The following is a 288,358-nucleotide window of genomic DNA, read 5'->3' on the forward strand; positions in this document are numbered from 1 at the left end:
GGACAGGTCACCAGTCCGTCGCAGGCCCCCCCCGCCAAAAAAACATTTTTTTTACTTATTTATGACCGTTTCACCCTTAAATCAACATTACATATAAACTTATCGCAAATGTTCAGGTCAGCGTTTCTCCTGTGGTCAGTCCATCACTGCACTAACACACTTGATTCAGTTTGTGAAGCACTGACGGCCACTCAGCAGAAGTTCTGCACAGAGCCTGCACCACCAGGACACCTCAAATGTCTCTCATGTGCACTTGTGGCAGTCAGCTGAGCACCACTTGCCCTCAAACTGGCATCAAATCTCTGTAATCCAGCTGATTTTCACCGCAGTGGTAAGAGTAGCTGTCACAGCAAGCAGGGCACCACCCTGTAGTCATGCAGCTCCATGGCAAGCGTGTCATGTGCTTAAAGAAGTGTGATCATCTCAGTGGGTTCGCAGAAGAGGCCACTGTGATGAACGAGTCCTGCTTCAGAAAGGTCACTCAGCTGAACAATAACCAGAGTACACTCATTAAAGATGGTTCTTTTGCAAAATCAGTGGCTATGTTTAGAACTATGAGTTGTATATAGAACCATTTCATGCTTAAATGGTTCTTTGTATGGTGAAACGGTTCTCCATCAGACTGATGGAGAATGTGATATACATTGTTCTGTACAGCACCAAAAAGGGTTCTCCTATTACAAGCTAGACATCCTAACAGCAGAACTCTTTTGGCGCTATGTATCAAAAATTTCACCATGCCAAGAAATACCTTGCAAATACCATGCAATTCTTGCAGGTCTAAGCTGGTTAATTCATCATGATCATGCTGGTTGATCAGGATACCAGCATCAAAATACAACACATGCTCTTTTATCTAGCTGGGTAAGCACAAAATGGGTCTATATACAAACTCACGAGTCTACACAGAACCGTCCTTTAGTGTGTAGAATCGGAAGCACCACAGGAGGCAGCTTCTCAGCACTTTCAGTAACTATCTGTAACACAACTATATATATATATATATATATATATATATATATATATATATATATATATATATATATATATATATATATATATATATATATATATATATATATATATATATATATACACACACACACACACACACACACACACACACACACACACACACACACACACACACACACACACACACACACACACACACACACACACACACACCATTCTGAATCTCCATGCATCCAGTGGTGGTGATAGGAACCAGAAATCTTATGAATTTTTTTTTTAAAACCTATTAATGGTGGAGGGGTACACGTAGGATGTTTTAAGGCAAAAATAGTCCCCCAGGAAAACAATTTCTGATTCACCACTATTTTTCATCAACATTACACATAAAAACTCAGAAGACTCATGTGGCTTCACTAGTGGTTTTGGATGGTAAATAAATTGGCTGCATTTGTGCTGTAGACTTCACAACGTCAGGTTCAGCACCACTATAAAGTCTGTAAGTTTCTCTACAATGAACCACTTCACACCAAACCGCTCTGAATGGTGTCGTTTACATCTCTTCCACGGAATTATGCAGAAACTTCATGTTTGCTTGTACTTGCTGTGTAATACTGAAAACACAATGACAGCTTGACTCACTGCCATGAGCTGCTCTGACTTGTTAAATGATGTTTACTCTGAGGATTCACATATAAGCCCCACCACAAGAGTTCCGATATGTGTGGTGGAATTGGCGTGCAGGTGTTAAAAGTCAGAAATGATGTGCAAAACCATTTCGCAGCTCTGTGAGAGACCACCAACTCTCTTCTTTCTGCCCCTTCCCTTCCTCCCTCTGGCAGGCAAGTCTGTTTCTTTGAGGAATTACTCCCTAATTCAGTGAAAGAAATCGAATTAGTCTGAGCAAAACAAGAGCCTTGTCTGTCTGCCAGAAAGAGCAGGAATCTTGAGTGGACACAGAACTACGGCAGGTTTATGACTATGGCTCTGGGCAATATTACATTTATTTCACGGTACTGTCCACTGTCTGTTTGATTGACTGATAAATAAATGGAAAATTATTACTACCACCACTATGAATAACAGCAGTCTTTCTCTTCTACATCAGTCTAGTTGTGATTTTTCCTCTGCCCTTATCCTCAGATCTGCCTTTTGTAGTGGTAACTAAAACAACATATCATTTACTGACTTTACAGTCATGCTTGAAAAGCTTGTCAAGTTCACGTATCTGCACCAGAACCAGTTATCAGTCAATTATTTTTCCATACGGACACAAACAACAATACTGTCACTTTAGTACTTATTCCTGAACAATACCTACAAAAACTACAAACCTAAAGAGGGCGTGGTTTAAACCAGAAATAAGTGGAAGTGGGTATAACCACAGTGGTTTGCTGAGCAAAGACACTTACTAACAAGACAGGTTGCTTAGGTGGCAGAATTTGGTAGTGAATGACTTGAGAAATGTTTTATACTCAATAGTATTTCATTTCAATAACCAGCCCACCTCTGCATCAGAGCTTTATGCAACATTATATGCATTTTTTTTCCAAAAAAGTGCAAAAAGAGTAAACATTGAGGCCTATTCCATATCGCAAAGCAACCATCGGTACAAACACTATAAACAGTATGATGCCTTTTAAGAGAAGTATTCAAGCTGTTCAATTACATTTGTAGTATCCAAGAAGAAAATTCCAGATCATGGGACAGTGGCATACTAGCAGAGGTTAAGTTCTTTTTCTGCTTGGATAATTAAATGTATTAATTTTGTCTCTAACTCTAAGTAGCCTATTTTATAAGACATTATCTATGTAAGTAATTCCATATCATTCTGCCACACAGATACAGCTGTGATGGCTGAGAAGACTAAAATTGAACATTTGGTCACACAGTAAACCTGTTCAACATCAACAGGTTGTCTGATATTTGACAGCATTGAATAAATATGTTTAGCTCACTTTTACCAGCTGTTGCTAAATGTACTCAAAAGGCCCACATTTGCGTTAACCTAGCTAAGTGTGTGTAGATTATTAGTGCTATTTAAATCCAAAAATTCAACAGAATTGACCTGGATACCTCTCTGTCAGGTAGGAGTGCTACAGTTCAGAGTAGTTCGAAATCTGACTAGAAGGCACTGAACACTTAGCAGCAAGGTGCTGCACAGAGATGAACCATATTTCACAATTTTCTCATACTTACAATAGTAGGAACCTACGAAACCCAATTAACCCCATGTGTAACAGTGTTCACAGGTCTGGATGGTGAAAGCATTAAAAGCAAACCAAGTTTGACCTTCAGTTGGGATTCAGATTTGAGCCCCAGTTGTGATATGTGTCGCCCACAAGTGGGTCTGCAAGAAGACACAACTGGTCACATTCTGAATGGAGGGAAGAAATACAACATGCTTTGAATATTAATGTATGAACCTCCTTGTTTAAAGTGCCTCACAAAGCTTTGCCATTAGCTGCATCAAATGCTAAAACGTTTGCCTTCTCACTCCAGAAGCTTTATGAGAGTAAGAGGTAGGGATGGGCAATGTGGCAAAAAACATTTTCAATTTACTTAACACTTTTAGGATGCACAATCACAATATTTAGATCTGAAATTTGGAAAGTTGGCACCGACAAAATACTGCAATTAATAAATTTGAGTGCAAAATTTCACATACTGCTCACAAATTTCAGGCCAAAATGGCAATTTTGGCGTGTGGCCAAAAAAATAGATTTAATACAATAAAGGGTTAAAATGAAAGACTTGACAAGTATGTTTAAAGGTAATGAAATGAGAAAGTCACTAAAAAGATGTTTGTTTTGGTTGGTGCAAACCTGTTCAAATGGTTGGAGCGGCAGTAGATAAACAGTGGAAACGTTGGTCATGTGGGACTATTTTGTAGTCTCCGTGGAAAGATAACACAAATAATTCTAAAACTGTTTGTACATCTGACATTGATGCACAGAACACAAGAAAACAGAAAGGAAAGTCAGAACACAGACGCCAGGCTCCATTTCTGAAATGATGAAGAAAAAATAAACTACACAAAACTAAAAACATAATGGGATTCATGGTCCTAGATGACTAACTGTTCTTCTTTGTTGAAGATGTAGATTTCATGGCAAATATTGCAGCCTACAGACTGTATTTAGTGTATTTTACTGTCAGCTTTTTCCAGTTTCCATGTTTTGTCCCATGTGGCTTGAATGTTGGTTTTTGGCCGAGAATTTCCATTTTGGTGCATCAGTAATTAATTATAGAATTAATTAAGCTCTATGATGTCATTATGCTCAGAAAAACACACTGTGCGATTACATGTTTTATCAAAATAAATACCCTGATATTGCCCACCCCTAGTAAAAGGGAAACAGACCAAACATGTTCCGAAAAGGCTCAAATGAATGACATATTCATTTGCCCTCTGAACACACGCAGCCATGCACACAGACCCACACAGGTGCTGTGTGTTGATGTCACACCTGGAGTCACAATATTCTAATTAAATATGATTTAATTCTTTGATATCTTTATGCACTTACAAAGAATAGAATCTTGTGGTCTACAAAAACTTGACGTGCCAGAGATGTTTTGTGGCAAATGAGAACTGAGAGAAGAAAAAAAAAAAGTTAACACAGGTGTACACACACACGCGCACACACACACACACACACACACACACACACACACAAACACTCATAACACAAACACACAGAAAGGTACTTGTCGAGCCATAGCAAAGAATCATTCATTTGCTCGCGTCACTTGTCTTTATCTTTTTCAGTGTGTGAAGCTTAGAGACCAAGTCATTCCGAAGAGGTCACACTTTGAAGTGCATGTCTATGTGTGTTAGTGTGTAAAATGCTTGTTTTTCCCCCAGATTTCCAAAGCCTGAGTGACAATTTGTCAGAAACCCTGAAGCTCACAGGAACTTCTGCCATTCATTACTGCGTTTGCACAACTGAAATAACAAAGTCCTGTTTTCTAGTAGCTATTTTCTATTAACAAATCAGCAGTGAGAACAACCAAAAACAACTAAATTAAAATACAAGACAGATAAAGACAGAGAGAAAGAGAGACAGGCATGGTGAGAGAGAATAATAGAGAAAGATAGATTTAACATAAAACTGCTAGAATAGAATGGACTGACCACAAAATAATCACAACCAAAACTCAAATAAAAAGGAAAAAAAAAAACAAAAAGTGATGAAGAGAAAAAAAGTGCTTTTTTGTGGAAATCATCAGCTGAGCATTCACCTCTTCCTCCTAGTAGTTTGCCCCCTAACCCCATCCCTCCAAAGTACAGTAAATCCCCCCCCCCATGACAAGCCTGTTTACGCTCGGTAGGCATGGCAGGGTTTTAGGGGTCAGTGAAGGGTGGGCTATAAGCTGTCCTGGGGCCAGGCAGGCAGGTAAAGGCCTGCTTGCGTGCAGTGGGCGTGGAAAGCAGGGACCCGCTGTCCAGAGAAAGGGGCAGTTCCAGGGTCTCCCGCCTAGTCCTCAAGCTACATAGTGATACTGGTTGGGGCTCTCCTTGTCGCGCTCCATGTAGTCTCTGTCGATGAGGGACTCAATGCGCTTCTTCAGGTCTCCGGGCTGGTGGGAGGAAGTGTGAGACAAAGCATGAGGGTTGCGTGGGTGTGAATGAGGGTACATCTTTAAATGTGAGTGTTGCGATGTTTGTGTGAAGCTCATGTAAAGAGCAGAGTCACTATGACTCTTTACTCAAACAAACTTGCAGCATACCTAACGTGCAGGCTAATTACTCAGTCATCTATCCATCCATCCATCCATCCATCCATCCATCCATCCATCCATCCATCCATCCATCCATCCATCCATCCATCCATCCATCCATCCATCCATCCATCCATCCATCCATCCATCCATCCATCCATCCATCCATCCATCCATGTCAGCAGGTAATGTTAATTAAACTGCTCACACCGGCAGCATCAACCTGGGCTTAACAACAACACTACAGTCTTTTAATGATCAGCATGATCACCCAAGCTCCACCAGCTCAGAGGACTGTATGCTGTGCACTTCATCTCTGGCTAGCCTTATTTCTAGTATATTTATATATTTATACTGTTACTGTTTATTTAAAATGTTACCTGAACATTATGCTGCAACTCTGTACCTGCACTGTACACTTTATATACAGATCACCGTTTACATCTCTATTTTTACCAATAGTACTTCTGCATTTACTGTACTGTCCTGCAATTCACCATGGACATTTCTGTCTATACACCCAATACACTTGAATATCTGACTATGCACTAACTGTCTATACGTCCAATACACCTATAACACTTGCCTATGCACATCTTGTCTACGTTCGGCACCTGTACCTATTGACTATGCACATTTTGTCTGTCTTTTACTGTCTTTTGTCTTTGCACTGATTACTGCACTGGAAAAGTAGCCCGATAATGTTTCGTTATACTGTACTACTCTGTATTGTATAATGACCAAGTTGAATTGAATTGAATTAAATGCATGACAAATGATGAATAACTATCAATGCCCCGTATGTGTGACACACGATGTGAAACGTTTTCCACAAAAAACACCCCAAATACATAAAAATAAGACAACTTTCTGTATCATAAAATCTAAGACCAAACAAATTCAATTTAATGTTATTTGAGGCATTTAAATTGTAATTATAATTTATTTCAGACTATTTTAAATATTTTTATGGACCTGCATTAGCATGACTTATTTAGTATCTACTAAAATTATTCAGTAACAACTACGAAACTACCATGCAAGTTATGAGATTGAGAAACTGAAGTAAAAACCCACATACAGTTCCATGAGAGTTTAAGAGACCTAAACAACCAGCTCAAGGCTTAATTACTCTTGTCTATGATGCTTCATAGAAGCGCAGAGTGCTATACCTTGACAGGAAATTTGAGCTGGTTGTAGAGCTCCGACACCAGCAGGTTGTGACTGAGGGTCTTCCTCATCTTCATGATCCTAACCACTGCAGCGTCTATTTGATACTGCCTGTCCTGGAACACTCGCTCCGTGGTGCTCACTTGTTCCTCCACCTGAGAAAAAGTACATAAGAAAGAAGAGAGACTCTGCTCAAAACTGAAAAAGAAACGTAATTTATGTTCATGCTTAGGGTCAACCAGACTATCCAAAAAACAGATCCTGTGGTACAGGATGCCCCCCCCCCCATCAACCACATTTGTTTTTACCAAAAATAAATTGTGGGAGATGGTGATGGAGACAAAGACAAAGGCTGTTGACATGAAAAACACACAGAAAACCAAGAGCAAGATGATCTGACTGTAAGAAAGTACAGGAAATTAGAAAGGATGACACATTCAGCGAGTAAAAGAAAAACAGGAAGATCAGTGAACGACATACCGTCTCTTTCATTTGAATCTGGTTGATTTTAATGCGGAACAGTTTATGCTTGAAGTCATTGTTGAAGTTGAAGCGGTCCCCATCCTCCACGTCTTTCCCCCTGGGATTTTTATTAAGCACACGGGCTTTTCCACAGGCCAGTGACTGCAGTGTGCGTCTCAGCTCACCATCCTCTGAGAAAACATGAGACCTGTTCATCAGTTTCTACTCAAAAAAAAGCACCATTATAAAGACATAATGTAACCACAGCCACATTTAAATAACTTCATGTACACAAGATGGTCAAGGCTCAAGTGGTCTTTAATAGTGAAAATATGAATGGGAATATTCATTAGATATGTCAAAATGTTTGTAGACACTTGCTAAACTAAAGTTTCAACTGGAATGAAAAGTATTAATATTGAGTTGATTTGACTGCATTAAGCCACAAGAGCATTAGTGAGGTTGGATGATTGGTTTTGGATCACAAATGTCACTCCAAGTCATCCCAAAATGTACTGCATGATGTCCAATCACTGCAGATAACAATTCTAATGCTCCATAGCCCGATGCTGAGGGGTAACCCTCGAGCCAATCGTGGCAACCTTAGGCTCATGTGTGGTTGTCTAATGCCATTAGGTGGGTGCACATTAAGTAGTTAAACTCTCAAATTAGAAAAGGTATCTACATATTTTGGACATATGTCAATTAGATTTTTTTCCTAAAAAATTCAAGTGGGTCCAAAACTGACACCTTTTAAGATTTTTATATTATTTATATTATATATATATATATCAAAAAGGGAACGAAAACTGAAGAAAAACCAGCAAACAGCCATTTTTACCTATTCCAGTAGCTGTCTGGATCTCCTCCAGTGTAAACTCCTCCCCTTCATTAAACATGAGTAAGACAAGTGTCTGGAATAAAGATACTTGCAGCTCCTTTTTACCCTACAGAGAGACAAAATGCATTAACACTTTCAAGATGCCAACCTCCAAACTTATGTTGATATTAAGTATGAGCATTAAACATTTGAACACTGCATTTCCATGGTTAAAGTGAAAGCCAAAAAATTTGATTTAAACAAATGTCCTTTTATTCCAAACATAGTCAATCAGTCAAGACACGCTTTGTATCTATCTAATGGTGTCTACATGTTAAGCAATCTCATGACTTGCTTAAGTGGAATAAAGAGAAAAGTTTGTAAATCCAGTTTTTCACAGAACTAAGTTCATTGAGCAATAGACTGACTGTAAAAAGAGACCGACCTCCTTAAACTCAGCCTTAAGTACTGCGTGGCCCAGTGTGGGCTGCCATTGAAGCTTTCGCCCACTGTGCTTCCCCAGGTAGAACATCTTGAATACCTCCTGAAGCTTCACCATCTGAATAAACAAGACCAAAAACCCACATGTCACACAACGGCTTTGGTACTTACACAGAACAGGTTTTATACACAGAATTTTTACAAACTGTACACAAAATTGAACAAGAATAAAATCTTTGTATGCAAAATTACAACAATTTGTATCTTGAGAACTCCACCTATGGATTTCATTCACTTTACATGGGAGGCATTATATTTTGCTTTATTTGCACATGGCACTTTCTATTGTTCACATTGTACTAGTATAGTCAGCTGCTGCTAAGCACCACATTTAAGTGTTTCAACAGTGTACACTGTTGAACAATGCATGTAAAAATATTTACTGCTGCTAAGGACTATGTTTGCTTTGTTTTATTCACTCTTCTGTACTTCCTGTGTGAATAAGCTTATTGTCCCTTTTTACCATCTTTGTCTTAGTACTGGGGTCAGCTTTTAATGCACCACAGTTAGCAAACAGGAGTCCAGTATGCATCAGTGTTGCTTTTTACCATGTTACAAGCCAATCCAAGAAAGTCTCTACTGGAATTTACAGTTCTACAACAAACTAAAGACAGATCCAGTTTTTAAATAATGATTATGGTCTAAAAGGCCACAGTAGCTACTGTATGCAGCTTTTGTCTTGTCGTCCATGATTCATTTAAAATGTGACATATGACAGAACTCCATGGAGGAGTGAGAGGGACAGAGAGAGGGGGGGGGACAGAGAGAGAGAGGGAGGGGGGGCAGAGAGAGAGGGAGGAGTGAGAGGGACAGAGAGAGAGAGGGAAGGGGGGGGGGCAGAGAGAGAGAGGGAGGGGGGGCAGAGAGAGAGGGAGGGGGGGAGGGACAGAGAGAGGGAGGGAGAGAGAGAGGGAGAAAGTGGGAGAGAGAGAGAGAGACAGAGAGAGAGACAGAGAGAGAGAGAGAGAAAACACAATGCTAGGTGCTTTCTCTGTCAGTGACTGGGCAACTACCTAGTGGCTGTCAAACATTTGACTTCACACACAACTACAAGTACACCAGTGACTTAGTTCTGTCTGGGAGAAGTCAAAGATACAGTCTTACCTTAAAACTCAAGGTTAATACTTAATTTGTTATATTTTGCAGTATTCTGTGGGACAGCATTACATCTCTGTTCAACAAAATGATTTTGTATTGTTTTAATATTCTCTCACTGCAATACCCAAACATGCATTATGAAAATGCACAATACAACCACTGGGAATTACTGAGGTGTCAACTATTCTGGACTGATCTGAGCCTAGCTACTGATCTATAAGCTTGCTAGTCCTAGCAACACACATTTATTATTATTATTTTTCCTACTAAATACACATTTCAACTGAAATATGAAGAAGCAAAAGCTAAATCCAGAGGGACTGGCAGCATACCAGGGTTCAAGTCCATAAACAAGACTCCTACCATTCTTATCTTTTTTAAACATAAAATGTGTTGCTTTCAGTATTTTCCTAGTAAAATATGTTGAACTTTTTTTTTTTTTTAAAGTGGTTAGAGCCTACTGGAAATGAATGTTAAGACATGACAAAAAAATGATTTAGGAAAATTTAGCACACAGAAAAGCTACCAGAAAACTACTAGAGACAGCTGTATCTCCAACAAAGAAGACCATAAGGAAAACAACAAAAAAAGTTTGTTGTTGAGTTGTTACTGCCAGTCAAGTACTCCACCCTATCCAGTGTAATGATAATTTAAAGACAGTTACACAGTTAGATTACTGCAATAAAACACTTCCATTTGCTTTTGGTGATCTTTCACTCAGACATCATAACGCCCATGAAAAAAAATGTTCTAACTTGCTTTTTTTTACCATGTATGCTGGCAGAATGAGTTTTTTGCTTATACTTTCACTCTTATGAAGATTTAGTGTTGCTGATACGACAGTACAACCAGTGTTAGCTGATAAGTAAACATAGGCAGCAAGTTAAGCTAATTTGTCTGCTTTAAGCTGTAGTTAGATATTTACAAACAATGGACACAAAAAGATAATTACATTCTTAATTGCTAGCTAAAATTTAGTGATTGTGACACATTTAGCAGTTGTTTTTCAAAACTTCGTTCCGAAAATAAGATACATTAGATGTGGTGGTTTTCTTAGTATTTAAATCCAACATGTCCAGAGTGTCACTTTAAACATTAAGTCATATACATAAAGACACAGTAACATTAATGCTTGTCCAAATTGCATTGCCAATCCCAAACCACTGATGGCAATGTCTGAGTGATCAGACAGCAGTCTATTCTCCATCATGTGCTGGCTTCACAAACAAACTAGGCTTCATGACCTGAAGATCACCCGTGTGTCATGCTGGAACACACATGAGTTTTTGAATAGATGATTTGTGGACAGAGAGCAGATTGTGGGTGAAAACACATCAAACGTTTCTGTAATAATCCCTTTTTATTTCCATGTTTTTGTGCAATATTTCCCTCATTTGCCCTCACACAAACCAACCTCAGCGGGTAGATGGACCTCCATGGGGGTGTAGGTTGGCCAATAGCCCATGGTGAGGATGTTGACAGTTAGTTCTATGTTGCTGGGCTCACTCTGGTTCTGCATATACTGAGGACAAAAAGAAAAAGAAACAAAGATCTCATTTACTAGAACTAGGTGTCTAGCCAATGTTCATCTATGCTAACAGGCAGGGCTCTAACTCTTCAGAATGCCACATCTCTTTCAACCACATGCAATGAGCTGACACCTTGCTGAGACCTATGCAACACTTCACTATTTTCTGTGAAACCTCTGATTAAAACTAGGTGGTGCTTTTTGAAAAAGCTGTAATTGTGGAGGTTTGCATATTAACATGGCTCTTCAGGCTAACAAAGTAAAACCCTTAGAGGAATATTAGATCAAACTTTAGTTTTCCTGAAGAACATATTTTAAAAATTATTTTCTTTTAACAAGATCAAAAATTACAAACCCTTCAAACCCAGGCAAAAGTCCAAAACATTGTTTAGGGGAAAACACAGAGACACCTATTTAGATCCAAACATGTACTTATTTGAAGGTTCTTAGAGGTGGCTGCATACCTGTTTGAACTGGATCATGATGTCTTTGGACAGCTCCATGTCTTTGAACATGCCCTCAAGCTTGCTGGTAAAGGCCGCACCGCACTCTGCAAAAGAGCACAATCTCATTATCAGTGTCTCAGAGGACTCTGAGGGTACGTGATTAACTGAGTCATTGGCCATGTTCTCTTATTCTGGCTTACACCAGAGCTTCTGGTGATGGTGGAGCGTATCCATTTAGCCTGTAATTAGAGCATTCGGTTGTTATAAGCTTGAGTGTTTGAGTATGCGAGCGCACAAGGCGATGATTGTTAGGATCTTCTTTTAGGGAAAAAAAGCCTGTTTCATGCATGGTCCAAATTCACAAAATTATATACATGAAAACCACACTCTTTGGGTGGAGCATGCAGCCACTGTTGCTCTCACTGGACATCAGTGCTGAAAATGTTTTTACTCTATGTAAATCACACAATTTTCATATTTATGTTCATGTCAATGCTGCATTTTCAATTTAATATGTTACTGAATTTTTAAAATATGTATTAAAAAACAAAACAAAACAAACTTTCTTTTGGGTTATCATCATGGTAACGAACAGAAAACGAGTCCTCATATAGTAAATACTGACACAGTTTATATTATGTGAAAGTGCAACGACTGTCTAGACAAAAAGTATGTATTTGTTGCTCTTTTTTATCTCCAAGAGGATTCCTCAGTGAACAAGTCAGTACATATACGTTTTTGCGAATTAAAGACATGATGCTATAATGCACTACGTTATCTGATCACTGCTGCACAAAATTTGCAACACTGCAAACATGCTCAGCATTGGTGTTAAACCACAGCCACTGAGCTCACTTCCCGCTCGCGCCATCATGTGATTACAGAGGGCCTCGTGCCTCAAGGTTGGGAAATCAGCCTTTGGGGTTTCCATAGTTACTTATCATTGAAGTTTCGGTCAAGGGTATTTCCTCCATACTTCCCTTTCAAGGGAAATGATGTTGAAAAGGCAAAAGTAGACTAGGAGGACAGGTTTACCGTGCTTGAGCTTGGACAGCATGGACTTCTCTGCATCCACTGAGGCACTTTTGCCCACCAGTAATCGCTTTGCCAAGTCTTTCTTGTAGAACGCTTCAAAGACGTCTTTACCTGTAACACAAATATAAATGTAAGAACACTCAACTTAGTAAATAGGATATCTAGGCAGTGAAAAAATACATATCAATCCCAGATACCAAGGATTTTTTACAGCAGTTCTTTTTATTATTTCAGAAACAGACATAAGCATGTGTGCTCTACCGTGGATAAAGCGGAAGATGATCATAATCTTGTCGAGGATTCTCTCCAGCTCTTCCTCTGTGGCCTCTTTGTTACCAGCACGCAGTTTAGAATCCACATATTTGGCTGGAGGAAAAACACACACACATACAGACAAAGAGAGAAGCTGAGTGAAAAAACCTTCCCGTGACAAAAGCTCTCATGAATGAATCAAACCAAGTGAACAACCTGAGTGATCCAACCACAAGAGCTCCAAAGAGTATCAGAATCTAACAGAGAAACACTGTAGTAATACAAGTAATACTGCATCTTTAAACGACTGCAGCACCACATACCATGTCACCTTGAACCAACACTGGATTTTCTTTATGTAGAGCTCATAATTAAGTCTTACTTATCTGATACCATGGTAACTATTAGGTGTACCTAACAGGCCACTGTAGCACAAACATTGTTGTCACTGAAGTTAGTTGACCAACTAACATACATATATAAGGCGTACTTCCTGTCCCCTACACAAGCTATCTCACACTTCTTGTTCATAACCCTTTTTCTGACCACAGAGGGGCTTAACTGATCTTTACATAGATGCATTTGCTTCCTGTCAAAAGGGTTTTTTCTTCATTAGTACTTTTCAGCTTAAGTGTTGGCTCCATCAATGGGAGGTTAATTGCTTTTTAATGGTTAACTTGTTGTAACTTGTTGTGTTCACATTTTTCCATTGAAAGTGTTGAGCCGTTAACCAAGCTGCTCCTGCTCCACTATACTGCACTCCATAGCATCAGAGGCTAGCATTACCTTGGCAAGCAAGCAAAATTGATTTATATAGCGCTTTACAGAACAATCAGTATTACAGAAAGAAAAAGAAAAGAAAATCTGGGTCCAAACCCCCATGAGCAAGCCAGCGGCGACGGTGGCAAGGAAAAACTCCCTAAAAGAGGAAGAAAGCTTGAGAGGAACCAAGACTCAGAAGGGGAACCCATCCTCCTATGGTCGACACCGGATAGCAATCATTATTAGTATGAAGTAAACTGGGAAAAGAAAAGATCTGAGGGTGAGGACTGCACAGCGTAAAGCAAGAAGCTCAGTGGTGGTCAAACCGGCAAACAAAGAGTTTTATACAAGACATTTTAGATATCCATAAGTTTAAAAACTAAAGACTTAAATCTGAGGAAACAAACTGGTTTTTGTATGTTGAGCCCTTAGAAGATCATAAAAGACCCACCCAAGCCACTGTCTGGTCTCAATGCTGCAGAGTGGCAGGTAGATCAGAAGCATAAAGTCCAGAAGCAGCTGATTCCAGGACAGCTTCTACCTTTTAGTGTTTTCAGTGAGAGTTCTCTGCTCAAAACATACTTGATTCAACTAAGCAGCTAATTACCAAGTTTAGCAGGCATTATACAGCAGGGAAACTGTGCTGGACCTTCAGTTCCACTCTAGCGGCAATTCTAACCTTACCCCTAAGACCTAATTAATGGGTGGAATAGGCCATGACTAATATTGGGAAGAAAAATAGATAAATATTCAAAAACAAATAAATAAAGTAGTGATCTTTAAGTTTTCTTTTCCAAACTGTTGTTAAAAGTAAACAGTATTGTTCAAAGATGCTAAAGGGTGCAGATATAACAAGGGGACAAATTGTGTAAGAGATTATTCATATTTACATTAGTGATACTGTTTTCCTCAAAATAAGCTAACTAGTCTTTAATACATTAAGTGACTGCTAAGTGACAAGGAAAACATGCAAATTTGCATGAGAAACATTTACTAAAGCTAGTGACCCACAAGGTTTTAAATGACAATGTACATACACTAAAATATCTATCTACAAATACAGTAGAGCAAACAGTGGGAGGAGATTTCATCAGGTAAACCTGCTTAAATCAGTAACAGCAGCACAGAAAGCATGGGCAATGTGTGCTTAAGGGCTGACTATGTATAATTCAGCTGGAGCAAAACAGTTCATTTGATAAGAATGTTTTTTAACTCCCTTTTAACTAAACTCCTCTCGTTATGCATAGCCATCACAGTACTGATGAATCACAATCACAGTGCTTATGGACTCATTCATGTCAGCATGTGTGCATATAGAATGCTACTTCACAGGAACCCACTGCATTGGAGTGTAACTGTTGTTTCAAAATGCATCCTACTCTCTGGCTTTCCAATTATATGTGCTGAGACAGCCCTGTTTTATTTTATTTACAGACCATGTACTATATATCTATATCTCTGCATACTAGGGATTACAATTATATTACTTATTACACAACCTTCTATATACTATAAAAAATATTTCCAGTCACAACTGCCAGTGTCAATTGCTCAATTGCTGAATTTTATGAGCACATTTTTAGAAAAGTAAAAAAAAAAAAAAACGTAACTCACTAAATCAACTGAACAATCAGGTATAAAAATCACTCAAGTACGCAAGATATTTAATACTATTTGTATAAAAATGTGGATTTTGGAGGGATGTTTGCCCAATTTTCTCCCCGGTTTGGTCACTGCCAATACCACCATTTAGTTAAATCTCTCCTACCATGGACGTAGACGGCTAGCAGGAGTTTCCTTCATGGCACATCAAGCACCACCACATCTTTTCTAACTGCTTCTAATGCAATGCCATTGGACAGTAACAGACTTAAAGAGCAGCAACTACCAATTATATTACATCATCTAACAGACGCCCATGTTTGTTAGCATTACAGGAAGAGGGAGGGCCCCTTACTCAGAAACAGCAATTTCTGAGTAGGTGCCAATTATGCTCTTTTGGACTCCTGGCTACAGACGGCTATGGCATCTCCAGCAATCAAACTCGAAAAGGTGTAACATTAGACATATATTTAAATGCTAACCCATCTCCCCTCTCACCAATGAGCTCTGCTGGTTTGTTGGGTCTTTTGTTAATGAAGCTCTCAAAGGCCTCCTTCATGGCGTTGATGAAGGTTTCGTTCCTCTGGAAGCAGCGGTGTGCTACATTGTCCATCTTGTCCTTAAAGTCCAGCAGCTCCTGCACCATGTCCTTGTCTTTCTCTGGAGAGCCCACAATTTCACCCCCAAAATTCTGCAGGACAAAAACAACACTGCCTAAACAAGGGATAAAATAGGAAAGAGCCAGCAGGGGCTGGACTACTGATGATAGCTAAGCTTCTGACAAGTTTGCATTGAGAACTTCATAGGAGTAAATGCGGTTCCCAGTAGACTCGCTGACAAGCATACCTACACTTGCAGCCCATTTATTGCTGCACAATTTATAACCCACCCCACCCTCCCATCTATCAACGGAAAGGGAGCACAATAGGACAACTGCTGACTAGACACTGCTGTCTAGCAGTGACACTGACATGGTAACGCAGGACTGTGTGTTGGGCAGAGCAGTGCTACTGGGTTTTTAAACACTGAACACTTACTGGCCAACATATGGAGCCCATACTGTGGATGTAATATTACAAATTATAGCTCTTGGATTGATCGCAAGTTAGCATGACTGAAAAGTCAAACTTCAAATATACATGCAGTAAAAACAAACGTTATTAGTTACAAGAGATAAACAGTGCCGTTAGCTAATGATAGCCTTTTACTAGCCAGCTGAGTTTTTCTTGTTAATTGTATTCTGGACAGTAAAAAAGCATCTGTAAGTTAATTTTGGGGTGGGTTTTAGATGAGATGCACTCCAAAAGTTTAACAAGTTATCCCCAAACTTGTATTCTCATGAGATCACGTCTCCCCACTCCAGAGCATTGTCAACACTGCAATGTCACAGAGGTGTTTATATATACAGTGCCCTCCATAATTATTGGCACCCCTGGTTAAGATGTGTCAAAAGCCTTAAAATAAATTCAGTTTTTATTGTGGAAACATACTGTCACACTGAAAATTGTAGAAAAATGTAACCTTTAACTCAAGTAGAGTTTTAGGGGGAAAATAAAATCCCTGACTAAGAAATAATTTTTCTTCATAAAATCACCTGTTCCACAATTATTGGCACCCCTAACAATTCTTAGGAAATAAATGTAATTAAAGAATTTCTGTCACTTCTACAGTAGTTTACGAAGTTAATCAAAGTATGTAGGAACATTTAATTAGCAATTCACAACTTCCTGTTTCCCTGGGGTATAATTATGACGTGACACAGAGGCCATTTCTCTTCAACATGGGAAAGACAAAGGAACATAGCATTCAAGTAAGGCAGATGTGTGTTGACCTTCACAGGTCAGGCAATGGCTACAAGAAAATAGCCACTCACCTACACCTGTCCGTATCTACTGTCAGAGGAATTATTAAGAAGTTTAAAACAACTGGAACAGTGGTAAACAAGTCTGGACGAGGACGCAAGTTTATTTTGCCACCACGCACAGTGAGGAGGATGATAAGAGAAATAAAAAGTTCTCCAAAGCTCACTGTTACGGAACTGCAACAAATGGTAGCATCTTGGGGTCACGAAGTCTCCAAAACAACCATCAGACGCTATCTACACGCCAACAAGCTGTTTGGGAGGCATGCACGGAAAAAACCTTTTCTCACTCACAATCATAAACGTAAACGTTTGGAGTTTGCTAAGCAGTACTGGGACTTCAACTGGGACCGTGTGCTTTGGTCAGATGAAACAAAGATAGAGCTTTTTGGCAACAAATGCTGTAAGTGGGTCTGGCGTAACACAAGAGCTGAGTATGCAGAAAAGCACCTCATGCCCACTGTGAAATACGGGGGAGGATCAGTGATGCTGTGGGCCTGCTTTTCTTCCAAAGGCCCAGGGAACCTTGTTAGGGTGCATGGCATCATGAATGCTTTGAAATACCAGGACATTTTAAAACAAAATCTGGTGGCTTCTGCCCGAAAGCTGAAGATGGGTCGTCACTGGGTCTTTCAGCAAGATAATGACCCTAAACATATGGCAAGATCTACACAGAAATGGTTGACCACACACAGAATCAAGCTCCTCCCATCTCAGTCCCCAGACCTTAACCCCATTGAAAACCTGTGGGGTGAGCTGAAGAGGAGAGTGCAGAGGAGAGGACCCAGGTCGCTGGATGATTTAGAGAGATTGTGCAAAGAGGAATGGTCGAAGATACCTCTTTCTGTGTTCTCCCATCTTGTGAAACATTATAGGAGAAGATTAGGTGCTGTTTTGTTGGCAAAGGGGGGTTGTACAAAGTATTAACATCAGGGGTGCTAATAATTGTGGCACACATTATTTGATGTTAAACAATTATTTCTTAATGTGGGATTTTTTTCCTACTGAATAAATGCACTTGAGATAAAGGTTGGATTTTGCTCTTTTTTCCATCGTGGTCCTATATTATTTAAAAAAACCCTCAATTTATTAGAAGCTAAAAAACACATCTTAACCAGGGGTGCCAATAATTATGGAGGGCACTGTATATATATATATATATATATATATATATATATATATATATATATATATATATATATATATATATATATATATATAAACAATACATTTCAGTGCTTCACGTACTGGCAGCAGAGTATATAACTTGTGCACATGCTTACAAATGTAAGAAACACCTACTTGGATATATCAACAATTCAACATCAACAAAAACAAAATACGCTAATACAGCTGCTTTATCATCAGTGACCATGTGTGTTTGTGTGTACCTTTATGTAATCTCTCCAGAACTGCAGCAGTACAGGCAGACCTCCTTTCACTTTACTGAAGAGCTGGTACAGTAGAGTCAACTCAGTCACACGATTCTCATCCAACAGAGTGCACAGTCCTGAGGGTCAGAAAGGAGTAGAGTTATTTTATGTGATCACACTCACTCTCTCTCTCTCTCTCTCTCTCTCTCTCAAGCCTTTCACAATGATTACATAATCACCAGATCACAATTATTTTTTACCATAAGCTTTCCATCTTAAATTTATGCCCAACATGCATATCTTTATGTTCAACAACAGAACTGCATGTGCTTTCATCAGCTGAGTTATAGCAAACAAACGTAATGTTTCATGATCTTGACAGGCCTTCTCAGTCTCTCACACACACAAATAATACTGCACACAGACTCACACTAGGAATTAGTTTAATGAGGACTGTAGCCTGACGTGTGTTAAGAGGGGCTTTTATTTTGACTGATTGTATATATTACGATATATATTGACTGCATCTAGAATATTCAGCTTTGTAGTCACAGCAGAGACAAAACAGACGCTTAGCTTATTTTTCACTCTCCTCTCCCATTTATTAACAAATTACGTTAACAATCCACAATATCTTAACGTTTGTTAGAGCCCTCACATTTACATGAACAATTAAGGTACACTTTTGCCTGCAAAAGACTAACATAGTGAATACATGCGATATCCTTCTTTCAGTCATGGAACCCAACCAAATGTGGTCATCAGAGACCCATGCAAGACATATGAAACAGCCAGGTGTAAATGGCTTTACATCTCACTGTCCAGTTATGATCAAGCTAATAGCAAGCATGAAGAGGAACTGTGAAACAGTATGGAGAGGTGGATCCGTCACACCTCCCCGATAGCAGTACTGTGCCAAAACCAACCCAGTGTATCCGATCTGTGCAAGACTCACACAAATGCTCTCTCGATAACACATAATATTTCACATACCTTTCTGTAATATGGCCGTCATGTGTTCACCCAAAAGTTGCTTCTCTACTGTTGAAATTAATGGTTTTCTGTAACATAAAAAGACAGAACTCAAACTTACAGCACTTTTATTGCTAATAGGACTGTCCGTCAGACACAGAGGCATAACTTACTGAGTGCTCTGATCTAGGTAACTGATGATACGATCATTCTCCTCATCTAGCCGTCGTGCTACATGGTGCAGGTATTCAGGCACCTGAGTGAAACACATATGAGCAGTTCTGTTCAAATCTGTGAGCTGAAGAGTTGACATATGGGTGTACAAGTAAATGTGCATTGGTTCACATACAGCAGGAGATTTATGAGAACACACAAAAAAGAAACAGCCTTTTTGTGCTTACATCTCTCTCTAGCATCAACCTTTGGCCTTCTGCAGCATACAAGCGCTCTGTCTCTACTAGAAACCGCTGTTCGAAGGATTCCTTATAAACCTAAAAAAGCAGAAAAAAAGAGAAGTAATGAGCCAAAAAAGGAAAAACTGCGATATAATCGAACAAGTTCTATTATGGCCAATACAAGTCAAATAATGAATCAAGTTTTTTTTAAAGTTCCTGGTCAACTTTAAAGATTTCCACCAGTTCAGAGATGAAATGTCTTTATGTATTTACTTTTTGTTAAGCATTTTTACAGTTCAAGACATTTAGAAATATCTCTACTAACTATACAGTTATTATAAATATTTCTCCAACTGTGAACTGGAGGCACTTCAAGGGCTCTGTAGTAAAGATTATATAGTAAGACAACACAAAAAAAAGAAAGAAAATTGAAATGGTTCTTTCATGTTTAAATAGCTCCTCAATGATTGATAACCTGCTGTATATGGTTCTTAAAGAAACCTGTTCAAAATGCTTCTATATACCTCCAAAGAGATTCCACTACTGGTACAAGTCACAGAACCATTTTTGCTAAGAGAGTCTTTGCATCTAGTTTAAGCATCATACTGTGTATGTACACCAATCTTCAGCCATTGCACTGAAGAGCAATGCTAAAAAAGATACAAATCATTTTAACTTTTAGTGAACCATGCTTTACATAGTAAACAACATCTCAGTAAAAATATATCCAAACAAATCTTCCATTTAAGGCACAAACTAGTTTATATTCTATAGTTCAATACTTGCCACAATGGTCATTTAGGTAAGCACACATTTATATCTGATAATAAAATGCTTCCAAGAAACCACCCCATTACCTGAAGGTCTGACAGCATGCCCAATAAACTGCGCAGGAGACTCCGGTCCACAGTCTCACCATTCCTCTCTCGCTCTATTTGCTCCAAGATCCCTTCCACTGCTCGGCTCTGAACCATGCTGTCGCTCACAATGTGTGTCCGAAACAGCTCCAACCCTGTGTCCCTAAATGATTACAGGCATAGTTATTACTGCAATAAAGCAAATATGTGTGTGAAAAGTTTATAAAGAAGCTTTCTGATTGGTTAACTCACCAGATGGAGGGAAGCAGAGAGTTCTGGAGGACGTAAGTGCGATCCAGAAAGAGAAAAATGCTGCGGATCATGATCTGAAGAAAGACAGATCATATCAGAGAACTGCACGACACGCAAACACATGCACACATAACAATATTTCACAATGGATTCTCAATGAAGAATCATTAATCAATTATTTGCAGCACTACTAATTTCTCCAGTAGCTCTCAATTCCTACCATGTTGTCTAATTTTCATTTTTTCAAAATTTCTTTGCTACAGGGTTGTAACTACTGACTAGGAAACTGAGTAATCTACAAATTATTTTGATGACTTAACAAGTAATCAGAGTTTTCAAAAAAGGCCAAAACAATTAAAATGGACACTGAACAACAAACCTGTTCACATTTGCCATTAAAATGCATCCTGCATATGGACGTTGTCTTAAAAGACAACTTAAAAACTTGAAAGACAAGTTTAACCTCGTTTGTAATCTGAATGTGTTCAGATTTGACCCCGAGGTAGTCAAGCAGGCACTGTGGCCATGCGAACACGGCCACAATTTCACAGATTTCACAATACCTACTAAATAAAACTAAAAAGCATTTTTAAAACTCTGCATTAAAAAATGTTCATTCACTGAGAAGAGAAATAAAAAAATAAAAAATCAGTAACAATAACAATTCAGTTCAATAAGAAATGCTCTATTCTGTTCCCTCAGGGCTTTCACTCATAGTTTACCACTCTGTATTTTTTTCTTACTGTTTGTCTGCAGTGGTCCTGCCAGCATCTGTTCATCCTCTTCAGAAACGACAGGCTGTCCAGTGAATCTGTGAGAGCAGGTTAAGGCATTCAAACTCCATATTGAGACAACCTGTTCAGCAGAACATCTGGAAGCTGCCAGTTAGTGAGATTGTGCCACGTTAGGCAATGAAAATAGCAAGATGCTGCCCCCTAGCTTTGGGTTTAGAAAGACAAGGGTTATCACTGACAAACAGCACAACACAGCAACACACACTGTGCTGGAGAAATCTCATTTCATACAGTCGCGCAGTAGAACAAACAGTGAAGGATATTCTCTGAACTGGTGGATTTGAGCCTGGACATGATCCTCACACACTTGGCGGAGCTGCTTGTATAACATGGGGGAGACCTTGTAGGAGCAAAGATTCTCTACTGCCTGAAGAAAAGAGAGGGAAGGAGAGAAAAAGAGACAATCATTATTCCATTACCTGATAGTATTTATAAAAAATAAAAATAAAAAATATAACAAACTATAACTAAAATAAAATAAATCACAAAACTGCACATTAATAATAAAAACAACAACAACAGCAGCAGCAACAATAATAATAACTATTAATAAGATATCATGCCAGTCAAGAAACAATAGTGTAACTGCAATAATGACAACAAAAAAGCATAGATTTTTACAATCAGTTATTACAGTGAAATGCTTTTCTTATTCTAATGCAATGTTCAACAGAACATCTGTAAATGATTATATTAATTTATGCCTCTTATTGATTTCCAGTTTGAACCAGAATTAATTTGCCAATTAAATTCAAGGGGCCTGTATGTGGGCTCACATTTTAAGTCCTTACTAACTATATAATTTATAAATTAGTTTTACAGTACAACCCCATTTCCATAAAAGTTGGGACACTGTGCAGAATGTAAATAAAAATAGAATGCAATGATATGCTAATCATGTAAAACATATATTGAATTGAAAATAGTACAGAACCAACAAATCAAATGCTGAAACTGAGGAATTTTATTGGTTTTTGAAAAATATTTGCCCATTTTGAATTTGACATCAACAACACGTTCCAAAAAAGTTGGGACAGGGGCTTGTTTACCACTGTGCTGCATCACCTCTTCTATTAACTACAGTCTTTAAGCTTTGGGAACTGAGGAGACACTGCTGTAGTTTTGAAAGTGATACGTTTCAGCTGCTCAACAGTTCGAGGTCTCCTATTTTTCATTTCATAATGCACCAAATATTTTTCAGTGGTGACAGGTCTGGACTACAGGCCTCCGGACTCTATTAATACGGAGCAATGCTGTTGTAAAAATGCAGAATGTGGTATGACATTTGTCTTGTTGAAATAAACAAGGCCTTCCCTGAAAAAGATGTTACCTGGATGGCAGCATATGTTGCCAAAACATGTATCATGCAGCATTAATGCCGCCTTCACAGATGAGCACGTCACCCATGCCATGTGCACTAATGCCCCCCTAAACCATCATGAATACTGGCTTTTGAACAATGCACTGATAACAAGCTGAGTGGTCTTTAGTTCGGAGGACACAGTGTCCAGGATTTCCAAAAAGAATTTCAAATGTTGATTCGTCAGACCACAGGACACTTTTCCACTTCCCCTCAGTCCATTTTAAATGAGCTCAGGCCCAGAGAAGGTGGTAGCATTTCTGGATCCTATTTATATTTGGTTTCTTCTTTGAGCTTTAGGGTTTTAACTTGCATTTGTGGATGCAGTGATGAACTGTGTTCACAGACAGTGGTTTTCAGAAGTGTTTCTGAGCCCATGCAGTGATTTCCTCTACAGAATCATGTCTGTTTTTAATGCAGTGCCGCCTGAGGGCCCAAAGATCACGTCCAGCAAATACTGTTTTTTGGCCTCGTGCCTTACATACAAAGATTTCTCCAGATTCTCTGAATCTTTTAATGTCATTATGTACCACAGATAACGAAAAGCAGAAGTTCTTTGCAAATTTTATTTTGAGAAACATTTTTCTTGAATTGTTGCTCTATTTGATGATGCAGTCTTTCAGAGTGGTGAACCCCTCCCCATCATTACTTCTGAAAGACTCCACCTCTCTGAGATGCTCTTTTATACTCAGTCATGTTACTGACCTGTTGTCAATCAGCCACCAAGATTTTTTTTTTTTAGCATTACACAACCTTTTGTTGCCCCCGTTTCAACTTTTTTGGAACCTGCTGTTAGCATCAAATTCAAAATGAGCAAATATTTTCCAAAAAAAAAAAAAAAAACATTTCTCAGATTCAACATTTGATATGTTGTCTTTGTAGTATTTTCAATTAAATATAGAGTTTAATTGTTTTTATTTTCATTTTGCACAGCGTCCCAGCTTTTTTGGAAATGGGGTAGTTACTAAATGTTTTAGAGCAGTTACTGAAAAGTATGTTTTAAAATAAAATGTTTATAATTAAAAAAAAACTAAATTGCACACTCATTATGAAGTTAACTACTAAACTGTACCTTGACAAGCAGAACATGATCAGTAATCTGGCATGATATGCTGGAATGTTCTGCTTGTTTACTACTTGACTGCTGTACTTGGCACGAATGAGCAATGTTACATCAGCATTTGTGAACAGCAAGTAATGCAATGATCAATCTGGGCAGAGGAAGCACTAATCCAAATCTAATTTATGACACACGAAGTCGGCCCATAACAAAACACACAGGTGAACTGATGTTTTGTGCAGAAGACAGTTCTGTAACTCAGAGGGTCATGTGGTATTCATTGTACAAAAAAAAAAAACCTGAAAACTTATATCCTTTTGCTGTTTGAACAAATACTTTTATCTTCATATTTGCCTTATTTATACATAATTTATGAATGTGACACACAGAGCATTAGAAATGGTCCAAAATGACTTTGTGGAGATGCAAGGTTTTGTACCAAAAGCAATGATATGCAAAGAACTCTCAGGAACTCTTTTCTCTACGGATAAAAACAGCATAGAACAGCCACATACATGAATCTACTTACAACCCCAATTCCAATGAAGTTGGGATGTTGTGTAAAACATAAATAAAAACAGAATACGAGGATTTGCAAATCCTTTTCAACCTATATTCAATTGAATACACTACAAATACAAGACATTTAATGTTCAAACAGATACACTTTATTGTTTTTTGTAAATATTCATTCATTTTGAATTTGATGCCTGCAACATGTTCCAAAGAATTTGGGACAGGGGCAACAAAAGACTGGGAAAGTTGAGGAAAGCTCAAAAAACTCCTGTTTGGAACAGATGAACAGGTTAATTGGAAACAGGTGAGAGTCATGATTGGGTATAAAGGGAGCATCCCTGAAAGACTGAAAGGGGTGAGGTTCACCAGTTTGTGAACAAGTTTCTCCAACAGTTTAAGAACAAAGTTTCTCATCGTGCAATTGCAAGGAATTTAGGGATTTCATCATCTACAGTCCATAATATCATCAAAAGATTCAGAGAATCTGGAGAAATCTCTGCAAGTAAACGGCAAGGCAGGAAACAACATTGAATGCCCGTGACCTTCGATCCCTCAGGCGGCACTGCATTAAAAACCCACATCATTCTGTAATGGATATTACCACATGGGCTCAGGAACACTTCAGAAAACCATTGTCAGTGAACGCAGTTTGTCGCTCCATCTACAAGTGCAAGTTAAAACTCTGCCATGCAAAGCGAAAGCCAGATATCAACAACACCCAGAAACGCCGCCGGCTTCTCTGGGCCGAGCTCATCTGAGATGGACTGATGCAAAGTGGAAAAGTGTCCTGTGGTCTGACGAGTCCACATTCAAACTGTTTTTGGAAATCATGGACGTCGTGTCCTCCGGGCCAAAGAGGAAAAGGACTGTCCGGATTGTTATCAGCGCAAAGTTCAAAAGCCAGCATCTCTGATGGTGTGGGGGTGTGTTAGTGCCCATGGCAGGGGTAACTTGCACATCTGTGAAGGCAGCATTAATGCTGAAAGGTACATACAGGTTTTGGAGCAACATATGCTGCCATCCAAGCAACGTCTTTTTCAGGGACGTCCCTGCTTATTTCAGCAAGACAATGCCAAGCCACATTCTGCACGTGTTACAACAGCGTGGCTTCGTAGTAAAAGAGTGCAGGTACTAGACTGGCCTCCCTGCAGTCCAGACCTGTCTCCCATTGAAAGTGTGTGGCGCATTATGAAGCGCAAAATACGACAATGGAGACCCCGGACTGCTGAGCAACTGAAGTTGTACATCAAGCAAGAATGGGAAAGAATTCCACCTACAAAGCTTCAACAATTAGTGTCCTCAGTTCCCAAATGCTTATTGAGTGTTGTTAAAAGGAAAGGTGATGTAACACAGTGGTAAACATGCCCCTGTCCCAACTTCTTTGGAACATGTTGCAGGCATAAAATTCAAAATGAGTGAATATTTGCAAAAAACAATATTTATCCATTTGAACATTAAATATCTTGTGTTTGTAGTGTATTCAATTGAATATAGGTTGAAAAGGATTTGCAAATCATCGTATTCTGTTTTTATTTGTGTTTTACACAACGTCCCAACTTCAGTGGAATTGGGGTTGTACTTGGAAAATCTCTACAAGGAAGTAAATAAAGCAAAATAACTAAATAAACTTGGAATAAATAATAAAATTCTGTTGTATGATAAAAATAATTAATTTGTTTGAGATTGAGGTTAGTTTAGCCAATTCTTTCATTTCACTCAAAGCTTTCAAATGCAAATAACACAATCTGTGCGCTTGCAATTGGCATTCAGGTACTTGGCAGTTACTCTTATCCAGACGCTTGATAACTTTATAAGAGATAGGCAAAGGCAGTGTTAAGAATCTTGCCCAAGGACTCTTATTGGGTAGGTTGCTTGACCTGATGAGGGCCTGAAACCTAGTCTGTGGCATAGAGGGCAGAGGTGTTACCCACTACACTATACCAACAGAATCAGTCACCAGAAGTGGAATTTCAACTTACGCCTCCATTTGTAGACCAGAAACCTCTTTATTTGAAGGTACACAACTTTGATTCTGGCGATTTAGACCTCTCGGCCATTCTGATATGTGAGTATGCTGAAACTACAGAACAACATGGCCACTGAACCACTCTAGCGGTTCTAACCTTGGGGCTTTCAATAAAGATATAAAACAGGGCTTGTGAGCCAGTCACAAAATACAGGTTGTCAGAGAACACTTAAAACTGAAATACTAAAAATACCGGGCTTATCATTTACTTGTGATGGCTTAAATGAACATTAGGGCTTTCATTAAACTCAGTGCACATTTATTACATACTTTTTATTAATTGTAATAATCATAGCTGATTCTATATGCAGAACTACAATATACTGCAATATATTCTGATGCGTTTACTATTAACCATAGATGTTTCAGAGGCCGAATTGCTCTGACCAGCTAAACAAATAATCAAATCCTGTTCATCTAAATATTGCAGAAGGGATTACAGTGCAGCCTGCTAGAAGTTGTGCAAGAAAAGCACAAATCATGCACTAGGGCACACCTGGGCATTGTACAGCCCATGGGCCACAACTGGCCCTCTGACTCTTACCGTGTGAGCACGTAAATTAGAAGTGAAAAGTAAATGTGTAACAACAACGCAGGAAATGCGACTACAATGCTTTTATTTTGAAGGCAACCCTTTTGTTTTCTTTTTTATTTGCGTCTGCACGGTCAGTGCGCTTCACTTAAATGTGTCAGCAAATGTGTTGGACAGCTTTCAAGATAACATGTCGGCTAATGTTAAAAAAAAGAAAGATTGACGCTGAATGCAGAGTTTTTAACAAGACACGGACTTCTAAATATTTATTTACTGAAGTCAAACGTAAAACTGTATGCTTGGTTTGTGGAGAACAGGTAGCTGTGCTTAAGGATTACAGTTTGAATCGCCATTACAAGAGTAAGCCCGCGGAAGCTCCAAAGCTCCACTCTTCCAGGAATGCAGCAGTCAGGACCAGCTTAGTAATATCGCACAAAATTGCAAGAAACAGTAAGCCATTTAAGTTAAAGCAATGCTGGTCTTTGAAAAACATGCTATTTTATGTCAGGTTGTGATGCTAGTTTTTTTTAAACAATGCTAAATGTTATTAAATAATGATATAATCCTCCACGTTTTGATTGTATCATTGTAATGTTATTGGGCAGAACTGAGTTAAGTATGTTAGTCTGGCCCTCCAAAACTGTTCCAATTTCTTATGTGGCCACTTGGGAAAATTAATAGCCCACCCCTGCACTAGGGGAAGTATAATAGGGCATGTAAGCATTACTGCAGAGTGACTTGTTTTGTCCTCTGATATAAAAATGTAAAGTTACAGGCACAGACTGTGTCAAATTAAGGCCTAGGCTTTACTTTTGTAAAGTCTGCAGGCCAGATTTAGGCTAACAGATTATGCCAGTGCTGGACCCTTCTCTGTAAGTTTCCTTAAATGCATACCACTTTTCGAAATCAGAGGGCAATGTGTGCATTTCTCCAAGACACAGAACCAAGGTCAGTTGGTCAGCCTACCTGATAAAGTTCCTCCAAATTGTATTTGATAGAGGTGCTGTTCTGTATAGCACCAACAGCATCTCGGAGCTTCAGCCACGTGTCCTCTGTGTAAGTTTCAGTCAGCTTTGGTCTATCTGTAAACACAAGGCAAGCATTTTAAGTACAGCCATTCTGCTGCCGTGCCGCTTCCACAAGTATAACTTATATACGATGTATACTTGTTGGAAAGGGAATACATGTGACAGAGAAAGGGAAATAATATTAGAAAGAAAGAAAAAAAAAAAACATAGTAAACAAGCATGTTGGAGACAACATGATTATTCAGAAAACTAGATTTGAGTGTTTTCAGTAGAACAAATTACTAAAAAGAGAAATGAAGAAATACAGCGAGCTGGTTTCTTGCACATGGACTAAACCTCGTCTCAACACTGCAGTGACAATATTGAATCGCTGTGAAAACTGTTTATAGTCTAGGCTTAGCCCTACTATGGGCCTGGAAAACTGGCCCACTGTCAATAAACACAAATAAATTAGGGATGCACTGATACAGGAACTGTGGGCCGCTGCTGATGTCCGATATGTACATAGGACACACAGGACTAGATCTACCTTAACTAGTATAGGGTTGTAAATACAGTAAAATGAATAAAATGCAGACATTTTAGCACAGTATCCCAGTGTCACCTAAACGTTCTACTCTTCTGAAGTACAATAAACTTGTAATCAAATACTGGTTTGAAAACGTTGGTTGAATCTGAACATCTGGCCCATATCAAGGAAGAGTGGATTTTTAAAATTTCAAATAAGAGTTAAATGCAATACTGTTCACTCATCAGTCCATATATAGAAACAAAGCTGCAAAAACTTAAAAGGTGTCTTTCAGCCCAGACAGCTTTATGAATGAAAAATAATACAGGGCAGCCATTCAGAACATAACCCACTTATATTGGTTTTAAAAGCACAGTAACAAAAAGTGCTTACTAGGAGAAAGAGAAATTTGGAAGAGGTCATGTTTTTGGAACACAAAAATCACATGAACATCAAAACTGGACCTCAAGGGAGAAAGGAAAATGCAGGATACAGGCCCTTCAAGTGTCAGCAGACAGCAATGTTTCCGTAAGGTAAATCCAATCAAAACAACATCTTTCACACAGCCTCAAGCACTGCCAGCACAACATAATTACTAATAAAGTTAAAGAAGTGTCATAAACTTATACAGAAAAGATACTCTAAAAATTACTGTAAAATTCTGCAGCAACTACCCAGAGTAAGTCACTTATTTTGGCATTGTCAATATCAATAGCTAAACTTTAGTGCTTTTAATGTTGATAATATTGATCAAAAGTATTGTTTATTGTAGAAGCAGGTGATAGTTGGTCTTTTGGAAAATGAGAGATAAATGCACATATGTATGTGTACATGATAACTTGTATACTTTTAGTGGTTTAGTTTTAACGTCATGGGCGTAAATTCTCCAACGAAAGGAGAAGTTTTGATGTCTTTGAAAAGGAGATGGAACACTACATTGAATTAGTCCAGCCCTCTTTAAAACAAAAAGCTGTAGAAACTGTTAAAGCATGTTTGTACGTCAGTGTTTTTGTGTAGTTCTTGCCAGCACCAGGAAGACACAACCTGGCGTTACTACTATGAACTCTACGTTACAGCACATCACTGTACATCATTCAGCAATAAGGAAAGGGAATCAAAACACCGTATTGCACTTTGTGTAATCCTGTTCCCATGCCACTGATTCGACCTGTAAACAGATAAACAGCTGCCTCTATCGTGATTCATTATGAAACCTGACCTCGTCCTTCTGTAGATTAACGAAAACGGAAGAAGCCAAACGGAACACGAAGCTGAAGTCAGTTTCCAAATCGACAGTTTCTGAGCTGCTGTTTGTTTTGTTTGCACCATTTAAGGTGGAACGGGAAAATTCCAACAAGACACTGGTAAATAGGAAGCCAACTTCAGCCTCGTAGTTTGTACCCGACAAAAACAACGCAGCAGTTCAACGGACAATGTTAAAAGTTAAAACAATAAACGGAGTGAATATATCCTGAAATGTCTTATCGACGGTTTTTGTTTCCCTCTATAACAGCCATTTTCCGTCAGTGTCGACTGCCCGTCGGAAGAAACCTCTCACTTCAAAACAAACAAAAAGCGGCTAGCTTAGCATGGCTAGCCCGCTAACCGTTACATTTCAGCACGCGCCGGTTTTATATTCATTCAGCTGAAGCGAAGAGTACATTCAGCTAGCTATCACTAACGTTTCAGAGGCCGTGACATTTCGCTAGCTGAGGTTATATAATCGTTTCCATCGGGCTGGGACTGCTGGAAGAAGCTTTCTGGCAAGCGCCCTGCTGTTATAAACTTACGAGCGGAGAGCAGCTTAGGTTAGCTTAGCCGGCGTTAGCCGCGCCGCTAGCTCGCTAACTCACCTTTAAAGTTTTTTATCACCAGTTTCTTCGACGCTCCTGATTTTGAGGCCATCGCAGCAGAAGCTGGGCTCTTTGTCATCCCATTGCTATGCTCCGCCAAGCCTGAGAAGTTTGCTTTCTTGTTCTGTCGCGTGTCTTCTGCCATTATGTCGGGGGATTTGTTGTTTTTTTCTTTGCTAGGAAAGCGACCGCAGGCAGGCTGTCACTGTTTTGTTCTGTTCGCGGCGCTCCGAGCTGGACGGATTAAAACTCCCCCTTTTTACTGTTCTGGCTAAAATGAGATGAAACCCAACGCCCGGGATGAAGCCTAGCGACTAAAGTATACATGTAAACCTAAAGCCCTGGCAAAATAACTGCTCCCTCTCTGTGGCAAAGTTAGGAGGAAACGGGCTAACCTGGCTAACCTGGCTACCCTAACGCTGCAGCCGAGCTCAGCTTCTCGGTTCCGCTAAACTTAGCCGGCTGGCTAGCTCAGTCAGCGTGTAGCTAACTATGCTAACCTAAATAAAACCCACACGGCTATAAACACCGTAAATATCTCCGAAGCGCTGCTTGTCGTCCGCATTCCCGAGGCGTACGGCCGTCATGTAGGGGTTTGGCCTAAAGTTTCTGTCCGACAGAAAGCGCACTTGGGTGAAAAGTGCAAAACGGTCATAGTTAGCGACTAATTTTGGCCAAACGCCGTGACAAAATGGCCAGAGCGCCGCGTCTCCGACCAGCGCGTTTCGATAATAAAAGTCCCTCCCGCGTTATTTACGGACTGAGGTCCGCAGAAGAATTTAACTCCTTACGGCTTTGAGATTTGTCCCAAAGTATTTTTAATGACACTGCCGTTTAGTAAAGTCTATGTTAATGTGTTTGTACTGTTTCTCATCTAAGAATAATACGTTTAAGAGCAAAACTGATCAGGGACCAACATTTCAGCACCATGGAGAGAGAAACTGATCAATGGTCCGTTTTACTAAGCGTTAGGTAGCGTTATTAGTTGTAATGCAAGCATTTTAATAACGCTACCCAAATATGATCGGGGTCCGGACCACATGTCCTCCCTAACCCTAAATCCTCACCTCCTAACACTTCACCTATAAAACTGACTTGTAGCCAAGGGGTGGCCGGAGGTGGCCATTGCCACCCCAGCTTCAGCGTGGTGACCCTTCTGACCACCCCAGTCAAACAGGCGAGTGAAGCCAGCGCTCTGGGTCCTCCAGCAGTGCTGCTCTGTGGGACACATTATGCGATGCTAAGGTAAGTTAACTCTCAGAAATCAGCCGCTCCTGTTTCGGACTAACGCGGTTCTTTTTACAGTCAGATACATGCAGGTGTTGCACCTTCCCTCATACAGTGCTGAGCTTTGGATCATCAGACTCGTATATAATCTGTAGCGAAGGGAAGCCTAAATGAATAACGTCCCTGGCCTTTTTTATAAAGTTAACGCTGCGCAAAAAAAAGGATGAATTTTATTTGCTTTATTCAAATGCACCATTTCCTCGTGAATGACTAAAATATATTACATCAACACAGTTTTGTCTTTCCGTTTGTTTTTGGCCGTCGTTGTTTTGATGTATTATTTTATTCACATGGAAATGATGAACAGGTTTCGTTACTGTGTGCGGAGAAACACTGACGCATTCATTAGTATTTCATTTTAATACAGCATTGCTACTGTATTCATTCTTTTCTAAGCAATGTGCCACCACAGTGGAACCCGTTGGTCTCGCCAGGTTACCCCACTCTAGAAGTTCTAGCTACTCCCAGAATCCCACATTCTGACCTGCGCTATTTGTTTTGAGTTAAACAGCAGAAAAGTGTGCTCTGTTCTTCATTTTGAATTTGGAAATTTTCCATGTAAGTATTTGATCTGTGATATTTTATTCCTCTATTTTGTTAGCGTGTGTGTGTGTGTGTGTATTATATAGACAGTTGGATATTTCCTCTTTTTCAGACCAGAGATGGTTGTGTGTGAAAATCCCAGTAGATCAGCAGTTTCTGAAATACTCAGACCAGCCAGTCTGGCACCAACAACCACGCCACGTTCAAAGTCCCTTAAATCCCCTTTCTTCCCCCATTCTGATGCTCGGTCTGCACTTCAGCAAGTTGTCTTGACCACCTCTACATGCCTAAATCCATTGAGTTGCAGCCATGTGATTGGCTGATTAGCTATTTGTGTTAACAAGCAGTTGAATTGGTACCTAATAAAGTGGCTGGTGAGTATATATATAATATATATGTGTGTGTGTGTGTGTGTGTGTATGCGTGTGCGTGCGTGCGTGCGTGCGTGTGTGTGTGCGTGCGTGCTCACTGGGGACTTGGGTCCAGGAGAAATATCCACTTTTACACTTAGGGTCAGATTTGAGGTCAGTCCAGGGCTGATCAAAGAAAGAGCACGTGAAAAATGCATTTGCTGAGCTTCAACAGATCTCTGATGCTCGTGCAGTGTCTTTCTGGTGTGTGTTGTTTTCTTTGTCTTGTCTGTTTTTTCTCGGGATGAAAGAGCTCTAAGAGGTGCAGTATGTGCCTGTCAGAAATGCATTTTATGAATCGATGCTCTCCGCGAGATGGCACTAAGTTTTTTTTAAACAGACTTCAGCGCAGGATGTGACGTCAGGAAGTCCTCTGAGATGGTCAGGCGCTAGAGGGCGCTGTCGAGCGAGTCCGAAATGAATGGGTTTCTATGGAGCGCTTGTGTCAAAAGTGCGATTACAGCAGCGGCGCTGTCATATTTCTGAGGAGGTTACAGGACTTTGTGAGCGCGAGTGAACTCGTTAGTAACTGATCGAGGCAAAAAAGAAAACCTGATTCCTGAAGAAAACCTTAAAGATGCTGGTGATTTTTCGCTGATGTATGTAGTGCAGTAATCAAAGAACTATAAGAAGTTTAATTTAACACTTTATTCCATTCTCCCCACTCACCAAGGACTCATTATTGGCTTTGCAGTCGTGCTTTTGGTTTAGTGTGAGGAGCAGGAAGAGACCAGACTCCCCAGAAATACAAGCTACTCCCTACATGCGCTTGTTATTATTATTAGGCAGCCTGTGGCTGAATATAACGACTTATAATGCACTATTTGGGGTTTTTATATACAATACCATTTTCAAGTAAAAGTAAGATTAAACATTAGTAACAGACTACAGACATTTTGCATTATATTGATTAAAAGCTACACTTGTATAATTCAAAATCTTAAGACATTTCGCATTTATTTATTTATCCTTCCACTCGTTCATTCATTCATTAGCCATGTTATTTTATTATTAATTAGATTTTTTTTTAAAACTAATTTTTTTATTCAGCACACATTGTGCATAATGCATTATACACAAAACATAGACAGGATATTATCCGTCCAATTATAGTTGTTTATCTTTGATTTCATTTGATTTTTTTGCTAAATGTATGAGTATTGTTACTTTTAATTATCTATACTTTCTCTTAATATCATTATTTAATTATTGAATTAGTAGTTCTTGCTTTGATGCCCATACAGTGTATGAAAGGTGAAAAGTGATGTCCAAGATTTTTAAAGTTGAATTAAATATCAGCCACAACAATAAATACTACATCTATACATCTAATGTCTATAGGTGTATATATTTATATTCATGACGCTGAAACAGACCAGAGCCGGGTTTCCCAGTAGGTCCTCCGCAGTGTGTGTGTGTGTGTGTGTGTGTGCGCGTGTGCGCGTGTGCGCGTGTGTGTGTGTGTGTGTGTGTGTGTGTGTGTGTGTGTACTGTGTGAGAGGCGGACAGTACAACGCTTTTTTGATTCTCATCTTGATATTCGACACCGGTGAAAAGTAGCGAATCTGCTTTTGTGAATCCATCACAGTGGTAAACGCGGAGTCTGCCGAGCGCTGCGGCTCTGGGGCACATTTCGCGCTGAAGGAGGGATATGAGATCTTAAAGGTATTTATTTTTAAAATATTTTGTGTATCACTTGTAGGCCAAAAAACTACTCTACGCCGCAGCCTCGAGTCGAGCATTAAATGGCGCGTTTTGTTGATGTCTGCTCAGCAGAATGAGCGCGCTAAGCTAGCATATCGGCTAGCAGATGGAGCCGGTGTAGTGATACGGTTCGCTTAGTGATATAAAACAGACTTAGTGATATAAAGCAGACTTAGTGATATAAACAGACTTAGTGATATAAACAGACTTAGTGATATAAAGCAGTCTTAGTGATATAAAACAGACTTAGTGATATAAAACAGACTTAGTGATATAAAGCAGTCTTAGTGATATAAAACAGTCTTAGTGATATAAACAGACTTAGTGATATAAAGCAGTCTTAGTGATATAAAACAGACTTAGTGATATAAAACAGACTTAGTGATATAAACAGACTTAGTGATATAAAGCAGTCTTAGTGATATAAAACAGACTTAGTGATATAAACAGACTTAGTGATATAAAGCAGACTTAGTGATATAAAACAGACTTAGTGATATAAAACAGACTTAGTGATATAAAACAGACTTAATGATATAAAGCAGACTTAGTGATATAAAACAGGCGTAGTGATATAAAACAGACTTTATTGCAGCTGTTTTGTTTTGTTTTGTTGTAGTTCTGCTGTCCAGGATCAACATGGCTCACATCACGATCAATCAGTACCTCCAGCAGGTTTGTTCAGTTCGTGTACTGTAACGTCACTCAGAGCAGTGTGATGTGTAGGTTAATCCTTTACAGGGTTAGTTTTGTTCACAGTGGTGGTGATAGGAACCAGACATCTGAAGTGTTTAATGGCTGTAAAAGCTCCCTCACTGAAAGTTATTATGTGAAGGTCACAAATACGTGCCTTGATAATTTGATGACGTAGCAGTATTTTTGGCCTAAAACATATTTTTGAATCCGGTAATGGTGGAGTTACGGCATGTATCTGCTGGGCCTTCTGAGGAAAAATAGTTCCCAAAGAAATTTTTTTCCCCAAATATATCACCATTTCACTATTATCAACGTTACATGTAAATACTTGGAGGACACGTGTAGGTTAAAATGGCTACATTTGTGTCATATACATCATGTCATAAAACAAGATCTCTGGCATCTGACAGGTTGTTCATAATTGCCTCATGTAATAGCTTCCTGTGTTTTTTAGAGGCATTAAACTCTTCCTCCTATCACCAGTCACTGTGAAATATTCTGACTTGTTAAGTTTGTCTAGAACAGAACCTTTCATCTAAAAATCTGTGAAAATTATGCTGAAATGTAAAAACAGTGGTAGAATTCCACAATGAAATTAGCACGAGTGTCTGGATACTTTTGACACTTGGTGTACGTACGGTGGCATGCAAAGCTTGTGCAGCCCTGATCAAAATTGCTGTTACTGTGAATGGTTAAAGGAGTAAAAGTTGTTGTTTTGTACAAGTGAACAAAAGGAGCACCTTGCACCCCAAAAGATTTGAGCTCAGACCTTAATTAGCTTTTTAGGGCTGTGGCTGGTTAGAAAAAGCCAGTCTCAACAATTAGCAGCCATGGTCTCTAAGCAGCTGCTCTGAAAATTAATATAATTTAAAATAAAAGAGGAGGCAGTTAGAAGATGGCAAAGTGTTTTCAGGTTGCCATTTCCTTGGTTCATATTGTATTTAAGAAATGGCAGTTAACAAGAATGGTGGACGTCAGATTGAGGTCTGGAAGACCAAGAAAACTTTCCAAGATGACTGCTCATAGGATTTCTTGAAAGGCAAGTCAAGAACCCTGTTTGACTGCAAAAGACTTTTAACAGACTTTGGAGTTGTGGTGCACTGTCCTACTGTGCAGCAGCAGTTGCACAAATATGACTTTCATTAGAGGAAGTCTTTCTTGCATCTTTGCCTTTTGGACACTGAGTATTGTGGTAATCTAAACAAGCCGGATGCATTTTGGAAACATGTCCATTGGACTGATGAAGTCAAAATAAAACATTTTAGCCAAGGTGGGCAAAGATATTGAGAAAAAATGGTGCAGAATGTCATGAAAAAAATACCTCTTCATCTGTTAAGCATGGGAGTGAATCAGTCATATATTGGGAAAGAGTGAGTTCAATTAAATACCAGCAAATTCTGGAAACAAACATCACACCATCTGTAAAAATGCTGAGAAGTAAAAAAGAGAATGGCTGCTACAACAGGATAATGATCCGAAACACACCTCAAAATCCACTATATACTACCTCGAGAGGAGCAAGCTGAAGGTTTTAGCACGGCCCTCACAGTTACCCGACTTAAACATTATCGAAAATCTGTGGAGAGACCTCACAGGAGAAGTGCATGCAAGACCCCCCAAGAATATTACAGAACTGTAAGAATGGGCAAAAGAACATTCAAACAAGAATTTTGACCAGGGTGCACAAATTCTGTTGCTGCGATATACATGTACTCTACAAGTATCTCCATAGTAGCAGCTTTACAGGAGAGGACACAAACATTCTTTGTTTGTAATGTAAGTTCATGTCAAATAGTTTCATTCTAAGCAAATTTGGAGCATTTCTATTGGTCCATTCAGTCTGAACTTTTCACACAATGTAAAGGGCAGCAGTGTTTTAGGACAAAATGATTTACTTTTGATGCATAACGTGAACGTCATGATCCAAACTCCCACAGATACACACATCTGTAACATCCAAGAATTGGTCAGGATGTTTGAACCTTGTTTGCATATTGCAGCTTTCTTCAATAGCAGTACTTTAAATGTCAGGATTGCAGTAGTGAGTGACGAGTAGTGTATGGTACAGCCCTAACAGTCAGTATGGTTGATGTCTGTGCCATAGAGGCTGTATGTCGGGCTTAGTAGCAGCACTCTTTTCACAGGTGCTGGAGGCCATTGACACAAGGGATGGAGTGTTCTGTGCAGAGCTGCTGTCATTCAAACACCCACATGTAGCCAATCCCCGTTTGCAGGTACAAAAGCACAATATTTGATGTTTTATCTTATAAACCTATTAGAACAGTTCTGAAAATCAGGCTCGCACTGTGTTTGTTTAAAAAACGAAATTCTCATGTAAGCCATTTGTTAAGCAATTAATTGTTATAGAAATCCACTGCAGTCTGTGAGTAAAGTGTTCTACTTACTCTTGTTTTGTACTCCCAGCTTTCCAGTCCGGAAGACAAGTGTCAGCAGGTGCTAGAACCTCCTTATGATGAGATGGTTGCGGCACATCTCAGGTAAACTGCTTGTCTGTTCTTTCAGCCAATACTTTACTGGGCTTCTGTTCTGTTTAGGCTTTCCTTGTTCAAAATATAGATATTTTATTCTTTCTATGGCTTTCATTTTTTTACGATTCTCACAGTTGTTTTTCCTTCACTCTGTTTGCAGATGCACGTATGCTGTGGCCAACCATGACTTTGTGGAGGCGTACAAATGCCAGACAGTTGTGGTCCAATATCCTTTTTTATAACATTATTTCTGTGATGTAGCAGACAAAATGAGAAAGCAATAGAGGCATCTTGCTGGAAAAGATTGAAAGTTGGAAAAAGGACTGGTATTCAACATGTGTCTCATTTGATCCAAAGTCAAATTCCTAGGTGTATAACGATGTACATACTTTCAGGTTTAATATTTTCTATTCTGAGCTCAAGATTCATTTCAACTTTCAGTATGTGTTAAACAATTTGATTGTATACTACACAGGGCCCAGTCTCTCAAATGCATCCTAAACACGATTTTAACATGATTAGTTTACATGGCGAGGTGGTGTAATGAAATTGTACTGCTGGACATCAAGACATTTTTTGACCAATTTTCATAGAATAAGAGATGTTGGTATAAATGACGTAGAAGGGTAAGCGCCTCTTTTAGAAATGCAGGTAAAATTACAGATTAAGATGCTAAGATGCTTTTGGGAAATCCAGCCCAGATCGATTTGGCTCACAAAAAAAAAAAGTAGAAATTGTTTGTCAGACTGAACGATTACAAAGTAGCACGTACCTGTGCAGGTTACAGATCTCATACAATAGTGCAACTGAGCTATAAACAATATCATCTTCTTTCGGCTGCTCCCTTTAGGGGTCGCCACAGCGGATCATCTGCCTCCATCTTGCCCTATCCACTGCCTCCTCTACTTTTACACCAACTATCTCCATGTCCACCTTCACTGCATCCATAAACATTCTCTGAGGTCTACCTCTTCTCCTTCTGCCCGGCAGCTCCATCTCCAGCATTCTTTGACCAATATATCCACTATTCCTCCTCAACACATGTCCAAACCATCTCAACCTGGCCTCTCTGGCTTTATCTCCAAACTGCTCCACCTTCACTGTCCCTCTGATCTGCTCATTTCTAATCTTGTCCAGCCTTGTCACTCCCAACGAAAATCTCAGCATCTTCATCTCCGCCACCTCCAGCTCAGCCTCCTGTCTTTTAGACAGAGCCACAGTCTCCAAACCAAACATCATAGCAGGACGCACTACTGTCTTGTAAACCTTCCCTTTCACTCTTGCTGCTATCCTTCTGTCACACATCAGCCCTGACATCCGTCTTCACCCACTCCATCCTGCCTGCACCCTCTTCTTCACCTCTTTTCTACACTGTCCATTGCTCTGGATGGTTGACCCAAGATATTTGAAGTCATCCACCTTTACGACCTCTACCCCTTGCATCTTCACCTTTCCACCTGCCTCCCTCTCATTCACACACATGTATTCCATCTTGTCTCTACTGACCTTCATTCCTCTCCTCTCCAGTGCAAACCTCCACCTCTCCAGATATAAAAGTATAAAATGCACCAGGTGCAGGTTTCTATCATTGACAGTGTTTTATGGGAAATGGCAAAAGTGAGAGACCCTCAGAAGAGCCTGAGGGGCATAAAGGTAGAGTTTAAGTTCAGTACAGTGTTTTGAGCATGATAAATTTTTATTTCTCAATAAAGGATTGAAATCACCCTCAGTTGATGTATTTTCTTGTTCATGCCAATGATTAATACAAGCATGTATCCTAGATCTGCATGCTGTAAATACAAGCTTAAGTACCTTTGTTTTGCCTTAACATCATACATCATTTTTGAAAGCTTTTCAAGCACACAAAGAGGAGAACTGGTATGTTTCGCTCTTCAAACAAAAATGCATACTTGCAGAGCAATGTTTCAAAAGTGTGTTTTTTTTTTCCTTCTTTCAGAAATTTACAGTTGAACAGTTGTGATTATAGATACAATTGATCTCTTGTTTTGTTGTTTAGGGCTTTGCCTGTGATGTTTGCTGTAACTCTTGATCTGCGAGTATTCGCCAACAATGTAAGTTATGGTACTACAGGGGTTTAGCTTGAGGGCTTGTTTTGTTTCTGACCAGTGCTGTTGGTGCTTATGCTGTTACCCACACTTATGTAATGGATCCAGTTATTTTCAATCACGACATATCCTGCAAAATCACCTTGGTTTACCAGATCTACTGGCAAAGCTTAGATATTTATGTAAACTGGAAGTGCAGTTTGTCCCAGAGAAATCCTGCATGTGTGTGGTGTTTAGATCAGAGTACCACCCTGAGGTAAGAAATGACTCGAACACTTGTGCTGTACATCTGACATCACTAGGCAGTATCTAAAAATAATTAGCACATTATAGTTAGTAAGAATTAGTAAGAAATGACTCGAACACTTGTGCTGTACATCTGACATCACTAGGCAGTATCTAAAAATAATTAGCACAAAATAATTGAGTTTATTGCTCAAATGCCAAAGGGACACACTTACAATGATTGTGACAGCGCTTATAAGATTTACATGTTGACTGTGATGAGACAAAATTGTGTGGTTGAATTTGTGATAACAAATCCCTGTAGGCACTTACTAATAGAGAATTCAATATAGAGAATTTTACAGTGACTTTGAACGAGATGTAGTCAGTCATATTAAAAAAAGAGGAAAAAGGTTTGTGGAAAGGTAGAGTGTTGCTGCTATCATGATTTAAAATAATTCAGTAACTCAACAACAAAATAATACTCCCATTTTAACACCAACACAGGCGTTGAGCATTGGTCATTAATATTCATTACCTAATTCACCTGTTGATTTTGAATAGAAGGGACACTTAAAAAAAATACAGCAGCTGTGTGAATAGGACTTAATTACTTTGCTGCAAGTACTGTGTGGCGTAGTGTGATTACCGCTGTGTTTTAGGAGTCAAATTCCTTAGTTCTTAATTAGTGGATGTTGAAAATATTTGTGATTTTGCAGTTGATAATCTCTTCTCGCAGGTTGGATTATGATGATGCACCTCAGTTTATTCACATAGTACAAGATTCTGCCTAAGATTACAATTTCTGAGATTATGCACCACATAACTTAATCAAAGTTAGATAAGGACGTTTGTCTTTGAGTTACACTTTGAATTTAACCATAACCGTAAATGGGACTTGATGAATGATGATGTGCCTCTGGGTTTGCAGTTTAGGCCTAGATTTGGCTAAATCGTGTTTATGAAACCACCCTCTGGAGTTGATTTGCTATCCCCAGAGTAAACCTGGCCCTGGACTAATAAGGAATTTCAGTGGGGAATCACCATTGGTATTACTAGACTTACCCCAACATTGAGAAATAAAGCCCTAGCAACATACAGATAAAGTCAAAATTATTGGACCCCAAGGAGATATGGAACATGTTCCTAATATTCTGTCCAATATTTACATCATTTCTTAAACTTTACAAATGAAAACATTCATCAGTGTAAAACATTTGTTAGTGTAGCCCATTTAAAATTTTGGATTGAGGAAAAAAAAAATCGAGATTGCTCTGTTACAAATGTATTGAAATTTGGGGTGGTCAAAATTATTAGCCCCCAAGAGCATTTTTTTTCTTTTGCTTTTTAACCACACTTGAACCCCATCTGACTTGTTTGGAGCATCCAATTAGCATTGAACTCTATTAAACGGACTCCAGTGAACAACTAGTGGAATTAGAGGGCTAGATTTGGAGACGTCTTACGTTTTTTGCAACAAGTAATTTCATCTGGCCAAAAAGCAAAGAAATAAGTCTTGAACCTCAGAAAGAAGATAGTGGATGCCCATCTTAATGGGGGCGGTTTTACAGTGTCCAGTACAGCTGTACATTGCATCATCATAAAGTACAAGAAGACTCATTCTGTTACAAACAAGCAAGTGAAAGATTTCAAAGGCTTTGGAGAGGAACATAATTAGAAATATCAACAGGAACCCCCAGATCTCCTCACAGATGGTGAACTGGCCTCTTCTGAACTTGAACTGCAAATTTATTGTGGTGGGCTTTGAGGTCATCGCCCAAAGACACCTCCGTTGCTCACACAGCGGCACATCAAAGCAAGACTGAAATTTGCCTGTGATCATTTATAAACATGGGGATGAGTGTTGGAAGTCTGTTCTTTGGTCTAATGAGACAAAACGAGCTGTTCAGGCACATGGATTTTACTTTTGTTTGGTGAAGGATGGGAGAGCCCTTCAACCCTGCAAACCCAGTTAAATGTGGTGGTCATAGCATAATGCTGTGGGGATGTTCCATTCTCAGATGAAAATTTTTGGTGGCTGAAATTTTGGTAAAACCAGTCCATTAATTTTAAAACGTCTCAGAATGCAGCAGGTTAGTGAAGTTCAGGATATGGTGTAGATGTTGACTAATAGATGGAATAAGAAAGTGACTACTGTGTGCATTAAAATTCCTTCTTTGTTCTTATGCTGTACTTCTTGTGGGTGTTCAGCTGCTGTGGTCTCGTTGCTTTGTCTGAGGTGTTCTCATTGTTTGCGTGGGCAGGCAGAGCAGCAGCTGCAGAAGAAGGGCAAAGGAAAGGTGGGAGACATGCTGGAGAAAGCAGCCGAGCAGCTGATGAGCTGCTTCCGAGTGTGTGCCAGTGACAAGTGAGTACACACAGAGACACTTTACTAGGGCTGCTTCGTATAGGGCTCACCTGATTTTAATTAGAACTCAAGCTAAATTTTCAAATATTTGTCCAAACAAGACCAGATCCAAGTGTGTTCAGTCGGTTTGGCTGGCATTTTGCAGACATGTCTGGTTGCCCTTTTTGATTAAAACACACATTTTTTACGTCACAAACAAACTTTCGCTTGTGAGTTTCCTACTCACATCAATCTGTACCCACAAACACACCTACAACAAACCACTTCAGTGCTCTTTTTTAATGGATGTGAAACGACAACCTGCTATCGACAATCCAGCCTAAGAAACGTTTGCATTGCAGAATTAAATTTTGCAAAGCTGGTTATTGTAGCATTTTAGATTTTATTGATCTGTTATCTAATGACTGCTACTGTTGTCACAATGCTTTTCTGTGAGGTTTTATTCAGCATTTTGAGTGAAATGGGCTGTTCAGGTTGGTTTCAGACTCAAGACATTTCTACGGCTGTTTTCTGATTTGTGCCAAATGTCCAGGCTGTGTAAAGCTGTAGCTTCAAGACTCTACCACAAACATGTAGCCTAAAATAAGTTTCATCAACAAAGACGTTTGGATAGATTTGTATTGTTATGGAAAATGTTAAAAACGAGTAAACTGTAGCTGATTTAGGTGAACACATCATAAATTGATACAAAGCATCCGTGTCGTCTCAACTCACACACTGTTAGAACAGCACAGGAGCTACTGCTACACCAACATGTCTTATTGTAATAAATGTTTATTTAAAATATAGTTTAGAACACTATTGAAAGTAGGAATGACTGATTTTAGTTGATCTGAAGTTTACGCTGCACTGAAGTGCAAGACGAAAATAATAAGCATGCATTTTGATGGATGCGATGGACGTGTTGTGTAGCCATTGTTAGAGAAACGCTGAATACAAAAAGTGAGTCTGTTCTGTCAGGTGGACGACCTGAAACACTTCCAATGTTATTGGTTTTAGGGTGATTTTGAGTGAGTATTTGAGTACTCATTCTGACAGACCAACAAGTATTGAGGCCTGTAAAATGCCGTTCGGGCTAGTCCTAGTTCTTTCAATATTTTGGTGAATGGAGGCATTGCCATGATCGAACGAACAGCCAAGATAATGTTGAGCATTTTTAAACCACATTAACAGTTCACCAGTGTGCTTTGTAGTGATATAATCACAACATTGTACTTATACACTGTACATATGCACAGACATCAGTCCATTTGCATCTCTGTCTTTAACAGTCGCGCTGGCATTGATGATTCCAAGAAATGGGGGATGTTGTTCCTCATCAACCAGCTGTTCAAGATCTATTTCAAGGTAAGAGGCGACATATTGATATTGTAGCATATTGCAATCAATGTGTATGTTGCTGACTTGATACCGACTTTAAAAGTCACTGAGTTCAAGTTTTCCTCCTACCCCAAATGTGGTAAAACAGTGAAGATGTGTGGTGTCCTATTTGGTTATGTACTGGAGCTATGATGCTAATGTAGCTAACAAGTAATGAAAGCTTAAAGCCATCTGAATACATGCCTACATCATCATCATCATCATCACACAATTTCAGTCTAATTTCAGATAGACTTGCTAATGTGGTTACTGAGACTGTTTGTTTGATATTTTAGATAACAGTATATCACGCAGTGTCATAAAATGGTGCATGTTAATGATTACTAGTTGGGAAATCTAACCTTCCATCTGATATTTCTAATGATGTTCCTCTCCAAAGCCTTTGAAATCTTCCACTTGCTTGTTTGTAACAGAATGTGTCTTCTTGTAGTTTATGATGATGCAATGTACAGCTGTTCTGGACACTGTAAAACCGCCCCCATTAAGATCTCCAGTAAAAGGTCTTTTTTTGGGCTAAACTATATCAGAATCACACCAGTTATCTCTCTGGTATTACATATCACAACCTTACGGTTGCAAAACCTCCTGAGAATCTCCTGAGAAGTTTTTACTCTTAGACCACAATCTCTGGAGTCCACATGAGGGTAGTTGGGCAGTTAGTTTCTTTATTTAAATATTGTCTAACAGGATGCCTGATGTCTGATGTTTGTCTCTCCAGATCAATAAGCTGCATCTCTGTAAGCCTCTAATCCGGGCCATTGACAGCTCCAACCTGAAGGACGACTATAGCATGGCCCAGAGAGTCACTTACAAGTACTACGTGGGCCGCAAGGCAATGTTTGACAGCAACTTCAAACTGGGTTAGAGTCACAGCTCAAATCTTACTTCTTTCCGCGAAGCCCGCTATTAAAACTTCTGCAGGTGATACTGACCTGTCTTCTGTCAAGTATATGGCCTTCACTCCATTTTACTGTGTGTATGTGTTCTCAGCGGAAGAGTACCTGTCCTTCTCCTTCCAGCACAGCCATCGCTCCTGCCAGAGAAACAAGCGGCTCATCCTCATCTACCTTCTGCCTGTCAAGATGCTGCTAGTAAGCAATACATACAGTCATACTTACATAAGTACTATATTGGGAAGTGTTTGCAGCATATGTGTGAAATCACAGTATAGCAAACAGCCATGTTGTTTGCATGTATTACATACACACTACACCAGTGGTCTTCTGCAGAGCCTTGTTCCAACCCCAATTTGCCACACCTGCTTCAGCTAATCGACTTCCTCCCAGGTTTTTGATTGGCTACATGTATCAGAGTTTAGTAAGGAGCAGGGCAGCTTATTGGATAGAGGTTGAAATACTGCAAGTTTGAAGACCACTGCATATAACTGTTATGTTTCCACACACACGTTTTTATTCCTGCAACGTATGAGTTGCTGCCGATGCTTAATGTAGGCATGATTCTGTTTTACAGGGCCACATGCCAACGACCCAACTGCTCAAGAAATATGACTTAATGCAGTTCACAGATGTTACCAAGGCAGTGAGGTCTGATTGCTTTCTACACTTACATATGATTCAAAAATTTGTGCAAATTTTTGGAAGCCCTTTTCAGACTGGATTGTTTTACTGGGTCCTGTGATGCTGTGTGTAATGTATTTGGCCTGTACAGGATAAACTTTGTGTAACTTTTCTAGAATTACTCCACATAGACTGGATTGAAACATGAAAACCCAAAGTAACAAAAACCACACAGTGATCAGCTCTGTGGATTACATAACCATGTAATCAATTCAAACAGGACTATTATTACTGAGCCCGGAGTCAAAAGTTACAGAAGGTATTTCTGTCTGGAATTATTCATTTTCGTCCGAAGACTAAGGACATTGCACATTTATACTGGAAATTGATTTATAATAAAATCACAGATCTCATTGCCATTCACTTAAATTGCAGTACCTTCACAGGTAAAACTAATCAAAACTTAACAGGATCTAAGATAGTCACCATATTATAGGAGACCACTATTGTTTGCTTTGTTTTTATCTTCTGCTAGTGAGGGCAACCTGTTGTTGTTGAATGAAGCTCTAGCCAAGCATGAGACGTTCTTCATCCGCTGCGGTATCTTCCTCATCCTTGAGAAGCTGAAGATCATCACCTACAGGAACCTTTTCAAGAAAGTGTAAGTAGACCTTATAAACAGACGATGTCTTTGAAATAACCCAGATCTTTACTGTTTATTACGCTGGTTCTAACCAGAATAAATAGGAAAGGGCAAATTTCATGATTTAATTTTTTATTTATTTATTTTTTTTAATGCTCTTTCTCTCTTTAGGTATCTTCTGCTAAAGACACACCAGCTCCCTCTTGATGCATTCTTGGTGGCGCTGAAGATGATGCAGGTGGAGGAGGTTGACATTGACGAAGTTCAGTGCATCCTGGCCAATCTCATATACATGGTGAGATATACATGGACAACACATGACAAACATCCCACACAAACACAGTAAGATGTGCTTGATGTGTCTACTGTTTGGCCTCTTCCATTATCTCATTTTCTTTGGCTTTATAATATTCATATTTCCTTGTGCCTACACTCTCATTTTGTCAGAAACTTAACAGCACTGCATCCAGTTTAATCTTTTTATACTCAGAATGTTTGTAGCTTGCAGTAAATACAAGCAAAGTGAACAACAAAGTACAAATAATTCTATACTGTAAATTAAAAAAATATTTCTTCTCATATTGTTGAACTTTTTCTGGTAGACCTCAATTTAAGGCCATAATCACTATTAAATTCATAATGTTGGACCCAAAAAGCAGAAAGTCTGGTACGCTGCTGGTGAGAAAGTAGGCTGCTATGCTAAAAAAAAAAAAAAAACCCTCTATTTTTCAATTTATTTTTACTGCATTCGTAACTCAGAAATTAATGTTATATGTCCTTTTAATACTAATCCGGGTAGATGTAGTCCCAATTTCATCCATCCATCCATCCATTTTCTAAGCCGCTTCTCCGTCAGGGTCAGGGTCCCAATTTCAACTTTTTATAAATGTTTATGGATTTTCATTACCAGATAGGTACATGAAGAATTTCAAATGTATCCTAAATAAGTGCATTCCTTATTTTGACAGCTGTCATTTTGGCTCTGTGGCTGCCACAAATTCTGAAAATGGGGTTAAAAACATATGAAGTGGACCACATAAGATTCAACCAATCAGGACAAAGGCGCTTGTCTACTTGCCTATCAGATTGCACTTCCACAGCATGTAGTGGGGAGTCATAGACTAGCCATTCAGCTAGTGAGTTACAGAAGTGGGTTCGTTCTGATGAGACCCACTGAAACTTCTTCAAAGAATGTTCAAAGAAGTAATGGCAAATGAAATGGTGCAATGAATTGCAGTTTCCCCCCTAACCAATAAAGGCTAAAACTGCTAAACAAACTGAAAAAAAAAGAATATGAAGAATATGAGTGGTATAGAGCATCAGCATGGCTTCCCAGTGCTGAACAGATAAAGGGAATTTGAATGGCATGAAGAGCGATGCTAACCTTACTCTACTGAATTGGTCATTATTTTCCTTAATATAACTGCAGTTGGCTTACTAAGCTAGCTAAGAAAATGAGCTACAGATATTAGCTCATCTAAAAATAACGAAATGACGATAAGGCTGACGTGTGGTAGTTCATGTTCGCTGACTGATTAGCTGTGGCAGTGTCTCCTTGTGTGCCCATGCTTTCTGTGTTATAGCACAACAGTGTTGTGGTAGTAACCTTTTGTGTTATCTTTGTAGAAGGCCTTGCATGTTAGATTAACTACTGATATAATAAGGAAGTGACCGTGGAATCAACAAGTGAATTTCACGAACAGTTTCATGAGAAAGAATGTCACTGTAGGCCTTCCTAGATATGTGGGGACAAACACTGAGGGGAGAGGCTGTTTGTGTTTGGCTGTTGGGTTTCCTAAGGGCTAATTTGGACTAACCATCAGTTAAATTTTTTCATGTGTCTGTAAAGATATCCTAACCATGTTCTTATAGTTAATGTATATTGTTTGTATTGTTTTCTCTCACTTAGGGTCACATCAAAGGTTACATCTCACACCAGCACCAAAAGTTGGTTGTCAGTAAGCAGAACCCTTTCCCTCCATTGTCCTCTGTGTCTTAAACTGCATCGCTTTGAAAAGTCTGAACCTGGAACAACAATCCTCTACTAACGTTGACTGCTGCATTCATCACATATTCCTGATATTACTGTCATTTTGACCTCCTAATTACAATTTTTTTTTTTTTTGCAAATTCATAAAAGTTGATGGCTATGACTAAAAACTATGATAACAGTGGGCTGATATTATGTGTCTGTCAGTTACTTCCATTTCCAAAAATTTTCTTTTTGACAAATATTTAAAGGTGAAAAGATTTACCAGCTGCTCACTTAAAGCAGCATTTCCAGTTTAGAAAGAAATTAAGCTCTGTACAATTTAGCAGGTGATTTGAATGGACTACTTGAATGCAGCAGTTAGACACTTGCATTCTTGTTGCTACACAGCATAGCTTTTCCAGATGGTGTATTTTACTCCTTTGAGGTTTTTTTTATTATTGGTTATGTAAAATAAATGTGTCATTATTTTGTACAACTTGTCAGTGTTTAATAATGTGTTTGTATATATATATATATATATATATATATATATATATATATATATATATATATATATAAATATATATATAAATAAACATTTTTTCACACTCAATATATAACCATATATACACATATAACCATGTAGGTAAAATTACTCAGTACTTTATTTTTATAGTCATAACAGTGGGATACTTCTGGCTTCAAACATCATCTTTGCTCTGCCTCAGACCTCAACAGGAGTTGGCGAATCCAGTGAGCGTATCTGGAGACTTTGGTGAACACAAGTCCCTGATTACAGTCATTTTGAGACAGAGATAGTCCAGTCAGAAAAGCCGTGTTTCCTTCCACTGTAGCAACCGGAGTCCCAGACTTGAGATCACACTGGACTCTCTTCTGGGAACGTGATCTCATACCGCCACTCTTGGGTTCTTGCTCTTCCATACAAAACATCTTATTGGTCAGAGAGAATGTCAGGTTGAGTTTATCTTGGCAGTCTTCCAGTGAAAGATATGAGGGATGGCTGGCACCATAGACCACGACACCTTCTCTGCCGGTCTTCATCAAGATGTTCTCGCTGTAGTCTTTCTCTGGGAGGCAGAGGGATACAGTGTCTGGACCAAGGGTGATTGGCTCTTTTAGCTCCAAGAAAGCCAAGTCATCATCAGGCTGACCTAGTGTGTACCTCTTATGAAGAGTCCATTTGGTGGCCTGTGAAGCGTTCCTTTTTTCATCCGAATGGCCCGCTGTTGAAGGTATTACATAAAGTTCCGTTATTAGAAACTTGGACAAGCCAAGAACCATTCAAGGGCCATTTATTTTTAATTGCGTGTAAGAAAAACGTCTTATTTGTCAATTTGTTTAACTTGTTCAATTTAAAATGTTGAAGCATTACTAACTTGTTAAAAAGAGCCAACATTGCATTAGCTAAAGATGAAGATGTTACTCACCAAAAACTATGTAAAGGTCTTTGTCTGTTGTCATGCATCTAGCTGTTGTAAGTACAGACCTCTTTCCTAGGATCACGCCATGACAGACCACACCACCATTGCCATCCACAAAGGTCACCTAACCACCAGAGCATGGTATAATTTATCTGTTAACATTCCTATTTCAGTTTTTTAACAGCGTGACACTCGCTCTCTCTTGATGTGCTGATCTGGACCTGGAGCACCTTTAGGGTTAGGCTGGGTCATTTCTTTGCTCAGACACACCTGCTTTACCTTTATAGGTAGTTACTAAGTTAAGTGAGTGTAGTTAAAAAGGGAAAACTTGCACTGTACTGAACACTAGCCCTTGAGGAATGGAACTGGACACCCTTGCTATATGTGCATATATTATTGTGCTTACCTGCCATGGACAGTGTCCTTGGGAGCAGATCTTGTCGAGTTCATTTTCGCTCTTGTTTCGATTGGCATATCTCTCAGAGGAGATTCGCAGGTTCCCACAGGGGTTCTGAACTAAGAGAATGGAAGATGTCAACAGTGGAAATCCTGAAGCATCTCAGCAAAGCACTGTTAGGCTCCACTGTACTAATGATTAATATAGCAAAACTGTGATAATGACACTGATTACATCAAGCCTAGGATGTGTTCTAGTTCCAGGCATCATCAAACCACAAGCTCTGGTCCTATGAAAACTAAGCTAACTTCTGGCACAGTTTGATATAATCCTGGATGACGGTGGTTCATTTTTCAATTGTAACTTTGCAGCAGTGGAAACTAGTTGCGCTACAATGGTATGATGGCCAAATGCCATTTCATCTTTTTACCCTTGGCCCTTGTTTTCGAGTGTCACCCTAACCCCTTGGAGTTACAAGGGGTAGTGGTTGAAATCTTACGCTATGAAATGGGACAACCCTCAAATAAAAAATAAAAAACATTACTTCATTAACAGGCTACTAGGGGTGCTCTGTAGGCGACCCAGCCCGAGAGAAGAGAAGGAAAAGGTTTAGCAGCCTCACTACTGGGCTTTAGTTACATTTAGGACATCATATGCTTTCAAAGAGGGGGATGAGACAATTTATTATCACCGCTAATTCTTTGGTGATGTGAAGCGGAAGTCAGCGATTCAACAGCTTCTTGCTCGAATTTTCCCGTTCCACCTTAAATGGTGCAGCAGTTACATTCTGGCACTTCAGGCATCAACACTGCTGGGACTATTTAAGGTGGAACGGGAAAGTTAGCTAGCTAGGTTACTGAGATATTGGCATGCTATTGGTGACTTTTAATGTTTGTTATGTTGAAAGCGACCATAATATGTTGAAAGGGCATTAAGATAAAACAATGGTTATCGTATTTTTTAACTGAAAAAAATCTCACATTTGTGGGTTTCTTTCATCTCTTGTGCAGCCACCTTTTTCTTTTTTTCTTATAACACTCCGTTTGTAGTGGGCTTCTGAAAAATCTCCATTCGGAGGGCCATGTAGCCCTAACACTTCACCCTACCCCTCTATCTCAACAAAAATTGGGACACCCTACCCCTAGACATGAACGCACAAAATGGAGGGCTAAGGGCTAAGTGGTAGGGGCAAGGGGTGAAATGGGATTGGGCCTAAGAATACAAAGCAATTATTACTTCAGTAAGCAAGTGTAAAGGGTCTTCTCATAATAGAAAGGTTCTGCACCAATTTAAGAGTTCTTCCTAAAACTTTGACATAATGGTAAGGTTCTTTATACTATAGGTTCTTCACATGCACACATTTCCTTTACAAAAATAGTTCTCCAAAGAACTGTTTACTGAAAGTCATCTGTTTTAAAACAAGTGAAACGTGGTTGCATTTGTTAGGTTTGTAATGCTGTGATTTAGTCAGGAACCCTGTCCTAGTTCAACATGCTTTATGAGACAGGTCTCTGTCAAACAAACCAGCCCACCAGGACCAGAGTTGGCCACTCCTGCAAAAATTGACAAGACATAAAGTTACCAAACCAGCTCTCACGGTACTGGAGTCTATGACATGAAGGTAATTATTCCAACAAGGAGGCCCAGGATAGCATGTTGCTTACAACCAAAGTGCTGTTGATTGTACATTCTGGCAGGGCCAGAAAGATGTTGAGGGGAGTTGAACATGCTCTGAGCTTCAGTAGGTGGCAAAGCAGACATGACCAGCTCCACTCCTGGAGGACCTTATTCAAGCACAGGATTCCGGCCCTCAAGCACTAGAATTGCTCTAAAGGCGTCTCTGTCCTGGACAAGCCTCCAAATCTAGCCCAGACTAGAGCAGAGATGAGACACTATTAACGGCTTCTCATTCTAATACGAAAGGTCTGCTAGTGTTAGCATCATTGCTGTGGGCTTTACCTCTTCTTCTGAGTAGAAGAATGTGTTTATATACATACCCTGAGGTATGCAGCTCCTGCCATCACTGTGAAGGCTGTAGCCCTTGGCACAGAAACACCGGTAAGATCCATGCATGGGTTTGCAGTAATGTTCACAAGCCAAAGGGCCCTCAAAAGGGCACTGGGATACATCTGCTCAATATACAAAGACAAATATTCATGTTCTCCATTTGCCAAGACATGTTGGTGTCCAAAAATTGCTTCTTTAGTTTTGCAGCGGAGCTACATGGCTAATGTAGAATTCTGTCATCCAAAAATATTTCCAGTTTCCAGTCAACTTGGATTTCTTTTCAGTGGTGGTGATAGGAACCAGGCCATGTCTACAACACAAATAAAGCCATTTTAGTGGCTGACCGAAATGACCAGTGAACATTTATATGTATTGTTCATGGTATATAGGTAGTTGTAAATCTAAAAATAAACAAAGTTTTTTTTTTTGTCTGATATCACCCTGCATATTGTCCTGGTCCAATGAAAAACAAGTATCTCCAAAATAGTAACTTTATAGGAGAGGGCAAAAACCTTTACTTTAAATGAAAGCTTCTGAGCACAAATGATGCTGAAAAGTAAAATGGCAAAAAATGTATATCTCACCACCACGAACAGCTTTGGAAATAATATAAGTAGGCCAAAGGTTTATTTTTAAACAGTAATAAAACGTCTTAAGCATTAGGCAGCAAAGTCATAATCATTTCATTCATTTGCTTTCTTTGAGGGAGCTTTTATAGGTATTAAACTCCTATCATCACCACTTTCAACAATTCTGACTTGGTACATATCAAACCACTCTGAATGATATTAAACTGAAAACCCATGACATCAATGCGCTCCAGTCCCAAAAAACATTACCCTTTTCACAGTTTAACCCGCTGTACGTGTCTGTGCACTTGCAGCTGTAGCCTCCTATTGTGTCTTTACAGGTGCCTCCATATTGACAGGGGTTGGTTTTACACTGGTCTCCATCTGGAGCAAAGAAAAATTACTTTAACACTGCCAATATTTCTTTTCTTCATCAGTCCGTTTAGAGATAAATGAACACAAAAGTGAATAATACCCACCGTAGTAAATGGCCCAAAATTCGTCCTTTATAGGCAACATGCAAAATAAGGTTATAGTTACCAAAACATAGCATATATTGAATATTATGTAATAGAACATTTCAAACACATCTATACAGCAAATGTGTTTTAGTTTATGCCTGGAGGATCATGTGACTCAGTATGGGCTGGGCAGTGTGACAGCATTTATCATTGTGATAAATTCCCTCACAAAATGTCATCATAAATATCATCAGTACACTTCCCAACTGCATGTTTAATTACAAAAACAGCATAATTAGTCTTATTTAATGGGGTTTGTGCAGTGCATTGTGTAAAATGTTAAATACAAATCAGTATTATTTTTTTTTATCTGTGGCACTACTTTGTCTGTTCTGGTTTAATTAAAAAAAAAAATCAGATATTGTGTATTGTGACGACTTCTAGAAGTATCATGATACACTATATTGCCAAAAGTATTCACGCACTCATCCAAATCATTGAATTCAGGTGTTCCAATCACTTCCATGGCCACAGGTGTATAAAACCAAGCCCCTAGGCCTCCAGACTGCTTCTACAAACATTAGTGAAAGAATGGGTCGCTCTCAGGATCTCAATGAATACCAGCATGGTACTGTGATCGGGTGCCACCTGTGCAAGAAGTCCAGTCCTGAAATTTGCTCACTACTAAATATTCCACAGTTAACCGTCAGTGGTATTATAACAAAGTGGAACTGATTGGGAACGACAGCAACTCGGCCACGAAGTGGTCAGCCACGTAAAATGACAGAGCGGGGTCAGCAGATGCTGAGGAGCATAGTGCACAGAGGTCACCAACTTTCTGCAGACTCAATCGCTACAGACCTCCAAACTTCATGTGGCCTTCAGATCAGCTCAAGAACAGCATAGAGAACTTCATAGAATGGGTTTCCATGGCTGAGCAGCTGCATCAAAGCCTTACATCACCAAGCGCAATGCAAAGTGTCAATTGCAGTGGTGTAAAGCGCACTCAATTCCATATGCGTGTGAAAGCAGACAAGCAAATACTTTTGCCAATATAGTGTATTACATTTTTGCCATATGGACCCACCTCTACTCATAGTGTTGGAAATTGAGCACTACTTCACAAAAAAATTAATCACTCTTTTTACCTGGTCATTGCTGGCATATTTGCTCATGATGTGTCTTAAATATTTTCTACATCAAATCTTACTGTTTTTTCATTGTTCTCAAAGACCTCTCTGGCCTCCTCCTTGTTGCATCTCTCCTCGTAACACTCTCTTTCCAGGTTACCCTTTAGGATCTCCTCCAGGAAGAACGAATTGGCCCGTTTAGGCCGCAGGAAGACAGTGTTGGCTTGTGAATGATCTGGGAAAACTAAAAAGGTAGACAGCAGGTTGTGGTTAGCATCAATCAAGAAGAAGTATTTATGTAAAATACATGTTAAAGGAAAAGTTCAGTACAATAATGCCAAAAGACTGACTGGCCGTGAATAAACACCATTATAAAACGAATAGTTCTGGTGCTAAAATCACAACAACTGTGTTACTGCGCCAAGTCACAAAAATCCTTTGATCATCTTTGACTCTAATATTGCTCAGAACCGGTTTATGTTCACACTGAGGGGCTGCTGGTTTATTTTCTAGACTAGAGCTAGGCTGGTCCGCTAGCTAACAATGACAAAGATAGCATGCTAATCAAGTTCATCATTAATATCACAGGCTTGAATTTCAAATATTTACAATGTGATTTAATGTAAAACGGCGATATAAAAGACTAAAGAATGTTACTTGAATGGATTACACGCTTCAACTGTCCGTTTTTCTGTCAGATCTGCCTGAAGTAGCTAGACTCAAACCCAGGTTCAATCTCAAACGGCTCCGTGCTCCCTAAATAGTGAGCTTCTGCAGCCAAATAGTGTAGTTTTTCGAGTGTGGATGTGGCTGTATCCCAAATGACTGTATTTAGCTGTAATATTAACCGTTGGAATGCAGGATCTAGGATTCCTCCGTAGTGCACTATGTAGGGTACAGGGAGCCATTTGAGATTCAGCCCTTGCTTGGGAAGCGCCGTTAGATTCGTGCTAGAAGACTCGTGATGGTAATTTGGTGGCCAAAAGGTGCTTATAAAGCAAAGGGTTTTGCATTAAACAGTGATATGATATATGTTCATCACCATACAACAAAAAAATGTAGTTCATGATCGCAGTTCATAGTGATGGTAGATCTTCTCCACTTTCAGCAGTCCATGGTTGCTTGGCAACACACCATACTCTAAAGGATAGCTCATGTTGGTCTGCCATTTTGTAAAAACACTAAGCCTGAGGTTTTATCACAAGAAATGGGGTCTCTGTCACCCTTGTGATAACATTGCAGTAACGCAAGGCCTTTTGTGGCTTATTGCTTTAATTAGCATTATGCAGATGATGTAGTAGTGACTACCAGCTTCCATTCATTGTTAGCCACATTAGCATGGTCAGGCTGTTCTTTCATGGATATGGAAATGCTCTTGACTCAGACAAGGTTAGTTTTTGTCATGGTTACTTGACCAATATTTGTGAAACTTCTAGCTAACTGCCTTGTAAAGAAAGTAGGCCTCCCGTCAAACCCAAGCAGTGAGGTTTCTGTTAATGTGTTGTTTTGGAACGTAGCATATAATCTGTTGATCTTGAAAGTTGGTTGGCAGATTGCTGAAAAACACTGTCCTGTTCTATTTCAGTACAGATACATGACCTATTTGGACTCTGCTATGCATCAGTTAGCTGGTTTTGGACATCCACATTCAACAGCTATCATAATGCCAAAAGCATTATCATTATTGTATGATATTATTATGGGATCTCACTATGCTGAACCTTAATACATCATATTAATGAATAACAATACAATATATAGGGTTTACTCTTGCACAGTGACAAACATTTTCTAAACTGTTCAGGACTGTAAAGCCAGATAAAAGGCTTCTAATTAAATATCCAGTTAAATAAGTAGCTTAGTTTTTTCTTTTGAGCTTCTCAAGTCTAATGTCTCTTTACCTGTCTGGCCGGCGTTGATCAGGAGGTAGCTGCTGTGCAGTGCAAACAAGATAAAATTCCATGTTCGAAAATCCATCGTGATCAGATAAATGCACAAACGTTGTATCGTTGACAGACCCACGTTTTTGCCTTTCTGTCTGTTACACCACCCACTTTTCCTGGCATTTACTGCCCCGTGTGTGTTCTCATCTAGTTCATGGACACAAGGTCCTTCCCAAGAGCTCCCTCTCTACAATTCATGTGTGTGTGCACATACACACACAGACATACATATATTCAGATCGCAAAGGATCACAAATGATGGTAACGTTTACCTTCAGTCTGAGTTGTTAAATTAGTTAAAATTATATAATGAAAAATAAAGATCAGATGTTCCACTGCTGGAAACAGCCTGTCCATCTGCAAACATTGGGGCTGAATATTTGTCCTTGTAGGAGAGCTTTGCAAATAGAGCTTACCATGAGTTGGACTCTGATCTGTAAACAAACTAAAAAACAGAATGTATGCCAGTAAGCAAATCAGTAGGTTTGGACTTTTGACCCTGTTGTTTTTCTCTTCATCTGTATCATACGAAGGGTAAAAAAGGACTGAAACTGACATATTACAGTATACATTTCATACGTCGTTGCTGTTAGAACAACACGTTGTTTTTCCAAAATGATCACTATATAAGAGAAGGAAAAAATATTTTTACTTCTTAATGAAATTTTTTTGTCCACGTAATTTTGGACCATATCTATCGTTATTTTAACACAATCCAAAGGATAGTTTTCAAATTAAGAAATAGGGGTTATCGAAAACGGGGTTGGGGGGGGGTTATCAAAAAAACTTTGGGTAGGTAATGAAGATGTATGGTGCTTACAAAACTCCTAAACTCTAATAGTCTATAAGAGTTTCATAGTATTTATTAGATCATTTGTAGCACTTGAAAAATAAGGATCAAAAATAATACCAGAATAAAAAGCCTATAAACCAAGGTTTCAAGAGGTTAACTCTCAGAACACCAATCATAGCTGTGACATCACAACAAAAAACAACATAACTTGAGTAAATCAATATAGAATCTTTATTTAGTTGTTGTTTGTTTATCATTTTTTTTATGTATCTAAGTTTATGATGTCAGTCAATCTTCCTTCCCATCCGTATAACGTATGGATACCTAAGGAACTACTTCTTTTTCCTAGCTTTTTCCAGAAGCTGCCTTTTTGGGCATGACCTTGTCCATGACGGTTTCGATCCACTTGATGTACTTGGACACCTGTGTGTAGACGCCATATTTTCCTTTGCGAGCGCAGCCCTCACCCCAGCTCACCACTCCGGTCACAAACCAGGTGTTTTGGTACTTGGTGACGTGAGGGCCGCCGCTGTCGCCCTGGCAGGCGTCCTTGGTTTCTCGATCATAGCCAGCGCAGAACATGCGGTTAGAGATCTTAAACTTGGTGGACTCCATGCAGATCGCTCGGTCAACATATGGCACAGTCAACTTCTGCAAGATGGTGGACTGTGGGCCACCCTCGTAGAGACGCCCGAAGCCGCTGACCATACCGTCTGCTTGTTGCATGAGCACACGCTCTGCAAAGTCACGTTCTGGCATGCAAGCGGGCAGGATGAATTCAGTAAAGGTGATGGGCTTGGCAAGCTTGATGAGCGCGATATCGTTGTGGTAGGTTTCGGGGATGTAGTTCATGTGGACCAGAACCTGGTCAACTTCATGTCTCGCCTCATGCCCCTCTCTTTTCAGGGTGTCAAATTCACCTTTTGGAAACAGGAACACACACAGATGATTTATTCACATGATCTATGCTATTCTTGGCTTGGACATGTAGTTCAAGGAAAACACACGGAGGTTCTTTAAACTTCAAAGAGTTTCTACACACGTACTCCATGGCATTGCTCCAAATTATAACCACAGCAATAACAAAAAACGTCATAAATTAGATTGTCAACCTGCAGTCCTTGCAGGCCACAGCACTGCAGACTTCAGCAGGCTGCCTCATTGAACACACTGGATTCAGCTCATCAGATAATTAGCAAGGCTTTCACGAACAGAATTCATGTATCTGCAGCACCAGTTTTACATTCCTAAAGTAGATTATTTCAGCTAAAGTCATCTTTACTAGAGCTCACTAGCCAATTTCTTGTGCCCTCTAGTAAATGAACTTCAAAGTGACTTTAAGTGCAAGCTTATTATTTAGTACATGCTTTAAATTGTTTAGCAACAACCATGAAACTAAAATTCACTATATGGCCATAGGTATGTGGACACCTGACCATCATACCCATATGAGCTTGTTGGACATTCCACAAGCATGGGCATTAATATGAAGTTGGCTCTGCTTTGCAGCTATAACAGCTTCCACTCCTCTAGGAAGGCTTTCCAGAAGATTTTGGAGTGTGTCTGGGAATCTATGCCCATTAAGGCAAAAGAACATTTCTGAGGTCAGGCACCGTTGGAGGAGAAGGCCTCGCTCGCAATTAGTATTCCAATTCATCCCAAAGGTGCTGAGTGGGATTGAAGTCAGGACTCTTTGTTGACCATTGGAGTTCTCTCGTCAAACTGTGCCATGGAACAGGAAATAGCCTTGCCCAAACTGCTGCCACAAAGGATGGAAGTATAAAATTGTCTTAAATATCTTTGCATGCTGTAGCATTAACATTACCCTTCACTCGAACTAAAAGGCTCAGCTCAAACTCTGAAAAACAGTCCCAGATTATTTTTTCTCCTCCACCAAACTTTACTGTTGGCACTATGCATTCAGGTAGGTAGTGTTCTCCTGATATCTGCCAAATCCTGATTCATCTATCAGACGGCCAGATAGTGAAGCGTGATTCATCCCTCCAGACCATATATTTCTACTGCTCCAGAGTCCAGTGGTGGCATGCTACACACCACTCCAGCCGAGACGGGCCCGTAGTGATCTGTGGCTTGTGTCTCCCTGCTCAACCATGGGAGCCCATTTCATGTAGCACCTGACACACAGTTGATGTTGCTTCCAGAGGCTGTTTGGAACTCTGTAGTGAGTGATACAACAGAGGATATGCAATTTTTTATGCACTATATGGTTCAGAACTTGGCAGCCTCGCTCTGTAATTTTGAGACATTTTGTGGTTGAGCTGTTGCTGCTTGTAGGGACTTCCTTTTCACAATAGAAGCTTTGACAGTTGACCAGGGCAGATCTAGCAGGGCAGACACTTGTGGCAGACTTGTGGCAAAGGTGACATTGTATGAAAGTGGCATATCTAAAGTCACCAAGATCCTCCAGTATGACTTACATTCTGCCCGTGTTTGTCTATGGGGATTATGTAGCCACGTGCATGATATGGTGTGGCTGAAACACCTCAATTCCACAATTAAGAGGGGCGTCCACATACTTTGGCCTTATAGTGTGTATGTTATGTAGTTACTGGAGTGAGGCACTGAGTGACACCCAAACACCCCCATAATACATGAAGTTTAGGGGGTTAAGTTTAGAATTTGAAAATGCCTTTTGTCACATGGTAAGTATTCTTTTTCAGGTTACATGTTCACAAAGTAACATACCCCTCACCCCCAACACACAAACATATGTGGGATACCTAGAATAACTGTGATGGAGCGAGACTGGTTCATGCAGTGGGCAGCAGACAGAATGAAGTATTCATTTAGGATGGTCCCACCACAGAAGCCTATTTTATCCTCATTCACCAACAGGGCCTAATAGGGACAGTAACACAGTTAGTACCAAATTTTCTATGAGCAGTAGATTACCAAAAAGAATCAGCTTAAAATTGTACTACTACAAATAAATGTCAAATAAACTGAAATACAATAATACAATAATAATACAATAATAAACTCCTTCTCATATATTTTAGGCTCTTAGCTATGCAAGAAAGACTGATTGCTGAGTTATACAGTTATAGACATAACTAATGATGGAAAAATTCCATTGGCAGTAACACTCCCATAAATCGCTGTTGTTGGAAGAAAACCTCATATTTCCATTTTTTACATAATTTGAAAATGCCTGTTGTCCTTTACATTGTGTGTAAATTTAATGAAGAACAGACCAGAAGAAATGGTCACAAATTACTTGGAAAAAAGGTCTGGTTCCATTGACTTACATTATAAGTAAAGTAGGTTTGTTCCTTTTCCTGTAAAGTTACCATTTTGGAGATACAAGCTAAATGCTTTTGGATTATGTGTGTACCTGCCACGGGCAGTCTCCAGGTAGACAATCTTCCCCATTAACAATTCTTGTGTGTCCTACATTCACTGGAAGCACTGGTTCCTCGTCTACAGGATTAATCAGTTCGTCATCATCCAACCCAAACCAAGTGTCTGAATCAGAGACTGTCTGGGTGGAATTTGAGACTTTCTTTTTTGTGATGGTCTTGGTTACATTTTTGGTACTCATGTCATTGGTATGGCCAGTGCTATTGACTGTATTAGTACCATTTTTCACTACATGATGTATAAGAAGACTTCGGGTGTTCTGAGAAAGCAGCTGACCACACTTGAAGGGATCTGTGATGAAAAAAACAGGTAAAATGAGCATCAGCCAGGAATGGTGGTTGAAGATACACTGAAAATGCACCATTCTAAAGAGTTTAATTCCAGCCCTAATCTATTATGGCCTCAATAAATAAATGCCTCTGAAGAACTCAATGAATGGCAACAAGCGTGCAACATTAGGGTTGGGACTAAATTATGCAGGATTACATCTTCAATGACTTGATGCTTGAAGCTTCTAATGACCTTCAGTAAAAGGTAAAGCTCTTAATGATGAATGGATGTAAACTTTTGTTCAGCCAATCTGTCATTCTCTTACCATCAGATTTGCAGGACTTTTCATCCGCAGCCAGTTTATAGCCTTTGGCACATGAACACTTGACACTACTGCGAACCACATTGCAGAAGTGCTCGCAACCTCCATTCTTGACCTCACACAGTTGTGGTATAGCTGAATTGAGAAATTTTACATTAGAAAACTAATACTGTTGCATGTAGAGGTTATCCGGAGTTATCAATGATGCTATGGCCACTTACCAATCTCACAGTTGTAACCCTGAAATAATTCAGGGCAGAAGCAGACATATTTTCCTATTCCATCTTTGCAGACACCATTATTGAGACATGGGCGGGACAAACATGCATTTCCATCTGTGATGATATTGGAGACAAAAAAGAGGTTTGAAATGACTATTTTGGATTCCTGGCCTCTGATGAAATCTTGAAATGTGGCTACTGTGTTGGCTATTAGACTAAGTCAAACCAAAACAAGGCAAAATTTGATTGGAAGATTGCCTTTGAACACTTTCACTTACCAAAATACACATTCCAGAACTCATCCTAGGGGAAGAAAGAAGCAGTAATGGGAAGACTGGAACAACAGAATGGTTAAAAATCAACTGTTGTTACTTATAAATGCATCGCAGTTTGATATCACAGTGAGTATAATGAGCAATGATATGAGAAAGATGAGAATTAACATGCCGTCTTTTCCTTGTCCTCAAAGATCTCTCGGGCCTCCTCATAGTTGCACCTTTCTTCTACACACTCTCGCTCCATGTCACCCTTTTTAAACTCCTCAAACATGCTGTTGGCCCGCCTGCGCCGTGTGAAGACCTGGCTGGCATCCTTGTTCTGGAGGAATACTAGAGAGACAGTCACACCTCAGCTTATCATCAGTAACACCATCTGGTGGTTTCATTATTACCACTACACCAGTGGTCACCAACCCTGGTCCTGGAGATCTACCTTCCTGTAGAGCCTAAGTTCAACCACAATCTGCCACACTTTATCCAGTTCTTCAGATGTTCTTGATTGGCTGGATAAGATGCATCAGTGTTAGATAAAGGTTGGACCTAAACTCTGGAAAGTCGATCTTCAGGAAGATGATCAGTGAACACTAGATTAGACCATGGCAAAAAGACAGAAAACTAAACTATTTCTTTGGTATTATCCATTGCATAGTATAACATAACCACTGCACTCACAATAAGGTGATTGTAGATATTTGCGTGTCTGGTATCACAACACACAAACTTGACTCAGCATGTATTGTCATATTAAACACCATCAGCATAACACAACCTTGCTAGCTTCCAATGATTATACACAAACCAGAGTTGGATCTTTACAAACTGCACAATAGATTTAAGCAACAATAAGGTCACCTTACAAACTCAAACCACAACCCGTCAAATTAGTAGGATACTCACCCTCAGATGTGGCACAGTGTACAAGAACTAGACAAAAGAATGTCTTCAGTACCCAAAACATGGCACGGTTTTAATCGCAAGGAACGTCTCTGTAAAAGAGGAGTGAAATCTGGAACACAGGGAGAAGAGATCAATGACCTGCGTGATAAATGGGAGGGGGGAAGAGAGAGAGAGAGAGAGGGAGAGAGAGAGAGAGAGAGAGAGAGAGAGAGAGAGAGCACAAAAGGACAGAGTGGTAGTACACTGCAAAAAAAACACTGGAAATTGAAAGCATGTTAAATGTAAGCAATGTATCATGAAATTGTGAAAATATTTTGTGTTTAAATAAGGTTTATAAAGTGAAATATGTTTATAAAGTGAAAATATTACTTTTCTGATACTTTCTTACTTAATAAGATGAAGCAAAATGTTGAGAAATCTAAATATTTTGACAATCATATGACAAATATTACCCCCGCAACCCTGAGGGAGAAGCAGCTTAGAAAATGGATCGATGCATGGATGGATGGATGGATGGATGGATGACAAATATTACATATATTACCTACATGTAACACATTTTTCACTTGCCATGATATAATTTTTTGCAGTGAAGTAGAAATTGTGAGTGCTATTAAAGACATAGCTGTTATTTCAGGTTCTCTGAAATCACAACACAGACTTTGCTGCACAAGTTTGAAATACAATACAACTTTGAAAACAAGAAGTTGAAAACAGTTTCAAACTGGTTATCTGGACCAATCATATCGGCTTGCTGAGAAGGAGCGAACCCAGACTGCTCTTGGGACTGTGAGCTAATATTTACGCTGTGTGGCCAGTGTCCTCATGCTACCAGCAAGAGACTGAATGTTCAAACACAAATATCTCTCAGCCACATGCCCAAAATCTGGAAATAAGACAAAATGCACTGAACCTCATTTCATGACCATTATAACTGTTACGATTAGATCAGAAAGCAAACTTTAGCTCTCAATGACAGGACACAAAAGAATACTGCAATGATGATGTCTGATTTGATCTTTATTTCAGAAAAGAACAGCAACTCAATAGCTGGTGTGAGTTAAGTACATCAGGTACAGTGGTCTGCATAAGCTTCAGGCTGAATTTGTCCAGAACGATCAGAAATAATGACTACAAGGATGCCTTTATGCAGCAATTTTTGTCCTTGGCCTGCAATCAGTTCTTTATGAACTGCTCAAGAGGAGGTGCTGCTGAGACTGAGACATTTGCAGTTTTGCTGAGTGTGTCCAGCTGGGTGATTGGCATGGCCATGGTCTGCTGAATCCAGTCCAGAAAGTTGGAAACTTTGGTATATATCCTGTAAAACCCTGGATGGGCACAGCCTTTACCCCAGGACACTATCCCTGTCAGGAAGGTGGTGTCCCCATACTGAGTGACCAGGGGGCTGCCGTCATCTCCTCGACAAGACTCCTGCCTACCCTCAAAATAACCAGCACAAAGCATGTTTTCAGTGATATTAACCCCACTCTTCAGGGAGCATAGAGGCTTAGGCAAAAGCGGGACAGCTAGCTTGCGAAGTATGGGGGATTTTGGCCCTTTAGGACGTTGAGAACCAGGGGCATTGCCACCTTCAGTGTGCCGGCCCCACCCACTTACACTATGGAAGCGGACAGAAGCTAGCTCCATGTGAGCGAACTGGAGTGTTGGCAAGCATATGGGGACAGTGTGAGCTGACAACGTAGCTGGCTTATGTAGTCGCAGAAGAGCCAAGTCACTGTCCATTGACACTGGGTCATAGCTCTCATGGACGATCACGTGGGTTACAGGAAAAGCTTGCTCTGTGTCGTCCATTATGTCAATATTATGGTCGCCTGGTAAAACACAGAAGGTACAGTGGAAAGAGATTATGGCTATGTTCCCATTTGAAGCCTTATTGCTTAGTTCCTATGTTTTGCTCATATCAGATTTTGCATGATGGGTCATAGGAACCTTTGCAGCTCTACATTTACAGACTGTAGTCCAGCTGTTTTTATGCATACTTTGTTAGCCCACTTTTACCCTGTTCTTCAGTGGTCAGGACCCCCACTGAACCACCACACAGCAGGTATTATTTGGTTGGTGCATTCTTAACACAGCGATGGACTGGCGACCTGTTCAGGGTGTATCCTACCTTCCGCCCGATGATCGCTGGGATAGGCTCCAGCACCCCCCCACGACCCTGAGGGAGAAGCAACTTGGAAAATGGATGGATGGATGGATTCTTAGCACTGTAGTAACACTGATGTGATGGTGGTGTGTTAGAGTTTGTTGCGCTGGTCTGAGTGGATCCAACACAGCTGTGCTGCTGGAGTTTTTAAGCACCTCAGTGTCACTGCTGGACTGAAAATAGTCCACCAGCCAAAAATATCGAGCCAACAGCTGTGACCACTGATGAAGGGCTACAGGATGACCAACAAAAACTGCAGCAACAGATGAGCTACTGTCTCTGACGTCACATCTACAAGATGGACCAACAAGGTAGGGTTGTCTAATAAGTGGACACAGTATTTTAAAACTCCAGCAGCACTGCCATGTCTGATCTACTCCTACCAGCACAACACACCACCACAATGTCAGTGTTACTGCAGTGCAGAGAATGATCCACCACCCAAATAATACCTGCTGTGTGGTGGTCCTGTGGGGGTCCTGACCATTAAAGAACAGGGTAAAAGGGGGCTAACAAAGTATGCAGAGAAACAGATGGACTACAGTCTGTAATAGTAGAACTACAAAGTGCACCTATGTAGTAAGTGGACCTGATAAAATGGACAAAGAGTTTAGAAGCAAGGTGGGCGTACTTAATCAAGTGGCTTGATTACTATGATGAAATGATGAAATACCTGCTATAACTTTCAGGTAGTTTGTATCTCTTTTATCCACACAGTGAGCAGCCGTGATGACCCAGCTGGCATCTACTAAAACCCCACCACAGAGGCTTTCTCCATGATAATCCAACAGGACCTGTATGAACACAGTGTGAGCAGATGGGCAACTGCAATATCTATGGGCCTCATTCACCAATATCTTCCAAAGCTTTTTCTTAAATTTGTTCTTGAGAAAAGTCCTAAGAAAAAGTCTACATCAGATTCATGACGCATTATAAAACTGCAGAACTGTTTGGACTTCTGTGCTCTAGAGTGTGTGTCGATTCTGTTCTTACCTAAGAACAAACTCCAAATAAGAAAACAAACATTCATAAACGTCAGAATATTTGGAAAAACTGCGTAGAGATTTCTTCTTAAGAACGAATGGTGAATGAGGCGAAATGATCTAACTGACTGACTCTTCTGAAGACTTCAATGATCATCATCTCTGCTGATGAAAATGATCTAACATCTATTTTATGGCTAAATAAAGTTAGTCTGAAGGGACAGCAAAATTCAAGGAAAAAAAATGCAAATGCACAAAAATAACGGTTTAAGCAACAGTCTTTGGAAGCATTAAGTGCGCTACTGAGCACAGTTCAAACCCACTGTAAAAGTGAATGTGTTCTGCCTCACGTATAGGTTACCTGCCAGGGGCAGTGGCCTTTAGGGCATTCTTGTCCACTGACAGTTCGTGGTATAACAGTCTGATTCAGCTGAAGAGGTGCCTTCCCGCATGGATACTGAACTACAGAGGACAACTCCACAGTTAGAAGCCAATAATGCAGACACAACAGATCATTTGACATCAGCTTACACTCACAGATTTAGTTCCTCTCTGAGGAATATAACTTATCTTCTGTTCAGCTATTTATTTTGATCCTGAATTTCTAGAGGAATTCTCACACCTTGAGCTACGCAGGACTTTCCATCCTTTCCAAGAGTATAACCAGAGGCACATGCACACTTGTGCCTGGGTCCTGAACCATCGCAGAACTGCTCACAGCCTCCATTGAGATACAGGCACTTAAGCGAATCCACAAAATCTAAAAAAGAGACTTATGTATTTATAGTAGAAATGCTTTTAGGATAGGTTTATTTTAACATTTAAATTATGCAAAGCAAAATCTAAAGCAGAGAGATGTGTGAAAACAGAATGAAATGAATGAATTTGGGCCCAGAATGACAAAAATAAAAATAAATAAATAAAAATGGAAAAAAAAAACAATGTTTGATTTGTGCACTGCACCTTCTTGGCAGTATTTGCCCTCAAAACCCTCTAGGCACTGGCAGATGTAAGAGTCTGCCAAATATATGCACGTCCCATTGTTTTTACATGGGTTGGTGAAGCAGGGCTCCCGAGCTGGAGTTAAAATACAATCATAAACAGCATAAAACAGGTTTACAGGTATAGTATTTTTATCATTTTTGTATTAATACACATTTAACTGTAACACGCAGTATAGTACCCTTAAATAAAGCAGGCCCTTAAATAGCAGTGGCTTACTTTATGTGAAGAATGTTTATCTACTGAACAACTAGCTGAAACACCATTTGAGATATACACATTTTAAATGAAATTTTACTATTAAAATGTAATTAATAACCAACATTGGAACAATCATTAGTCATTCGTTTTCCCAACTCACCATCGTACGTCAGCCAAAACTCTCTCTGTGAGAAAACAAAACAAGCAGGAGTTGCAGTTCATTCAGCACCATTAAGGTCTAATTCTCTTACCATTGGTTTATACGGTATCATTCACATAAATCAGAGACTGACAACTTTAAAAGAGTGATTCCATGAGCAGAGTGACATTTAACTTTTGTAACTCTTAAAAATTAAGGAGTTAAAAAAATGTTTTTAATGATATTTAATATAACACATTTCACCATTAGAACAATTTCATTTTTTACAACCTTTACCTGCTCATAATGAGCAAATACCGGAAATGTAGTTAACTACCATCCATGCTTATGGTCTGAGGATATTAAGGCCATTCTGCTCATTTCATTTTAACGTTTGTTTTTAAATCAATATTTTTTTTCCAATCAATAAATTCAGGCAGCAGGTATGAATTTTCAAAGTTGCATTACCAATATCACAACATCATTCAAAATAAAGAAAAACAACACATAAAAACAGGTTTTCTTCCTGCCCTGATCTTCAGAAAATTCAGATGCTACAAATTCCTGTTGAGCATGTCACCTGTAGAACGTTCCAGATGTTTCACAGGGGTGACTGTTCAGACAGCACGGCTGAGTGAATGTTGTGGGACACAACTAAGGTGCAATAAAGTAATACCATTCTGCACATAAACCTGATCAAAAATGCAATAAAACCCCCAAACTGTAACCAGGTGTTAAATATAGTCAACCTGAAAACTAATGTGATGAGGAATTACAATATCAGTAAAAATATTTTTTACATTATTAGTTGTGACACTATATTATCTACATTACTGGGATGGTTTTTACACTCATTTTTGACCAAGACAAGTTCTACATTTTACTACATTTCTGGGTTCTACAGACACAAGTGGCACCGCAGTATCTGCTTGTCTGATTGAGTATTTAAACTTTTTTTAGACTCCCTTTATGTTACATAACATTTATATCCTATATATATATGTCCTGATCTTCGTCTAGACGTACGCCCTAACCCTAAACCTACAGAGCTAAAGTGTAACTCCAACTAACTCCAGAAAATGTCTTTATACTTCTGCTAGTGGTTGAGATGTGAACAAAGCCATTCAGAGTGGTTTGGTGTGAAATGCTCTGTTCTAGAGAAACTTAGAGTCAGAATTGTTCTCAGTGGTGGTGATAGGAACCAGACGTCTGAAGTGTTCAATACTTCTAAAAGCTACTTCACCGAAAGTTATCACATGAACTGGGAGTAGAAACTGTTTATTTCACTCAATTCATGGTGGAGGGATGAAGGGAAGGGAAAAACAGCCCCCAAAGAGATCTCTTTTTACAGACCAGTACCTGTTTTATCATCATCAACATTACATATAAGCGCTCAAAAGATATGTTGTAGGTTTCCTGGTGTTTTTGGATGGTAAATAAAAAGGCTCTACAAATGTTTAAGTCTCTTAGTTTCTCAACAATTAACCATTTCACACCAAACCACTCCCAATGACTTTGTTTACTGATTAACGCAGACGAGGAGTTTCCCTTTTAATATCTCCTCGCTTGTCAGACGGGCTCTTTATAGTCTATTTACACTCAGTTTGGTTGTTCAGAAGTCGTGTTTAAGCCGAGGTCTGGTCGGTATGAGCCCACTCTGGTGCTAGCCCACCGTTTTCTCGTCGTTTTCAAACACTTCTCGCGCCTCCTCGTAGTCGCAGATCTCCTCCAGACACTCGCGCTCCAGGTTTCCCGCCTTGGCCTCCTCCAGGAAGCCCGAGTTCGCGCGCTTGGCGCGCTGCAGCACCGCGTTAGCATCGGCCCTCCTCAGGAACACTGCAGGAGAGAGGAGGGTGGAGGAAACAACGGCCGGGAAAACAGACAAAGCACCGAGGAACCGGCCCTGAGACGGTTTAGAGCGCTTTACACCGTGTGAACGTACCTGCTCCGGACACTCGGTGACAAAAACACGCCAGGAACACCAGAAGCGTTTGGGTCTTCATGCTGGAGCCGTTAGCGGTTAGTTAGCTTTGGGGCTTCGCACGACTCTGGTGGTCAGCACTCTCAGCCTTCGATCCGCAGGGGAGGGGGGGTTTTGGACAAAGTAGGTTATGTTCTGGACATTGTTCCTCTAATACAGAAGCCTAAGAAGCCTGTGTTGATGTGGAACCTGACTGGGCCACTTTGTTGAGTCAGTATGACGGGTGGTGTAAAGGGTTTTATTCATCATCTGATTTACTTTCTCACAGAGCCCCTCAGATCTCTTGGTGATTATTTTTTAATCAAGCATGGCCACAAATGATCATATTGAGGCCGTGCATTATGAGAAACATAAATCCAGGCCTCAGCATAGTAACTTGTGGCTTCATTATAGTGATTTAAGGGCATGCCTTATTTTAAAAAATGACCATGTCACTTTTAGGGGCTTTACAGAGTCCCGCTGGTGATATCCTGTATAAATAAAAATAAGGTGTGGCTACGACTTAGTGAGGCGTGGGAACGAGATAATTAAGTCGTGGCCACGTCTTATTAACGCATGGGATCTTCCTAATGCGTGGCCGCGACTTAGTAAGCCGTGATCTCATTCCCATGCCTTACTAAGTCGTGGCCACGCATTAGGATCTTATTTTTATTTATACAGGATGTCACCAGCGGGGCTCCGTAGGGCTCTGTACTTTCATATTCCAAATGAAAGAAAGGAAATTTAAAGAAAGGAAGTTTGTGCTGATCCTGAAATCTGAAAAGCCCACCCCACCAACACCGCACCACCAACATACGCTCTCAAAACATGTGTGTTAAGAAACACTACATTCTGTCTCTTAACTGGACACAGTGAAATATTTCTATACTCGCTTATGGCCACGTTTTGGGTCGCTTTTAACAAAGAATGTGTTAAATAAAAAAAACATGACAAATTATTGAAATGGGAAACAAGTTATTTATCATATCACTTTTTAGAGTTTGGAGGCATTCACAAAAGTAGAAAGATGCACTTTAAGTCAGATAAACCTTTATTTCAGATTATAATTTTATTTCATAGGGAAGGAAATTTGAATTGTAAAGCTGACACATGCTGTTTTAATATTTTGATATATAAATAGAAACAAACAAAAGTTAAAATGTTGCTCTAAGTTGGAACGTTATTATCTGACTATACTTTGCCTGGGTTTCACAGATTTTGCCTATGTTGTCTTCATTGAATTGACACCTGGCGCTGACGTGTACTTGTGGATCCACTCCAGATAATTGGACACACGTGTGTATATGCCGTAATGTCCAGGGCGGGCGCATCCTTTCCCCCAGCTCACAACACCCAGCAGAAATGTGGTGTTCCTGTAATGGGTCACTAGAGGTCCACCACTATCCCCCTTACAGGAGTCCTGATTACCCTCGAAGTAACCAGCACAGAACATGTTAGCAGTCAGCGAGACGTTACTTTGCTCCACACATTGTTGCGTGCGGATACGTGGCACCTCAAGTTTTCGGAGCACCCGTGAGGTAGGCCCACCCTCACTGCGCCGTCCCCACCCGCTTACAGTGTGCAGATGGACGGCCCAGAGTTCTCGTTCTGCGAACACTTTGTGAGGAAGGCATACGGGCACGGCATATGTGCTGTAGACAATGGGGCGGCGAAGACGCAGAAGGCCGATGTCGCTGTCTGCTGTTGCTGAGATGTAGTTGGGATGCATGATTATCTCCTCCACTTCGATTGTCTGCTCTGAACCTTCGTTCACGTCAATGTCATGCTCACCTGAGTCAGATAAAGAAGGCTATCATGCATACACCAGCTACAGTGCGAACCTGCAGAAAACGTAGTAGTAAAAATGATACCTGCCACAATCTTTAGAAACTTGACCAGGAGTTTCTCCAAACAGTGAGAAGCTGTGACTATCCAAGTAGGCTTAATAATTGCGCCCCCGCAGAACCCCTTTTCTCCATATTTTAGTAAAACCTGAGGAGCACAGACTTGTCATTGTACACCAGCATGTCCTGTAGATGCAGCACAGTGTACATATTGTCAGTGTCATATCAAAACGTTAAAAATCACACGCGCATTATTTTTTCCATTACAAATTCCGTTTCAAAATGCCAGCTACCCTTTATGTCGTGTGAACATTTTGGCCCAATCCCATTTCACTCCTTGTCCCAACCACTTAGCTCTAGCTCTTTGTAGCTCTTTGAAGGGCGTCCCGATTTTTGTTGAGATAGAGAGGTAAGACGAAGTGTTAGGGCTACATGGCCCTGTAAACTGAGGTTTTTCAGAGGTGCGCTTGAAAGGGAGTGTTATGAGAAAAAAAGAAAAACCGGTAAGATGGCTGTGCAAGTGACCAAAGAAACCCACAAATAAATGTGAGAATTTTCATCATAAAAATTATGTTAACCATTGTATTAGTTTAATGTCGTTTCAGGGTATTATGGTCCTTTTCTTCATATGTCTCAGTAGCTAGCTAGGTAAATTTCCTGTTCCAGCTTAAAAGGTGAAGCAGTAAGAGTCATTAGAACTGCTGCACCATTTAAGGTGGAACGAGATAATTAGAACAACTTCATATCACTAAAGAATTAGTGGTGGGTGATAATAAGTAACTGTTATATTCCCCCTTTATTGAAGGCATCTGATTATCTAAATGGAGCTAAAGCCCAGCAGTGAGGTTGGTGAACTCTTCCGCTCTTCTGCTGTCACTGCAGACTGGCAAGGCCGCCTACAGAGCACCACTAATAGCTTCTTAATGAAGTAATGTTCTTTTTTATTTGAGGGTCCCATTTCATAGCGGAAAATTTCAACCACTACCCCTTGTAACACACTCGAAAACAAGGGGTAGGGGTAGAAATAAATGGCATTGGGCTTTTATGTCAAATAGATTGATAGAAGGAGTCCAAATGTGCTTGGGGTAAAATCTTACATTTATGGGAAATAAAAATGGGAAGGTTTCCCTTCTTCAGTAAAGTTCCCAATTTGAAGGCTTTGTTATGACAGCAATGACATGTATGTACTATAATGTACTATAATGACATCTATACTGTACCTGCCAGGGGCAGTGACCTCTGGGACATTCTGTTCCTCCGACTATCCGAGCCCTTGGGTCCTGCTCCAGGGCCTTTTTTGAAGTGAGGTTACTCTGAAGAAGTGGGACCTTGCCACAGGGAAATGTCTCTAATGAAGAGAAATGATGTCACATCAATAGTTAACCAAGAGTTAATTATCACAGCAAGAATGAGCTCAAAACATACATAATAATGTAATAACTGACATGCGTGCAATATATCCATCATTTGTAGTACTCTCACCTTGGGACAGACAGCTTTGACCATCTGTTCCAAGAAAGTATCCATCTGCGCAGGAACAGTTGCGTTGCCCCTTTTGCTCCTCACAAAAATGTTCACATCCACCATTGTTGTGGAGACAGGAGTCAGGAATATCTTTTATTACTGGAATATTGGACAACAGGAGACCAGTGAGCAGTAAATGGCAGGCTAGATTACAACCTCTTTGTATCATTTTACATTAAAACCTATACTATCATTGTTGTCATATATAGTTTACAGGGAATAGTCCCGTAACTACTCACAAGCATCTGCTTGCAAAAAGGTACAAATAAAAAAGGCTGAGGTGATAATCTTACCACGCTCACAGTTACGCCCACTAAAGCCTGGTGGACAGAGGCATGCGTATGATTCCTTGAGTGGAGAACAGACGCCGTTGTTTTCACATGGATTCGACTGACAGTGATCTTCAGCTGTTCAAAGAACAAAAGCTCAAAATCGAAAGAAGACATGCGCATGGCTGTTAAACATCAGCAACTGAACACCTTACCGTTGTAGACTTTCCAGAATTCGTTCTGTTGTGAAAAAGATAAGAATACTCTATATAAGAATAGAAATTCTGATTGCAGTTGTAATGAAGATGCTGCACAGATAAATTACAAAGTTCAAGCCAGTGCAGTTGCTGTAAATAAATTCAGGATCATATTTGCTGCATTAGAAGAGATGGTAAAACAAAAGCTGTCCTATACACATTTAAAAATCATGATGTTTATTGCCTTGCGTCTGTATTTCAGTATACTGACCGTGACTTCAGCGTGTTCAAACACCTCTCTGGCCTCCTCATAAGAGCATTTCTCCTCTAAGCATTCCCTCTCCAGGTTTCCCATCTTCATCTCCTCAAACCAACCGGAATTTGCACGCTTGCTTCGGGTGAGGACTCCATGGGCCTCATTCCGCTTTACAAACACTGCAAAATTACCGTGTACATTGCAGAAGTGTATGTGCACATGTGAGTGACCATAAGTACACTGACACACACAGACGTTTATGCAAGAAGGTTTCACTTAAATATACATACATACTCACAAAACTCCTCTAATTTTGTACATATTTATTGTCATTCAGACATTTACATATTTTACCTGAGGCAGAGTGGCAGCAGCACAAGCTCAGTATCAGGGAAAACAGAGATAGCAGTTGCATGTTGGACAATGGCAGACGTCCTGATCTCTCTGGTACTCACAGTTGAAGGGTCCAAAGTCTGGGAGCTCTCTGCGCAATCAGCAGAGGCTAAAAACGTGCCCCAAACCTCCAATAATGTGACTTTGATGCTCACTCTGTAAAAAAAACTGATTTAGATGTACAGAAGAAGTCAAAAGACACATTTATCATATTTATTTAGACTATTTTTAAGAAATGCTGCATGTTGCTGTAAAAATAAAGATCAAACCTAATGTTAAAGAAGTTAAACATTGTTTTTTTAATTAGCTGTTATTCAGAATGTATTGAGAAAGTGTCCAAATATACCGTGGGATCTGAAAATCTGAGCAAACTAGTGGAAATGCATCTAGTTTGCGTTCTTTTCTCATTTAATACAGCATGATCTTTTGTAAATCACATTATCAGCATACAAATGTGAGTGAAATTTATTAGATTTGAAATATTGAAGTGAAATTCTTAGTATTTTAGTGTCTTAGTATTTGGTAGAGTACATCCTCCTTTTGCTTTAATGAGAGCTTACACTCCAGCTGGCATACATTCCACGAGTGTGTGCAAAAATACGTTTGTGATGAGTAAATCAAATCCAGCTACAACTTCTAAAACCGTCTGTTGTTTTATTCCAGGTTTAAATGATAAAAATGTAAGATTTTCAATGTGGTCTCTTTGTGGACTTTTGGACTCCGCTGTAGATCTCTGAAGTCATGTCAGTCATGCTGTAGTCAGCGTTATCCCCATATAAGGAACTCTCGGTCTAAGCAGTGCAGGAAAATGAAATGTTTGCCATCGCACTCTGCAAAAAAAACGCTCTAAACCCAATACATGTTGCCATACATACATACAAGTCCTTAAGGAGTTCTAGTATGAATTTTGCTATGTCCATGCTTCAAGGAAGCTCACAGTCCTGTGTATTTAATTGACATTGCACAAAATTAAGTTTAATATTGCACTGCAACAACATTTTACAATACAAGTAACTCAAACTGTAGGCTGCTACTTCTAAGCCAGTTTACCACCAAACTCAGCAAAGCTTGCTAGTTTGCATGGAGTATTTTGGTGTGGTTGCACAGCATTATTAGCTGGCATGTAGCAATATTTAAGTCCTAAATTAACTCGTTATTCAGAGGATCACTTGGAGGAATTAGCATATATAGGACAAAACATATCAGGTTTGGGACATTTTTTGCATATGTTTCAAGTTCCTTATTTGGGCATAGCACAACAGTGCCAGCTCTGCTTATTAAGCCACATAAACAGCTGCTTAGGGGCCCAAAGCCACCAGGGCACCCCCCAGCAAGTTCTGGATTATTATTGTATTATTATGATGTCTCAAAGGTGGTGGAGCATTTGGCCCCTTTGCCCCTTAAAGATTAATAATTTAACACAGGATCGGTGCTAAAATTATGTGGCTGGAATTTAAACAAATTTTAGCATTTTATCTTTGACAGATCACTCTCAAGCACTGCCTCGTTTCTTGGCCCTTCAATCACTGCTTAGTTGTTTCTATCCGCCATACGCTCAGTCAAGTCTTAAGTTCAGCCAGCGCTAGATTTGGTATGTTTTGCTGGTGTCCATTTTGGTAATTATCTGTTACTTAGTCTTGTTGTAGCAGGTTTATTTGTTGTATTAATTGCTTGTTTATTACATTTTATTAGCTGCCAGCTGCAATAGGGATCCAGATTAAGCGTTCAGAATTATGCACTGTTCCTGTGAAAGTAATTCCATTTGAAAAGATTCAGTCACTGCTAACAGACAAGATATTATTTCAAATACAAGGATGACTGAAGGTATGTTAAAATAATGATAAAAACACTGTTTTGATATAAGGCCATCTAATATTATAATATGGTGAGATGTGATGTTCTTACTGAATGCTGGATGTTGTCATAGTTAAAGAGATGTGCTGTAGTTAGTGGTATTATTTTCGTCCATGTGCCCTGTTTTAACTTTGAGCACCTGTCACTCTGAGGGTCACTGCACGGCTATCTATCTAATATATCCATCACTCTCTTTGTATTTATCTGCCTATATAAACAGACACCATATATGGAAGTCCATTTCAAATTGCTTAACAGATCCTGCCGAACTCCAGCAGCACTTCTGTGTCTGACCCACTCATGTCAGTGCAACATGCACTAACACACCATCACCACCACGTCGGTGTCACTGAAGTGCTGAATGACCCACCACCCAAATAATTCCTGCTCTGTGGTGGTACTGTGGGGGTCCTGACCAGTGAAAAACAGGGTAAAGGGGGCTAGGGGTAAAGTATGTAGAGAAACAGATGGACTACAGTCTGTAATTGCAGAGTTGTGATTATATTTGATAAGTGGAATTGTTGAAATGGCCAAGAGTGTATATACAAGGTGTATATATATATATAGTGTCTTACATACCTTAGTGAAAAGGCAGTTAACTTTTAAAACGATGCAGTAATAATCTGTAAATTTGGATTATAGAACTGCATGAAATTACTGTTAGTTAGTAGTGGAGTTGATAATACTATGTATGACTCAACCAAAAAAAACAAACAAACAAACAAAGATGGCTCTTAATTACCACATTAATGCTTTCATTTTATTAATGACAGACCCTCACAAATGGAGTAGTACAAAGACACATTGTTGCGTAATTGGTTTGACACCCAACTTGGTATTAATACAATCGGTACTAATCTTTGCAATATTGATACTTAAGATGTATATTTTGTTGCTTTTAGATTGTTCAAGATTTTCCTCAGCAACAATTCTTCCCAAAAAATTCTTCCTTCATTCTTCAGCCATAGTGTTTGTAATCCATTCCACAAAGATGGACACACGAGTGTAGATCCCATACGTATTTGAGCGAGCACAACCTTTTCCCCAGCTCACTACGCCTGTCAGGAACCAGGTTTTTTTATACAGGGTGACCAGTGGTCCACCGCTGTCTCCTTGGCACGCATCTTGACCTCCTTCCTTGAAACCTGCACACAGCATGTTGTTGGTAATCCGGAGACCTGAGTGGGCTCGACAGTTCTCTAGGGGAACCCTTGGCACTTCCAGCCTTTGGAGCACAGTGGATGGAGGTCCAAACTGGGCGAGTCGGCCCCACCCACTCACAGTGGACATACGCACTGCCCCCAGTGTGCGATCAAATGTGCCTTTTGCTGGGGGAAGGCAAATGGGCACAACGTAGGAGCCTAATGTTATGTTCCTGTATAGGTGCAGTAGTGCTATGTCACTGTCAGTGGTTGTGTGGTTGTAGAGAGGATGGATCAATACTTTAGACACCTTTCTAATCTGCTCTGTGCCTTCCTTCTTTAAACGGATATGCTCACCTGAAAGGGGAGAGGAAGACAAGCATACAGAAGGAAATAAGCAAAAAACAATTGGATTCTTTGAGAGCTCAGTGGGGCTCTTGCTGCTTTAAGGAAAAGTCTGGCAAAAATCAGATTCATACAATTTCCCTTTTATCGCAAATGTAGTTGATCAGCCAAGGCATGTTTTGTTTTGCTTTAGTGTTGCGCTGGAGCTACGAGGCTAATGTACCTAACAAAGAAGGGAAGTTTATACAAGACTGACATGCTGTCATCCATAAACATGGGCAAAAGTATGGACAACTGTCTATCTGGCATATGTCACTGTCTTATTTATCTATACAGAAACTTCATATGCAAGTCTATTTGAAATTGCTTAACAGACCGGCTCAACTTTGCAAATAAGTGTATTTATATTTACGGTATTTGGCAGATGCTCTTATCCAAAGCAACTTACAATTTGATGATTTTACACAGGTAGGCAAAGGCAGTGTTAGGAGTCTTGCCTAAGGGCTCTTATTGGTATAGTGTAGGGTACTTACCCAGGTGGGGATTGAACCTCAGTCTACAGCGTAGAAGGCAGAGATGTAACCCACTACACTATACGAACCACTATACCAACCAGTGGTGATTTTAATTTACAAAATGTGCTACATTTTGGGGCATTATCTTCCATTATGTGTTAGCTACATTAGCCTTTTAACTTCAGTGGATTTTTTTTTGAGGTAAAGTGGTACTTTTATTTGATTAAACACTAACTGATCTTTTGTTTTCCTTACCCACTATCACTTGTAGTTGGGCTGGATCTTGTTGCCAGATGCAGTGAGCAGCTGTGAGGATCCACTGATCGTTTAGAACAATTCCACCACATTTATACAAACCAGCAATCTCAAGTAATGCCTGAATACATTAACACAGAAGCACAAAAATTGTAGGATCCTGAAAAACATCTTAAAATCAAAATGAAGGTTCTCTTACTCATCATTACCTGCCAGGGACACTCTCCTTTAGTGCACACATGCCCTCTAACAACCCTAGGGCCCACGCTTTTCGCCACTGGTCTACCACAAGAAAAGGGTTCTAAGGAGAATATTAAAAGACAATCAGTAGTGACTTTACATGAACAAATGAGATAAGACCACATGATGGGATTGAGAACTCAGACCCTTAGCCTAACTGTGTTCGGACGCACCTTGTGGCACACAGCTGCTGTTGTCTACACCTAGGCTGTAGCCTGGAGCACAGTGACATTGGTGAACTGAGTCTCCAGTCTCGGTACAGAAATGCTCGCAGCCTCCATTTTTGTACAGACAGCCATGAACATTCTGTGGAACTGTTTCTGTGAAGTAAGCAAGAGTACTGTTAGTTATGTTACAAAGGACACTGTCATTCAAAAGTCAGAGATCATTTGGCATGTTACGAACCTCAGCTACAAAAAAGTCGAGAAGGTATTTGAAATGAAGATAAAAACAGAATGGGGTGATTTGTAAATCTATTTTGATGTGTGCTCAACTCAATAGATTGAGGCTACCCATTTGGCCAAAAAATGCCATTCTTATAGCAAGGTTCCTCAATAAGTGATTGCAAAGATTTCAGTTATTTCACCTATCTCTGGTTTAGTAACTAACAAGACATGAAAACTGCAAGTAAGTTTTTTTTGAGATCCAGGTTGACAGAACTAATGAATTGTGAAGCTAGCAGGGTTGCAAGATCCATGGTGAACACAGAATGGGTAATCAAATTAAAAGCAAATGATTAGAACACGGGCGGCACGGTGGCGTGGTGGGTAGCGCTGTCGCCTCACAGCAAGGAGGGCCTGGGTTTGATTCCCCGGCTGGGTGACCAGGGTCCTCTCTGTGTGGAGTTTGCATGTTCTCCCCGTGTCTGCGTGGGTTTCCTCCGGGTTCTCCGGTTTCCTCCCACAGTCCAAAGACATGCAGTCAGGTCGATTGGACATGCTAAATTGCCCCTGGGTGTGAATGTGTGAGTGACTGTCTGTGTCTGTCTGCCCTGCGATGGACTGGCGGCCCATCCAGGGTGTATCCTGCCTTCCGCCCGAAGACTGCTGGGATAGGCTCCAGCACCCCCTGCGACCCTGACGGAGAAGCGGCTTAGAAAATGGATGGATGGATGGATGGATGGATGGATGGATGGATGGATGGATGGATGGATGGATGATTAGAACACAATAATTGGAAGTTACAAAACGTGAGCCAGGCATAAAATGTACCGGCCGTTTCTGGCCAGAGCTCAGAGAAAGGGATAACATAAGTCTGAATATGGAACAGGACAGTAGATGGGATACAGGAACGGACAGGAAATGGACAGTGGACAAAACTGGAAAACTGAACAAAAGACAAAACACTAGACTAGACCAGCCGAATGAGCAGGAATAGAAGAACCACAGGACTGGGTAGGAGACTGGACATGATTGGAAAGCAGTGGCAGATCACTGTGAGGCCAGCATGGAGAAATAGGAGGCTATCTGGGCAGTGAAGCAAGAGGCCAGCTGGGTCAAGAACTCAGAGGCCAGCACTGTAATGGCTCTTGGAGCTGGCTCAGCAGTGGAGGCCAGCTGAAAAGGAAACTGAAAGTTTAAGAGACTGCTAGAACTCGGCAGGAGGGCTTTGAGCTGTTGCTGAAGAAGAACACTCTTCTGCAAGGACGTTTTCTCGTGCCGAGTGATTATCTGCTGTTCTTCCACCAAACTTGCTGCATCCTTTGTACACTGATCATTCTGTAAGAGATGATGCAAGGAAGTAGGATGTAAGTGCGAGTTTTTCTTTATATAGGTCCAGCTTGATGGAACCGAAGGGAATGGAGAAGAAAAAGTGAACATACAAATGCACATAGCAAGGAGAAACAAGTGGAGAAGGAAACCAAAATTAAGGCAGGTCACGGCTGGAATGTTATACACAGCTTTATTGTTTAAAAAACAGTGAATCGGACCTTGTGAAAGGTAGAGAAATTTTCTCAGTCTGTAATATACATTCTGATGTTGACTTTACCTTTGTCGCAGTTCCGTCCCTCAAACCTGGATGGACATATGCAGATGTAACTATTGACATGACTGACACAGGTGGACCCATTTGTACACGGCTTTGACTTACAGTGGTCTGGCTCTGCAGAGAAAGCAACGTTCAAAATACGAATCAAGCTAAAAATGGAGAAAGATGGAGGAATGATTTTATTTTGGTCACGTTCATGGTTAATACGGTACCTGTGTATGACTTCCAGAACTCATTCTGAAAAAAGAAACACGATTAAAAGATTTGCTCCTCAGGTCCAGTTTTGTTTCTTGTATTTACAATGTTTAGTTTAACTAATGCAGTAAAGTTGGACAATAATGCTATTTTACTAAACCTGGGCTATCCTCACATTGCCTGAAATGGCACAAATAATTTTTTTTCCATAATGTGACCCAGATATGGTGTTTTTAGAGTAGTGTGAACGTAATAATGCATTTTTATTTAAATAAAAATAATTAAAACCACATCTGAAAAAATCACATTTATTTAAATCACATCTGAGTCGTTTTTTGTCCAACAAAAATATTTTGTAAGTGCTTGGGACCTATTTTAGTGCCTGAGCAAGTGCAATCTAAAGGTATAATGTGGCATTTTACCAATTTAGGTGGACACAGGCCCATTCATGCCTATTTGCTGTTTTGGTGTTGTCGGTGGAGTGACAACATGTGGGGTGACAAAAATCATCCAATTTTAAGTGAGTTAAGTGATTCTTTTTTAATCCCAGATTAAGAGAAATCCCGGAGAAATTCCACCTCCGCATTTAACCCATCCGTGAAGTGAAACACCACATACACACACACTAGGGGGCAGTGAGCACACTTGCCCAGAGCAGTGGGCAGCCCTATCCACCGTGCCCGGGGAGCAATTGGGGGTTAGGTGTCTTGCTCAAGGACACCTCAGTCATGGACTGTCGTTGCAGCAACCTTCCGGTCACAGGGCCAGATCCCTAACCTCCAGCCCACGACTGCCCCTGAGGGTACTTTTTGAGCCCATTTCAGTCCAAAAATGCATTTTCATTGCTGCCTCTTCAGACATGCTGTTATTGCAACCAGTATTTACATGACTTCAAGCACGGGCTTAAAGACTTGTCCAGCACAGCTCTCACAGTGCTATGTTGGGAACGAATACTATTTTCTTTTAAATGTGAATGAGACCGTTTGCACATCGTTACAAACCGAAAATTATATAATTATTAAAATCAATTAAATGTTTAACAAAACTAAAATCAGACTAAACCATATTTAAAGCCTTTTTAAGCTCTTTTCACCCTTTCCATTCATCCCTGGCAGGAAAAAGTACAAGACCTTAAGTAGATTTGTACAGTTGTGGGGATTCATGCAGTACATCCCAAACATGCAGCCAACAGAAAAGTGGTGCAGAAAGCCCTCCTCTATAATTGGTTTGTTTGTTTATATGAACGTATACAAAACAATGTGTTTAGTAGGGCATGATTAGTGAACTGATCCCCTGACAACAGGCCTGCACTAGTCCTGACAAGAACAAGAATGGAGGAAGAGTAACATTAGCTAAGTTAATGAGTTCACAATATATCTGCCATATATCAATATGTGCCAGCATCACAATTTACACCTTGTTTGAAGCTATAACCACAGAAATAGTGGAGCCCCTTGTTTGTGAACATACAGGCAGTACACAACTTATAAACAAAGTTCTGAGGAAGCATCTGCTTTGGTCTCTGCTGTGATGACGCTGCTGTTTAGGCAGTCCTTTGTTGTTGTCGCGGACACATGGTGATACTTGACTAGAGTTCACGTTACAAGTCCTATGTGGAGGTTTGAGAGTTGATCAGATCATTGGATAAAACATTGGACCCTCTTCATACTTGTACATAGTACTGTCCACTTATGATTGAATCACATAGGATGCATGCTGAAGCCATGTATGAAGTGGGCCTGTAATGAGAATGGCCAGATAGGAATTTGTGTGCTTATTAGTGAGAGATGTTCAGCTAATGATTTCTGTGATAGAGGCTTGGATGTTCATTTGTTGTTGTTGTTCATGGTCGCACATGGATCACTCAAGTGCTGTTACTGATTAGGATGTGCACATATCGGTCGTTTCAGGGTAGAGGTATATTCATACTAAAGATAGGTAGGGCCTCTTACAAACACATTTGTGAACCATCAAGTCAGAAAGATCTGAACAACAAGGCGTGTAATGTGAATATAGCCATTGTGTGCTGAAGTGTTAGATGTAGTTTTGCCCACCAGTTGTTCAGGGACAGAGAAGATCTCCCTGGCCTCCTCATAGGAACATATCTCCTCCAGACACTCCCTCTCCAAGTTTGCTACTTTCAGCTCCTCCAGGAAGGAGTTGGCGCGCCGATAGCGATGCAGAAGCAACTGACTGGCTTCAGTCCTGCTGAGAAACACTGGATCTGACATGTAATGTCATGAGGGAGATAAAGAGAAATGGGTTCAGTTGATATGGTGAAGAAATTATTTTTTTCAGGTTTTCTTTAGCAGTGGGAAAAAAGAAGAAAAAGATAGCACATTGCAAACTTGGGTTCAGGGTAGATTCAGGGTATGTGCAAGTATCTTCAGTAACACTAGTAGAGATTTACCATCCTATGAAGTTTAGCTACAATCTCAGTTGTTTGCTTCTGATCCTTGTTCTGGGTGGTGGTATCACATTTAGGCTTTGTTCACACTGCAGGGCAACTCAGATTTGTATGTATGGTGTGATATATATGGTCAGACTGTGGCGGCATTGGTTTCTCATATGAATATACTGACCAGGGAGGGACACAACTTAGCTAATGACGATACCTAGCTAATAGAGCAGTCAGTTATATGTCACTACAGCATTTCACTTTTTATTAACTACACTGTGAACAAAGCATGATGGCTTGAGTCCGGCTGGGAGAAGTCAGATGTGGCTTTTGCCGTTCCTGTTCAAATTTTTTTTTTTTTTTTTTTTTTTTTTTTTTTAACCTGTCATGTCTGGCCATTTTTGCAATCGGAATGGTAATCCGAATGTACTGATGTACCAAACATATTTGTTTTCACAAGAAAAAGCTCTATAGGTTACTAAAGCCTATTCTTGTTAAAGTTTTTATTTTATTTGTTTGGCCAGGCCTGACAGGCAATAAAAAAGAGGACAGGAAAGAAAGAGAAGAAGGGAGGAGAGAGAAAAAAAAAAAAAAAAAAAATAATAATAATAATAATAAATCATAATAATGATAATTAAGTAAGTAAATAAATAAATAGAAAAAAGAAAAAAAAAAATAATAATAATAATAAAAAAGAGAGAAAAAACAAATAAAATAAGTAAATAAACAGACAACTAAATAAAAATAAATAGATAAATAAGTAAGTTAAAAAAAAAAAAAAAAAAAAAAAAAAAAAAAAAAAGGGGAGGGGAAAAAAACAATTATACAGATATACATACATATACATATTCACATATACATATACATATATACACCCAGACATAATTCTACTATTTGCTGCTACATACATACACATGTTTACATATCTATACATATGCCTCTATACATATACACCCACCCACCACACACAATTCTACTGTTTGCAGCAATGTGTATATGTGTGTATATGCGTTCACGTGTCATGTGTCATGGAATGTGCTCAGCAATGAGGGCAAGAAGCCGCAACCATGCCCCCGTGGTCCAGAGACAGATAGGGAAGGACCCGGGGGACCCGGACCATCCACAGCCCATTAGGAACTCAGGAGACCTGAGGCCACACGCTCCGACGGCCACCGCGTGCACGCCCCAGAGGACGAAGAATGGAGGCCCCAGACAGAGCGCCCACAGACAAAGGGCAAGTGACCGGAGAGCCAGAGGCAATGAGCAGCCCACCCCCCCCGGCAGGCCAACATCCCCAGCATGAGCCGAGCATGCGGCCCCCGAGGGCCCAGGCGCCCGAGACCGGCCGACCCCCGGCAGGACCCCCCCCCCCATGCCAGAAAGGCCCAAACCACCCTCAGGACACAACCGCCAAGGGAGCAGGGCAGGGACCACGCCACGATGTCCAGTCATGCACCCAGGGACCCACAGGGCACCCATACCCCGGGTGTGGGGCGGAGTCGGCAAGCAGCGGGGAGCGGTGGGGAGGGGTAACTCCTGCCCACCACCATGTACCACAGATGTCCAGGCTCAGCAAGTCATAGACCCAGGCCCAGCTGTCCACACACACATGTTCACATGCACCCACACACACCCACACCCACACTCGCACACACCAGTCACCCACTCATGCATACACACGGAACATACATGGACTCACAGTATCGGCGGGCGGACACCAGCACGGGTCAGCGGTAACCCAGGGAGGCAGCCACCCCGGCCCCGAATGACCGGCCGGTCTCCCCACCAGGCAGGGTGCACCAAACCGGTGTGAGAGGACCTGCCCCCCCCCCCCCCCCCCCACACACTCAATATGTGTGTGAAATGAAAAGAATGTGTGTGAGCTACAGTGCAATTAAAATTGGAGGGACAGAGGCAATGTAGTACTGAATAACAGCACACTGCCACGCTGCCCCCCAAGGCCCTCAATGTCTAATGTGTAAATAAAATTGAGGGGCAGGTAGCAGTGAGCAGATAAGTGAGGTCACATCAGCAGCGCCACCCACCATCCACTGAGTGACACCTGCCCCCCAAAGCCCTGTGTGTACTGTACTGTGTCATGAAATGTGTCATTGTAAGGGGGGAAAAAAGGGGAGGAGTGGGACATCACGCATCACAGCGAGCAGAGCCAGGTAGGTGGCCCTACTCACTGTAGCATGGGCCCCCCTCCCCCAGAACCCCCATGTGTAGTGTGATGTTTGACTGAGTGGGAGGAGGGGAAGGGTCAGGATAAGAAAGACCGAGAGGCAGAGAACTACCCCTCGGAGGAAGAGAGCCAGCTGGCGCTAGCTCACTAGGCACCCCGGTTTCCTACACCCGGCCGCGGCGCAGGGAAGGCCGGCCCAGGGCCCGAAGCGGCCAAGCCCCCAGGACACCACCGCGCTCCAGGCCGGCGCCCGCCCACACAGCTGACACAGCACAAAACATACACACCCACACGCACACAAGAGACAACAATTATCACACATACACATACTCACGGTTACAATACACATACTCACGATTACAATACAAACACACACACATACATACCAACACAAACACACTCACCCGCACAAACTTCACACACACCCATATATACGCAAACACAGTGGTCCTGGGTCCAGAACCAACCAGCCCTATGTGGTTGTCCCCCTACTTGAGTGCCCCACCCCTCCTCCCGGGAGGCATCAAGAATCCTGGAATGCCAGACAGACACCCCGGCGCGCCCCAGACCCCCCACCACCCGGCGGTGCGCCCAGGGGGGCACAGACCCCTCCAGCGCAGGGAGGAGCCCAAACGGGGGACGGGCGACCCCAGGCGCCAAGGCCCCAGATCCCACACCCCGGCCCACACAGAGGAGGCCAGCCCCCCGGACGGGGCCAGCACCCACCCCCACGGGTCCCCAGGTCCCCACCCCAAGACCGTGAGCGCACACATCCAGGCCCCCCACCATCAACAACAGGGCCCGCACACAGAAACCGCAGAGCGTCAGCCCCCATCTCCAGTCCAAGAGCCATCAGACATCCAAATTTTTTGATTTCCACTTCATGAGGATAGTTTTCTTGGCGATGCATAAGGCAGTAAGAACTATATGTGATATATTCGTTTCTATGTTTAATTCACTTATATCACCTAAAATGCACAGTTTTGGTGAGGCTTGGATATCACAACGTTCCTGTTCAAATTTGATTTGCAAAAATAATAATAATAATTTGAGCTGCCTGTCTAAATAAGCAAATCGCGTTGTCGGATCAAAACCTTGTATCTCCAAAATGGTAACTTTACAGGAGAAGGCAAAAGCATACAGAAGTTTTAATGTAGGTCAAAGGAAACAGATGTCTTTCCAAGTCATTTTGGGCCGTTTCTTTTGGTTCATTCATTATGAAATTTACAGAAACTGCAAAGAGCAACATATCCTTTGAATTTATGCCAGAAACTGAAAAATGACAAAAATGGAGATACAAGGTTTTCTTTCTTTTCTTTTCAGCAGTGAAATGTTGGTATCAGGCTTTCAAGTGTGGGGAAATACCTGATGAACGAAGCTAAACTAGTATTAGTGTCAATGATTCGAAGTGTATTCGTTTATATTTTATTACATCCATAGTTACAGCGCTGCCTCTGTCACTTTACATCCTAATTGTACTGCATGTTGATGTCATGAAAAACAAGTACGATAGAACAATAGATAGATAGAACAATAGATAGATAGAATGATAGATAGAACGATAGACAGACAGACAGACAGACAGACAGACAGACAGATAGATAGATAGATAGATAGATAGATAGATAGATAGATACTTTATTGATCCTGAAGAAAATCTAGCATGTATCTTTTTGCCATATAACAATACTCAGGTACCTTTCTGCTATGAACATTTTAGACCAAAATCTTATCCCTAAACTGTCGAAGAACAATGTCTCAGGCATCAGGCAGTGCGCTTGTGAACACTTTATGCAACAACTTTGTGTGAGGGGGCTTTCAGAGGTATTAAACTTTGGATATCCTCTCATCACCACTGTGAAAAATTCTGCATTTTATATCAAACTAATATAAATGACTTTGTTTACATCTAAATAACGCAGAAGGTTTGAAAAGAAAACAAGTTGTTATTCTACTCTAAATACATTTTAATATGTCATCAATTATTTTAATGAATACATTAATGAATTTTATGTTGAGTCTGTGGAGGAAGAGTTTATGTTTAGAATTTGCAACAAATCTAAAAAGCGTACTGTAAAATGATGTGGAGTTTTAGCTTCAAAAAGTAAGTAAACTGCCTGCCTTAAAATTTTATTCTTATTGAGCTATCAGAAAGGAATACACATGAATTTTGTTCTGTTCATTTACTTTTGATGTTCAATGAACTTGAAAATTTAAGACAGCCAGTTTTATGACTTTTTAAGTTAAAATAAGACATTTTCACAGTTCGTTTCCACACATTTCCCAATAAGCTACAGCAGACAGTCATACAGAGAAATGGACAAGGCTGTTTAAACATGACTAACAGACACAGACAAATAAGAAATCTTACTAAGAGACCAGTCAATGAGCTGCAAATAGAGACGTGGTTTCGCAAATGTGGTTTTGACTCGTGTGTTCTTCAGACCACCACTCATACCCTTTTCTGGATGTATATAACTTAAGAGAGAAGCGAGAGCTTACCTGCAGGAATCCCAAAGCAGGCTGGGATACTGAGCAGTGTGATTAAGTGGCAAAGCTTCATTCCGAAAGGGCTCAACTCCATTATGCTGTTTCTGGTCTAAGAGTTTTGATCAAAGTTCAGTTCCGCCCCTCTTCAAAATCATCAGGATGAACATTTGCCTGAAAACCAAATGGGGGTTGGCTTGGGCACTACATAATACTTTTAAACAAGAGGAATATTCTTTATCACTTGATTCAGCAGTAGATGGTGCCATTTTTCCAGTGAACCGGTGTGGCAGTTCAGCACTGTAGCAGTAACCTCATCCACCCGTTCATATGTGAATTATATCAATTGAATTTTGAGGATAATGTAAGTATAGTATAATATGGAGTTATACAGCATCAATATTGAAATATTTCCTGTACTCTCTATTAAAACAATGTCAGGTAGAATGGTGACAGTGCTGAATGACAAAAGTAGATTAGATACAAGAGTAGATCATCAAAATACCAATAATCAATATAAAACAGAGCCGCTACATATGTTTGATTCAGAAATCCCAATGTAAATTAGTTCTGCTGATTTAATTAAATATTAAACAATCTAATTATTATTATTTCAGAATCTGAAATGTTAAAATAAGCTATTGCACTCAAATGACCGAACAAACATATTACAATTTCAAGTCATGTCCTCATTGTGCCATTCAACTGGGAAAAGCAAGCATTAGAAATAACAGCAATAGACTAATAATACAGAATTATCAATGAACATAAACAGATTACAAAATTATTGGTGAATCAGAATCAATATTAATAACATTACTGATCAAAAGTCAATGTGTATAATAAAATAGCTTATGTAGTGACTAAAAAAATACATACAATACATGGTTATTATTTACTATATTCATTAGGAAAGATATAAAGTGCTAAAAGAATTGAAGGCGTGATAAAATATTCAAAGAAATTGTGCTTTTAAGTTGTTATAGTTATCATCATATTACACACTACTACCAAAACAGACTATCCAATAATCCGTCTATTCAGCACTGACAGTCTGTCCAGTAATGAACTACAAAAACTGTGTTTGTTCCATCATATGGCTTGTTTTTTTATACCAAAACTAGGACAGCTTTTTAAATTTCATATTCAAATCAAGCATGTTTCTGCAAAAGGAAGGTGCCACAGTGGAGGTTGGAAACCACATATCCTCGTGGGCTCCATTTCCTGTGTAACTGGTGTGAACATGTATCAGAATGTCAGAGCATATGCGCAAACAGATTAAGAACAATTCAAGATCAGCAGAGAGAAACATAAAGAACTTCAACATCAGCTTTTATGGCAGGTTCTCAAGGATATTATGAATGTCCTCCTTTGCCCTCTTCAGGCCATCCTTCCAGTCTTGAGGAATGGTTTCACCAGCATATCCACCCCTGGCCCCCAGTAGAGCCCCCTACAGTTCTCACCTAAAGAAATTGTGCACATTAAAGGAGCTGCAATATAGAATATTTGGGCCAGTAGCGACAATTGATAACTGATGATTGATAACACAGACTAACACGATCCAAAAACCCACCGTGGAAAATGGGCACAGAAAACCATGTACCCTGCCCAGGATAGGGTCACTGGGACCTACCCCTGGAGCCAGGCCTGGGGGTAGTGTCCCCCGGCGAGCGCCAAGTGGCCGGGCAGCCCACGTAACCCAGCCGGGCTTAGCCCGAAGAAGCAACGTGGGGGGACCATGTGGGCCCACCACCCACAAGGTACAGCATGGGGGAGCGGTGCAGTGCTGCACAGGCAGTGGAAGATTGCAGGGGGGCCCTTGGCGGCCTAGGCCCTTGCGGCAGAAACTGACTCTTGGCATGTGGAATGTAACCGCATTGGGGGGGAAGGAGATGGAGCTTGTGTGGGAGAGGTACCAACTAGATGTAGTTGGGCTCACCTCCACCCACAGTGTCAGCTCTGGAACCAAACTCCTTGATAGGGGATGCACAGGGTGAGAGGCGCCAGGCGGGAGTGGGGATACTCACAAGTCCCCGGCTGGTAGCCATGCAGTTGGAGTTTGTCCTGATGGACGAGAGGGTCACCTCAATGCAAATTAAATTTGCAGAGAGGAAAACTCTGACTGTTGTGTATGCTTATGCACCAAACAACAGGTCAGAGTATTCAGCCTTCTTGGAGTGAATGGGTGGGGTTCTGAGGTCCCGCCTACAGTCCTTATTGGGGAACTTCAATGCTCATGTTGGCAATGACTGGGAGACATGGAGAGGCATGATTGGGAAGAATGGCTTGCCCAATCTAAACCCGAATGGAGAATTGTTATTGGACTTCTGTGCCAGGCATGGATTGTCCATAACGAACACCAAGTTCGAACACAAGGATGTTCATAAGTGTACATGGTACCAGAGCTCCTTGGGCCAGAGGTCAATGATCAACTTTGTTGTCGTTTCATCTGACTTGGGACCATATGTTCTGGACACTCTGGTAAAGAGAGGTGCTGAGCTGTCAACTGATCACCATCTGGTGGTGAGTTGGATCAGATGGCAAGGAAAACTGATGGTCAGACCTGGTAGGCCCAAGAAAATAGTGAGGGTGTGCTGTGAACGACTGTTGGAGGCCCCTTTTCGGAATGATTTCAACTCCCACCTCTGGGAGAGCTTTTCTCATGTCCCAGGGGAGGTAGGGGACATGGAGTCTGAATGGACCCTGTTCAAAACCTCCATTGTGGAAGCTGCCAGGCATAGCTGTGGCTTTTAGGGACTGGATGGCCCGAAGGACTGCCGACTCAGCAGAGAGGTACTGACAGGCAAAAAAGGTGGCAGCTGCAACAGTGGCAGAAGCAAAATCCAGGGTGTGGGAGGAGTTTGGCGAAGCCATGGAAAAAGACTATTGGTCGGCTTCAAGGAGGTTCTGGACAACTGTCCGGGGACTCAGGAGTGGTTGGGGTGGCTGTAAGTTGTATTCAGCAAGGGTGGAGAAACTCTGACTTCAAATGAAGATATTGCTGGTCGGTAGAAGGAACACTTTGAAGAACTCCTTAATCCAGGAGACATGCCTCCCTCACAGGAGTCAGGGCCGGAGGCCTCTGGTGGGTCAAGCTCCATTTGTCTGGTGGAGGTCACTGAGGTAGTTGGCAAGCTCTTCAGTGGCAAGGCACCCGGGGTGGATGAGATTCGTCCAGAGATGCTTAAGGCTCTGGATATTGTGGGGCTGTTGTGGCACACGTGCATGGACCTCAGGAATAGTACCCTTGGACTGGCAGACCGGGGTGGTGGTCCCCATTTGTAAAAAGGCGACCGGAGGGTGTGTGCCAACTATTGGGGTATCACATTACATTACATTACATTACAGGCATTTGGCTGACGCTCTTATCCAGAGCGACTTACAATTTGATCATTTTACACAATTGGCCTGACTGCATGTCTTTTTGGACTGTGGGAGGAAACCCACACAGACACGGGGAGAACATGCAAACTCCACACAGAGAGGACCCTGGTCGCTCCGGCCGGGGAATCGAACCCAGGCCCTCTTTGCTGTGAGGCGACAGCGCTACCCACCACGCCACCGCCGGTATCACACTGCTCAGCCTCTCTGGGAAATCTATGCCAAGGTGCTGGAATGGAGACTGTGACCGATAGTTGAACCTCAGATTTAGGAGGAACAATGGAATAATGGACCAGCTTTTCACCCTCTCGTGGATCGTTGAGGGGCATGGGAGTTTGCCAGCCCAGTCTACATGTGTTTTGTGGATTTGGAGAAGGCTTACGACCAGGTTCCCCAAGATATCTTGTGGGAGGTCCTCCGGGAGTATGGGGTACCGGGGCTACTACTCCAGCCATTCAATCTCTGTACTCCCAGAGTGAGAGCTGTGTTCGTATACTTAGCATTAAGTCGGACAACCCTCTGGCAGGGTTGTGCCCTGTCTCCATTCCTGCTCGTGATATTCATGGACAGGGTGTCAAGGCGTAGCCAAGGTCAGGAGGGCATTATGTGTGGAGGCCGGAGCGTGGCGTCTCTGCTATTTGCAGACGATGTTGTTCTTTTGGCTGAATCACATGGATGCCTCCAGTGCTCACTGGAGCAGTTTGCAGCTAAGTGTGAAGCGGTTGGTATGCGGATCAGCACCCCACAGTCCATGGTCTTAGCCTGGAAAAGGATGGCATGCCCACTCCAGGTAAGGGGAAAGGACTTGCCCCAGGTGGAGGAGTTTAAGTATCTCGGGGTCTTGTTCACGAGTGATGGGAAGAGGGATCGTGAGATCGGTCGCAGGCTTTGACAGGTGGCAGCAGTAATGCGGTCACTGTACCGGACTGTAGTGGTGAAGAGGATAGCTGAGCCATAACTGCCATCATTATAAGGATTTGAATTATTTAATGTAAATATTATTTAGCACACTCCAGAGCCAGTTACAGTGGGTGAATAAATTTTGTAGCACTGCTTACACTTGCATGAGTGCATTTTCAAACAGAAAATTGCTAAATTATTGATTGTAATTAATAGAGGAAATTATTGATTAGAGGAAATTATGATGAAATGCTTGGTGAGCAACTGATATAACCGACTGAGCAAACCTGTGACTGTGTACTATGGAAAGGCGTGTGGCAGATCTGTTTTTGTAATAAGCTAAACAGAAATTAGCCTTAGATAGCGTTGTTTTGTGACAAACCCTACTTAATAACAAATTAAATTTACAGCGGTTCAGTGTCATGTTCAAATGTAATAATCTTTAACCATGTTTTCTTACTTGCTGATAAATTTTCTTGCTCACTGGAAAATCTGGAACTTGTCAGTACAATCTGTGGTCATATAATGTTTTACAGAACATTTAAAGAAACTTGACTATACTTCTGCACCAATGTTAATGTAACCAATCAAGTAGTAGTCAACAAGTAAAGGCAAACTACCATAGTGTTCTGGGAGTAGATTAAAGGTACTGTGGCATTGTGACGATGCCTGGCCCCGCCTACCAAAAAAAACCTTCCGCAGTCCATGCATGTAATATGCGAACAAGTTACCTACAACTGTACAAGGATGCAGACACGCCAACTTCTCAGAACTGCATTTATATAATACATCCAATAAAGAAAACCCGACACCATGTTATTTGTACATCACTGACTAAGTGTGCAAACCGAAAGACACAAAAACACTCATTTCACCACTCACCACCACAGTTGGTGTTGGCTAGGATTCCCCCCTTCACGTCATTGTGAAAGACATAAGCCAAATAGAAAAGACTGCACTTGCGGCGCACAAATAATGAAGGGTTATGAGCGTCACTCGTATTCTATAAAATGGAAAGAATCGCTTCATTTCACCAGAAAAACACTGATATGAAAAACAGCACCCTAAACTGAAAAACAGGGCCCCAACAAATGTTTTTGAAATGACTTTTTTCCATGTGTTGCAAAAAGAGTGCTGAGGTTTATTTTTGCACTTTGAGTTGTGTTTGTTGCTTTTTTTAGTGGCTGTAGTCTTAAAACCACAAAAGAGGAGCACCAGCCTTCCCAAGAACTCATCACACACGCAGTCACATGAGTAGAAAACTCGGCGAATCAGAGATCTAAAGCAGATTTCTGAGTAAGTGGTCTCTTTTTGAATTATTAAAATACATAATGCTAAAAGCACATTAACAGATCTTCACTAAACTGTCAGTTTATTTAGTACACTGACCTTGTACCCACATTTGTTGGGCATTCTATCAACTAAACCTACAATACTGTTTCTTTTTGTAGGTTTACAATTACTCTGCCCTTCTGTCAATGTACATTTTATTAGCCATCCCATCTCTGTCATTCAGTGGAAAGTGACCGCTACAGGACTGATGCTGTCCAGATATTATTTGTGTGATGGACTATTCTCAGCACAGCAGTGGCACTAACATGGCAGTGGCATATCACTGGATGCAGCACTGGTGTAAGTTTTGTACCTATATATGGTAAGTGTAGCTGATTAATTGCCACGACCAGAAGGTGACAGCAGTTTTTTATAGTGGGTACAGAATAAAGGCACACCTTTTGTGTAGCAAGCAAGTCCAAGTGCTTCTACAGCCTTCTGGTGGACCTTCAGTCTCTCCTCTGAAGAGTTTAGAAACCTATAGCACAGTGCAGACCATGTGTACATACAATACTTTACAAACTGAAATGACTTTGCAAACTGCTTAAAACGGTTAGTCTTCCTGGACATTACAATACTTCAGAGAAAAACATTATTTCAAATAATATTTACCAGCCGTTGCTCTAGTCAAGGGTTTCCTGGTCCTTGTGATACCACAATGTGCACATTTTGTGCTTTGTCTCATCCATCACACCATATTCAACTCATTAACTATTCAACAAAATCCTTGTGTGCTGGTTCAAGTGCTTTAGAGAAGCGAGAGCACACAGAGCATGGGAATACCAGGACTGATAGTGGGAGCCACTGCTCTACACTAAGTGCAATGGTTTTGATGTACTTAGAGAATTAGCTAATGGTTAGGTTACTCTAACTATAGTACTGTGTAAAAGTTTTAGGCATCTAAGCAAATTTTTAAACAATTTATCTCAGCAGTGAGTTTATCACAATATGCATTAGAATAAAGTCACATTCATAATTAGAGTAAACATAAAAACAATAAAAAGTAACAAGAATTTCTTGGATCCATATTTTTCCTTGACACCTTCACAGCCACCACAGAGACTTGTTAATATCATCAATTACATCATGAGCACAATTTAATGAAGCACTGATTGGTCAAACCAGGAGTTGCCTTTTAACTACATATAATACTTAATAATATCATTATTAATTAATATTCTATAAATTTTGTTTATTCAAATATATACACAATAAATGCCCTTTCAATAATGATACATGTAATAATAACATTTATTTGCGTGTTGCGACAATTCATTAGGTTAATTGAGATTTTTGCTAGTGTTTGTGGAAGGAGAATGGAAACCTATTTGACTCTAGTACATTAAGATGAAAGGAGCCAAAATCAGTGGCATCTTGGATGGTACAGGTGTTCAAAGATCAACCATCTGATGTAGGGTACAGCTCCTGCCAGTCAGTGAAGAAGGATCGATGAAATGACTCTGCGTAGGTGTCGCTGTGACTGCCAGGGTTGGTCAGGAAGTGGACATAGTCAGAGAGGACAGCAACACTGACAAAGCGCCCTGAAGAAAGCACTTGAGCAACCCTTAATGCGCAGAGTAAATTCAGTGTGTTCTCTCCTGCCAGCGGACCTACAAAAGAGTGAATCAAAGAGGGTCCTAGTTTAAACAGGGAGAGCTGTTCTGTATTCCTGCCGAATTATATATGAAAATAAAATTTGCCTGCAGTTTTGCCGTTAATGAAGATACAGTTGCTGTATCCTTGACTACACAGAAGGTACTATAAAAAAAGAGGAGAAAATAACAGCAATAACTAGAATTTAGTCATTCTTTGAGGATTACCTTTATGGTGCACTGAGCCTTTAGGGGCTTTCCAGTACTTCAGTTTGTCATGGAGGATGACATTCCCCAACACGGAGATTTGTTGTCAGATAATGAGGCTGTGTGCCCACTGCCAGCTAAAACCAAGACAGAGACAGTGAGAGACGGAGTTTGTTTGAAATGGCAACCCAAACAAACAACATACTGACGTAAATATTTGCCATTTTGCAAATGTAAAAAATAAATGAATTAAGCAGCTGATGAACACCAAGCACCTGCGCTGGAGAGGGTTGGATACTTGAAGGATGCCGTTCTTTAGGTGCACTGAATTCTGTGATCCAGTCGTTGAAATCAGTTTGGATGTCCTGGACATTGTAGCTCCAGTGAACTTGCATAGACATGGCATCTGCTGCACACATCCCCCAGAAAGCTTCACTAACTGATCTGCACACCTGAGCCTTCATGATCGGTCAAACCGTGAAAGGACGGTTTTAGACCGACACGGTCAATATTTTACAAAAAACCCTTACAAAACAGATCTACAGTAATATCATATGAAATTAATATTGCTTTGTTCAGAAACAAAATCTTGTGCCGTTTTTCAGTATTTGACAAAATTTGAAAATGCCTGTTACTCTTTACATTGTGTTTAAAGTTTATGATGAATGGACCAAAGGAAACGGCTCAAAAATACTTCGAAAAATTCTGGTTCCATTGACTTACATTAAAAGTAAAGTATGTCTTTTCCTTCTCCTGTAAAGTTACCATTTTGGAGATACAAGGTTTTGTTCCAACAGCAGGGATATATTAATATTTTTGTATGAATGATTTGTTTTTATATAGCACCTTTTTATATCATTCTTTTTTAATATATATTTTATATAGTCTCTGTTGGTACAAAACCTGTGTCATTTGTGTTTTACGTAATTTGAAAACACCAACAGCCATTTACACTGTATCCGATTTCCCAGGTGAACAAAACAATAGAAAGATTTTTTTTTCTCCCATAAAGTAACTTTTTGGAGACATGAATTTTTGTTCCAACAGCTACAATAAAACATTTCCACCTGCATGTACACTGCAAAAATATAGATCTTTTAAATAAACTTTATTATTTATAAATAAATAAAATAAATAACAATCAACTGCAGATTTACATGCATGATTTAAACTAAGTATATTCACATATTGTCTGTTTCATAGAGATGATTCTAACTTCTATGATGATCTAATTCAATAGGAATTTCTATAGGATTCCTATTGCATTAGTACAGACAGTAACCACAGTTTACTACAGTGCACCATACACGAATTATAGTTTATTATTAGACAGTGTTACAAACATGACATATTGGCAAGTGAAAACTTAAATCTAGTCGATGTACCTAATGCTCTGCATTATGGCACTGTTGTATAGTAAGCATAATAACGGTTTTTATTTGTTGTGAGTAATTCTATGCCATGAAAGTGTTATTTAAAACAAGTAAAATGATAAAACTAGTAAATATAATAGAAGTTAAACAATCTCGTAGTGAGAAATATTAAATATACTGACTAGATTTAAGATGTCTAATATTAATCTATAATTTGTGTGTGGTGCACTGCAGTAAACTGTCTGCATTAACTATAACATTATAGGAATCCTCTAGAAATTCCTATTAAATTGGATTGAATTGGATAAAATATGTGATTATATTAAATGTGAAGAGATTTAGTTTAAATCATGTATATAATTTTCCAATTGATTGTTAGCAGTTATACCTCATTTATAAGAAAGGATTGCACAGTTGCCTCTGAATGTGTGCTAAACACTCTGCTGTAAAACTGCCATTAACCACTGGAATTAAAACCTGATAGTTTTGATGTATAATGGGAATTGCCTTAATGGTTACCATTAGACACCACTAGTTTCCTGTAGGATACGTGTTCTCAGTCCAATTACACCTGTCAAACCATTAGAGTCCATTGTGATATCAACCCATCATGAAAACACTAAATACCATTAGTGACTAATGGACTATATTATAAGAAATATAATAATTTCCCTTATTAATAAGAAATGTCAGACCGTGCCCACGTCTATATATAGCATTGCTTGTTATTAAGTAATATGTTACTAGTAAGTGCACCTACATGCAAGTTTAAAATGATCTATAAGCCTTGAATAATCGACTACATTGGTGATCAACTAACTGCTTTGGTCATTTGGTGTGACGTAGCGTTAGGAGGCGACGCACGACTCTCGGCTCATGTGGCTGAATCGACGGAGTCGACTCCTCGACTCCTCTCAGTACTGAGAAAAGCATCACCGCAGCCGCGAGTCTGTGGAAGTGGACCGCCGTTAGCCGGTTAAACAGATCTAAAGTACAGTTTTCATTCCCGAGCGGCTGAATGTGATCTTGTTCCTGTTATCATGAGGCTGAATTTGGCGTTTTCGCCAGTTTCGTATTGGAATTTCACGTTCCACCTTAAATGATGCTGAAGTGAACAGGCGCGAGCATGAAACCGCGGCACGATTTAAGGTGGAACGTAATTATTGAATAAGAAGCGGGCAAGAAATCATGACAACTTCAGCTTCATGTTTTTTTCCACAGCGTTATGTGAAAAATACGCGTTATTTTTATTTTAAATGGTCGTTTGAAGCTGTAAACAATATATACCCATTAAGAAAAGTCATAATAATTAGAATGTTTTCTATAATTATGGCTTAGTATCTAAACATGATGACATAGTGTCTCAAAATAATGAGACAGTCTTCTCATAATTATGAGCAAATCATTTATAAATGACACAATAAGTCATGAGATACGTCATAATTATGCCAGTCATTGTTATAAGATGCTGTCATAATTATGAGATTGTACGATATAATCTCATTATGCATTATTATTAGACTTTAAGTCATAATTGTGGAAAACGTATGACTTACTAAATAGCTGTGTATTTTTCCAGTGGCTTCTATTGAGTGCTCCTTTAGCTAATTACAACAACAACAAAGAATCGACTCCAAGCGCTTCGGCTCTCAGAGTCATTGGCCCGGAATCGGCCTCATAGATATATCTATGGTCGGCCCTGACTCCCAGTGCTGGAGTCGAAGAATCGACTCCCCATCACCAGCGTTATAACCAAAACACCGCGCTGAATTGTGGGAGGACCTCGCGGTTGGTTCATTCAAGAGAAAGAAACATGGGTTTAGTTATATTTCCCACTGTGAACCAGTGACTGAACATCTCATTCTTTGCTTTTAATCCAAACTACATCACAGAAACTGAGCACACAGCGAAGCTGACTGTAATGTCGTGGTGTTAGCACGACTCCCACTGTTTCCAGCGTCTGCAGCTAAAGAGTTAGCCGGCTGGCTAAACTAGTTATGAGACTTAGCCATGAAATCATTTGCGGTCCAAATGGACTTCTTTTAGAAACTGGACGCAAACCGAACGCGGAACAGTAAAATCTGGACTGATATCAGTGACATTTCCCCGGCACCCCCAGTCGGCTCGAAGTAACCCAGCTAGCTACCTAGTTAGCTAAAGTTAGCAGTCGCCGTTATTTCTGCTGCTAGTTAATCGGTTTTGTCTGAAACGGCACAACACATCGCTTAAATGGACGAGTCTGATGTTGGTAAGCTGTTTGTTTATGTTACTTTAAGTTCGCAATATTGCAAGTGTAATGACTGTAAACACGCCTTATCGACAGTAAAGGAACCTGCTCATCTGTAGCTTCTGTGGTTTGGACCACTATATGCACAAATGTAGGCTGTGGCAATGTAGCCTATCCCTTTAACCTGTTCCCATTAGTAATCCCTGTTGGAAAAAGACCACAGAGATTAAAACCTGAGAGTTTTGCTTTCTAATGGGAATGGGCTTAATGGTTACCATTAGAGACCACTAGTTTCCTGGAGGACACCTTTAGATCCCATTAGAAAACGACCATATGCATCTATATATATGCATATGCGTCTCAGAAAACTAGTTAAAACTTACAAAGAATCCTTTACAACAGTGGTAACCAACCCTGGTCCTGGAGGTCTACCTTCCTGCAAAGTCTAGATCAAACTGCAGTCTGCCACACCTGCTCCAACTTAGTAACTTCTTAAGACCTTGATTGGCTGGATCAGATTCCTGAGTGCAGCGTTTCTCAACCCTGGTCCTGGAGGCCCACTCTCCTGCACATTTTAGTGTTTTTCTTGCCTTAACACACCCACCTTAACTCAGCAGTGGGCTGTTAATGAGCTTAGTTGGATCAGGACCAGGACTGAGAAACACTGCCTTACCTGAGGGGAGTGACAGCTTGTTGGAACTGAACTACAAGAAACTAGATCCCCAGGAGGAGGGCTGGTGACCGCTGCTTTACACCATGATACCAACCCTTCAGGAAAACCAAAAATACAATTGGTGACTAATGTTAATAAAGTATACACACTATATTGCCAAAGGTATTCGCTAGTCTGCCTTCACACACGTAGGAACTTTAACGCCATCCCATTCTTAATTCATAGGGTTTAATATGATGTCAGCCTCCCTTTGCAGCTATAACAGCTTCAACTCTTCTGGGAAGGCGTTCCACAAGATTTAAGAGTGTGTTTATAGGAATTTTTGACCGTTCTTCCAGAAGTGCATTAGAGGCCTGGCTCGCAGTCTCCACTCTAATTCATCCCAAAGGTGTTTTTTAGGTTGAGAACAGGACTTGAAATTGTCCAAAATCTCTTGGTCTGCTGAAGCATTAAGAATTCCTTTCACTGAAACTAATTCCTTTCACTAAAACAACTTCTGCACAACAACCCCTCACCATAACCCCTCTCCACCAAACTTTACACTTGGCACAATGCAGTCAGACAAGTACCGTTCTCCTGGAAATTGCCAAACCTAGACTCATCCATCGGAGTGCCAGACGGAGAAGCATGATTTGTCACTCCAGAGAACACGTCTCCACTCCTCTAGAGTCCAGTGGCGGAACTTTACACTGCTGCATTCGATGCTTTGCATTGCGCTTGGTGATGTAAGGCTTGGATGCAGCTGCTCAGCCACGGAAACCCATTCTATGAAGTTCTCTATGCTGTTCTTGAGTTGATCTGAAGGCCACATGAAGTTTGCAGGTCTGTAGCGATTGAGTCTGCAGAAAGTTGGCGACCTCTGCGCACTATGCTCCTCAGCATCTGCTGACCCCACTCTGTCATTTTACGTGGCTGACCACTTCGTGGCTGAGTTGCTGTCGTTCCCAATCGCTTCCACTTTCTTATAATACCACTGACGGTTGACTGTGGAATATTTAGTAGCGAGGAAATTTCATGACTGGACTTGTTGCATAGGTGGCATCCTATCACGGTACCAGAGACCCTATCAGGTACTCCTGAGAGCGACCATTCTTTCACTAATGTCTGTAGAAGCAGTCTGCAGGCCTAGGTGCTTGGTTTTATACACCTGTGGCCATGGAAGTGATTGGAACACCTGAATTGGATGGGTGAGCGAACACTTTTGGAAAGATAGTGTAATTACTGTTCCATTTGATTCCAGATTCTAAGATCAAGATTTGACACAATTTTTTTATATTTTATGTTACTAGTGTCCTTATTGCACTAAACTTACATACATACTCCACAGATTGATTTGATAGTTAGAGTGATCCTATAGAACAGCACAACTGAACTATAAATAAGGCAAAAATACATAGGATGCACCCTAATTTTGTTGGCGCTTTCCACAAGACCTTAAAAGAGAGATGCTTGGAAGATACCAAGAAGCATAATGCCCTGTGGTTTAAAATTAAGTACAGTGTTTTGAATGCTCCTTTTTAAAAACTCAGTATTGTATTAAAATTGTTACAACCTTAATTTTTAGTGTGAATTACATAATCCTTCAACGTCAATACATAAGATGTCTAAACTGCTATATCTATCCAGATGCAGAAGCCTTCTTATTGCAAAGAAGAGTATGTCTTGTAAAATAGAATTCAAATGTCTTACAGAGAGAGCAAAGTACTTCTGGTCTGAAGTGGATGTAGACCGGGCTTTTGATGAGTTACTGGGGTTCCTCATGACTCTAAGAGACAACATCAAAAATAAGACTGCCTCAGACAAAGGTAAATGCAGGATCACAACACAGACCACTAAGCACCACTAAGCATATGTTTAACATAATATACATGGCATTGACATCCATACAGGCCTAGGTCATGAACCAAGTTTCTTAATTAATTCTACTTCGAATTGAAAAAATAACAAAGACCTTTTTTGATAGACATGTGATGTCCAGAAGTTACACTAAAAGAATTTTCACTCAAACATTACAAACTATTCAGAACTGTAACTGCCTTGCACAGGAAAACAGGTTGTGAATATGCCTTTGCAAAGTACTGGAGGAAAATATTCTGCCTGGTAAACAAGATGAGTGAGCTTCCCTTGAACTCCTGTCCCTGAGGTCTTCTAGATAGGTTTTTTTCTTAGAACAAGCTGATCCGTCTTTTTTCCTTCCTATTCACACCACACATACCACCAGCTGAAATGATAATAAACGTAATTAATAAAGTAATATTAATGTCAACTTTAAATGAAAATGGACCTTTTTTTATCTTGTTAGTTCATATCCCTGGTCTCATTAAACACAGTTCATCGTATTATTAGCATTATCATTACCATATATTATTAAAAAAATAATATTTCTTCCAGCATAATGTAATACATTTAGCAGGCAGCCTCAAATAGGAATTTTGATTATGTCAATGTGCACCAGCAGGTGGGGAAAATAATATTTCTCTAATATTTCTTCTTTATTTCCCACTCCCACCATTCATGCCTCACCAAGTGAGACTCTTGCTAACTCAGAGGTTTTGTGATTCTTTAGGCTACATCCAAGCCAGGAATATTGTCTTGGAGGCTGACGTGACACTGAGGGCGGCCTTGAAGAATGTTGCTATTGAAGAGGTGCTCATCAGTGAAGGTATTATTCTCCCAAAATTCGAATGTGTCTCTTTATATTTTTTTGTCCAGCGTTCCTTATAGAGCTTTAACATGGTCTTAAAAAAGGCTGCTTCTCTGTCATGTTGGAGCTGGAAGGTTATGTTGGAGATTTTACACTACAATTTTAATGTACAAAAGTGCATGACTCTTTGTGTGTTTTGAAAAAGGCCAGATATTTAGTGTTTTTATTTTGCTTTGACACATCCCACTGTCAGTTTGTACCTGCCTATTTGCTCACTTTCCTGTTCTCTGTCTTATACTTAAAGCAACATTATGTAACAATTTTACCTTAAATAACAACTTCAAAATCATTTTGATGGTACACTGACTTATAGTAGTTATAATAGAGAAAATGGCATCTCAGCCATTGCCACTCTGGGCTCAGAACATGTAACTTTGGAGAAGCAAGCACGAAACCTGTCGAAAGAACTGTACAGGCACCCCGATGCACAGCAACAACTATGACTCTTCAGTTAGCTATAAGAAGAAGCTCCATATTCTCAGCATGGACACCATAGCAGAGGCTGCCGAAAGACCAAATAAGTTGTTGAAGGAAGTGAGAAAGACGAAGAGAGAGTGACCAAGCAAGAGACTGTACAAGAGTAAATCTCGGACTGGCTTTTACTTGTTGGTAAGAGTTAAAATACATAGAAGGATGCAAGACAGTCTCATGGCTAACAGGCAAACAAGAATACCCAACAGCAGACTGTATGTAGGCTATAAGCTTGTCTGTGTCCTCCCTGTTTCACAGCATTTTGTAGCTTTTGTAGCATTATTGATGCCAAAACCTCAGTCCCGTTTCAGGCTAGCATGCAAATAAATTCATCTCACGCCAAAAAGTTTAGTCAGTCTTTGTTAATATCACGCCAAATAAGCCATGGAAGTTTGCAACCCCATGTAATAAAATCCTGTGATATTACTCTATATTCTACATAGTTCTGTCCTTTCTGATACAGATGTTGCGCCGAATTGCGGCAGTCTACACACATGAATTTGGTTATTTACACATAGAAATCATGAGTAATCTGTAGCATCCATATGCCTGCGTGCACACAAAGGGGAGTTGGATGGTTTATCCTTCAGCTCGTCAACAAATGCACGCATATGAGGGGAGCTCAGCACGATTTGTGTTTATGACAGTGGTATAAAAGTGAAATACACTCTGCAACTGTAAGGGGAGCCCAAGAACAAAAAAAATCAACCGTCGTATAATGCTGTTTTAAAGCTGTTCAAAACGAGTCAGTCCTGTGTAGCGCTGATGTGTGAAACTAGAGTGGTGTGAGATATTGTCTAAACCGACATTTGTATACACAACAACACTGATATTTTGATTTAGTGGCATTGAAAGACAGGAAAACAAATTTAACTGCAAGATGTAATCTGCTTGGTGCTTCAGACTGTCAGTTTGTTTTCAATATAGATCAAAATCTTGTTTTTCTTCTTTTTTGAAAATGGTTTCTACCTGGTTAACGTTTACAGTACAAAACAAGCTTTGTAAGACACTGTTTTAGCATAGAGTACCAGTTGATATCATGATATGGTTGGAAAAACGTTAATATTGAACTGTATAAAATCTGCAATTAGAGTAGGGTCTTTTTAATCTCATTTTACTAAAATTTACTTTTTCTTACAGACATTCTGACCGTGTCTGTGTCAGATTCTCACTGCACTCTGCTGAAAATGAAGGATGGACCTGTGCCAGAGGATGTTTTACACGAGGACAGCTCAAGGTTTGTGCTTTCTTGTTGGGTTATCTTTCCTTGCAGGCAGGTTTACACTTAGTACAAGGGGTTACTGTCTGGCAATGTACCATATGCTACACACCCAGAGCTTATGTTTAAAAAGAAATGGCACAAAAATACGTCTTTAATTTTACTGGTTTGTTTTGGTTGTGTTTTCGTAGGAGTTCAAGGAATCCGGAGTCTGTTTCAGACAACAGCCAAATGTCTTTGTCTAACAGAAGTGATGCCGTGTTATCAGGAAAATTTGACCAATATGACCACGTGGTGCTGCTGTCACCTTCCAGACTATCACCGGAGGACCAGTTGGCCCCCATGTCACCCATTCAAGTTTCTTATCAGCAACACGACTGCAGTGCAGCCTGCCTTCCTCGCCTACCACCTAGTGTAAACCATTTTCTGGGTCATAATCCTTTGAGAGTGCCTCTTCTCTGTCACTTCCAGCGACATTGTGCCAAGCTCCGCTCATTTGCAGAGCAAGAGGCAGAGCCACAAGGGGAGGAGCCAGACTCAGTGGAGGCAGATGTGCTCTATAAAGCCCCTTGTGGGCGGGGCTTGTGCTGCATGGACGATGTGCTGCAGTTCCTTCGACAGACCAAAAGCCTTGGTATTCTGCTGCCTGTGAATTTTAGCTTCAATCCACAGGTGCTGCCAGACCGCCAGGCTCAGCCACAACTGCTCGGATCCACTCAATCTCTTCCGGCAACCATCTTATTTGAAAGAGACATTAGCCGTGGGACAGAGGCGCTCCCAGTTCCGCTGTGTAACGAGGTGGACGGGGTCAAACCCAAAGAGTTTCGTTACCGCAAAGACCGCTGGCCTCACGGCTGCTTCTTAAGCACAGCTCCATTCTTCACAGCCTGTTGCGACTGCACAGATGGCTGCACAGACAGTCAGAGCTGCACTTGTCTTCAGCTTTCTCTGAAGGCTGGTGGTGATCCAAGCCAGCTTTACGTCCACCAGCGGCTAAATAAGCCTGTGTCCACTGGGTAAGATGATGAATACTGATCTGTTGACTTAATTGTGACAACTAGGGATGGATCGATATCAGAAGTGTGGGTACTAGATAGATTGCTCTGTGGACCACACTGTACATCATCAAATACCAGTTTGAAATATCGGTCAAATGTAAACATCTGTCCAGTGATCATTTTTGTTTGGCAGATATCTGCTGATACTCCACTGTCATTGTGTTCTTTATGACCACTATTGATCTTCATAAGACAATACGCTCTTGAAATGCATTATTAAAATCAAGGCTACAAATCAATAATAAAATTATCCTTTGATTTATTACATACTTTGTCCTAATCACAGCATCGCTGCTATTCAGAATTCATCTGTACAAGTGGTTTCTGCTTGTTTGGTGAAAATGTACCATATAAAAAAAAACAAAACAAAATAATAGAAACCAAATCTTTTCCTGTAGTGTATTGCAGTGTAATAATGTCTCTACATATGTCGTATTACCATTATAGAGCGTGGTAAAGAGCTTTTGTTTTTAGTAAATGTGTCAAATTTTCTCCATAATTGATGTCATTGATGACTAATTCACTTTCCTGCCTAACTTGTTGCAGTGTTGAGGAAATGTCATGGTGACTACGCCAATGCTTCTCATTCTTGTTCCTGGAGTATCACTTGCCTTTATGTTGTAGTGTTCTCCCTGTTCTAACACACCCAGTTCACCTCAGGAAGAGCTTATTAATTACTTCATTAATTGAATCAGGTGTGTTGGGAGCAGAGGAAAGTCTAAAATGTGCAGAACAGAGGTGCTCCAGATTTGAGAACCATTGGTTTAAAGTGAGGAAATCAAAAAGTATAAAAACATGCAACAGCACAACCACCAACAGTCTTATTGATAAGGTAAATTCAGAGTCTTCGCCTATATATCCCAGTTTCATGCAATGTCCGTGTAACATTTTGACAGGCTATATGAGTGCGGCCCTTGGTGTGGATGTGAGAAAAGCAGGTGTCTGAATCGTGTGGTCCAGCGTGGACTCCGTGTTCGCCTGCAGGTGTTTCGCACCCATGACAAGGGGTGGGGTGTGCGCTGTCGTGACGACCTGGACAGGGGTACCTTTGTCTGTACTTATGCAGGTGAGTTGTCACATAACTTATGTAAGTTTTGTGGGTGTTTACTTCTTCAACAGTTTAAGGCCACCGTCTTTGGACCTTCTATGTCACCTGACCTCTAAGGTCTACATTAACATTTAGGGAATATTGCACTTTTTCACTGTAGAATTGCAAACACATTAATGTACCCTTGTTCAGGTGTTGTCCTTGGTCTTGGGCGGAGCTTAGAAGAGCCTCCGACCTCTAAAAACATTAAGGAGGACCCAGTATCGGATGACGAGGTGGAGGTAGTGGAGGAATGGACTCTTCCTACAGGGCAGAAAAAAACAGTCACTGAATCACTGGACACTTCTCCTCCTCTTTATATTCCTGTGATCCAGAGGCCTGCAGGTCAACTGTCAGTGGCGCTGGATGGAGAAAAGCAACAGCTGGAACAGCAGGTCAGTTACCACTGCTTTCCATACTTAAAATGTTTTTTGAAATCGTAGATATTCCCTGTATTGATGGATGATCTTGTAGGTTCTGTAGCCATAGGGCTTAAGTATGGAGTGAAGGGAGGAGGAGGGGGTTTCAGAACACTAACAAATAGCACAATAACAAGCTGTGCAAAATGAACAGTTTATGGGAAAAACACAACTTTCAAAAGAATATCCAATATGTCTATCCTTCAAAAACGTCATCATTCGCTCCTTCATTGGTCTCCAAACAGCACATACAGCAGACTGTTGTATGTACAGTCACTAGCACTATTGAGCTGACACTTGACTGAGCCACTGTGGAAACAGAGGTTTTCTGTAATAAAGTCTTCTTCTTCTTTCGGCTGCTCCCTTTAGGGGTCGCCACAGCGGATCATCTGCCTCCATCTTGCATCTATCCACTGCCTCCTCTACTTTTACACCAACCATCTCCATGTCCACCTTCACTACATCCATAAACCTTCTCTGAGGTCTACCTCTTCTCCTTCTGCCCGGCAGCTCCATCTCTAACATTCTTTGCCCAATATATCCACTATTCCTCCTCAACACATGTCCAAACCATCTCAACCTGGCCTCTCTGGCTTTATCTCCAAACTGCTCCACCTTCACTGTCCCTCTGATCTGCTCATTTCTAATCTTGTCCATCCTCGTCACTCCCAACGAAAATCTCAGCATCTTCATCTCCGCCACCACCAGCTCAGCCTCCTGTCTTTTACAGAGAGCCACAGTCTCCAAACCATACATCATAGCAGGACGCACTACTGTCTTGTAAACCTTCCCTTTTACCCTTGCTGCTATCCTTCTGTCACACATCAGCCCTGACACCCGTCTCCACCCACTCCATCCTGCCTGCACCCTCTTCTTTACCTCTTTTCTACACTGTCCATTGCTCTGGATGGTTGACCCAAGATATTTGAAGTCATCCACCTTTACGACCTCTACTCCTTGCATCTTCACCTTTCCACCTGCCTCCCTCTCATTCACACACATGTATTCCGTCTTATCTCTACTGACCTTCATTCCTCTCCTCTCCAGTGCAAACCTCCACCTCTCCAGATTCTCTTCCACCTGCTCTCTACTCTCACCACAGATTACAATGTCATCTGCAAACATCATGGTCCATGGAGCCTCCTGCCTGACCTCATCTGTCAACCTTTCCATCACCATTGCAAACAAGAAGGGGCTCAATGCTGATCCCTGATGTAACCCTACCTTCACCTTGAAACCATTTGTCACTCCAACTGCACACCTCACCACTGTCTCACTATCCTCATACATGTCCTGCACCACCCTAACATACTTTTCAGCTACACCTGACTTCCTCATACAATACCACAGTTCCTCTCTTGGCACCCTATCATATGCCTTCTCTAGATCCAGATCTAGATACTGAGGTTTTCAGTAATGAAGTGAGTTTACTTTATTAATACAAAGTATAGGGTTCTTAATGACTGTATATACACATACAGACATGCTCTTGCTATGCGACAAATAAATACAGAAGAACATCTTTCATAGAAATTAGCCAATAAGCCAGGAGAGGCCATGTGTTACTGTGATTTTATCATGGCTTGTTCTTAGTCATGACACGAAGTGGAGCAGAAGAACTTTACATGAGTGCACTGATTGAAGAACCGTCCCTTTTAAGAGTGTAGCAGTTTGCTTGCTCAGTACTCAGCTGAAGTTGTTAAGAATAAAACCCACCACACATTTCACATAGCATGTCATAACAATGAGCATTTTTGGACACTGAGTGTATTAATCATAGGCTTTGTCTGTACACGATGGTCTATCCAAACGTACACTATGTGTCACCAAAGAGCAAAATTACTAAAATTGCACAGTTTATGCCCATTTTATAGTGGAAACCCATTTCATAAAGCTCTCGACACAGTTCCTGTGCTGATGTTGCTTACAGAGGCAGTTTGGAAGTGTGTAGAGTGAAGCACAAGAGGATAGGCATTTTTTTCATTACATGCTTCAGCAGTCGACAGCCGCACTTTGCGTATTATGTGGTCTACCACTTCGTGGCTGATCTGTTGTTGCTCCTCGATGTTTCCATTTCACCATAGTAGGATAATTAATTGGGGCAGATATAGCAGGGCAGGAATTTCACTAACTCACTTGTGGCAGAGGCACACTATGACAATCACTGATTTCTTTAGACCCATTCTAAAGCCAGTGTTTGTCTGTAGAGATTATATGACTGTGCTTGATTTTATCTATCTGTTAGCAGTGAATGTGGCTGAAACACATGAACTCATGAATTTGGAGCATGTCCACATACTTTAGTCCATAAAGTGTATATAAACGTTACAAGTATATCGCTGTTGTCAGAAGAAACCCTTGTATCACAAAAATGGTAACTTTACAGGAGAAGGAAAAAACCTACTGTGCTTTTAATGTAAGTCAATGGAACCAGACGTCTTTCCAAGTAATTTTGGCCCGTTTCTGTTGGTCCATTCTTCATTAAATTAACATACAATGTAAAGAGCAACAGGCATTTTCAAATCATGTCAAAAACTGAAAAACAAAAATAGACAAAAATGGAGATAGAAGGTTTTCTTCCGACAACAGCGATATGTAAAGTTTCAGACGTTTCCTTCATCTCTTTGTCCATATATAGAAACTAAGCTGCAAAAACAGCGTATCAGTCCTTAAAAACATGTTGAATTCATTTTAATAGGAACAGAAGAAACTGTCCATCTGGTGAACATGGTGTCATTCAGTGTTGTAGAAGTACTAAAGTACTGCTGTATAAGTACTACTATTCAGTACTTAGATTTACTCAGATTCAGAATGTTTGCAACACTGACCTTTTAAGTGCCTTCAGTTTCTCGCCGTTTTAAAGGATGTAGGACACTGACAGCTTTTTGTTTACATGAGATTTTTCAGATGATTTCCTTACTGAATCCCTGCTGATCTTTGTTTCAGGAACAGCAGGAGGAAATGAATACCTCTTCATCACGTGATTCCAATAAGACAGGTACATCTAATGCTCCATGTCCAGGTTGACAAAGAATTATACAAAGGTGCATGAGCTTTTTTACAAACTAAATATCTTGTCTTTACGTTAGTAGAAACTAAAAGCCAAGATGATAAAGAGGAAGTAGTGAGGAAGAAGCCCAGGTTGGATGGCAAGGATGAAAATGGAGGCATCACCCTTCCAGATCAGACAGTGCCCAAAGTATCGAAACAAGGCTGTCAGGAGCAAATGTATTACCTTGATGCTTCAAAAGAAGGAAATGTAGCAAGATTTATAAATGTAAGTAGATCTGGTGTGCAATACCTGTATGTACGTGACGCTCATGATTTCAAGTCATGGTATATTTATTTATAGAACACATAAAAAAAAAAAAGATGTTGGCCAAAGTGTGGTAGAATCCATTAATAGTTCAACACTAGAAGAGAAATTATTAGGACAATAAATGACAATAAAAGGCAGGTTTGTAAAATAGTATGTGGGTTGGGTTAACAAAACAATGTTAGAAACACAAATAACAAAGACTGCACACAAATCGTGGCATAACTCTGTTGCAGTTCTTGAGAATTTTACACATTTAAAGGACTTGGGTCTTATTTCAAAGGTCTTATTTTGATCAACACGCCAACCTAAGCATCAGGTTATTTATGGATAGGTATGTTATGCCATGAATTCCTCTTCTAACATGTTGCCTTTGTTTTTGACACCACAGCACAGCTGCAATCCCAACCTATTTGTCCAGAATGTCTTTGTTGATACCCACGACTCCAAATTCCCAACAGTTGCCTTCTTTACATGCAGGTAAGTTCCTTGGGAATGTATATAATGTAGAATCCCAGGCTTATTACAGCTTAAAGGCCTATTTCCAGCAAGTAAGATTTTTTTCAGCCAAAAACATGGATGTGATTTTAATTGTAGTAGAACCTTTTACATGAAGTCTGATGCGTTTCTTTGAACACTCTTGAGAAGAAGGGGAGAAGAGGGAAGAGGAAGTAATCTTTGAGTGCTAGCAATGGTTAATTTAACTGCACTGCAACTAAAAGGCACAATCCCAGGATACAAACATTCTTCATAGAAGACCAGGGTGAACAGACTAGAATGCACTGTGTTAAATAAAGATAAACAGCTATAAACAGTCGCTTTGTTGTACTAAGGTATGTGCCGTCATTCCCCAGCCTTTCAGATATGGTTCTTCCCCATTTTTCTTTAGTTTCCATGTTGTTTGCCATATAGGCTTTTTTGAGATCTGTTAGAAGCAAGGTAAGCTGTTGCAGGGTTATTCCAGTGTTCCAGTATCTGACTATCTTCATTATTTCACAGAGCAGTCACAGCAGGGACAGAACTGACCTGGAACTACTCTTATAACCCGGGAAGTGACCCTGAGCACGAGGTGCCGTGTCAGTGCGGTTACAAGAACTGTCAAGCAGTTCTTATCTAAGCCAAGTGTGAAAAGTGCTGCCTATACCACGACATGCCTGAACTGCATCAAGCAGCAAGAGCAAGCATGAAGTCAGAGGCACAGGAAACCCAGTGAAACCACGTTTATGAAATCTACCGTGTATGGTAAAACCCTGTCTTGAAGCTGGGCAATCACAGGCCAACTTTATAGCAGGATATTTCAGATCTGTGCTTGTACTTAACTGAATTGTAATCTGTAAAGTTATCAAGTGAAGTCATGACGTTCTTTAGTCATATTTTGCTGTTTCTACTTTTTCCTACTGTAAAAAGGCAACACATCGTATATAACGAGGCGGTTTTTTGGTGCAAACTTTGAAATAAACTTTAAAAAAAAAAACTACTGTTGTAGTGCATCATTTAGGATCGAAAACGGAAACTGCTGAAATGGTAGGAGCATTCTTGTGTAACAAATGATTACTGGTAATTAGAGGGACACTCCAAAATGTCTCCAAATGAAAACTTTTAACCAGAGCTAAATCTGATGTATGCTTACTCACTTCTTACAGCAGTGCTCTAATAGTCTGTAGAGTGATATCATTCCCCCCTTGATGGTGTATGTTTAAGGGGGGACAACAAACTTTTGAAGTACTGCAACTGCTTTGGGGTCATTTTTGTTCCTGTAAATGTGTAACTGTAGAAATTATCTTCAGATCTTGAAAATGGTGAGAATGAGTTACTCAGACAACAGAAATCACTCATCAGATGCTACAAGCTAAAGTTAGCAAGGCAGCCGGCTAGCTAGATGCCTTATCTCAGTTTGGCTTCTTTTCCCAGTTTTTAAGTGTATGAAACATGTGCTTTTTGTGCTGAATAAAGACATAAATTCTTTTCAAGCTCACTGACCAAGGCAAGAGCTGCAGTAATGCCAGCTTCATTTGCTAGGTCATAGCTCACTAGCTATGCTAGCAGTCAGTATTGGTTGACACTGCAGGGATTCTTATTGCTCGTATTATTTACATAATGTATACTGGATACTGTGAGAGAACACTGATGAATGAAAATGATGTAAAATCATGAATAGCCCGATGAGGCAAAGGGACACGGCAGTGCGCTACAGAACACCGTTGAGCTTTAGTTTTAAGCCGGACCGCCTCTTTAAAGTGTGAGCCCAGTAACATTCTTACTGAAGTAAGAACGCCACTTAACTTTGATTTGTCCAGAGCTCAATGGTCTTCACTCATTGCTTTCTTGCTCTTAGACACATGCACAGACATAGACACAGATTTTGACTTGTGGGTGTGGATTTCGTTATTAAGCACATGATGCCCTGTTTCTGTGGTGATGAGGACACCACACCACTGAAATGAATATATATGAGATTAGATTTATGTAGTCATAATAAACAATCAGCACTGTAGCAATATGTTGTTTGTGAAGAGCAAAAAACAAAAGATTTTAGCCCCCTTTTACCCTGTTTTTCAGTGGTCAGGACCCCCACCAAACGACCACAGAGAAGGTAATATTAGGGTGGTGCAATATTGGTGTGTTGTGCCAGTACGATTATATCAGAAACAGGAGTTTGTAAACACCTCACTGTCACTGCTGGACTGAGAATAGTCCCACCAACCAAAAATATCCTGCCAACAGTGTCCTGTGACCACTGATGAAGGACCAGAGGATGCTTAACACAAACCGTGCAGCAGCAGATGAGCTGTCGTCTCTGACTTTACATCTACAACGTGGACCGACAAGATAGGAGCATCTAATAGAGTGGACAGTGGGTGGACACAGTGTTTAAAAACTCCATCAGCACCGCTGTGTCTGATCCACTCGTACCAGCACAACACACCATCACCACGCCACTGTTACAGCAGTGCTGAGAATGATACACTCCCCTAATTTTACCTACTCTGGTGGTACTGTGGGGGTCCTGGCTATTGCTGAACGGTAAAAGTGGGGCTAACAATGTATGCAGAGAAACAAACACTACAGTCTGTAACTGTAAAACTACAAAGTGCCCTGCACGGTAAGTGGAGCTGATAAAAAGGGCAAAGTGTAGAAACAAGGATCAGTTTTCATACATGTTAACACTTTTAGGTTAAAAGTTACACTTGTGTCGCTTACATATGGCATGAAATAGCACTCTTAATGGAATGACTCTAAGCTAAGACCACAGCAGAGGAAAACTGATGAAGTTTAAATGCATTTCTTCAGTAGGTTTTAGTCTTCATCCCTAAACTGGTTAAGATAAGCTGTGCGGAGTGGCGCGCTCACGATCCCGCTCTCATTTCAAATTCAATCATATTAAACCCTATGGATTAAGAATGGGATGTCAGTCAAGTTTATATGTGTTGAAGGCAGATGATCGAATACCTTTGGAACTATAATGTATGTGATGTGGCCATTTTGAATTTGATGCCAACAACACGTTCCAAAAAAAGTTGGGACAGGGCATGCTTCCCGCTCTGTTTCATCACCTATTCTTTTAACAACATTATGTAAGCGTTTGGGAACTGAGACCACCACTTGATGTAGTTTTGAAAGTGAAATATTTTCCTGTTCTTGTTTGATCTAGAATTTCCGTGGGGTTGTCATTTTTAATTTCATAATGCGCCAAATATTTTCGGTATTGACAGGTCTGGACTGCAGGCAGGCCGGTTTGGCTTCCAGACTCTTTTAATACAGAGCCATGCTGTTGTAAGTGTCCATGATTTCCAAAATTAATTTCAAATGTGCATTCGTCGGACCACAGGACACTTTTCCACTTCACCTCAGTCCATTTTAAATGAGCTTGACCATTTTTATATTTGGATTCTTCTTTGCGTTTTAAAGTTTTAACTGGCATCTGTGAATGCAGTGACAAACTGTTCACAGACAGTGGTTTTCAGAAGTGTTCCTGAGCACTGGCAGTGCTGCCTGAGGGTGCAAAGATCGCTGCATATACTAGTTTTTGGCCTTTTCCCTCGTTTCCTAGATTCCTCCAGATTCTCTAAATCTTATTTTGTAGCATAGATCATTTTTCAAAAAACAATAAAATGTCTTTCAACATTTGACATGTCTTTGTACTATTTTTAATTAAATATATGGTTTAAATGATTTGCACATCATTGCATTTTGTTTTTATTTACATTTTGCACAGTGTCCCAATTTTTTTGGGATGTTTTTCAGTGGTAGACACAGTAGGTACTGTAGATCAGTGTTTCCTGGCTCTGCACATTTACTTGATCCCGACACCTGATCTAACTCAACAGCTCCCTATTGAGTTAGGAGTGGGTTAAAGTAGGGAAAGCAGTCAAATGTTCATCAATTAAACAAGCATCACTGAAGCCTACTCATAGTTAAGATGTTTGCTGCTTAAGCGTTCCAAACAAGCGGCTGACCCTTTACTGGAAGCCACTCAATCTCTCAAGCACTGGTTTCTATCAAAACCAAGCTGTGGAGGGGCTCAATACCTGACAAGTTTAATAACCTACATTTTACATTGGGGAAGGATCAGGGGGTCCCATCCATCCATTTTCTAAGCTGCTTCTCCCTCGGGGTCGGTGGGGGGGGTGCACCCTGGACAGGTCGCCAGTCCATCGCAGGGCAGACGGACACACACGCAATGTAGCATGTCCAACTGGCTTGACTGCATGTCTTTGGACTGTGGGAGGAAACCAGAGAAAAGAAAGCAAAAAAAAAAAAAAAAAAAAAAAATCCTGCATTTAACGGTTAAATGCAGAGCTGGAATTACATGAATCATGAATTACATCACTACTCCTTTCTGGGCACATCATGGATAGTGTCATCACTCCTGAAGTGCATATTTGATTAAAAAGCATAAATCCAATTTAATGCAGCACAAGTGAGAAGTAGTTGTACTTGGTATAATAGTTTTGTTAAAAAAAAAAAAAAAAAAAAAAAAAAGCCACATTCTAACTTGAAAGAACTGCAAAACAATATTCTGGAGGTAGGTTACATTTTCCTGCAACACTCACCTCTAGACAGCCATCAATAAGTTGTGCTTTGAGTCAGTCTTGTTGCAGTGAAGATTAGACTTTGTTCAGATTGATGTGGTTAAGGGAATTTAAGTAGTATTTATATAGTCACCGTTTTCCACTGAAGCTGCTCAACAAATGGTTGCTTGGAAGTTCTGTTGGCTGCTTAGTTTGGGGAGCACAGCTAATCATTTGCATCGGATGCACACACACTGGATACTACTTTAAGGATAGCCAAATCACAGACAAGTCGACATAGCATTTAATAACACTTTATTAACTTAAAAATACTTTAAAATAAGTGCCAATGGCAATACAAGCTCTTAAAACTCTTGAGACTGGATCTCTTTACTGTGGTCAGCTTCTCTGGGTCCCTTGGTTTTCTTGGGCAACAGCTGGGCCTGGATATTTGGTAGTACACCTCCCTCAGAGATGGTGACTCCCCCAAGGAGTGTGTTGAGCTCCTCATCGTTCCTCACAGCTAGTTGGATGTGTCGTGGCGCGATGCGCAGCTTCTTGTTGTCTTTGCTGGCATTACCAGCCAGCTCCAGCACTTCAGCACTCAGGTACTCCAGCACAGCTGTAAGGTAGACTGCAGCTCCAGAGCCCACTCTCTGTGCATAGTTCCCCTTCCTCAACAGGCGGGCAACACGACCCACAGGGAACTGAAGACCTGCCCTGGCTGAGCGGGACACTGACTTCTTGGTCTTGGTAGCAGCAGCCAGTTTCTTTCCACGGCCAGACATGTTAGCAGATCTGCATTAAAAGACATTGTAAGTATAGAGACAGGCAAATTTGCTTCCCCAGATCAGCTGCACTGTGTGAATAAGACTAGACATGTGGACATGCTTACATGGTTTTGCAGCACATCATTTTAACAACTACATATGCATTAAGTGCTTGGCTTAAGGGAAAGAAGCCACTTTTTTGCTGAACCGTTAAAGGAGAAGTTAAACGCAGTCTTCATCACTCAAACTAAGAAATGGGACATTCCACAACCAGGACTGGTAGCCAGTACTTTGCCATGTTAAGAGTATTAGCCACATTTGTTCATTAACTGGTGCATTGCAGATTTAGCAGGGTTTAGTCTTCCCCACAACTGACCTATTAATAAAACTATGAAAAACAGCACAAGTTTAAAAAAAAAAAAGTTATTTTAGTAGTGTTTAAGCTTCTGATAGAAAAGATATGACAAAGATAATCTAAAACCATTTGGTTTGGTCTACAAACAAAAAGCTGAAAATCACTTACCTTTCAGAGGCAGTTCAGCAGCAATCAAACAGGAATGACTGACATCACTGCGTGACCATGAGGTTCATATACTGTGGAGGCGCTGGCCTAATGATGTTCACCTGTGCAATCATGCCACATCAGTGACTGGACGGTGAGGATCAGTTAGAACCAATGGGAGTAGAGATTTGCAGAAGATGATAATGGCGACTGCAGGTCAAGCCAAACATAACCTGCATATTTAAGCTTTGATAATCAGCACTTTAACATTTACAAACATATACAGAAACAGTAAAAGACATTTAAACAAAGGTAAACCAGTATTTGTTTGCTTGTTCCAGTGCACAAGGACGCTAAATACAAGTATTAATGTATGAAATCATTTAATGGCTCATACTTAAAATGTCCTTTGTACTCATTTATTCAACCGTTACCTGAACACATTCACCCCTATGGAATATTAGGATGTTCCATCAGCCAAATTTTCCCAAGATTTTCTGGATATTGTAATGTCAGCTTTACATTGTAATGTCATTTTAAAGGAACAATCCTTTTCCCTAAATTACATATTTATGGATTGAAAGTAAATTTTGTACATAATAAAACTACATAGATCACGAGGAACGTCCCTAATGGGCCCCATGATATTAGCAACAGCACCAGTTAATGTACTAGTTGTGTTTTTGCTAATTCTGTGTTAAAAAATTCAACTTTTCAACTGTTTCTCATTTAAGCCTTTGTCTGCAATGAAGTCTGAGACATTTTACTGACATGGCTTAACAGATTTTTTGAAGCAGGTTTTCTAACAGTAAAAATGTTGAAAATAAAGTTTCAAAGACTAAATGGCGCCCAGTCGTGCTCAGTTTTGTCACATGGTCATTATTTTTTAATAAGGCGTTGTCACGTATTACTATATTGAGGACATGATTTTTATATTGAGGCCACAAAATGCTATTTTGAGGCCATGAATTACTATATTAAGGCTACAAATTAATACATAAAGACCACAAATTCCTATATTGAGGCCACAAATTATTATATTAAGGGGCATTATTTACTATATTGAAGCCAGAAATTAATGTGTTGAGGACACGAATTACTTTTTGAAGGCCATAAATTACTAAATGGAGAGCATGATTTACTATATTGGGGTCACGAGTTACTAAAACTAATCGCCATGTCACCTTAGAGGCTCTTTCAGAGAGCTTTTACACTGAGGAATAGCTGAGTAACAGGTCTGAAGACGCTGATCAGTAAATCCTACCGCTGCAAAAAAAAAAAAACACGTGTGCACGATTTGTAGATCGCGCGTTGAATGCGCATGCGCGTCCCCGGTCTTGCGGTCATATGACCACTGGCGGACATAAACATTGTCGCTGTTGACATGGTGTAGAGGAGCGTTATCATGACCCCTGCACTGCTGCTGCTGTTGCTGCCTCTGGCCTTCGCGACCGCCCGGGCGAATGATTTTAAAATCCCGCCGCACGAGGAGGTGGCGCGGATGGCGCGGTTTGTGGTGAACCGGTGCGACTGGGCTTCGATGGCGACCATCTCCACACACGAGCCGGTGAAGGGACAGCCGTTCTCAAACGCGTTCTCCATCAGCGACGGAGCCCCCGGTAACGGCACAGGCACCCCCTACATGTACCTGACACACATGGAGATCTCCGTGCAGGACCTGCAGGTACCAGCACAAACACACACCTCCACTGAAAGGAGGACGCCACCGATTTATCTCAGCGTCTGCACAGCTCAGTGGTTGAGATGTAAACAAAGTCATTCAGGGAGGTTTGGTGTGAAATGTGTGATTCATTGTAGAGAAACTTACTGACTCGTCCTGAAAGGAGTCACAGTGTCTACAACACCGATACAACCAATTTCTGTACTGCTCAAAACCACCAGAGAACCTCCAGGTGTTTTCTGAGTGTTTATATGCAGCGTAGATGATGGTAAAACAGTGGAACATCTGAAGTGTTACTAGGGACTACTGTGTGTTATAACACCCTGCGTGTAGCTTTCCACCATTAATGGATTTTAAGAAGCCCAAAAGATCTCAAGACTATGATAGAACAGTGTGTCGGGCGTCAGGCTGCATGTTTATATCAGTTTCATGTAGTAACTTTCTGTTCATTAAACGCTTAAACTGTCTGGCTCCTGTCACCACCACTGTGAACAATTCTGATTCTGTACGTTTCTCTAAAACTTTGTAGAAGTTCTAGTTACTTAGAACTTACTATAGTAGAACTGTACTCGGGTGACTCAGCTGGTTTTAAGTGGTGACCGTGACGCAGCGATTTTTCAGAGCTCAGCAAGACTGTTTCTACTGATTTGGTCTTTATCTGCACTCACGGTACCCAGCAAGCCAACGTAAACGGCTGAAACCATGTGACAGCTTTCACTGGGTTTTATGTAACCATTTGCTGTCATAATTAGCATGTTTATTAATTTTTTAAACCACTATATCAAAGTTATGTATAACATAGACAGCAGTATAAACTTCACCCACAACTATCCCCAGCAGTGTAATGAGTAATGAGAAGTCTATACTACTACTACTACTACTACTACTACTACTACTACTACTACTACTACTAATAATAATAATAATAATAATAATAATAATAGAAAGATGATACTAAATGTAATAAAAAAGGATAAACCAGTCTGAGGATTGTTCTCTAATATTTTCCGTTTACATATCCCAATATAAGAACTGGGAAATACACCCACCTGCATTAGTATTATGGAGAAATGTACCATTGATTTCTATAAGGTTATAAATGCAGTAAAATGGAAAAAAATGCAGATATTTTACCCCAGGACCCCAACACCACCTATACATTCTTCTTTCTCGAAGTGCAATACATTTTATATTGGTCTGAAATATTGGATAAATCTAAATGTCACTCAGATGTTGCTTATACAAACAATTACTGTCTGAACATCCATACAGTCTTCAAAAATCGTGTAATTTCTGTGTCCAACTCAAGGGTGGCCAGTTGGCATTAGCTTTAGAACAAAATTCCCAAGCAGATAACAAAGCACAACCGTTCTGGTTATGTGCTTCTTCTAAATGCAGTAAACTTACAGAAAAATGTTCCTTTTGCAGTCTGTCTCTCATTACAGCAGTTCAAATTGTGACTGTGTTCAACAGGTGAATCCTCAGGCCTCCATGTCTGTGTCTTTAGCTCAAACCCCCTTCTGTAAGCACAAGGGTTATGACCCACAGAGCCCCCTGTGTGCCCACATCATCCTCTCTGGCTCTGTGCAGGAGGTATAAAAACACACAAACACACACACACACAACATAAATGCCATGCAGTGAGTTAAATCACAAAAGTAACCATCTTGTGTGATCCTAAAAAAAAGACAAAGGAAAGTTTTAACATTTATTAAAAAACTAAATCGTGTTACCAGAATTGTTAATATCAATTTGGATTAGTGAAATTTTGAATAAGTGTCACATTCTTTTCTTATCTTTAGGTGAATGGCACGGAAGCTGAAATAGCAAAGTTGGCGCTGTTTAGCAGACATCCTGAGATGATTGATTGGCCAGTAGATCACAACTGGTTCTTTGCTAAAATGAACATCACCCAGGTTTGGGTATTGGACTACTTTGGTGGTGTGAAGATGGTATCTCCTGACGACTACTATAAAGCCACCCCATATGCCCACTGTGAGTGTTTCTGTTATGGTCTCTTTCAATATTGTAGTTTCACAGCAGCTAGAGGCAAAATTACTTAAAAGGAGCCTTCCAAAAACAGTCATTAAATGCTTCTGTCCCAAAGCGCTTGCAGTTTTTCAAATGTACCTCCCAACTTTAAGATACAGCACTGTAAAAACATCTCAGACCACTCTTTGTTTCATCTCCAGTCAAGTTAGCCATCAACTAAAAGTTATTAATTTTTCAGGAGGCATTTTTTTAAGAGATTAGATACAAGATTATCCAACTGTGTGAAGGAAGGTGAAAGTCGAGAGAAAAAAGTGAAACAGGAAAAATTTCAAAAGGTTCTAAAAAGACTCTGGAAGTCTTGACCTGGTAGAACTTGCTGTCAACTTTAGATACACTGTACGTAAAGCTGTCATCTTTGATGGAGGAGAAAATCAAGCTCTGTTCTTGCATCTGAAAAAAAAAACACCAGTGTTTCTTCCACTATGAGAAGACAACTTCAGACTATGGGTGTGAAAGGATGTGTATCTGCCAAGTAGCCGTTGTTCAAACAAAGAAGCTGCTGGTGTTCCCAAAAAGAAATGGACTGATTAATTTTGGAAATACTTGGATTGTGAGAAGCAGAAAATACAACCAACGTCTAAGATTGAAATTTGGAGGAGTGGATAAATACCTCTGTGGTTTCCTTGAAAAATTGAAAGTGAGACTAATAAAAATAATGCATGCTGTAACAAAGAAAAATGGTGGGCAAACTAAATACTGATCAAACCTGATCTGATATATTTAGTTATTGCCTTTTGTGTAATGTCATGTTAAAAATGTTTTCTGCTTTTTTTTTTTTTTTCCTGATACTGAAAAATGAATAACTTGCACTTAATGGCAATGGAACTGGAATGGATCTGACTGGAAATTAACAAATGAAGGGTGGTCTCTGACTTTTACACAGTACTGTACATGATCAGCAGGAGTCTTTCCTAGTCTTTAAAGCAGAAAATCTCACTCTTGGGGCTATTCTGACACCACTGTAGTAGGCAACAGATGTAACAATGGCTACCTTTTTCCTGGAATGCCTCTTTAATCCTTGAATGTTTTAGTAATACTGCATCTAAGATAATATACCAGCAATCAGGTAGTAGAAATTATAGCAACTAGCAAAACAACCTAATATTTATAAATCACAACTATGGCAAGCTATTAACTACAAAGTTACAAAGTAGCTTATTATCATTATATGGGTATTTGTAATTTTGTGTCTACATGGTTTTTTTTGTTTTTTTTCCCAGGATGTGTTTTGCAGTAAATGTGATTAAGAAGACTCTAAGAGATCAAGGGAATTTTATGAAATGGCTGACCTTAAGGGCGCAATAGGTCACAAGTGCAGTTGCTTCATTTTGTGTTTGATTCTGAAACTTTTCATATCATCTTCATGTAATTTTCAAATTATATTTTAAAATCTGTGCTTTGTATGTAATGGAAAGCTATATTTTTAAATAATTCAGTCATTACTTAAAAACAGGCCTTTGTTGTTTAGTTGTTTTATCCTGACATAGATCAGTGTTCTTTAGGATAATATGATCCAGGATCAGTTTTTGCACTTTGCACATGGGATTTTTCTTCTCTTCTTCTTCGTCTTCTTCTTCGTCTTCTTCTTCGTCTTCTTCTTCGTCTTCTTCTTCGTCTTCTTCTTCTTCTTCATCTTCTTAGCTAGTCTAGTTCTTTTTCCTTTAGGCCTTAATATCTGGCAACCAAAGGAAAGAAAATCTTTCAAGAATGCTGTTTTTCTTACAGATCTATTTTTATTAAAAACAAAATGAAAGTGTTTGCCAAAGTCTGGGTCAAAGCATGTGTGTTGAAATAAAGTGTGTTTGAAAGAATTCACTTTGTCTTGCTGTTTTTACACATCACTTTCCTTACTCCTGTGCTTACAGTGAGCCAGGAGCTGTTTGCAGTGCTGGCAAACAAAAGTTCTCTCTAATATAAAGTTGCCGATGCACATTTTGCTGTACCACGTTTTCACCGTAAGTGCCGGAGGGTTCCGCTTTTTTAAACTTTACAAAGGCAAAGAACAAAGCTAAGAAAGTTCTGCAGGGAGACCCCTGGTTTGTTCTTGTGTCATGGCCCCCCCACCCCTTCTCGACGACAGTACCCCAACAGCAACAGAGGCATTTACAGAAAGCAGGCCACAAAGCTTCAGTCTTCAGTGGCAGCCATGTCATAGGGTAGGTGGGCCGTCTGCATCACCAGGTGGAGCTCACAGGAGCCACTTCCTGTCACCAGAGAGAGCTCGGAGCTTCAAAGAAGCAGTAGTGTCACTGAGGCCCGCAGCACAGCTGCGCATAGAGGACTTTCAGCACTGCTCCCTTCTGTCCGAACATCTAAACGCCTAACCTGGGACCTGACTTGGTGGGATTGTTTCTGGTAAACTTCTTTTCCAGGTAACCAAGAGACTAAGACCAGAGATAACCTCAAGAACATCTGGAAAGGAAATATGGGGCATCAGAAGATTGGCGCATTGGCTTTCTTCGTCTTAATGCTCTCTCCTGCAGGTATGACTTGACCTCCTACTCGAACTCCTAGAAATTACAGAGTATTTTTTTCCCACTATCAGGCATGTCGATTAGGATTTGGTTGGATTAGGTTATTGAAAAGCACATTTAAAGAGAACCAGATTGAGGTGGGTCTAGAACATTGAATGTATGCAAAGAGCATCCGCTTTCAGAGCTGGGTCGCGTAACTAAAGGCAGCCATTTTTGTTGAGATTTTGTTTAATCTTGCATCTGCTTCGTTTTTGTAAGAATATCCAGTCCGATAGTTAAAATAGTGAAAACTGAGCGAATGTGATCTTAATGTAGATAATCAGGAGAAAGATGATACAAATAAACACTTGGTCTTTGGGATTTTGTGTGCAAGTGAGAGCATTAGGCCCTTTTCCAGTGATGTGAGGGCCTTCGCTCTGCTTGACGCCAGGCCGTTTTATGTGGTTTCTGCATTATTTTGCCTTTGTGTTTGAATTCATGAGGGAATGGTGACAAATTACCAGTACTTTTCTGAGACCGGTTGTTTTGAATTTTGCAGTGAAAACAACAATTGCATCTGTTAATTCCTTACAAATTTTTTTGTGAATGTATGATGGAGGTGTTGTAATGTTAATTCTGAGAGATAAATCTCCATCTGTTACCAATCTCCACCTTTTCAACTTCATATATTTTATTTTTGAACAGCAGTTAAGCGTAGGCTGTAGGCGTAATGTGCAATGATGATATGCGTACTTTCTACAAACATTCTAAAATGATATTTCTGTCCTCGGACATCTGTTTTAAAAAACAACTGATTTTGAGAGAAGTTCTATGGATAGAGTTGATATTGGTGGTATTTTTTCAGTAAGACTGAATATAAGACTATTACTATAAGATTTATTTATGTTCACTTTATTTTTTTAATCTAGATTAAGAGCAAAAACATACATGTGCGTACAGTCTTAAACATACACGCATTTTCAGTGCTATTAAAATTTATGCGTCATGTTTTTCATTAATTCACATCTGTATTTTGGTCTGAGCTGTGACCTTGATTGATGTTTAACACCATTTCTCAAGATGAAATTGTCTAAAATCTGTGTGTAAAAGCTGTAAAATCCAGTGGACTCTACTTGTAAATCTCTTTAAAGTACGATAAACACAAACTTGCTTTGCGTTAACTCTAACAGCTTTGGAAAAATTGCCGAAAATTCCTAAAAATACATAACTCCTCATTCTTTGTATGCATTTATTCACGTTGCGAGGAATTTACAACTCCATTTTGTGAACGCTTCAGTATTTGTTAGCTGCTTTAAAGTGGCGTCAACTTCCAAAGAAGACAGGTTTATATACAGGTTAAACTCCTGAAGAGCTTCTTTACGAAACCCTTCGTATCATATGCTAAAAACCATCGTCATTATCATTTTTCTAAAGATCACTAACTTTTTAAAAGTTGTAGAAAATGGCACAGAGTGTGGTGGTGCTCTGTGTATTCTGCCTTAACATTTGTTGTAAATTCACCAGCACAAAATGTCCCCTTGTCGACACTTTAATCCTGTATTTTTGTTAAGTAGGTGTTATTATAAGTACTTTTCAGCAGTATATTGAACTGCAGTGTTTTCTGCTTGACGCAAAGGAAAATGAATGATATTACGAATAATCTAAACAATGAAGATTTTTAGTTTTGAGATTCCTGAACATCCACTGTAGTGTTGAATTCATCAGAACAGTAAGAGAGTGTTTAAATGGGTATTCATGTAAACGTTTCGATGCAGTGCCTAATGCAGAATCCCACTCTTCAACCTCCTCGTGCCCATTAGCTAAACAAGAAGTGAAAGATTTGGAGTCTTGTGACAGTCATTTGTTCTCTTTTCTCATAACGGCGTCATTTCTGGGACTCCGTATGGTTGTGTCCAGCAATCTGCCATGCACAGCAGAAAAAGCAGCTAGGCCTACTGCTCCGTGCTGCTCAATGAAGTTTCTCTTTTGTGGTCCTCTGAGAGCAGCTCAGCAGTTTCTCAACCCGTTGGCTGAGGTTAGGATTCAAGTCAAAGTATCTGGTCCTGGATCAGTCATAAAGATGAACAAATGTAAAGCCCTTGCTGTCATTACTCAGAGAGGAACTCTGTGTAGGAGGGCACTTTCCATCTGCAACCATGAATAAAGCTGCCTTTGCCATAACACTGCGACTCAACTTAAAAGAACGATATCTCTCTCATATGGTAAACACGTTTACAGAAGTTTCAAAAAGGTGCGCACCTCTCCCACTTTTACACGAGTTAGAGAACACTCGAGAAGATAAGACATATTTCCATACAGTGTTTATTTTCTCTTTTTTCCACCCCAATGCAGAGGCTCGGTAATTTACAGAAGCTAAAACTGTGAATGTTTTGTTTTGGTAGTTTTCTCAAAGTAGATTTTTAATTACAAAATGACGGAAATATCAGTTGACTAGGGGGTCGCCATCTGAGCGACTGCACCTCCTAAACAACAAACAGTCCAGAAAAGACATACAGTTACATGTTAACCGCTATTATTTTTAAATCAACGTCTAAGTATTAAAAGAAATTTGGAATAGAACAAATGGTGAAAGAGGACAAATTTGCAGGTGTGCTTGAATGTGGGTACAGGTGTACTGCCAGAAATTGTTAATGTGTGAAGCGACATTGGCACAGGGGAAAAAGTGGTTCAAAACTAGAACTCTTATGGCCTAGAAATAATTACAGCATCTAATTTAAACGCTCATGACCTTTCGTCAACCTCATTTATGTCATTAGTTTAAAAATAAGTGACCGGCCTGCTATTTGTGAAATGTGAACAGCCAAAGCCAGTGATAAAAACCACATAACCTGAATCTAATCATTATAAAACCAGTGGGCAAAAGTAATCCAGTTTGTCTTTTGCTTTTTTTTTTTTTTTTTTCTTTTTTTTTTTCTGAGGGGGTTTCCTATGTAAAAAGCGCACCACGTTATTAGCAGCCCAGTTTTTAACAACTGGTCAATATACCATAAGATGTGTATCACCAAATAAGAGTTGTAGCTTCTACTATGTTGTTTAGTCCTTTTAGACCACTTAATTTACTTAATCGTACATAACAGTTCATAATTATTATACAGTAGTACAGTGTTACAGTCACAGGTCAACTGCCAAGCTTCTTCATGTTCATCCAGGCTTCGTGACCATTATATACAGAACTTACTTATTCAAGCAAAACAACATATACTGTATTTTTCCACATATATGTTTCTACGCTGCTGATGTTTAGGAAAATGTCATTGTCTCTGTAGGCGTCTCTATGTCAGTTTACAGTCAGTGACATCATTTGTATTTTCTGACTTTTCATTTTCAATAAAACACCCCCAGGTTGTGTTGAAACTCAGCAGAATGATAAACATTGTCAGATAGCAAAAAGGAAACATATCACTTGATACAGAATCTCTGACAGATTTAGCAGAAAACTGTTTTCAGTCTTTATTCACACTAGTCACACAGAGGGCGTTCAAGGTCAAATGTTAGTTTTAAGGGGCATAAAAAGAGATGGTTGGAAAGTGGTAACGATACACAAAAACGTAAACGTACAAACTACGTTTACAAAGTCGTTTTCTTTCTTCACCGTCTCTTTCTGATGTGTTACATAATCACTTTATGTGCAACATTGAATAAATCAAGTAACGATGAGTCGGACATGATTGTCTCTGTCCGTGTGGTTCGGCTAGTTACAGGAACATCAGCAACAAAGCGACTACGTTTCCTGTAGCTGATATATGGTCTATCTGAGATGGCCACACCAAATGAGACGGTGGTGGTTTCTTCATAGTTCGCCTTCGCTTCTCTACCTCAGCAAGACTGATTGCACAGCTAATGTGAATGTGCAGTGAGGACAACATTGAGTCACATGGGCCATCTAAAGTGGTTTATTTATTTATTTTTTGAAAGCTAAACAGTTTTTAAAGATGTTGTGTGTTTTATTTTTTTGTGGCCCACTAAACATTTTAAATGTGTCATTCAATGATTTTTGTGTATTCTGTCTTTTTTTTTTTTGTTCAGGGCCTTTGTACTTATTGCCAGTGTGCATGCTTTTTTTTTTTTTTTTTTTTATGGCTGAGTGGAAGAAGAGCCCAGCCAGCCAGACACAAGTCAATGGAACTAGTGGCACAAGATGTGATGTGTGAATGAAGTGTATCGTCTATAAATAATATCTAGCAATTTTGTTTTACAAGTGAAACCTACAGCCCACACAGCAGGAGACTGAGGATTGCAAAAACGTTTAAATCGGAAACATTGTGAAGCCTTGAGACTTGATACGAGTTTGAATGGGGTTTTTGTTGCCTGTAAGTTAGCATCCAATTTCATGTATTCTCTGTGCTGGCACGTCCAAATCAGCTCACTACAGTCAATATTTAGTTGTAGTGCATTTTGATAAAAGTGGAGAAAGTAAAAAATGCTTATGGAGCTTTGCCATAAAATATTCAATGTTAACATCATAAAGTACAATTAGACATTTCGGCCTGACTTGCAAATACATCAACTTGGCAAGTTTGCTAACAGCTTGGTTTGCTATCATTAGTACATTTAGTTGAAAAATTAAAGGCTGTATTAAGTTGTACAGCTGCTGGTATGCAAATGCTTTATTTCTGAAGCTTGCAGTGCATAGTACTTAACTGGGCTCTAATATCAGATAGTATCTGGTTACATTTACTCAAGTATGCGTCCTTATGTAAAATATGAGTGAATTTTGTACTGTATTTTCAAATCATAATACTTTTACTGAAGTATATTGGTGAGTAAAGGACTGTACTTTGGTACAAACTTCAGTTCCTATGCTGACTGACGCTGGGTTTACCAAGCAGTTCTGTGAGTTACTCAGTGCTTAAGTAGTTTTTGGACCTGATACTTTTGTACTTCTACTCAAGTACTTGTACTCGTGCCATTACTTTACCCAAGTATCAATACTTCTACTTGAGTATCGATTAAGGCCACACTACCTACCTCTGAACAATGCGGAGCAGTGGTGCTTACATTAGCTGAAATATCGTAAATGGAGGACAGTCACTTGTTTCTCGTCCTGTATGTAGTTTATTTCAAAGATCTGTTCACCAAATAGCAATAGCACATTTATCATGGCCTGTCTTGCGAATGCTTTACAGCTGCTAGCAGTTTGGTGGTCGTATGTGAGGACATGCAATTAAGTGCTTAACGACTTGTACATTCTAATAAAATGTATCGTTCAGTTTTTCCAAGATATGACGGTTAAATTGTGAGAACCTGGGTTCTACAAAGGTGCTTATTTTGCCTATATTGTGCATTTCAAAAATGATGAAACCAGCAGAAACCTAATCGTAGCGTAGCAGATGCTTGTGCGACTGCCACTCTACTCAGGAAAAGGGTATGAAGAAAATGGGACCCGGTTGTACTGAGCTACGTCTGTTCTTTCATTGGTAATGGTTTATGACTTTTATGGATATGTTATGTAGATTGATGGTAGTTAACTGTTTTGTGAAGCTTCCAGAGATCTGTATTCCACAAATGTGAATGGAGATAATCAGTAGGCAGAAGCCCCTAAACATGCCTGAGAAGTTATATCTGTGGAAAAGCATCTCGTATTCAGTAGGACGTAGTCCTCAGTCTCAAGTCTTCGGTGTCATACTGTAACATTTGCTGTCTTTATGCCACCACACTCTGGTTAGACACCCACTGTAGATGTATTTTTCTGCATTATTTATTTCAGTGCAGCTGTCTTAAGGTTGCTTATAAGAGGGGAAACTTAACCACACCAGTACACCTCTGTGGTGGGTTGAAAGGGAAGTTTATACTTGACCACAGCTTACACAGGCTAGAGCCATCATATGCAAAGCTAAGGGAAGACTCAAAGATACAGCCAGAGTTGATACTGAGTTTAATCTTGTGAGGTTTTTCACAAACCAGCTGAAAGTTATCAGACGATGAAGTATGAGGGTTTTTTCCTATTAGGTAATGTGAAGAACAGTTCAGTGGAACGTAGGTCTGACTATCTGAGACAGAATCACTTTTGCACAGAAAACCGATTAAAAAGGAAACCACAGAGGCTCCACTGGCCTGTGAGTGGATGTGGCTACTTATTTCATACTTCATATTTCCCAGTAAGAGAGTTTATTGCTAGAACTCTTGTGACTTAGTTATGAACAATACAGTAAACATAATTTGTAACAAAGAACTGTTTGCAGAAGCTTATGTACGAGATATAAATAATAATGTGTAGAATAATAAATGTGTATGTAACTTTTATACATATAATAAAAGTCAACATAATTTGTAGCAAAGGAAACGGAAAAATTAACCACAATTAACCCATTAAAATCCTACGCTTATTACATACTAAAGCTTGTTATTCAGTAACTACAGGGACTGGTTGATACGTGTGTGTGTGTGTGTGTTATATAATTTAGAACCATCTGCTAGTTAGTATCACTTTAAACCTCTAATTATTTTAATGATCTAAAAGTGAGCTTTCTTTTTGTTTGCCTTTTTGTTGTTGTTGTTGACAATGTTGTTCTAACAATGTTGCTCTAAAGGAAATATCACAAACTGTTGACGCTATATTTATTTTCAAAGATTTGAAACTTAACTTGAAGTTTAACTGCAAACTGAGAAACTTTTTGAAATGGAAAAACTTCAAAGTATTTCTATTCTATTCTATAAGTCTCATATAGTTATTCGTTATTAATGATTTACAAAAAATGATTTCACTTTTTAAAGTGTTTAGAAAGTTTTGTATTCTAATCAAGCCGGTGTGGCGGATGAGATCCGAGAATGAATCTTTAAACAAGCATTCTCCCTGAACGCATTACAGTTGCGGAAAAGCATGTTGTTGTTCCAGCCCACGTCAAACATTTGACAGTGAATGAATTAAGAGCTTTTATAAATCTTCAGTGTGCCTGTAGTCTGTATTTAGAATAGGTCTCTGTACAGTGTGGAGCATTTGAGAATTCTATTAAATACCTGTTTAACTGGGCAGTGCATATATATATATATATATATATATATATATATATATATATATATATATATATATATATATATATATATATATATATTCTTAGATAAACACTAATGTTAGGGTGAATACAGACAGTATTCATACAAAAATTGATTTATTTATGTATGTGTTGAACCATTTTCAGAGCTCTCCACTGGGCAGCCCAGTATGAACTGTAGTTAACATCCAGTACCTGGTTTGATTAATAAAAGCTTTATTGAACTAAAGTGCTGGTGGTGGAGTTTTACCAATTCATACAGTGACTGCGGTGGGATTTGGAGCCAAAGCTGTGTTCTTTTAAATGGCTCAAAAGATGTCGACCACTTTGGTGTAATCAACAGATTCTGGTTGGTCTTTACAGCATTAATGTTTGTTTGCATTTATTGTAACATTAGATTATTTTTAAGATTCAAAAACGGGGTTATTGCCCAACAATGGTTTTAAACAATCACTTAAGAGTTTTGCAGAGTACTGTATATTCACAATAATAGCTTTTCTACACCGATAGAAATAAAAGCACTGCGCAGGTACATTTTTCTTTCATCAAGGTACAAACAATGTAAATGTTCCCTCAAAGGTACAGCAGCGGTTTTAAGGTCCAATTGTGCACCTTAAATAAGTTTGTCCAGGTGAAAAGTTTTTATTTGTATTTTCATAGCTTTATGTTTTAAAAGCCTGGAGGCGAGACGAGGTGTCTGGAGTCACAATTTAGAAAATCTCATTTCAATGGATTATGGTGCAATTATGTTCCCTGAGGTACTGAAATGTACCCTTGAGTGACCACCCCAGTGACCTTTTTGTACCATTTTTTTTTTTTTTTTTTTTTTTTTTTTTTTCTGCGAGTGTATTGAGTCTTGAAAATCTGTAATACTCAGTACGTACTCAAGATCTGACTGGAGGAACCTAGATTGTAACATCGTGAAAACAACTTTTGTTAAAATGTTTTTTTTGCTTATTTAAGCTGATACTAGTGGACTTGCAGGTTCTATACGAGGATGTCCTACCCCGCTCACTGAGAACTATCAACCTGCATTTTAATGTCTGACTAACTTACCAGACCAGGTTTAAATACTGCAACACTTCTGATTGAAGCAGATCAGGAGTTCTGTTACTGCTAAAGGCTGTTCGGTGATGGTTGAGCACTTTCATCTTTGGTTGTTAAATATATTTTAATACAGTAAGATTAATATAAAATGTTATTTTTTGTATTGCTACACAGTTTAAACCCCTGTAAAACAGTTACATGAGGGAGATCAGAAAATTTAAATAAAAATTTCTTAGAACAGCTGTCGAAGTAAAAGCTGTTTGAGTGCACATGAACACTTCCCCAACATGTCCAAAATAGTCACTTTACAGGATCGGGCATAAACATTCTCAACTTTTAATGTCAGTTAATGTAAATGTAAGACTGGTTTTAGACCTAACGAATCCCAAAAAAGGAAAAAAAGTGTAATATAATAAACATTAGTTCCTATGCTGACTGATGCCGGGTTTATTAAGAAGTTATGCGGCAGTTCTGCAAGTTACTCAGTACTGAAGTAGTTTTTGGACCTGATACTTTTGTACTTATATATAAAAAAGTATTTTTACTTGTGCCATTATTTTACCTAAGTATCAAGTATCAAACATTCTCAACTTTTAATGTCAGGTAATGTAAATGTAAAACAGGTTTTAGTAACTTTGAATCATTTGTGTTGGTCCATTCATCACGAAATGTTCACACAATAGAAAGAGTATTTTCTGTGTTAAAATAATGTGGGAAAAATGGAGATATGTGATACATACTGCGTGTGTTCAATAAATGAACATCACCGCTGTCAAAAAACAGGAAAAATTCTTTAGATATATTTTGGCTGTCAGACCAAAATCTCCAGTTCTGTCGTTTTTTCAATATTTGACATAATTTGAAAAGACCTACTGCACCTGCTGTTGCTGTTCCATTGACTTACATTAAAAAAGAAAGTAGTAATTTTTAATAAACAAATTTTCACTTAACATTTTTGGGGACACACACAGACACACACTTTACACACATATATGATTATAAGTTAAAGCAGCGAGAGTTTATTCCGAATAATTTTGCTGTCACTCCGTTCATCGTGAAATGTTCGGTAATATAAAGAATGGCTACTGTGTTCAAATAATGCAGAAAAAAGAAAAGTAACGATTGAAGATGAAGTGACTGCCACTATATATCATTATATACTACTGGAACTTTACAGCGTTTCACTAAAAAAGACCTGGGTTTGCACTATTTTTAGTTTAAACATCTTCTGTGGAAAAAGATACTTGGTATTTATTGTTGACAGAAAAAAATGACAAGCATTTGAAGATTTGACTGCATCAATTAACTGTATTAATAACTGCACAAGATCTATATCTGAAGAAGAGAAGTTAGTCACACCTTTCAAACTCTTTTATATGCATATGTGCTGTTATCTCCCCCAAAATCAGTCTGAGTATGTGTAGGTGTATATTATAAATATGGCCCACATGAGTCTTCCTCTCTCTCTCTCTCTCTCTCTCTCTCTCTCTCTCTCTCTCTCTCTCTCTCTCTCTCTCTCTCTCTCTCTCTCTCTCTCTCTCTCTCTCTCTCTCTCTCTCTCTCTCTCTCTCTCTCTCTCTCTCTCTCTCTCTCTCTCTAACACACACACACAAACGTAGTCAGTTACACCACTTTACCTCCTGATCTCTGAGAGCTGCAGCTGAGGAAACCACTGAACTAGAAACTGTGCGAGTCTCACCGACCGCAAGAGGCTTGGTGGATCACACACCGCTCACTGTTCTGCACCTTGTCTGTGTGTTTGTCTGCGTCTGCGTCTGTGTGTGAGCTGTGGAGCATTTCACAGGTCTAATGTGCCTTTTATGTTCAGTGCTGATGAAAATAGCCTTAACTGTGCCTGAGTGGTTAAAGTTTGTTTAAAGTTTTTTAATTGACATATTTTGGAAAGGAGCAAAGAAAGAGACATTTTGCTCCTCAGGTGAAAATGTTTTCAGTGTTCGTCCAGATTTTTCAACTATCACGTTACCTGTGATTTCAATATTTTACTTTTAGTACATACTGTGTATTAATCCATACTCTAAACTTTTCAACTCTTAATATTCTAATCAGAATGCGTATATTATTTACATCAGCTGTACATTTAGTTCCTCAACTTAATACTTACAGTAACAGTAGGATAGATTTGAACATACATTTCTCAGACAGGGTTTCATTTTGACAGTTGAAATCTGGGCTGAACAATTCGAAAAAGTGCAATTTATACTGCAATTTAATATCTAGTCTTAAGTTTCACATTACATTACAGTACATACATTTACTCTGGTACACAAGTCCAAATGTGCTGTTCTTATTGTTGGATAAAAAAGGCCTGGAGCTTAACTGATAAAGTTTTAAACTGTGATTGCAATATTGGTCAGATATTTTCTCCAAATCCTTGAGTCCAAGATTAAGTATATACGTCTCGCTGAAAACTTGTATCTCCATTTCACATTGTATGTAAATTTTATGATGAATCAACCAGAAGAAAAGGCCCAAAATGACTCAGAAAAATGTTTGGTTCCACTGACTTACATTAAAAGTAAAGTAGGTTTTTTTCCTTCTCATGTAAAGTTAGCATTTTGGAGATTCGAGGTTTTGTTGTAGTAACTGCTATAATATATAATATGTAAAATACACACACAGTATTGTGCAAAAGTCTTAGGCCTTTGAGAAAATGTTTTAAAAGCTATTTACTTGGGGAGAAAGAACTTCGAAACACTAATATGTGAATAAATACAAAGGGCATTAATAGAATAAGTGGTAATTTTAAATGTGTCAGTGTTTTAACCATTTTCAGACTTCTCGTGGCAGCCCAGCACGATGCTTAGTCAGTTATATATATTTTCTCATGTCTTTAGAAGCAAAAGCACATCAGTACAGTGTTGCTTCTGCTCTACAAGTTATTGACTTCCAATGGGATTCAGAGTTACTACAGTTGTGAATGCTGGTTTTCATTATTCTAACATAAAACTTGATTTTTTTTTTTTCTCTTTTTAACAGAGGCAACTGCACTGTACGACCCCAGATTCTGCTACATCCTAGATATCTTCCTGTTATTCTACGGCATCATAATCACAGTCTTGTTTCTACGTCAGAAAGTAAGACTCCTTCATCGCTTTCTACGCAAACTGACACCTCACAGCACCTTTTTCTTTTTCTCATTTCTCTAGCAAGAAGGCCTTTAGTGTAAGATCTCTCATCTGAATAAAAAACTCAGTTTTCCTTCAAATCAGGGATGCCCAAAAGTCATGTGGCACAGTTTGGTGATTTCCCTGCTTCAACACCCCTTCTACGCCTGGCAATTAAGTGACAATGAGCTGAATGAAGTGTGTGGGGAACTGTGCTGTTGTGCCTTCATCGTAGATTTAAGAAATCAGTAAATTACTCATGTAAACCTTGTTTGGTACAAAAAAACAAATACGTCAGATTTATGAAACCACATCAACATTTTTTTCTTCAACTGTCAAACAGTATATAGGAAAAACTAACGTGAAATGAAAATGAAAACAACTAAATTTCTGTCTGTTTTGTAACCAGTTCTGCAGGCCCAAAGGCAAAGCAGAGACGGAGTCGGATTATCAAGTAAGTGCTTTTTACTTTCTGAAGGAGTAAAACATTGTTAGCTATCAGTGCAAATAATGTAACAAGACTTTATTCAAAGTCATTTTGAGCCGTTTCTATTGGTCCATTCATTGTGAATTTTTGAAGCAAGGCAAAGGGCAGCTGGCAATTTTGAATTATGTAAAAAAAAAAATAAAAAAATGGAGGTTTCCTTCCAACAGCTACAGCTGAGGATGTGAGCAGTGCATATATTAAAGTGCATTTTTCATCTTTTTTTGTTCCTGATTGTTCACATTTATTGCAATATTATTTTTTGAAATTGAGGACCTGAAGGGTGTCCGATCCACCTATGATGGACTGAGACAGAGAGATGCTGAGAGTGGACGAGCTCGCGGGGTGAGTATTCGTAACACAGCATCTGAATGTGTAGCCCGAGCACTTGTGCGACACATGCGATGGTCAGACTAAATGACTTGGCTGGACCCAATTTGTTTCTGTCTGAAGAATAAAACCTCTCTGAGTCTCTGTGTTCACTCACTGTTTGTGTAACCGCTTGCAGGGTCGCAGAGACATGGAGGACACATATACGGTAAGGACCCCTCTGATCAGCACCACATTACCGTAAGCCTTTTTAGCTGGAGTGTGAACGAGTTGCGAAACTCTACTTCTGAGAGTGAAAAACAGAAAAGTTCCTGGCATTAGAGACCAGCTCTTCTCCACGGCGGGTCAGGTTACACTGGGGACATTTTGTACTGACGGCTAATAAGACTGTGTGAGGGGCTGCTGGGGGGGTTAATATCTACAACTAATGTCATTTAACATCAGTTATTTCTACGCAGAACAGCAGTAAAGTGGTAACAATTTGTTTTTGTTTATAGCGTCTGCAGAAGAAGACAGAGGACACATACAAAGAGATCCAAGTGAAGAAAGACGTGAGTTTAGTTGATCTTTTTTAATCTTTTTATCAGTTCAAGCTCAGCTATCTTAGAGGCTACACTCTGATGGTTCTTCAAAGGTTCTAAACAGGTTCTATATAGAACCCTCATGGTTTTATGTAGAGTTCTAAATAGAACCATTTCATGCTTAAATGGTTCTTTGCATGGTGAAATGGTTCTTCAGGTTGATAGAGATGTGTTGTACATGGTTTTATAAAGAACCTTTATGAAAATATTTCTGTGTAGTACCAAAACGTGTTCATCTATTGTTATGATGTCAAGCTTATAACCTTTTTGGTGCTATATAGAACCATATACAACATATTCTCTGTCAATTTGACCATGCAAAGAACCATAAGAATGAAATGGTTTTATATAGAACTCATGGCTGTATATAGAACCCTTCCCTTTACTAAAGAACACTTGAAGAACCCCCCCTTTTTTCAAGAGGGTCGAATTGAATATGTGTGTTTTGTGTGACCTACAAAAAAACAAGTTCCTAAAACCTGTGTGCTGAATGTGCTGAATGTGCCTATTTGCCCTGAAGGGTTTTTTTTATTTGAGGAACCAAACAGATGAATAATAATAAAATAATAAAACAAATAGCCTCCAATAGCTCAATACACTGGTTATTATTATTATTTTTTAATTACACCCCCCACACGCACACACCAATACAACCAAGACTTTCCAAATGATACAATGATAAAAACAACCTTATGTTAGAAAGTGGAAAAAAGGAAAAGAAATTAAAACCAATAAAAAAAATCAAATAAAGATCATTTATAAAAAAAAATTATATTAAAAAAAATTAAAAATTAAACTGCCAGCATAACCTGGAGTGCATCAAAATACAAAAGAAAAGAATTAAATTTAGCATAAAAAGCAGCAGCATTACCTTTTATCATGAATCTAATCTTCTCCAATTTAAGAAAATGTATAACATCACGGAGCCATCATGCAACTGAAGGTGGTTTTAAGGACTTACAATAATAAAACACTACGTCTCGCTAATAAGGATGTGAATGCAAGGATATCTGACTGAGCTCCGGTGGGATGGGGGCAGATCAGTGGGAAAACCTAATATTGCAACAGAGGGATTCATACTAACTTTAAAACCTAAAACCTTTGTCATTATTTGAAAATACTCAAACCAAAATTTTTGTAGAGAAGGGCAAAAAAAATACAAATGACTTAGATTACATGTGATACATGGGGTAGCATCACATCGATCACAGCGATCTCAGACATTAGGATAAAATATTGATAATTGAGACTTGGATCTGTGAACTCAACGTAATACCTTGAATTATAAAGCACCATAAAGATAAATCCCAGTTCATGTTCTCAAGCACTTTTGATCCTATTAAGGGAGAAACATCTATAGCCATGAGTTGTGAATAAATCCTAGATGAAAGAGATTTCTGAGAGGCATCAAAATGTTGTGCAGTGGTTGTTCAGTAGTTAGGCGGGTATAGTCTAGAAAAAAGGAGGAGGCACAATGTCTAATTTGCAAATAACGGAACAAATGCGAAGAGGAAAAACTCTTCTGCTAATTGAGAAAAGCTACAGAAGACACCAGCTCTGTAAAGATCGCAAAAAGATTTGATCTCTCTCTCACGCCGCATCCTAAAGACCGCATCATTCAAAGCTGGGGGAAATAAGTGATTATCCAGTATAACCATCTAGGATGCCGCAAAGGTTTAAATATTCACTTTAAAAAAAAATCCTCTTGAAACCAAACGATTACGGTCTCCCCGACTCCGTAATCTTTAAACCATTAAAATCTTTTTTTTTTTGGACAACTTAATAGAAGTACATGCATCACTATTATCCACTGATGTAAAATAGTGGATCAACTTACCTGTAACATTTTCTAGGGGGATAAGATCCAGGAATGCAGTCATATAGATTATATTTCAGAATTAGTGTGTGGCTATTTATCAGTCACGTTGAAATTAGATGTGGCCCCATCATATGTTCCCCCACCCAAGTGACCCTATTTGGTAAATTTAGTCTTCTTTGGTAAAAATGTTATCTATACTGCCTTTTTTTTAGGCATTTGCATTTCTAAGAATGTAGCGAGCTCTTAAAAGCTCCAGCTTGCTGGGATGATGTGTTGAAATGAGGCTGAAGAAGTGGAACGTGGTGAAATGGAACTAGACCAGGTCAGAGCTTAGTGGCAGAAAAAAGTGTGTAGTATGGGCTGACAGCCGTTTTATGTGTCTCTCCACAGCGTCGTCAAAATGACCAGGTGTACCAGGTAAGCAGAAGAAATGTTCTTAGCACGGATGCATTCATCACACATTCAGATTTTTATCCCATCATTCTAACAAAGTACAGTGTATTGATAAATATTCATAAATTAACAATGGCCAAATTATCTCACCATGTCTTCACCTCTGTCTGCACCAGGGTCTGAGCACCGCCACTAAAGACACCTACGATTCACTGCACATGCAGCCTCTGCCCCCACGTCGCTAACAGCAGCAGCTATTAAGTAAAGTTCTGTTCTAACAGTTATGATGCAGTCCATCCAATAACTTGCATTACTGAAGAATGCAAGAGTCGGATTTACGCGTTGTATTCATGTACAATAGTCTCACTCCATCTTGCAAAGTGCCATTCAAATTAGGCTGGTCTGATGTTTTTGATTTGAGCTGTTTGGTATTCAGAGTGAACTGGAAAGCGTTTAATATGGTTAGAGAATTTTAAACCTACTGTAAATACAGTTTGACCAGTGATACAATTATAATACTCTTCACTCCGTGATTTTTACATTGTGTTTTCAAATATAAAACCTATTCCAATGTCCTTCTACATTTCCAAAAACCTTAAAACAGGACCTAAATGTACATAGAAAAGCCACCAAGATAGTTTATTATGCTCAAACTAACTCAAACTGTACATGTTCCTAAGCACGGACACTCATTAATACACTTTTTTTTTGAATGGCATGTTTATTTCCACACATCTGTGCAGTATTTCCCGAGGTAACATTCTTACTTTCACGTGGTGGATGGTTTGCCATACGACATATGTGCTTACTAAAACTAGCATATGAGCTTGTTTCCATCTAGCTATAGACATTTCTGTTTGCACAAACTAGCTACTGTATGCTGTGATAAGGGTCATGAGCCGATTTTAGCACAGACAGAACTACTTATTTGGCTTTTGCTTATATATATTTTTAAAGATTTTTTTAACTGAACTTATACTGAGAATAGCTATACATTCGCTGTTAAATTGCTTTATTTCTCCTTATTTTGTTATATAAAAATTCATTCTCTTGTTGTGCTTTGTGGATAATTTTAGCAGTTATACAGTGTAACCTGTGTAAACAGTGCTATGGTAATGCATTTTCATAATATTACAGACCTGCAAAAAGACATTTTAAGAAAGACAGCAGACTACAATACCAGACCATTTCATGAGCAAAAGTCTTAAATAAGCCTTACTTGTGTGCATTGTGTTGCTTTGTAAAGATTTACCAGTTTTACTTAAAACATAATAAAATGACTCGTTCCATATTTCTCAGGTTTTTTTCCATTCTTGGATCCCAAAATAAGTCAGCTGCAGAGTAAGAACGTATGTACTACAGAGCTTCCACACAAGAAAATGCATCTCATGCACCTCCTCACCACTGTTCAGCAGAAATCCATGCAGTGAAAATATAGAAGTTAGATTAATGTTTTTTGTACTGAATGACAAGCAACGACTCACTCATAAGGGAAATCTGGAATTTAGAAGCAAAGCGTTTAATACCTGGGAAATAGCCTGAGTTCAGTGCTGTTCACTCTCACAAGAAGGACAGACTTTTAAATACTATAAAGTTCATTATAGATCTGAAGACGGGTTACCAATCAAACATTACGCAAAGGTTATACACATTTACAAAATTTTGGCCAAAAATAAGTTGTGTTTTCATTCATTATGCCATGATTAGGGGCTGCATCCAAACAAGCATGATGGAAAGATTTAACTTGTTTTTTGCTTTAATTACCATCGTCTTTACAGCCATTTGCCATTTATGGCTGTATTATTTGTAGCTCAGAGGCGCCAAGCAGGATGAGCAGTGGGCTAACGAGGGCTGAAATTGTGGCACCCCGACGACGTCCACCTTGCATTTAGGAAGTGTCCCAGAGAATTCTGAGAAGCATTTTTTAAAAAGAGCTTTGGATCAGGCATTACAGAATGTCGAAAGCAACCCTCGAAAAGCTGTGCACCACGATTGGACCATCAATTCTCACTGATATGACATCATTAATTCAAAAAACCCCTTTCCATCACTCTTTTTAGCATTTCAGCTTTAGTGTTATTCATTTTTTTTCCATCTCGTCCTAGCCTAAAAACTCTTTTTGCAACATTTGGGTGTTTTTTTTTTTTTTTTTTGTTTTGTTTTGTTTTGTTTTTCCATGTAGTTATTTTTCTTTTTGTGGATTGTGGATTGACACCCATGTGAGTCATTACGTAAAAGGTCCAAATCCAACATGCTTCTTGTACCATTTTTATGCTTTTATGTACTACAAACAGTTGTAAAAAGGAGCCACACATGAACACTGATCATCAATGTTTGAAATGAAAAATCCACTATAAGATTCGTAAATATGCAAGTGATTGTTCCTCAGTATTGCAACAAATCCTTACTTACCTCATTATAATGTTTCAATAACAACTCACAATTCACCAATTAAATGTGCAGTGTGAAATATTCTATTGGCAGAAATGGATTATGGTGTAGAAAAGTATGTTTTTATTAGTGCATAATGACCTGTAACTACAAATTGTTGTTTTCATTAGAATGAGCCCTTCATATCTAAACAGAGAGTGGGTCCTTTTCCAACAGAGGCTGCCATGTCACGCCGCCACGTTTCTGCAGTAGCCGAGAACAGACAAACCAGACACTGGCTCTAGAGAGTGGCTTTTGTGTTTTTATGTTGAAGGGGCAGCTTGAACCTGGTGCTATAGCACCAGTTAGAAGACATAGAAAGAAGAAGAAACAGTGTTTGCTGACGGTGCTAGTGAACCAATTTGTGTTGTGAGAAGTTTGAGAGCCCAAATTTTGACAAATGGACGATCACACTTATTATTTAGCTCTAGAAGAAACAAGAGAGGGTGAATCCAGTGAATACAGTCAAATGAGCGAAAACACCCATCCATCCATCCATCCATTTTCTAAGCCGCTTCTCCGTCAGGGTCGTGGGGGGAAGCTGGAGCCTATCCCAGCAGTCTTCGGGCGGAAGGCAGGATACACCCTGGACAGGTCGCCAGTCCATCGCAGGGCAATAAGCGAAAACATGAAGGAGCAAAATGAAATGAAATCAGGACAGGCGATGGCAGAAAACCTGACGGCCACTAGATGCTTGGAAGGGGAGGTGTAAGGTAGGGGTTTTCAGTTGGTTGCAATCCGCAACCTCGCCGCTAAATGCCTCTAAATATCTCACTCTGTACCTTTAATAATTTCCATGCTAGTGATGTAAACTCTGAAGTTAACATGTAAGTAAGCTTTGGTAAATATAGCTGCACAATTATGTCAACCTAAATGGACAAAATTAATAACAAATGCATTTTATAAAATTGCAGTTTCAGCACTGCATTCACGTATTATTTAAACACAAATTTAATCCCATTTTTCTGTTTGACTGAAAACTTTGTTGAACTTTGCAAAGCACTTCAAAGCACCGGAGGACAAGAGGTTTAACTCAAGAATTACTAATAACATTGTAAAGAAAATGGAAATTCTCTCCCTCATCTGAAGAGTTATTTCTGCTATTCACTGTAATACTTGAACTCCGTTGAAGTTTGAGGCAGTTATGATTAGAATTTTATAATCATCTCCCTAAGTAGTAAGGCTGTCGGGGTTCCTTCTGCATTATCCGATTAGCTTGTAAATTGTAAACTTGTAATTTAGCTATTTTAGAAGGGGATTTATGTCTGACGGTAACAGTGAAACTCTCCTGCCTGTACAGATGCATTTCATCAGACTTAGTTCACTAAAACGGAGCGTCTTGCACCTTAGACGTGGTTTCAGTATCTTCAGCTTACTGTTGGGGTCTTCTATGAAGTCTGCACAAAAGTTAAGCTACCTACACTCATCTTGCTTCTCAACCTGAAGTATTCCAGGCCAGCCACTTAGAATGCTAATATCTCAAAGCATATTTGTCTGAAAGGGTCTTTCCGCTTCAGACAGTGGCATAGATACAGCAAGAAATGACTGATTTTGTATACTCGGACTTTATAGGCCTCTTCTGGCATGAATGTACCTGTATTTGCTGTTCTTCTTTTACCTGCATGGTGTTTGTTGCGCTCTTCTTAAGATTTCTACGCAGCTTTTAGAGAGAACCAATGGCTGAGCAACCAGCACACATCGAACTTGTGACCCCAGTTCTCCTGCTGCCTCTGTGCATTTTGTTGGACTGACTGTATAGATCATCACCTTCATAAATAACTCGAAATGGCTGATGGAGTGAACCTCTTCAATACATACAAAAGATTCAGTTACAATAGATACCTTTGATTCATGCGGCGCAGTCTGAAGAGGTCGGGATGTCTTGTTTTGCCTTTATCAAGCTGCTCAGGGTAAGAAGGCCAATCTAGTATCAGTTTGTGCTTTTTACATATTACTGAATGGGATTACATGAAGTGATGAGGCCTAATCTTAAATCCGCAGTCTTACTCTGAAACACTTTATAAATATGGGCCTTCTTTCCTTTTGTGAAGGTGACACCCTCAGAAATGAAACTCCAGATGACCTAGTTTGCTTTAACAATACCTTGAGTTTTGAGATGATCATTTGGGCCTCTTGCCAGTATATGGATGAGCCATCTAGTACAGCGATGTACTAGATGATAGTATGCTTTGTTAAATACAGCATCAGTCTCTTTAAGGACCCTTTGAACCTTTTCCAAGAGCTGTCGAGCAATTTTGTTCTAAATTCATTTATGAAGACTCTTAGACGGCTTGTCAGTTAAGATCCTTGTAGATTTCATAGCACTGAAAACTGCCAGAGTGTAAAGGGTGATCAGTGGAACATGTTCATTATCTAAGTTCTCATGTTTTTGTATTTGCATTAGGAAAAGTTAGTGATAATTCATAAACGACTAGCTGCTCATCAACAAGAGGTGGAGCAAATTGCACAGAGGGGGAAAATGTAAAAAGTATTTGTTTAACTTGACGGAAGCTGCCCCCAGATATGTGGGCTAGTACTGAGATGTGCAAAATAAGATGCACGTTTTGTCAAATGATAAAGATAAAAAGATAAAAATGTCAGTCATTTACATTCAATTAGAAGTTGTTGAGCGAGGAGAGAGACCTGCTCAGTGAGGAGGAGAGAAAGCGGAAGCGAAGGCAAACAAGTGTAAAGCCCAACTGAAGGTGCGTGAGGTTCAGCTCCACAGCAAAGTGATGTTTACTCTCCTGCCCACCAAAAGGCAGCATCTGCCCCCTCCCTCTTCTTTCTGCAGTTAACTGAGGAGCTCAGAGCAGCACAACACTGCCACCTGCTCTGTGAAGTAGCTCAGTGCAGCAGCACTAAGAATCTACCATAGCTGACAGAGTGAATACTGAAGATGCACTACAGCTGAGACTGAACTCCTCAGGGTGGTGATGATACTTAAGGATTAACCTCCAGCACTTTTTAACGATTGTACTAGCAGTAATAAAAGCTTTTAGGGACAACACAGGAAACGTGTGATTCACCAGACAAGTTGTCTATTCATCAAATCTCTATAATTACAAGATTAAAGAGAAACTTGTATCCAGTAACTTAACCAGCCCATACATGACATGTCACGTTACATTTAACAGTGTTTTATCCCAGCCAGCTATGAAACGCTCCATGAAATGATTCTGCAACTGTGGATAATAACTGCTCAGAATTGGGCCCAAATGTGGACATTAGGTAAGAGCTGACTCTGCAAGAACTGGGCAGAATCACACTGACATCATTTTATGGTCTCTTTTTAGCTTTTTCCACATTCTCATATACACACATTCTCCCAGATAGCAATACTTTTGTGCCTTTTGAGTCACAAGTACATGCTGGATGTGGTTCATGTTCAGACCACATCAACGCTGGTGTGTTGCACATTGATATGTGCTTGAAACAGACTGTAATACAAAGATAGCAATTTATTAGAATAAATAAACGGACTATATAAGTAACAATCAACAGTCTGTGAGACAGTAAGGAGCTCTGTTAAGCTTGTTTACTGATATCATGTTTACTTATTATTATATTTAAAATGTATGGTTACTTTTACGGGAACATGTTAGCTACATTAGGTGGTTTGCTATCTAGAAGGATAACTCATCCTATGTTATAATATTACTTAATATTTATTCAAGCATGACTTCTCTATATCAAGATGACACTGTGATCTGCAGTCTCAGTCAGGAATGCTAGCTGTGTAATTTATCACAATTTGTTGTCACTGTTGATGATGAAAACGTTTTTAGATCATCAAGGTTCTTAAAGGGTTCTTCAGTAAATGGAATGGTTCGATTTAGAACCATGAGTTCTATACAGAACTATTTAGTCAGCTAGCTTTATGCTGATGACCTTGAAAGTCTTTATTGATTCCCAAAGGGAAATTGAAGTTTTCCAGCAGAATAAAATAGATAATATTTTCCCATCATTTCATTTTACAGCAGTGTCTGATCCACTCAGACCAGCGCAACACACACTAACAGACCACCACCACATCAGTGGTACTGCAGTGCTCAGAATGATCCATCACCCAAATAGTACTTGCTCTGTGAGGGTCCATGGGGGTCTTGACCACTGAAGAACATTGTAAAGTAATTTTACAGACATCCGCAGAAAAATTCCATCTGAACTGTACGGCTCGGCCAGAGACTGGCAGTAAGATGAGAGGAAGACAGTTGGGATCTGGGATGAGCTCAAGGCCGCGTGTCTCAGATTCCCTCGACTGAGAGAACCTGCAGCATGTAGTCGCTCAGTGTCCTGAGGGGGGGACAGTGAGCTCAGTGGATCAGCTGAGGACAGATGCACACAAGCCACTGCTGGGAAGAGAACAGTTATCAAAGTCCACACAGAAAGGGTCAGTCTAGAGCTGTCAAAACAACATGTATTCACTGACTTGTAACTGGAGCTGATAACCAATATTTACAATAGACAGAGAACTAATTTAGAATGAACTGCAGAACACTGGTTTCACTTTCTCTTTTGTAAGCAGTGCTGTAAGTCCAAAAATTAAAAAGAGGGTTTTGCTATAAAAGCATTATTTTTCCATTGAGTTGACTTTACATATACAGGAAATATCACTGTATTATGATTAATACTCTTTATTAGGGAGATAAAAATGTGTTGTTATTCATCAGTGGTTATTTTCTTCTCCTTATATTTAAAACTGTTACAAATGTTTATACAGCAGGGGAGCCCAGTCCTGGTTCTGGAGATCTACCACCATGCATTTTAGCTCCAAACCTAATATATATATTAAAAAAAAAAAAAGACAACTGATCCAGGTAGCGAAGGCCTTCAGAAGAATCTGAATATTACAGCCAGGTGTGCTGATCTGATGGTAGATCTCCAGGACCAGGACTGGGACCCCTGATATACAGCAGCTTGGAATGAAACTCATCAAATGCCTGTGAGGCAAGTTTTATCCATTGCTCAACACCCCAGGTCATTGGACATGATCTATGATGTGTGTTCCATTTTATCACAGTGCTTTATTGACTAAGTGAAGTCAGCAACTGCATTTTTGAGCAAAGCTTGAGTGCTGTGAGGTTGCTAATATTAAGAAATAATTGATGGCTTTTGGCTTGAATGTGTGGGTTTTAAGGAAAACCTTCAACTGATAGAGAACCTTGAGTTTTTTAACACACACATCTACTTCACATAAACCACACACTAAAGGATTCTTTAGCAAACCAAGTGGTTCTTCCACTTTGAAGGGGTACAGGGTTGCATGATCAAACTCAGAACTAGAAAAGGTTGTGTGTGCATGTGGTTTGGGCTGACAGTCGTTTTGTTTCTCCGCAGCATCATCAGTGCTGCGCTCTTACTGTGGACACATGCATAAACACTCAAAACATATACATATTACTTAATTATATGAGCTGATCACAATTTTCTAGAGTGTGCATTCTCAATCTTACGTTAATGTCACTACAAACAAAATGAGTTTGGCGAGTTTTCATCAGTTGGTTTGTGGCACATGCAGCCTCTGCCCCCACGTGTCCACTCTATTAGACACACCTTCCTTGTTGGTCCACCTTGTAGATGTAAAGTCAGAGACAGTAGGGCAAGTGTTGCTACAGTTTGTGTTGGTCATCCTCTAGACCTTCATCAGCGGTCACAGGAAGCGGCCCACAGGTCGCTGTTGCTTGATTGACTATTCTCAGTCCAGCAGTGACACTGAGGTCTTCAAAACCTCCAGCAGCACTGCTGTGTCTGATCCACTCACAACACTGGTCCTGACCACTGAAGAAGCAGATGGATTACAGCCTGTAATTGTAGAACTACGAACTGCATTTATAAGTGAAGCTAATATAATGGACACAGTGTCAAAACAAAGAGTTATTTAAGGTAGTGGCAGGTTGGTGATTCATTTATCTGTGACATTAATGTAGAATATAAAACACAATCAGAATTTCCCTGCATGTCCAGGACTGTGCTAGACATGGCTAAAGAATTTTAAATCTGCTGTAAATACAGTATATGAATACGACCAGTGTTACAATCCTCAGTTTTCACACCATTCTTTTGTTGTACAACACAACTTTCCTTTTGAAGACCCTAAAGCTGTACTTCTGAGCTGAATGTACATAAAAACACTTTCACCACCAGTTTTTTCTGCAGGTGAAACTATATTTATACTATATAAATATAATTTGGCTTTTGCAGCATATTTGCTACTTCTTTGACCTGAACTCTCTGTCTAACACTGAATTGATAATGTTTTTTTTCTAAAAAACTCAGTGCTGTATTCCATCAATGTACTTTTTAACCTGTAAACAGAGACACAACATTCTGAGAACACACTGAAAATGATTTAATGATATAAACAACTACAGTATATTCTAACAGAAACAGAGACTACACAGAAGACAAACAGTCAGCAGACTCATCAACGCCAGATGACCTAATCGGTAGGTTAAATACCTTTACCCACCTTACCATAGAGAACATGTGTGTGCATTTTGTTTCTTTGTGAAGAACCTTTACCAGCCCTTTTCTGTACAATAAAACATAAAATGATACACATTCTGTAGTGACAGAAAGCAAGACCTCGATACCGATATGTTCAGAACCCCAAAATAAAAAGGCCACTATAAAGGAAGATGTACATTACAAAACTTCCACACAAGAAAATGCAAAATACCTTGTTCCTACACTGACCACTGTACTACAGACATCTCTACAGTGTGAAAACAGAACAGAGAGGATGTGGTTTTGAATGACACACATTAAAATGTAAATTGAAAAAAAATGGAAATTACAAGGAAAGAGTTGATTAGTTGAAAAAAAAAAAAAGAATACAGAAAGAGAGAAGACATCTTTGGTATTGTATCTATAACATTTAAACAGTATTTTAAGAGTCTTTTTTACTTTGGAACAAAGTTTGAAAGTCCACTGCTCATCAGTGTTGAGTAGGAAATGTAATTAAATCCCAAATTAAAGTTTTAAAAATGCCTTTAAAGGGGAATTTCAGTGAGCGCTCCAAATTTTCTGCATAATTCAACCATCAAGATGCCAACAAAGTCATTCAAAGTAGTTCCAGAAAAAACATGGCAGGACTGTTCACAGTGGTGGTGATGGGAACCAACCAATGCAATAATGGCTCTAGGAGCTCCGTCACAGGTTATTACTCAAGCTTCTTATGAATGCATGCCTAACGGCTGATTAGGATTGTTTTATGAACCTGAAGAAATCAAATTATATATATATAGTGAGTAAATAGGCAATACATTGTTGCCATTGTAGCCCCACCACCCCAAGTTTTCCTACATTCACCATTCCCATTTTTTCCACATTTAACCACTCTGAATGACTGATCTCAATGATGATACAGTAGAAAAGTTCTTTGAAAGCTGTATACTTGAGAGAAAAGTGTATTTTTAAAGTCACTCACAAATAACAATGGCTACACATTTGTGTCACTGACGTAAGTCTGCCATTTCTGATGTAGTATTATCTCAGACCTAACATGAAATTTGAGAGGGGCAACAGGTGAACCCGTGAATGGAGTTCATTAAAATCTCTATTAAACCCAATTCAGCACTCTTCCTCCTCAAAAAGAAAGGTTTTAGCCTTGGACAGACAAATGGAATTTAGGCCCGCACTGTTTTTTTTCCTTCTGTGACAACTACAGAATAAGTGCGTCCTAAATCTGAAATGACAAAAAATAAAGGTTAAGATGTATAGAATATATTAACAACTACTTATATATAAAGACCAAAAGACAAGTATTTCAATGAGACCATGTACAGGAGAGAAAGGGGGGCTCCCGCTGAGAGAACACATCCGCGCGTTAGTACCTGGTTAGCAACATCTCTAGTAGAAAGCAGCGGTGCAGAAGGCATTTGCTTTGGCAAGTAAGAGAGAACCCAACACCCCCCCAAAAACCAAGTACAAACATGAAATAGTAGTATTAGCAATGCAGTAGTATTTAGTATGTGTTCATTATGAAAACCAGAATTATAAAAGATCTGCTTCAACCCTATGAGTAATATTTTAATATTTTACAGACCTGACTCTTATGCAGTGTTTAGAATTGGTTCTTTAGATGAATTGTACAGCATTAGAAATGACTTTGGTGGACTTGAATGGCCTTGATGAAGCTACGAAGCAACTGTATCTCTAAGATGGTTAATGGTCATTTTAACAGTAAGGCATGTGGAGACCAACCGCTTACTTTTTCACTGGTTGTACACATAAAGAACAGCTGCAAACTGCGGTTAGACAGGCACATTCAAAAGGTGCCCCCTACAGGGAATGCATGCCAGTTAGTGCTGTTAACAGCCAGTGGCGAAGAGCACGTATTGTACTCACAGACATTTCCGAGTGTGAAATCATTCGTCCTACAACATTCAAGTAACCGTCAGCCGTTTTTAATGCTCTAATGGCCACAATCTAAAGCCACACTGTTCATCTAAAAACCAAGGACCAACAGTATTTAGAGAAAAAAAAATGTTGAGGTCAAAATTCCAAAACATGCTTTTAACATCAGTATTTCGTTTTAGTATTAAATGTTGCTGAGGTATTTCTACAAAAATATACTCGCTACAAAGCGCAAGTCCAACATGCCTGTTCCATGTACACGTGATAAATGGCCTCAACTGGATGCTTAGCAGATCTGATGCTGAAGGTAGAACATTCTACACTCTTCAGTGATGGTGATATGATGCAGACGTCAATTTAGCAGCTATGAGTTCACTTTGGTTGAAGCTTCTTATAAATCAGCTCTATTTGCCTCAAAGCTACCACAGAAATGCCCAGCTAATGCTCAAAGGTTTCACGTTCTGAGAGATAAAAGGCCAAGTCACCCATTTATGCTCAATGTACTTTTGTAATTAGGTTGGACAAGCTTTACAGACTGTTGAAGAAGAGTCCAATTCAAGCTAATGAGATACTGCAGCACACGACTGTTTCTTAAAACACCACCCTTTAGCATGAGTTGTTATTTTAAATGGTTTTACTTGGATACATGTGGAATTTCACAATGTTGGGCTGGATTGGGGGTATGTTTGCTCTCAAGTAATGTTTAAGAATAAACATTTGAATATTAGGCTTCGGCTGTTTTAATGTTGCTAGTTAATGGGATAAGGAAGGAGATGCTGTAGGCAGGGAGAGATTATGCATCAAAAATCTAGACCCGATCTAATAATGGAAACTTCCATTTGAAATTTATAGCACAAATGTAGGTATTTTGACAAAAACTAAGTCGTGTGCTAATTTCCCATTAACTCTCGTTAGGTCGGGATTCTTGTGAATGTTTGGTGAAGCTTGTTCAAGCTATCAACAGTTGCTATTAAAGGACATTTGTGGGTCGAGAGTGACTAGATAAATTACTGTACAAAGCTACATTTGTGACTTCTTTCAGTAATACGTGATGAGACACTTTGGTTTGGCTGTTTGACATCCACCAACATACAAAGGACGCTAACCCAAGCATTTCTTTAAAAAAAACAAAAAAGCAAAAACTTGCTTTCGCATCATCAGGATCAATAGAAAATTAGGTAATCTAATTTATGATCAGGCAAATGAAAGACACTGTGTAAAGTGTCATATGAATAACTATCTTCTGAACATAAATCCAATTTCCTCATCCTTCTATATAACTCAGTGCTGCTTGAAGACATTACCCACCCTCAAACGAGTGTCGCATTTAACAGGAACTTAGTCAGTGTTTGCAGACGAGAGTCGGACAGAACAAAGACCACTTGCATTGCTCTTGAAGAGACGCTGCTTTGAACCAGAGCCTCTTTGATTTATTACTAGTTTTAAAGCCTTCTAACCGAGTTTATAAAGTGATGCAATAGTCAGAACAATAACATTTTAAAAAGCCTCCCAAAAAACATCTACCCAGACAATTTTCAGTAACATCTCTAAATTAAACCATAAAATATATGAAATGATCTTGGTTATAAATCTGAAATATTTTACAACGGGCCTGCACAACAGGCCTGGAAATAAAAGGAATCTTGTACAAAGTGAAATATAAACTCTGTTGTGCTGAGTAATCTCATTTAAGGATTTGTTAAAGTCTCACATTTTTTGGTTCAGTTTGTCAAATATCTTTTTTTTAGTAAGTGATTTCAGGAAAAAGACCCTCCAACCCATGCAACCATTAGGTAAAGATAGCAGAGTTCACACTCCTTCCACAGCATGTGCCAAAAAAAGTACAGCAAGGTCTACTGTACAACTGAAAAAGTAATAGTTCCCATCAAGGTCCTAAGAAATGAATGACAGTCAGCATTGTCCAGAAAAAGAAAAGTCTCCTGGCACAAGGAGAAGGATAAAGAAAAGTAGTAGTAGTAATAAAATGTCTCTGTATTTGGTAATAGCACAGGGATTAAATAAAGTCTAAGAAAAGCAAGGGAAGAAGCCAGAAGTTCATTGAGCCTTGGAGGCCACAGTGATGCTTTTGACGGGCACTTGTGCTGCTGCAACAGCACTCTGGTGCGTGTCATTGGTCACCTGTAGGTTTAGAGCCCCACCTGTGGCTGCGCCTGCTGACAATACACTAGTGGGGAGCAGTGACAGACCAGATGGGTTCAGGAAAAGAGGAGCTGTCACCAGGCTGGGGGTCACACCTCCTGCATTAGTGTTGGCAAACAACAGGTTGCCATTTCCATCAATGGAGGTTATGGGTAATGTCCCTCCAGTTGCAAGAGCTGGAAACAAGGCAAACAGAATTCAGAAAAGGTTAACGACAGGTTAACCTTAAAGGTTAAAGACAAAAACAGTTAATTTACAGTGAAAAAAAGAGAAAACAAAAGTTCACGCACCCTGAATGGTGGCCAGTGTGGTGCTGTTCATTAGAGCTGTTGGATTCAGAGTGTTGCCGAGAGGCGACGGAGCCAAACTCAGCAATGCTCCCCTGGCAGAGAATTGAATAATTATCAGACGACAGGCCATATTTTCCTGGGACATTGTGCAACAGCCTTCAACAATTGCTACAGCATGTTGCAAAGACATGATCAGAGCAGGCAAGCGTAACTGTTGTGCAGACGAATTCAGGCATGCTGGGCACAAACAGTTGGGCACAGAAAAGTATAAAGCAATATGAAGACGTATGGTCTTACTGTGCTCAGTGTTACAAGTGTTATTTTTGAAAGATGAGAATGAACAACTGCACCTTTACTCAATTACATTCTCAGTAGAAAAACTGTTTACTCCTCCTTCACTGAAACCTTCAAAGTACTCATTTCAAATGCAAGGAGATTTTCTCATTAATTTGTTCTCTTTCTAATCATGCATGCATTTCCTTTTTTAAATTCGTTTCAGTGTTAAACAGTCCACAACTGTACTGTACTTTATAAGGCACTATACACCACATTTTTTTCTTTTTTTTTTAAAGTTTTTGCAGCTTAATTTACATATGTGAACTGTATGGTAAGTTTTGAAACAGTATTAGTTTTGAAGAAAAACTTTTTTCCATTATACTGCCATTTAAGTGTAATTTCTCTTTACTGATCCACGCCTAGTGATGAGTATCTTTGTAGTTAGTGATATTACTTGCCATATTCAGTTAAAACAGCTGTGGTGTGCACAGTAAACATAGTCACATATACAGATCATTGATGCAGCACCAAGAATCTTTTACCAGCAGTGGAAATTAGGTGCTGCTTTATGAGAAACAAGCATATTTTTGCTGATGTTTAGCTTCATTGTGCTTGCAATAATGTATTCCATTACTCTGCTAAACCACAGAGAACTGAGCCTAAAATGAAACCGGCTGTTGAACTATATGTAAGTATAGTATTCAAGCGTAAATCAGACTTATGTCATGCAGCATGGAAACTATGATTATCAGCGACACGGTTCCATGACTCACTGTAACAAATGGATTTCCGATGCTATAACTGGTGGAGTCACTCAATTTTGATTACACTAGGTTGAAAGACTGTGTAGAAATTAGACATGACCCTGTGAGTCAGAGCTGCCTGACTGCCCTGCAGAATTTAGCACCAACATTAATCTAACATTTCTGATCAAGTTAAGAGGCGTTCTGGACTAAAACTAGCATTTGACAGAATTTCAGATTTTGCCTCCTTATTCTAAATGTTTTCTCTACAACACTACAAAACCTGGCAGTCATTACTTAAATACATCAGTTGTCCCATGGCAATGAGGGAAAAGGGGGAAAGAGGAAAAAAAAAAAAAGAAAAAAAAAGCACACTGAATTTCAGTGTAATTTTCACTGAATTTAAATGGGAAAAATCTCACCCTTAGGACTACTGTGTTACTAACGTAAGCAGTGAGTAGGTAGGTGTACATGATGTAATTGTAACATTCTTCACTTTGGCTGGAGGGTCCCTTCAATCAAGGCCTTTAGCAAAACCTGAATATCAGAGCCAGGTATATAAACTCAAACTCTCCAGGGCAGTAGAAGACCAGCCCCACAGTTAGGCACCTCTACTGTAACAGCTCCCTCCCCTCCTAAAACATGTAGCCATACATAAATAAACACACACAGCCAAAATAAGACTTCATGCTCACCCCTGAGTTAGCTGGGTGGGTGCAATAACTCCTGGGTTAAGTCCTGCAGCTGCTGCCACAGCTGCCAGGTTGGCTCCTCCCAGCCCTGCCGGAGTCACCACAAGCTGACCTGCTCCCTGTGCTGCTGCTGTTGCCATAGTGGAACTAGTCTCAGTTGTAGTAACCGCATTCTGCTTTGAGCTGGTCAGAGCTGCTGCAGTGGCAGAGGTAGTAAGTGATGGTGATGTAACCGTTGGGGCTGGAGTGGCAACAGCGGGTGCCAACGAGATGACTGAAGCTGTGTTTGAGGTGATGGGTCCTAGAGTTGTACCTGGAATCAACAGAATAACTCAGGGAAAGGAAGGAACACCAAATACTTCTGGTTGTTTATATTGTCTACAAATCCATTCAGATCAAGTCTTTTACTGTTTGCATTATCGGATGGTGTGCCCCAAAGCTCAATGTTAGGCCATGAATTCTATATGATCTGCTCTGGGAGCAAGCCATTATTAAAGAGATTCAATGTTCATTACAACAATAAAAAAATAAATAAATAAAATTGAACCACCCTGACTGGCTCATAAACTGATTGTTTATTTAACTGCACCTGATTCAGGAAACCTAAACGTGTTTTTTTTGCAGCACAACTGATGAATTTAGCTTCCAGCGAAAGGAAACAAGCACCAATGCCTTACTTACAAATCATCTGCAAATGAAGCACTCCAATTTGACCTCATTTACATACAACTTACTTGAAGCATGCAGATGTTTCGCTAGTAAGCCAATAAACATAGAGCATTCAGCAAGCTTATGAGGTAGCTGTTAAACTCATTGGTGGAGCAAAAAATGAACAAAAAGTGCTACTGGCCAGCGCTTAAACAGCATGAGTGTTACAATGTTTGGGAGAAAAAAAAAAGTTAAATGAACAAACCGTCTTGTCTTTATTTAAGATGGTAGAATGACTGTGGTGTGATTATCTTTTTTTTATAAAACATTGGCATCTTGAGCAGTATTATTGCAGTACATGAGATGGCTTCTACAACATTAGGACAGCTTTGTTTTGTATATCTTGGACAGTACATAGTTATTGCATCAGTAGTATAAAGCAGAAGTCTTTGAATGAAATATACAGTCATAGCATTTTTTCTGCATACACAATTACTAGTATGATCACTATTTTCTACTTTTACTGTTATAACATTATTTTATTGGTTGTTTTGACCATTTTGATCATTTAACCACAATGAAATATTTAAACACCCTAAAAACATTAAGGTCAATTTTATATGCACTTCTACCGGATGTGCCAAAGAGGAAACTGATGAATAACAAATCAGTTTGTGAAATTTGCATGCCATGTTTCATGAGTGGATTTGACTACACACAACTTTGAAGAATATGGACCAACATCACAGAATAGACATTGGAAGGTTTTTAATTAGGATTACATTAATGAACAAAGTCAAACGCAACAACATACCAGTGAGCGTGATGCCGGGAAGAGAAGCAGTGCTGAGAGGAAGCGCTGGATTTACAGTCAGTGCGCTTGATGCATTGGACACCTGTGAATATTCATGAACCGACAAACAAGACCTCACTGGACAATTCACATTTATGTTTGCCTTAAAACACACTTGTAAAAGATTTGCATGAATAAACTATAATGTAGGTATTTAGGCTGTACCGGTGCAGTGCTACTAAAGATGGTTTTCACTGGTGTGCTGCTGCTCGGTGGGTTGATCCTCTTCTCCTTCTGCCGCCGGTTACAGAACCACACTCTCACCACCTCCTTCTCCATGTTCAACTGATCTGCGATCATTGTGATCTCTTCAGAGGTAGGCTTTTGACTTTGCTACAGAAGGGATGTCAGCCAATAACCCCCATGTTAGTAAAAAAGTGACTGATAATCTTGCATAAAAGCCAGCAGTTAGCATGACATGACAGCATCTCCTGTTAACCATGAATGTATTTTGAACTATCCCATTTAAACAAATGATCACTGTGTAAATAGGTCAATATATCCAATAACAGTGTAGAAAACTGATACAAAGGTATAAGTGTATAAACTGTTTATTCTTGATTGTCCTGCTGAAGTTATTAGGAGCTGTTAACTCAGACGGAAAGTTACTTTGTACAGTATGCTAAGTCTGCCCCCTGGTGGTAAAGTCTGACCTCCAGAAAGCTTTTCTCCAAGGCAACACGGATGTTGGTCTCAATGCTTGTTCTCTTCTTGCGGCGGCGGTTCAAGCCCTCACACAGACCTGGGGACAGGTCACTGGGACTAGAAACTGCAGCATCAGATGTCATGTTTTCTATAGAGACAAAGAAAAAGGGAAGGAGAAAATGTTGGTAAGCTTTGAAATAACTACTTTTAAGGCTTTTGAATGAGCTCCAAGTGAATAAATCTATGCAGTAACAGATTGTTGTACAAATTTAACTGGTTTCTCTAACAGTTACTCTGCAGAGAAAAAAAAAATAAGAGGAAGATGAGACAGACCAGCATCATTAAGCCACTTCTCCAGCAAAGGTTTGAGCTTGCACATGTTCTTGAAGCTCAGGTTCAAGGCCTCAAAGCGGGAGATTGTGGTCTGGCTGAAGTCGTTTCCATAGAGCTTGCCCATAGCCAAGCCCACGTCTCCCTGGGTGTCAAATGGAATTAAAGTATAAGTGGTGCCATGAACTCTTGGAGAAAGCATCATAAAAAATGAAACAAGCGTGTTGTGGGCTCAGGGCTTAAATTGTATTCAAATACAGCCCAAGAAATGTATGTCCTAGTCCATCTAAACCTGAATCAGATCACAGGGTTTGAGTCTGAACCCAACCTGAGCATGAGAAATTCTGACCAAACCTGAACCACACTGTCAAGTTTTGTATAGAAAACTAACCTGAACTGACCCAACACAAAAAAAAAGAAAAGAAAAAAACTTTTGCAACAATATTGTTACAGAAAAAAAAAAAGAATTTTGGAAAATAACATGATCAAATTATCAGCTGTCCAAAAGTTTAAATTTAAATTCTGCTTTAACAAATGTACCTATCAAACAATACTTCTCAAGCATCTTTAGTCAGCCACCCTCTGTTTTTCTTACACTGAAAGGTGCTGATATAGCAGGATCTTTGCCATCATTAGGTTAATCCTAAAACTATTTCTTTACATAGAATATAACATGTAAATTGAACATAAATAATTGGACAAACATAATTTTGGTTGCACCATATTTCCCACACTTTCATGTTTATAAGCCTGGAAACTCAACCCGAGCCCAACACACCGTTGAGAAAAGACATTCAAACGAGGTGTGAGCGGTCAGGTCCTATTGAGTTCTGACAGATATTTCAAGCTTTATTCTATGTACCTGAGTAAAGCCCAGTTTAATCCTCCTTTGCTTAAAATTCTTGGCAAACTGCTCCAGTTCTTCCAAGTCGCTGGCCTCTTCCACTAGAGAAATATCTACCCGCTTTGGGGTGGGTGGTGCAGGAGCCGGCATGGCAGCTATCTTCCGTGTAGGGGTTGCTGCCTGTGGACATGAAAAAGATATACAGTAAGTGATACTTTTTTAATCCCACAAACGGGGAAATTCCACCTCCGCATTTAACCCATCAGTGAAGTGAAACACCACATACACACTAGTGAATACTAGCACACTAGGGGGCAATGAGCACACTTGCCCGGAGCGGTGGGCAGCCCTATCCACAGCGCCTGGGGAGCAGTTGGGGGTTAGGTGTCTTGCTCAAGGACACCTCAGTCATCTATCAGCACTGGGGATTGAACCGGCCACAGGGCCAGTTCCCTAACCTCCAGCCCACGACTGCCCCAGCTTTTTACGGCTTAAAATGCAGTAATGTAACTTGCAGATATTTGTCTGACTTTGACTCTTGATTTAAAGTATCCGTATTCATTTTCACAAATTAACCTCCAAACTACCTGCAGTCATGTCATTGTTACTATTACTGAGAAAACACTGGATTTGGTGAACAACAGAAGACCATTCAGTCAAGGATTATTACTGTTAAGCTGTAAAACTACTGATTAATTGCACTGCTGAAAAAAAGTGTGCTTGTTTTAACTGTAGAAGCTCATCAAACAGAGAAAGAAAGCTCAGTTTCTTTTGATTACCTGTCATTAACGAAAAATAGCAAAGGGGTGCAAACTCCATGCAAAAACAAGGACACGACATACACCAGAAAAAGGCTCTGACTCAAACTATCCTTGAAGTAGACTCTGAATAGCTGTTAGCTCGATTTCTCTCGCAGGAAAGTGCCACGTGTGTGTGTTTACACTGTCCGCACTTCTCTCGTTTTTCTAACAGAAAAGACGTGAAGCGCATCCCTAGTAGCAAGCACTTTGATGATCTGCTGGTGTCCCGCACATGAAATTATGATGAATATTCTGTTGGACTGAGGTAAATGTTTCATGAATACCAATCCAGCTGATCAGCCAAGGCTCCCATTACCGCATCTTGGATGTCTATTAGATTTCAGCACCACCTATAAAAGTGGATTGAACTGAAACTGTCAGATTCAATATGGTTTTGCGGTTCACACTGACACACAAAAAAATCTAATCTTGTCAAATATGAAAAAAAAGATCAGATTTAGATCACTTTTACCTGCAAAGAAAGCCTCAGACTCAACTAAGATAACCAATGAAGGCATTATGAATTATATTTTTCATTTTTATTCATATTTTATGAATGTAGATGAACCTGCTGACCAGAATTAATTGCCCAGTAAGAGTAGTCATTTGGAGTGACTGACCTGTGTGGAAGCCATCTGCATGACCTGAGACTGCAGGACATGGGCTTGGCTTTGAGGTAGTTGTGTGAAGAGATTCTGGGATTGAAGAAGGCCTGAAAGAAAAAAAAGGAAGATGTACAAAAGAAAAAAGTAAGAGCACAATAACGAAGCACAGCGAAAGAGAGATGGTAAAAGTCTCAAGAGCAAAGTCTCTTGAAATATTGATCTGAAAGCTTAGACGCATCACTGCCTCTCTTCCAAATTGTCAGCTACCTCCTCTCAGTCTGCATCACACATCAAGTTAACTTTGCTCCTAAAAAGCTTTTTTTTTTTACAGCAGGATAGATCGAGGTGAGGCTAGAAATACGGTACAGTCTGTTTGACCGACAATGCACTGACAGTGCTGTCCAATCTAGAGTAAAGTCTAGATCTAGTATTCTTATCAATGTTGAAATGCATCAGAACATTGAGGACATATGAGCGTTTGGTGTGGGTGCATCCATACCAGTCTGTCCTTGAGGTGAAGGGGAGAGGATGAACTGGGCAGGTTGAAGCTGGCCAGGCTGCACCAATACGAACTGAGGCAGGTTTAGACCCGAAGGCTGCAGCTGCTGAAAGAAGGTAATCACAAATAGAGTGAGGGTGAGTGAGTGAGTGAGATGTTGAAAAGATTTTTAATTCAAACACACTATTTAAATGAAAAGCTTTTCAACATCAAAGAAATTCTTTGAGGGAAATCATATAAATAATACTTAGTAAATCAGTAAATCAGCAACCCCAATTCCAATGAAGTTCCAATGAAGGCAATTGAATATGGGTTGAAAAGGATTTGCAAATCATCGTATTCTGTTTTTATTTATGTTTTACACAAATTCCCAACTTCATTGTAATTGGGGTTGCATGTGCTTTATGTTTATATTCTGATGAACTTTCCAAAGTTACGTCCACGCGCTTTACACAATGTTTTCCATTCTTATGGTCAGGTCGGTCTGGAATTCAGCTACAGATGCTTTTGGGAAACCATAAAATTGTTTTATCTTAATAATTTCACAAATGTTTAATAACTCATTATTTAGCAAGCTGTTAAATTAGTCCTCAAGTTCTCCATCAGTACTCTTTATTAACATGGTGATGATCACCTCTGAATGATCTGATGATCACTGCTTTATGTTAACTTCAAAGGGTAAATAAAAATACATATTAAATATAAAATAACACACTTTTGTTTTTGGCTTTGGTCCTGAATTTCTGTCCCTGTAAATCAAATTCAGGAGGACCGTCTTAGTTTCTTACCGGTGCAATCTGGATTGGCTGTGAGAGGGGGATATGAGTGATGGGCGTAGCTGCAGAAGCAGAGATGTTGGCTCCAGTGGTGCTGCTCTGCTGGCCTGCTGACTGCTGTACAGCTGCTGCCAGGAGCTGAGCCTGTTGCAGTGCTGAATTCAGGCTCAACTACAGAGAGGTGCGAAGAAAAGAGAAAGGTGAATATCAGAGAGTTAAGGGGTAAAAAACTATTACAGTCTTTGTGCAATCACAATCATGATCGACATTTCTAAAGAATGCTTGTTCCTTATATTTTAAAAACTTTTCTTCTTCAGTTCCCTTTTACACTGATTCTGGAGGAGCTGCTTTATCATACATGGCATGTTGACATTCATCCTTGTTCAATCTAACAGTAATCAGAAAAATCTAAAATCACTCTCATACAATGCAATAATTCACTGCAAATCAAGTCCCAATTAAGGCTTGGACTGCGATTAGATGAGTAATTGGATAGTCGTGTTTATTTTGACAATTAACTGAGTACTCCGTTTTGCTTTTTTTAAAGGTCAAGCAAGAAAAATAGGCCAAGATGAAAATAGCACACTGCATTAATCTTTAGGAATTTTAGTTTATTTCAAGCAATGACAAGTTAATTTTGCATCAATTTTGCATGAAGGAAAATTACCTTTCTTGACTTTAATTCAAAGGATTATATTCAAGAAACTTAGTTTCCTTCAATCAGCCATAGTATGAGGCCCAAAAACATGATAAAAAAAATACAAAAAAGTACAGTTATTAAATTTCACTTTAACTTTAGTTTCAGGTTTACGAGTACATTTAAAAGTTTTAGTCACACTTGGCCTGACTGATAACATCCTTCTTTATTACTAACCCCGGGACTTCATTAGCACCTTTTTGTGGTGTTTGCATGTTTCAGGATTTGAAATTCAAGCTTAAAATTTCCCTACGATAACGCAAAATTGTAGACGGTTATGTCACTGGACAGACTCCAGTAAGCACATGCCCCAACACTTAAAGTACAATATAATTTTAGATATCAGGTAGTAACATGCGTTCCTAACCATGATGTATCTTCCTTTGCTCTGTAATCTGAATATAAAGCTGCACAGGAGCTGGCTTCACATGCAAAGTAAGTTTCACTTCATAAGTTGTATGGCCAACTGCTGCACATCACCTGTATTAAAATATGCTATTTGAATAAATGTAAATACTTTCAGACTGAAAAGAAAGATATGGCAACTATTAATGAATTAATGAAATCTTGTGTGGCAAGTGTTTACTTTTATTAGGTGAGAGCAAGACTGTACAAAGACCTATCTGTACAATAGGCTATGGACCAGATTTGTGAAACACTGTGGTATCAGCACTGTGCCACACAAAATGTGCAGCATGCTTGTAAGAGCTATTTATAAAGTCATGGGGCAGTGATTAGCACACTTATCTTTTTAATGCTGCAGCATTTTAACCTGTGTCTTAGACAAGAGCCAATCAAAATCCACATGTAAATGAGATCATGCATGCTAGAGTCATGCCAAAAAAAGCTCGTTTGGTTGCCAAAATGGACATGATGAGAGAAACGAAATAAAGTTTCAACATCAGATATTTTCAACATCAGAAAGTATTTTTACTATTAAAAAAAAATGTATAAAAACATTAAATTTTAATTGTAGGAATTACATTTAAGCTTGTGAGACCATGTTCCTCATTGCTAATATTTCAAGCCTTTTTCCAATTTATTATAATTGCAGTAAATAAATTACTTAAGTTAAATTAAAGTTTAGCATTTAATTTTTTTAGTACAATTAAACATTAAACTGTCATACTGAAATTCTAATTACTATGCAAAGCTCTTTTAGCATTTATTTCCTATTTTTCATCATCGCAGGAATTCAATTTAAAGATGTAACAATTGAATTTCAACTGGTAAGTATTCAATTGTTGATATCAGGAAATTGTATATGTACATATGAAATGTAAATATTACACTTTGATTAGTAAGAAACACTTTTACTAGTTAGAAATAAGTACACATAAATTGTACATTTCTTTGTAAAATCCACTGCAAATTGAAAAATAGGACTAAAAGCTGGATTAGAATCTCAACATGTCAAATTACTCTTCGATTATTCGCATTCCAAGCTAAACATGCTTTCCATACGCAGCGGGGTTTGCGAAACATGGAAAATGACGCAGAAAGAAGAGGCTGTTTTGTACAGTGCCAGTTAAATCTGCAAATCTGAAATCCTGCTCAAGTCTTTTTCTCCTCCGCGCTCCAGCAGTTAAGAGGGTTTGTCATGCTGTTCAGTCCAAACAGACCAAAATGTTTCTTTGTTTATGAATGACTGAATGCTTTACCGCCACTATACTCTCAACTCTTAACGTCAATAACTGTAAATCGGATGGTACATTTTATGAATCTACCACTACATAACTTCTCTTCAGTCAGCTAGGTTCTTCTATTTTTAAATGGACCTAGACCTCTGAAGCAGTGCCTCATGGCCATATTAGGAGCTCTGGATCTAAGCTGGCTTCCTGTAGGAGTAAAAGCTGTTTTTGTAAATTGCTGCTTTGATAAACTAAAATCAATACATTTTACTGTATATACTGTATACAAATGTTTACATTTGTTAAGTAGCTGAAATACAAATAAATATGCATTGAATTTTCATCATAAGACTGGCAACCTCACCAAAACACCCCACAAACCAGCGGGGAAGTTAAATTGATTGGGCAGCTGACAGAAATGTGCATAACACTGACTACATGGAGCAACTACAGAGGTCTACTGGTGACAGGAACATTTCTTAATCTACTTAATGCATGTTTGGTAGCTGTAGCTGTAGCACTTTCATACAGATACATACTTGCCTTTCAGTTCATTATGTTTTTTTGTTATGTGGCAAATTAAGTCCACCTTCTTGTTATTAAATAGATGCTGAGAATAAAGTGAATATGCATGCTGTGAATATACATTTTAAGAATGTCATACTGTTCATTTTTCATTTCAAAGTATTTGATTTCTCTCAACCACAAAACTATCTGAAATGCCCGTGACTAGATGAAACACAGTGTTGTTGAACCCAGCTATTCAGGATTCAGTAAGAAAAATTTACAGTTGAACTGAACGAAATGACTTGCACTAGGAGCACAAATTTCATAGTATTTGACTTCCTCTCAATCTAGTTCACCATCAACTATGAACTGAGACTAGACTTCTACAGTTATCCCCACACACCACTACCATCTGAGCGTAAAAAGACAATACACTGCTTCTTCATGCAACAGACAGCATATGATATTTTGCACACAAAACGTTTGACTGAGTTCAGCCTCCAACAACTACACAGATCTAGAGCGCATAATCCGTTTGGGTCTATGAATAGAAAAAGCCACCAAAACTTTCATGAATGCAAAAATCATTTGAAGGGAGGCTCATGTTTCACAAATGAGGGCATTATGCGGCACATATAAATTCTGCATAGATTTGCATATTCTCCTCCACCTGTTTCGGAGTAACTGCAGCAGAGTTTAATTAACATACCGCTCTGATCACTCACACTTGTTTCTAAGAGATAACAAGTGCCAAGACACTTTCTCAGTAATTTATTTCTGACTTGTCTCCAGGGTGAAGGACCCTTTACCATGGAAACTGAAGAAGCAGTGGTCATTAATTTGCTCAGATGCATAACATTCATTCTACATCCCATCCAGCATATAGCACAGATATTTACTGCAACCAAACAACAGGGGTGGGAAGTAAACTAGTATAAAATGAGAATCGCTGTTTTTGTCCCAGGATACACATTTTACCACATTGTTTACATTGTTAATGTGCCCATAAATAGTGACCCGCAAAGTATCCCTACAAAACAGCCATTTTATTTTCTGTGTAAGAGTATGTCTGTCTGGGATAGTTCCACACTCAGCTGCAAGTTCAGTGGCCATTACCTGTTGGAGCAGGGCTTGTGCCTGAACATTGCTGATTGCATTTGCTGCTTGTCCATTTGGTTTCTGTTGTAAGTCCAGCCCATTTGTTTGAGCAACTACAAGCAGAAGGAGAAAGAGTTTTTATTAAAAAAAAAAAAGAAAAAAAAAAGGAACAACCGATGAAGATATCACACAAATAAGTGCTTCTGAGGATTTACCTTGGACATGCATTTCATTCTCCATGGTAGTTTTACTTGATTGAGTGGGACTACTAGCAGAATCTGCATTAAAAAGGCAAGACAGAAAGAAATTTGAAAAATCACACATTATCACTACAATTAATATCCAATTACTAAGCTAAACTATGCTAAATGCAATACTAACAATTATAAAAGTATTTAAATTATGCAAAATTGAGTAATGACAGCATTATCTGCATAGCACCTTCATACTTAAAACCCTACACAATTCCCCACACGTGCTGAAGGATTAAGCTGAACAAGTTCATTCACAAGAGTTTAAAGATGGTAGATCATAACCCGAGAAACAGATTTTCCATTTAGACGTCTGTAACTTCAGCAAATCACTGATCATGCAAAACAAGAGAAAATAAACCCAAAACGACACCTCAAATAAGACAAACTACTAGCCTGCAGTACAAAACACCAAAATCATGAACAACAGAAAGCAATTCACCAGAAACAGCTCATGAACGCACCCTTTACGCTAATTCAGGCTAACAGCAACCGTATCTACAGTCCTGTTAAAATAAAAATAAAGGAAAGAAACCTGTGTGCAGTTATCCACCTGCTCCTACGCCGGCTCCAGCTGTAATGGTGACAGTTACGACTGGCATATGGAAAAGTTATTTTCCTCCCTCACCAGAACGAAACAGAGACAAAGACTGCAGCTGGAACTGTAGCATCCATAATGAAACTTAATCAGTATGCAGCTGATTAAAGCCGTATGCAAATCTTACACCCCGTTGCTCGTTAACGGAGCACGGCTTTGAAGTTCGGCAAGCAATTCATTTCGGAGAGACCTCTGAAAGCTTTCTGCATAATTCAAAACTTTCATAAATATTTATCTGCTCATTAGCATATTAATTGGATAGCTTTTTTTTTGGGGGGGGGGGGGGGTAAATGGCAGGCACAACAGCTAGGGAGAAGTAAACTGAGCCCAATTACCACCCGAGTGTGACTGTTTTAATTAAGCAGAGAGGGAGAAAACCTTCCCAGCATGCAATCTTTGCCCCGACAACAATGCAGGAATTCATTTGCTAACGACCACTGTGGCGAGCCTCAAAACAACCCAGAGACGAACAGAGTTACTCAATTTACACACTTTGACATACACTACAAAAATGCCTTGCAACAACAGGGAAACATGCGCATCAGAGACATAACATTAAAAACCCCTGACAGGACTTCTGTTATCAATAAAACATTGATTCTGAATGACAAATAAGCCTGACATGCTAATCCACGAGTGGCTCTGATTCTAGCCAATTTACATAAATGTCACTTAACCAATCCTACCCAGTCAAATGTAACAAGTTCATCATTTTCCAAGGGTTCCTTCTATTTGAAGGCAGAAATTAAGTTGCCAGGGTTTTCCACCAGGTGTACAATTTAAAAAAAAAAACACTTCAAATGGCAAGTTGCTGATACTTTAATGGCATTTCAAATTGTTACATTTGACCAGTAATACATTACAACGTATTCCTGCAGTTCTCATAACCATTTGATGAGGTTAAACCAACTCAACTGCAGATAGTGAAACTCGTTTTTTAAGGATGCTACCTGGCCTTAAATTCTCCGTCTGCTGCAAGGCTGATGGAGAATTTACTCAGAGTGAGGTAGTGAGACACATTGAGCCAAATTTAACAGCTATGAAAGTGTGGCCCATTCATTCAATCATGTCCTGGAACTAAACTGCAGGGGAGAATTCTTAATTGGAAATGATTAAAGAGTAACGACACCCTGCCACTTTCAGATAACACCACCACGTCCATCTTTGAAAGACACTCAAAAATGGGAGGGACACTTTGGACTGCCTGACAGGAAGAGAACGAGTGCTACGACGCACAAAAGCAAACAGAGAAAGTAAACAGCTCCGTCCGGGTCACCTAAACTTCACCGTGACCATCATGTAGAAGAAACACATCCGATCCTGCGCACCGAAACGTTTGTGTTTTAAAATTTCCACATAACAAATCTGGCAGGTAAAATTGTAACTGAAATGCAGTAAAGAAAGTGATTTTTTGAATGATCTCTTTAGATATGTAATATTATAAGATCTTGTCAGAACCATTTACAGACAATAAAGGCCAAACAGATTTATGCCTATTCATAATCACTTTGTCTAACAAACTTTATTTCCCTTTGCTTTTTACATACCTGGTGAGGCTGCATGTCACTTTTTCTTACAATGGCAAATTGCTTGTGAGGTGTAGACTCAGATATTGCTCAGGAACAAAAATGAAGATGATAAAAATATAGAGTATGGCAAAATCTTTCAAGATCTTTCCATCGGAGAGTTCTGCGTCTTCTGTCACTTTCACTGTTTCGTCACTATCTGTCCCCAGAGTTTCAGCCTAATGCTTACACTCAGCAGTTGCCTTGGCCTTCCTGTACCATCCACCTTAACAGAGTAAAGCTCAACATACGTGTGCAATCTTGAGCGATCAGCTCAGAAAAGCATATTGTGACAATTTATCACAATAATTATAAAATATATTGCCCACCCTACGTATGTATTATTTGACAAAGAATTTATGTGACTGTGTGATAATCCCCGTATTATGCTTTCCTGCTCTGCTACAGTCTTAAAACTGACGAGGCCTCAGGGTCACCATGTTCTTGCAAATAATTTCATGTTGCTAGACATTCCTAGATAAAGTAACAGTACTTGGCTAGTGTGGAAAGATGAGGCACCAAAGAATTACACTCATCATTGCTTAAATCAGGAATTTCAAGAAACTAAATATCATTATTAGCCTGTAAGGTCCTGTTTGAGGTCACATTGTCACAGTGTAAATATATGGGGCAGGACTTTGCTACAGAAGTCAGGAAACAACGTTTTGTCTTTGTGTTTGCACTGAGAGGGCCTGAGGAGGCAGTACAGTTAAACTAGTCTTTTTATTTGGAAGCTTGACTGCAGCGTCGTACTGTGTTCTCATACTCTGTGTACCACCAGCCAGAGGCTCGGTATTAGTGTTTCTCTTGTTTGAGCAGATTCCCCTCAATGATCAGTATGCCTCTGGTAATCCGGAATACCAAAGGAGCTCTGACAGCTGTCAACTTCCCTCAGTGCAATTCCAAAGAATATTCTTGGCAAAACAAGTTTATCAAACCCACTATTGATCATTTTTAATTAGCTTTTAATAAAAACAATTAGCTAAAGAAATTTTAAGGGGTGGGCAAAAGTTGTAAACATGTGACCTCCAGTAGCTGCTTATTACTAAACAGCCAAAATAACTTGATAAAATACTCGTAGCATAAATTCAATAGACAGTTTAATAACAGTAGGCTGCAGTTGCTAAGCAGCAAAAGTTTTTAGTGACTTGCATTAATACAGTTTAATTATTTGTGTAGCCATGTGTGAGTAATTTACAACAATTCTGAATGAGGCTCAGCCAGAGTTCAGAACCAGAGCTGTCCGTTTTATGATGGTGCTTTGGGCCCAGTAGCAGTGTTGTTTTAGTTCACGTTCCAGCTGTTCATTCCAAAGTGGTGCCTGGAATGTTCTTGCATAGCCACTTTTAACTGGCTGCTATTTGAATGCCTAATTTCTGCACCTCATTTGTAATCCTCACATCCTTCACTTATCTGCTTTGAATTATGTTTCCAATAGAACGAAAGACCAATTAATTGTTCATTTTAAATGCATTAATTAAAACATTAGCATAATGCATTGTGTGTCAATTAGAGTTCTGAAGCTCTCGCCACAGCAGTATGTAAATTGTGCTTCACTCACCTCTGTTTTTTTGGCATTTCAACTACAAAGCTATCTTGGTTCTAACCGTCTCTCTCCCTCAGCTGAACTATTGTCATAGCAACCGTTTGAGCAGAAAGCCAGTAGGTTTATTCCACAAACTGGACACTGACTGATTCCTCCATTCAAATAAGCCACCAGCTCTGATGTTTCACAGTAAGTCTATAAATTCTGCCCAATTTGAGATGCTACTTTAAATTTAGTCAAGCAAACATGTTACGCGTTTCTCCGACTTCAACGTTTATACTTAGCCTTTGTAACTTCCTGTGAATAAAACTGCAGTTTGGAAGCATTCGGTGAAATCATAACACAAAGGAATATGTAGTATATAATTCATAATTTAGAACAGTATTTTCTTGCAGATTCAAGTGTAAATTAAGTTTTCATTGATTTGTGGTGGTGACACCTTGGTGCTATTGTGCTCCAGGAAGACACAATAAAGAATATCACTACACATTAGTGGGAAGGAGCTGTTCTCTGCTTTGTCTGCTCTACAGCACTGTTCAAAAGTTTGGGATCAACATTATCAAATCAAATGAAATTAAAACGGACTCTAACATGATTCTAATATGTCAGTCCTGTGCAACTTCACAGGTTTTAAATAATTACTAGGACACTATCAAAATGTATAAAAAAAACAAACAAAAAGAAAAACCAACAACAATTGTAAGGTGTCCAGAATGACAAAGCTGAAATTTTTTTTAATGGCTTACAAAAATATTCAAGATTCATCTTGTTTGGAAAGTGTTCGAAATGCAGAGCATTTGACCTAAATTAGTCTAATTATTATTTTACCTAATTTTGTTCATAAAATTCTCAATATATTGAATAAAATATCCAAAAATAATTTTTGTTAACAGTTTGTGACACTGAAATTCACACTGTTAAATAAAACTGTAAATACAGGAGGTGATTCCAAATTTTTGGAAAAGTATTGCATGTGTGGAGCTGCTGTAAAGATGTGTTCACATTACACACGGAACAGATCCGGATCTCTACTTTATAAGTCAGTCACGTCTTTTTTAGCCCAATGTATGGCTCATGATTCTGCTCAAAATACCAGACATAGCAGATTTATCTGTTGTCTTCTTTTGACAGGTTTGTTCTTGAAGATGAACTGATCAACATAACTTACACTGAAGATGGACTGACCCACCAACCGGTTTATAAACACTGCGAAATTAGAAATGAAAAAATACAATCATGATGAGGTCATCTTGGATGTTACTCCCAGTGGATTCAGGATAAGAATATCTTAAAGTACGCCTTCGAGTCATAATTTAACCATAAAAAATAATCCATGTAGAATAATAAATCATTAAACATTTGCCTGTATTATTTTTATGCCCAACTCAAAATGGCATAAGAGCAGCTCTAAACCTCAGTATATTAAGAATGCAAAGATTTATGAATATGCATGATCATGCAAATATTAAACGCCCCCTTGCCTCCCGGATTCTAAACCTCGCCTCGCCTTCCTCCTCTACCCTGCGCACTGGGCATTTACCTCTGGTGAATGGAGAATATAGCTCTCTAGAGATGAGATGAAGCAGAGACAAAAATAATCTCACTGTAATTTTAATAATCAGAAAATAAACTAGCAGGTTTTTAAATTTGTCATTTCTACATCAGTCACTCAACTTTACTCACTCTGATTTGAGACTTTGTTTCAGTGTAGTGTCAGTAAGCTGGAATTAAGAGTGTTGTAGTATATGAAGATTTTTCTTCTAGTTTGCTATGCAAATTATTATTATTATTATTATTAATAATAATAATAATAATAATAATAATAATATCTAGTGTTAACAGGGGCAGTATGGTGAAGCAAGAGTAGCTAAGCTAGTGGCTATACACATGCACACATAGATGTGCCAAATTTGAGCCACTATCCTCCAAATTTAAATCAATGAAGCTTCACTGAGCCTGAATCAAACCTGTGCTCTGGTAAGGTTACACCATATGTAACAGTTTATTAGGTACATGTGAAATAGAATTTAACACTGCAGTTAGCTGAGATGGATGATGTTGGCATTCAAATTCAAACTACAATGTCTTTCAAACGGGTAAACCACATTAGTGCAGGTATGATCCCCTTTTATTGGCATATTTTAGTATTCTGGACTGTTCAGTGGAGAAAAAAAAAGTTATCCATTTAAAGTTGCATGCAACTTCATTCCTTTGCAAGCTGACAGTAGCACGAAGCAGTTCAGAAACAACATTAATTACTCCGCCAGTCAGCCAAATAAGCACCTGCCATTTTTTAAATACATCATAGTTTCACTATACAAAGTCATCAGCATGCACCCGTTTCCTTACTTTATACGTAGTATGATTTCATTTTACAGTCTTTGTTGTTCTTTTCTCTACATATTTATCTATGGTTATTCACGATACATTTGAGTTTCAAATCTGTTTGATGTACATCAAACCTCTTACAATTAACGTTTACGTGGCCATTATGGATCTACTTGATGTCTCACTCGCTACAAGTTTACCGTAAAGCGCATCTCTGTCTCCCCTTTTGTAATCTTTTAGATGCCAAAGGAGTCTCCACTCGGTGTAAAAACAGGAGCATCCAGAAAATGAATAATCTAGCTGAGTAGATCACACCAATTAGAAGAATAAAAGCTGAAACAAGCAGCAGCTCAAACAGCTGTCAGCATTAGTCAGGTAGTTAAACCAGCTGTTTACAGAAATGTAAACTTTGAGAAACTTTGTTGCCATGGCTCAGGTAACTGAAAAAATGTAAAACTTCCATCAGTGGTCTCATTTTCAACCATTATCTGTTTTATTTTCTTGTCCATGCACCCAGCGAAAGCAATCGTTTGGATTGACGCCATTGGGCATTCGCGTAACGCGTTATCAGGTGAGATGCGTGCAACTGTTGTGGTGAGTTTCAAATGAGTTGAAAGTGAAATTTCGCTTCAAGCATGTTGCATGCAAGTTTCACTGTGTAACTTAAAAGGGTCTCTATTCTAAATTAATTCAAAGATGGTTGTAGTCACATAAACAAGCTTCACACCAGGTCAGCAGAGGAAACCCCCAGTGTGTCTGATTAAGGCACATTGGTGGTGATAAGTGCACTTGTTCCTGCTTAATACTGTGGCTTATTCATCTGATCCCAGGCAAAAGCCAACGAAAACCCTGCTAAGTGGATGCTTGTTTGATGTAAACACTACAGCAAATAAAGCAAAAATTTCTTAAAACTACAGAATCTAAGAAAAGATGCAGTGGCAAATAATAGAAAAATGTAAAAAAAAAAAAAAAAAAGGCAAAATGCAGTTAACTGCTGGAAAAGGATTTGGGAAATTATTGGGAAATAAAATTCAATAATTTACATATTCAAAAACAGAAGTCAATCAACTAACTTTTCCCTGTTTTTACGAAACCATATATTTAAAAAAAACAGTGGTTTATGGTTGCAAATTTTATAGGCCATAGGCCTCTGCTATCAAAGCAACCAGTACTTGGTCTTTGGGGTAAAGCTGTCATGACTGTGTCACAGAGCCAAATTCACTTAATTGACTGGTGCAGTCCAAATACGTTTCCTACTGCTCCGGACTGCTGGCTAGCATGATCTCCACAGCATTTACTCAGAATAAAAGAAAACAAATACTGTAGAGCTGACGGGAGCAGCTCTCAGCCAAGTTAAGCCTGTGCTTGGGTATAAAATGATTGAATGCTTCAGTCAGAATCAGAAATATTGGTCCCACTTTTGTCTCATACATCCAACAAATGGTAAAATAAGCTGGCAAACTTCTTATAAATGAGAAAATGTTTAAGTGTGATGTTATTTGCCCTTAAGGTCACAGTAAACCTGGAGGTGTGGCTCATACATCTGGCTCATACATCTGGCTCACAGTCTCTGATTAAACACCTAAAATAGCAACCAACAACATTAATGTGTCTAATAAAGGCCTTTAAGCCTACACAACGTTTAACAGCCCCAGCAAAACTGTTACACCTGAAAAACTCATATGTGCAACTCCCATTACCAGCGTTTCCCTTAAGAGTTTTTCCATAGCAGGTAATTGACCCTTCAATGACATGCATGAGGGTTAGAGCAGTATTACCACATAGACGAGCTGTACCGATACCACTTTCTCCCTTCTGATATGATACCTGATCCTCAAGTATCTGCTGATGCACAGCAGAGATACCGATCCTAATGCTGTCAAACCTAACGAATCGATAGGTGCTTAAAATCCTGATATTTATATACAAGTTTTGATAAATATTCTTATATCTATCAGAATTTTAGGGTTTTTTTTTTTAATCCTAAAATCCTTACTGGATTTTTTTGAAAAGTTAAAAATTATTTTCACTTTTTAAATAATTTATTTTGGTAAAAGCAGTATTCTGTGTTACAAAAATACTAACCTTGCAGGAAAAAATATAAATAAATACATAAATGAATATATATGTATTGATGGATTAACATTCATACATTAGCATGTTTTTTGCGCTGTATGTACATTGAATAATCTGGGTTTATTTATGGCATATTGGTATAAAGGTAATAACAAACCTAATGCCTTACGAAGAATTTCAAACAGTATATCATTTACTACTAGACTATATCCTATGTCTGTATTTCATCCAAGCTGGGAGCTACATGAATTTGGTGGACCACCTATTATATGGTAAGAGAAATGCTGACCCTAAAGCGTGCCGCTGAAACAGTCTGACTTTTACTTAAACTGACAAAAACACCAGGGACAATGTCTACAGCACCTATACTGACCATAACCCATGTTTTCTCCAAGAAAGCTTGAAAAATTTTACTGTTCACATTTTCATGTAATTGCAATTCATTCAAGGTAACAGTAGTTAATACAGCCCTGCTGAGCCATGACAACAAACAGTATATTATCAAGTATTTTTTCTTAAGAACGTATTTTTCACTCCTAAGCATATATTTCTTTGGCTTTTGCGTCTCTGTGAGGCTTGTGGTCTGTTAGTGTGGTATTCGTTTTCTTCAGGAACATCATGGCATTTTTCAGAGTGACAGTTCCTTCAGAAAGTTATTGAGACACAAGATAAAGACTTCTCTATGCCTCCGATCTCCGATCTATTCTACCAGACAGGGTGGCGGCCTATGGTGCCAGAGTTGGAACTGGGTATTTCCTTCAATGCAGAACTGGGTGAAAGGTATTAGACTATTTGGGAACATTTAAGGTCTTGTGACTGACTGACACTTGCTAACGTCATTAGGATGCTAGCAACACTAACTTTGTCGACTGAACCTCAAGTCACACTTCTGTTTCTGAACCAACCCAAGTCTGCACTATAATAGTTTTGATTTGTGATGATGAATCAGCTATTGCATATATAGTCTGTCTAATTTACATCTAATTTCTATAAACATCTAACTGCTTTTACCGAGTTTGGTGGGGAACACACTTGCGGGGGGCTCTCATCCCTCAATACACTCTCACAGACTTTTAGCCTTTCTTTAAGCTTTTGCCCTAGTATGCATGACTGCACTGGTTGGTTAAGGTTGTTTCTCCATTTAAGTCCTTTCTTTTACTAAAACTTTCTCTATTGAATTTTAGAAATCAATTCTATTTTAAATTCACTATAGCTATTCTATGTTTTCTGGTATATCACATTACAGATTATGAATAGATGTTTGTCCTCCATTTCTAACTTTTTACTTTAGTTTTGCTGTGTTAAATGTAAATTACCCAACAGACTCAACTGTTCATATGTCATTTCCCCAATATGTGTTGGGCTCATGTCAGGTTCACATTTCTTACAGGTTTTCACAGCCCATTTTCCATTTCCAACAAATCTGGGAGCGTTAGAGATCTGCATTACTGGGTCGTGCAGAACCCACCACAAAATCTGGCAGCACAGCTATTTCAGTGTCAAATGCAGCAGCTGGCAGGTAACCAGCCCTGTGTGGGTGGGAGTGGGACAAAATGTGTAGAGAAATCTTGCAGCTAAAATAAAACAGACCATCACTTAATAATTGGCATATATAAATAATATTTAATAGCAACATAAAAATAATACACTCATTGTAAAGAGACACTCTAAAGAGCTCTAATTAGAAGCATGTGAATCACAAATATCGCTTTCGTGCAGGCTACAGAAATATGAAGTCTTCAGACAGTCAGATGGCAACAGCTGTGGAGAGGGCTTTTAATAAAGGTGAATATGAGAATCTCACAAAAAAAAAAAAAAAAAAAGTGGCAGTATTTGTGGCAATTACTGACCTATGGCAGTAATTGTGAATCGTGACAAACGCAGACGGAAACCAGTTCAGAACTTGGGCGAAGTGCCAGTTCAACTCAGTCTGGGACAAAATTTTGTCGGACTGAAAAAACTTGACCTGGTCAGGCTTAGGACAGATTTGGAGCCTAAAACCTGATAATGTGGTTTGTGGCCAGTTGGACATGGACAGGCTATATTTAGGTTTGGACCAAAGGTTCAGTCCCGCTTAAAGTTCTATTGCACACAGGCAAATGATATCAGGAAGGTTAACATATTGGGTGTGAATTATATTCTGTGCCTAGAATCTTCACACGTTTGAAGTGTCAAGCTCCTAAAAAGTGCTACATCATCAGGGTTGTGGCAAAAAAAAAAAAAAAAGGATCATAACACCAAATAGGCAACAAATGCATCTCTCTTTCCCGCTGTTATTTACAACTGCCATTCTAAATGGTACTGACAAAAACATGAAAAATCCTTAAAAATCTTACAGAAAATGAAGCTGGCATATCTGAAAAAATGTTTATCATATTTTGTTAAATATATGGATTACATATGATTGTTATGTAAACATACACCGATCAGGCATAACATTAAGACCACCTATTTTATCAGCTCCACTGTAGTCCATCTGTTGCTCTGATACATTGTTAGCCCCCTTTTACCCTGTTCTTCAATGGTCAGGACCCATACGGACCCTCAGACAGCAGGTACTATTTGGATGGTGGATCATTTTCAGCACTGCAGTAACACTGATGTGGTGTTGCGCTGGTCTGACTGGATCAGACACAGCAGTGCTGCTGGACTTTTAAAACTCCATCAACACTGCTGTGTCTGATCAACATGTACCAGCACAACACACACCAACACACCACCACCACCAGTGTTACTGCAGTGTTGAGAACGATCCACCACTCAAATAGTACCTGCTCTGTGGGGGTCCCTGGGGGTCCTGACCACGGAAGAACAGGGTGAAAGGGGGCTAACAATGTATCAGAGAAACAGACGGACTACAGTCTGTAACTGTAGAACTACAAAGTGCGTCTGTATAGTAAGTGAAGCTGACAAAATGGACAACGAGCGTAAAAACCGGGCTGATGAGTGTATGGCTGAAACATCTGTCCCATATTTGAAAATGGCCAAATTAAAATACCATGTCACATGCATGGATACATATATAATTGGGATATTAGGGAAATCCATATATACAATGTGGCATATATTTACAATACATACATTGCTTTATATCAGATTTCCAATAGAGGAAAAACAGTAAAACATTTTTCCAGATTTCCCATTATTCTACCTTTCTAAACATTACCTGTAAGAACTCAGAGGACACACGTGTGTACACTGCTCTTTTGGACAACAAATAAACCGTTGTAGACACTGTGCCTCCTGCTCCCCATCATCACTATCAAAACAATACCATATCATAAAATCAGAGTTGCAAAAACTTCACGCTAAAATGACTCTAAATGACTTTGTTTACATATCAACGACTGAATTATGCAGAAACATCCTCGGAATTCCCCTTTAAAGCTCCAAATGCAAATAGCTCCGTCTTAAAGAGATGAATCATTCATGACCCGCCTGTTTGTATATATAAATATTCATTAGCGACTTTCTACGCTGCATCGGAGTGATAAACACCTGTGTAGATGTTTCTCAGGAATAAAACAGCTCTTTTGTTAAACGATGGAGCTATTTTCACCACTTTCCATCTCTGTAGCCGCGCTGAAACTGTAAACACCAGGTTAAACGTGACCGTTGACTGTTTAAGTGAAACGGCACTTGTCAGGAGCCCACGGAAGACGAGGGATGAAGAGTGAGATTTTTAAGAAGAATTTGAAAGATAAAACTGTAGGTTTGCTATTAGTTTAGCCGAAAAGCTAACAACGGTCAGGTAACTCAGCGAGCTGGCTGTTTGTTAGGGGCAGACAAAAAGTCCGAAAACAAAATATCCGGCTGAAGTCGGCTTCTTGTTCGAATTTCCCCGTTCCACCTTAAACGGTGCAGCAGTTACGTTCTGGCGAATGTGGCGCCAGACTGTAACAGCTGTGCTATTTAAGGTGGAACGGGGAAATTCGAACAAGACGCTGGAGAACTGGAAGCCAACTTCAGCCTCGTTAACAAAATGCCGGGTGTCAGCAGCAGCAGCAGCAGGACTCGGGTTAAACAGTGGCGATATCAGCAGGGGAGAAAAGAGAGGCTACTGTACTGAACTATGTTTGTGACCGGTAACCCTAAGTGTAAACAAAAGTTTACTCTGGCCGTCCTGACCACATGAATATGTAAAGCATGTAAAGTAAGAATATGTAAATGAAGTAATGTGAACTTCATTTAGCCACTTGTTCTAATTTTGCCCCGCGCTCTGTGGGGGCTGAAGCCGGAGTTGGAGTGCAGTTAGCCGGCCAGCTATGCGCAGCGAACCCGCCTCACAAAGCGGCGCGCTAACCCAGCTGGCTAACGTGTAGAAGATACTTTGGCTAACGTTACTTTCCTGTTACTGGGGGGGAACTTTGTGAAATGAGTAAGACTCCTCCTAGCGCTTTAAACGGATTAAACGAAACGAGCTCGTCGCCTAACCTACCGCTATCTAGCTGAACATCTAGACAGGCTCAGAGTTTGGCGCGGCTGCTAAATCGAACGCTACAGCAACTCTCGTCTGGGGCTAACGAGCTAATGTTAGCTAGAGTAAGCAAATGTTGTTACTGTTGCGATAAAAGTGTCTCCGGACGGCCGGCCGTACGCTGTAAGCCGCAACTGGCCGTCCGTGCACCATTTCTTTGCTCCTAGAAGCAGAAGGTAGGGAAAGGAAAAGAAATATGAATATGTAAAATGCGATGATTACCTGCTCTCAAGCGCTCATCTTGACTCGCTGATCCTCTGCCCGCCATTTTGAATATTTAGTGCAAGTCACAACCCATCCCGGCTGCAAAACAGCGGAGCGGCCCTGAACTGCGCCCCCCAGCCACGAGAGCACAGCCCCCTCTCTCGCCCGGGCACCTGCCGCGCCGCTTTCACACCGCGTCCACGTTCGTTTTCAGAAGTGCCCCTGAAAGCTCGCCAGAGGTGGTTAGAAGTTGCTGTAGGCTTCTCTTGTGTTGGTTCTGATGGGTGGTATCAGAGGGAAGGACCCCAGTGCTTTTCCAGAGGCATTCCATGGCTTCCCCATGGGGTCTAGAGGTGTCCTACAGAAAACAAGTGGGCTAATGCTGCCAGTTTTTCCAGATGTATGTCTAATTCAGTCAGTGAGATGCAGTCAGGCTCAGTCAGGGTGGTTTTAGGTGAAACGTACTGCAGAGGAACGTATTGGCTCAGATTTCTTCACAGTGGTGGTGATGGATTCCAGGAGGTACCATGTCTACAACACAAATATAGCCATTTTGTTTACTATCTAAAACCCCTTGAGCACCTACACGTGCCTTCTGAGATCTTATTTGTAATGCTGATGAGGGTAAAATAGTGGGAAATCGGGAAAAAATGATGTTTTCTTTGAGGACTATTTCGCCATACGTTGCTCTTCACGCACCTCTGCCATTTCAAATAAATTAAGATGCATTTTAAATCAAACTCATCAAAATCAAAGCTCATACGACAGGGCGTTGGGCATCAAGCAATATACCTCAATACCTTTCATGGGATATTTTCCGTGATGTGTGTGAGGTGTTAAACTCTTCAGATGTCTGGTTTTCATCACCACCACTGTTAACAGTTCTGACTTGGGAAGTTTCTCTAGAATGGAGCATTTCATACCAAACCTCTCTGAACTACTTTGTTTACGTTTCACAAAGCTGGATTTCTCAGGTGGCCAAAAGCAAGTCTGTCCAATAGGAGAAGAACTAAGGAACATTCATACTGGACAGTCCACAACTTTTGTCTTATTGGGTTATCCAGGTTACTGCTTTGTACCACCCAACTCCCAGTGCACCCAATAAGCTATTGTTATGTCTCAAACAAGGTGATGCTTTCAGGTCAGCCTAAACATTTACCTCTTACCAGCCATCAAATGTGAATATATCATGATGCATGTTGTGAAGAATCTGTCTGAAAATTGTTGCCAAAGGCTTTATGAATTACAGGGAGATGAATTGACATCAGTTCTGTCTGTGTATATATAATTGATGGAAGACAACTGGTGAGGCATGTTGTTTGAAAATAGGATGTTTCTGTGAATGCAGCTGTATCAATATCTGTATCAATATCTGAGTGCCCTGAGGTCCAGTTTACAAGGGTGCTAATGCATTATGGGCCCTAGTGCGACTCTTGTGCCCTTAGTAGTTAAGCCACTGCTTCTATGTAATATTCCTGCAGTGCTGTCTTAAGGGAATCTATAACACTTGTGTAGTATCCTGTAAAGTAAATGTTCAAGTTTACTGTAAGATTATTATAGAGTTCCTGTATACATTTATATTTCTTTATATTTCTATGTCTTTCACAGTCTATGGAAAAATAAGATTTTTGAGGACAAATAACACCATGATGGGAAAATCAAAGGAACATAAATCCCTTTATTCATTTGGTGTTTAGTCTACTCTGGCACTGTTGAAGAGACAGCCATATAAGCTGTTGCTTAGGGCCCCCAAAGCCACAAGTGAGCACCAGCAAACATGTAGTTTTTATTTTTATTTATTTATATACAGTTTAGAGAGTGAAGTATTACTTCTTTCTCATTCAACATAAAACGACTGGGTCGAATAGGGACCACTAAATTGAATTTTCCTTGGTGCCCCCAAATGTTCAGTAATGACCCTGCGTGTGGACCCTGTCTGTTTGTTGTAGTCTCCACAAAAAGGTACTGTAATAAGAGTGGAGTGGGTTATATTCATGAGAAAAAATCAGATTTTTCAACACTCAGACTGTTTTTTTTTGTCCCTAGAGACAGATTCTTTTAAACTGGACCACATTACCACATCTTTTTATTTTCTTGTTAGTAAGGGTGGCGTTATGTTCTAATAGATCCCACTGGCTCATTATCACAGTTTATCATGTACAGGAGCTGGAAGGAGCCAGACATCTTTTTAAGATGGTACCAGATGCCATGCTTTCATTTAGTGCAGCATTTTTATTTTTTTTACAAATGCTGTGCAGCTTCTTGAGAGCTGCTTGTCACTCGTCAGATGTGCATGTCACCCATGTCATGTGCACTAATGCACCCCTATACTGTGAATGAATACTGGCTCTTGAACTGGGCACTGATAAGCTGAGTGGTCTGTAGTCCAGAGGACAGTGTCCATGATTTCCAAAAGAACTTCAAATTTAGATTTGTTGGACCACGGAATGCTTTCCCACTTCCCCTTAGTCCATTTTAAATGAGTACGGGCCCAGAGAAGGTGGCAGTATTTCTGGATCCTGTTTATATATAGTTTCTTCTTTGCATTTAAGAGTTTTAAATAGCATTTATGGATGCAACAACAAACTGTTTTCACAGACAGTGGTTTTCAGAAGTGGTCCTGAGCTTCTGCAGTGATTTCCAGTACAAAATCCTGCCTGCTTTTAATGCAGTGCTGCCTGAAGGCCCAAAGATCATGGCCAGCCAGTATTGGTTGTTGGCCTTGTCCCTTACATACAGAGATTTCTCCAGATTCCTTGAATCTTTTAATGTTATTATGCACTGGAGACGAAATCCTCAAGTTCTTTGTTATTTAACGTTAAGAAATGTTATTCTTGAATTTTTGCGGTATTTAATTGTGCAGTCTTTCACAGAGTGGTGAACCTTTCCCATCTTAACTTTTGAAAGACTCAGCCTCTCTGGGATGCTTTTTTCTACCAAATCATGTTACTGACCAGTTCCCAGTGAAACACTAGGTGTATTTTTTAGCCTTACACAACTTTACCAGCTTTGTTAGCATCAAATTCAAAATGGGTTTCATATAGTTTTCATATTTGCATATCTTGGGGCGACTTAGAAAATCACAAATAGTAAAAATAGTCTGTGTGTGTGCCAACATACTCTTATCAAAACAAACACCACTGTCACGGTCCTACTTTCAGATCAACTTAGAAATACAGGACAATCATTTAGAATGCTATACATGTCATTGGTGTTTTCTTCAACTCATAGATGAATGTACAATATCAATAGGCTAGTCAGTAACTTGTTGAAGCCTATTCAGACACTCAATACTTTGATTACATTTTTTGTCAATATTAGAATCAAAAACTGGAGAAACAGACTGACTTTGAGTTCTTTAATCTTTTTAAGGCAAATGTTTCAGGAAAAAATTGAAGATATAGCAAATAGCATAAAAGAAGGATGAGATAAACAAAATGGTTTGAACAAGACTTTTATATTACAGTACCATAAAGTATAATAGTTATACAAAGTTGGAATAGGAATAAGCATATTGGAGACTATTGATAGTGGAGGGTTGTTGTTGTTTCTTAGTGACAGCACTATACAGTGGCCCCAAAAGGTATTTGGATATTTTTTCCATCATTGTGTTAGAAAACAAAATATCATACCATGTGGCATTTAGTGTAAACAGAACATTCCAATTTGGCAAAGTATTCTTTTTAAAAGTTCTGTATAGACATCTGCAGATTTGTGTCCAAAATGCCTTCTACACTTATGAGTTCATGATCCTATCAATACACACAAGCCCACCAAGACCACTGTAAGAATAAGCACCTCATTTCTTTACAGTACTGGTAGTGCAGTCCGGTTGGAATACTCCTCTAGTCTTTCTCCACATAAGACGCACTCAGATGTTGTGATTTTTTCTGAAACAAATGAGGTGACCTAAAAACTTCACTAAAAACATCAATGGTTATTGTCTAAATGCTTTTTGGGGCCAATGTAGATGTTAAGGCATTGTCCACAACACTCTTGGATATTCTGTGCTTTTTGAACTACAGATTTCTGCCCCTACAATTGAGAGGATGAAATCAAAAGCATTCAATTATGAATTAAAAATAGAGATTAATGCTGTGAAATTCTACTTTCTTCATCTCATTTATGAGATTTGTATCCAGTCCTCTACACATAAACAGCAAAGTGTCTTGTTAGGAGTTTTTGTCATTATTGAAAGATTTTGTTTCTGCTTGTTTCCTCCATGCTGAAAGGACTTCATCATCCTCTAACTCCTCTGCTACACGCTCTCTTGCCCTCTGTCTGATGCGGTTGATAAAAGCAGACACCTCCTCATCTTCATCATTGCCCTGTCTTGTTCTGGTCTGTCCTGTTATCTCACTGTCATCAAATCTCGATGTATGAGTAAATTTACGCTTTGCTGAGTACTCTTGGAAACTATCCTCCTCCTCTTTTTCCTCATGTTTAGCATAACATCTCCCAGTTCTGTGATGACTAGACTCTGATGTTCCATTCCAGGAGGACTCTGCCCCAAGAAGTGTCCTTCTTGATTGATAAGTGAATTCTGGACTGGGATCTCTGCTCAAATCGCTGTCAACTTCATATTGGGAGATATTGTTCGATGCAAAGCCATAGTCCTCCTCCGCACCTTCCTGTGCTACTATTGAGCTTCTCCGGCTTGGAAAATCGAACTCTGAAGGCTCTGGGGGTTCTCCGTATGTTGGCCTGGACATGCGAGGTTCAGCTGTATCTTCATCATACCCTCTCACCTTGCTTGAGGGGGGTCTTACATTTTTGAGCCATTCATCAATACTGCATTCGGAGTTTGCTGAAGCAGGAAGGTTGAGTATTCCGGAACGTCCAAAATCTTTTTTGGGTTTTGGTTTCTCACAGGGGCTGGTTGATAATTCATTGCTGCTAAATCCACTTGACTTTCCAAGGGTGCTTTCATCCTCCTTGTCCTCGTCCTCATCCTTTTGCTTTTTCTTCTTGTACAATGTACTGCGCTTGTTGTCTTCTGCAATCTTCTTTATCTCATATGAGGCCATCTTTTGTCTCATATCAGACTTAATTTCCTTTTCCATGGTGTCAAGTTTATGCAGGTTTACCTGGTCTTGGAATAAGCTATATAGTGGTACACTGGTGGTGGTGATTTTGCTCCTACGAGAGCCTAACCCAGAAACTGAAGAGAGACTGGATGCTCCTCCAGCAGACAGAACAGACTCTGCCCGTCCACCTGCAGAAAGTACAGACGCAGCCCTCCCGCCAGCAGAAAGCACAGATTCAGCCCTATTGCGAGGTAACGAGCTGGAATAGGATGATCCGCTAAGAACAGAGGACTTATCTTCATCTGCTCCACGTCCCTGTCCCATCCCTGTGCCAGCACCTAGACTGAAAACAGACCCTGCTCGAGATGGTGGGAGACTTCCTGTCATCATCATTTCGGCTTGTTTTTGGATGAGCGTTTCATTAACCACATTTGCAATCCAGTTCTGAATGTTTGCTATGTTGACCATTGGTTCTCCGTTGGGTCCCAGCACTGGGACAGGAGGTTCAGGTGGGGCAGGTGGGACAGGGGGTTGGGAGCGGGTGCTACGCCCTGAAAGGACAGATGATCTGTCACTCAGCACGGACATGTTATCATCACCTACAACACTTGCAGAAGGAAAGGCCCCAGCACAGAAAGCAGACAGTGGGATACTTCCACTGAGTGCGCTTTCAGTTTCCCAGCCACACACAGATTGGCTCTCTTCTAGCGTTTTCCTGGAGCGCTCCAAGAGTTCTTCTCTCCGTTGTCTCCTCTTGATGGTGGCTGAATCCTCTCCACGACTTATCTCCAGAATCTCATCTTTGTTTTCCTCACCTCCATATTTTTTCTGCTGCTTCAACTTCCAAGTCTGATAGGCTGTTAAGTTGACGTCCTCCAAAGAAGGAACAGTATTCTCTGCCTCACCTTCCTTTTGTTCCCCACTCTTATTCTCAGCCTCTTGTTCTTTCTTGTTCCACCCAAACTGTATTCTCTTGATCTTCCACCGCTCTAGGGGAGTAAGTTTCTCCTTGTTTTTCTGGCAGAAATAGTACATGGAGCTTGAGTCAGAGAGTACACTCTCTAGATCTTCATCTATCTTTTTTTGGCTTGCCTCACTACTTGTGTCCTCATCTTTTTCCTTAAGACGATACCTCGCCGCAGCCTGCTCCTCGATCTCCTTTAGACGCTGCTTCCACAGATCGGCGTAACTGCTGCAGCTAGTGGTAGACATTGAGTCTGAGGGGGGTCGGCGAGGCCGACGCTTAACCCGTTCCTTCACCATCTGTACATCCTCACTGGTCACACTCTCAAGATCCTCTGGCCGTGGAACCGCCTGCTTTCTGGCCTCCGCAAGAGACTCTGTATCCTCATCATCACACATTAGCTGGGCTTCCCACCAGTCTTCATTCTGGTACTTTTCATTCCGCTTCTGCCACTCCCGAATGATTTTGTTCACATCTTCATCCTCATCCTCGCTATCTTTCCCAGGGAGAGAAGGGTCCTTGGCAGTTGCCTTCTGGTCAGGTCCATTTGGGCCTCCAAGAACGCCTGCTTTCAGGGCAGCAGCAGCTGCAGATGAAGCAACACTACTCATAACACTGGCACTGTCCTCCTCCTCCTCCACCATGATGGAATTAGCTTTGACTCCAAACATGCTTTCTTCCTCATCGTGGCAAGCCCGAGCATCAATTACGGAGCACTGACTGAGAGTGTCGTCATCATCTTCATCTCGTTCCTCCATCAGGGTTTCATTGAGCTGACGCAGCTGCTTCAGGAAGCCCTCGTTGGGGTTGACTGCACGTTTCTTTCTGATTTCCATCAGTGCCTCCATGATGGACATGTTCTGAAAGATCATTAAGTAAGCAGCAACTAACACGGCTGAGCGGCTTACTCCCATCATGGAATCCACCAGCACTTTCCCTGTGCACAGAGAAAATAGATCACAAGTGTGAAGTGTTTTTCAATATCTAGTATACACTTTAAAAGTTTGGAATCACTGTTCAAATGTTTAGAATCGCTGGTTTAAATATGATTGTGATATGACGCTAATATTTATAGGTTTCAGACAATTTGTAGGAAGCTGTAAATTTTTTTTCATGATGTACACTGTTAAAAAAGATGGTTTTTAAAGGGTTCTTTAGTAAAGAAAATGGTTCTTTGGTTTGAAAAACTCAAAGAACCCTTTGCATGATTAAAGGATTCTTTGTATCATGAAAGGGTTCGTCAGATTGTGTTGTAGATGATTCTATGTAGAACTTTTTTGAAAAGGGCTCTACACACTCAGAAAAAATGGTATGAAACTCTCTCTGGCAGTACCCCTCCTGTCACTAGGGTGGTATACCAAATGGTACATCTCAGTACCTTTAGTCAGTGAACATAATTGTACTATAATCCATTGAAATGATATTTTCTAAGTTGTATTGACTCCACACATCCTGCCTCGTCTCCAGGCTTTTTATTTTCTTGTTCTGTTTTAAAGCATTAGATTATGAAAAGATACAAATATGTACTTTTCACCTGGAAAACTGTATTTAAGGTTAACAATTGAACCTTGAAACCACTGTTATACCTTTGAGGGTACATTTACATTGTTTGTACCTCGATGAATGAAAAAAGTAGTTGCATAGAACCTTTATTTCTAATGGTGTATAGCACCCAAAAAGGTTCTTCTATTGTTACAAGCTTGACATTGTAACATCGTAATCGTTTCTTGCTATATAGAACCATTTTCAAAAAGGTTCTATATAGAGCCATCTCCATCAGTCTAAAGAACAATTTCATGATACAAAAAACCCTTTATTTATGTAAAAGGTTCTTTGAGTGTTATATAGAACCATTTTCTTTACTAAACAGACCAAAGAACCTTCTTTTTTATGATTAAGAGCTGTAGATGATTCTGTGATTCCATGTTGACCCATTTTTGAAGTTTTCCCTGTGATTGAACACTCATTGATAAACTATCAGTGATCTATTCAATCAGGTTCAACAGTTATTTTCCCCAAATCTATAAAACCCTATCTTACATTTATATTCTTTCATATGTGAATATTGTGAAAATATATGTGAAAAGTTCACTATTTAAGATCATTTGCTATTATTTTACCATGTCACTTTTGAAAAACACTGATAAAAGACTTATAGTTTGAAATCTCTCATTCTGCCCCCCAACCCCCTCCCAGCTTCCCATATCTGGGTCTTCTTGTTCACCCATCAAAATCCATTGCTGTTAGTCCACTGTATTTAGAAGCTTACCCAGCAGAGATACTAATCCTTACAATGGTTTGGCATTCTATTTATGGCAGTGTTGCAACCATTTCTAAAAATCTTCTCATAGACTCATTAAGTTTATAGTCACACTTGTTTGTGTGTGGGTGATCCCAGAAAATGTACAAGATACAAGTTTGAACATCCCAAGTCAATCAACACGTTTTATTGACTGTATAAGTGAAAATAAGCTATGACTGTATGCATATGACTGTATGTATACATCTGGATACATGTTTGTATATCTACATATCCATAACTGACATAAAATCACTCAGTCCTTATTTTTCTGTTCTTTCAAAAATCAAATGGCATTACCCTGGTCTGTGGTTTTTGGGTCAAATTTATTAAAATACCACAAATTAAAACCCCCACAATAAAAAAAATCCAAATTAACCAACTACCACACTGGGTTTGCTATAAAACCTATGCCCCATTACAGGAGGTTTCTTTTCCCAAAAGAATCGTTAGCTTAGCTCACTCACCACAGGACTAACTCTGACTCATCTCCTTGCAACATACTACAAGTCTATGGCAGTGAATAGTCTGTCTAAAATGGATCAGCCAGTCATTTTCAGTGAATTCTGTTTGTCTAGCTGTTTCTGCTTCATTAGATGACAAGGTTGCGCCCATAAACAGATTCAGGAATAGTCATGTATCCAGCAGTTCATTCAACTGGTGCTTTTTTTGTGATAAGTGCTCAACTGTAACGAGTTGCCTTTACTCTCACTCACCCCTATGAGTCAGCAAAGCCTCATCCAGGAACTCAGCACATGTTCGGAAGTGTGGTGAGATGTCTGCATCAGGGAAGTCATCAACCTCGATACCCATGTAAGTGATGTTCATTCCCTGGTAGAAGCTGTTGCCTGTGTAGACTCCTGTGCCATGGCCTGCGTTCAAAATGTGAGTGATGCCAAGACGCTTCAGACGAGCCTTGTTGACTGCTACTGATCTGTGGAGTGTTGATGGAACTGGATTTATTAATAGACAGAATGAGTACTTCTCATTGAGAGTTTCATAACAGCTACAGATGGTGTCACACATTATGTGACACAAAAGTGTCTTACTTTTCACCAATGAAGATGCTAGGCCAGACTTCATCCACTGGGTTCAATGGGGCTTCCAGGCGGTCCTGAACCAGAGCTCTTTGGATGTCCAACACACAGGGGGTGTTATAGGGGCTACGGTCATCGATCATGTCCTTCACACGATTGTAAAGGTCCTCCACCATTAGTTGCTCTGCTGTCTCCAGCATGCTGTCTGGGGTTGATGCCAGCTTTAGCTCTTTGGGCTTCAATTCTAAGAAGAAATATGAAGCTGACTCTAACCGTGACTTGTCTTTTTTGCTGTGTGTTATGTTCACGTTCTTACGGTGCTTACATTACTCTATAAGTATGGTTGACAGTAATAACAAAATTCATAACTCATTTGCTCTCAGACACAAAATTTACTCACCCTCATTGATGATCTGTTTTGCAGCAATGGCTGAGGAAAGGTGAATGGGTTCCATGAAGATGCTTTCAGCGTCTGACCCAGAGATCATGGAGAACCGGTCAGAGATGGTAGAGAAACGATCTGACGTCATGGAGAAACTGGAAAAGTGAAGAGGCTTTTATCATCATAATGTGGTGGGTGTAAGAAAGCAGTGTTCAAGCAAGTTTGGAGAACATCAGAACAAGCTAAAACATTGAAAGATTTAACTGAAACCATGCCTTGATCTGCATCGATTATGTCACATGTCACTATGTTTTTTATTTTCATCGTTTTTACATAATTTGAAAACAATTGCGTAAACAGTTCATGGCAGGCGGACCAATAGAAATGGTCATAAATTACTTCAAGAATGGTTTTCCCCTTTTTGAAAAAGCTGCCATTTCTGAGTTTTTCTGAGCCTTTACTACAGTGAAAATATATATGCAGATTTGGATGCTGTGCATGAATTCGAGAGGATAGATGACCTTGGAGAAGGGCAGCGTAGGTAATGGGCTTGGACGTCTTTCACTGCAGGAGTTTCATCCTCATCAGGAACCTTTTGGTCCCCCTCTGTGTTGTCACTTGGTGAGGCCATGGTCACACAGTCTTCTTAAACTGATTAACAAAGAAACGCATACATACTGAGTCAGAACATCAGGGTTAATCAAGTTCACTGTATGAATAGCACAGAGTCATACAGAAGAAGAAGAAACATAGTTAGAAATATTTTAAATAGTATTTACCCAGTTAGGCTGAACCAAGAGACATGGAGAGAACATAAATTGTGAATATTTACATATCAAAGCCCTTTGAACAAAATCTTATATCTCCAATATTATGCCTTCAGTGAAGAAGTAAAAACATCTTTAACTTGGACCGGAATGTAAAAAGATCCGAGGAATTTTGGCTTATTTCTTTTGGACTATTCATTGTGAAATATCCACATAATGTAAAGGACAGCTGAAGATGGAGATACTAGGTTTTGTCCCAACAGTGATGATATGAATAATAAGTACAACCATTTCTATAAATAGTCTCATACCAATTTTCCACATAAACAACCCCCCAAAATGGAATAACAAGTCTGTTAATCAAACTTCTTATTCTCTGAAATGAATTCTGATTCCAGGGGTTGAGCAACATGCAACCAGCAACATGATTTAAAACCTGATGCAACGTTCTATAACTTTACTGTCTCTCATTGCTTAAGTAATGTTCAGTCACCCACCAGCAAAAGAGAACATTCATCATGGATGAAAGTATTTTAATTAAAAACACATTATGGCAGCACCTGGGAAAAAGAAAGCGTCTAAGGTGTACTTGAGTGTAGCAGCACTCTGCCTGATGGCAGGCATGTTTTGACAGTCATGTCTGTAGTTCATTAATGCTGATGAGAAAAAAAATAACTGTTGACACCTTTTTTGTTCATTTTGTAGGTACCAGGCAGAGCATATGGTTTGCCCTCACATGTCAATCCTTTAAAATAATGAATTACTTCCTTTGAAAATGACCTTTTCTTCAGGGTAGTTTAATCATGCTGAGGGTTTCCTCTATGACTAAACCTTCAAAACTAAAAAAATTCATATGCAAGCTTCCATTTTCACACAGATCAAAAACATGTATGTTTTCTTGTGTAAAGGTCTCTCTGTGGGTTCGTCAGAGTGCACGAGTCCTAGTGGCTGAGTTATATTTAGCACAAGGACAGCTGAGAGGACCCTTCTGGAACAGAGGCCTGATATAGGAGCCCATGATACATTGGTATTGGTGGAAAAAACGAATAACATGAGTCATCGAATGATCAACAAGCTGTGTTTTTACCTCATGGTATTTCAGCCTTGACATATAGCACAGTCTTTATTTCATAAAGTAGATAAAAGCCGGTCTCTTACCTGAGAGGTAGGAGCAGACAGCAGTGTCTCTGGGCCGGAGTCAGGGAGTGAATGGAGCTGGCAGTGGAAGTCTAAACTTAGAGAGTCCCTCACTCTAATGACTGACAGTCCACCACCCCCACCTCCACCTTACTGGCTGATGGCCCACCCCTGACATCATCTTGGGGGCAGGGGCAGTGTGGTCGGGAATGTCTGAGTGTTGTTAACCCAAACACAGGGACTTCTATAGCAGTAGCACTGGCATTAGACAGCTTAGTGTTTAAGCATGTGTGATTGACAGGTACAGTAGTTTTGCAGAAGTTTAGGTGCCCTGGTCAATTGATGTTTTATTGATTTTTTTTTTAAGTGAAAATAAGTTCAGATGCCTCTGCAGAGAACACACTACTGAAAATTTTAATGTAGAATTACTGATCATTTACTGAATTTAATATAATTAAAAATGACAAAAATGCAAAAGTTATGGCACATTGTATATTTAATTTTTTTTTTTCCTATATGCTAAACTCAGCAATTAAATACAACCCCAACTCCAAAAAGTTGGGATGCTGTGTAAAATGTAATAAAATGTAAATAAAACAGAATGAAATGATTTGAAAATCTAGACCCATATTTTATTCACAATAAAACATAGAGCACATATCAGATGTTGAAAGTGAAACATTTTACCATTTTATAAAAAACATTTAGAACTTGATGGCAGCAATTCCTGGGCTCAGGAACACTTCAGAAAACCATCGTCAGTGAACACAGTTCGTTGCTCCATCTACAAGTGCAAGTTAAAACTCTGCCATGCAAAGTGAAAGCCATATATCAACAACACCCAGAAACGCTGCCGACTTCTCTGGGCTCATCTGAGATGGACTGACGCAAAGTGGAAAAGTGTCCTGTGGTCTGACGAGTCCACATTTCAAACTGTTTTTGGAAATAATGGACATCGTGTCCTCCGGGCCAAAGAACAAGGACTGTCTGGATTGTTATCAACACAAAGTTCAAACGCCAGCATCTCTGATGGTATGGGGGGTGTGTTAGTGCCCATGGCATGGGAAACTTGCACATCTGTGAAGGCACCATTACTGCTGAAAGGTACATACAGGTTTTGGAGCAACATATGCTGCCATCCAAACTTTTTCAGGGATGTCCCTGATTATTTCAGCAAGACAATGCCAAGCCGCATTCTGCAACAGCGTGGCTTCGTAGTAAAAGAGTGCAGGTACTAGACTGGCCTCCCTGCAGTCCAGACCTGTCTCCCATTGAAAATGTGTGGCGCATTATGAAGCGCAAAATACGACAACGGAGACCCCGGACTGTTGAGCAACTGAAGTTGTACATCAAGCAAGAATGGGAAAGAATTCCACCTACAAAGGTTCAACAATTAGTGTCTTCACAGTGGTAAACATGCCCCTGTCCCAACTTCTTTGGAACGTGTTGCAGGCATCAAATTCAAAATTAGTGAATATTTGCAAAAAACAATTAAGTTTTTTAGTTGGAACATTAAATATCTTGTCTTTGTAGTGTATTCAATTGAATATAGGTTTAAAAGGATTTGCAAATCAACGTATTCTGTTTTTATTTGTTTTATACAACGTCCCAACTTCACTGGAAAGAGTGCAATAACTTATTTACACTTAGAAAATCAACAAAACATCATTTGACCAGAGGTGTTCAAACTTCTGTGTGCAGCTATGTATGAATATCTATGTACAGTGAGGGGAAACACATTTTCAGAAATTGTTGTTTTTGTTAATTAATATAGTTTCAGTGACAATTCAGATTAACACACACTGTCTTTTGATTTTCTTCTTATCAATTTCAGCAGTTTTTTGTTTGTGATCATGGCTGGTTATGGTTGCATGGCAAACCTGCTCTTGATGATGGACTATTCATCTTTGCTGTGTTGCACATTTTAGTCTAAAGGCTTTCCATGTTAAAGTGGTTGCAACTTGTAACCACAAACCCAGGGAAAGCTTCAAGAAATGTGTTCCTATATGTATAACAGATTAGGAATCGAATGAAACAGTGCGAGAGAGTTTGAGGGAGGTCAGAAAGGTCTGTGGGTCAGGGATGTTGTATTATCTGCAGCTGATAGTGGTGTTGGGTTGTTGTTGAGAGCTATTTATAAGATGGAATGCAGGCAGAGTGTTAACCCAGTCTCTCTCTCTCTCTCTCTCTCTGTCTCTCTCTCTCTCTCGCTCCCTCTCTCGCTCTCTCTCTCTGTCTCTCTCTCTATCACTCTCTCTCTATCACTGATTTTTTAACAAATTAGCATTGAATGGGAGGGCAAACACAGTGTGGAGAAGAAGACTTGGGCTTTGGATGGAGAGTGTTGCACAAACCCCCTTTAACAAAGAGATCTGGTGAATTCCCGTGGAGAATTTTACCCCAGGCTGTAGCTGTGTCTGTTATTAATCCACGTCAATGATAATTTTATTTGACAGTTTTTTAGAATGTGCAAGGCTTAAACTGCTCTTCAATACACAAAGATTTTTGTTCATGAAGTTTGGAGAATTTTATTTATTTATTTATTTTGGGAGCCGGTTCTAATCGAACAGGAAGAACAAAATGGTAACTGCTTAACTTTGTTGTTGGTCAGGCTAAGCTCGCTATTTACAACTTAAGAAGAAACAAAGTAGAGAACAGATCTGGCCAGGAAGTCTTACCTCTGTTTCTTGCTTTGTTTGAAATATAGAATTGTCTTTGCGTTTAAATTCTTTCTCGCTCTACCACTGGTTCTCTCTCTACCGCTGGTTCTTTGGCTCTTTCACTCCCTTTCTCTCCTTCTCAACCCCTGGTTCTCTCTCTCTCTTTCTCTCTAGCACTCTCTATCTCTCTTTCTTTCTAGCATTCTCTCTATTGCTGGTTCTCTTTCTCTTTCTCACTGGTTCCCTCTCTACCACTGGTTCTCTCTCTAGCACTCTGTCTCTCTGTCTCTCTCTCTCTCTCTCTCTACCGCTGGTTCTCTCTCTACCAATAGTTCTCTCTCTCTAGCACTCTTTCTCTGCCACTGGTTCTCTCTCTACCGCTGAATCTCTCTCTCTGTTTCCAAAGCAGTTAATAAGAAACATATAAACATAAAAAAGAAAATGAGAGTTACAGAGTTATTAGTAATCAAAGAAAAAGAAAAGTAAAATAATTTCAGGACAAATTTCAGGATATATAATAATCAATAATAATAAATATCAGTTTATTTGTTGTCCTCACTGGTTGTCCCTCAGGGTGTGACAGGTGGTCACGTATCTTGCTGTGTGTGTGATCAGCTCGCTCTGCTCTGCCAACGTACGGTAGTTTTTCAGAGTCACTGCAGAGCTGGAACTCAGGACAGACGCTGCTCACCATCTCATAGAACTCCTTTCTAATGGAGTCGTATCTCGAACACACTGTGAGGAAGTACAGCTCCGCCTCCACCACTGAGAGCTCACAGTGAGAACCCAGTCTGGCCTCTCTGGGTAACCAGGTCTGTCTGTGCCAGCTAGTTTCGATGGCCAGGCTGTGCTTACTGAGTCTGTACATCGTCAGCACTCAGTTTTCTGTCTTTAATCGTTGTGAGGTATGGTGGTCAATTTAGGGCCGAATAGCACTGAAGCTTGTGCTGTTGATATGTGGTCTCAGCACAGTGGGTGATGTAGTTTTGTTTTTGGTTGGTGATAATTTGGTTGAGTCTGATTTTCTGGGTGAGCGTGTGGTCAGGTTGATTGGTGTCGGTGATGTATCTGGGTTGTAGGTCACTGAGACACAGGACTAGCTGGCTCAGGGGACTCCTGTCGATGTTCAGCTCCTGACTAGCCAGTGCTTTATAGTGGAGTGACGGGGGGTCACTGGATTTTATGTGTTTCCAGAAGTTTAGTTCCCATACCTCACTGCCGAATAGTGCAATTGGTTCGATTATTGATTTGAATATTTTTAGCCAGATTGTAATTGGTATTTCAAATATTTTCAAAAAAGTCTTCTCAGTTTTTCTCTCAGTTCCTTCACAGCCAAGTCACAACTTCCTGTGGAACTAATAGTAATGCCCAAATAAGTGTATATTTTAGATTGTTCGATGTCATTATAGTCAATTGTGTAAATATAATTCCCTTCATTTTTAGACCTCTTTTCATAAATTTCTATTTTGTTTTTTTTGTTGGTTTATTTTAAAAGTGCAATTTTTACAGAAGTTGTCCAAGATTTCTAAACTTTGTTGAAGCCCCTCTCAGGTAGGTGGCAGTAGGACAAGGTTGTCTAGAGGAGGCATTTAATTGTTGTATCTCAAATAAAGAGGCCGGGTATTACACTACACTGGTCAAGTTTTCCAGCCAGTTCATTGATGTATATATTAAACAAGGTGGGGCTCAGGCTGCAGCCTTGTCCCGACTGTGGAAAGAACCCTTTTCTGATTGTTTCCAATCTTCACTGCACATTTACTGTGAGAATACATTGATTTAATAACAACGTACATTTCCCACCCACCCCACTTTTGATAAGTTTATGAAATAATCCATTGTGCCAAATTGAGTCAAAAGCTTTTTGAAAGTCGATGAAACACACCCTTTATCTTGGTTTACGTATTTATCGATTAGTGTGTGAAGAGTGAAAATGTGGTAAGATGTTCGATGATATGGTAAGAAGCCAATCTGATTTTTGCTTAGAACATTATGTTCTTTTAGAAAGTTAGTTATTCAAGTCTTGAGGATGCTGCAGAAGACCTTTCCCAGGTTACTGTTCATGCAAATTCCTCTGTAATTGTTTGAGTCATTTTTGTCTCCAGATTTAAATATGGGGTAATGAGCCCCTCATTCCAGACTGTGGGGAAATGACCTACATTTAAAATAAGATTGAAGAGTTTTACAATAGCTTATTTGAATTTAGGGTCTGTATTTTTTAACATTTAATTTAAGATGCCATCTGTACCACAAGCTTTTCTGGGCTGGAGGCCTCTGAGTTTTAATTCTTCTATTGTGATTGAGAAGTCAGGGGATTTTGATAATCCTTAATTGTTTTATCAAGAATTTGTCATTTTCCAGATATTTTTTGTTGCTCTACATTTACCCATGGACTTAAGTATAATTTTTTTTCAAAATGGTTTCTCCATATATCCCCATCTCCAATTGCTATATCATCTTGGTTTCTTCTGTTTAGCGATTTCCAGTGATCCCAGAATGAATTGGAGTTAAGTGATTTCTCCAAGTCATTTATTGCATTTGGCGCATATTTGTACTTTTTTGTTTGATCAAACCATTTGAGTGCTCTTTGTTTTGTTTTTCTTAACAGTCAGATGTGAAATTTGTGTTGCATGAGCAAAAATTTAGTTGAGGTTTTCCACAGCCATCTCGACTCCCTTTCTATTTTGGGGGTAAATGTTTGACAGGAAGGAGTCAAGAAATGTCTGGATTTGTTGGCTGTTGATGGCGTGGAGATATTTTTCAGTGCTGTCCTGAGCCCACATGATGGGGTAGTCTGAGTTTGTACATTTGGCTGGGTTTTTGCTGATTATCATTTCACCTGTTCTTTTCAGTTATAAACAGCACCCTTCACAATTATTGACACCCCTCGTTAAGATGTGTTCTTAGGCTTCTAATAATTTTTTTTTAATAATATAGGACAACAATCCAAAAAAAGAGAAAATCCAACCTTTAATTCAAGTGCATTTATTCAGTGGGAAAAAAAATCCCATCCATCCACCCACCCATCCTTACCAGATGCCCGAACCACCTTAACTGGCTTCTCTCAACGTGTGGAGAGAATCCCTAAGGGAGAGCCCAGTGACCCTGCGGAGAATGTTCATTTCAGCTGCTTGTATCCGCGATCTCGTTCTTTCGGTCACTACCCAAAGCTCGTGACCATAGGTGAGAGTCGGAACCTAGATTGACCAATAAATTGACAGCTTCGCCTTCTGGCTCAGCTCTCTCTTCACCATGACGGACCGGTATAGGGCCCGCATTACTGCAGACGCCGCACCAATCCACCTGTAACCTCTCACTCCATCCTTCCTTCACTTGTGAACAAAATCCCAAGATATTTAAACTCCTCCACTTGAGGCAAGAATTCACTCCCGAATTCACTGGTCTCAGATTTAGAGGTGCTGATTTTCATCCCAGCCGCTTCACACTCGGCTGCAAACTGGTCTAGAGAAAGCTGGAGGTCCCGGCCTGACAACGCCAACAGGACCACATCATCCTCAAAAAGCAGACGTGAAATCCTGAGGCCACCATACTGGACACCCTCCACCACTTGGCTGAAATTCTGTCCATAAAAGTTATGACAACGGACAGCCCTGGTGGAGTCCAACCCTAACTGGAAACCAATCTAACTTACTGCCGGCTATACGAACCAAGCTTCTGGACTTTCAAAGGACTGAATGGCCCGTAACAATGAGCTATTCACCCCGTACTCCCGGATCACTCCCCACAGGATCCCCCAAGGGACACGGTCGAATGCCTTCTCCAAATCCACAAAACACATGTGGACTGGTTGGGCGAACTCCCACACACCCTCCAGGACCCTGGTGATGATTAAAAAGCTGATCCAGTGTTTCACGACCAGGGCGAAACCCGCATTGTTCCTCTTGTAGCTGAGATTCGACTATCAGTCAGACTCTCTTCTCCAGTACCCCTGCATAGACCTTACCAGGTAGGCTGAGAAGTGTGATCCCCCGATTGTTGGAACACACCCTCCAGTCCCCTTTCTTAAGAAGAGGGAACACCACCCTGGTCTGCCATTCCAGGGGGACTGCCCCAGATGTCCACATGATGTTGCAGAGGTGTGTCAGCCAAGACAGCCCTACAACATCTAGAGCCCGCAGGAATTCCGGGTGGATCTCATCCCCGGTGCTCTGCCACCAAGGAGCTTTCCAACCACCTTGGTTACCTCAGCCTGAGTGATGGATGGACCCTCGCTCAGATCTCCAAGCTCTGCCTCCTCTAGGGAAGGATCGTTGGTGGGATTGAGAAGATCCTTGAAGTATTCCTTCCACCGACTAATGATGTCCCCTGTCGAAGTCAGCAGCCCCCCAGCCCCACTGTATACAACAGTGTTGGTCGGGAACCGCTTTCCTCTCCTGAGGTGCCTGATGGTTTGCCATAACCTTCTCGGTGCCTGTTGATAGTCTTTCTCCATGGCCTCACCAAACTCCTCCCACACCCGAGTTTTTGCCTCAGCAACCGCCGAAGCCGCGACCTGCTTGGCCCTTCAGTACCCATCTTTTGCCTCCAGAGTCCCACAAGGCAACCAGGCCTGATAGGACTCTTTCTTCAGCTTGACGACTTCCTTTACCTGAGGTGTCCACCAACGGGTTCGGGGATTGGCGCCACGACAGACACCTTCAACCTTGTGGCCACAGCTCCGATCCGCTGCATCGACAATGGAGGCACGGAACAGGGCCCACTCTGACTCAATGTCACCGGCCTCCCTCGGTATGCAGTCAAAGCTTTGTCGGATGTGGGAGTTGAAGATCTTTCTGGTAGGTTCCTCTGCCAGATGTTCCCAACAAACCCTGACAACACGTTTGGGTCTGCCAGGTCTGTCCGGTATTTTCACCCACCATCTGATCCAACTCACCATTAGGTGGTGATTGGTTGACAGCTCTGCTCCTCTCTTCACCCGGGTGTCCAAAACACATGGTCACAAATCCGATGACACAACTATGAAGTCAATCAACAAACTGCAGCCTAAGGTGTCCTGATGCCATGTGCACTTATGCACACCTTTGTGTTTGAACATGGTGTTTGTTATGGACAGACTGTGGCGAGCACAGAACTCCAATAACAAAACACCACTCAGATTCAGATCGGAGAGGCCGTTCCTTCCAATCACGCCCTTCCAGGTCTCACTGTCATTGCCAACATGAGCGTTGAAGTCACCCAGCAAGACAATGGAGTACCCCCTCCAGGGTCTCCAAGAAGGCCGGGTACTCCGAACTGCCATTCGGTGCATAAGCACAGACAACAGTCAGAGCCCATTCCCTGACCCGAAGGCACAGGGAAACAACCCCCTCGTCCACCGGAGAAAACCCCAATGTACAGGTGCTGCGCCCTTTAATACTCCTGCCCGACGCCTCTCATCCTGGACAACTCCAGAATGGAATAAAGTCCAACCCCTCTCGAGAGAGTCTGTTCCAGAGCCCCCGCCATCTGTTGAGGTGAGCCCAACTATATCTAGTTGGTATCTCTTAGCCTCATACACTAGCTCAGGCTCTTTCCCTGCCAGAGAGGTCACGTTCCATGTTCCGCGAGCCAGTTTCAGTAGCCGAGGATCAGAACACCAAGGAGCCCCTCCCCTAGGCCTTGCTCCAGGGTGAGGCCCTGGTAACCCTAATCCGGGCGAGGGAAACTGGGACTTGATGGTTTCCTTCATATGGGGTTTTTGGATTACCCTTTGTCTGGCTCATCACCTAGGACCTGTTTGCCTTAAGAGACCCTACCAGGAGTTTTCGCCCCTGACAACATAGCTCCTAGGATCATGTAGGCATGCAAACCTCTCCACCACGGTAAGGTGGTGATCCAAGGAGAGGGGAAAAAATCCAACATTCAGAAATAATTATTTTATATGAAATCATCTGTGCCACAATTATTGGCACCCCTGATGTTAATACTTTGTACAACCCTCTTTTACCAACAAGACAGCACTTAATCTTCTATAACATTTCATAAGATGGGAGAATACAGAGAGAGGGATCTTCGACCATTCCTCTTTGCACAATCTCTCTAAATCGTCCTGGGTTCTCTCCTATGCACTCTCCTCTTCTGCTCACCCTACAGATTTTCAATTGGGTTGAGGTCTGGGGACTGAGATGGCCATGGGAGGAGCTTGATTTTGTGTCTGGTGAACTATTTTTGTGTAGATTTGGCCACATGTTTAGAGTCATTATCTTGCTGAAAGACCCAGTGATGACCCATCTTCAGCTTTAGGGCGGAGGCCACCAGATTTTGATTGAAAATGTCCTGTTATTTCAAAGAGTTCATGATGCCATGCACCCTAACAAGGTTGCCGGGGCCTTTGGAAGAGAAACAGGCCCACAGCATCACCAATCCTCCCCCATACTTCATAGTGAGCATGAGGTGCTTTTCCACATACTCATCTTTTGTGTTACGCCAGACCCACTTAGAGTGTTTGTTGCCAAAAAGCTCCATCTTGGTTTCATCTGACCAAAGCACACGGTCCCAGTTGAAGTCTCAGTACTGCTTAGCGGACTCCAGATGTTTATGCTTTTTCCCTGCATGCCTCCCAAACAGCTTGTTGGCGTGTAGATAGAGCCTGATGGTTGTTACTTTAGGAACCCAAGATGCTACTCTTTGATGCAATTCTCTAACCGTGAGCTTTGGAGAACTTCTTACCATCCTCCTCACTGTGTGTGGTGGCAAGATAAACTTGCGTCCTCGTCCAGGCTCGTTTGCCACTGTTCCAGTTGTTTTAAACTTCTTGATGATTTCTCTGACTGTAGATATGGGCAGGTGTAGGCGAGTGGCTATTTTCTTGTAGCCATTGCCTGACTTATGAAGGTCGACACACATCTGCCTTACTTGAAGGGTGTGTTCTATTGTCTTTCCCATGTTGAAGAGTGGATAAGAGAAATAGGCCTCTGTGTCACATCATATTTATACCCCAGGGAAACAGGAAGTGATGAATTACTAATTAAAGGTTCCTATATACTCTGATCAACTTTATAAACTACAGTACAAATGACAGAAATGCTTCAATTACATTTATTTTCTAGGAATTGGTAGGGGTGCCAATAATTGTGGAACAGGTGATTTTATGAAAAATGATTTCTTAGTGAGGAATTTTTTTTCTTTTTTTAAATTCAGAGTTAAAGGTTACATTTTTCTACAATTGTCAGTGTGAGATTATGCTTCTGAAATAAAAATTGAATTTACTTTAAGGTTTTTAACACATCTTAACGAGGGGTGCCAATAATTGTGGAGGGGACTGTAGTATATTCTCTCTTTTTCTCTCTCTCTCTACTTCTCTCTATCCTTTCATCACCCCCCCCCCCACTCTCTTTCTAGCACTAGTGCTCTTTCACTACCACTGTCTCTCTCTCTCTGTCTGTCTCTCTCTCTCTCTCTCTCTCTCTCTCTCTCTCTCTCTCTCTCTCTCTCTCTCTCTCTCTCTCTCTCTACCACTAGTTCTCTTTCACTAGCACTGTCTCTTTCTTGCTGGTTCTCTCTCTCTCTCTTGCTGGTTCTCTCACTACCGCTGTCTCTCTCTCTCTCTAGCACTCTCTTTCTACTGCTAGTTCTCTTTCACTAGCACTGTCTCTCTATCCCTGGTTCTCTCTCTATTGCTGGTTCTCTCTCTCTCTCTTTTTCTCCCTCTACACCCCTTATTCTCTCTCTCGCTCTCCCTCTCTCACCCCCCCGCTACTCTCTCTCCACTGCTGGCTCTCTCTCTCTCTCTCTCTCTCTCTCTCTCTCTCTCTCTCTCTCTCTCTCTCTCTCTAGCAATCTCTTTTTACCGCTAGTTCTCTTTCACTAGCACTCTCTCTCAATTGCTGGTTCTTTCTTTCTCTTTCTCGCTGGTTCTCTCACTACTGCTGGCTCTCTCTCCCTCTCCCTCCCTCTGTAGCACTCTCTCTATAGCTGGGTCTCTCTTTTTCTCTCTCTCTCTCTCTCTCTCTGTTTCCTTCACTCTTCCCCTCTCTCCTGTACTCCACTGCACCCCCCCTCTCTTATTCAGAAGTGAACTTTACTCTTTTTTTTTCATAAACGTTCACTAAACTAGAAAGTTGGAACAGAGATAACCTCTAAGTCAACCTAACAACCTGCACAGAAATACGGTGTTGGCCACAGACGTCGCAACAAGACCAACTAAATGTCACAATTCAGCAAACTGGCCATTATTGAGCTCCTTATCTCATCCCTTTAAAAGCATCTCCATAATTAAATTGCCATTGTCTGTAGCACTGGATTAACCGCAGAGCTCCAGAGGCCAATTTAATTTGCTCATTGTTTAACACCGCCAGGACTAATTAAGATAAATGTATTTCTTTCTGTTAGATGACTTTTTCCATTTTTATTTTCAATATTACATGAAAAAATATCAAACACCACTACTTACATTTACAATGTTAAAAATATAACATGAAATAAAATGTCTTAGTTCCACAGGTTCATTGTAGAAAACTTACTGACTGTCACGATTGGCCCCTCCCAGTTCTGTCCATGTGCTTTGTGTTTTGGATCTTCCATGTGTGTTTGTTTTGGTCCAGCCCCTTTGTTTGTTGACTCCACCCCTGATTGTTTTCACCTGTCCCTCGTCCTCCCTGTTTTATAAGCCCTGTGTTTGGCCCTTGTCTTTGCTGGTCTTTGTTTGATCATGCTGTTTGTTTGAACTGTTTATTGTTTGCCATTAATGTGAACAAATCTGACTCTGTTAGTTTCTACAGTGGCACATTTCACATCAAACCACTGTGAATGACTTTGATTATTGAATTAATAATGCAAAAATAAAACAAATCTGTGGATTTGTTCTGTAAATATCACTGGCTGTGGTTCCAATGCTAATCATGTAATATAAAATAAATATTAAACATTAAATTAATATGACACTTGCATACATGCTTCATATTAGACTGTTTCTGGTATAAATGAGTGAGAAATGCATCTAGCAGTCAGGAGTGATCACTTATTCCTTCCACTTTAGTCATTATGTGACCTATTGTGCCATCTGTTGGTGGGTACAGAAACCGCAGGGTGAAGGCGCGAAACGACAGGCCTGTGTGAGTGTGTGTGTTTTTATACACATACAACAACAAGATGATAAGTTTTGCAGGCCATTTGTTGGCTTTATTCACTACATGGGAAAGTACATTTCCAGCTGGTGGCTGAACAGAGCACAGAACAGAGAAACAGGACTCAACCCCACAGAACACACACGAACAGGAAAGCACACAAGAGCATTTGATACCCCTTTTTCAGCCTAATGTCTACCTGCTGCATGTCTACTGTACAGTTGTTTACCACAGAAAACCAGCTGACTCAAAACACACTGATAATAAAAGTCAGTGAGCAGGTGCTGAAGGCAGTTCTTTTCCAAGTACAGAGAAACACATGGACGTAATTGTCCATGTTAATCAACCATACGATACAGATGCACCAGATGGACACTGGGACAAGTATTCCATTAAGACATGCTGTGCCCTTTGCTGCTGGACTCAGCTGGAGTTTGTGTTGATGAGTACTGTGCAATTAAAGAGCACCACTCGTTCATTTACTTTCCTTTCAAAATGACCATTAAGTACAATTTATTTTACTACTCAAAAGTCTTGACAGCTTAATTTAATGTCACACAATGTTTAGTATTTAGGGTGTCCACTCTTCAGAAGACTTGATTTTAGTTTTTCAAAGAAATCTGCACATATTTTTTCCAAAGTTCAGTCTTAGAGGTTGGTTGCATTTTCTGCTTTTTGAAATAATGGAGCTTGATTTTCATCCTGTCTCTCAAAGATGAAAGCTCTGGTGGTCTGTGTTGATTTTAGGAGTCCCATTTTTTTTAATTCCAGTTTTGGAAACTTGTTTTAGAACTTATTTTCTCTAATTTTATGCGAGTGGGATATCTCTTATATAATCTCAGAAACATCTGAAAAACTTGTACCTCATGGCTGTTTTGACTGGAAGATAATAATAAAAAAGTGAGATCTCTGAATTTTGCACAGCACTGTATGTGATTTGATTAGAAGCAGATTAGGGTCTCATCATTTGCAGCTCAATGTCCTTGATCATTTACAGCACTTTGCAGGCATCTCAGAAAATTATATTTCAAAAGCTTTTAACTGGGCAGGAAGTGTTTATTTGCTCAGAGAAATGCAATATTAGAATAAATATAAACAATATTAACACAAAAATGATCAATGTGGTGTATGTCAGTGTGTTTGTTAGCCACTTCCTTTATGGCATCCGGGTATTATGTGTAGTTATGATCTGGTACAAGTAATGAATAATTCATTAAAGTGTGTGTATCACCACAACAGGTGTCATTTTTTTTATAGAAAGTTGTCTTACTTTTTTTCTATGTTATATAAAACACACAGCTCAGATAAATGGCTTTAATATACAGTTTGCTCAGGTGCTTTTGCACAGTACTGTACATATGTGTGTTGCATGTGCGAAAACACTTGTGAAGAAGACGGAAAAGCCTCACATTTAAGGCACAGACATCTCTAGAGCAGCACGACAGAATAATACACCACAGAGGAACACTGCACACAATGCAAGAGTGGCAGAGAGACAGTAACGAAATGAGAGAGAGAGAGAGAGAGAGAGAGATACATTAAAGCATATTAAAGTGTAAAGATCAACTCACATATCATTTCAAAGCTTAATTAACATGTGTGAATAAAACTGTTGTACAAATAACACAGTGTTTCAGTCTCTCTCTTTATCACACACACACACGCTTACACTTGAGCTGGTCAGTGTAGCTGAGTAAGTCATTATTGTCTATATGTTAAATAATCTATATTGAGAGTCTTTAGTATTGTCTTATAGTGAAACAAACAGAATGGAAAACATTTGCTTGCCTTGTTTACACAGCGTTTTAACAACTCACTTAAAATAATCGCAAGACAATAAAATAGGCACACAGCCTTAACAAACAAGACGGTCACAAGCCTTCTCGCACTCTCTGAGGACAATTCTCTAGCTTCATTTGAAGTCGCCATCTGCGTTACTGTTTTGTTGATTTTCTAAGTGAAAATAAGTGAAGACATCCTCTACAGTGGCATTTTTCTGCCACTTTAAGTGCAACATTTTTAACGTAACATTTTTAACGAGTTTAACGTATTGGAAAAATAAAGATAAGACTTTTGCACAGACCATATTTTATGTATTCATTTTCTTCCAGAGTGTTAAATTCATGAAATAAACAGTAATTGTGCATTAAAACATGCTGAAGTGTGTTCTCTGTAGAGGAGGTGTTCACTTATTTTCACGTTCGACAGAATATGTTGACCAGCGGTGCTCAAACTTTTGCATATGACTGCATAAATCGGTGGTCACTGGAGAGCCACCTTCCTGAAAAGTTCACTTCCAACCCTGACTGAACACGGAATTCTGCATGAAGGTCTTGCAGACCGAAGTTGGTGACCACTGGTATGAGGTGAAGTTGCTGTCTTTAATTTACAAATCTGCTTCAAAAAAGTTGGAATCACTTGTCATATTCATAGTTTTTGTTATCTTATTCATTATAAATCTATACAGTGTAGATTTAAATGAGATTAAGGTTATTATAATCTGTATTTCAAATATCTTGTTTATCGTTTTATTTTATTAGGTGTGGGTGACTGTATGGCTGGGTATCAACTGACATTTTCAATACCATTATCAATGCCTAGACCTTAGGACCAGTTCTGGTTCTCTACTCAATACCTTCTTTTGAATTACACATTTAAAATGGGTGTGGCTTAAACCAGATTTGAGCGTGAGGTGCAGGAAATGGGTATATTTACTAATGACCGTGGATTACAGTCTAATTAAAAAGAGCTGATGTTGAAAACTGGCATACAGAATGGAATTCAGACAGCCAATCAGCAGTCTAGATTCTGGGACATGCATGATCATTGGCTCATGAACAATGAAAAGACTGACCTTTATATTGAATGAAAGTATTTCGGCTGCAATCATAAAAGTACTGAACTCTTGATACCTAACCTTAGTTGACAGTCACAAATCAAAATGTCAATGATTGTGTTTAGCTGGCTGCTGGTGATCCTGCATAGTCATGAAAACTTTACAGTTAAGACTTCACGTTTAAATCTTTATACATACAGTGGGCTGCAGAAGTCTGAGACCGTTGGTGAAAATGCTTCTGTTTTGCATTCCTTCCTAATACAAGGTTTTGCATCAATAATGATATTACAAGCATGAAAATCAGAGTGAAAAGCAGAATAAAAATTTTTGGATGCTTATATGAATTTCAGTATGTCTTAGTATTTGGTCCCCATTTTGCTTTAATGACAGAGTACACTTGAGCTGACATGGACTCCACCTGAGAGTCTTCCGAACATGAGCTTCAACGGAAGGTATGAGACTTAAAAATGAAATAGTTTAAATAGTAACCTAGAAATAGTGTAGGATTTTTCATATATCTTCTTCATATATGTTCTTCAGTACCATAACATTTCTTTGTTGTTTATTTTCAAGTTTTTCAGACTTTCAGACTCCACTATTACTACCATTTGCACTGTATGTTGTGCGGTTATTGCATATGTTCCTCTGATGAGTGAATTGTGTAAAACGACTCCCAACTTTACTGACAAAAGCGTGCCACACTGCATCACTGCTGTAGACTCTTTGGTGTGTTTCCACTGACAAAACTTATTCAGATACAATGGGGCCCCAATTCAAAGCCAAAGTAATGAAGCCCTGTTTTCACTAAGGCCTCCTGCAGGAAAACTGTGGTGCAGCAATTAAACGTTATGTTGCTAAAAACTGACTGTAAACGGAAAGGTATTAACAGAGACAGAGGATGCTATATAATTAAAAAAAGCATAATATCCTGTGCAGAAGTTTAGCGCAAGTTGCTAAAGTTAGTGAAGAGGGCTGTAAACTGACCTATATTTGCTCCATCTTGATTAGTTTTGATCTCATTATGAAACTTTTGGTATTAAACTTTGGGTGCTAGATTGCAGCTAAATACGTGACCTTAGAAGTAAAGTGTTTTTCTATTGCAAGAGGTAATGTTCACTTTTACTGCATGTAATATGATCTCTAGACACATCTCTATATTTAATTAGATTTTTTGGGAGACTTTTCAACTGTGCTATCCTACATGATATTTATGAGCTAATGACAAGCTTGTTGTCAATCAGACTATGTTGACAAGTACACCATTCATTTAAATACTGCCTTCGTGAGATTTTGAATTGGTTTGCAAATGTCATTCAGTTGAAGTCCACCTTAATAGATCTACATTCCCACCAATATTTGGTCCAAAACGCTTCATGGTTGTCCCCAGACGTTCTTGTAATGAGATCACGAGGCCATGCCTACGAATGCACTCTTTCATAGCAGATGTTCTTTGTTTGGACAGGCTTTACAGAATGTTGGTAGAAAATCTATTCAACCTAAAGTGAAAGTGCAACTTTTTAAACGGAAAACTCAACATTATGTTTTGACTCTGCAGTGCTAAACACTGAAAAATTGCTGGTTGAATAAGATTTTGCCAACATTCTGTAAAATGTGTCCCAATTTACAATAGATGCTAAGACTGAATGCATTTGTGGGTGGAGCATTGGTCATTATCCCCAACATTTGAACTCAGGCACAAGATAACCGATGACAACCGGACCTGCAAACTGTGTTATGCTGTGTGTATTGAGAGAGAAACAGTGGAACAGTGTATGTTGGAAGGGATGTAGGGTCACAGTGATCTAGAAAGTGAGGAGGTACTCTTGTGTCACGAAATAGACATCTGAGAACACTAAGAAAACAGTTTATATGAAAAATCAACATGTTCTGTCCAATCTTCTCACATGATTTGTCCTTCTGATTGTCTTCAGGATTTTAGTTTTCCTTAGATTAGATTTCCTGGTGCCGTTCTGTGTGCTGTTCTGCTTTGTTCCAGTTCAGTTTGGGTTTAGAAACTAACCACAACTAGCAGCCAACGAAGGTCTGTCTCTAGATCTCAGCTCAAAAAAGCTCCAGAAATGTTCTCCAACAGTGTTACAGGAGCATGGCAAAATGTTCATGGCAACTGTGTCCATTCCACTGTCGTTTGGCAGAAAAAGAGGAGGAGGGGTGCGAAGATTGATCTGTCCCGTTGGGTTTTCATACTGTCCTCTACACAACCTGTGTGTTGGGCAGACAAGCAACATCCACAGAATCAACCTACTGATAATCCTTGAGTTCAGTTCTTCTTTGTTGTTAAGCATATTAATGTGGTGTCAGTGTGCGCATTGTATGTTGTAGGTGTATGCAAGCGAGTGTTCTCTGAAACAAGTGATATATTACATTTACTTGATGTCAAGGTTTTCTTATTTCCACACAAATTAAACATCTGCAAAATTGTATCTCTGCTGGCAATAACTGTGTAGATGTACACTGCAACAAGATGTTATCTTGGCAAGTGAAATCATCTTAAATAAAGTCGATATATCTAATATTTTTTCTTACTGTGAGATCATTATAAGACTTTTATATGGGACAATATAATAGTATTATAAGTTTTTTAAACTTTTTTTTTAACTGTGAGTGGGCGGAGCTAAACTGCTGTTTAAATGTATCATTGCACAAAAACAGTGAGTTTTTTGCAGCCTAGTTTTCATATATGTGCTGTATATACTAGAGAGTTTTGAGACTTAAACAGTGTTTAAAGAGTACATCAAACTAAAAATAGTCAGGAAAATTCTATAATGTTTTCAATTATATGGGCCCTTTTATCTAGAGAAGGTGTCTTATTCTATAAGAACATCATTTTGCATGTGTCAAGCATTATTTCTTGCAACAAACAAAATTGTCAACCAATAGAACAGATCATTTTACTAGATAAAATGGCTTAGAACAATTAAAAAAATATATAGAAAAAAGTTGACATGTATAATATAATGTATAATATTCTTACAAGGAAATAGTAATATTGATATATAATAGATATATTGACTAAATTTACAATGATATCACTTACCAAAACATTAGTAAGTAACGTATTACATTCAGGTTAAAACGATGAATCAAATAGCTTGAATATATCACTTTTCTTCAGTGCATGAATGTATGTGAATGATTAGTTTTGTACTGCAGGTAATATTACATCAGTAGGCATGATTGTACTTTGCAAGTGTATATAAAGTTCTTTAGTGTACACACTGTCCTCATTTGTGTGTTGTATTTGCACACTACTTAGCTCCTCTCTGTCAGGTGGGGTAATAAAGGCACAGCAAATTCACTCTGCTCCGTTTCCCCCGTTGTTGCCCCAGTACTGCTGCCTGGAGCTTCTGCCTGTTTCTCTAAGTAGACTACTAACTGGCTGCTCTTCTCGGAGTCCTCCTCCTTGTCCTCCCTCAGCTGAAGATAGGGGGAGCTCTTGAGCGGGTTTGAAACACAGGGGACCAAATGGACGGCCCCGCTAGGAGTCACTCCATTGACACAAGTGTAGAAGTCATGACAGGTGGATGGAGCAGTGCTGGTTAAAGGGGCCGGGTTTAGAATCATGCTGTAGTCCATACCTGGAAATGACACCAGCTCTGGTTGGGCATGGCTTGATGCCGGCCACACCCATGACTGGCTCTCTGGAGGCAGCCCCACCTCCAAAGCCTCTTCGCTATAGTAGGTGGGGCCTTCTCCATAGACAGCAGGACCCTGGCAGTAGGGGGCGGGGCTATTGGTGGTGTGAAGTAGTTGCTGAGTAGCGTCAGGGCAGGCAGGGCTCAGGGTGCTGGAGGTACTGTTACCAAGTCGCTCCTCTTTGGGGTTGGATGGTGGGCTCGGCTGAGACAGAGAGAGACCCTCGTCCATGCTGACCTGATACCACGTCTCTTCACAGTACTGAGGAGGTTTATAGCCATGTAGGGAGGAGAAGTGACGATTAATCTCATCCATTTTCCCCTTCTGGGGAGAACGGGAGGTAGAGAGGAAGAGATAGGAAGAGAGAAGTGTATGAAAGAAAGAAAGAAAGAAAGAAAGAAAGAAAGAAAGAAAGATAGATCAATACAAGTCTGTTTTCACATAAAATACATTGTACATACATTATGGAATATGCAGACAACCATATAGTTGTTCTTTCTTCAGCAGCAGGTTTGACAGTTTTATAGTATGGGATGAATTTGACTCTCGCACTGATGTTGTCCGTACAGATGGAGGACGTGATGCTGAGCACTTGTAAAATTAAGCAATAAACTTTATGCTCATTTGAACTATTTACAATTTACTGCACTGTTCTGTAATGATTTACAAGTGAAACAAATCGTTTTGAAATCGGATGAATCTTTTTGAATCACCCTGTATGTTACACTTACTGCATGCAATTTATGCTTATTGCCCATTTTTATCCACAGTTTACCACCTCCTCTTCTTTTTAACCATAAAACTAATTCATGAAATATTAATTGTCTATATTTTCAAGCAAAATTCGTTGATCAGTTTTACTATTCGTTCCATTTTAAAACAAATGACATCAAGCATAATAGAGTCAAAGTGTCCCTCAAATGTCAATTAGATTTCCCTTTCCTTTTCAGTCTTTTAAGACTTTCCTTCACCTCTCTTTCTCTCTTTCTCTCCACCTTCACTGTCCCTCTGATTTGCTCATATCTAATCTTGTCCATCCTTGGGAGTGACAAGGATGGACAAGATTAGAAATGAGCAGATCAGAGGGACAGTGAAGGTGGAGCAGTTTGGAGATAAAGCCAGAGAGGCCAGGTTGAGATGGTTTGGACATGTGTTGAGGAGGAATAGTGGATATATTGGGCAAAGAATGTTGGAGATGGAGCTGCCGGGTAGAAGGAGAAGAGGTAGACCTCAGAGAAGGTTTATGGATGTAGTGAAGGTGGACATGGAGATGGTTGGTGTGAAAGTAGAGGAGGCAGTGGATAGGGCAAGATGGAGGCAGATGATCCGCTGTGGCGACCCCTAAAGGGAGCAGCCGAAAGACGAAGAAGAAGATCTTGTGCTCTTTCCAAGGTTTACATCCATGAGGTATATGTATGCACTCAGTGCACTCTTTTCTAGTCTGGGATGATGATACTAATAAAGAAGTCAGGGAGGCTAAGTGTGTTTGTGCAGAGGTTTATGCGGTTTTGCTGCAGGCTAGTACCTTCAGAAGAGTGGGATCGATTCCTCTGATGCGCGGTTTGGGGATGGGCGGCAGGAGAAAAGCTTTAATCCTGTGGAGAGGCCAAAATCAAAGGATGTTTTTAGAGAGACTCACTCTCATACTGATGGATGTACATGTGGCATGTAAACCTCAGTGTACTCTATTAGAATGTACAATCTTTTAGACAATGCTGGCTGAGCTTCACAGAAATATTTGTTTACAGAGGGTAATGTGTGTACCAGGTCACTACTGATCACTACTGTAATCAGTGTTTAGTTCGATGTTGAGTAATCAGGTTTTTAAAAAAAGGTCAAACAATAAAAGCACTTAACTCACCAAAAACAAGCCATCTCAAAATAATGGTGCATTATGTTGAAATAATTTTTAAACAATTTTCATATTATCTATGAATAATGGCATAATGTGTTGAAATAATGATTTATGTTCACAAAATTTGAACTTAGTAATGTGAAATAATGACTTACTGTCCTACATTTTCCTATTATTTAAATTTCTTGAAATTAAGTCATTATTTCGACATAGTAAGTATTTATTTAAAGAAAATAAATAAAAATGTCAAGAAAGTATGTCATTTTTTCAACATAGTAGTTCATGATTTTGAGATACTAAGTCATAACTTTAACATAGTCAGTAATTATTTTGATATACAGTCACATGCAAATGTTTGGGCACCCCTGGTCAAATGACTTTTGGTTTATTTTGCAAATGAAAAAAGGTAATATATCCTCTGCAGGGAACCACACTTTAATGCATAATTGCTGTTTCTTTGCTGAATTTAATGTTGAAAAAATGAACATATATGTGGCCTGTGCAAAAGTTTATATTACATAAACAAACAAACAAACAAACAAATAAATAAAAAGAAATTGTGCGCTAAAATATGCAGAAAATGCCATAATTAAATGTGTTCCTTATGGAGGAACATGTTAACTTTAGAAAACATGTCATCTGACCCAGAGTTTTAAAATTAGTACATACGACTGTACAAAGTACATAATAAGGCATTTTTTCCATCTGCCTAGCAGTAATAGGGATCCATATAAAATCCTTTAAGACTAAGAAAGCTTCAAAAAATTACAAAAAAAAAAAAAAAAACGCACAGAAATGTGTGAGTCTATCTGGCTCTGCTCCCTGCTGAGAATGTAAGATATGTATTATCATCATACTAATAGCAAACTAGTGACTGTCAATTCATAGAGACAAGAAGAAAAACGTGCTTGTGTTTGTAGGCATGCAATACACAGCATTCATTATCACACACTTCTCCTAATAGTTAATGAACAAGTGTGCATACAAGTGTGGCTTCATGACCAGTAAACCCGCTGTGTTAATCAGTGGTGAGTGAAGAGTGAATTTCACATAAATGTAGAGCTCATTAAAAAAAGCAGAGAAAAACAAAAAATATTAAAAGTTCATTTCATAAATATTCAGTTCAATTCAATTAATGCTACATCTGTATTAATAAGTAGGAGATATTTAAACTTGTGAAACATTATCTTAATAGAATCTAATATCTGAATCATCACACAGATAAACAGTATTTATATAAGTTTCAAGCTCTATATGGTACATCAATCTACTGAATTCTTCATTTTTCTATTTTAGAGAATTCTGACATCTTTTTAACCCGATTGTCATTACCGCAACTTTGTTACCTATCTGATATGAATTATTTTTATACGTTTATTAGAAAAAATAAGTCTATTTTACTTTTAACTGTTGGATCTTGTACTGCTAACACTTTCCTTGTAAACTGTTAGTAAATGAACCAAAAGAATACATTTTTCTTTTTGTGGCACAAAAAACTCAATGGCTATCAATGTGTTGTGTTAATAAGATAAAACTGCAAAATATTATAAGCCATATACACTCACTGGCCACTTTATTAGGTACACCTTGCTAGTAAAAGGTTGGACCCCCTTTTGCCTTCAGAACTGCCTTAATTATTCATGGCATACTTTCAACAAGTTGTTGGAAACATTCCTCAGAGATTTTGGTCCATATTGACATGATAGCATCACGCAGTTGCTGCAGATTTGTCAGCTGCACATCTATGATGCGAATCTCCCGTTCCACCACATCCCAAAGGTGCTCTATTGGACTGAGATCTGGTGACCGTGGAGGCCAGTGGAGTACAGTGAACATTGTCATGTTCAAGAAACCAGTTTGAGATGATATGAGCTTTGTGACATGGTGCATTATCCTGCTGGAAGTAGCCATCAGAAGATGGTACACTGTGGTCATAAAGGGATGGACATGGTCAGCAACAATACTCTGGTAGGCTGCGGCATTTAAACGATGTTCAGTTGGTACTAAGGGGCCCAAAGTCATCAGACCAGGCAACATTTTTCCAATCTTCTATTGTCCAATTTCGGTGAGCTCACCACAAACTGCCGCTCACTGGATATTTTCTCTTTTTGAGACCATTCTCTGTAAACCCCAGAGATGGTTGTGTGTGAAAATCCCAGTAGATCAGCAGTTTCTGAAATACTCAGACCAGCTTGTCTGGCACCAACAACCACGCCACGTTCAAAGTCACTTAAATCACCTTTCTTCCCTCATTCTGATGCTCCGTCTGCACTTCAGCAAGTTGTCTTGACCACCTCTACATGCCTAAATGCATGGAGTTGCAGCCCTGTGATTGGCTGATTAGCTATCTGTGTTAAGAAGCAACTGAACCTAATAAAGTGGCCAGTGATTGTTTGTGTTAATAATAAATAATTAGTCTGACAACAGTATACAGATTATTAAAAAAAAGAATTTTAGAGTTTCAGTTTTTACTTGCTGTGACAATTTGGTCATTTAAATTGGAAAATGTTATTATTCATTAAAATGTATTAAATCAAGTTTATTTTTAATTATTCAACAAGCCATTGTTGTTTACGTGTCTAAAAAAAGTGATTTAAATTTTTTCAAGAAAATAAAAACCTTAAAAAAAATATAAAAACAAAAAAACTCAAAAAAGAACTACAGACTTAACGCTCTCGACACAGAATGTAAATCAAATGTACATGTAACTCGTTCTAAGTGTATAAGTGTAAGTACACTTCAACTGTGGAGCTATAAGAGCTCTAAGGGTTCCTTTAATTCTGAAATCTGTAACATGCCTGCAAACAGTATCAGACTGTATGCTTGTATTCAATCCTCTTTTTCTATTAGAGAGAATGAAGGGGCTTCAGCAGGAGTGCTACGTATTTTTCTTTCACTGACCTGTATTTGACTTTGATTGATTTTGGGTGAATTATTGAATGGGTGCTTATGTATGTGTGAGAGGCGGCCCTGACCTCTTTCCCTGCGGAATGACCCCAAAGCCAATGATGAGCAGAGTCGTGACGCCAATGCCGGTCACAAGAATGAGGGCATACAACATACGGTCTGAAAGAAGGAGAAAGAAAGAGAGAGAAGACATGTGAGTTAGAGCACAGTTACTATGGATACACTGACACATACTATAAAGCCTCTCAGTTCTAAAACTGGTTGTGCTGGTCACAGTAGGTATGATGGGATCCTGAATGAAACTTCAGATTTAATGTAAATGAGCAACTACAGGTGAAGAGTAAGCTTTACAGCTGAGAGACGAACTCAGTAAACCCTTTTAAACCTTAATTAGTGAAATTATCAAGACATAAATCCATCATTTTTAGACAATTTCAGGAGTTCAGCTCATGTCTTTGGTTCTATTAACGGTGGGGAGTCGATGACTCATTTATTTTCCCACGTGATGTTGCGGTCTTTGTTCCACTCTGCTGTGATCCAGGTTATGTAAAATTAAAAATAGATTAAAGTTCAACAGTGCGCAAAGTAATATTACAAAATAATGAATCAAGGCTACATAACTGATCTAATTCATGATTTTAATGGATGCAGAGCTCCTTTATTTAGCTTCCACCTGAATGAAGATAATCATGTCCAGATTTCACCGCTTATTCAGGAAATGTACTGTATTTAGCTCATACACATGTGTGCTTGTGCTCATGTGTGTTATTGTGTATGAACGTAACTGAATGGGGTTTATGTGCATGTTTGTGTGTGCACACCACTGTGCAAACATTTTTGGCACCTGAGAAAATTTTAATTAAATAACTCTTTATTTGGGCAATGAGCATTTATTTGCTTTAGAAAAAAACATGTGTTCTTTTATCTTCTCCAAAACTCGTAGCAGCCCAGTATTATTCATGGTTATCATCCAGTACCTGACTTAGCTGATCAGTACTTCAGTAAGTTAAATTAGTTCTGCTGGTGATGGAATTCAACAAATTAATTCCATGGTCAGGGCCATTCAGGAGAAATCTGGAACCAAAATGTGTTCTTCACCTAGGTCACAAGGTATTTTTGAAATAAGTAATTCATGTTATTTTATACTGTATTTATGTTTATTTGCATTTATTGTAATAATGTTTTTAACCAGCAAAAATACATGTAGTCAAGATAACAGTGATTTCAAAAAACATGCATCACCAAAATGGTAACTTCACAGGAGAAGGAAATAAACTACTTTACTTTTAATGCAAGTCAATGGAACCAGACTTTTTTCCAAGTCAAATTATGCCAAAAACTAGAAAACAACAAAAATGAAGATTCTTGAATTTCTGAGGTTTTCAGCAGCGATGTTTGTGTTTTTGCTTGTTTGAATACACATAAAACACATCGTTGAGGTCATAACGAACTGAAAATGGTGACTGTATAAGAGAAGGAAAAAAGGTTCTTCGCTTTATAGCATGAGAGCTTATTCTGAGTTATTATGGATTATTTCTGTTGGTCCATTATGAAATGTAAGCATGCACCAATATGGGAATAGTGGGCTGATGTACATATTTGGTATTTCCAACGTTGATACCAAGAGCCATAGCAGCCATTTTAAAAGTGAGAGGAACACAGGTATGAGTACATACCCCCCCGTTAATGTGTTAGATGTCTGTGTAATACTACAATTGGTGCATTTTGTCCTCGTTTCTATATTAAGATTAAGAGACCCCTTATTAGTCCCACAATGGGGAAATTTTACCTCCACATTTAACCCATCCGTGAAGTGAAACACCACATACACACTAGTGAGCACACACACACTAGGGGGCAGTGAGCACACTTGCCCAGAGTGGTGGGCAGCCCAATCCGCAGCGCCCAGGGAGCAGTTGGGGTTAGGTGTCTTGCTCAAGGACACCTCAGTCATGTGCTGTTGGCTCTGGGGATTGAACTGGCGACTTTCTGGTCACAAGGCTGGATCCCTAACCTCCAGCCCACGACTGCCCCAATCAACATCACGCGATCAGATGACAAATGTAGCACATGCATGCATTTGCAAAATCATGTACAATGACAGGCACAGATAACACATATACACAAAATTTCTGTGTTGTGATTGTGTCACAGGCTCCGTTCATGAAGTGTGTTGCGCACATCTTCTACACCTTTGTTGATAGCTTTACAGAGTTATATAACATTTATTTCTACAAAGTTATCAGCGAGGTAAAATGGATAAAACGTTCAGCACAGAAGCTCAGCATTGCCTTAATGTTCTGCTCTACAGGAGTACAATAAATATATCAAATGTTGGATTGAAATGAGGGTCAATTCTAATCACCTGTCCGATGCTGACGGTTTGTTTTAGCAGTTACCTTACTGATACTGATATGATTTGACATTATCATGCATCACTAATATAATGTTCAGTGTTGAAAGACAGCTGGTGTTTTCAAATAAACAAAAAACATGATGTTATGATGCAACACCATGGATATATATATATATATATATATATATATATATATATATATATGTGTCTTTTTAATACGTATGAGGGTTTGTTAAGTTTGTGCGTACCTGGCAGGCGTCTGGCAGGAATAATGATGGTAAGAGGTGAGCTCCATTTGCTCCAGAGGTTGTTATTTTTTGAGCGGCAGCGCACCTGCACCTCGTAACTCCCCACCGGCAAGTCCAGCAGTTCCAGATGAGGCTCACGTAGCCGCTCTTTGACCTGCAGGCACACATCCACACACACGCACACACACACACACACACCCCATGTCAGGGTGAATCTATCTGTGATTTCAGCAGCATTTTCCTTCTCAAATGCATTTTAGTAATACTCAAATCCATGTAGTGGAGCTAAGTAGTGCCATTTTGTCCTTCAAGCTAAACCCTTAATCTATTATATTTATATTTATATATATATATTTATATATATATATAAATAATTTAACAAGTGATGCTTCGAATGAACACTTTCATAATTTTTTAAAGAACTGCAATAAATAATGCAACATTCTTATGTGGAAATCTTATGTACACTCTTACATACATCTCTGCTCCAAACATGTCAAACATAAATCAGGAGCACCCAATCAGATGCTAATGATTGGAACACTGTTAAACAATATCTTGTCACATTTCAACCCCAGAAATCTGGTTTAGTGTGCTCTTTCTTATTGGGGTGTATGGTATTATCATGCCTAGATCAACAGAGCTCTCTGAGGCCTTCAGAAAGAACGTTATAGATACCAATGAGTCTGGACACAGATTTAAGAAGACATCCAAAAACTTGGAAATCAATCTTTCTACTGTTCGGAAGATTATCTACAAGTGTTTAAACCAATGCCAGCTTCAGGCCTGGCTGCACCAGCAAATTTAATCCAAGAGCCGAGCATGAGATGCTAAAAGAAGTCTCTAAGAATCCCAAAATTTCATCACAGGATCTTCAAGTAAACTCTTGCCACTGTGGATGTGAAAGGGCATACATTTACCATTAGAACAAAACAGCACAGGAAAGGCTTTCAGGGAACCTCTAACCATAATAATAAATATCTAGGCAAGGACCAGGACTTCTGGAACAATGAGCAACAGACATATGAATCAAAGACTTTCTTGTCCTTTGCTTTGCTGCCTCAGGGCCTGGAAAACTTGCAATCAAGTTGTCGACTACAAATTCTCTTTTGTACCACAGAGGGCTTGAGGAGACCAACAGAAGAAGTCGACCTTCCAAAAGGATAATGATCCCAAACATACAAGTAAATACACCAAGGAATGGCAAGAAATCGCCTGTCCATGCAAAAAACCCTCTAACATTGAACACAGTTGAAAGAATTCTGTCTGGAGGAGTGGGCAAAAATTTCTCCCAGTGGATGTCAGAAACTGGTAGACAGTTATAGGAAATGCCTACATAAAATTGCTTCTGCCAAAGTTACTGAAGCAAGAGGTGTATTGACTTTTTCATCAGACAAAATGACATCCTGTTTTTAAATGAATGATTGCAAAGTCAAAATTGACTTCATATTTTCGTTATTGGAACAAAACGTATCTCCATTTTTGGCATTTATCATTATTTAATATTTGAAAATGGTTTATACTGTACAAGGTTTTGTCACAACACCAACGATATGTATAAATGGAGTCTACTGAAATCTATGTTTAGTCAGGTGTCTGTACTTTTTTCCTTTTTTAATGTGTCATTTTCTGAATCTCCCATTCTGTCTTTAAAGCTCCAGATGAGACCCATATAAAGCATAATGTCCAGTGCCTGACTAAATCTGTAAGGACATCATACATATTGTACATACTTCCTATATACAGATCAAAAGTTAAAGTATGAATTATTGAGTGTTGAAACATAATAAGTGTAGGTGCTTCCAGACAGGTGTACTGCATGATGCAATTAAGCAATTAAAATCCTACCCTGCTCTGTGGCATGTAGGAATCGCTGAGTAGATCCAGTCGACCTCAAATTGTCGATCAAGATGGCAAGAGGTCTAAGTGACTTTCAAAGACGGTTCATTATTGGTGCACAGATGGCAAGAGCTTCAGTCACAGAGACTGGCTAGTATTTCAACAGAACAGTCACTAAAGTGAGATCTGTATTTAGTTCTGTGGAAAATACATCAGTAAATAGAGTTGGAAATTGTGGTTGAAAGCACACATTCAGTGACTGGTGCTCGTGGATTAATGCCTTATGTATAGCATGAGCAAATATTCCTCAGGTGACTAGTGTGAATGCAGGACGTGATCAGACTGTCAGCAAGAACAGCCCATCCATGACAATATATAGAAAGATATAAAAATAGGGTTGTAATGCATCAAACTCTTATTACAATGGGATGTAATGGAAAGTATCTGAAATACAGAAATTAAGGATCTGTATTTAGTCCATGTAACGATTTGAAAAGGCTGTATTCAGAATAAAGTTTTTTGAAAAATATTTTTACATTTTTATGCACAAATAAAAAATATATACATCTTTAAAAGACATCTCTAAAGGAAACACTGTCATTGCTGGTTTATTAACTGCTTTAAAATCAGTGCATGGCATATAGAAAGAAACAAACACTAACACGCCTGCTAAAGCCCGAGTAGACTGATAAATCAATGTGATGATCGGACATCAAAAAACCTTTAATGTAACACATTATCAGAAGAATTATGTGAATTACATTCTGTTGTCTTGAACAGCCTTATATGAATTCTGATTCATTACCTTCCAGTTATTGGGCTCAGACAGTGGCCTGAAACGCAGCTCGTAGATGAGTGTAATCCACCCTATGTGGACCTGCTGGGCGATGGGGTACTGCCAGGACACCAGTGCGGTGCGACCTGATTCATCATTGCTTATGTTCATCAAAGTGTAGGTGAGATTAAAAGGAGGGTCGATCTCCACTGTGGACAGAGACAAGCAAACGGTCAAAGGCAGGAAACAGAAAGTGACAGTTAGATCGTTACAAGCGTTAATATCTCAGATGCTTGATTTTAATTGGCAGCATGACATTTAGTATGCACTGAACTGAACTTATTCTGACCCGAGGATGGCCATCTACTTTGAAACATTCAAAAGGAAATTACACAAAAATGGCCAGGAGCTAAACATCGGAGGTTTTATAAAGGAGGAGACAGGTCTTTTGTTGGAAAATCAATGAGAACGCTTGTAATGCTTGACATGTCTGTATACAGGTAAATAAAAAAAAATAAAATAAAAAAGCCAATCAGTGTGGGTGTAAAGCTGCAAGCAGGAAAGCCTCCCTAGCTGTGCAGAAGTCACAGTAGGTAGAACAACCTAAAAAAAAACACTTATATTTTTATTTGCCCCACCACCCAGAAGGATAAGCATTTTAGAAAATGTGTATTTTAACAGATAAAATTACAACATAAGGTAAACAAATACATGTGCTTTTAACACCGTCTTTATTCTTGAGACAAACAGAATTTATTTTCTTCATCTTAAAGTTGCGGATAGTGTTTACAGATCTAATGAGTATTCAGACTAATGAGTATTCAAAACAATAGGAACTATGCTGAGCTGACCAATGGTGCACAGGAAGAGTCATATTTATTTATTTATTTATTTAACAGGGACAGTGCACATTAATCAACATCAATGTAAATGTGCCAGAGTTAGCTAAAAAGCTAATTTTCATCCGTAGTCCCTAGGCAGGTTTAACATATTAGGACATATTAGGAATAGGTAATGAGTTGATAATTCACTGTGTGTGTGTGTGTGTGTGTGTGTGTGTGTGTGTGTGTTGTCTTACCAATATCAGCCACGTCTAAGCAGTGCTCCTGTGAGGTGAAGGCTTTTCTGTGGCTGTGTGCCGTCACATTCATGCAGTAAACCTCCCAAATCAGTGTGTGCTCCATGTCAAAGTAACAGCTGTTTGGTCCTCCACTCACATAGTCCGGACACTCTTTCGGAGGCCCCTTACTGAAATACACAGCAATATTGCACATCAGTGTAATGATGTTACCCAGATGTTCAGACACATTCCTAACAATAAAGGTGACAAAAAGGGACCTGTGGAGCTACAGTTACGTGGAGTGGAGCTAAAGAAATGAGTTTAACATATTGGGGAAAAAATAAAATATAAAACATGGAATGCACACAAGCCACATTTTATTATGACTGAAAAAATCTAATATTTTGATCGTCAATTATTCATGTTGATAATAATAATTGATTAATTGGCTTAAATGTGGGCTGTAAATGTAAAGGTGTATTGTAGTTGTGCACATGGTGTATTTGACCATTTCATCTGCTCACATAAGTAGGATAAGTGAATTGCTGTGCTCTTCAAGTTAAATCAATAACTCATTCCATGTTGCATGTTATTTTGAAAATGTAAACAAAAAATCGAGAATGAAATTATCTAAAAAATATTTTTCATTGTCTGCATTGTCCCATAAACACACACACACACACACACACACACACACACATATATATAGTATCTAATTATGAATCTCTTACAAGAACAAAAATCATGGTTTTCTCTGTGGTACTGCAGGACAAATAGCTATTATTGTGAAAAACGTGCAGTTAAATAACTCAAAAGGATTTCTCTGCAAAAGGCTACTGTGGTTTAACTAGTTCAATCACAAGATTAGTATAGCTTATATACTCATTTCCCAATCAACTGAAAAACGCTCTGTCTGACTGCACTGATCATGTTAACTTGATAAGTGCCCTTGGTTTAAATGTCACGCCATGTCTTACCCAATGGTGTACAAGAGGCTATAGGTGACGTTGTCATCACCCTGGGAACCGTTGTCAAGGGGATGCCACCAGCAAGTAAAGGTCTCCATGCTTGGAGAGCGGCAGTAATGGATGTACGGCCTTGTGGCATCTGCAAAAATAATGAAGAAAAAATCAGTCTTCAGAGGTGTACATGTTCCGAATGGGCAATTTAAGACATTTAAGACCTCTTCTAGGTCCTGGCCAGACTACTTCATTTTCTATTTCATTTTTTTATGCACCAACTCCATTCCAACCTATTCAAAGATCAAAAAAGGAGAGTTTATGACAATGAAAGTGTTTACAATCTGTTGATGATGGTCTGAAATATGGTTCTCCTGCTTGTCTTCTCATCCCTTTGCTCTGTGGGGTGACGATCAACAAACCTTTGAGGATGTGGTAGATTAAGTAACGATTCTGCAACTTTATTGTCTTAAAATCAGATCAGATCAGATCAGTGCATCTTTATTCTCTTACAGTAAAACTTCAGAAGATGGCCAGTGAAACCACATTAGGTTGGTGTTTTACTGCCTTGGTTGTCAGACCAATTTCCTCAGTCTGCTGCTTGTGGCATGTGGGCTAATGCTAGCAACAATGTTAATCTGTTCTGGAGACTATGAATTCCTAGAATAAAAGAAGGAACAATTCAGAAAGGGAGCTTTAACCTCATTGTGGAGCCATGTGCAGCACAAATAACTGCAAAGGAGTGTGTAAACTTTCAAATTAGCAATAAAAGCCACCTACACTGGCTAATAGAAAAGCCAAATCTAAGATTAAATTTCTTAAAGCTCTGCTATCTCCTAGACACGTTTTGAGATTTAGGGCCTTTTCTTATCTATCTTATTCATTCTCTTGAGAAATAATCTCTGCCTCAGTGATTAAAATACAGTCTGTAGAAGAAAATTTTAATTTATTGAGCCTTTCATTCTGGAAGAACCTTCAGTCTGAAAAACTGAAGTGCTACACACAGTAAATACAGTGTCTGCAAGAATAGTTGGTGAAGCCTTAGACACACTTCATGACTTAAAATCCTAACAGATTATAAAAACACTGACATACTTTTTTCTTTTGGCTTTTGAAACATTGCGGATCACACAGTGCCATAGGCGCCAACAACAGAGAAGCTTTGGGTTGTTAGCCCCCCAAAAACTACAGAAGGGGTTGTGGGGGGTGTACCCTTACTGCAAACTGGAGAAAAAATGAAGGTGAATCATCTGATGAATTTATATTGATCCTAATGATTAACAGCTGGCAACTAGATGTAAGAACACATGGTCATGTACAGTACGAAAAGCATGGCTTGTTTGGTGGCATCGCTGATTGCTCAAGGCATCCTGACCATTCTAATTTGATGGAGGGCGAACATGCATGTGATATCACAAATAGAGAGATCTCTGTAAGGCAACACTGGCAACTATTAATTAAAAGACTCATAAAAGATTTCACATGGAGAATAGCTGTATTCATGATTCGTGATGTGAGTGTATTTAAGATTGGTCAGATTTAAGATTATTTTAATAAACATTGTGATTATTTTATACTCTGTGTCAGACTCTTGGCTGCCTGTTCTGTTCCACACTGCTGGGCATGAGCTGCACGGCATTTGTACAGTAAGTTCTAACAAATATCCTTTTTCTAAACAGATAAACAGTCTAATCACTCACTTTGCTCAACAGCAATTTAATTCTTAAAAGAGCATTAATTGATGGAGATGATTGTGGATTTCAGAAGGGGCAACACCACCCCTCCCCTCCCCCTACATGTCGGCGAATCTGCGGTGGAAGTGGTCTCCAGCTATAGGTACTTGGGCGTACACCTAAGTAACAATCTCACCTGGAGTAATAACACTTCCAGCCTGATCAGCAAGGCACATCAGCGCCTCTACTTCCTCAGAAGGCTGAGGCGTGCTGGACTTGGGAGCTCAGTCCTCACCTCATTCTACAGATGTGTGGTGGAGAGCGTTCTGTGCTCCAGTATCACCGTGTGGCACAGAAGCTGCTCTGTGGCAGAGAGGAAAGCTCTGTAGAGGGTGGTGAAGGCTGCACAGAGGACTGTTGGAGTCAGCCTTCCCACCACCATGGACATTTACACCTCCAGATGCAGGAAAAGGGCCACTGGCATCATGAAGGACCCCACCCATCCAGCACACACACTTTTTGTTTCGCTCCCCTCAGGTAGGAGGCTGCGGAGCATTAAGTGCAAAACAACCAGACTGAGGAACAGCTTCTACCCTGAATTATCTTTTCTTATCTTATCTTATCTTATCTTATCTTATCTTATCTTATCTTAATTCACCCCAGTGTGTGAAATGCCCTCTGGTATTCGGTGGGTTGGGGTCCCATGTTGGATGGCTACTCCAGTGTTGGCTGGCTCACCATAGCAGCACTAATGCATCAACACATTCATGGAGCTCTTACACATCTCCTCTTTTGTCTTCACTCTTTCCACCAAACTTGGGAAACTAGGGGAGTTTTCAGGTTTACAAACATGCTACAGCATATTGTAAAGTATTGTAGAAGTATCCTGGTCAGAGTTACAGTTGCTAAGCTGTAACAGTTTGTTACAGAGTCACCCTGAGGCAGTGCAGCTGCATCTCTAGTTGGTCAAGAATACCTAAGACATCTGGGGGGTCCAGGAGGTTAAATACCTTTTGTGGATGTTTATAGTGATTTACTGGGGGTTGTTGATTATTGAATTTCCTGTTTTATGTATGTAATGTGTTATTTGTTGGTGCCTGTCTTGGCCAGGACAGTCCTGTAAAAGAGGTTTTAAATCTCTTCTTAAAGATTTTATTCCTGGTTAAATAAAGTTAACTATATAGGGGGTCCCAGACCCTGCAGGACCCCCTCGTATTTCGCACCTTGGTTTACCCGCTACAGCTTTCTGATTTGTGATTAATAAGATTAATGAGGCAATTTGTTGTAAAATCTTTTTGCAGCACAGAACGTTTGAGTTTGTGTAGATTCTAGTATTTATTTATTTAAGAATAAAAGAATTTGTGTTTTTAAAGGTTTTGTTCATTTTTCTGTGTCATTTTCATTCATTCCTATGGCTTATTTCACTGTATTTTGCTGTGTGACATACATGTTTGCAGCATTATCCACTTTATCAGAAATGACACAAATGATGCTAATGACAAGAAAATGAATGATCAGTTTAGAGTATTCACCCATAATTCCCGCTCCTTCTTCATCTTCCCCCAAATTAAACATCTGTCATCAGATTAGGACGTTTCAAAATTCACACAAACACACTGATGATGTTTGTGCTGACATAGTAAAGATGAACCAGGTAAAACAGAGGGAGGGTCATGGGTGCAAGATGTAATCAGTGTGGTAGGTTTTAGAGTTTTGATGTACATTTGATTGTGTCTATGCCTTAAAAATTAGTTCCCTAAAAACAGCTTTTTCTTTATTCTTTCCTGCATTTACTCTTCATTGGCTGTTAGAAAAATCAATTCAGACTAAGTCGTTGACCATTATTCATGACAATACAACAGATACAATAGATTACAATAGATTATTCCCTGCGTTGGGCCAAAAACACTCAAATCTTTGACTTACTTTGACTGCTGTGATGTTTTAGCTTTAAAGTAATGTTCTAAAACCAGCCAGATCAGCTGATAACTTCAGCTCGTTTGGACAGCTAGTGCATACTTGCTGTCCAAACTATGTTCTACAGTTTCAAGTGCATTTGTCTCTTGCTTTTCAATCCACATTCACTGCGTGTAGTACTTCGTTCTGACCTTCAGACTGAAGGTTTTTCTGTAATGAAAGGCATGTTATTTCTATAATGATTGGCAGTCACTGAAGTTTGGAAATGAAATGTTTTATTAACTGATAACCGCATTAAGGTTAGCAGTTCTAATTTAATCAATTTTGTTCATGTCCTTTTCTCAGTCTCAAATTTCACAACTCTCCAGTCCTCATTTGTGCTATCCAATGTCAAGAAACACACAAGTCTTTTTGAGGTTACTTCACAACCTGACACATTTTCAGGTGAGTGAGTGATGATTTAGGAATGCAGTTTGAAGGCTACTGGTTGAGCTGCCAAATAATAATAATACTTCAATACTAAGCTTTTACTTGCTAGCTACATTAACCTTCTGGCTCCAGAGCAAAAGTAAATAAACAAACTTTGTCTGATGGAGTACATTTAGGGTAAGTGATAAACTGTAAATTTGATTTTTTTTGCTAAACTGTTGCTTTTTATGATGACTTGCTTAGACTAATGGCACAAGGATATTTTTAAGGAACTTGATTCACACTCTTTTTTAACAATAAATGTATTCATACAGTGAGGGCAGTTCCACTTTGGTGCTAAGTCATTATCAGTCTATAAAAAGTTAGAGAAAGGCCATTCTGCACAGCATTCTTACACAAAGAATTCTGAAAATGTCCCAGCATTAGTGACTACTGGGCAAATTATATGTTATAAAAAAGAGAGGAAAATTTCAGGAGGTTCTCAGAGTCAAATCCAACAGTGTAAATGCATATATGCTGGTGAGAGTGTGGGTGTACAGGCCTTTTGGGAGAAAATGGAAAACTTTTTCACATGCCTGAGGGTCATAATGATGTGCAAGGGGGGGGGGGCAAGTTATGTGAATGGGAGTGAAACTCTTTTATTTTACAAAGACGAGTCAATTTGAATTCACATTTCATCAAAATCACTTTTATTTCACCTTCATACTCTTGGGTCATAACGACCCAAAACTAATCTAATATTCATGCTCATTTATTCTTTTTCATATTCACTCAAGGCTCATTACCTGTAGCACAATGATTTGTGCTTCTTCACAACTGAAATGTTAAGCCTAACTGCTGTGGAGGAGACATAGAAGGCCTTGTTCTGTAGCTTATGTCCTCAGTACACCATGAAAAGCATTGAGGCCAATTGTTGTGGACATCACAGCGAAAGACTCTAGGGAAAAAAGGTACTAAACTGTTACTGAAGTTGGTACGTCTTCAGTACTTTTAGTAAGGGAGCATAACTGTACCATATTCCATGGCAGTTATATTCTTAAAGCTGCACTGAATTTAGAATTCAGAATCATTTGTCACTGTGTTTTGCACACTGTGAAATTAGACCTCTGCATTTAACCCATACATGCGGTGCAACACACACATACATGCACACTAGTGAACACACACACTAGGGGGCAGTGAGCACACTTGCCCGGAGCAGTGGGCAGCCCTATCCACGGCGCCCGGGGAGCAATTGGGTGTTAGGTGCCTTGCTCAAGGGCACTTCAGTTATGGACTGTCAGCCAAGGGAATCGAACCGCCAACCTTCCAGTCACAGGGCTGGTTCCCTAACCTCCAGCCCACAACTGCCCCCTGCTGTGCAACATTATTTTGTTAAAATTTAAAGAAGCAGCATTACTGGAGAAAAAACACGATGAAATATGATGTACAAGACACTCAGTAAAGCCTGAACTTATAATTTAAAAGTCAGAGGTGTCAGGTTAGATTTTGTGGGAATTTTTCAGACCATGTCATACATCTTTGCACATTAACGTCAAATGCGCAGGCTAAAAAAGAAAGTCTGGCTTGATGTTTAAGTCTCAAATGCAAAATCAGCATTATACTGATGAAGATATGATATATGATGAGATAATTCACTCACATCCTCAGAAGGGACAGAGAACAGTTCTTCAAGTTTTGAACGAGTTCTCGTATTCAACATACTCACAAACATCAGATTCATCTACTCGGGTAAGGGGTCCAAACTTTACTAAATGTTCTTTCGTATGTTGACTGCAGTTAAATTTTTCCACCAGAGAGGTCTCTAAATCCCCAATTCTTACATTTCTTTACAATTCTTTAAGTTGCACAGACTCCATACATCCTCTCTTTACTCCAGCCTTATTTCATTTTTCCATTTTAAAATGTTAAACTATAAAAAGATACAAATATGCACCTCTCTCTTGGAAAAGTGAACATAGTATACCTTTAAAACCCATTTAAGGTGCACAAATAGATCTTAACATCATTGGGGCTCATTCACGAACCGTCCTTGAGAAGAAATTCTTTCCTAAAACCCACTTATGCAGTTTTCATCAAGACTCCGACATTCATCTGTGTTTTCTTATTTGGGATTTGTTCTTAGGCAAGACAAGAATCCACACACACTCAAGTTGTCAACAGTTCTTCGGTTTAAGAACACATCATGAATCAGACATAGACTCTTAAGACCTTTCTCAAAAACAAATTTAAGAAGAAACTTCAGATATTGCTGAATGAGGTCCATTGTTCTAGCTTTACATGCATAGCTACATTGTCTATCTCTCAAAAAAAAAGTACCTATGCAGTACCCTTCTTTTCAGAAAGTGCAGTGTTAAAGGGGAATTCTATGGATTTAATAAAGTTTTTGTATAGTTTAATGATTGTGATGTAAACAAAGTCATTCAGAAAGGTTTGCAGTAAAATGGTTCACTGTAAACGCATACTAGCTCAGATTTCTTCACAGTGGTGGTGAGAGGAACCAGGCATTCAGATGCCTAATAAAACCATAGCGCAAATATAGTCATTTTATATACTATCCAAAATGATCAGTGAACCTACATGTGTCTTCACAGGTTTTATATGTAATGATGATGATGGCAAAATAGTGGTACATCAGAAAAAATCTGAATGTTAGAATGTCCTGCACGTAGCCCTCCACCGTGAATGAAATCAAATGTTTTAACCCAAAATTATCTCAAAATGATTATTAAACAAATCAGTGTCACAAAGCAAGGTATTTGTAAACATTTCACATGATAGCTTTAGAGGCACCGAACTCTTCAGACGCCTGGTTCCTGTCTCCACCACTGAGAACAATTCTGACTCTTCAAGCCTCTTTAGAACGCAGCATTTCACAGCAAACTGCTCTGAATGATTTTGTTTACATTGTAATAATTTAATCATGCAGAAATTTAAAAAAGGTGGAATTCCCACTTTTCCCCACTTCTTTGAGTTCAACTTAGTTCAGTTAACTTTTCTCATGTACTAATACATTAATTCTTAACTGATTGGTAATTTGCAGACAATGATAAATCAAAAAAGAATAATTTCTAACCAGAGATGAGGATATATCCTAATTTAGTACAGATAAAAAAGTATCACCACTGGCGATGGACTGTACAGACAAGTACTTTGAGTCTTATGACTATCATTCAGGGCGATTGTAGGAAATGGAATTGGCCCCAATATCAAAAACAGAGAGACCTCGTGAGAGGGATTACATCTCCAGCAGCAGCACACTGGAGGCACAAATACGTAGCTATAACCCACTCATCTCTCTAACCTTCTATCTGATTCTGCACAGTTTTTAAAGATGGACAGTTGATCTGGGTATATTATGAATGAATGTGAAACCACACATTATGTTTGGATAAATGGCACTATTACATTACACATTAATGATGCAATTAAATGCAACTAACAGTTATACAAACAATGTGCCCATTATGGCCATTTAGTCAGACTGACTGAACACTTGGCTTTTAATATGCACATATCAGCAGTAGGCCACACAAACGCTGGCAGGTACTGCCTTTTCAACACCTTCAAATAGTCTCCACATATTACCGTGGTACGCATTACTGAAGTTGAGGGTGTAGAAAGTTATGTAAAAAAGCCTTTTTTCTTGTTGTCTCATCCTAAGTTATTTCAATATCGAAAAAATAAAAAAGAGCAGATCGCTTATATGTACACCAAGTAAGTGAGCATTAACATTAGTTCAGCATGCATGATAACAGCTCTTCACGCCAGGGAGCATATTCGATTCTGGCTAAGTAAAGCTACCTGGCTAACTCAGTTCGCATGGTAACAACCAAGATGACTGATCTTCTGTGCAACTGGAATGTTTTTTTGCAAATGTCACAAGGATTAGAGTCTCCACATGCAGCAATCGGGGTTCTAACTGGACTACAAACATCCAAAATCACGTTAAATTAAGAAGTGTGTAAGTAAATATATGTAAATAGACAATCAACTGCTAATAGGGAATCAATCACAGCTGATTCCCATCTGAGGTGAAGTTCTAGGTCCATGCTGCCCAAATAAATATAAAATACTCTAATGCATCAGCATCAGTGTCTTCAAAAGACACTGCCATTGGTTGGGATGATTTTGTGCAACAAGTATCAACTATAGTGCAGGTGAGCTTCCTAAAGATCTCAGGAACAACATTAGTAAACACTCAAATGGACAAAACTACACAGCCATAGCAAAAAACCTTAAACATATATATATCAGAATGGTACTGGAGCATTACACATCACAGAAGGAACCATGAATGGCCAAGAAAGGGGAGAACAGTACACCATACAGCCAAAATAACTTGAGTGGTTTCTAAAAAAAAGGTGAATGTGCTTGAATGGCCTAATCAACCTCCTTACTTGAATCCTGTTGAAAATTTATGGAGAATTTTGAAATTGCAAATCCAACAGAGGAACGCTTGTGATATTGGGGTCAGGAAGAACAGGGCAAAATTGAATCATAATGCTGTAAAAAGCTATTTATCTCATTGTAGTTGTCTCAAAGTCCCAAAATTGGACCAAAATGCTGCAAAAAGCCATTTACTGTATTACTGTCTCTTACTGTATATGTCTAAAAGTCCCAAAATTGAACCATAATGCTATAAAAAGCCATGTATCTCTTACTGTAATGTCTGAAAGTTTCAAAATTGAACCATGTAATAAAAAGCTATTTATCTCTTACTGTAGATGTCTAAAAGTTTTTAAATTGAACCAAAATGCTATAAAAGCCATTTATCTCTTACCGTAGATGTCTCAAAGTCTCAAAAATTGAATAATGTTATAAAAAGCTATTTATCTCTTACTGCAGATGTCTTAAAGTCCCAATATTGAACCATTATGCTATAAAAAGCCATTTATCTCTTACTGTGGATGTCTCAAAGTCTCAAAAATTGAATAATGTTATAAAAAGCCATTTATCTCTTACTGCAGATGTCTTAAAGTCCCAAAATTGAAGCATAAAGCAATAAAAAGCCATTTATCTCTTACTGTAATGTCTGAAAGGTCCAAAATTGAACCATAATATATATATATATATATATATATATATATATATATATATATATATATATATATATATATATATATACGAATACTTTTTTTTCCATATCAGTTTTGGTTTTTAAACATACCTTTGGTCATACATATGAATACATCCATTTTTGCTCACATTTATGAATATAAAAGTCAAAACTTTGTCTGTTTGTGTACATATATAATATAACATAACAAAAACAGAAGTGTACTTTAAATACGTTTCCCATCACTGTATATCCTCACGCCAGTACCACTGCATAGCTATATCATGTGCTACTATAACACATGCCATACATTTCCATATCAAAACTGCCAAAGCAGCATGTGAATATGTAACTTCACAAAGCAAGACGGTTGGCCTTAGATTAGTGTTTGTTTCCCTTCATATGTATGTAGGGGGCTGATCCTGGATCCTGGTCTTACAATTTTGGTGTCCAAGGTTGTGAGAAACTAGACCCTAGAACAGTTTGGGTGGGGCTTCAGAGTGAGCAGATTGTTATACACCCGCACGTGAGCACAGATAACCACAGAACTCAGTATCTACAACACAAGGAAGTCGTATTTGGCACAGCTGATAAAGGAGAAGTGTATGCATAGGCATATCTAGTTAGTGTGTGCACATGAAAGTGTTTACTAAAGCAACTGCACTGAACAAAAATAATGTGTGAACTGATGATTCAAAACTGCACATCACACAATCACACACACACACACACACACACACACACACACACACACACACACACACACACTCGCGCGCGCGCACGCACACACGCACACATGCACACATCCACACACACACGTACACATTTTCTAAGCTGCTTCTCCCTCAGGGTCATGGGGAACTGCACATAATTTCCACACAAATAAAATATATTAGATAAAACACAAATATGGCATTAACTGTGGTGATGTTTACTATGTACACATTTGAATCAAGTAGATGTACACAGATACTCCAGTACTCAGTTAACTATTCAAGGCTTTCTTTGTTTCATTTTGGTAAGACAGAGAAAATACACAGGTCAACAATTCAGGGAAATGGCAGTTTAATGTTTTAACAGGACTGTAAAATGTGGAGAGTTTGCTTATATTTGCAAGTATTTATGTATAGTATGTTATACTTTGCTACCGTGAAACGCAAGTGCCTGAATGTGAGCGTGCTGCCAAGGATGCACTGTATAAAGATGGCAGGGATAGCATGGCTTTATCGCTAACATGTAAATAAATGACTCTAGCTGATGTTAGCAAGGTCCATAGTCCAAACATTAAGACCATTTCAAGTGAACCAAATAATGTTAATTATCTCATATCAAGGGCACATGTGAATGGATATATTAAATAGTAAGAGAACAGTTGGTTCAAGTAGTCAACATGTTGGATGCAGTAGAGATGAGCAGCTGTGAAGACCCGAGTGACTTTGAAAAGGACCAAATCGTTATGACCAGACGAATGGGTCAGCTCCTGGCTAGCAGCGGGAACTGGCGACAGAGTGTTGGGCACCCAAGGCTGAAGTGTGAGGGCAAAGAGGGCCATCCTGTCTGGTCTGAATTGACAGAAAGGCCACTGTGGCTGAGTCATAGAATATTTTTATGAATGGTTTCAAGAAAGAATATGTCACAATACATAGCACATTGCACCCTGCTGTGTAGACCACTCGGCTAACCCCTGTCTACCATCGAACATCAGTGGGATGAGCTGGAACAAGAAGTTTGATCCATGGAGGTTCCACTTCACATCTTACATGACTTAAAGGATCTGCTGCTAATGTTTTGATGCACGTTACCACAGGGAACTTTCAGAGGTGTTGTAGAGTCCATGTCTCCATGAGCCAGAGCTGTTACAACATCCACTGAGGACCACTTGTAAAAAGACGACACGTCCTCATCTCCATCCAGTGTTGTACACCTTGGCGGCTCATTAGTTCATCTGAGGAGGTTACTCTGTTACTCATCTGACACGAAAACCAACCCATTTCCTTTGGCTGTTTCTGAATGATAAAACAGGTTGTCCTTTGTGTGCTGCTAATTGGTTGAGCAACACCAGTGCTGTCACCTAAAAATGTGAGCCACAGCTCTGCATTCAGCCAAGATCTCTTTATATTTATATTTCGTTTTAGTTCATTTTGTCCATCTCTGTAGTAAAATCAATTATTTGTTCATTTACCGTTAAGGTTACTCAAAGTTAGTCGAACATCCCCACTTAGTACATCACTTTATTGTATAATGTGCATGTTTGTGTGAATCTGCGTGAGTAAACATGTGACGTGTGTGTGAGAGTATATAATTGAGCCACTGTTTCTATATAACCCCCATGGGTTTGGGTGGAAGATAGATGTCTGAGAGAGATTAAAGACATGGCTGTGTATTCTCAACACAGAGGATAATGTCCTGAGCCTGAAACATGTGCAGCTCCCTTCAGCAACATGCCAATGCATCACGCTTAACCCTTAGAAGTCTATTATTGCTTTTCTTTTACTATTTAATTACATAGATAGTCACTGTAACTACATTCACATTAATTTCTTTATTTATATTCAATTTTTTTATTTGTTTCTAAGTACCAGTGCAAAGCTCAGAGACCTGCATTTCATTTATTTCATATTTAGTTTCTGTCAAAACAGCCATTAAGTACACTGTTATTTGTTTTCCAGTGTCAGAAAAAGCAGGCAATATATTGTGATATTACATTTGTTGGGACAATTTTCTGTTACAGTACTGTGCAAAAGGTATTTAAAAAGTAAGCAATTATTTGCTTAAAATATACCAATATCATAATCAATGTGTTTGTTTAACCATGTTCAAACTTCTCCTTGAGGAAGCCCAGTAATATTTATCATCACCTGGTTTGGCTTCATTAAATGAAATCAAGTGTGCTGCTGATGGAATGTAAGAAATCCACACCGAGTTTGGGAGCATTCAGGAGAACTCTGAAACTTTTTTTTTATTTAATTCCTTTTACTTTTTACTGTATTTTTATTTGAATCTATTCTAACATAATACATAAACACACTTATTGCCAAAATAAATGCTGGTTTTAAATGCTGAAAATGCTGAAAAATTAGTAACTTGAACTTAATGGCCATTCTGACTGCTTTTGTTATGGACAACGATAACTGTAAAAAGACTGAACAAAAACAAAGAAATAAAGTGGAGCCATTGTCTGTACATGCTAAATAAATGTGTGTGTGTGTGTGTATGTATATATATATATATATATATATATATATATATATATATATATATATATATATATATATATATATGTATATATATATATAGTGTATATATATATGTGTGTGTGTATATATATATATATATATATATATATATATATATATATATATAAAAAGCCAATTTGCCTACCCACCTAAAAAGATGGTTCTTCAGTTCTTGGTTCTACATAGCACCAAAAGTACTACACTTTAACTTTCTATATACAGAACCATAAACTCATTTTGATCTATATAGAACTCATGGTTCTAAATAGAACCTTTTCCCTTTAATAAAGAGCCCATGTTGTATAATGTGCATTTTCCCAGATAGATAGATTGCAGTGCCCTGTTTTAATAAGATCTAGGGGAAGATCTTTCTACTTCTCCTAAACTCATAATATTAAATAAGACTTGGCCTCTGGCCAAGCCACCAAAACCACACCCAATCACATAATGCAGAGAACGGCATCATGGTAGATGCAGTAACACTCACAAATAAGGAACAGAGGATGTTGTATTCTGTTAGGTAACAGAACACAAAGGGCCTGATTCAAGTATGAAACCTGAGTTTAATAACCAGAATAAGGGTTTATTTCTTGGTACTTAATGCATCAGGATATTTAGCATATTGTGGTTTCTACTGCGCTACTGTCTATCTGTGTCATGATCCAGCTCTGAGGATGAGACCCACACAGCCATGTCAGTGGCTAACTTTAGATACGGGTTGCATTAAGCCGCATTAGTGGGCCCTCTTCAAAGCCTCGGTGCTGCCTATCAAATGAGCAATATCTTAACTCGGCAACAGGGGTACCTTTTTCACCACATCTTCAGCCTTCACCCCGCTCTATGTTCTCTTATGTCTAGGTTAGAACAGCATGTGCTTTGTCTCTCCTGTGCTTTGTGATGCATAATTCAGGGCAGATGGTAAGTGTAAACATGACTTATTTACAGACAGCGAGGAAGATCTCAGAACGTCGAAAGCCGCAGAGAGTTTCCACGTGACTGGCAGTGTTTTGGTTCGCTGTTACACTCATACAAGTCACTGAAAGCAGAGGAGGATCAAATAAAAAATATTAAATATAAAAAATATTTTTTTTTTATATATAAAATTAAATATTTTTCATTAAATATTTTCAATGAAAAAATATTTTTGGTTAAGAACCCCTGTCTTAAATTGTCCCGCTACATTAACAACTTTAAAATAACTACAATAACTAATATTCAATAATTATTATGAATTATTCAGTAGAGCTGCAACAATTAATCGATTAGTTGTCAACTATTAAATTAATTGCCAATTATTTTGGTAATTGATTAATTGGTTTGAGAATTTTTTTTAAAAGGTAAAAATTCTCTGTTTTCTGCTTCTTAAATTATTATTTTTTTTGGTTTCTTTATTCTTCTGTGTGTCACGCTTCGAGCGAGCTCTCAGAGAGACATGGACTCCATCTCCCAGAATCCATGTGGAGATCACATGACTGAGCTACTTCGCTCACACCTGGAGTCCCGCTTGGACTCCATAACCCAGAGTTTTCTGGGGGATCACATGACTCCGGACCTTCTCTCACTCTCCTATCAGCGCTAGAGATTCACTGAATACTAATATGCATCACTTGTGCTTTAATCATGTGACTTTTAGTTTATAAGCCCGGGCTTTAGCTAGAACCAGTTGTGAGGTGTTGCTTTCTTTGAGAAACTACTGAGCGTTTATTCCACTCTCTATTCCATGTTTTTTACCTTTGCCTGCTTGTTTTTGACTTTGCCTTTTTGATCTGCCCTTATGTACTTTTCTGGACTTATTGGATCTTTGGTGTTTGACCTCTCGTTTGTTTTGTTGACTTCGTTTTGGATTTGCCCTTATTTGTTGTGAATGTCCTTGTTACCCTGTTTTGTTTTTTGGAACTGACCCAGGCCTGTTTTCTGACTACGTTGTATGTCCCTGCTTCCAACAATAAAGCCTTCCTTGTGTTTTCAATCTGCGAGCGTCTGGTTTCTGGTGGCACGTTACACTGTGACACCAAACTGAATATCATACATTTCATAATGAAAACACAATGTAAAAGGCTGCTGGCAGTCTCAAATGGTGTGTAAAAATGAAAATAATGCAAAAAAAAGTGTTTTAAAGGCCTCGCAGTTTACAGGATTAAAACCAGATGAGGATGTTGGAAGGTGTTTTAAGCTGGGGGTGCTGAAATTTTAAGAAGCATGATGTGACATGAACAATGATGTAATGCAAACTATTTGACTTTTCCATTAAAATATTTTTGATACTTTACATTAAACAGCTTGTATCACACTGCACTAAAATGATTTTATGCAAATGAACTGAGCGGCGACCAATTTGATTGCTGATATGTGGCGCAGTACTTCACCACCCCCAGTCACACAGTGAGGTTCAGCAGTGGAAAGCACAATGAGCAGAAGATGTAACTGTGGATAAAATGTTGATATTACATTAGATGTTTTTTTTTATAGTTATGATGCTTTGGAAGTCATAACTGGCCTCTTTTTCTACGATTTCGCTCTTTGAACCTCAACATGCTTGTGTTTCAGCAATGTGTCCCTAAAGTGGCCAGCTCTTGTTGAGGGAAGCGATTCATCTCACTGTAATGGAAACACAGCATTGCACTCCTGAAATCTAGGGGTGCTGCAGGACTCTCAACACCCCTAATTCCCACATCCATGAAACTAGAAGTGGCAGGGTCGTTGAAGCAGAATGTTTTATTACGTTTCAAGTTGTTCAGAGGTGCTTGAAAAGATCACAATGTCAATTAAGGACAATAAATTAAGGTTTTTCAGAAAGTCTCAATATGACATGTTATAAATGGGCGTCCACCACTGAGTCCACTGGGGCTTTGGTTCCAAAATAGCAGCATAATCATCAGCTGCTTAGCTAAAGCGTGGCAGATTGATTGAAAGGGTCTACACACTTAGTGCATTGTTTATGCAGCATCAAGAACAAGAGGACATTCTCTTTACACAAATCTCAGAAAATGTTCTGGGAACACGGTGAAGCCAGATGACGGAGGGATCACAAGGGAAATGTAATCAGATTTTGTCTCCACTGGGTCTGCCATGCAGATTACCTCAACGTAGAGTTTTTAAATGCAATCATCACGGTGGTAGGGTTTCTCCCTTTACATGTTAAGTTGCTTGAAACTTGCAGGAAAGTACATTTCTTTACATACTGTAAAGCCTCCTGCAACTCAGCAGCAACAATTGCTAACACAAACAATAAAACAGTGGATGGTCTTTGACTTCACATACTACTAAATAGTGCAAAGAAATTTAAGACACTTAGCTTTATCCATAGTCTTACTGACAAACTCAGTTATCTTAATCTATTAACCGCCATCCAGACCGACCTCAGTCCATCCGCTAACCCATCCACTCCAATACATTTGCACCCAGTAAAGCTTGGTGAAGCGTGAGAGTGGCCCATTCGGCTGTCCTAGCTGCAATCTGACCTTGCAGGGAGCTGACTCACCTCCCTTGTGGGCTGCAGAGTGTGAAGTCTCCTGGGGAGCTCCGGTGATGGTGGACCAGCAAAGTGACACGAACAAGAGCCGCAGCATTGCTCCTTAATCACCAGTCCAGCAGCCCTGGAAAAGAAAAGCCAATATGAGTTAGCATGCATGTTTAACTCTTTAAACATGAGGAAAAAGCAGTCTTTTCTGTCTGTTCTCCTTTAATTATTGTGTTATGTATAGAGCATAATTAAAGAAAGCCAGTCAGACTTTCATTCGTTTATCACAAACTGCCATTTTTAGCAAGCAAACATAAACATAGTTCTGTACTTTAAATTTCAAACACCTTTTATTGGTCATCTGAAAAAAAAACAACAATAAAGACCACACTGTGTTTCATTTACACAGTGATTCATTTACACTAGCACACAGAAACCAGCCAGCCACCCCCAAGCAGTACCACGACAGTCTACAGGTTGAAAAACACCGTGCTACAATTTTGATAGGATTTTAAGTATCACATATGGCAGCAAATCCCTTATAAAGAACTAACTTTACCACAATAATGAACTATTGGGAGACAATAAGAAGTTGCCTTAATTCAGAAGGCAATCACTGCCCGATCCTCAATATCCTGACATAACCTGGCTAACATGGCTAATTGTTAATGGCTAAATAAGGGTGTGGAGAGTCAAGAGAGAAAACAGAGTCAACGAGAGACGAAGAGTAAGAGAGAGAGAGAGAGAGAGTGAGAGAGAGAGAAGAAGAAGGAGAAGAAGAAGAAAGAACACTGTTCTAATGTGACGCACCAGCCAAAGCAGTCATGGGACAGATCACAGGACAAGTCCGTCAGTCCCCTCCAGACACAGTCAATAACAGAAACACGCATTCTCTCATGTAAACATCTCTCCAAACTTCTAAATGAGCAAGCATCCCGAAACGCAATGGTTGACTTTCATTCCAGTTCTTCATTGTTTCAGTTGATTTGACTCTCTGGTTCTGACACCAGAGCAAAAATGCACAGCAAGATAAAGCAAAAGCTCCTGGGTTTCAATATAGTCATACAAAGACAAATTCTGCTTCAGACAAACTGATACGTGCATATAAACATGACCCGACCTGATAATGAGCATTGCTTCCCATGCGAATGATAAATCACATCACTGCGGTAACAGAAACAGTCTGGCTTTAGAAAGAGGTCAAGGAACTGCTGTGTACGTTTTACAGTAAAAGAGAACAGGGATAGATGAAGCAAATGCGATTGGAGGCAGAATCAGTGTTTTAATGGAACATTATCATCAACATAAGCCACGTACATACAGTACTGTGTAAAAGACAGAGACCACCCTTCATTTATATCAAAAAAGCAGAAAAAATACACTGTAAACTAACAAGCTTACTTTTACTTTTAAAGTTTGGAAACCAATTGCCTCACAAATACTTAAGCACATTCATTTCAAATTACATCTACAAATTTCTCAAATGAAAATGTTCTTTGAGTAAAATATCAATTTGTTCTTAAATAAGTAATCTTGCAACTTTGTAGTAAAGTACACTAACATTTATAGCTTATATTTAACAGAAGATTATACAGAGGACTCACCGAAACTCAATTTCAAATGGTGCAGTATTAAGTGTGCCCACTCTTTGCCTTCATTACAGCTTCTTTTCTGAAATTTTTTCACATCTACAAAGTTCAGTCTTTAAAATTGGTGGCATTTTCTGAGTCTCACAATCGGCATAATCCCAAATACATTCAGGGATGTTGAGGTCTGGACTCTGAGATGGTCAGTTCATTGTTCCAAGAACACCAGCAGCTTCTTTGTGTGACTTTTTTTTTCTTTTTTGTCCCATAGCACTGACTTGTCTTCTCCCAGTAGAAGGATGGACAGAGACACCTGTGGATTTTTCCAGATCTGAAGCAAAAGTTGAACTTGATTTTCTCCCCTCTCTCACAGATGAAAGCTGTATGTACTGTTTCTCCAAAGGGGACAGTTTTGGTGTCTGCCAGGTTTTGCCCTCTTGTTTGCAGACCTATTATACAAGTAGAGTATGTTCTATCTAATCTCCTCAGAACTATCTACTGAAAAGTGAAGAACTTAATGGCTATCTTAACTGGATATTAAATACATGTACGGTGTTTTTTGCACAGTACAATCTAAACTAAACTAAATCAAGCCTAAACTAATAGGAATAGAAATATGACTAATGGAAAATCTGTTGCAAAAAACTATTAGTATAAACTAAAAGTATATCCACTGAGCACTCCCCCATACACACACACACACACCTACAACTCCCCTCACTTATTTCAAGATACTTTCCCTTTTATTCCAGCATTTTACTGTCAAACAGCCCTGACAGCTCAGCTCAGACCTGACAGTTATAAATTCTGTAAAATACATGATCAGTTTTGGTTCTCAATGCAAATTGGCTCCATTTATTTAAACATTCCTGGATGATCTTGCTTTAGCGTCCATTTTGATCACCTATGTCAGTGACAGCAAAAAACATCTGGCTTTAATTTGTTGCCACTGTACTGGCCAATATGTCTGCATGGTGCACCTACAAAAATTTACCTGAGTCTACTATTGGCTGTTTTTGTGATGACACTGCACAGCATTCAGTAAAGCTACATTTTTTGAGAAAGCCTGTGAGATTTACTTTCATGTGCTGCATCCTAGTGGGGGGAATATCCATTTTCTGACCTGTAAACTGCACTCGAAGAGCAAACACAGTCACGGTTACTGTCACTAGAGTTAATTAGCGATGTATAACATAACTTTTCACCGTTTCTGCCAGTGAAAAACGTTAACCTTGGCGGTGAATGTGAAAAATGTACCTGATGCGCTTCTATGTGTTCTACGTGCTGTTTAATATGAGAGAAAACTCCCAAAGACAGAAAGGGCCAACGCAGGTATGACAAGTCTGAAAAGCCATGAGGCCTTTTAGAAAAACCCTTGTGGATGTTAGCGTTTGGGGTCTGCTAACATGAGCTTTAGCCTGCTAATCACCATCAAACATTTATTCAGTTACAGCGGTTTCAAGCTGTTATTGTGCCACAGTGCACAGGCACGCACATGTACAAAGCTTGCACACAGCACCCAACCCCGGCCTCTATGTATGTGAGTATTAGCTTTTTTTAATTAACTGATCCCTGAAACGTATTTGCTAGCACTGAGAGCTGGACCATGCTAAAATGCTTTATGGCAAGACTAGAGCTTGCTTGCATTATGAATGGCAGTTGACGAGTAGAAAGTCAGGCATAATTTAATGGATTTTAGAATATTCTAAAACACTCCAGAACAAGACTATGTATATTTGAATAGTACTAAAAAAGCTTGTGCACTAGGTTTTACTAATGTATTTACTAAGAAGATAATGATGACTACTTTATGGTTATTGCTGTTGTGAGGTCAGTACTTCTTTGAAGTCACGTTTGGGCCAGGGTGCAGTGCACATATGTTCCTCCAAAGCTTGGTTTATCTTCTGCGCTTTGAGCTGTGAGCTGTTAGTGCCTTGTGAGACTTTGGTTGTTGTGCCGAGAGGCTTAAGAGCTTAAAAAGAACAGTAAGAACTACAAGAGATTTGTCCTCCATAATGTCCTGCTTTGCTATTGTCGTTAGATTGTGCAGACATGATGGATAATCTTCTCTTCGTCTATTAGTTTTGGGCATTAATGGAGAAACCTTCTAATCCTAATACGAGTTCTGATCAGGGGAACCATGCTATCGCTCCCAAATGCTGTCTCCTTGAAAGATCTCACCATCTGCAATGCACCCCCCCCCCCCCCCCCCCTTAAATTCACTATGTGTCCTGCTGTTCACATTCACCAGTTCCCACCTCTACACTACACCCCTGTACCCTGCCCGTGAGGAATGAAGGATACAGATGAGCTGCTTTCTGCTAATCTCTGTCACTAAACCAAACGCCTGATCTTGGCTAAGCAATAAGTGGTCGTCTTCCCCAAAGGCAATGCTAAAAAGGAGGTACTCACTGGACTGAGATGACTTCTGGCCTTTCCAAGAAACGAGCACAGAGCAACTCAGATACTCAGATGTTTGTAGGGTTAGTGATCTCATAGGATACACAGTTAGAGGGCTAGTGTGAACCTGTCTAATGTCTTAAAGAATCCTTACAAAAAGAAAAAGTTCTACACCAAAGAATGTTTTATCCTTAGTTTAATATTATTAAATTAAGCCAAGAACCATTTAGGAACCTTTTTTTTAATTAGGTACATTTCCAAGCCACCACTGCTTCATAAGTCCAACAAACAGTTTCCACATTTGCAAATAAAGCATTCATGGTTGTTTTCTTTGCCCTGTCAGTCCTGTTCAGTCCTTCAGGTTAGTAGTTGTCAAAGTCACTGTGAATTGGAAATCTGAAATAATTTTTCTTCCTTAACATCATATATTTCTGAGTCAAACAGGCTATTTTGGCGAGAAATAATTACGGGTGGGATATGTTTTTATTCTTCAGGATTTGATTGGATTGTGAAAAGCGGGCGTTCCAGAACGAACATGGAGAATTTGACAGTCAACTGAATTTGTCTGATTTGCAGAAAAGCGAATAACAAGAAATACTACATTTAACATTAATATGGTTGTCAGCGTAAACAAGCTGAAATAACTCTTTATTTCATAATCAGTCTGAAATCCAAAAGCCACAGGCTAAAGTGGAGAAGGTTAAGCGGTAAAGGAGACTATATGTACATGCAGTTGGGAGATTGGTGCTCTCGTTTGATGATTGGTTAGGGTGATGGGGGAGTAGGGAAAACATCCTGCGATAGTTTTTAAGCCTGTTGGAAAACAGTGATGCAACAGGTGTTGCAACTAAGAGTCAGACAGCGTTTAGCGACAGGCAGAAATCACTACACCTGAATAAAAGATGGAGAAACAAGAATTTTGTCTTTTGAATGCCACAATTGATTGTGCTTAAGGTGACCGAGGACATGAATTAACAAAGTAAAAAAGGTTCATTTTGATTTCAGGCCGACTTTAAGGAGCTAAAAAATTTTATGAACGACAGGAATTAAGATGGAAAGCCAGAGTTGTGAAATGATTCACTTACTGTGATATGTAAAATATAACAAAATGTAAATAAATCGTCCAGCCCTAGAAGATAATACTTCCAAAACATGTTTTCATTTCAAATAGCAATCAATGGCAGTGCACTATTGGCCAAAATTCCAAGCACATGAAAAGCAGTAACAGAGTGAGCTGAAATTTGACAATAATGTATTTAATTGGATACTGAGTTCACATGAGGCCAACATAGAAGAAAGGCTTGAAAGATTTTTGGAACTTTTGCCAAGACAGAGTTTAGAATGAACTCTAATAATGATCAGCTCAAAGCATACAAACAATTTTAAATAGTTATTTAATGGATTCACTTGCTTAACTTTGACTACAAAGCCTAATTAAAGTGAAAATATAGGAAGTTGGGGTTTCAGACTTATAAGAAATGATCAATCATGCAATCCATATCATTTGTGGACATACGTTCAGTCAGTTTACATTTATGCTGAATAAGTCAAATAAATTATACTCATTCAAGCCAAACTGTATTTTCACAGAGATTAACATGAACAGTGTGAGTTATAAGTCAATTTGATTCCCATTCTGTATCAACAGATTCAGATTGCACTTCCAGCTGTTTTGATTACGTGACATAAAATGTTCCGCCAATAAGAGGCAGCATTGAACTATTATAAAAAGGGCCAAGCTGTCATATGGCCCTCCTTTGAGTTAGTGACCTGAAAAACATACATTTTTATACCTTTTTTTAGTCCCTTAGCCTGATCTTCCATTACCAATCCCCTCATCTTTCAGTCACCATGCTCAATGGCTTCAAATCTCCTGTGCTGCAGTGGCCTAGATAAAACAGCCATCCACTAATGGGTCTTGTATCTGTATTGACCCCTTGCAGTCACTGCTTACCACTTACGTTATTTCATTACTTTTGGTCTGATATGGACAAACAAAACACAGTTCCAAAAAAAATCACTTGACCGTGACGTTAGGTAAATGGACCGTTCAGAATTTTGTGAAGTCGATACCGATTGCTGATTGTCCTTTAGTACGACTGACTAATGCTGATTTCAACTGCGAGTGGAGACGAGAAAACATGATACTAACATACCCAGGCAAAAACACCAAACATGGTTTAAACTGGTTTGACAAGCCTAACACTACAACAAACCAACATGAATTGGGTGCAGTCTTATAACTTCATGGCCACATACTTGCCTCAAACCTTTTTCAACTGGATTGTCAGGCAAGCAACAAGTTAAACAAGTTAAACAATGAAACAACTGGTTACAGTGAATGCTAGGCAAACCAAAAATAAAATGCAATGATGTATTTTCTGCTTTGGTCTGGATCAAGGGAACTCAACTACAAGTGTAATCACACCATAAAAGCTAAGACTGGCACAAACTGCAAGCATTTAAATTGACAGATTTACCTGGGTCTGCACCACTAGCTGAACAGCACTGCTAATGCTATTCATCTTATCAAAGGCTGATGTAATACACAATGTGTTTTTATGAAAAGCTTCAGTCAACAGCCTCTGAATGAGATTAAATAAGCTGTCCCAGTATGAAAGTACTACAGTACAATATTACAAAGAGAATGGTAAAAATCCCCTGACATGAAATGTAATGATCATATTAAATCATTATATCATAAGTGAAACAGGAAGAATCCAGCCAAGGCTATAAATAGTGTAGAAAGCCTGTAAGACTTAAAATGTTGATTAAGCTACTTCCACATGGTGATCAACAGTGGAAAGTTCTTTCATTACTAACACTAGCCTTATGTAAGCTAACTTCTTCACAGTTCGCATGCACTCATAGCTCTCCATTGCCTTTTTGAAAAAATGTGCTACTTTTTTGAGGGTCTTTTATCTGTTCCAACTTGTTTGCAAACTTCAGAAAAGTAACTGTCATGATCCATATTATGTATTGTGGAAATATACATACTGTGAATCGCAGGAGTGCACAACTCCAGTACTGGTGGGCCGATGTCCAGCACAGTTTGGAGGTTTCACTACTCAAAATATACCCACTAATCTAGGCAGTTAACAGATGTTAACAGTGTGATCAGGTGTGTTTAAGTAGGTAAAGTATCAAATTGTGACGTCGGCCCTTCAATACCAGAATCGTGTATCCCTGGTGTATCATATTGTGACAACTTTTTGCCCTTTATTACGTTACTCTTGTTCTTTTGAGGCTCCGCTCAATATTACTGTTCCCATCTGATAAGCTGATTTACTCTATTATAACAGATGGCTCTTCAAGTGCTCTTTAGTAAAGAAAATGGTTCTAAATAGACACTCAAAGAACCCTTTGCATGATTAAAGGGTTCTTTGCACCATGAAACTATTCTATAGATTGATGGAGAATGTGCTGTAGGTGATTCTATATAGAAGCTTTCTGAAAAGGGGTCTATATATCACCAAAAAGGGTTCTTCTATCGTTACAAGCCTGACATCTTAACAATAGAAGTGCTATGTAGAACACTTTTCAAAAAAGGTTCTATATAGAACCACCTACAGCACATTCTGAAGAACTCCTTCACAATGCAAAGAACCCTTTCATCATGCAAAGGTTTCTTTCAGTGTTCATGGATCTATATAGAACCATTTTCTTTACTAAAGAACCCATAATGAACCATCTTCTTTAGGAGTGAGGGCTATCAAATTAACCTAAATATTCTTTTAATGCTGGTAACATTTCCTGATAAGGACATTTAGACTATCAAACTATCCTACCTGTAGTTTCACGTTCCACCTTCAATGGTGCAGCAGTTATTAAAATAATGCCTGAGCGCCAACATGTTACTGCTGCACCATTTAAAGTGGAACGGGAACATTTGAACAAAATGTTACAGATGGGAAGCTGTTTTCAGTGGTTTATTGCTGGTAGCGTTTTTGGTGAGGTGATTTAAGGTATCAAAATATCCTAGCTGGAGTTTTATTTAGGGACCTATCCAGGGTTGGGATAGCTACTGATGTATTAGTAGTTAGCTATTTTGTAGCTACTTTCCCTAAATGTGTAGCGAGCTACAATTTAGCTACTTTTCCAGAAAAGGGTAGTGGCTACTTTTTAGCTACTTTCAAAGCGCGACTGTGAGAATGTTTGTGAATCTCCACCTGACACACCAAACAGGCCCAAGTGACAGTGTGAACAAGACACTGCATTTAATCCTGTGCCAGAAAGAAACATAAAATTGAAACGCTGCAAATATACAAAAAGATCAACAACAATCATCAACAATCAACCAACAATCAAACTTACACACCCTTAACAAGCCTAAAAAGAACTAGGTGTGAAAACGCTTACATTTAGTAATGATGAAGGCATTTTAGCTTTTACTGAGCTCTAGTTGAACTTCTTTCAGGCTTATCTGTTTCTCTTTTTCCCACTCTCATTTAATGTGACTGATTACTGCAGCAGTGGCAGAGATTCATGTCAGACACAGATAATAAGGAGCAAACACCATCTTAAGTCAGTGCCATTAAAGTGACAAGATCTACAAACAAGAAAAGAAAAAGAAAAAGAAAATCCTAAATATATAACTCTGAGGGATGTGTGTACTTTAGGCATAGCAAAATAAGCAGCTTCGCTATTTAGGAACTAATGGATTTTCTTTTAGACCTTACAAGAGAGCTGAAGGAAAAGACACCGGCAGGCAAGCTTTCCAGAGGCACACACGTCACACTTGATAGTGCAAGCAAGGACAGCTGATATAGTAATTTCTTTTTGTTTCATGCAAGCCGATCTCATCTGGACAAGCTGACAAAAAGCTTAGGGTCAGATTAAAACAACCCAGCATATGATTTGACCTCAGATCTTGCAGAACAAAATGCGCACACACAAACGCGCACACACACGTGCACACACACACACGTGCACACACACACACACACACACACACACACACTCAGCCATGCACCACTTCTCCTCTAACACACATATGAATGATTTGCCTCCACTGACTATTAGACTGCACTGGACATCAAGGTACATAAAGCTTTAGAATGAATCTAGCTTTAGCTCCACTGTTTGAAATGCGACCATATGTTAGAGGGATTAAGCTGTGGGTACCTCAACCTGTGTAACAGTCAGTTAGATCACCAGTCTATTCATTGTTGCTATCGTCAAATAAATAAATAAATACACACACACACACACACACACACACACACACACACACACATACATACATACATAAATGATAGTAACTTTAAAGAAGAAAGAAAAAAATGTAATGTATGTTAATGTAATGTTAATTTGTACAGGCTTTTCAAAAAATAAATACAAATATTAATAAAAACTTAAAAACGAGACGATATTCAGCTAAATATTCAGTGGCCAGTTGCAGCATCTGCTAACGCTAATCTGTTATACTAACAGTTTGGGCACCATATTTTTAAACCTGTACAGAGTCACCATCACAAATGAGCTCTGAGGATGGCGATGGTTAAAAGGGCACCGACTGTAGCTGCAGCACACTTGAACTGTCACACAAATCCTTGGCTCCATGTGAAGCTTAATGCCAGACCTCAGCTCTGATCCACTTTGTGCTTAATTGTCTTTGGAGTGCGGGTTACTAGGACAACATCTGACATGGGAAATCTTTGAAAAAGCCACTGCTCTCTGATTTTTAATCCACAGCAACATATGCATTAACCATCTTATATGTATTCCTAGACACAGCATTAACCCTCACAGGAAATCACAAAGTCAGATTAACACCGCAGCTGCAGGTTCACTAGCAATAGCCAAGCTCAGCATAGGGTAACCGTATATTATAAAGTGGCACTGACCTTGAGGCAGACTATCTCCAGACCTGACTCCGGGAGAGTAACACTCACACTATTCATCAATCCATTTTATTACAGAAAAGCCTTCAGTCTAAAGGACAGAACTGAAGTGCTACATGCAATAAATGCAATGTTTAATGTAAACAGGCAAAACAGCTTGCAACAGCTGGTTAGTCTGTAGTATGTATAGCAGTATGTTAGTGCAACAGCTAATTCAACTGATTTTGAGATTTGAAACACAGGTTCTGAACCCTGGTCTTGGAGTAGCCCTGGCCCTACACACTGTAGTGCTTCCCCTGTTTCCAACACACCCACGTCAAGTCAAGAAGGCCCTTCAGGACCAGGATGGTGTAAAAACAGTGGGGTCCAAAGGTCTGAGACCACTACTGAAAATGCTTCTATTTCTTTATTTTAAATTGTTATCAGTGTAACAATTTGAGCAAAAAGTAGAATCTTTTAAATTTTACTAGGAATTTCAGTCAGTCTGAGGATTTGGTACAGTATATCCCTCTTTTGCTTTCATGACAGTGTGTTAAGCTGGCATGGGCTCCAGACGTTTCTGCAAAAGCTTCTGATCAGTAGACCAAATGCACCTGAGAATCATCTGCGCTGAAAATCAATAGCAGAACAAACATCTGGCCTTTTTGTTCAAAGGCCTCAACATAGTCAATTTCACAGATTTGTTTCAGTTTGCTTTCAATTTCACTTTTATCAACCCCGAGACAGTATCTCCAAAACTACGTTTCCCTCCTGTACTTTTGTTCCAATCCCAAATATATCAATTAAATATATCTATTAAAAGTGCACTGACTTGACCTCAAGCCATGTAAATTGTGGGGGCTATGCAATGTGTCAAGGAAAAGGCATGAGAGCAGGTAGCAGGCACATGCTCTCTTCCTTCCTCCACACACTTTAAAGCTCTCCTCATTAACTTTAAAAAGGAATGGAGGTCAAAGTTTCAGCTGTGTTAGGGGGTCATAACAGACTGAGACAGTTCTGATACAGGAAGCAGTCAATATAGGCCACATTCAATGTCTCTATGCATCTTGGACTTGCACAAATCTTAAAATGATTCTGCTGTTAATAACTGTAAACTGACTGGCACACGTACACGAATACATGAATAATTGGACATGTTTGCTTTGGCATTAAGTTACATCCTGGGTAAGTTCAGCTAACTGGAATAAAATCAAGGCTAAGGACTACTGTAAAAAAGAGCACATAAGGATAAAGCATTGGCTAGCAGTTGCCACTCAAAGCTCACTGTGTAATATGTGGTCTGATTCAGGGACTTCTTTAGTATAGCATGACATAGCTTAGAGTTGGGAGGATCTTTGCAACCAGGAATGGGAAAGTATAGGCTTTTCTGAACGTCTTATGAGACTTCTTAGCTACAAACGTTTATACGTCACATTTGGAAATATTCTGTTGCTCTTTTGTTTATTCTTGACCCAGTTTTACTTTAATTTGAATGCTAGTTACTTGAGAGAACCTTCAAGCCAGGCATGAGAAAAAATGACCTTAGCCAGAGATACATTAGCTATGATTACACACAAATGAATTTATTTCAATTTCATTATGCATACATTTTTTCCATGAACTCACAGGTGTTAAAACAGTTCCAGTTCTATAAACTTGATACTGTTTAATTAATGAATTTACTTGAGATAAAATAAAACATTCTGAAAAATGCCCACCAGCAAACATCATTTGACCAGACGTATCAAACATGGGACGTAATTTCCACATGACTATATTTACAGTATATAAATACAGACCAGCTTCATCTGAATTCTCTATTAATGCATCAAGTTATTAAAAACTACTGCACCAATCACAGAATATGTCTATTGTAATTACTATATAACAAATTAAGTTACTTATTTAGCACTGGTGTGCGTTGTCATAATGTGTAATGCTGCTATGCATTAATACCCTGGTGAAATAACTGTAATGCATGGCTTTCTGCTGTACTGTTGTATAACTTTTGCTCTTGGCCTGGTCTGTAGTCAATAACACATGACAAAGAATCAGGTAGCAGCTTGTGGAAAGTTCCCTGCTGAAAAAGGCTTACCATTAGGGTCCAAAGCAGAGATATATAGAGAGAGATCACACCATACTTGTCTGTTTCATCTCCCCTCAGAGTAGAGAGTGAAGTTCAGTGCTGACAGATACTGACATTTGTTACCACGGGCAGCAGTGGCCAGCAAGGAACAAGCCAGTGGAGTGAGGGCAGACACAGCAGATGTGTGACACAGATGAGGAGAGTGGAGGAACGCCAAGGGTGAGGAGGGAAAAAATGGCATATGGACCTGTGCTGGGGGCTACACGTGTCTCTGAGAGATAGCATATGGACTAACTCTGAAGGATAGTTGCTGCTGCGATACATGGACAGAGATGGATAGATGGACGAGAGGATAAGAGATGGAACCTTCACCAAATAAGAAAAGGGAGAAAAATATCCTACTTTTAGCCAAATGCTCACCCTGACCTTTAGTAACTGTATTCATACCTGTGTTGGGGCTGAGGGTGGACGAAATAATGATGTATTATTGTTTTTGTAATAATCTGTCATACTGCACTTTTCTGAACATATCTTGGGTGTCGTCAGTATTAATAGATCAAAGAGTAACTGCATGTATAATTATGAAGAACAGATTTGGACCAGGTATCGAGAATCAGTAAACAGCAACAATCAACAACAAACAACAACACTGCACAGTAGTAAGTAGCTGATCAGATGTCATTACTGTAACTTCCTTGTCCTGGACTCTTTACCCTTGTTGTTTATCTTCCCTCAGGTCCCTGGCCATGTGCTTCTGTTTTGTTTTTCCTGATCATTCCTTGATCCAGCAATTTGCCATGCGCCTCACTTAGGTCTGATCTGTTGCCCCCATCCTGCCTCCATCATTTATATACCTAGTGTTTGCCCTGTTCCTTGCCAGGTTGGTTTTCTTCTCTAGTTTCTCTGTTTCAGGTTTTTTTTTAAATTTTTTTTTATCATGGACACCAATAAAACTCCCAGCTTACGCCTGCATCCTGCTTCCTTGTCTCCTCTCATGTTACAATTATTATTACAATAATTATCATTGTATTATTCTTTTTAGGGTTTTCCACAGCTTTCTTTTACGATCATCCTGCTTGTGAATTCTGTTTGCAAACATCAGCAAACTAAATGTTGTCATACATAGCGTGTATTGTGAAAATGCTTTCAAGTATTATGATATTATATGCCTGCCACGTTGTCCAACCCTTAACATGGGCCACATGGTTTGATTGGCTGTCTGTCAAATCCCAACAACACAGTGCCGTACTGCTACTATGGCAACCATTGACATAAGGAAGCACAAAAGAGCAATCATCTCCAGGTCTTGGAAGCATAGCCGAGGGTGAATGCACAGCAGTGAGGGCTTGTTCTTGTCAATGCGATAGCGGACAAGAAAAATCGATCTCTCTCGCCCGCATTTCACAGTTCACTGAGGCATGTGGATATGCCAGTGGACAGTCCGCATATGCATCTGGGTCATCAAGGGCTGCTGAACCATTACAAACACACACTCATACATGGTTCAGCATGAACCTCTTGCTAATGGAAATATCTTTTCACTTGTCAAATGGCTAATAAAGGCACAGTCACACTGATTAAGTGACTTTCTAAAAGACTTGTTCACAAGCGGTTTAACTAGTTCTGCTCAAGTCAAATAATGTTCTCATACATTATACATACTGTGGACATACAACCCATCAGCCATAACACTGAAACAGTCTTTGTCTATTGTTTGATTAAGCTCCTCTTACCACAGAGGTGTGCTTTGTAGTTGTATAATTAGAGTGTAGTCCATCTGTTTCTCTGCATACATTGTTAGCCCTCGTTTACCCTGTTTTTCAGTGGTCAGGCCACTACAGAACGAGTATTATTTGGGTGTTGGATCATTCTCAGCACTGCAGTAACACTGACAGGGTGGTGAATTAGTGTGTGTTGTGCTGCTATGAGTGGTTCAGACACAGCAGAGTTGCTGCAGTTTTTAAACACTCTATTCACTCATTGTCCACTCTATTAGACACTCCTACCTTGCCAGTCCACCTTGTAGATGTAAAGTCAGAGACAGTAGATCATCTGCTGCCGCACAGTTTGTGTTGGTCCTTCATCAGTGGTCACAGGATATTCTTGGTTGGTGGACTATTCTCAGATCAGCAGTGAAAAAACTCCAGCAGTACTGCTGTATCTGATCCACTCAGACCAGCACAACACACCACTGCCACGTAGGTGTCACTGCAGTGCTAAGAATGATCACCACCCAAATAATACCTGCTGTCTGGTGGTGCTATGGGGGTCCTGACCACTGAACAATGGGGTAAAGGGGGCAAACAAAGTATGAAGAGAAACAGATGGACTACAGTCTGTAACTATAGAACCATAAAGTGCTCCTATGGTAAGTGGAGCTGATAAAATGGACAATGAGTGTAGTAACAAGGCTTAAGGCTGATTGGTGTACATGCCTAAATCATTGTTCATGTTCAATACTACTAAAATATGACGTATAAACCAAATGGAAAGGTTTTGTTTACTATAAACACGAGACAACTAGGCAACATTGTCTACTAGTAGGTCACCACTGTCACACAGTGGCTGCACTGGACTCAGTATTATGGAAAATAAGAAGTTTTTCTCTTGAGTAACGCCAAGCTATAGCTAAAGTGGAAATGCTAAATGATGTATTTGGGTTAAATTAGATATTAGCTCGCTGTTCCACACTCAGTGAAAGAGGAAGCAAACATATGATGCTGCAACAAAAATGGAAACCTACCAGTAGAGCAATTTAATCATAAATAAAGTACTTTGCTTGGATTATACACTGTATTTCAATTGTACGTGTAATGTACACCACACTGAGACATGTTTTATCAGTCAGGGTTCCTTTTAAGAGGAATATCACAGTTGGGTTGAGCAAAATTCTTCAAATGTGTTCTTCAACTCAAAATCGCACAAGCAGTTTCAATTGACTTCTGCTCTTTTCCATTTTTACAGCAATGGGCTACTGTCCTGCTTTCTACTACTAATCCTCAGTCATAACCATTTACCCAGCATCAAAATCAATGTATTAGTACATGCACACAGAGAGCCTCTAGGGTTAACTGTCTGTGTAATCAGGACCACACAAACTGAGGCCTGAGCAGACCACAGTCAATGACTTTAATGAATTGACCCATAACTGCTTTTAGGATTGAAGTTCCCCCTAGAGCCCCAACTAGCCATTTAATTGGAAAATCCCTAATTAGTGTAAGAGAAACAAAAACATGAGACTAGAGCGTTTATCGCAGGATGCTGTTAAAATAATCACATCAGTAGGAAGCCCTCGCAGTTACAAACGCAGAGGCTGCTTCAGTGATTAGATTAGTTTCTTTCAGCGTCTTTACAAATGAAACTTTAGACCTATTTCCACACATTTTCTTAAGACTTACCAATCTGGAAAGTTTCTCCTCAACAAAATACTACTCAAACCAGTGTTCCTTCAGTTCAATGGCCTTTTTTTCTGCTTTCATTTTTCTTACTGTAGTTCTCTGATTGAACAAGCTGAACCTTGACCTGTGCTTTTCCTCCAGTATCACGCTGACACTCACCTTGATAATAGGGTTAGTGCTGTCAACACATGCATTTCCATGATCACGTAACATAAGCAGACCAAGCTATTTTCATTTTTTAGGACAATTTAGCTTTTAAATTAAAGCCTTTGCCTAAGCCTTAACCATAGCAGTTTTCTCCTACATACAAATCACAAAACAAGCTATTATGAATTTACACAACACAACAACAGCCTGTTGTTTATGAACAAGTTCATAGGCAGTGATTATTAAATATCAATTAAAAAACTCAATTGCAATTTTAATTCAATGCTGCTGACATGGACACAAGGAATATGAAAGAATAAATGTATTTTATGTAAATGAATTTGCTCACTAAAATATATTAAGTTAAAAAGCAACAGAAAATGCCTTTATGAAGTTATTGTGATAGAACGAGTGAATGCAAGGTTTTACATTTTTAAACAAACTATATTTTATCTGTGGGGTAACCCAAGAAAATGCTTTACTGTAATAGTCTAGATATGAATGGCATAAACATTATGCTCCAAACTAGTAAAACGTGTCTATTACATTGATTTATGATAGAGATAAACACTGGATTGAGCAGTAGAGATGACGTGCAATTTGAAAGACAGGTAAGAATGTAACACCCAGACTGCTCACTAGGTCTGAAGTCGCTTAATGCTTTATAGACAAATATACAAATTGTGCAGACACGGAAATAGACTGAGTCATTACAGTCACCCATATAGCCTGAGTACTAAAGCTATTTTTGAGTCTGGTAGTCTTAAATGCGTGATACCCAACTGTGGAGCAATCAGGCTAATGTTTAAGAATGAACTGCGCTTTATTAAATGTCAGTGATTGTCATTGACTGAATGTCATTGATTAAGGGACAGTCACATGCTCTATAGTGGAATTCATATTCTGAATGACTGCTAAACCACACTGTAATTCCAATGGCCCGGAGTCTTTCAGCTGCAGTAAAAGATTGAACTGTAAATTGTACGTTTTTAACCCGCACTGCTTTTATGACCTTTAGAGCGCATGCATTAAAGCGCCTCAGGTCAATGAAGATCTAGCGTTATGATGAAACCAAAACAAGAGACTGTTTCTACTGATTTGCCATTGATGCTAATTGGAGAATAGCTCAGTCTGGATCTCCTGAAGTTCAAAACAATTGTTTTGGTTTAGTTGGCTTGCAGGTCCTGGTTGTGCTCTGCATCTCATCCCTCTATGCAGCTTTATCACTGTTACTGATCAGCCTAATAACAGTGGAGTCACCTACAAAGATAATAAGTGCTGCACTCATGAGTGAACAGCTTCACAACACAAGTTCCTTCATCTTTCTGGATGTTCTAGTGCATAACATAGATATGGCATGGTCAGCTGACCAACTTGGATGGTAAGTATTATCATAGTACTACTACAAATTGAAATCATATCACCACAAGTATTAAACTGATTTCCTATCATCACCAGCACTACTACTGTTTAATTTCTCAGATTATAATACGTGACACATTTAATCATGTTGCCGTGGTAAATGCTTTGCAGAGAAACTGTAGCAGTAGACTGTTTAATTGTAAAAAAAAAAAGACAGCAATCCTACATGGATATTGGAATTATTAACATTTGAAATAGTGTGATTATAGCTGATTTTTACATTGTGGTATATTATTCAACCCAGTAAGTTTTGGAGTCCCAGGGCTAATACACTATATTGCCAAAAGTATTCACTCGTCTACCTTCACACGCATATGGAATTGAGTGACATCCCATTCTTAATCCATAGGGTTTAATATGATGTCGGCCCACCCTTTGCAGCTAGAACAGCTTCAACTCTTCTGGGAAGGCTTCCCACAATTTTTGACCATTCTTCTAGAAGTGCATTTGTGAGGTTAGACACTGATGTAGGACAAGAAGGCCTGGCTCACAGTCTCCACTCTAATTCATCCCAAAGGTGTTCTATCAGGTTGATGTCAGGACTCTGTGCAGGTCAGTCAAGTTCTTCCTCACTCATCCGTGTCTTTATGGACCTTGCTTTGTGTACTGGTGTGCAGTCATGTTGGAACAGGAAGGGGCCATCCCCAAACTGTTCCCACAAAGCTGGGAAAAGCATAAAATTGTCCAAAATCTCTTAGTCTGCTGAAGCATTAAGAGTTTGCTCCCAATCAGTTCCACTTTGTTATAATACCACTGACGGTTAACTGTGGAATATTTAGTAGTGAGCAAATTTCAGGACTGCACTTCTTGCACAGGTGGCATCATATCACGGTACCACATTGGAATTCATTGAGATCCTGAGAGCGACCCATTCTTTCACTAATGTTTGTAGAAGCAGTCTGGAGCCCTAGGGGCTTGGTTTTTATACACCGGTGGCCATGGAAGTGATTGGAACACCTGAATTCATCGATCTGGATGGGTGAGTGAACACTTTTGTCAATATGGTGTATTTGATAGTATATAGTATTAGGCCTTTAGTGCACTTCACAATCAATGTTGTGGACATTATGGCACGGAAGTCATACTAACAAGTTCACTTGGTTTTTCTTGAGAAGTGTCACAATTAGGACAGAGACAGGTTGTCTGACTATATCGTCTGATGTCAAGGTCCCATGCGTTTATCCCTTATCAATATTTAGTGGCCTGTTTCAAAGTATGTTTTACATGAGAAAACAGAGCACTGTTCAACTAAAACTACTAACATCTGAACACATTATTAGCCAGTAGTGTCGGTTATTGGGATTTTTAGATCATTATCGACATTTGTTAAAAAAATTTTAAGGCTCTCATCTGCATACACAAGCTGCAGAACTAAAACTGTTTAATTCCCAATCAGAACAGCAGCATAGTTAAAAACTGTATTTCAACATTTACATGTAGAATTAACATTTACATTGTGCATTTGTGTCCAGCTGGGCTTAAATGAACAATGTGGGTGTTAATTCAACAGTGGAGATTTTGCTGCTTGTCTGTCAACGGAGACAGCTGCTACATTACGAATACTCAGCCTGATGTAAGAGACATTGTTTTTTGTGGTTTTATGATAAAGTTTTGGCCTAAAACATATTTGAATGTGTTATAAGGCAAAATAGTCCCCAAAGAAAACTCCCTTTTTCCCGATTGACCAAAATTTTGCCATCATCAACATTACATATAAAAACTCAGAAGATACGTGTAGGTTCACTGATAATTTTAGATGGTAAATAAAATGGCTATATTTGCATTGTAGACATTGTGACTGCTGGTTCCCATCACCACCGCTGTAATGAAATTGGAGTCTGTACATTTCTCTACAATGAACCATTTCACATCAAACCACTCTGAATGACGTTGCTTACATCTCAACCACTGAATTATGTAGACATTTTGAAAAACGAGGAACTCCCCTTTAGCTTCACACCAACTCTCTATTATTAATGAAGCCAAGCGCCACAATTTGTTTACATTAAACTGTGAGTGACTTGAAATGTAAACACTACTGTGAGTGGAATGCAGTCTTACATTATCTATGAGTGCGTTTGGGACTGTGACATTGTGTATAACAGACTGAACAGACAATGTTGTGTGCACACGCCAGTGTGGATGTGTCTTTAGCACACTGTACTGTTTGTACACTGTTGGTCTTTCCCACAATGTCAGGATGTTTAACTGCGATGTGTGTTATCTCTCGTGGCGTGATCGCTCTCAGCTCCTCAGCGGTTTTGAAGGACTGTGGGATCTCAACGTATGGAAGTGTTTCCACATGTGAGGTCTGATAGAGCTGGTGGTTGATCTCCCCACTGAAACTGTCGCTGCCGATCCCAGGCTGATAAGGGTTATCGCACAGAGGAAGAGGCTTTGTGTTGCATTGCGTTTTTAGGGCGGCAGACAAACAATCAGTTGTGGGGCTTCAACAAAAAAAGGCTGGAGGTGGTGTTCATGGCCAGAGAACACACAAGCATATATGACACTTCATAAACCAAAGTCTCTCTCTCTCTCTCTCTTTCTCAAACATGCCCACTCACTCATCTTTGTGGGGTACACTCTTTACAAAGATCTTCAAGTTCTTCAAGGGTTCTATTTGTAACCATGAGCTCTACATAGAACCACTTCATGCTTAAATGGTTCATTGCACAGTTTGGTGAGACGGGTGGAGAATGCGTTAGAAGCTTGACGTCAAAACAGTAGCAGAATCCTTTTTTGGGGCTCTATAGAACCTGATGGTTTCCAGAACCTTCTCAGTATTTAAGGCCTTGTTTTATATGCTGTATGTGAGGAAAACGGACCAACCATTTAAGTAAAACTATAACATCTCACCAAATTGTTAGTTTTATATACAACACAGTCACAATCAATCTGAAGAACCTCATCACCATTTAACGAACCACTGAAACATGAAGATCCTATACATAACTTTATACATACTATTCTACACAAAAACACTTTTCATCCCTCCTCATGATGACCAGCCTTGCGTTCCCACAACGTCTGATGTTCACTCCTTCCTACCATTCTAGCAATACTGGGTCCCCAGTAAGCGCTAAATACACATGCTGCAAGCTAAACACACAGGGGCGCGCTAATCTATCCATCGCAGGCGTCTGCAGCGCGCGCACCTCCACACTGAACAAACGGCTTAAATCTACTTTTCGCCAAAGTGGAGTCGTTTGGAGAGATAAATTGACGTAAATGTTGTTTAACGTTCCTCAGATCACTCCAAGTGATAGAAAACGCGACGTGTCATTTACCCAAAACTTTTCCAAGTGAGCGTCAAACTGTGGACTGACGTGCACGAATTAGCTGCTTTTTAAAGCCACAGACGTTTTTATTTAAATAAATCGTAAATAATCGCGGCTGCAAGTGCAAATCCGCGAGCGACGTGGAATCACAGGAATTCCGACTGCAGCCGCCAGGCAGACATAACCGCGCATTCCCCGCTCCAGAGAGAAGCTCTGGCGAAGCTGTCATGTTTCGAGGAGCAACATGATACGCGCGGTTAATTCCCAGTGCATGCACGATAAGCATGGAGGAGCTCTGGTTACTAATCCGGAGTCCTCGGCGCTGAAGGTCTGAAGGCGAATTTCCCTTCGGGTTCTGCTCACTGAGCCAGACAGAGTTCCAAACGAGCTCGGAGTTCTGCGTATGTCACAATGTGGAACTTCACCAAATGACGTTCACTGTGACGGATGTAAACACTGACGGAGGTGTTCTAACGGCTACCTGCGAGACCCGCGCCACAAAAGCCCACCACAGCAGACTCAGCGTCCGGAACACCAGACGACCTCCACTTTAAAAAGTTCTTCCCAGCTGCTCCAGCTAACAGACACGGTCAGGCAAACGCACAACGTCCATCAAAGCCCCAAGCCCGCCGCTGGAAGTTCTGCTAACCCACACGCACGCCTACCTCACCTCCACTTCACCAAACAAGCCGGAGAAGGCGCCAGCTTTGTTTTCCTTTTCTGAGTGAAGCGTGTCTTTACCTGCCGGAGCCAGAGCGTCACAGAGCCGTCGGGACTCTTCCCTTCAGGTCCTCACAGGGTCCACTCGCCTCCTCCGCCACCATCAGATTTATTCTGGCTTCTAAGCTGTAAGGTTTCCCCGCAGGTTTAGCTCCGGGAGAGAGAGAGAGAGAGAGAGAGAGAGAGAGAGAGGCGGAACTCGCCGCAAAAGGTAAAAATCCCTCCGCGGCGTCACGAATGAGTGAAACAGACATACAAACAAATAAACAACTGCGCGTGACACCGTGAAGGTCCAAAGTGTCACCTCCTCATCGCCTCTGCCTGACAGCGGCCGCGAGCCGGTGGCGGTAAAAGAAGATTCGCCTCTCGCGCGACACCTGACTCGGCGTCAGCTCGGTGCCGGTGTTGAAAGCCCTGCTGTCTGAACGACGACGAGGGCGTAGAGACGTTTCGTTTCGACTCAGTTTAGTGAACCGAGTCTTTCGAACAGGTCAGATTGAATGAATCGAAGGTCCGACTCAGCGATCCACTGATTCCCACATTTCTCCCCATCGCCTCCGCTTACAGTGGAATTCGGTTCATTATCGCCACGAGGAGTGAAACTTCAGCCGGTCAGTGAGCTACAGGCGCGTGGCCGCTCCCGATGAAGCCATTCTTCGGTCTGATTTCAACGGTCTTAAAAAAACACGTTTTTTTGCCTCACTCTTCATGAAAAAGCAAAAAAACGGACAGAAGGGGTCTCAGCTAGAAAGTGATGCTCTCTGGCTTTAACTTTATTAAAATGAGTCCGTTGTGATTTCTGACTCTAAGACTGTGTCCTATGAGGCACATGAGCGCTACAGAAAAGGTCGATTCGGATGCGTTTCGTTCGATTTATAAAAAATCGGTTATTGGTTCTTTGAGCTGAATCTCTTTGAGTGATCTACTGAAAGGAACCGGTTCAAAAGATTCGAAGCTTTCGCGAGTCCGACAGCTTGCGCTCTTACTTTTCCCGCGAGTTTATGAGCTGCAGATGTAATGGTACGTTTTACTGAAGTCATCTGGCTGTTTGATACGGGAGGCAGATCCTTCCCAAAAAGAGATTAAAATGAAAAGAGTAAAATGTAAATGCAAACCTCTTTTTCCATTTGTTTCTCCAAACATCTGAGCAAATATTCTGCCAAAACTGAAAATGGAGATTCTGACGAGTTGCTGTTGATTTATTCATTTTGCATTTTCAATTTAATTTTGTCAGATATGCAGCCATTTCGCTATGAGAAAGAAATAAGAACATAAACGTTGCAATTTGATTTTAGTTTTGACACGTGATCCACATTTCATGAAGAAAATCCAAAGTGAAGCTTGCATTTTCTTTTTTCTGTTAGCTTTTTCATTTTAGATTTGGCCATGAAATACCAGAATAAGGACTAAGATGAAATGACAAATAGCTGTTTAAATTTCTTTTTATTTTTGTCACAAATGACTCGCTCATGTGAAAAATGAAACGGCAAAAGTAGCAATATTTGCGCAGATGTTTGGAAAAAGAAATGGCAAAAAGAGTTTTGCACTTACATTTTGTTTTGATTTTAATTTAACATTTATGTTTACAGCATTTAGCAGACGCTCTTATCCAGAGTGACTTACAAGAAGTGCTTTGTCTATCTAGAGAAAGTATCTTTGCTAGTAACCAATGGGTTAGAGAGAAAGCCAGTCCTGAGCTCAGATACTGCTAGAAACAAAGTCACTGTTGATACCCAGAGAAAAAGGAACAGGGCTGAACACAGAACAGGGCAATACAGTACAATACATTAGATTAGTGTAGTACAATACATTACAATCAGTTCTTAATTCAGTGCTCTTTTAAGTGCTGCATGAAGAGGTGTGTCTTCAGTCTGCGTTTGAAGAGACTGCTGTACAGACAGCCAGTGGGAGTTCGTCCCACCACCTGGGTGCCAGTACAGAAAACAGTCTTGATGTTTGTCTTCCACGCGCCTTGAAGGATGGCGGGTCAAGCCGAGCTGTACTCAAAGCTCGAAGGGCTCGTGGTACAGTTCAAGATTTCACCATTGCCATCAAGTAGGTAGGGGCTGGTCCATTTTTGGCTTTGTAGGCCAGCATTAGGGTTTTAAATCTGATGCGTGCAGCTACAGGAAGCCAGTGAAGGGAGCACAGCATTGGGGTGACGTGGCTGAACTTGGGCAGATTGAAGACGAGCCATGGTGCTGCATTCTGGATGAGTTACAGAGGCTTGATGGCCTGTATGGGAAGACCAGCCAAGAGCGAGTTGCAGTAGTCAAGCCAAGAGATGACCAGAGACTCCACTAACACCTGGGCAGCCTCTCAAGTGAGAAAGGGTCAGATCCTCCAGATGTTGTACAAGAGAAATCTGCATGACCGAGTTAGGCTCATGATGTGAGTTGAGAACGATAACTGGCCATCCAGAATCACACCAAGACTTCTTGCCTCCACAGACAGAACAATCAGAGAGATCTCGAGTGAGATGGCAAGATCATGATGAGGACCTGTAGTTGCAAGGATGAATAGCAGCTCAGTCTTGCTTTAACGTTAATTTATTAATTCACTAACTGATTCAGCAAGTTCACAAAAGTGAATTATCACAGTTACATATTCCATATAATATGTATATCAGACTTAAAGGGGAGCTCCACCGCATTTCCAAAAAAAAAATCAATATACTTAATTTGTTCAGATGTAAACAAAGTCATTCAAAGTGGTTTGGTGTGAAATGTTTTGTTCTAGAGAAATGTGCAGTGTCAGTTTGCAGCGGTGGTGATCTGAGAACCAGAGATCTGAAGAGTTTAATGCCTCTGAAAGCAACATCACAGAAAGTTATTACATGAAATGGTTATGAACAGGTACTCAACCTGAAGTCTGGCATATTATCTTATGATAGTTTTTTGAAAAGGTTTTGGTCTAAAAAGTATTTTAATCAGTTTTGTATAATCCATTCATGGTGGAGGGATACTTGCAGCAAAACTCTTTTTTTCAGATTTATGATTATTTTACCATCATCGTCATCATTAAATATAAAACTCAGGAGATGTGCGTAGGCTCTGTGGTGATTTGGGATAGTGAATAAAATGGCTATATTTGGGTTGTAGCCATTGTGGCTCCTGGTTCCCATCACCACCACTGTAAAGAAATCTGAGTCTGTAAGTTTCTCTACAATGAGCCATTTCACATTAAACAACTGAATGACTGTTTACATCTTAAGCATTGAATACAGACATTTTAAAAATGGTTGAATTTTCCTTTAACAGTTTTTGGTTCTGCTGTTTTTCTGAAGTTAGCCTAGCTGGCTTTTGGGCAGTATAAATGTAAAATGACCTGAAGTCCTGAAGTAGCCCTGCCCTGTCCTGCACCTCTTCCCAGCTCAAACCAGAAATCAAGAAGTCATGGATGTGAGAAAAAAGCACCACACAGAAACATTTTTCTCTATTAATGTTATAAACATTGAGTAAAACTGTGATGCTGTTGACTGACTACGCTTGCAATCAACTAAAACATACTGTTGTTGGTTGAAGTAGACTTGAATTATTTACTGATGATTGACTAAAACAGCGACCTTGCACATCTTTGCCTAGCAAATCAAACATGGACCCTGGAAATGTCCTGTAACCCCAGCAGATGAAGGAACACAGTGTTGGCCATGATTCTGCTGCGAGAAATGCTCTCTTTTTGACGCACCAGCAGAAAAAAAGCACATACGTAACACTGAAACCACAGGGGAGGTCACCACCAGCCACATACTTCACCCTGAAGGTGACCAACCACCACCACAACCCCCCGCCCCCTACAAGAACCTAAACTAACAAACAACAGCATTAAACAACATAAGCAGTGCCTTTGTTGGAGGGCACACACTACCATGAGCCTTAGCGTGTGGCCGTCTGCTTAGCCACACCTTCAAAGTCTTCCAGTAGCCAGTAGTTGTTGCAGTACACGTTGCTCCGCTTTTATTCATGCTCTGAAATATTTAAAGGAAGCTTTATGTTGTTGTTTAGGCTCAATAAAGTATTGGATCCCCAAACGCTGCTTTGATGCTTTTCCTCACTGGATATGTTAAAGTGACCTTACGTTAGTTTGATTAAAGCTGAACTGAACTGAAGCTTTTGGCACCTCACTACTGTTTCAAGGCATGTTAAAGAGAACTTCCATTGAAATTCAATGGTTGAAAGTCAGTCAGAGGTTTGGTGGGAATCACAGTCGTAATCGCTTTACTTTGCCAAGTATGTTACACATACGAGGCATTTTCCTTGGTCAGTGTACACAAGTATGACATATTGAACAGATCTGACAGCACACAGCTATTAAAGACTGAACCAAGCTAAAGGTAAAATAAAACACAATAAATATAATATAGAATAAAAAATAATAATTAAAAAAACAGTAATTGACAGATATACATATGAGATGTGTGGGTATGCAGTTTTGAATCTGTATATATGCAGGCCAAGTAGACGTACTATAAATTACACTATAAAAACTGTTATATACAGAATATTACAGAGTTCTAGTAATGCAAATAAGCATTTTGCTACAGGAGGAGTTATACTGTAATACTTTAAGGCACGTTGGTTCAGTTTAGGTTTAAAGTACGATGCACCCACTGTGGTTGGTTAGTGTAGTGGTTAACACCTCTACCTTCTACACTGTAGACTGGGGTTCAATCCCGAATCTGGGTAAGCACCCTACACTATGCCAATAAGAGTCCTTGGGCAAGATTCCTAACACTACCTTCGCCTACTTGTGTAAAATGATCAACTTGTAAGTTGCTCTGCGTAAGAGCGTCAGCCAAATGGCGTAAAATGCAAATGATAAGCGAGGTGCTACAGCTCTGTACTGTTAGAAATAAAGGTTCTGTGCAGGTACAATTTTTGTTCATCAAGGTACAAACAATGTAAATTTGTGTACAATGTAAATACAACAGTGGTTGTAAGGTCCAAATATGTACCTTAAATAAGTTTTTTCAGGTGAAAAGTATGTATTTGTACCTTTTCATAATCTAATGTTTTAAAACAGGACAGTAAAGTAAAAAGCCTGGAGACGAGATGGAGTGTATAGAGTCAATACAACATAGAAAATATAATTTCATTTCATTATGGTACAGTCATGTTCCCTGACTAAAGGTACTGAGAGGGTACCACCCTAGTGACAAGAGAGCTACTGCCCCAATGACAGTTTCATACCTTTCTTTCTGACAGTGTGGGAAAAACTCTGCTAGCATGTCAGGTTGTGCTGGTTTTGTTTGCCCTGAATCTTCTAGCAAAGGGAAGTGGCTGGAAGAGTTGATGTCCAGGATGAGAGTGGTCAGCTGTCATTTTGCCAGTGCGTTTCATCACTCTGCTGTTGGCAGACTACATCTAATGAAACTCATGCTGGAGTTTGGCTCATTCTCATAAGGTGGAGCAGCCTAACCAGGAGGAATTTTATTTATTATCCAAAACCACCAGTGAACCTACTGTACACATGTCTTATGAGTTTTTATATGTAATGTTGATGATGGTAAAACATTGCTTTAGTCATATGTCTTTAGTGTTAGGAAGTGTATTCATCACCATTTCATGGAATGACTTTCTGTGAGGGAGGACATCTGGACATGTGGACAGCTGTGGACATCTGGTTCCTATCACCACCACTGTGAACAGTTCCGTTTCTAGATCAGAGTATTTCACACCAAACCACTCAGAATGACTTTGATTACAATAGCAATGTTGAAAAAACCCTTTAAGGTATGCTTTTGATACACAACCTTTGAACGTGTGATTTAAAAAAATTTATTCCGTAGGACTTCTGGCAATTTACACGTCCCCTGCTTAAAGGAAAATTGCACTCATTTATCAAAATGTCACCAATGTGTTCCCTATGTAAATTTGTGAGAATGATGAAAGCCATATTGTTTCCAGGCCTTGCTTACTAAATTGTAACATGGTAACATCGTTTTGTAACCACAGTGAATCAGGCCAAGATTTAAGGGGCTGCTTTCATTTATAGCTGCTTGATTTATATCCTGGAGCATGTGGAACCCTGATCTGCACTGTCCGGCACATGTCCAATGTAATCGGACCCTGATCCTCTCTTGGTACCTAACAAAGCGGTGGAGCTCAGAACTCAGGCTTTCTGTACACATGCAGAAAAAATCCCTCTGCAGCCATTTCACAAATTTCTGACCTACTCGATAGGATGCGGGATGGTCTTAATGTGTGTAAATGATACAGTGCAAACAGTAGAAGAAAAAAAGCTTTTGACTTTTTCACCATAACTTTTAATGGAAGTTAATAGACTGTCATTTTTTTCAAATTATTATTATTATTATTATTATTATTGTTATGATTGTTGTCATGAGAGCTACAGTTTTTGTGAAGGAGATTGAGCATGTTCTTTATACAGTTGTATGCAAAATGCCTGGGCATTTAAATGCATGAATACTGTTTATTTAACATATTAGGAAAAACATAACATGTAACATGTAGCCTGTGCAAAAGTTAATGCTCATTTTATATTTTGCAGTTTATTTTATTCCAATATTTTAAAGTCTGTAAATAAATAAAACCTGAACTTTGATATTTAAGGTGGTTCCCTGTGTCACTATTTTTTAATATTTTTACTTATTTTCTTTTAGAAAGTCACCATAATGTAAAATGTCATTTGACTGAGGGTGCTCAGACTCTCTCACACAGCTGTATGGAAACGGACTGCTTTCAAATCGCCGTGCCTCGTTGTCACCCAAAAGTGCAATTCTCTTCTGGAAAGGGTCCACTTGAGTATCTTTCGACACACCCCAGCTGAAGGAGACATCTGAGGGAAGTTTTTAGCATCCTCTATCCACTTTGTCTCGGACTGAATATAACATGGCAAATTTGGAAATATTTCCATCTTGAGGGGAAAGGAGGACACAATTTTATTACAAAAAAATAGATTTTTGAGAAGCAACTTGAGAAACTCTTTAGGAGGATGTTACTCTCTGCTCAGGCTCAAGTAACCTACAAAATATTGTTATGCTTAATTCAAGTATATTTTTAAATGGCCACAGTGAATACAATAACAGACTATGTACAGCCTTTCAAAGACTTCAGAAATATATGGAGGTTCAGAAAGAATCGTGTATATATGCATATAATGGTTATAAAGGACTGTCCATCAGGCTCTGATTCTTGGCTTCAGCACCCACCTGTGTAACTGGCTGCTGGACTTTCTAACAAATAGACCTCAGTCTGTGCGGGTGGGCAACAACATCTCCAGTGTCATCTCTCTGAGCACCGGCTCCCCTCAGGGCTGCATCCTGAGCCTGCTGCTATTCACTGTGATGACCCACGACTGCTGCGCCAGGTCCACGAACGACCACATCGTGAAGTTTGCAGATGACACGGAAGTAGTGAGCCTAATCCAGGATGACAATGGTCTGAACTACAGAGAGGAGGTGAACCATCTCGTTGACTGGTGCGAAACCAACAACCTGTTCCCGAATGCCGAGAAAACCAAAGAGATCATCGTCGACTTCAGGAGGAACCAATCCAACCACACAGCACTCCTCATCAAGGACATAACAGTGTAGATAGTCAGCAAAACCAAGTTCTTGGGGGTACAGATAACGGACACTTTGACCTGGTCCTATCACACTGAAGCTCTGGTCAAAAGAGCTCAGCAGTGCATGCACTTCCTGAGACAGATGAAAAGAGCACACCTCCCCCCTCTGATTCTCACCACCTTCTACAGAGGCACTGTAGAGAGCATACTGACCAGTTGCATCTCTGTCTGAGCAGGAGCCTACAGCACCTCTGACTGGAAGTCCCTGCACAGGGTGGTAAGGACAGCAGAGAGAACTATTGGGACTTCATGTCCTCCAATACAGGACATTGCAACAAGTTGCTGTCTGACCAGAGCTCAGAACATAAATAGAGACCCCTCCCACCCCCACCATGGACTGTTCTCGCTGCTGGCCTCTGAAAGGTTCCGAAGTCTTCTAAGCAGAACAGCCAGGTTCAAAAACAACTTATTCCCACATGCCATAAGACTGCTGAACTCTAGATAAAATGCTGCTCCAATTCTTTTTTGATTACTCCATATCTGGGAGCTCCAGTGCAATACAATCTCTTGTATATATACTTATTTAAAATGTATTTATCTGTTGATATACATATGTTTACATATGCACTACACTTTGCACCACATCGCACTTTGCGCTACATTGTATTATTTATTTTTTTCTCCACGATTTACTCTGAGCCAATGCAACGTAATTTCATTCTAATAAGCACTCTGCGGTGTAAATTTGAATGACAATAAAGTCTAAGTCTACTATAATAGAGACCAACAGAAGAAGTTGAAATATCATTATCACCATACAATTTCACAGAGAAGATCAATTTTAATAGATTTTTATCAAACCTACTCTTTTCACTACATCTTGAAACAAATCCTTTGGTGAATATAAAAGAAGATAAGCTCCCTGGACAAAAAAATTGGTAATAACTATACATTCCTGTGGGGTGTGCAACAAGATTCATGGATTGAGAAGAGGTGGTCCAGTGCAGTGAATGCAGTCTCGTTTGATATGCGGAAAATGGTTCCCAAAGCAGATGTTAATGATTGGCAAAAATAGTGATTGCATTTAGGCATGCCAATCACTCCTTTTTGCCAAAGGCCATAGTGTGAAGGAAGCAGCTTAATCTGCAGGTGTATCGAAGCGTACAGTCATACAGGTCGACCAGCAGCAGTAACAATTTCTAGAGGAAATTCTAGTCAGAATTGTGACCAAATGTCAACATTGACAGACAGTATGTTTTACAGAATATGAATAAAAATCGCCTCACTTCCAGGCAACAATTGCTTCTATAAGTCAATGCAGGTCCTTCACAACCAATTTCTGAAAGAAGTTGCCACAGGGAACTGCATACCTTGTATATTTGGATATATGGAGCAGAGTGGCAAAGTGGCCTTGCTCACCTCTGCTCACAAAGTTGCTTGGTTAAAGTGGGCAAAGAGACTCAAAATCCAAAAATTGGATTTTTCATAACTGGAAATGTGTTATCTGGTCAGATGAATCTTGTTTCTGCCTCTATGTGAATGATGCTGGGTGTTATGTTCATCATAGACCTCAGGAAGCCTTCAGTAAGGACTGCATGGAAGGCGTGGTTCAAGCTGAAGGAGCTCTGTGATGTTCTGGGGGTGTTTTAATTACACAGAAATTAGGTCCAGAATGGTCCTTTGGTTGAGGTGACAGTATATTTGAATCACTGTGCCTACTTTGAGCTGCTGGGCAACCAGGTTTTGCCTTTTTTCATTTCACTGAGGAACATACGATTCCTATCCCTGTATTCTAAGATGGCAATTATCACAATCACAGGACTGTAAATGTGACCATTTGGCATGATGAACATTCAGGAGTGTTCACACATCAAAATCCCCAGATTTGAATTCTCTTGATAGTCTTTGGGACTACCTGGAACACAGAGGAAGACGCCAGGGAGGGCATCCACAAAATCTAGCTGAATTGCACAATTCGTTGAAGCTGTTATTTGTGCTCGTGGAGGTATTACTTGCTATTAGGTACATTTTGGTCACAGGGGACAATTTGTTTGTCCAGTGAGCTTATTGTTGCTGTTGTGAGAAAACTTGGTACTTTTCTTCATGAAATTTGAAATTTGAACAGAAAAATGGAGATACAAGCTTTTGCACTGACAGTGTTGATATGCTACCGGACTTTGCACCGTTTAGCATGTAATCATAGGTGGAATGTGGAAGTCTAGCCACATGTGACAAAGTGAAGTCCAAGTTATTTTAAGTCCATCAGAGTTCACAACTCTGTATATGTGCCTACCAAATATGAAAATCCATTAGTGCTGAAGTGTCTGCAGCTTAAATCAACTTGTGGGTGCGTTTCACAGGTTTCTCATGAATAATATATTAAATGAGAAATGTCAAAGCTGTGATCTATTTCTTATCGTGTTGGGCCTGACTGATGCTGGAATGTTCATGCTGGAAGCTAAGTGAATGTGCTGTGGATGAAGCTTATAATACCTACAATAACATTTAAACATAATAACACGAGTTATGATATTATAAATACGTTATTTCTGATAACCTTGAAGTAACTTATCCTTCCTACATTCTTTAAAAATGGTGCCAAACAGGTTCTTTTGGACTAATGTAGTAGAACAACCTTTTTTTCCATAAAACAGTGGTTCTCAAACGTTGATTAGTATGACTGTCTGGGGAGGCCTGACCATGGGTCTGAGAACCAATGCCATCCTTTCAATGTATGGTTTTTTTAATGAATTGTAAATGAGATATGTGAACATAAAGTACCTTTTTAACATTTATAGAACCTCCACATACTGTAAAGGTTCTAATCTAACTTAAGATTTTTCCTAGAACTGCACAACCAAACCAAGATCCGTTTAGGAACCTTTATTTGTAAGACTGCAGTCTAGAATCTAGAGCAGTAGTGGCAGGATGTTGTAAAGGATTAGACAGTAATTAGCCAACATTTAATTTCCTTGAATTCCTATTCTCACTGATTATTCTCAGGGCCACACTGGTTTGGAAACCCATAGGCAAACATACAGTACTGTTTTTTGGATAAACAGGATTCTGATGTTAAAGCCTGCCCATATTTATTTACTCAGTATTGTGTATGCAACCAAGAGCTAAAAACAGTGGATTTCCCCCTTAATTACATTTAGCTCTCCACCATAATCTGATTTATCTTTTAGGAGAAACAAGGATACTATTGTGTATCAGTCCAGTGCAACAGTGGACAAGCACCCTGACCAGATAGAACTGACCACACACAAATGCACACACGCACACACACATTCACACCCTCATAGAACATCTATCAGCGTCCAGCTTTGCCAGCACATCAGCATCATCAATATATACATCTGATTCCAATCAACAAGCATTAAATGTGTGGTTAAAGCCTGTGGTTTTGCCAAGTTTTGCCATTTTTATGCACTTGAACAAGCTGCAGCCTTTTCTCCTAGTTTGTTTTCTGGATTTTGATCATGTTGCCTCCTTCATTATTTAGACAATTGGATAATACTTTGAAATGCTTTAATCAAACTAGATTTACTACATATGTAGACTTATAACATATCAGTTGGGAGTCTTCTTACCCAGCTGATATATATGTGTTGTGCAGTAGATATCTAAATATCCTTGTACAAACACTATATAGTGCATATTACTCTCAACTACTATGGTATTTTTCTCAGAATTTTTACTTTGTCTTTAATATCCAGAGCTTATTTTCATTAGACCCCACACTATAGATCTTTTATGTTGGGTTTGTAATACTAACTAACTCTGAATAAGATTGTTCCAGTCCAGACAAGCCTTCAACATGGTTCTAGAATGACTATGAGGAGAGATGAACTATGAAAACTTGGAGCTGGAGTTCTGGGTGGCTTTTGCTTTGAGCTAGACAGCCAGAACCCCTTTGATGGACAGAGGTAGGAATGAGAGATAAGACTGAGAAATATGGAGACGATAAGGAGATGGTGACCCCATTGGCTGTGCCAGTCAGGAAACAAGAAAATATAAATCAAATACCAAATTTTTCCAATAAATACACTATATTGCCAAAAGTTTGCTTTGTCTGCTTTCACACACATATGAAATTTTTAATTCATAGGGTTTAATATGATATCGGTCCACCCTTTGCAGCTATAACAGCGTCAACTCTTCTGGGGAGACTGTACACAAGGTTTAGGAGCGTGTTTATGGGAATTTTTGACCATTCTTCCAGTCAGACACTGATGTTGGAGGAAAACGCCTAATTGCAGTCCCCACTCTAATTCATCCCAAAGGTGTTCTATCGGGTTGAGGTCAGGACAGGCAGGCCAGTCAAGTTCCATGTCTTTATGGGCCTTGCTTTGTGCACTGGTGCACAGTCATGTTGGAAAAGGAAGGGGCTATCCACAAACTGTTCCCACAAAGTTGGGAGCATGAAATTGTCCAGTGGCAGCGCCAGTGGTGGCACCAGTGGCAGCATTTTACACCACTGCAATTGAGGCTTTGCATTGCGCTTGGTCATGTAAGGCTTAGATGCAGCTGCTCAGCCATGGAAACCCATTCCATGAAGCTCTCTATGCTGTTCTTGAGCTAATCTAAAGGCCACATGAAGTTTGGAAGTCTGTAGCGATTGAGTCTGCAGAAAGTTGTTGACCTCTGTGCACTATGTGCCTCATTTTATGTGGCTGACCACTTTGTGGCTGAGTTGCTGTCGTTCCCAATCGCTTTCACTTTGTTATAATACCACTGACGGTTGAATGTGGAATATTTAGTAGCGAGGAAATTTCACGACTGGACTTGTTGTACAGGTGGCATCCTATCATGATACCACGCTGAAATTCACTGAGCTCCTGAGAGCAACCCATTCTTTCACTAATGTTTATAGAAGCAGTCTGCAGGCCTAGGTGCTTGGTTTTATAGACCTGTGGCCATGGAAGTGATTGGAACACATGAATTCAATGATTTGGATAGGTGAGTGAATACTTTTGGAAATATAATGTATCTAGACACAATATATAACCAACTAGAGCAAGTGTGAATGGAGAAGAACATTAAAGAGTCACCAAACAAATACATGCAGCTACGACACACAAACCAAATGCTTAGGTTTGTATCTAACACCAAAAAATGTCCAGTTAAGACAGCCTCTGTGGTCAGATGATGAAGGGCTACAGTAAGACTTGCAAATTGATTGGCTGTAATTTCTACTGTGCGTATGTCATCATAGCTTCAGGCATCTATTTATTGAAAATAAATAAAGGTACCTAAATGGTTTTTAGCTTGGTTCTAGGAAAAACGTTGACTGCTATAGAACCTTTACATCATGTGGAGGTTTTTTAAAACTTCAGAAAGGTTCTTCACACTCATTAAAAAAAACATTCAAAGGGATCTATAGAAGGGGTGGAGAACTGAGGCCGAATCCCAGCACAGTTTCCTCATTTTTACATACACACTAAACCTGGCAGTTAGCTGTAAAATCAGGCATGTTTCAACAGGCAAATCTCAAACTCCCCCCAGGACTGGAGTTTTCCAGTACTGTTTTGTGGCATCACTCCAAAGAACCATGTTTGGCACCTTTTACTTCAACTCTAAACTGTCTAGGTACTAAACTGTCACTTTCTTCTCTGGGGTGGTACACTCAATGGTATCTCTTCAGTACCTTTAGTTATGGAAAATCATTGTACCATAATCCATTGCAGTTATATTTTAGAAGTTACCCTAATAAACGAAACATGTCCTTGCACAGTACAATTTTGTGATAATTCATGGGTTAAGAACGAACATCAGAGCTTGTTCAAAATAGAATAAATGGTTGAGGAGGCTTCAACAAATACTGTTCAGCATTTTGTCCTAGTCTGTTCACAGTCTTACCCTGTAAATCACTTGTAATCCAGCAAAATAATCTCCATATTCTCATTCAAATGTACAGAAGGATAAAATGTTCCAACCTGGGATGCTGAGGTTTGTCTAGTTAGGGATGTGCTAGTCTTATTTATCGTGATGGGAGTCAGGCAGACACAGAAAAGGGGAGAGTGCACTGATGTGATGGCCAGTGCTGGGTGATTTCAATATCAGTCATTAAAGCACAGGGAATTATATAAGCCGTTACGCAATTCACCACTTCAGCTAAATTGATTGGAAATTGGATTTTGGCTAAGAGCATATTGAACACAGCATGCCCCAGTGTGCTCTCCAATGCTTTAACTATTAATGTGTATGGGGTTCAAGCTAAATTCCTCTACTCTGTATGTGTCTCCTGCATTTGTGTGCTTTCAAGCATGGAAAAGGCATGGCCAGTCAGAACACACTGATGGACTCATGACTGCACACACATGCGTTATTAGTGGATGTGTGGGTGTTTCAAATGGTTGCACATGTCATATTCTGTTTTGTCTATATAGAATTTTTGCAATTTGTAAGCAAGGGAAAGTAAGACAATTAAATGAGCTGAGATCAGTGCTAATCAGTGCTCTAACACACTAACATTATCCATAATCCTGCTGTGTTGTCTGTTATCCTTGCTCTAGTACAGGAGGTGTCAAGAACCGGCAGGTGCCAGTTGTCAGTTTGTCTACCTCGTATCTAAACTCCTTGGCCGTTTTGTCAGTCATATTGCACTTTGTAGGTGTACAACTACAGACTGTGTCCCATCTGCGGTAAACAATTAATCAACCCCTCTGTTGAATATCTGTTGAAGGAAATGGACCACCACAGGACCACTACTGAACTGTCAGACCTTCAGTTTGCGCCATAAACATCAACTTCGTAAACCTCACACACTTAAACAGCTGTTTTTAAGGGTTCTTTAGTAAAGAACATGGGTCTATATAGAACCATGCACTCTCAAAGGACCCTTTGCATGAGTAAAGTATGTCTTACTTCATGAAAGTGTTCATATTGATGGAATCTGATGTATGTGGTTCTGTATTGAACTTGAAAGGGTTCTATGTAGCACCCAAAAGGGTTCTTCTATTGTTACAAGATTGACATCATAACAGTATGTAATATATATTCTGTATTCTATATAGAACCATTTTCTTTACTTTAAAGAACCATTGAAGAACCATCTTTTTTAAATGTGCACCTGATAGCGCTAATGCCTAGTGCTCCTATGAGAGCTCTAATGGTATGTTAGCGCTAAGCTTGCACTGGTGCACATGAATATTTGAAGCTTGTAGCAGTTCTAAAGTGACTCCTTCAGTAAAGAACCCTCACATAAAATTGGTGTTTCCAGTTTCTAGCACCTGACTGTATGTTCATTCACCACATTCAGTGGGTTCTATATAATACTGGAAAAGGGTTCTTTGTGGCTTTAAACAGTACCACTGAATGTCCTAAAGAATCCTTGAGGAACCACCTTTTGTAAGGCTTAGTGTTTTTTTTCATGAAAATTGGTCCAAAATATGACCAGAGAAAAAGTCCAAATTGAACAATAAAGATTTTAACCTGTTTGTTTCCAACCAAAGACGTACCAATTAAATAATAGTATTATTAGCAATACTCAGGGAGTACAGTGTATGTGTGTAATGTGTGTTGCAAACATGGATTAAACATGTTAATCTTGAACCAGCTCTTGTTGCGTCTTGTCAGTAAGGCGTACAAAAGTCCCTGCCACACATGACCCATCAAATCCTTCCTGACAAAGAGGCTCAGGAGCGAGCATCTGCTCCCTGACGGGATTATGCACTACCTGTGTACATGTGTCCATTTGGGGGTGTCCTCGCATATGAGGCATAATGTGTCTGTATGTTTTTTGCCTCAGATGTAATAACAAAAACCTCAGCTACAAGTACTACATGACTTGAAAGTGATTTGGCTTTTATGTAGATGTAATTACCACTAGCATTTAACGTGCTGCTGAAAACCTTTATATTCATGTTCTGGGACTGAGGGCAATATTGATTTATGTGCTTTCTTATTAGAAACATTTGAAGCGGAGCTTTTTCACTGTTTGAAGTGAAGCAATTTTCAATACTTGATGGGAAAAGGTTTTAACAGTGCAGATCATAGATCGATTTCCTGTCTACAATAGGCTGTGACGTCCTCGTTTTAAATAGTTATTTTCTGTTTTGTTGGGTTTTGTTTTCTTTTGAAGTAATATTGTGCATTTTTACTGCTGTTCTCCTTGTTTGCTCATAGCAAGTCCCCAACATAGTAAACAGGGGTGTAAAAATGTATTATTGATCTCAATTTGGTGATTCAACTGCATCAGGGTTAGAATCATAATCCGTTATAACTGTATTTAGAACAGTGTGCACATACCTTTGGCCAAAATACTATTCTCAGGGTATTTATCATAAATCAAATGTAAAAACACACCCAAAACTTGATGAATTATTTAAAATAATTTTTTAATGTTTATATTTTACATGACAATCACTCATATTAGGTTTGGAATTAGGACAGGTTCAGCATTTATCTGCAGCTATAGATTATAATGCTATGAGCTAGGGACAGCACAAGAGCACCTCATTCGTTATGGGAGCTACTATTGTGGGTGCTCATAATATGTCAATCCTAAGACCTGCAATTTTCTATGTTGCAATGCAAAAAGAAGGATTCTGACATCTTCCCATTCTGATGAGTACAGTGGTATAGTTGGGTCTACACTGTGCCTCCTTAGGGACCTAAATCTGTGTTTAAAAAAAAGGATGTTAATAACAAACTTAATAGAATGACTTACAGTAAGTCAATATAAGGCTATAAAAAAAGCACTGAGTAATTTTATAACTAGAGTGATAGCAGAAATGTCCCAAATAAAGGTGCACTGGTCTTTGCTCTCTGCATTCACATTCAAATCAAACATAACCACAAAATCCACAGACAAAAACAGATCTCTGGCCATGCTGAGATGCATTCTGAGGATCACTCTCCTCAGTCATTGGTTATATGCCATACACCTGCATATACACACCCATACACTACTGATACAGTCTCATATCGTCTGGTATCTACGCTAAGCTGGCCACAAATATCAAGATTTTGTCAGCTGCTTTTTGATTGGCTACCCGCATGTCCAAGTGCAGGCACTTCCATGCCTTTCAGAGCAAGATATGGTAACCGTAGTGACAGAAGACAGCAGAGGGGGCATATTTTGCACAGAATTGATTTGCAGTTGATTGTGGTAAAACTGCACCTACTAGCAACTGGCAAATGTCTGTTGGAGACATTTATATGCTGGACATGTCTTTGGCCATGTGCACACACCAGTGAGGGCTCCACACCTATGTTCAAAGAGATGAACTAAAATCACCCAGGCCTTCTGGATGCCAATTAAACATTGATACAAAGGGTCCTAAAAACGGGGATAGGACAGATGACTGGAACGACAGGCCAGGCAGACCAGTTTTTTGTTGAATGATTGATGGGGCATTAATTCTATGGCTGCGCGCCAGCACAGTCAGGCTCTGCAGGCGGATGCGCTAATGCTAACTGGAGATGTCATTTGCTTTAACGCGCTGCACATGACATGTCACATTTGCTCCTGCTACGCCTCCTCTCTGCAGAGCTGTAGAGCTAGCTCTAATTATAAAGGGGAACGTACAGACAGTATTGCTGAGCCCAGGCTAGATCTACATGATTATGACAAGAGATATAATGAAATCATATCATCATTATGAGCACTTTTATTATTGTAATTGTTAAGTATGATTATACAACTGTCATATTTAGGAAAACGTCTATGATTTGGAGACCTGTGATTTGTTATTATGCTCAGAAAACATTTTATGAAATAGACTGCATGGCAGTTCATGGGCTTCTTTGGACCATGATAACACATCAACAGTCTCGATATAGAAATCCTTGATTATGATGCAGTGAGCATGCTGCTGCTACTACATCAAATACATTTTGCACTTAACTAATTGGATCTGGCTGTGATTCCATTACTTTTGCAGGCCAGGCTCATTCCTTCCTTGACACGCATCTAACACCCATATCAGTGGAATTAAGCCAAGTGGGATGCAGGTGTTTGTAGTGCAAAACAAATTCAGCCATGCTTGCGTCTGCAAAGTTGTCATGGATACTGATCTGTGAATGAAGCGTCAGAGCGGATTGTATTTGCAGACCCTGCTAAGGTGCCTCTTGACAGATTTATTGTGCAGACCCTTGGGTTCACAGCCTTTTCCATACAGGAGCTGGTGCTGCTAAAATCTCAAGACCACAAGCTCATAAAGAACTGTGTTAGCTTTAGCTGCACAGAAGATGAAGGGTATGCATGCCTGCACTAGGTTTTAACCAGGTAAATGTGAGGTACAAACTCCAATATGCTTGATAAATGTTGAGGGTGAAGTCATTGACAATTTATGTAAATTACACCAAACTGCCAAACAGGCTCCAGACACTGAAACTGAAATGCCCTCTGGTCAAATAGCATGTTTGGGTAATTTTCTAACTGAAAATAACATACATTCTCTATAGGGAACTCACTTAAAAGTTACATTTTTATGCAAACATTAGCACACAACTCTTATTTATTTAACACTAAAAATAAAACTGTGACATGAAAAATATAAAATGTAACATAAGCATTTTACAGGCCAAACATTGTACATTTTTCCCCAATATGGTTAATTGAGCAAATTCAAAGTAATTATGCATTAAAGAACCTATATTTTTGTTACCTTGAGATCACCAAAATGGAATTTTCCTCACTTTTATGAAACAGAAGAGCTTGATGTAGTATGTAAACACTTTTAAAGTTTAAAATGTAGTGTTCACGCCCCGGTCCATACCATCCATATATATGAAAACTAAGCTGCATGTTGTAAATTGATCATTCCAGTAATGACAAGAACATCAACACATTTACTTATATCCGCATATTCAGCCTACAACAGTTTTAGTCCCACCCTTAGAAGGAGTTAGAAGGAATGTTTCAGCCTGGACTGCTTTTAGAATAAAGCACAATGCAGGCAGCCAATCAGAACAATCAGAGTTTATTTACCTTGTATCAGTCTGTAAAACATACACTCTCAGAAAAAAGGGACTAAACTGTCACTGGGGCAGTCCCCCTACTGTCACTGGGGTGGGACCCTCAAGGCTACATGTCAGTACCTTTAGTCAGGGAACATAATTGTACCATAATGCATTGAAATGATATTTTCTAAGTTGTATTGACTCCCACTTTTTATTTATTGTCCTGTTTTAAAACATTGAGTTTCCACTGAGAAAAACTTAAGGTGCACAATTGGACCTTAAAACCATTGTTGTACCTTTGAATCTACATTTACATTGTTTGTACCTTGATGAACAAAAAATGTACCTGCACAGCACCTTTATTTCTGACAGTGTATGATGCAGGCCTCATTAAAATGTGCATAATTGTGTTCTCTGTAGAGAACACAGGGTACTACAGCATCCTGCTACTGGCTCGTTCGGCCATGAATACCCTGAACGCAGACCAGACAATGGTAGAGACAATTTTAGCTTATTTTGAACCTGATTCAAAAACACTAGCCAGCACACGACTAGCAAGATTCAAGAGTTTTATTGTCATATGCACGGCAGAAACAGTTACACTGTACAATGCAAGCACAGATTTGAACAGTTGTGCACAAATAAAATCATAATAATTGAATTAAAACACAAAAAGTTACTTTTTCTGCATAAAATATGTGTTTCGGTAGTGACAATTGTTAAGGTTACACATTGATTATCAGACCCTGGGACACATTTACTTCAAAACAAGGGGATCTAACTGTTCACCATGTGGCTATAAGGGACAGGGTCTCACAGTCTCATTTCCTGCTCTAAAATGCAGGGGTGTGGCTACAACAAGGCTCCGCCCACAGACTAAAACTTTTTGTGTTTCGGAAGTGACATGAAAACGTGGGACAACACTTTTTTAAGTTTTTAATTTTTTATTTAAACTTTAAAATCACAAGAAATCGAAATCTTTCAACCTGTAAGTATTCGTTTTGTGACAGCCACCTCCCAGTAGAATGTACCCTGCAAATGCTAGTATGATTTTGTATATAATTAGCTCATTACTATTTCTATTAATGCCTTGGCGTCATAACATAACCCTTGCAAATATCTAAGGTCTGAATCCTTTTTTTACTGTGGGATGTTTTTCTCTCTCTTTGTCATGTTTTTCATTTTTCTTACTCTCTGTCATTAAACAATATCCATAATGCTGCAGATTTTAAGAATATGTGAATTTTCTGTATATAAATGTGTCAAAAGCATTAAGGTTGGGGGTGTGATGGCCTAGGCACTTGACTGCTGATTTGCATTTAAGTTGCAAAGATCTTGAGGGCACATATCCTGAATCTGAATGACGTTAGTGTAAGCGTTGAACATAACAATTCAGATGTTGTTTCTTCAAGCAGGTAAAGTCAATAATGTGCAACTCTAAGTCAACCTGACAAAAAACCTGAACCTGTTGCTTTACGAGTTGTTCAGCCTTCCCTGCATCTGTCAGCGTTTAATGAATGCATTCTAGGTCAGCATTAAAAAGGCATGGGGTGGCCCTCTGCACAGAGTTTCATCATCCTCATTGTTTAAGTAGGCCTTAATCCTCAGGGATTTGCAGCGATTACTCGAAGTGCCCTTTGCAGCGTTGCCACGGCTGCTCTCCGCACTGGGGCACCTCAGGTGAATAAGACGGAATGAGTGGGACCTTTTAATTACCCTGCTTCTTCTTGCCTCTCCATTTCATATGCCTCTGATTAAAAGAAATGAGGTTAGAGGCGTCAAGGTAGGGCTGGGCCAATGTGGGAGAATGTTTTTTTTATTTTTATCAATTCCAGCTTTAACATTTACTCAGTTCTCAGGACTCAGGACTGCACTCTGCTGAGCGACTACACACCCTGCGATTATCATTTCAACAATAATGATAAATTGACCTATTTGTTAATTATACTGTAAAATCAATATTTATTATGTCAATATGTATGATGTCCTGAGAGGTCATTTTCTGTACTGTTCTTGAGACGTTGACAGATTTATCTTGGGATCTCAAGATAACAAAAGTTGTTTTCTTAAAACAAATTGATAATCTTGATAATCTGAGATCATAAGAAAAATAAGTTGTGATATCATGAAAAAAAACTGTTGTTACCTTGAGAAAACAAGAAAAAGTTTGTTGTCTTGAGATCACAAGATAATTAAGTCATGATCCCAAGAAAACATTTGTGATCTTGAGATCACAAGACAATTATCTCATGATCCCAAGAAAACAACATTTATTATCTTGAGATCAACAACTAAGATGAGGTCTCAAGATAACAGTACAGAAAATTCTAACTACCTCACAGCCTCTCTCGACTTCTGTAATTTACACTACAGTTCAACAACATCATTGTCCTAATATTTATTCAGTAATAACAGAGAAGATCAAAGTGTCATAAACTAGACTTCAAAACGTCATAATTAAGAAGCAGGAAGTTATGACGTGTTTTTTTAAAAATGATATAATAATATTGTAACATATACAAATACGATAAAGAATAAACTGCCAAATACTATAAATAAATAATAAATAAAGTGTAATTATCTGTCTAGTTATTTATTGTCACAAATTTCCATGAACAGCTATTTTATCAGCAAGATTTGGCTTTTCAAGTATGAGGCCTTCTGTATATTAATTTCATTATAAGTTCCTTCTCAATGTTATACAGCTTTACAAATTACTGTGTTCTATGAATGTTCTGTGAATGTTCTAAAGCTCCATTAATCATCAGATCTTCATCGTTACAGCTGATTGTCTGTAATGTACGGAACATCAGCACCATATTAGTATAATTATATATCTGCAGCAAAAATTCTCCTAGCAAAACAGTTCTATAGTACCAAAAATGTTCTTTGACACACAACTATTTTTAAAGGTTCTTTAAAGAACTCTAAGCATCAGGTTTTCCATCATGGAGAAGAACCATTTTACCATGTAAAGAACTATGTATGCATTCAAACTGTTCTTTGAGTGGTCATAATTCTATATAACTGGATGACTTCAGTGTGTGCGACTGCAGGGCTGCGTCTCAGACAAGGCTGTGTGCAGTGTTGGGGCACCCCAGGGGACTGTGTTAGCTCCATTCCTGTTCATCCTGTGCACCTCTGACTTCAGGTACCACATCGAGTCGTGTCATCCGAAAAAATTCTCAAATGACACGGTCATTGTGGGGTGCACAAGGAATGGACAGTAGGAGGAATACAGAAAGCTGGCGAAGGAATTTTTTGACTGGTGTAAGCTGAACCAGCTGCAGCTAAACATCAGTAAGACTAAGGAGATGGTGCTGGATTTTAGAAGTCCAAACCTGTCTTGTCAGCAGTCACTATTGATGGTGTTGATGTGGAGGTGGTTGGGACATGCAAATATCTGGGTGTGCACTTGGACAACAAGCTGGACTGGAGCTGTAACACTCTCGCGGTGTACAAAATAGGGCAAAGCTGTCTCTTCTTCCTGAGGAGGCTGAGGTCTTTTGGTGTGTGCACTAAGCTCCTATGGACATTCTACCAGTCTGTTGTAGCGAGAGCTCTATTCTATGCTGTTGTGTGCTGAGGCAGCAGCATTAACAGGAGTGCTCTGAACAAAGTTCACAGACTTATTACGAAGGCTGGCTTTGTTGTAGGAGTCAAGCTGGACTCTTTGGAGGTTGAGGCAGAACAGAGGACGCTCAACCAGCTGTTAGCCGTCTTGGACAACACCTGACACCCTCTGCATGCTACACTGGATGACCAGAGAAGCACATTCAGTGGCGTCTGTTACAGCTGCGTGGTGTTAAAGTGCGCTGTGTGAGGTCTTTCTTACCTACGGCTGTAAGGCTCTACGACAGTTCTCCTTACTGCAGAGATGGTACTGATGTCCTGCTATCTGAACTGTGCTGAACCACATCACTGCATCTCCTCTTCGATTAATACACACTGTGCAGTCCATCACAACTTTTACTCTAATGACACTTTCACTCTGCACTTTACACTACAATACTGATGCACCTCAGAGTTAGTCATGTCTATAATATGAGCTGTTAGTCTACCTCATACCAACCAGTGCCTGCTGTCTTGTAAATACAGCGAATCTGTCTCATATGCCATGTAAATAGATTTCGATTTTAGAATAGAATTTATTTCACTTGTACTTTAACTTAGGTCTACATTTCTATTTCCTATTTTTCTGTACAGTATATGCAAGTTTGTGTGTAATTATATGTATTGCTACTGAAACACTGCAATTCCCCTCCAGGATCAATGAAGTTCTTTCTTTCGGTCTTTGTTACTTTCTTTCTGTCTTTCTGTCTTTCTTTCTTTCCTTCTTTCTCATTCTTTCTTTCTTTTTTTTTTCTCTTTTTTTTCTTTCTTTCTTTCTTTCTTTCTTTCTTTCTTTCTTTCTTTTGTTTTTACTAAAGAACCCTTGAAGAACACCCTTTTTAAGCTTGTGCTGAATAAGCTTCTGCAAGAGTCCTGGACTGGTGTCCAGTTCTGTTTGGTGATTTTTCTCTTCAAATGCACTGCATTCAACTGCTCAGTTAATGTCCAAACTCTGCCGGACTCAGTTCTCCACCCTTAATTTAAATGAACAAAAATGCAATTTTCTTCTCAAAAAGTTATTACAGCCCTATTTTTGTTTACACCAAGTGTCTAAAATTAGAATCATGTGCACCACAACAAGTGCAACCAATTAGACTATTATTACAGAGACATGGCCTTCAATAAACTTCAGAAACCTGTGGTCTCGTTTGGTCATAGTAAATGAGGTGTGTAGTAACATAATAACAAGATCAAAAGGACACTCAGAGACCTTTAGTGCAAACAGACATTGATGCCTATGTGTCTTTTCCAAGCCATTGTGATCAATCACTCTACTGTCTAAAATATCATCTACAAATGGAGAAACCACTTTCAAAACATTAGTGTTCCATTCAAGCCAGGACATCCTACCAAATCCTGTGCAAGTGCTGACCAGAAGATGATGCAGGAAGTCTCCAAGAACATCAAGATAACATTTAGGGATTGACACGTGAGTCTTGCCACAGTCAATGCCAAAATGTATCAATCAGCCATCCGAAAGAGACTTCACAACTTAGTCCTACATGTGAGTTTGGGAAGAAAGACTCTTACGATCTCAAAGAACGCACAAACCCAATTTTAAAAAGTTGGAACAGTATGTGAAAGATTAAATTCTTCTTGACCTGTACTAAGTTGAAAATGGCACAAATCACAATATTTTATGTTTTGCTTTATGAACTTTATTATTTTTTTGTAAATAAACACTCATTCCAAATTTGATGCCTGCAACACTTTCCAAAAAATGGGGACAGGAGTATGTTTACCACTGTGTTACATCACCTCTCCACTTAACAACACTTAATGATGGTTTGGGGACAGAAGAAACAAACTGATCCAGTTTTGGAAACAGAACTTTTTAACATTCTTCTGTCATACAACTCTTACAAGTCTTCAGCTGCACCACTGTGCAGGTCCGTCATTGTTGTATTTTGCACACATTTTCAAAGAGAGACAGATCTGGACTGCAGGCAGGTCAGCGTAGCACCTGTACTCTCTGATTACGCAGCCATACTGTTGTAAAATTGTGGCTTGGTGTTGTCATGTTGAAATAAGCTTGGACGTCTCTGAAAAAGATCATCTAGAAGGCAGTATATGTTGCTCCAAAATGTGGTCATGGTTATTGGTGCCTTCACAGATGTGCAAGCCATGCACATTGTGACAGACACTGGCTTTTGATCTTTGTGCTGGTAAGAATCTGGATGGTCCTTTTCTTCTTTCGTCTGGGGAACACAACATCCATTATGTCCATAAACATCTGAAAGTTTGACCACAATAGACATTTCCACTGTGCATCAAACCATTTCAGATGAGCTTGAGCCCAGAGAAGTCAGCAGCGTTTCTGGATGCTGTTGCCATATGACTTCAGCTGTGCATAGTACAGTGTTAACTTGTGGATGCAGAGACAGACAGTGTTTATTGACAACACTTTGTCAAAGTATTCCAGAGCTCATGTGGTGATATCCATCACAGAAACATGTCGATTTTCAATGCAGTTCTCTCTGAGAGGTTAAGGGTTAAGTCTGTGCTGAAATGTGGGGGCAACACCAGTTAGTGAAGACAGAGAGCAGCAATTGATGTCAAAAATCCATACATGAAATTACATTTAAAAACATACCTTTCCTGGGGACATACTTACTTTTTCTCAGCATTACTTAACCTGTGGTAAGGGTAGTTGGTGTATTTTACTGGTATGGCTATTTCAGGCACAATGGTTTTGCTGGTGTTTTCACATACATTAGTGTCATTGCTGGGTTCAGAATAGTTTCCCACCAAGAATAGAAATACAAACCTTACCAAATGTTTCGGTAGTGACAATTTTAGCTAATTTGGAGTATAACCTAAAAATGCTAACCAGTACATGACCAGCAAAGGAAGCACTGAACAGTCATCCATCCATCCATTCTAAGCCGCTTCTCCTTCAGGGTCGCAGGGGGTGCTGGAGCCTATCCCAGCAGTCATTGGGCGGAAGGCAGGATACACCCTGGACAGGTCGCCAGTTGAACAGTCATACATGCACAAAAAAAAAACATAAAATCATTCTTTTTTTTTTTTTAATTAAAACATAAAAAACAGTTTACTTAATTGCAGGAAAATGTGTTTTGTTAGTGACAATTCTTGGTGTAACATTTTGTGATTTTGGGACAAATTTACTTCAAAACGATGGGATCTAACTGCTCACCATGTGGCCATGAGGGACAGGGATGCAGTCTCACTTCCTGCTCTAAAACGCAGATGTGTGATTAAAATAGGGCTCCACCTGTGGTCCATATATTTGTTTTTATTGGTATTTTTTGGGTAACTGTCAAACAGTCAAAGAATAAACACTAAAGTATAAATCAGTATATAAGATTTCCAAGTTTTTCTCTTTCCCTTCACTTTTAACATTTCAAGTTGTTTTCTCTCTCTCTCTCTCTCTCTCTCTCTCTCTCTCTCTCTCTCTCTCTCTCTCTCTCTCTCTCTCTTTGTCTCTGCCACAGGCTGCTGTCTTATTGTGAGTGGAATTACTCTGGGTTGATAAATGATCAAAGGGCACATATAGCCATGAGACATAGCAGCAGTTCAGCACATACCTCCCCACTGTTGATATGTTTTTTTTCGTTCTGCCATCCATCCACTCTGTGGAATTCTAAATGCCCCCTCCTACAGGTCACTGCACTGATGAGAGTTCAAAGGAAAATGTCGCTGAAACTGAAGATGCACTGATCTGTATCTGAGCTGTGGAGGCGATGCTAATATCTGCATATCAGCTGATGCAGATATATAAAATGTAGAAATTGTGACATAATCATAATACTACTACTACTAATAATACTTTAAATTCATCTGGCCTTCTAAAAATTGAGGTTGCTTTATAGAAGAGCACAAATCACACACATCAAACAATACAGTTCAGGTAAATTCAAATCCTAAACTATTTCACTTTCCGGCTTAAACTCTACACTTTCTCCACTCTTTTAAATAAGCTTCAGTTTTACTGTGTTAGAAATAATTAGTATTACACTGTTATCACTATGACTTCTAAAGGTCAATATTTGGACACTGCCACTAAGAGTAAACAACTTCTAGCCTTATACAGCGGAATCATCCACAGGCAATGGTTAATTAGAACCCTCAAATGGCCAGAGCCCACCAGGGGGCCCACTCATTTCTATTACCTAAAAATAGCTCAGCCAGTTTGCATTGAAGCCCCAGTAGTAACATTATTACAACTTAGTATGTAATAATCCTGGGATTTTAAGTGGGTAACTTTGCAGGATCATATTCCTTGGTAGAGATCTATAATAATACAGAAAAAATAGAAAATTTCAGGGCTGCTTTTGTAATTAAAGCTTTGATAATTTCATTGCTTTTGAATACACAGTAACTGCTTTGCTCCTCACTTTCTGCTGCCAACATCTGCTGGTATATCAAACACAGCAGCCATTTAACGAGATAGGGAAGCTGTGACAGAAAGTGTTCTTTCTCTCTCTTTCTGTCTCTCTCTCAGACAACCCCTTCGTTGCCCCCCCCTTCCCTTGTGCATAGCGCCTGTGCCCTACAGTCCTTGTCTGAATGGATGAACCTCTCGCACATCAGAGCGAATGTTCCGGGAGGAAGGAAGGAAGGAGAACGGATGTAAGCGGCATGTGGGGAGTCACAGCCACTCATTTCAGGCCCAGCATAACTGAGCCAAGTGATGGGAAAGGGGGTGGGTAGAACACAGTGGGGAGCAAGCAAGGGGTGAGGAGTGTCCCTCAGCCAGCTTGATATGGCAGAGGAGGCCTTCATGCTAATCTCTCTCAGGTGATCAGAGTCATGGCACGGCTCAGCAGAATTGTTGTGTATCTAATGGACTGTGCTGTAGGTGGTGGTACGGGTCGTCTTTTTATGCTGTTTGGCGATAATTGTGATCTCTCTATAAATAGGCGAGGTCAGGACTTACAGTTTATTGGCAGTGACATCATAACCCATCAACAAAAAAGGGTAAATCTTACATTATGAGCAAATATGCCTAGGCCTGTCACCACCATTAAGGTTTAGCTGATGTCATACTGGTTTATAAATAATAATGATTAACAATTTGTTTAGTTTATGCAAGTATTAAAGCACAAACCGAAAGTGACCACACTGGGTGATTAGCTATCTCGCTTTTAAGCTGTTGATACTTGGCCATTTCCACCTGATGACAGACACAGTGCAATCTGAAACAAATAAATATTACTCACAACTGTCCTTTAAAGGCGTTAACAACCATCAACTAAACAAACGTTACTCACCACCGCCCTCTAAAGGTGTAACAGGTGTCAGGTGTATCACTTAATGAATGCAACGCAGTCCCACTTTTCAGGGAACAAATAATATTCTAAGCACATAATATTCAAAAGATTCTCCAAAATGGTCATTGGAGAACACAAAAACCTTTCCTTTCAATGTAAATAAAAAACGATTAGAAGCAATTTTGTAGCATTTTCATTGGTCCAATCATCATGACATTTTCACACAAAGTGAAGGACGACTGCTGAGCTCCAATTATACAGAAAACTACAAACCACAGTTCATGAGTGCTAGGGGCAGAAGTAGGTATTGCAATGTGCACATATTTCATAAAAATAATGATGAAGTTTTTGACCGTAAAAAACACTTTGAACATTAATGAACATAATTTGGATTTCTCTCAAGTATGTCTGCGGTGTGTTTACGATCGTAAGCTGTTAACTCCCTGAACAGATCTTCATGTGTTAATGATCGCATCATTAGATATGCACTATGTGTGTTTTCAATGCATTGAATTATATGTTCATCACTCATTAACAAATGTATTTAATGAATGTTTCATAATGATTCTGTAATTGTAATGGAGTGTTACTGTACAGTTAACGAATATACCATGAATGTTTCATGTTCATGTAGTTTCTGTAAAGCATTACTGTAAAATGTTGTTAGTTATTGTTTGATCCCTACTTGAATGCCCTTCAAGTCACTCCTCAGAATGCCTGAAATAATATTACAACTGACTCGGCTTTGCAAGCAGCTGTTTGAAAGCCTCTGTTCTTACTCAGAACTGGCCTGATCCACACAGTCATCCAGCTATAGCCCAGAGACGTGCACTCTTATCAATAGGTCACTAGAGTGGAGGAAATGAGTTAAGACTGGAGCTGGTATAATGCAATTGTATAATAGTGTATCTGATAAAAGCAGATAGAGGCTATGCATAGCATTTGGAGAATGACATGAAGTGAAGCATTCCTTAAAACCAGTTTACCTGTAACAAAGCTGAATTTTACAAAGGAAATAGGAAGAAAGTGTTATTTAAATAAAAAATCACAAATTTGTTGCTGATAAAAAGTGACTAATTGAGACAAAGTATGAATGCAATTACTAAGGATGAAAGGAACAATAATACTCAGAAAGTATAACTGGGATACTAACAATATACAATATTTTAACAATACAAAGCTCACACTGGAAAACCACCTAAATGAATGTTGCTAACTGGCACATTAAACTCATCCACACACATACTGAACCCACCCACAAGCCCACTAAACCTGTCTGTGCGCACACTAAACCCACACTCACACACACACAAAACCTGCCCACACACACTAAACCCACCTGTATGACCACAAAACCCACACACACACACAAAACCCACCCACATGCACACAAAACCCACCCACACACACACTAAACCTACCTGTATGACCACTAAACCCACACACACACACACACACACACACTAAACCTGCCTTTACCAAAATGCATACATGTAACATATGTTCTATATTCTAATATCAACTGCCAACATTACCTGTGCCCAATCATTAGCCCTGGTTCCCAGATAAAGCAGGTACATCTGTACTGCCTCTCTGGCTTCTCTTTCTTTTTCCTTTGCTTTAGATGTGGCCGTACACTTTCATTTATCTGTGGTTTTGGTGGTAACAAAGGCAAAACCTATCTTTCTACTTGTTGAAAACTTCCCATCAAATCTAGTAAGGAGCTAATACAAAAAGAGACCTTCACACCACCAACATTTCTGAATTCATTCCAAAATCTGAGACACTTTCATTTGCTGATGTCATATCAACCAGATGGGGCCCAGTAGGCCTGGTGGAATATAGCAAATACATGCAGTACAAATAAAACTAAATAATAATAATAATAATAATAATGGCATAATAAATAAACTATGATGTTAGCTAAGTGCAAGGAGATATCTTTTCACAGTATTTATCCAACCAATGCACCCTGCATTAAGTATAACTACTGTAGTAGTACTGTTGTTGTGTATGTTGATGGATAAAAAGCACCAGCTTTAGAATGTGAATAGTTCAAGGCTTTCCAGTGTTTATTCCTAACCAAGCAGTTTGTTGTAAAAATAATTTTATTTAAGTGCAAATTAAGAGCCTGACTGACCATGGTCCACCATCAGCACACAAGTTGTTTCACTGAGTAGGATGTTAAATATAAGGTGATTAACTATTAAAGACCAGGCCAATTTTATTAATTTTCTCCAGATCTGTATATAAACAGTACTATGAAACATGGATTTTTTACTGAGGTAACATGACATTTCAGCCAACATTTCAGGCCTTTATCAGATGTATAAAAAAGAGATGGATTTTGTTTATGAAGATTATTATGTGTTATACACATGTAATATACGCATTCATGTGACCTTTAAAGGCTTTAAAAGGTCTCTGCTGATAAGGTCACTATGCACATACTAACTATAGAAGCTTTTCTAAATTGTCTCTTTCAAGCGTACAGGTCAGCCTGAGACTATTACAGCAATTTACCAGGCCAGAGTCATACGTGATTGAAAGCCATAGTAGCTACACTCTGTAAAGTGGGCAGTTTGCTCAGGTTAAGACCTAATTAGATTTCGTAATTCTTCCATGTGGAGGTAACGGTGCACATGCCATAATGTTAAGTGGTCAAAATGAGTAGTTGTAACTGTAGGCTTAAAATTAGCAGCACACTGTTGAACAAGCTTCCCTGAGGTTAATAAATGATAAGTGTAACCTTCTGTGGAAAAACATGGGCGTCTTTGAGTCTACTCAACCCAAAAGAAGATTGATGTAAGCTGTTTGTGTTGTTATTAAGAATGGCACTAAACTAAAGCTTCAACTGAGAAAGGAACCAAACTAAGATGAAATACTAGTGCAATTTCTGGCTGCTAGGAAAGCCACTGGTGCACACTGAGGGGAGGGTGGGGTTGTCAAGGTGTGATTGGGGTTTGGGGGTGGGATGGGGGTTTTGGGGGGGGGGGGGGTTGGGGGGGGGGTTGGGGCTGGGTTAGTCATGTTATATATACCAGATGTCAAATCTAAGTCAGGCCTGTGGCATAATTCTATCTGGCCTGCAAAATTGCGTTTCTGCTACTTTTCTATTAAAATTACTATTAAACACTGTGTAGGTTGACAGCGCCCTCTATCTTTCAATCAATGGAAAGAGGCTACCATATGACCTGCCCATTGAGTGTGAAATTACTTAGTGCTGGTATGGATTTTAGCTCTTAAAACTTCCCAACAGGCCTGATTCACTAACTGTTCTTAAGAAGAAATTTCTTCTTAAAACTCACTTTTGCAGTTTTTACGAAGATTCTGACATTCACCAGTGTTTTCTTATTTGTGATTTGTTCTCAGGTACAAACAGAATCTAGACACACTCAAGAGCACAATGGTGCAAACAATTCTGCAGTTTAAGAACACGTCATGAATCTCACGTAAATTTTTTCTTAGGACATTTCTTAAGAACACATTTAAGAAAAAGACTTTATATACTGGTAGGTTTTTATATTGGTGAATGAGGCCCAATGTTGCTACTGGGTTGAGAATAGCCCTCTGGCCAAAAACATACAGCCAACAGTGGTCCTCTGGTCATAAACTGACCAATAATGAATGGCTGAAAGAAATTTGGTATAGAAATAGATATGAACTATGAACTTAAAGGTAGGAAATAAGGTCAATATTTCTAAAATAAATAGTGCTAGAGAGCTACCCAGAGAGCAATTTCTTTATACATGAAGAAGGAAAACATAAATACAGTACTGTGCAAAAGTCTTTGAAAGTCTTCCCAAGTTTAATTGCTTAAAACCATCTGTTTGGGCAATAAATGTATTTTAAAATAAAGGCACAATCTAACATTAAAATAAATGCAAACAAACATTAATATAGTAAAAAATAACAAAACTTTCTTGTGACATTTAGGGAGCCCAAGAGGTTAATTAGGGATCCCGGACCCTTCAGGGTCCCCTGTATTTTGCACCTTGTTCTCTACTGTATGGGTCCTTTTGATGAAAAAAACAAAGCTAAACTTCAAAAATCTGAGCAAAAGCAAAGCACTACAGACCAACATTACCATGAAATTAAACAGAAAAATAATCAGTTACTGTGTAACGTGGACTTTCCTCACAAGTATACTAGAGTACATTTATTATTATTCAGGAAATCAGGAAAGTACAAAGCACCTCCGCTTGTGATAATAATGTCAGCACACCTCCCTGTGTTAAAGAAATCCTGTCCAAACAGGTCTTAAGTTCAGCATGAATTGGAAATTACACCCCATTTAACATACACAACTGAAACACTAGATCAGGGAGGTACTGTGTGCTAGCTGAGCATTTTCTCTCAGTGACAGGTGGGAGTGGTGGGGTGGGGGTGTAGGTGAAATATACTGCTGGTGCAGAGATGGGCACAATTCCTTAAATTTTGATCGTAGATTACAGGGGAAAAGAAAGATTCTGTCTTTTGCTTTATGTGATATAATAAACATGAAGTAACCAGAACAAAAGACTGTGGTTTCATGTTGACTTTAAGATGAATCCTGGATGGGCCTTTTTAAACCGAAGTCTGTTTTTATCCCTATGTTCTATGTGTTCTTTTCGAATCTTGAATTAGTTTATCTACCACACACACATCCCAGTGGTGGAGTGCTTGCTGAGATCGAGTGGTTGAAACTGCAGCAAGGCCTGTGCAGTAATCCCACCAGAAAGTGGGTCATGCTGGCCGGCCGCTGCCACCGGGTGTCCCTCAAAGTGTGTCAGCACATCAGCGAAGTAGACGGGGGGTGGGGGGGGGGGGGGGGGGGCTATAAACTGAACAAACATGTCCAGATGTATGTTGCACCACATAAAGTTTGATCATGACACAGCTGTATATGCTTATGGCCACACATGCTGTACTTAAAGTATCTGGTATTTCTTTTTTTTATTATTATTAATTTAGTACATAAACATATAGAGGTTCACATACACAACTGAAAAGAATTTGGAAACTCAGGGGTAAAACATGCTCTGGCCACTCTGATCACCAAACGATAAGATGTACATTGTTCACCTTTCGACAGAATATCACATTCTTCTCTAAATAATACTCCAGCCATACCAGTTCTTTCTTCCATTCCACTCTGAACGTTCTGATTGTTTTTCTGTAGTTATCATTATCTGAGTCTATTCTATAGTCAGCACAGCTACTGTCAGAAAAGGCATATTTTAATAACCCAGCTATTGGGGCAGACTGCAAAGATATGCTGATAGTTTTAGAGAGAATATATCACTTGCCGTCATGTGAGTCAGCAAATTCCTTTCAACTGAGGCAGTTAGCGTCTGAATCTTGTGCAGGAGGGTAAAAATGTAGTTGTTATTATACACATACTGTCTATTAGAATGTGGTCATATGGTAATGCTTTTACAGTCACAGGTAATAACTGAGTGTGGAGTACAAACTCTATGGTAACTCAGTGATAAACTCTATGGTAACTCTATGGGTAAAATGATGGTAAAGTCCAAAACAGTTTAAATAATTTACATTGAAATACCCAAGAGGTACTAACCGAGTTAGTGTGTGTTACGAATGGCAATGTGCTGGGTAAGTCTTCTGGGGGTATGTGCAAAGGCAGTCTAACTAACATACATTGAAATAGATTGTAGCTATTAAGTAAATACTGAACATAGTAAAATATCTCATAAATAGGTAATTATTTGGAGTAACATGGTGGTCAGTAGAAACATACTCACTCAGTTTTACTGTGATGTCACACGTTCAACCCCATTAACAGCAAGGGCCCACCAGAAGGCCCAAAGTTTTTTTATACACACTTCTACAATCTAAGAATAAATCTGCCAGTTTGCACTGAAGTACCAGGTAGTTACTGAATAATATGCCATAGTATGTAATTAGCCTGTGATTTTAAGGGATTAAGTAGGAAAGTAGATTGGAAAAATCTCTAGATTAAACCACAGCATTATTTTCTTTTACAGCCCAGATTCAGTGCAACATTTAGGTAACAGACAGCTTCATCCTTTAGAAGACTCTGAGACACAAGGATGGTGCCACACCTCCAAATGTTGTGGGACAAAAGTTCCCTGTGTTAAAATAATCCTGTCCAAATAAGGTCAGCATGAATCAGAAATTACAACACATTTGACTTACCCAAGTGAAACAAGATATTAGAGAGGCACTGTGTGCTAGCTGAGCATTTTCACTCAGTGGATGGTGGGATGGAGGGAGGTGGAGGAAGCTGAGCTTTGATCAAAGATTCAGGAAAATAATTTTGTCTTTTAAATAATATGGCGTAATGAGTGGTGATTAAAATGATGAGGAACATGAATCAACAAGGTAAATAAACTTTTTGATTTCAATTCCAGGTTGACTTTAAGATGAGTCCAGGGTGAGGCACGTTTTACCCCATATAACTAGCTGAGACACAGAGGTGCTGCCACACCTCCAAAAGTGGTGAAGCAAAACCTGTTATTTACAAATATACATAAAACTGCAATTGACTAAGTGAAAAAAAAAACAACTAGGCCACCACCCTTCACGTCAAGCTAATAACATTTCTATCCATCTCTATAGTTTTATTTACGAACAGAATCAGTGTAGGTTTTGACCCTGCGTTTCACTGGCTTCAGCCTCAGATGGCAAACTTTGCTAGCTAACATCTCTGAGGAACGGCCATCTGTTTTCATACTGAGTTCATTTTCTAATATCTGCACCAGAGTTTGGGTTTCTTACATTCTTTTTCTTTTGGTGTGGTTGGTTTTATTCTGTAGTACAGTTTATTTAGTGTTTGTTTACTGTTCAGACATTTTGCAGGGATACAACTTTATCACAATCAAAGCAAGAGGTCACTAGTGCTTGGCCAAAAATATGCCCCAGGATCCATATGTTCGCCAAACTCAACCAACCATGTCTTTATGGATCTTGTTTTGTGCACTGGGGCACCATCATGCTGGAACGAAAAGGGCCTTCCCCAAACTGTTGCCACAAAGTTGGAGGCATACAATTGTCCAAATATCTTGGTCTGCTGAAGCATTAAGATTTCCCTTCACTGGAACTAAGAGGCCTAGGGCAACCCCTGAAAAACAACCCATAGCATTATTCCTCCTCCACCAAACTTTACAGTTAGCAAAATGCAGTCAGGCACGTAATGTTCTGGTATTGGCCAAACCCAAGCTCATCCATCAGACTGCCAGATAGAGAAGCATGAGTCATGACTCCACAGAATATGTTTCCACTGCTCCAGAGTCTAGTGGCAGTGCTTTACACCACTCCATCTTGGCATTGTGCTTGGTGATGTAAGGCTTGCATGCAACTACTCGGCCATGGAAACCAATGCCATGAAGTGGAGGTTTACAACTTTACATCTGACGCTTCATGGCGTTTCTATGGTTCCACTTTTCCATAATACCACTCAGTTGATCACAGAATATCTAGGACGGAAGAAATTTTGTGAACTGCTTTGTTGCAATGGTGGCATCCTAATACAGTACCACACTCAAATTCAGTGAGCTCTTTAGAACAACCCATTCTTTTTAGGCAGACTGCATAGCTGGATGTTTGATTTTATACAGCTGTGGCAATGGGACTGAATGAAACACCTGAATTCAATGATTAAGAGGTGTGTCCCAATACTTTTATCCATACAGTGTATTTTAAAAGTATCCTTCTGTAAATTTTGTTGATCATAGAAGCTCCAAAGAACAGAACACTCTTTAAAAAGTGCACAACAGCTGTGAAGGTTTCATGTAGACAACTGTTCACTTGTATATAACATTATGTATTCAGTCTTATTTAGCATGTCTGGGATGAAGTGTCATTGCATCATAAACTTTACATCCTAAATTTAAGGGTCACTGATTTCATAAGGCTAAATGTCTGTTATATGCATCATGGCAATATGTGCATCATGTGTATGAATAAGGAATGAGATGGTGTAGGCATCACTGGTTTATTGCGATTATTATTAATAATATATGGTTTTGTAAATTGTGCATTCTTGCATTTGAACACATTGCATGTTGTCACTGCTTTATGCTATATTTTTATATTCATCACCATCAGGAAAATACTGAAACTACTCTCATTTCAGCCAATAACACAGAATCAAATTAACTCAAGCAGTACAAAAAAACACTAAATGTCACATTTTCAATGTCACACAGAGAGTAATTTTTCCAATAAGGCAGATTAATGTGTCCTTGAGTCTTGTTTCAGTCTGCACATTTAGTTCCAGAATCTGCTGTTCTGAATGCCTGCAGAGAAATTTTGTGTTGTTCTGAAAATTCAAGCCTCTCTTCGTCATTTTCCTCTCCAATCATTCCAAATGTGATTCACTCGCTGCTTCGCTGCCACTAACAACTTCAATAATGGCCAGTAGTAGTAACTGAGGTGATAAGTGCCATTGGTTAAAGCGGTGGTCTGGCCAAAAATCCTATTTATGTCATTTTCTTCTTACCCTTTATGTCATTGGTCAGCCCAGACATGTTTGGTGTTTGCTTTTATAGCGTTGCAATAGAGCTATGAAGCTAGTGCAGCTAACAAGTAAAGAAAGGTTATAGCCCCCAATTAACATTATGAAAACTGCAGGCCTGAATCACATACCTTAAACAGTATCAGTCTGAGCCCAGTTTCTCTAAAGCATCTTATTGTTAAGATCATCTTAAGTGGTAGAGAGAGTGTCAGTGTGATGCTCGCTCTACCATTTAAGAACCATCTTTGTATTAAGATGCCTTTGGCAAGCCTGACA

General features: G+C 39.5%; 14 protein-coding genes and 1 long non-coding RNA gene across 21 annotated transcripts; 4 read left to right on the forward strand and 11 right to left on the reverse strand.

The window, feature by feature from the left end:
- Positions 1-4,356: 4,356 nt before the first annotated feature.
- On the reverse strand, positions 4,357-31,466 carry cul4a (cullin 4A). The gene is made up of 20 exons (XM_017701844.2): positions 30,761-31,466; positions 28,338-28,453; positions 22,141-22,244; positions 21,827-21,896; positions 21,084-21,157; positions 20,832-20,994; positions 19,981-20,070; positions 19,753-19,835; positions 19,601-19,668; positions 18,626-18,744; positions 15,872-16,064; positions 13,019-13,123; positions 12,758-12,868; positions 11,741-11,826; positions 11,163-11,270; positions 8,595-8,708; positions 8,171-8,276; positions 7,348-7,520; positions 6,870-7,022; positions 4,357-5,556 (listed from the first exon to the last, which is right to left on the reverse strand). The coding sequence occupies exons 1-20, from the start codon at positions 30,903-30,905 to the stop codon at positions 5,461-5,463; spliced, it is 2,277 nt and encodes a 758-aa protein (XP_017557333.1). The 5' UTR covers positions 30,906-31,466; the 3' UTR covers positions 4,357-5,460.
- A 323-nt stretch (positions 31,467-31,789) lies between these two features.
- Positions 31,790-48,553, forward strand: pcid2 (PCI domain containing 2). The gene is made up of 16 exons (XM_017701843.2): positions 31,790-32,005; positions 34,589-34,665; positions 35,324-35,379; positions 37,545-37,634; positions 37,825-37,898; positions 38,050-38,115; positions 39,726-39,767; positions 39,907-39,961; positions 42,445-42,548; positions 43,820-43,895; positions 44,647-44,788; positions 44,919-45,019; positions 45,399-45,472; positions 45,981-46,106; positions 46,260-46,383; positions 47,998-48,553. The coding sequence occupies exons 3-16, from the start codon at positions 35,344-35,346 to the stop codon at positions 48,085-48,087; spliced, it is 1,200 nt and encodes a 399-aa protein (XP_017557332.1). The 5' UTR covers positions 31,790-32,005; positions 34,589-34,665; positions 35,324-35,343; the 3' UTR covers positions 48,088-48,553.
- A 154-nt stretch (positions 48,554-48,707) lies between these two features.
- prozb (protein Z, vitamin K-dependent plasma glycoprotein b) lies at positions 48,708-56,373 on the reverse strand. The gene is made up of 8 exons (XM_017701841.1): positions 55,968-56,373; positions 54,147-54,310; positions 52,955-52,979; positions 52,746-52,859; positions 51,897-52,028; positions 49,909-50,018; positions 49,509-49,626; positions 48,708-49,304 (listed from the first exon to the last, which is right to left on the reverse strand). Exons 1-8 carry the CDS (start codon positions 56,041-56,043, stop codon positions 48,769-48,771), a joined length of 1,275 nt encoding a protein of 424 aa, XP_017557330.1. The 5' UTR covers positions 56,044-56,373; the 3' UTR covers positions 48,708-48,768.
- Positions 56,374-57,010: 637 nt separating this feature from the next.
- f10 (coagulation factor X) lies at positions 57,011-62,326 on the reverse strand. Its single transcript, XM_017701840.2, has 8 exons — positions 62,172-62,326; positions 61,444-61,604; positions 61,275-61,299; positions 60,997-61,110; positions 60,779-60,910; positions 60,158-60,474; positions 59,544-59,661; positions 57,011-57,722 (listed from the first exon to the last, which is right to left on the reverse strand). The coding sequence occupies exons 1-8, from the start codon at positions 62,230-62,232 to the stop codon at positions 57,148-57,150; spliced, it is 1,503 nt and encodes a 500-aa protein (XP_017557329.1). The 5' UTR covers positions 62,233-62,326; the 3' UTR covers positions 57,011-57,147.
- Positions 62,327-63,173: 847 nt separating this feature from the next.
- f7i (coagulation factor VIIi) lies at positions 63,174-68,786 on the reverse strand. Its single transcript, XM_017701839.2, has 8 exons — positions 68,606-68,786; positions 68,336-68,499; positions 66,685-66,709; positions 66,285-66,398; positions 65,944-66,081; positions 65,683-65,783; positions 65,012-65,132; positions 63,174-64,003 (listed from the first exon to the last, which is right to left on the reverse strand). Exons 1-8 carry the CDS (start codon positions 68,664-68,666, stop codon positions 63,348-63,350), a joined length of 1,380 nt encoding a protein of 459 aa, XP_017557328.1. The 5' UTR covers positions 68,667-68,786; the 3' UTR covers positions 63,174-63,347.
- Positions 68,787-69,651: 865 nt separating this feature from the next.
- On the reverse strand, positions 69,652-73,170 carry f7 (coagulation factor VII). Its single transcript, XM_017701799.1, has 8 exons — positions 73,068-73,170; positions 72,729-72,892; positions 72,476-72,500; positions 72,285-72,398; positions 71,950-72,090; positions 71,688-71,815; positions 70,495-70,615; positions 69,652-70,414 (listed from the first exon to the last, which is right to left on the reverse strand). The coding sequence occupies exons 1-8, from the start codon at positions 73,126-73,128 to the stop codon at positions 69,846-69,848; spliced, it is 1,323 nt and encodes a 440-aa protein (XP_017557288.1). The 5' UTR covers positions 73,129-73,170; the 3' UTR covers positions 69,652-69,845.
- Positions 73,171-75,688: 2,518 nt separating this feature from the next.
- Positions 75,689-86,842, reverse strand: f7l (coagulation factor VII, like). Its single transcript, XM_017701838.2, has 8 exons — positions 86,727-86,842; positions 81,696-81,865; positions 79,659-79,683; positions 79,447-79,560; positions 77,631-77,777; positions 77,427-77,518; positions 77,218-77,338; positions 75,689-76,459 (listed from the first exon to the last, which is right to left on the reverse strand). The coding sequence occupies exons 1-8, from the start codon at positions 86,806-86,808 to the stop codon at positions 75,912-75,914; spliced, it is 1,299 nt and encodes a 432-aa protein (XP_017557327.1). The 5' UTR covers positions 86,809-86,842; the 3' UTR covers positions 75,689-75,911.
- A 6,715-nt stretch (positions 86,843-93,557) lies between these two features.
- Positions 93,558-98,203, reverse strand: LOC108429815. 2 transcript variants are annotated; one of them, XR_001858037.2, is made up of 4 exons: positions 98,107-98,203; positions 94,399-94,532; positions 94,145-94,260; positions 93,558-93,934 (listed from the first exon to the last, which is right to left on the reverse strand). It is a non-coding gene; the product is annotated as an uncharacterized LOC108429815 (long non-coding RNA). The 2 variants fall into 2 exon arrangements; XR_001858038.2 differs by having other exon boundaries at positions 94,399-94,581; positions 98,107-98,198.
- On the forward strand, positions 97,233-110,137 carry setdb2 (SET domain bifurcated histone lysine methyltransferase 2). 2 transcript variants are annotated; one of them, XM_017701836.2, is made up of 11 exons: positions 97,233-97,744; positions 100,088-100,201; positions 100,963-101,058; positions 102,712-102,808; positions 102,982-103,806; positions 104,745-104,914; positions 105,089-105,330; positions 108,301-108,352; positions 108,444-108,631; positions 109,062-109,150; positions 109,670-110,137. In XM_017701836.2, exons 1-11 carry the CDS (start codon positions 97,726-97,728, stop codon positions 109,785-109,787), a joined length of 2,010 nt encoding a protein of 669 aa, XP_017557325.1. In that variant the 5' UTR covers positions 97,233-97,725; the 3' UTR covers positions 109,788-110,137. The 2 variants fall into 2 exon arrangements, with proteins under 2 accessions (XP_017557325.1, XP_017557326.1); XM_017701837.2 differs by having other exon boundaries at positions 108,447-108,631.
- Positions 110,138-113,980: 3,843 nt separating this feature from the next.
- On the reverse strand, positions 113,981-115,071 carry LOC108429813 (histone H2A, sperm). The gene is made up of 2 exons (XM_017701835.1): positions 114,976-115,071; positions 113,981-114,480 (listed from the first exon to the last, which is right to left on the reverse strand). Exon 2 carries the CDS (start codon positions 114,468-114,470, stop codon positions 114,048-114,050), a length of 423 nt encoding a protein of 140 aa, XP_017557324.1. The 5' UTR covers positions 114,471-114,480; positions 114,976-115,071; the 3' UTR covers positions 113,981-114,047.
- A 1,227-nt stretch (positions 115,072-116,298) lies between these two features.
- Positions 116,299-120,498, forward strand: creg1 (cellular repressor of E1A-stimulated genes 1). Its single transcript, XM_017701834.2, has 4 exons — positions 116,299-116,638; positions 118,109-118,228; positions 118,438-118,630; positions 119,908-120,498. Coding segments are annotated over exons 1-4 (594 nt in total). The 5' UTR covers positions 116,299-116,359; the 3' UTR covers positions 119,910-120,498.
- A 394-nt stretch (positions 120,499-120,892) lies between these two features.
- On the forward strand, positions 120,893-137,223 carry cd247 (CD247 molecule). The gene is made up of 8 exons (XM_017701833.2): positions 120,893-121,170; positions 132,198-132,295; positions 132,735-132,779; positions 133,083-133,154; positions 133,318-133,347; positions 133,637-133,690; positions 135,930-135,956; positions 136,109-137,223. Exons 1-8 carry the CDS (start codon positions 121,113-121,115, stop codon positions 136,175-136,177), a joined length of 453 nt encoding a protein of 150 aa, XP_017557322.1. The 5' UTR covers positions 120,893-121,112; the 3' UTR covers positions 136,178-137,223.
- A 7,467-nt stretch (positions 137,224-144,690) lies between these two features.
- pou2f1a (POU class 2 homeobox 1a) lies at positions 144,691-174,080 on the reverse strand. Of its 3 annotated transcripts, none has more exons than XM_017701832.2 (14): positions 173,881-174,080; positions 161,033-161,095; positions 160,836-160,930; positions 156,897-157,055; positions 156,109-156,214; positions 155,625-155,716; positions 154,223-154,384; positions 153,364-153,505; positions 153,039-153,178; positions 152,551-152,718; positions 152,347-152,428; positions 150,888-151,197; positions 149,174-149,265; positions 144,691-149,059 (listed from the first exon to the last, which is right to left on the reverse strand). In XM_017701832.2, exons 1-14 carry the CDS (start codon positions 173,924-173,926, stop codon positions 148,779-148,781), a joined length of 1,938 nt encoding a protein of 645 aa, XP_017557321.1. In that variant the 5' UTR covers positions 173,927-174,080; the 3' UTR covers positions 144,691-148,778. The 3 variants fall into 3 exon arrangements, with proteins under 3 accessions (XP_017557321.1, XP_037399440.1, XP_037399439.1); XM_037543543.1 differs by lacking the exon at positions 173,881-174,080 and adding an exon at positions 172,348-172,369; XM_037543542.1 differs by lacking the exon at positions 173,881-174,080 and adding an exon at positions 161,604-161,677.
- Positions 174,081-177,300: 3,220 nt separating this feature from the next.
- On the reverse strand, positions 177,301-185,579 carry dusp27 (dual specificity phosphatase 27). 2 transcript variants are annotated; one of them, XM_017701830.1, is made up of 6 exons: positions 185,497-185,579; positions 184,093-184,222; positions 183,590-183,726; positions 183,202-183,394; positions 182,869-183,086; positions 177,301-180,790 (listed from the first exon to the last, which is right to left on the reverse strand). In XM_017701830.1, exons 2-6 carry the CDS (start codon positions 184,200-184,202, stop codon positions 178,035-178,037), a joined length of 3,414 nt encoding a protein of 1,137 aa, XP_017557319.1. In that variant the 5' UTR covers positions 184,203-184,222; positions 185,497-185,579; the 3' UTR covers positions 177,301-178,034. The 2 variants fall into 2 exon arrangements, with proteins under 2 accessions (XP_017557319.1, XP_017557318.1); XM_017701829.1 differs by having other exon boundaries at positions 183,202-183,433.
- Positions 185,580-203,133: 17,554 nt separating this feature from the next.
- Positions 203,134-252,913, reverse strand: LOC108429787 (prolactin receptor-like). 2 transcript variants are annotated; one of them, XM_017701798.1, is made up of 9 exons: positions 252,341-252,913; positions 231,482-231,596; positions 215,705-215,834; positions 214,746-214,915; positions 213,698-213,876; positions 211,054-211,207; positions 208,518-208,608; positions 205,213-205,282; positions 203,134-204,008 (listed from the first exon to the last, which is right to left on the reverse strand). In XM_017701798.1, exons 2-9 carry the CDS (start codon positions 231,567-231,569, stop codon positions 203,304-203,306), a joined length of 1,587 nt encoding a protein of 528 aa, XP_017557287.1. In that variant the 5' UTR covers positions 231,570-231,596; positions 252,341-252,913; the 3' UTR covers positions 203,134-203,303. The 2 variants fall into 2 exon arrangements, with proteins under 2 accessions (XP_017557287.1, XP_017557286.1); XM_017701797.1 differs by having other exon boundaries at positions 203,134-204,011.
- Between the last annotated feature and the right edge of the window lie 35,445 nt (positions 252,914-288,358).

Source organism: Pygocentrus nattereri, chromosome 12, assembly GCF_015220715.1.
Source record: "Pygocentrus nattereri isolate fPygNat1 chromosome 12, fPygNat1.pri, whole genome shotgun sequence".
NCBI classification, from domain to species: domain Eukaryota; kingdom Metazoa; phylum Chordata; class Actinopteri; order Characiformes; family Serrasalmidae; genus Pygocentrus; species Pygocentrus nattereri.

Excerpts from the sequence above, each read along its gene's own strand:
- cd247 (XM_017701833.2), top strand. The coding sequence starts at position 121,113 with ATGGGGCATCAGAAGATTGGCGCATTGGCTTTCTTCGTCTTAATGCTC. Across the intron at positions 132,780-133,082 it reads AGACGGAGTCGGATTATCAA|GACCTGAAGGGTGTCCGATC; the intron begins GTAAGTGCTTTT and ends TTTGAAATTGAG. Across the intron at positions 133,691-135,929 it reads AGATCCAAGTGAAGAAAGAC|CGTCGTCAAAATGACCAGGT; the intron begins GTGAGTTTAGTT and ends GTCTCTCCACAG.
- f7i (XM_017701839.2), bottom strand. The coding sequence starts at position 68,666 with ATGAAGACCCAAACGCTTCTGGTGTTCCTGGCGTGTTTTTGTCACCGA. Across the intron at positions 66,399-66,684 it reads GTTTTGGCTGACGTACGATG|CTCGGGAGCCCTGCTTCACC; the intron begins GTGAGTTGGGAA and ends TTTTAACTCCAG. Across the intron at positions 66,082-66,284 it reads GGGCAAATACTGCCAAGAAG|ATTTTGTGGATTCGCTTAAG; the intron begins GTGCAGTGCACA and ends TCTCTTTTTTAG.
- f10 (XM_017701840.2), bottom strand. The coding sequence starts at position 62,232 with ATGTTTTGGGTACTGAAGACATTCTTTTGTCTAGTTCTTGTACACTGT. Across the intron at positions 61,111-61,274 it reads GTTCTGGAATGTGTATTTTG|ATGGAAATGCATGTTTGTCC; the intron begins GTAAGTGAAAGT and ends ATATCATCACAG. Across the intron at positions 59,662-60,157 it reads CTGGAGACTGCCCGTGGCAG|GCCCTGTTGGTGAATGAGGA; the intron begins GTACACACATAA and ends TGTCCCTATTAG.
- prozb (XM_017701841.1), bottom strand. The coding sequence starts at position 56,043 with ATGGATTTTCGAACATGGAATTTTATCTTGTTTGCACTGCACAGCAGC. Across the intron at positions 52,029-52,745 it reads CGGGTTAAACTGTGAAAAGG|ATGTATCCCAGTGCCCTTTT; the intron begins GTAATGTTTTTT and ends TATATTGAGCAG. Across the intron at positions 49,305-49,508 it reads AGACCTTTACATAGTTTTTG|CGGGCCATTCGGATGAAAAA; the intron begins GTGAGTAACATC and ends TACCTTCAACAG.
- LOC108429813 (XM_017701835.1), bottom strand. The coding sequence starts at position 114,470 with ATGTCTGGCCGTGGAAAGAAACTGGCTGCTGCTACCAAGACCAAGAAG.
- f7l (XM_017701838.2), bottom strand. The coding sequence starts at position 86,808 with ATGGAGTTGAGCCCTTTCGGAATGAAGCTTTGCCACTTAATCACACTG. Across the intron at positions 79,684-81,695 it reads TCTCTGTCCCTGAACAACTG|AATGAGTTCTGGAAGTCATA; the intron begins GTGGGCAAAACT and ends TTCTTTTTTCAG. Across the intron at positions 76,460-77,217 it reads CCAACTACAAGTGATAGTGG|GTGAGCATATCCGTTTAAAG; the intron begins GTAAGGAAAACA and ends CTCCCCTTTCAG.
- pcid2 (XM_017701843.2), top strand. The coding sequence starts at position 35,344 with ATGGCTCACATCACGATCAATCAGTACCTCCAGCAG. Across the intron at positions 39,962-42,444 it reads TGCGAGTATTCGCCAACAAT|GCAGAGCAGCAGCTGCAGAA; the intron begins GTAAGTTATGGT and ends TTGCGTGGGCAG. Across the intron at positions 43,896-44,646 it reads TGTTCAAGATCTATTTCAAG|ATCAATAAGCTGCATCTCTG; the intron begins GTAAGAGGCGAC and ends TTGTCTCTCCAG.
- dusp27 (XM_017701829.1), bottom strand. The coding sequence starts at position 184,202 with ATGGCCTCACCAAGTGACAACACAGAGGGGGACCAAAAGGTTCCTGAT. Across the intron at positions 183,434-183,589 it reads AAAACAGATCATCAATGAGG|AATTGAAGCCCAAAGAGCTA; the intron begins GTGAGTAAATTT and ends ATTTCTTCTTAG. Across the intron at positions 180,791-182,868 it reads GGCTTTGCTGACTCATAGGG|GGAAAGTGCTGGTGGATTCC; the intron begins GTGAGTGAGAGT and ends CTCTGTGCACAG.
- LOC108429787 (XM_017701797.1), bottom strand. The coding sequence starts at position 231,569 with ATGCTGCGGCTCTTGTTCGTGTCACTTTGCTGGTCCACCATCACCGGA. Across the intron at positions 215,835-231,481 it reads CTCTGCAGCCCACAAGGGAG|ATGCCACAAGGCCGTACATC; the intron begins GTGAGTCAGCTC and ends TTATTTTTGCAG. Across the intron at positions 204,012-205,212 it reads TCGATCCCACTCTTCTGAAG|AAGGGGAAAATGGATGAGAT; the intron begins GTACTAGCCTGC and ends CGTTCTCCCCAG.
- setdb2 (XM_017701836.2), top strand. Across the intron at positions 105,331-108,300 it reads AGCAACAGCTGGAACAGCAG|GAACAGCAGGAGGAAATGAA; the intron begins GTCAGTTACCAC and ends TCTTTGTTTCAG. Across the intron at positions 108,632-109,061 it reads ATGTAGCAAGATTTATAAAT|CACAGCTGCAATCCCAACCT; the intron begins GTAAGTAGATCT and ends TTGACACCACAG.
- creg1 (XM_017701834.2), top strand. The coding sequence starts at position 116,360 with ATGACCCCTGCACTGCTGCTGCTGTTGCTGCCTCTGGCCTTCGCGACC. Across the intron at positions 116,639-118,108 it reads TCTCCGTGCAGGACCTGCAG|GTGAATCCTCAGGCCTCCAT; the intron begins GTACCAGCACAA and ends TGTGTTCAACAG. Across the intron at positions 118,229-118,437 it reads TCTCTGGCTCTGTGCAGGAG|GTGAATGGCACGGAAGCTGA; the intron begins GTATAAAAACAC and ends TCTTATCTTTAG.
- f7 (XM_017701799.1), bottom strand. The coding sequence starts at position 73,128 with ATGCAACTGCTATCTCTGTTTTCCCTGATACTGAGCTTGTGCTGCTGC. Across the intron at positions 72,893-73,067 it reads CTGCTGCCACTCTGCCTCAG|TGTTTGTAAAGCGGAATGAG; the intron begins GTAAAATATGTA and ends GTAATTTTGCAG. Across the intron at positions 70,616-71,687 it reads GAGGTCACTGCCCCTGGCAG|GTTTTACTAAAATATGGAGA; the intron begins GTACAGTATAGA and ends TGTGCTCCTCAG.
- pou2f1a (XM_017701832.2), bottom strand. The coding sequence starts at position 173,926 with ATGGCGGGCAGAGGATCAGCGAGTCAAGATGAGCGCTTGAGAGCAG. Across the intron at positions 160,931-161,032 it reads GAATGAAATGCATGTCCAAG|TTGCTCAAACAAATGGGCTG; the intron begins GTAAATCCTCAG and ends TTCTGCTTGTAG. Across the intron at positions 152,429-152,550 it reads TCTTTAGTAGCACTGCACCG|GTGTCCAATGCATCAAGCGC; the intron begins GTACAGCCTAAA and ends GAATATTCACAG.
- cul4a (XM_017701844.2), bottom strand. The coding sequence starts at position 30,905 with ATGGCAGAAGACACGCGACAGAACAAGAAAGCAAACTTCTCAGGCTTG. Across the intron at positions 20,995-21,083 it reads TCTCTGCTTCCCTCCATCTG|GGACACAGGGTTGGAGCTGT; the intron begins GTGAGTTAACCA and ends GTAATCATTTAG. Across the intron at positions 19,669-19,752 it reads TACCTAGATCAGAGCACTCA|AAAACCATTAATTTCAACAG; the intron begins GTAAGTTATGCC and ends TTTATGTTACAG.